A 288,358-nucleotide genomic window follows, 5' to 3' on the forward strand; every position below is an offset into this window, starting at 1 on the left:
TATAAAAAGATGAAGATCAACGATGTGACGGATACGATTTATCATTTATTTGTCATTACTATTCTATAAAAATTCGAAGATCAAGGATGTGTTGGGAATATTATGAAATTGTTGAACGTGAATCGTTTCATATAAAAAGATGAAGATCAAGGATGTGGCGGAAGAGATTTGTCTTTGATGTCCTATAAAAACTCAAATATCAAGGATGTAATGTGAATATTAGGAAATTGTTTAAGTAAATCGTTTCATATAAAAAGATGAAGTGAATTGTATCATACAAAAAATGAAGATCAAGAATGTGGCGGATGAGATTTGCCATTGATGTCCTATAAAAAGTCGCGAAGATCAAGGATGTAATGTGAATATTAGGAAATTGTTAAAGTGAATCGTTTCATATAAAAATATGAAGATCAAGGATGTGGGGGATGAGGGATTTGCCATTGATGTCCTATAAAAGGTCGAAGATCAAGAATGTAATGTGAATATTAGGAAATTGTTAAAGTGAATCGTTTCATATAAAAAGATGAAGATCAAGAATGTGGCGGATGAGATTTGCCATTGATGTCCTATAAAAAGTCGCGAAGATCAAGGATGTAATGTGAATATTAGGAAATTGTTAAAGTGAATCGTTTCATATAAAAATATGAAGATCAAGGATGTGGCGGAAGAGATTTGTCATTGATGTCCTATAAAAACTCGAAGATCATGGATGTAATGTGAATATTAGGATATTGTTGAAGTGAATCGTTTCATAATTATTAAAAGATGAAGATCAAGGATGTGGCGGAAGAGATTTGTAATTGATGTTCTAAAAAATAAGTCGAAGATCAAGGATGTAATGTGAATATTAGGAAATTGCTAAATTGAATCGCGTTAATCGTTTCATATAAAAAGATGAAGATCGAGGATGTGGCGGAAGAGATTTGTCATCGATATCCTATAAAAAGTCGCGACGATCAAGGATGTTAAATTGTTAAAGTGAATCGTTTCACATGAAAAGTATGTGGCGGATGAGATTTGTCATTGATGTTCTATAAAAACTCGAAGATGAAGGATGTGATGGGAATATTATGAAGTTGTTGAAAGTGAATTGTATCATAATTATAAAAAGATGAAGATCACGGATGTGATGAATGAGATTATCATTTATTTGTCAATATTATTCAATAAACACCCGAAGATCAAGTACGTATGTGTTGGGAATAATGAAATTGTTGAAAGTGAACAAAATGAAGAACAAGAATGTGACGAATGAGATTAACATTTTTCTCATTGATGTTCTATAAGAACTCGAAGATCAAGGTCTGATGGGAATATTAGGAAATTCTTTAAAGTGAATCATATCATATAAAAAGATGAAGATCAAGGATGTGGTGGATGAGATTTGTCATTGATGTTCTATAACATCTCGAAGATCAAGGATGTAATGTGAATATTAGGAAATTGTTAAAGTGAATTGTTTCATTTAAAAGATGATGATCAAGGATGTGGCGGATGAGATTTGTCATTGATGTTCTATAAAAACTCGAAGATCAAGGATGTAATGTGAATATTAGCAAATTGTTAAAATGAATCGTTTCATATAAAAAGATGAAGATCAAGGATGTGGCAGATGAGATTTGTCATTGATGTTCTATAAAAATTTGAAGATCAAGGATATGATGGGAATATTATCGAAGATCAAGGATGTAATGTGAATATTAGGAAATTAATAAAGTGAATTGTTTCATATAAAAAGATGAAGATCAAGGATGTGGTGGAAGAGATTTGTCTTTGATGTCCTATAAAAACTCAAAGATCAAGGATGTAATGTGAATATTAGGAAATTGTTTAAGTAAATCGTTTCATATAAAAAGATGAAGATCAAGAATGTGGCGGATGAGATTTGCCATTGATGTCCTATAAAAAGTCGCGAAGATCAAGGATGTAATGTGAATATTAGGAAATTGTTAAAGTGAATCGTTTCATATAAAAATATGAAGATCAAGGATGTGGGGGACGAGATTTGCCATTGATGTCCTATAAAAGGTCGAAGATCAAGAATGTAATGTGAGTATTAGGAAATTGTTAAAGTGAATCGTTTCATATAAAAAGATGAAGATCAAGAATGTGGCGGATGAGATTTGCCATTGATGTCCTATAAAAAGTCGCGAAGATCAAGGATGTAATGTGAATATTAGGAAATTGTTAAAGTGAATCGTTTCATATAAAAGATGAAGATCAAGGATGTGGCGGATGAGATTTGCCATTGATGTCCTATAAAAGGTCGAAGATCAAGGATGTAATGTGAATATTAGGAAATTGTTAAAGTGAATCGTTTCATATAAAAAGATGAAGATCAAGGATGTGGCGGATGAGATTTGTCATTGATGTTCTATAACATCTCGAAGATCAACGATGTAATGTGAATATTAGGAAATTGTTAAAGTGAATTGTTTCATTTAACAAGATGAAGATCAAGGATGTGGCGGTTCAGATCTGTCATTGATGTTCTATAAAAACTCGAAGATCAAGGATGTAATGTGAATATTAGCAAATTGTTAAAGTGAATCGTTTCATATACATGATATAAAAAGATGAAGATCAAGGATGTGGCAGATGAGATTTGTCATTGATGTTCTATAAAAATTTGAAGATCAAGGATATGATGGGAATATTATCGAAGATCAAGGATGTAATGTGAATATTAGGAAATTAATAAAGTGAATTGTTTCATATAAAAAGATGAAGATCAAGGATGTGGTGGAAGAGATTTGTCTTTGATGTCCTATAAAAACTCAAATATCAAGGATGTAATGTGAATATTAGGAAATTGTTTAAGTAAATCGTTTCATATAAAAAGATGAAGTGAATTGTATCATACAAAAAATGAAGATCAAGAATGTGGCGGATGAGATTTGCCATTGATGTCCTATAAAAAGTCGCGAAGATCAAGGATGTAATGTGAATATTAGGAAATTGTTAAAGTGAATCGTTTCATATAAAAATATGAAGATCAAGGATGTGGGGGACGGGATTTGCCATTGATGTCCTATAAAAGGTCGAAGATCAAGAATGTAATGTGAATATTAGGAAATTGTTAAAGTGAATCGTTTCATATAAAAAGATGAAGATCAAGAATGTGGCGGATGAGATTTGCCATTGATGTCCTATAAAAAGTCGCGAAGATCAAGGATGTAATGTGAATATTAGGAAATTGTTAAAGTGGATCGTTTCATATAAAAAGATGAAGATCAAGGATGTGGGGGATGAGATTTGCCATTGATGTCCTATAAAAGGTCGAAGATCAAGGATGTAATGTGAATATTAGGAAATTGTTAAAGTGAATCGTTTCATATAAAAGATGAAGATCAAGGATGTGGCGGATGAGATTTGTCATTGATGTTCTATAACATCTCGAAGATCAACGATGTAATGTGAATATTAGGAAATTGTTAAAGTGAATTGTTTCATTTAAAAGATGATGATCAAGGATGTGGCGGATGAGATTTGTCATTGATGTTCTATAAAAACTCGAAGAACAAGGATGTAATGTGAATATTAGCAAATTGTTAAAGTGAATCGTTTCATATACATGATATAAAAAGATGAAGATCAAGGATGTGGCAGATGAGATTTGTCATTGATGTTCTATAAAAATTTGAAGATCAAGGATATGATGGGAATATTATCGAAGATCAAGGATGTAATGTGAATATTAGGAAATTAATAAAGTGAATTGTTTCATATAAAAAGATGAAGATCAAGGATGTGGTGGAAGAGATTTGTCTTTGATGTCCTATAAAAACTCAAATATCAAGGATGTAATGTGAATATTAGGAAATTGTTTAAGTAAATCGTTTCATATAAAAAGATGAAGTGAATTGTATCATACAAAAAATGAAGAACAAGAATGTGACGAATGAGATTAACATTTCCCTCATTGATGTTCTATAAGAACTCGAAGATCAAGGATGTGATGGGAATATTAGGAAATTCTTTAAAGTGAATTGTATCATATATAAAAATTCCCTTTAAAAGGAAAGCCAGCCTCAATGTAGAAGAGGTCTTGTAATTAGTTTTGGTCAATGTGAAAGGCATTTTTAGGATCACGCTTACATCTACATGACAGTCCACCAAACCATCAACGATGAGAACATGCACACTGAAACAGCAGAAAACATTAATTCCTAATCTCATGTCAACTCTTTAGTCTTTTAATTCATTACTCCAAATTGTTCTGGTCTGTTTTTTTTTTTTTTTTGTTGTTGTTGTTGTTTTTTTTTTTTTTTTTTTTTTTTTTGTCTTTTCAGCTTTTTACCCACGATATCTCAATTTCCAATTTAGTAATACCAGAACTTACGAACTCAATATCTTCGCTTAGGAATGTCCGATTTCACTGCTTTCGATATACCACTTCACAAATACACTGCCGGTTTGAGTTAACTTACATGTACATTTTATTTTAAAATAACTTAATTAATTCGCAATGTATAGTTTAAGCCTACTATATTATAATAGATAGTGGCCAGCACATTTATAAAGGACTGGTTACTCACTACAATCTTCACTCTTAACCTGTGTTTTTCTGAATGGGCTGATCATGTTGATTGCTAGTCGGAAACTCCTGCGAAGCTATGGACATGGCATCTTACCATGCTTACATACTCCATTCTATAACAGTCTGCCTATAGTGCCTTGTGTGTTTTCTCTTCAATCATTTTGTTGAATGTATTTTATGAATCAAATAGTTATGTGTCATTTTATTTATAATAAAGAAGTTATTAAATTAATAAAGTAAGACAATTTATTTATCTATAAGTGCATGTCAAATGGGGTACATTGTTCAATACTATAGGCCTACATGCATAAATTATGCCCATATTATAGCTAGGCCCTAAAAACTTTATTTTGCATCGGATTTTTCCCGTTGAAAAGACAAAACTGATGTTTATGATAGCAACCATTTCATCAATAACATTTTGAGTCATTTTTATCCATAAAACGACACAGGATATGATAGATAACTACTTTCACATCAATATGGTCCATATGATCACATATTGTTGAGAATCTGTGATATGATCCGGGGATATGATGAAGATTTTGATTCTATAGATCTGTTATCAACATGATATCACGCTGTTCAGTGGTCAAGGAGTAAGGACCCCCGGTCAAGGACACTGATATGACATCATAGGTGATGTCAGATTTTCTTCTGCTGACCATATGATGCTATATATTCACTATTATTGTTACATTTAGGCCTATATACCTGACTTTTAAAGTCATAATTAATTAGTTCAAACATAACTTTGGTAATACTCACTCGTTTTCGTTCGTTGAAACGGCAAAACATACTTACTTTTCCTTACAAATCGAATTAAAATAAAAAAAAAAAAATTCAACCACAAGAAGTTTTAAACAAAAGTCATTCCAATACCAATAAAAAATAATCTCTTGAGCAAACTGACCCCATCCCAGAAATAGGTACCAGCCCGATGGGCTGGCGAAAAAGATGAAGACCAAGGATGTGGCGGATGAGATTTGTGATTGATATCCTATAAAAACACAAAGATCAAGGATGTAATGAGAATATTAGGAAATTGTTAAAGTGAATCCAGTGGCATAGCTAGGGGTTGTGGCGCCCAGGGCTAAGGATACATAATGATACCCCCCACTGGAGACATTTGAATCAAGACCATTTACGCGAGCAAATCGCAAACCTTCTGTCACAGACATTCCCAAAGGCTGCCATCACTGATCACGTGGCCTCTACAAATCACAACATCAATTGGGAGGACTCTAAAGTTATTGATCGAGAAGCCGACAAGACTACCAGGTGGCTGAATGAAGTCATTTGGATCCGCTGAAAAGGACATGACACTCTAAATAGGGGACCTATGCACTCAACAACATCTTTGACCAACTCATCACGCCTTTTCGGGGCATCCTGTTGCCTATAAAAGGAAGCAGTCAGATGTGATGAGTTGCTAGTCTGATGGAACCACTTGTGTAATGGTGAAACGTCACTAAAAAACGTAAGTAAATCACCATCGTTTTTATTTGGAATTGTTCATAATGAACAAAATTCACAGCATTACATGGTTTTATTTTAAACAAACTCATATTGACACATGCTCGGACCCCCACACACATACACACAAAACACGATTCTTTATCAAAGAGTGTAGTATCATTTTTAATGCTTTATTTTCTCAAAAATGCACACGCAATGCCAAAAAAGCAAACGCTTTAAACAAACATTGTTAAAATTTGACTTTAATATGTCTTAATTTTTTTTAAACATACAATTTTTAATAAAACCTTCCCTTCAATTGAACTCGTCAAATTATTAATACAATACTAAAATAAAATCAAGCTTAGGCCAAGAAAAAAGAAGGTTTGTCTCACGAATATTTGCCAAGTGCTATGCGATTTTTTTAAGTGAAAAGAGCTATGCTAATGCGATTTCTATTTTTTTTTCATTTGGCAAATGCTATTTTTTGTAGAAAAAGGAAATGTATACTGCGAGTATGAGGATGTACAAAGCGGTGCAAACGACTAGGCATGAGTGTCTTTAAAATGTTCGTAAAAGAAACTAAATTACATGGAATCCAAAACGAAAAAAAATCCTTTGGAAAGAGCAGCGGCGCATATAATGCGCTAAATCGTCGTCACATACTTATGCGCGCGGGTTCGTGAGACAAACCTTTTTTTCTTGGCCTTAACATACAGGGTGTCCCAGAAAAAAATTACCGGGCGAATGAATTTGGACGTAAGTCGAGAAATAGACATCCGAATCCAAAAATCAAAACATCAGCGTGTAACCCATCTTATTCTACATCTTATACGTTAATTTTACTGGAATCATTTGACTGATTGCGAAGAAATGAGCGATTACATAACGCATGCGTCAATTCACTTCATTCCAAATTTGAAAGAAAGATCATTCAGTACAAGAATTCCAGCTGGCTTAAAAACATTCTCACACACATTAATGTGTTTGGAATATTTCCAAGAAATTGTAATGTAAAGTTTGAATCTTTTAAAACTTCAACATTAATGTTGCATGGTATCAAAAACCACACGTAAAGCTGTAAGCACTTGATCATTGTCATTCTTGGCCCGGGTTCTTGGCTCAAATGTTTTTTGGAAAGTTAAAATATAACATTAATTGCACAACCTGAATTAAAGTTGGAAAGCTTCCAATTGCAGAAATCAAAGTTGTTTCGGACAAACTGTTCATTTTCAGTGAAAGCATGAATAACATAACACCGTCAGATTATAAAATAGATGATGTGGACTAAATTTAATGAGATACACACACTTTAGGAAGCGGTGAGCGAGTAAGAAAAAAAGCGCCTGTTGATCAAACTTGGAATGAACTGCATTGATGCGCGCATTATGTAATCATTAATTTTTTTCGCAACCAGTCAACCGAATCAAATAGAATTTTCGTATGTGAGGCACACTAAAATAGCCTATGGGCTACATTTTAAATTGTTTGATTCTGATGTCTATTTCTCGACTTACGTTTAATTTTATTCACTCGGAAATTTTTTCTGGGTCACCCTGTATTACTTAAAAGATAACCCATTAAATCATACGGCGTCTATGTCATAATATGTTTGAAAATGTACAGCTTCTACAAACCACACAACAGCAAATATACATAAACCAAATACAAAGGCATTTTAAGTAAGTCACCAAAGTAAAATTTTTAGGGGGGTGATATTTGACTTATAAATTTCTGTTATTTTGTTTGTCCGGGGGGAGGGGGGAGACTGAGGGCGGGACTGGGGGACAATTTTGGCGGAACATGCTCCTCCCCCACCCCCCTCTTTGAGCCACCGCCACAGTGACTGTCAAAGGATGGTGCAATGCAACAGGACAATAATGGTCAATACATTGTCATAACCCTGGTCTCCGGGGGAGGGGTCTCCCTGGTTGAAGATATACGGGGATGTGTCACGGTTTTGGGGTACCTTTTTTAGCGATTTCGATGGGTGGTTTTTCAGTGGATACCAATGCACCCAATTGGGCGCATTTGGTCAAAAGTGCCCACTAAAAGCGCCCAAGAGCAAATTTGGGTGAATTTTTGGTATTTTTGTGTGAAAAACTGATGGGTGGCAAAAACAGCAAAAAGTAGGTATAGGGAAAGTCAGCAGTCAAAAGTCTGCGTGGCACATCCCCGTAATTTTTTTTTCGAAGAACACCCCGGCCCTAGTGGTCAGAAGACGAAACTTCACGAGCTAATAGTTATACTGATGGATACTGATAATCTTAAAATCCCGGCAACACTCACAGACGGCAGAAGACAATCAAAATGTTTTATAAATGTTTTCCATTTATGCCTTGAAAATCAGTTTTTCATAACATTACAACTACTTTTTTTTTTTTTTTAAACTGTATGCAAAAGTGATGTACAAAATATATACACAATAATTAAATTACAAATTGATGAGTTGAAAATTGCATTCAGCGTCATCATGGGCCTGGGCTTTGGGCTAAGTTTGCATTGACTAATTTTGAATTTGGACCTCTGTGCAAAGTTCAATGACTTTTTGCCACGAAATGGAGATGTCGTTGAAATGGCCCCATAACCTAGAATGATAGAATGATATGTTAATTGTTATATACAATGTTATAAGTACTATACATAATTAGGTATTTATACTCTGCCAAACAATTTGAACATGATTTGCTCGATTATTGTACATGTGAACTGAAACTACACTAAACCAAGCAAACGCTTGGAAGTAGATACAGACACCGCCTCCCACAACTCTAATAGACAACTCATTCCAGAGCCGTGGAGCGGCAACAGCAAACGAATGATCGCCAGCTCTCTTATTTGATCGTGGAACCAAGAGCCCTTGTATCCGAACTTAGGAGCGGAGTCTGGGCCTATTTTCGTGCGTTACTGTGTCGCTGAGAAAGGTAAACAGGTCACATAAATATGGTGGAGTGACATTCATCAAACACTTATCATGCTTATACATACATGTACAGACAACAATATTTTAAACTGTATTCTATCCTTCACTGGAAGCCAATGCAAGGAGTTCAGGAGATCCGCAGAGCACCTGTCCCGGCCACAAGCAAAACTAGCCTGCCTGGCTGCCTTATTCTGGACACGTTGCAGCCGTTTGAGGTCGGCTTCACAAGCACCAAACAAAAGAGAATTAGCGGGGAATTAGCATAGTATGCGGGACAGGACAAGTGCTCTAACGGCATGATGACAGGCTTCCTGAGAAATAAAACGGCGTATCCGCCACAAATTACGAATGTGGAAATTGACAGTTTTACACAAGCTACTAAATATGGATGGACATGTTTGAACCATCGAATGTTACACCTAGGTTCTTAACAGAGATTGAAGGCTCAATTGTTTTACCATCAAGCTTCAATTGGATGTCAGACACCAAATTTAACACTCTTGATCCAGCAATAACAAAAACTCAGTTTTTTCATGGTTCAATTGCAGTTTGTTTTGCAACATGCACATATTAAGATCAGATATGCACTTGGTAATGCGATCCATGTCCGTTTACTCTCTCCGGGAATTTTGTGATCAAAAGCAGCATATAATTTGATGTCATCTGCATAGCAGTGAAAACTAATATTATGACGGCGAATTATATCCCCTATTGATGAAATATACAATATAAAACCGCGAGGACCTACAATAGAGCCTTGAGGCAGAGAATAAGTGAGGACGTGTTCATTGGATAAGACATTCTTCATGTTCTTATGGAAACCCTGATGGTACGGTTTTCCAAAGTCTCTGAAGGATAATGTCAAGTAACACCAAAAGTACAGTCTTGCTGTCGTCAACGTACTGGAGAAAGTCATGGAAAGCTCATGCCGAGAATGACGCATAGGTTCAATCTCATATAAAAACACACACAGACCAATATTTGCCCAATCATCGGTTAATCCCAGCATTGGGACATACGAATGACCAGATGGCAAGATGAGTTATTTATATACAGTTGAAATCCATACACCACCTATGGAAGACATGATAATCTCCCATACGGGCTCCCTCCTACACCAGGGTGTAGTTTTCCAGGGTGTAGATTACCATTCAGGTAACCCTATTTTGAAATTTACACTCACCGTGTGGAAGATTAATGTCATGTCTTCCATAGGGGTGTATGGATTTCAACTGGAATGGGAAATTATATCAGCAGCCAGCAAAGAACGCACATTTTACCATTTCGCAATGATGTCTTGGCCAAGCATTCTATTTAATACCTTTTAATAGCAACCATCACATGGACCATCGGCGTCTTACTAAAAAGACCGAGCCAGGTCTAACCATAATCATCAATATACTGTGACTGTGAGTCTGCCTAATTTAAGTGATCTCTTAGGATACCGACAGTCACGATGTGACATTTTGTGGATTATTGTTCAAAATAGCAATTTAAGATAGTATATTCAGAAAAAAAGAAAGATTTAGTCCGGTTTCGTATCCACATATTTTGTCTTCTATATCTATCTATTAATTATGTCATTTGTTTAACTTCACCATGATGGGCCTTCAAAGTCGAGCAAGGTCTAATCACATTTGGTTGCCAAAACTATTTGAGTCTGTCTGAGTCATTGTTTAGAATACCGACATTCTTGATGTGACACTTTGTGGATTGCAAATTATTTGTTATCAACCCAAAATAGCAATTTAAGATAAATTCAGGAACAATGATTCGGTCCGTTACTTATTCACATCTTACGTCGTTTAGATCCACATATTAGGGTCAGGAGGAGGTAATTTATTTTTCTGTGGTTCTGAGCCGTAGTTATCTCGTCCTCTGAATCGTTCTTTCGCTTGTGGTTTCTGCTTCTTTGGTATCGAGTGATGAGTTCCCCCGCGCATATTCCAATACAAGAGCTCTCCCAGAAACAGCAATACAGACCCACCGATACCGATACACAACATGTAATACACACCAGAAATATCATTTACAGTATATGAATATGCACCGGATCTTTCGTATACAGTAAGATTATGACAGTATGTGCTACGATCATCAGTATGCCACCAGTCCTTCTCTAGATCTGCTATGACGCCGCTGTCACGAAGAGTCTCAATAGCTGCGGTTATATGTTCAGCCAACGGAGAGCCTTTAGCGACAGCAAATGCGTATTGTGTGCGTGCAAGGTAGTCACCGACTACCTTCACGTCACATGGTTTTTGTTTAGCAACCCAATTAAGTTCTGGCGTTTCACCAATAATAGCGTAGAACCCGTTAGAATGTCGCACCCTTTCAACGCCTTCTCTTAAATCCTTGGCGTAGACGTTGGCGTGGTCGTTGTTCATTTTATGCCACAGAGCTTTCTGATTTCCCTTCAAGTAATGATAAGTGTTGCCACCCAGGACGGTGCCAAACTTTACCGTGTGTTGCGATTTGAGATCGTTAATGTCTTTGATGAATGCAAGTCTTTGATTACTGGTAATGAAGAATCCGAGATTAGTTAGGTATAGAAACACCATTGCCAGTAGGTAAAGCCACCAAAAACCGGCAATACATCGGCTGGCATTAGATCGCGGTGATGAATCGGAACTTTGCAAAAAGAGCGTTGAAGTGCAAAACCAGATAGAATTAAAGTAGCTGAAATTCTTTGCTTTCTCTTCTTCAGCTTCCATTTTCTCGGCAAGAGCTTTCCATTCGTACGGATCGTATCGATTAAACACGAAGAGGAAGAATGTAACCAGGAACATGACGAAAGCATGCAGGAACCAGACTTCGATGGTGAACGGGTATATGATACGGAATGGGTTATGTTTGGCATAATTTGGATTGAGAACCAGTGCCTGGATGCCACTACTCATAAATGGAGAAGTGAAATCAACTGCAGTTTGTCTTGATGTTGTCACTGTGAGAGGTCCTGCTGCCACGTCTGCTTTCTGAAGGGAAGAAAGACAAAATAGCCATGACAATGATTAGAAATGATGGTATATAAATGCCAATATTCGGATCAAATGCTTTTTATAATGTGTGTTATATTGTTAAAATAATTCCCATGCATATTGTTTGTGCGTTTGGACAGTATTGTTGTGGGACATGAGAACACATCAGACATATCGAATTGCATTCTGAATACGAAGAATGTCCTTCTGATATCAAATAATTATGATTTTTGAAATTCGCGATAATACACATTTTATGGCAAATGATTAAAAATTGATATTTTTGATATTTAATAGTCCTCGAAGTATACATACAAGCCGACGATCAATTGAAAATGTTGACCTTTCGTACTGAAGATAGGGATTTTCTCCCCAAACACCAAAAACGAATTGGTCTTTTTGAGAAAGAAATTTACATTTTCAATATGAAAGGTCAAATTTTTCAATTGATCGTTGGCTTTTCATCCCAGCTATACATACACATTAAGTACATATCATTAGATCTATATAGTTTACTTCGAGGACTGTATATCAAAATTTAAAAAAAAATTGATATCAGAAGGACATTCTTCGTATTCAGAATGTAATTCGATATGTCTGATGTGCTCTCATGTCCCACAAAAAATACTGTCTCATACCAGAGCCCTTAACATCGCTTAGATTTTGAATTTGTAACAATAAATTCGAGTGCTAGCCAATAAGGGCATTCCAACTTGCAAATATTATTGTAGCCGTTGAGTTTACAGTATTTTGCTCTCATCACAGGTTATACAAAAATTCGATCCACTCACCCCACGAACAACTTCTCCGATCATTCCATCCCAGATCTTACTATAATCTCCTGGAGCACCAAACTTGTTGTCAGGAACCAGTTCCACCTCAAACTCAAAGTCAATCCCTCTGATATGGTCACCAATACGCACCAGTAGTTCCATGATGTAGCCTTCAAATCTGCCGTTACCGGTATACTGTGCAGATCCAATTTGGCGTTTGTAGCGGTAATTCCTGTAGCGTTCTCTATCGTTGTTAGATTGTAGCAATTTATCTCGTAGGTACAAGAAAGGTGGCATCTGAAAAATGGCGGGAAAAAATGAAGTAAAGATTAAAATATAATGAAAAAATGAGAATACTGGAAATTTGATGGCAAAAAGTGATTTGTATTACGGCGTGAATAATTATAATGTGCAATATTTCAATTTCATTTTAACAAGAGCTTCTGAGAAAGAAGTTAATTGCCAAATTGCCAACAACGGAATTTAATTCAAAAATGATACATCATTATTTTTGCACGATTATACTAATTATTCTAAAAACTATAATTAAAAAAAAATTAAAACACATAAGGCAATGTAAAATTAAATGTTAGTCATGGTTTCTCTTGAACAATGACATTATTTACATGGGTTAATAACAATTGTTATTATGATGTAATGGGTTTAAACAGTTCACCAAGAATTCGAACTATTATTAATGATGAGAGCAGCAAATTAGCAGATATGTTTAGTAAAAATACAACGCAATGACAGTTAGGATATCATACAATGCTAATGAAAACGTCATAAAACACATAATAATGAACAAAATGTGAGACCCATAAATTGCATTTCAATTATGCTTTACCCATTATAAAAACAAAACTTTACTATTCATAAATCCGTGACATTTTCTTGTTATGGATAACATTGTATTATTAAATATGTAAAAACAAAGACATGCAGGATGTGGATTTCAGTTAGTAACCGCTAATTATTAACAAACACCGTTTAGTTAACCAGTTGACACCTTTAGATAATTACATACCATATATTATTGTCTTTCAATAAGACTGATCATTTACTACTTGTTAGACATTGGTCTATGTAATGTCTTGAAGAGCTGTTGTCACTTTCACTTACACTACCACATTCCTATTGGTGCCAACCCCAGAGATACACTACTGCCCAGCTACTCTGTGGCTATACTCTACAGTCTGTCCACATAGAAGTACAAACCAAATTATATGGCATCGGGGCCGATGCTTCGCGTCAAACGCACTGCGTGTTTAAAAACGCGACTCGTAAAGAGCGTGGTGAGCTCGGCAAGTACAAATCGCGCAGCAGTTGGCGCGCCAAAGGAGCATTAACGATTGCACCGAAATAATAATTATTATTATTTATATCAGGCTTTTGAGCGATACAATAAAACTGTATATTGTACAATATTTGCAAAATACCCGGATGCAATACAATATTTTTTAAATATTGTACGCGTATCTCATACGCGTCGCGCGTAACCATGGTGACAGCACCAACACGCGTCATGATACAACAGCACAACAATACATACATCGTAACGGCTCACTGTAGGAGATTTCGTACTGTACAAACAAGCAAAATCACCAACTTAATTCGCGGCGATTCTGGATGATGATAACCTTAGGAAATATAATCCACATCTACAAATAAACCTATAATAAGTATTTCGAAATTGTCTTTGGAGAGTAAAGAGCAGAAAACAAGAAGGTCAAAAGGTAAGCTTACATTACAATACACATTGGTTAAACCCGGGTGGCTAAGTAAGCTTAAATTTTCATTTTACCACATAGCAAAAGCCTGATATAAATAATAATAATAATATTGAATGGCTTCTTTTTGTGTGATACAAGAATATATTGCACTCGATAGAAAATATTGCACTCGTCTTCGACTCGTGCAATATTTTTCTATCTCGTGCAATATATTCTTGTATCACACTCAAAGCCATTCAATATTATATAACTATACCTCAAAAATATTTATTAGGTAATTCAGACATCTTATTGGTTAATAACGCCAGCGTCCGAGTACGGTATTTTGACTACTTCCACGCCCCTGTGCAATTACGCGCACGCGGGGAAGTAGTAAAAACTTCCGCACCCCTACTACCACACGGTGTCTCGACCCCACGCGTCACCGTTCCTTCAGACGTAGCATTTTGCTACACAACAGCGATTCTGCAGACGCGTTTATCGTGAAAATGGTGTCTGCTGCTGTTATTTTGCCGAGATTACCGATGAATAATAACTCGTTTGACATTTGACGTTATATATGAAACAAAATGTTATTTTTGGAATGTTAAAAAGAAACTTAGAATAATATATATATAGGTCAAAATGTAAATTGATTGAACAGAAATGCTCCAATAAAATCAGGTAAGCAAAATATGAAGCTTATTTACCATGCCGGCCGGCACATTGACTGGTGTGTGTTTTGACTTTTGTTTACGATATTACCGTGATAGTGAAAATATTTATGAGGTATAGTAAAACAAATACAACATGTTCCATTTCGGGGAAGTAGTCAAAACTACTGGTCCCTCGAATCGGTGTCAAATCATCCAACACCTCGGGACCAGTAGCTTTGACTACTTCCCAGGAAAACATGTTGTATTTGTATATTCTCATACCTCCAGTTTCCAAGGTCTATTTACTTTGTATTTCTATGTGGGCAGACTGTATCAGTAAGTACCAAATTCCTGTTGTTGCCGCCCCAGAGGTAGACAGATACCTTGTGACCAGAAAGTACCAATCCAGTAGAGGTGTACTGTACGTGTGATTCCGATACTGGTACTCTAACTAGTACCAATGAAGTAGCTGGGCAGCAGTGTATCTCTGGGGCGGCAATAACAATAGGAATCTGGATCGACCAGAATGCAGTATCTGCTTTCCAAGCTAGCCACTGATGAATACAGTCAGCGATTGCCTAGACTATGCCATAGTCGAATTTTATTAAAAATATGTTATTATTAGTCATGATGAACCCATTTCGTTGAACTCAAAATTATACTGATGTTTATTAAAATTAAAGTATTCAATAGTAAAATGGTCATAAAGAGTTAAAAATATCAGACGATTAGTGACAATAAAAGTAATTGAATGCAACATTATCTTGCATAATTATAACGGCTCACTTTAATACTGAACAATTCTGATTTTGGAATCTACCAGTTTATTGATAGCGAACCCCGAAATTTTAAGCTAACAAACAGAGGGAGTAGGGTGACTGATCAGATGTGAAAATCTATCAATTGTGCACACATTAATTAAATCAGAGTTTTAAGCTTAAATACAATATCCAGAGTATGCACAATGGGCAAGTGGATTACGGGGTAGTCTAGCGATTGCCAAATGTAACGTGCCAAGGGTAATAGACAAAGATTGGTGTTACTCGACTTACTCGAAGAAAATTAGTATATTATCTTGTCACAAAACCTTACTTTACGTGGTTAGTAGACTATATTGATGCATGAAAGTGAATCTTGAGGGTACATGGGCATTCGTTGTGTTATCTGTATTGAAAGTGCGAGTGAATGGGATAAAAATGAATTGTCCACGTAGAGAATATGTCAAACATTCTTGAGGCGATCAATGATCAAAGCAAATGAGAGGAAATTCAGATTCAAGTCGTTCTTATCCATTATAATGTTTTCAAAAAATACCTGTATGGCGCAACCTTAAAATATTTTGATAGAAATATCCTCATGACTTGACCAGGTTGACAATCCTAAAAATTGAGGTCTGAATGAAGGAATGTAGGTGTGATGTGGACAAAAAAGACAAAATAATTATGATCTTTTCGATTGATATTAGTATACATGTAGTGCTTGGGTCTTCTGACAAAATTGTCTATTATTACTGAAATGCAATAATAGTAAATAAATTATATATTATATTATTTTGATAGAAATATCCTCATGACTTGACCAGGTTGACAATTCTAAAAATTGAGGTCTGAATGAAGGAATGTAGGTGTGATGTGGACAAAAAAGACAAAATAATTATGATCTTTTCGATTGATATTAGTATACATGTAGTGCTTGGGTGTTCTGACAAAATTGTCTATTATTACTGAAATGCAATAATAGTAAATAAATTATATATATAAGGGAAAATAAGTACCAATTGTTAGTGTATTATTACAAAGGAAGGTAAATATAATTAGACAAAATAATTATGATATTTTCGGTTGATATTAGTATAGTGCTTGGGTCTTCTGACGAAAGTGTCTATTATTACTGAAATGCAATGGTAAATAAATTATATAAGGTAAAATAAGTACCAATTGTTAGTGTATTATGATTAGTATTATTACAAAGAAAGGTAAATTAGTCTGATTAGTTTCCTGCAAAAAATGAGGAAAATAGGAGAAAAGGAAAGTCTACTTACAGGTTACAGGTTCAGAACATTATCTGCTGTAGGGAAAAATCTCACTATAATTATATTTTAATAAGCCCAATCGCTATTGTAACTTTCGGTTTTTGAAAGCACTTTTGGGACACTTTGACCTCTGACATATCGGTGAAATTACTGTACATGATGCAGTCATGTCTACAGTAGAATTCATCTCGACCTTTGCAGGACTTAAACCCCATTAAAAGCTATTAAACCAAGATAACACTCATTGAAACAGCTCAACTGATTAAATCGGATCTTCTCTGGTTGTGCACAAGTGTCTGTTTTCATGTGCGATATCGCAATAAAGCTGGTATTATAGCTTCAGTTGGGTAACCGATTATAAAGGAAACGAAAGGAAACAATGGTATGTGTACCTTTGTTCACGAAATGAGACAATGGTCTGCTTTTGTAAACCAGCATTCTTGAAAATGAGCAACATAATGATTGTTGACTTAACACGGTTTGGAAATAATTTCTTCATATTTTTGGTGTTATCTGTCGTTTACATATCCTTCCTAAAACACAAAAGTGCGACCCTCTCCAAACACCTAAATTAGTTAAAAATTTAGGACATGTTACAAAACTATATTGTCTAGAATTTTAGAAGAGTACTTTTAATATTGGCCGGTTATTTTTCACACAGCGACGTTAACTAGGCAATGTACTATTACCTATAACATTAACTAAAACACCAAAGTACGAATATTTCCAAACATTTAAATTAGCTAAAATTTAGGACATGTTAAAAACTATATTTTCTAGAACTTTAGAAGAGTACTTTTAATATTGGCCGGTTATTTTTCACACAGCGACGTTAACTAGTCATATCCCCATACTTTTAACGTAGGGCTATTTGTAGAGGTCACGCGTCAATGGGAAAGAGCACTGTGTATTGTGTATAGGAAAACGGACAGTAACTGCAGTATGAATTATTATTAATTAATTTATTAAATTGTCATTATGTTATCATTAAAAATATTTAAACAATTAATTTATATAATAATAATGATTTTTGGGGTTTGCTTTCATTCTTGTAAAACATTTCAGATTATATTTTGTACGCACAAAAATTTTTTCTGAAGTTTCCCAATAGGTCAGAGGGCAAAGTGTGCCAAAACTGTTCCACAATGAATTGCAAACTTTTAATGCCGATTTGGCTTATTGACATCAAACACGATAATGAGCAGGTAATGTATGACGTAACTGTTTGCCATAATTAGTATACAAATATTAAATGTTTATGAGTACAATGGTAAGAATTTTTTATGAGGTGAAACATGAGGTGAAAACGGGGCTTTGCCGAGTTGAATGGAACAGTCCATATTTCACCAAATGAAAATATTCTTTCCATTGAACGCATAAGCACATTAAATATTTGTTTTATATAACTCATATAAAAAATTCTTCTTCCACTTTATTTTAAGAATCACTAGAAAAACAAAAAAAATTTAAAAAAATTACAAACTGTATTTATTTTAGAAGTGACACCCATACCTAATAACTGGCGAGTCGGGGTAATCTCCGTGCGAGTAATACGCTCGCGTCTGTCAGCGTTGCTATGGTAGCTGCGCGTGAGTACAATGGAAAAAAGACTATTGCATGGGCGCGGAGTGCAATAGCCGTTTTCTATAAATGGCAAGAATAATCAATAGCAATTGACCAATCAAATGATAAGAATCTTTGTATGAGTTATATAAGCATAGTTATAGATATAAAAGGTGGAGCAATATCATTTACATCCAAATGTGTTCCCGGCATTAAAAACAATTAAGTAATGGGTTCGGCTACCCACCCATTATTTACGTATTTGTATATACTGCCGTGGACACATTATGTGAAAGTAAAGGATACTGCTACCCCGGATAGAACTAGCTCTAGTTCCTCGGCTGGGATCGAGGCGCATAGCGCCGACAGAGAGGGGTTGTCATGGTCCCATACAGGCACTGAACAAGTGCTAACCCCGGACTGCTGCACCCTTTATTTCTTATTGCTTGTCATAAATAAGCTCAAATTGCTAACAGCAACACATACAAAGACAAGAATAATGAGAACTACCACGAAAGTACATTTTCTCCCAATAACTTGTTTATTTCCCATTTTTTTTGTGCAATTGATTATAAAGGTAACAAAAAAGACAATAAAAGTATATTTTACAAAAGAGTTGCTAGGCGAGTGGTCGAATTTGTACAAATACCACTAATTTTATTTTTTTAAATTGGTTCAAAGTATGTATTAAAATTATGATTGTCTCAGATATATCATCATAAAAATTACATTTATTCTTATTTATTACTATTATTATTACAAATATTTATTGGGCACATTTCCAAACTGCCAAAGTGCATTGTACATGCCTTCATAATAAAGACTCATACAAAAGTACCAATGACATTTTATTATTATTATACACGTAGAATATGATAAAAAAGTTAAAAATCGATTAATTTAAAAAACAAATATACTCACACCTCACACACACCCCTAGCTCACCCCAGCCTGATACCCTAAACATACCATTCACACAGACTTTACATACTAGTAATTACTTCCCGACTCAACCAACGCCTAATTACACCCACGCCTCCACCACACACACCCCTACGTATACAATAAACATGATGAATTTAGTATTGCGTGATGTAGGCGTAATCATTATGGTAATAGTGCGTCGCGTGGTGTATCTGGTATCAAAATGGTCTTGAACAGATTAATTAGCTTCATTACAAACATCTCCCATCCATCTAACCAACACCACTTACAACTACCTCGACCGGCGGTTGACCGCCGGTTCCGGGCGGTTCCGTCCACAGGTCAATGATATAATATGGAGAATGCATGAGAAACATGAGCAGAACTTCAGGGCAGGAAAATCAATTCTTCCTATTGTACTACCACTTGCTTGAAATCACCCCACTGTTATTATTGTATTATTACTTGCGCGGACGACTGGATGATATAATATCTACCAGCCATGAACCAGGGTGTGACGACTGACCTCATTACTGTCTATATTCCCGTAGATATTTAGAACCACCTGAAACCGCCGGAAACTGGCTGTCATCTGGCGGTCGAGTTATGATTTGATCCCTAAGTAATATCCAAAACCTTAGAGAGTTAATACAACCAATCAAGAAAATTAAGAATTAAAAATCTTTAAACAATATAATATAGAACTTCTATGAAGCCGCGAAAGGGATACGTAAATTGGTTTGTTGACAAGTATTTTTTTTTTCAAACTATCTGTGGATAAATTCTCCGGATAATCATTTCTCGAGATTATATATTATCCTGGGATAATATTATTATTCTACCCGGGATAAATAAATTATTACACAGTGTAATTAAAATTACAAAAAAAGAAGAAAAAAAGAAAGAAAAGAAACTGTACACAAATCTACATGACGAATTCAGCATGTTCTGTATATGGGACGTATTAAAATTTTAACCCTCCTATTTATCATGTTTATAAAAGTCGCTAAAGTGAAATAAAGGACAAACAAGATTCGACTGCAAAAAGAAGTTTGTTGGCAAGTTTTAAACCCACAGCCCGAACCTAAATGACTTGCCCCTAACAGATACAGTTGCATTGGTATGTCTTTCTTTGTCGGCTGGGCCATGGGGGTGTAGAATAAAAATTACATCCCCTTTTTTGTTGGGGCGGGGGCAAAGACGAAACAAATCCCGGTTGCATTATTTTGACCCGGTATTATCAGTGGAATATATAGTTGCTGCACATGCTGTAGCTGCAGCTGCTACTGTTGCTGTTGTGTTTGAGCTGTCTTGGTGCTCAGGTCTTGAAATTTTAGCTGAAAATATATGCACAATTTTGGGATTTATGTATGATATTAAACAGTTGAAGGAGCACATACTGGGTTTTTTTTAGAGAGACTATAGATGTAAAGTCTTCGAGCAACAATGGGTACTTTCAAACATACAGTATACAAATGAAAATGGCCGTATCAAATTTTTAAATCGTTATTCGTATTTGCTTTCTTATAGTAGCATTCAGCAAATTCTTTCAGCTATTGCGTAAAAAGAACTAGGTCAGGCTATCAGAGAAACCTACTACCCTGTTTACGCTATAAACATCGCCAAACAAATCGACAGACAGATCGCTGAAGACACTTGTTGGAAACTTTAACTTTGTTGTTTTGAAATCGTTCCAAATATAAATCATAAAGTAGGTCTCTGCACTACCCCATTAACCATTCATTCAGGCTACCCCATTCTAGATCCACATGTTCGCATCGCCACCACGTGCTCCTCCATCATTTTGAATTTTACCACGTGTATCATTGAAATTATTGCCGGATGGCCTAAATCCACCATCTTTGCTACGTTTGATTTCCTTCTTCTTCTTTGGCTGGCTTGGAGCATGGCCCTTCTCACTACCACCGAAGCAGTTGTAGTACACATACTCTGCAATGAACACCATGAATGAAACTACAATTCCTATTGTTAGCATGTAGTAGAGGCTATTTAGGTCATTGACGAACAGCGAGTATGCGCCATCTCGCTCGAATATTGTTTGATTTCTGCATCTGTTCCAACGATCATCCAAATCCCACCAATCTCGCTCCAGATCTTCGAGGACGCCATTATCTCGCAAAGCTTCCAAAGCACTTGAAATGTGATCTCGCAATGGGGAATCTTTAGCTACTGCAAATGCGTACTGGCCACGATGGAGGTATGCCCCAGCTATATCAACATCGCAAGGTTTCTGACTGGCGATATAGCGCAAAATTGGACTTGGGCCGAGAAGGGTAAAGCGCCCATTAGATTTTCTCACTTTGTCTACGCCTTCATGGAGGTCCTTGACATATGGGCTTTCGTGGTCGTTGTTCATCTTGTGCCACATGCTCTTTAAAGACTTGGTTTTCTTGAACACATGGTATGAATCGCTGCCTTTGTACGTAGTGCCATATTTGATTGTTTTTTCTGCTTTGAGATCAGCTACGGACTTGATGTAATTCAACCTCGTCTGCGATGTAATGAAAAACTGCACATTGACAATGTACAGAAAGACCATGAACAACACGTAGAGATACCAAAAGGCGGCAATGCATCGAGCAGCATTTGAGCGCGGGGACTTGTCACTACTTTGAAGGAAAAGGGTCGAAGCGCAGAACCACAAAGAATTGGAAAACGTGAAATCCTTTGTGTGGTCTTCCGTGGCTTTCCCATCCTTAGTCGCCCGTTTCCATTCGTATGGGTCAAAACGGTTGGCGGCCCATATCATAAGTGCAACTAAGAAGAAAACAAATATACTGAGAAACCAGACTTCGACAGTAAACGGGTACATAATGCGAAATGGGCCATGTTCAACGTATGACGTATGTAGAGTCAAGGCTTGAATTCCAGTGGCCATGAAGGGCAAGGTGAAGTCCACAACACTCTGGCGAGATGCTGTAACGGTAATAGGTCCTGCAGCAACATCAGCCGTCTATAAACGTAAAATGTTAAAAAATCACAGCATTAGAAACATATTCAGTATCATTCTTGTCTGATCACCTTCTGTTCCATTCCCTATTATTTAAGTTGGTTCACCTCAAGTTCGGTAGTGACGTACATGCGTATTTCGCTCGCCGCAGTATTGAATCGCGTGCGTAAAGTTAAATGCGTTGAGTGTACACCCACGCATACACGGGAGGTTTGTCGCTACGGTTGCGGTGCAACCGCGAAAAAACATTGACGTCACTACCGAACTTGGGTTTAACCAAATTATAATTTTCTATTATTTTGGGAAACGTTTTCTTAAGCCCTTCAACATGCTGGTGTATGAGTATCTATTATATATAGGCCTACATGTTATAAGGCTCCCTTGATCGACCACTTCAGTAGAGTTATGTCTAAGATTCGGGAACAGTAGTCATAGAGATAATGGAGGTTGGGGAAGTTGTAATAAACTTTTTTTTTTTAAACCAACACTGTCCCACATCCGCAAATTCAGTATGTAACTATACACTCACACCAACGTAGCCATAGTTTCCATGCCCTTTTTTGCGGCGGATGCGACAATTTATATAAACTTTTTTACCCCCAGTTTTCCCCAAAAATAATTAGATGCAAAGAGTGGATTCAACTCCCTAAAAGTTTGTCGGGCTATATTAAGCAGTTCAGCGGGGGACAACTACAAATAAATTCGCGGTGGTCATAAACTTTCTCATTGGACATCATTTTAGTCAATGCCCTAAAAAGCACATCGAAGAACAAGGCAACATGATTCTGTAATATTCGTTGATATTCATACGTTAGATCTTAGTACATGTGGAATGCCAACATCTCAACCTAGATTGAAACCCACGAATACATCACGTTATTTTTGGTTTCTATAAAAACCTATTGTAAGGGTTGCACTGATGTGTGTGGAAAGACTATTATGGTAAGCTTTCGGCGCATTGAAATTCCAGCCTGCGCATTGAAAACTGACAAACACTCGGATTTTCTAGACCTGTTAACGTGAAAGATGCTTAATTTTATACACAGAACATAAAAAAAATGAGTCCGTAAAGCTGAAAAAGTGGTATCTGGCGCATGCGTAATGGGCAAAAAACGTACCAATCTATTGTATTCCCCTCGGCCCTCTATCGAAACTATTAAACAAGGAGGACCAATTAAAATGGCCATGCGTAGCTGCTGAAGAACTAGTGGATTCGGGCTACTACCATGGAGATTCCTGCCATGAAGATATCGGGATGGGGGTGATGACACTGTGTCCCGGGGGGGGTCACTCCCATTGTGGCCTGTACACCATCCGCGATAATCAACTTTTGAAAAGCACCCTAAACACGGATTTAACCCTTGGCTAAAACAATACCCTAAACAAGGATTTCATTCCTTGCATCAAATTTCATACCCTAAATTTCATTTCCGCGTATTAGCAATTGCAATTTTGCTACCCTTTTTTTTTTTTTTCATGTTTTTGACACCCTAAACGCGTTACGCGCGTATCGTGCTTACCCACGAAAAACTACCCTTTTACGCGTTTTCATTATCGCGGATGGTGTACAGGCCACAATGGAGTGACCCCCGGGCCCCAGGGGGGGCACTGTGTAGGGCCTAATTAGTCTCACTTACCCCTCTCACAACTTCACCAATCATTCCATTCCAGATCTTGCTATACGACGATCCAGCTCCGTATTTACCATCAGGTACAAGTTCCACCTCGTACTCAAAGTCTATGCCTCTTATTACAGATCTGATACGTTCCATAAGCTCCATGATATAACCTTCGTATCGGCCATTGCCAGTGTATTGTCCAATGGGGCCAGACCCAGAGAAGCCTGACCCAGAGGAGCTGGACCCAGATTCTGCCCGTTTGTAGCGGTAGTTCTGTAATCGTATCTCGTCGTTGTTCGATTGGATAAGCTTTTCACGAAGGTACACAAATGGCGGTATCTAAAACGAAAAGAGTCGAAGATTTTTCAACATTACTATTCAAGATGGTATAAAAACGATTAAATTAAAATTCAAGTTTCGCATAATCACGGCTTGAGGATGTTTTTGCAAGGAAACCAATGTCAGAGGCTGTGCAATAACATGATGCCTGGGATGGTAAAGAAATAGGGAAATACTTTTTGGCTAGCCAAAGAGGTGGGGGATCGATGCAAGTTGTTTTTGGTAGGTCAAAAGAATGGCGGGTAAATTCTGGCACTTTTCAATTGAATACCTGAGTGGAAGAAGGGCCCAACTCCATTTTTTTTACCAAAATGAGTTAGACCCAGCATTTTATTGCCAGCAGACTGTTCTTCCTTATGTGTGAAAGATGAGCCAAAATCCACTCTCTAAATAGTCTTCCATGTACACTTAATCATGAGTTTTCATGGAAGAAAGGCCCAACTCCATGGAGTTGGGCCCTTCTTCCACAAATATAGGGTTAAAGAGGAATTTTGTTCATCCATGAAATCTGCTTTTCACTACTATAAACTTTCTTCCTAACATATTACATGAGTTCTACTTGTGCAATTAATGGTGATTACCTAATTTCTGTAGCTATTTATAACACAGAACTGGCACTTTCAGTATATCAGTGGAAGAAGGGCCCAACTCCAGCTCGTATTAAGACCTGTACCGTTACCATGGAAACATGATATATAATTTCGAATGTATGTAATATTGTATGTTCATGTATTAAAGGTCCCCTGAAGATGAAAACATTCTGTCTATAAAACTTTTCCAAATATTAAGTTTTTTCTTAATATCTCAAAAACAGTTCTGATGGAGTTGGGCCTTTCTTCCACTCAGGTATTCAATTATACTCCTATATGATTCACGCCTTTAACAGTAAAGGTTCAAGTTTGGGCATCAAAAACATTTGTGCTGAAAAGGCAATATTTTTGGCACATCAATTATTGGCCGCGGTCCTTTTATAATGAAAGACTAAATCGCGTTTGACGTCAGGGCAAAGGCGCGCCGTGATTGGTTGCCGACCTGCGCAGTACGACGGCTTTTCTGTCTAGTTGTCGGACTACAATAGCTTACAATGTAATGTTGCCCATTCTCTATCTTTGATACAATTTATACAATGATACTAATCCAACTCTGTGGCAGTGGCGTAACCATGGTACGGGACGCACGGGGCACCACCGAGCTGGGGGGAGGGGGCAACATTGCCAAATCGTCCCGCCGAATCGACGGGAATATTGTTTGCCTACTAAAATGGTTATAATTATTGACCCAACTGTGTTCGCCAGGGCGCTCGGAAATATTAAAAGTATGGAAAGGAGATTAAAAAAAAAAGCATTATGGAATAAATGTCACACATAGAGCTGAGAAAAATGAGAAATGGAAGTTGCACATAAAACTTGCAATGACAAAGGTTTAGTATTCACATTTTTAATACGATACGCATTCATGATCAGCATGTGCTCCCGGTCCCCGCACTCCGTGCATTCGCGGGTATTCATGCTTGTCGGTGAACTTTAAAAACACCCCCTTTTGCATCTCATTTCGCGAAGTTTTTAGGGGAAAAACACCCCTTTTTTAAACGATTTCGCGAATTATTTGCCCTTCGACAATACCCCTATTTTCGCTAAAACATGAATGATATTTCTAATATACTCTTTTCTGGCAGAAACGCGTGCACGTGGTTTGAAAAAACACCCCTTTTTTTGTGTGTTTCGCGAATCGCGTTTCTTCATCTGAATACACCCCTTATTTCGCGAAATTTTCGACGAGCATGAATACCCGCGGATGCACGGAGTGCGGGGACCGGACATGTGCTATGCGGAGTGAATGTGTAGCTGCATGGTGTTTACTATTATAGCTTCAAGCTTCAAAGTGCAACAAAAGAAAACAATGCACATGCAGAAAAACATATGGTAAGCTTATGCGGCCCATACACGATCAATGCTATTGATCAATATTGCGGACCCTAAATGCAGGAGTGGATACAAAATCTACCATTGTGCGTGTACAATGGTAGATTTTGAATCCACTCTTGTATCAAGGGTCTTTGATATTGATCAAAAAAATTGAACGTGTATGGGCCCGTGGGCTGATGGCTGAAGGACAACACTGTTGGAAAAAAATCGTGTATTTCATCTTCATGATTACTTATTATACACGCCATTATACAGTCGTGTACGAGTCATTTCCTTACCATTAATTTTTGTTACTCGTTTTCTCATAATCTCACGTGTGCTAAATGTAAAGTAAATATTTACAATATTTGCATGCAATTGCAAGTTGTTATATTAGCAAGTATTTAGGTCAGACACATGTTATCAATAGAAGCATACGTTAGTTCATGGTTTTTCGCAGTTATAAGAAACAGAACAGTGGTTGTGTACATCATGTAAAAATTACTGTACCCATCACTGAGTGATTATGAACAAGACTGCCATATTAAAATGTAACATACGTGTATTAAGCACCACAAAGTTTGTAGATACATCTTATAGAAAGGTCTTTTAAACGTCAACTACAAATGCTGGTCATTTAAAAAGGATTAAAATAATGTTACATTCGGCAGCAGCAGGCTTTTAAAAAATAAAATCACGCATTTAAGAACGATGAGTTTCTTGAGTCTGCTACAACACATGGTGATATACATGTGTACAAAGTAATTGTGCTTTGTAATAGCTTTGTAATTGTGTACGGTTAAAAAAAAGAAAAAGCGTTAGCAAAACGTGGCAAATTTCCTGCAAGCAAAGAAAAAAGGAGAGAATATATACTTACATCATGAAGTCATTAATTAAAAAGCAATTAAATATATAATCTTCAACTGGCAGACCCGTAGCCAATATTGTTTTGGTTGGGTTGCGGAATTGTCAAAAAGTGGATCTTTCCCCCTAAATAATTTCGCTTACTTCTAAAAATTGCTTTTTCGGGCGTTGTAAGGGAGGTGCGTCGCACCCTCGCAACGAGCCTACCAGTTTATAGCTTACCTTTGTTTGTCAAATCACAACATGATTTACCGCACAATGCGAAAATACTTTATACAAACAACATGTCAGACATAGACAACAAGCATGACATTTTCTATTAATTTTATTGATTTTTTTTACTTCCAATAGTATGATGAAGACACGCGGAAAGAACAGTAATATGTGACCGTACAGCACGAATGAGCCGTAAATTCCCTAAATTGTATTCTGAGTTACAGTGTAAAATGTGTATGAAGGTCGCATTCATCGGTAACTTAAGCTGGCGCGACATCTATCTCATTTTGATAGTCAAACACCAATCAATAATCCTATTGTTGAAGTGGATAAATATAGCTGATAATAAGCTTCTACCTTAGATGGCTATAGAATCTTTAATAGCGCTAGTCTTTGTTTTGGCTAAATCCTGTTCAAGTGGTGGGTTACCAGGCAAAGTTTTTTGTATAGGTATGTATATCCTACAATTAACAATGAGAGAACTTTCTTAAGCCTCTTTGGCTAATTATGACTGCTTGATATTTATTGCCAGCAATGTGGAAAAAGAGACACATGTAGAAACGAAAGAAGCTACCATTTTGTTGAAGGAGCAAAGTTTAACAAACCATTATCCCGTTTCTGGATATCGTTTGAAGTCAAATGATACACAATTTTAAAGCTTATGATGTATATTTTCTAAACACGAAATAAAACAAAATTGACCGGGGAGGAATTTACGGCTTATTCGCCGTGTACGGTCACATATGATATAACCTCAAAATTACAAAAGTATAGAACAAGACGTCATATCTTTGGTTAATGAACACATACCACAATACTAGTATATATTTTTCTTTATACAGTAAGCCAAAAAATTAAGGTACCAGTACTGTTATGTTCACCCATTATAATTCCTAAACAAAGACAGATATGTCATAATTAGAACCAGCAGCCAATAGCTGCATCTTTTAGCTCGAATTTAAGACCTCATTTGTTGAAATTGTTTAGGAAATTCATTTGTACACAATGCGTTAACGAACAAGAGAAGCAGCGCTGTGCTTTCATTGATTAACACGTTAAAACTAACGTTGTGCTTTCATTGATTAGAACACAAAAGTTTCTTTATTAGGTTTTAGACCACCGTTTCTTTAATTCTCAACCAATGAGGTCTTAAATCAGAGCTAAAGAGTACAGGTATTGGCTGCTTGTTTTAATTTTGACACATTTTTCTTTATAACACAACTGGTACCTTAATTTTTGGCGTATTGTAGGATCCACAACTTTTAAGTATATAGAAAACATACGAAATGTAGACGGAGAAATAAAGTTTCTAAGGTCCCAGGTTCAAATCCTGGATAGTCAGTGAAATTTTTTCACTGGCTGTCATTTATGTATGTGTTGACTTGACTTAAAAACCTTGCTCATACGAAATGTAGAAATATTTTTACGAAATGTAGAAATGTCAAATTAAAAAGGCACGTGTAGCCGCATTTGTTTTATACATCTGATCAGTTTATAGCGTCACATATGTGATGCGATCAAGCAAATTCAGTCGGAACTCGGAAATATTGATTTTGAGATATAACCAAACAAAGGTAATATTTTCTTTTGTTTCCTGTTGTTTTGGGAACTCTTTAATTGCCCATATCTTTGGAACTGGTTGTTCAGTTTTAATGGGGTTTTCTGCAAAATGCAGTTTTGTAAATGCTTTTTACTATCCTGTAAGAAACTGAAAATTTAATATTTCCGAGTTCCGACTGATTTTGCTTGATCGCATTACATATCATTGCGTTCGGTCACAATGGTCCATAAAAAGAGGCCGTTTTAAAAGTTGCACCGAGTCCATTGGAGTGAACATTTTAAAAATACACAATACTCAGATGTAACTTTTAAAACGGACTTTTTTACATAATAATGACCCATTATGATTGAACGCAATAATGTGTGATGCTATAAATTGGTCCAGATGTATTCAACAATTAAGGCTACCTTCTTACATTTTTACATGTATTGTAAAATATATTTTATCAAGTTTATTTCAAAAGGCGTTATAGGGGAACTTTCAAAGTTGTGGATCCTATACTACATGACCTCTAACAAAAGACATGTCATTATGAATCTGTTTTTATTCTCTTTCTGTTAAATAACTGACATTATGTACAAAATCCTAAAACCTGCAATCAAGATATTGGCAGATAAATATCGTCGCTTGCAAGACTTAGTGGCGTATCACGAAAATGGCCATTTTGAGATAACTGCATCTGAAGTTTTTGCAACTTTTAACCGTTTGTCATACATTGTATCGATTAAAATGTCCCCTTTTCTTGAATGGATATTAAAATATAAGTTAAGTTACATTTAATTTATAAAATACATTGTTGTCATATACCAAATATAGCCGCGATATACCAAAAAAGTGGTGTATGTCACATATTTACGACATAGTGGCGTACATGTATGTCACTGATACGCCACTATGTCGTCCAAAACAAGGGGAATGTTATGTAGTACACAATAATTCCATGGAGTGAGATACGCCAAACCAAATTAGTGATAATACTTAATTAATTAATGACATGCATGTCTTGAAAGTTTGTCAGAATATAGAGCTTTATACATAGATTATGAAACTGATCTTATCTCATTTTGTCAAAAATGGCTGATACGCCACTATCAATAAACATATTCTGAAGAAGCAAATGTACAACTTTAAGAATCAGTGAGAGCCAGTGACAAAATTATAATTTTATTGCTACAACTTGCACTTTTACTGAAACGCCAAATGACGTACAGCGCATGCATGGCCTACGTTGAAACTAAATTCGATGATTAAATATAAAATACTTTTATGAATATAAGATTATACGGCTGGAGTTACATCTAAGCTCAGAAAAAAACGAACTAAAACGAAAACAGGAATATATACAGAAATCTTTTTTTACAAGCACGTGGGTCGTGTGGGTGGCATTTGGGGGTGTACATTGCTATTGCTTCTGAGACTTGCGCATGATATGGGTCTCATGAAACACGTTGCTCATCTGAAAACATCGTAAACATGATGCATGGGATTATATACCTCTCTATTTAACGTCCTGTATGAGTTTACCTTGTGAGGACGTTCGTGAATCGTGGCATTACAATACCGACAAACAGACCGGGCAAACAGAGGACTTTTAGCGTCATGTTTTAGGTCCTCGGAAACATGCGTAATGCAAAGGTTATGGAAAGTGTGTGGAGGGGGTGGAGTGTCCACGTATCTTCCTTCAAGTTGTTGCAGGAACATGAAAATCTACACGCCACTCTCGTTTGGGTAGCATGACCTCTAAAGTATACTAGACAGGTTGCAACTCCTGGTATTAACTGAGTGCTAAACATTGTGGTTAAAAGCTGGACATAACTAATTTAGATACATAATATATATGGTCATGTTTTTAACCTGGGCACCAATAAAAGGTGGATTTGTTACATTTGCAACCCACGATGGGTCTTTGTATGCATGTATCATTACAATGCTTTGTAAGACAAACTTGAAATTGGTCTTATTTTAATGGCTAGTTATTAAGCTTTAAATCACAGTAGAAAAATAAAAATAATTTTACTTCTGCTAATTGCTACAGTTCGTTAAGCATAATTAGTCAGGGGTGGAAGATGTGGAGGAGGAGGATGTGGAGGAGGAGGAGGAGGGGGTGAAAATACAACGTTTCTCAAGAAAGGAGTGATGGATCATAATTCTGACAGTGGGAATGGATTCCTTGACCCCAAATCTATAGAGTAGGCCATAAAATTGGACTTGATAGCTATTGAAATGATCATATCTTAACACATTAGGAATTTCCGGACCCCCCCCTCAAAAATCGTTTTTTGGCCTGTACAAACGCATTTTTCATCCAATTTTGTTAAAACAGGTGTCAAAATGCTAAGGAAATGATGCTACATCAAATTTTGGGAAGTCCTCTTACATTTGGAGTATTTCCCAGAATTTGCCTAAAACACCTATGTAACACAAATGTGCCCCAGGTTAAAAAACAGGACCATATATAGGAATGCAAAATACCCGTATCCAAATTCCCATGCCCTATGTATGGTCATCAGCATAGGTCAAAGGTGATGTAATGATGTAAAATGTTAAAATTGCTTCAATTATGCCACAATATTATCATAATTGTTAAAAGAAAATGAGTTATTATGATAAGAAATATGACCAATTGCAACCACAACGAGAAACCAAGATTGCTCACAAACGTTAAAATATCACTTTTGCTAACGTATGAAATTAAATTTAGTTTTGACCGCATTTACATGCAAGTATATTATATCCAAAGCTGTTGGTACGAGTACATCAAAGAAAGTCTACAGTGCCCCGCTACAGTGGACATGGTGGATAACCAAATTGGAAGATTGCAAAGGTCATGAAGGATATGAAAATATCCGAGACTAGCCGTTTAACAAAAAACACAACTGTAAAAGAAAGATGTCAAAATGTGACATGATCTGGTCCATGGGGGCCAAAGGAGGCATTTTTGAAAATTCAGTTACTATAATTAATTCCTTATTCAATAATTTTAAAAGCTATCATATAGTGAAAACACCAAAGGTCTATCACACTTGATTCTAAAGTTATGAAGTTTTGTGATGTCTATTTTCTTATGTATTTAATTTTTTTTGACCCCATATTTTTGCCTTTATCTCAATTTCAAATTTGCCGCCTTTGGCCGCCATGGACCAGATCGTGTCACAAATATGAACCAAAAGTGTCTAAAAACCAAAAGTGAAAACTGAAAAGTGTCAAACTAACAAGAACAAAAAGTTCGTTAAAATCGTATTTGGATTTTCTACTGGTTAAATGTATACTTCCAAAAATGCAGACTGGCAGACATTTTTTTAGAAAATTTATCTAGATCCACATGTTTGGACCATCGCCACCGCCTGCTCCTCCAACGTTGGAGGTTTGGGTGCCGCTGCCGAATCCATCGTTGGCTCTTGGTTTGAAAAAACCATCGTTGTCTCGCCTCTTTTCTTTCTTATTTTTTGACACTTTTCGAGAATTATTCGCATTGCCGCCGCCGCGACATTTATAGTAAACTAATTCCACAACGAATAACATAATTGAGGAAACAACTCCTATTGCTAGTAAGTAGTAGACACCGTTGAGATCATTGACGAAGAGCGAGAACGCGCCATCTCGTTCGAATGCTGTAAGATTAGAACATCTGTTCCAACGGTCATCCAAATCCCACCAATCTCGCTCCAGATCTTCGAGAACGCCATTATCTCGCAAAGCTTCCAAAGCACTTGAAATGTGATCTCCCAATGGAGAACCTTTAGCTACTGCAAATGCGTACTGGCCACGCCAGAGGTATCCACCGGTGACTTCAACATCACATGGTTTCTGACTGGCGACATAGCGCAATATTGGACTTGGGCCGAGAAGGGTAAAGTACCCATTAGATTTTCTCACTTTCTCCACGCCTTCGTGGAGGTTCTTTACATACGGGCTTGTATGGTCGTTGTTCATCTTGTGCCACAAGCTTTTTAAAGATGAGGTTTTCTTGAGCACGTGGTACGTATCACTACCTTTGGCTGTGGCGCCATATTTGATTGTTTTTTCTGCTTTGAGATCAGCTACGTCCTTGATGTAATTTAACCTTGTCTGCGATGTCACAAAAAACTGAACATTGACAATGTACAGAAAGACCATGAACAATACGTAGAGATACCAGAAGGCGGCAATGCATCGGCCAGCATTTGAGCGCGGAGACTTTTCGCTACTTTGAAGGAAAAGGGTCGAAGCGCAGAACCACAAAGAATTGGAAAACGTGAAATCCTTTGTGTGTTCTCCCGTGGCTCTCCCATCCTCAGTCGCTTTTTTCCACTCATATGGGTCATATCGATTGGCGGCCCATATCATAAGTGCAACTAAAAAGAAAACAAATGCACTGAGAAACCAGACTTCGATAGTAAACGGGTAAATAACACGGAATGGATCTTGATGGACGTATTGAGTATTGAGCACCAACGACTGCATTCCAGTACTCATGAAGGGGAGCGTGAAATCTACCACACCCTTACGAGAGCCTGTAACGGTGAGAGGACCTGCAGCGATATCAGCTGTCTGTAAAAAATGAACACGAACAGAGAAAAAAATGTCAATCATATTTACTCAATGTACAAACTCGTTGTTTGAAATTGCGAACCTACTTATAATACTTGATGGACTTTTTAGTACAAAACAATGACTTTGGTCTCCCCATCGTTACGTCCAAAATTTGATTGATATGTTCAATTGGGTTGGAGGTGTGAAAACCCTTTTGAGCTGCTGAGAAACCAAAAGGCAGAAGTTTTTTGATTGCCGTAAAAGGGTGGCAAATACATTCGTGTGAGTGGTTAGTTATGGGCCGTTGTCATGGTTGTGGTGCAATCCACCATAATATGACATTATGGTCCTGCTCTGTTAACTAAAATTTTGGGAATATTTTCTGCCGATACATAGAGCCAGACACACACACACCCCACCCCCACACACCCCCCTACATAAATTTACATGTTGCTCATTTTATAATCACCTTTTCACATCATTTGGCGGAATAATAAGCGGCGTTACCAAACATGCCAAAATTACCGGGGTATGAGAGCTCGGGAGTGCGTAATAGTCCGGGGTAATCATGGTAATAGTTGGATAACGCATTTCCTTGATCTGTTGATGCAACATCATCCCAGTGACACAATAAGAATGTGAAATGCGAAATTAACATGCGTGTCCCAACTAGTACGCACTCCTCTATGGTTATAAAAAGTACCATAATATGTCATAATTATACGATTTGTCACTTACCCCTCTCACAACTTCCCCAACCATTCCATTCCAGATCTTGCTATACGACGATCCAGCTCCGTATTTACCATCAGGTACAAGTTCCACCTGGTACTCAAAGTCTATGCCTCTTATTACCGATCGGATACGTTCCATAAGCTCCATGATATAACCTTCGTATCGGCCATTGCCAGTGTATTGGCCGATAGCTCCGCCGGATTGACGTTTGTAGCGGTAATTGTGGAATCGTTCATCGTCGTTGCTCGATTGGGCAAGCTTTTCACGAAGGAATAAGAATGGTGGTACCTAAAACAAAGAAAACGTGTAACATACATGCTAATTTTGGTGGATTTAAGCGACAAACAATTTCCATTTGTACAGGGTGAGTCAAAAAGGTGCAAAGGGGAAAGAATCGATATTTAAGTGAGAACCAAGTTGAACTTTCCCATTTGGGAGCCCTATATTTTTTACTGCGATATCCAATTTTTTTGTCCACGAGGCACCGTGTATGTATTTTGAGAGCACATATTGCACAATAAAGACTTCCAGATTTGAAACTGACTTAAACTTATGTTGATATTTTGCGCTCTTTCAATTCCTTTTTTTCGGTTCAAACAAACTTCCTTATATTATTACTAACTCCTTCATACTTCTCTCGACTCCAACTCCAGTTTTTCTACTCTTATATGTCCAATTTACTGGATATTTTGTAATTCACTCCACCTCAATTTGCACGCATTTCCTTTCGACATTTGAAAAACCTGCTCACAAATTTGTTTGTTTCTTTTATAGAGAATGAACATGTACGTACGTACTTAAACAAGACCAGTGGCAATACACTTTGGGTGCTCCATTCTACTTCAGTGCAAATGAGGTTAAGAAATGGCAATTGTTCCAAATCTACCTTTCATAGAATGTGCTGACATTCAAAATTTAGATGGACAAGCATTCAAATTGGATATCGCTGTTACATGTCTCATAAAAACAAAATGGTAAATGCTAATTACTCAATTTTTCACAAAAAATCTACTAATGAGTACTTCGTTAATATAATGTTTTAAACCTAGCAAGTTTAATATAAAAATGGATTCTTTGCCCTATTGCCCCTTTTTTTACTCACTCTGTATTACGGTTTCAAATTGTTTTTACACCGAACAAAAGAGCACACGGTTCCAACAAGGATGGAAAATACCACAGATTTTGCGGATCTCTGAAAATACATATAGCATAGCCTGTCATTTTCTCAATTTTAAAAAGACTTTGGTTGGTGGGGCGGCACCGAACACAACCATTTTTGTACGGTTATATAACGTTTATAAAACGTTCTAAGAACATTTTAAAATGTTAATTGGAATCAAATCAAATACTGGAAATAAAATTGTATTTTACGTCACTACCATCAATCAGATATGTAAATTTAATTTCCAGTATTTTAAGATTAAGTTTTGAACTGCTGGAATATACTGGCCTAAAATATTTTCAGATGTTACCACAAACACTTGCAACTAATGTTATATATATTTAAACGTTTACAAAACGTTCCCTTTCAAATGTTGGCGAAATATTTCGCAGTAAATCTTTTGTCAATAGTGTTTTTTCATCCTAATTGACCCGAGAAATTAACTTAAAGCGTTGCTATGATCTGCTTATAATGTTTGAAAGTTTAAAAAACGTTCTGAAAACATGCGTATTATTTCCTCTAAAAATACTAACATATAAGTCTGATCCTTTATTCATTTAGTAGTCGAGCGTATATAAACATATCAAAAAAAGTAACTAAACCCCCTTAAATAATGACCATTATTCAAAAACGGGTGATTGTATTACAAATCTGTAAATGCGTTGGAAGCAGAATTTATTTCTGCACATTTTGACACCTCATTTGTAGCAATTGACTAAATATTGACGTTACAGCGTACATTTAAATCAATGTATCCCAAGATTTGAAAGTTGCAGTAAATTCTATTGATTTTGCATTCAGTGTAATGGAAGGAAATCTGTGTAATGATATCCGAGTGTTTTTGTATTGTAAAAATTTGTATGTAAGTGCAACTTTCAAATCTGGACCTCACTACATTAAATTGACCGGTGATTTATTGTTTTCTGGGCTATCGTATCAAATGAGCTGTCAAAATGCGCAGAAATAAATTCTGCTTCCAACACATTTTACAGATTTGTAATACAATAGCCCCTTTTTGAATAATGGCCATTATTTAAGGGGGTTTACTTACTATTTTTGATATGTTTACTTTGAATTATGCGTAATTTAGTCAGATTTCCCTCCAAATGCACTTGAATCATTTTTGGTCGGCAACCACTCGTTAGAATATAAAAATGACTTGAAACAATATGAATAAGGTAACTCGATGTATCGAATAATCGACTTCGAATATTGTGTATGAATCGGCCGTATAAAATGACTCCGGATATTTTAGCGAGAAAATTAGTGACATTCTACCTTTATACCCGGGAGATAGGATGGACGATACGGGAGTTGGGGTGCTGGTGAAGCCCACTGGTATTAGTTTTACTTTTACAAAATATTGTAAGAGATGCTTTGTTGAGTCCAATCTTGATATTTAAATTAAAATAATGAGTTCCTTTTGAGCCCAACATCACAATATTAAATCAAGAAATTAGGAAGTGAACAAATCTACAGTATAGACATGGCAGTACAAACAAACATGAATAAGAAAACAAACACGTTATAACACATACACAGCACGACAAACATGGGTTATGTATGCAAAATTGATGGTTATTATCATTAATATTATATGGGGGTATTAGTAACATGTTCATTCCAAGTACGTTTCCAGAATGGAGAATGTATGACTGTAAAGCAAAAATAGATAGCGTAATTGAAGTGTTACATTAAGGTTAAGAAGAATGTTGAGAAACAGAATTCGAGAAACAGGGTGCGTTAAGTAGAGGGGATACAGGGACCGGGTACAAGGATTGGTTTCAATATAATTACACCACATACCACAGACCCAACCACTCAGTGCAAACGTAGGGGACCAGAGAGAGATATTATAAGATGTAATCAAAATAACCTACATGGTTTCAGCTAGAGAAAACACTTTGTAGAATCCAGATGTATACATTTTACAGATTTGTAATACAATAGCCCCTTTTTGAATAATGGCCATTATTTAAGGGGGTTTACTTACTATTTTTGATATGTTTACTTTGAATTATGCGTAATTTAGTCAGATTTCCCTCCAAATGCACTTGAATCATTTTTGGTCGGCAACCACTCGTTAGAATATAAAAATGACTTGAAACAATATGAATAAGGTAACTCGATGTATCGAATAATCGACTTCGAATATTGTGTATGAATCGGCCGTATAAAATGACTCCGGATATTTTAGCGAGAAAATTAGTGACATTCTACCTTTATACCCGGGAGATAGGATGGACGATACGGGAGTTGGGGTGCTGGTGAAGCCCACTGGTATTAGTTTTACTTTTACAAAATATTGTAAGAGATGCTTTGTTGAGTCCAATCTTGATATTTAAATTAAAATAATGAGTTCCTTTTGAGCCCAACATCACAATATTAAATCAAGAAATTAGGAAGTGAACAAATCTACAGTATAGACATGGCAGTACAAACAAACATGAATAAGAAAACAAACACGTTATAACACATACACAGCACGACAAACATGGGTTATGTATGCAAAATTGATGGTTATTATCATTATTAATATTATGGGGGTATTAGTAACATGTTCATTCCAAGTACGTTTCCAGAATGGAGAATGTATGACTGTAAAGCAAAAATAGATAGCGTAATTGAAGTGTTACATTAAGGTTAAGAAGAATGTTGAGAAACAGAATTCGAGAAACAGGGTGCGTTAAGTAGAGGGGATACAGGGACCGGGTACAAGGATTGGTTTCAATATAATTACACCACATACCACAGACCCAACCACTCAGTGCAAACGTAGGGGACCAGAGAGAGATATTATAAGATGTAATCAAAATAACCTACATGGTTTCAGCTAGAGAAAACACTTTGTAGAATCCAGATGTATAGACGCACATAGCCAAGGTACGTGCCCTCGTATAACTAAGACCTCATTAAAAGCAGTCGCCGTATTTCTCCCAATGAAGTATATAAAATATCTCCATGACTGACGATTCCATGAGAACTATATACTGCGCACTCAAAGTTCTCGAAAGATCGAGAAATTTGTTCTTCGTATTTTGATACCGGGATTTTGTTTGATACCTTATTTGGCACGATGCGACTTTCCTTCCATTTGAATAAAAACAAAGCATGTATCCCGCGGAACGCTACTATGCTGACATACCATTACAAAAGGGCACACATTATTACCAAACATGATTATTTCAAAATGGACCACAATTGTTCTTAGCATGTAGGCTTATCTTTAGTATACAGAGTTATAGGATATCTTCTGAAATGGGAAGAGTGAGGAGCTGAACTGAGACCAAATGCCTCATCGATGCGTGTAAGCGAAAAGGACTCCAAATGGGAACTCTGATGTTCAGCGGCGTAGCTGGGATTTTTCCAGGGGGGGGCAAGCATGTATGGGGCGGGGCCCAAATCCACCAAATTTCCCTGCACTTGGGGGAGGGGCAGTGGCCCAAATAGACAATTTTGCCAGGCTTATTGATAATAATCGTATGGTATTGCATATCGTATGGATTCTCCATCTCTCTGCCCCTCTTCTCCCCTCTCTCTTCCTCTTTCTCCCTCATTTTTCCTCTTTTTTTCCTTGCACTAGGGGGCGGGGGCCCAAATAGGCAAATTTTGCCAGGGGGGCAATTGCCCCCTCTGCCCCCCCCGGCAGCTACGCCACTGCTGATATTTGTTTGTGCTCCTTCAACCTATAGACTTGAAGTAGTAAGTAAATAGCTGGTTACATAAAGTTATTGCATTGCAACAAAAGAAATAAAATATCACAACATTCTTTATGATGAATCCCTTCGAAAAGAGTTAAATTTCTTGGGATCTTTGAATAAAAGCATGGCCACTGAGCATGTTGAACTCCAAACAAAATACAAATATCTACTAAAAATAACATTATATTAAAGTCAACATTTCTTGGTGTATATTGAGATTTTCACATCAGATTCGTCGCTCTGGAGAGGATTGTAAGTGCAAGCTGAAATAATGAGTATAATTAATCATGATTTTGTAAATAGGCTACGTCAAAATTGCAATATACAGGGTGTCCCAAAAAACAAAATAACAACACAGAACCCTCGATACGCCCTCTTTTTCTCCTATTTCAGAAAAGGTGATATATTTTGATATGTAAAGAAACTTTGAATCGTTAGTTTTAATAAACCGCAAAACAACTTTTGAAGATATGCTCTTTTAAAGAAATGTACCCATCAATTTGTGGGTGCGGGATGGGAGTTCTTTTGCTATACTTGCAATTACTTTTCTTTGTTATGCCTTTTTGTTTTATTTTGTTGCTTACTTTCTTACTTTGATGTTTGCTTTTTTCTTAGTTACTTACAACATAGGTCATTATTCTTTTTGGGATAAAAGGTACTTTAAGGTAGCCATGAAAAGGACTGTTTGGTTTGTCTTTGGTTCTCCTGAAGTGAGATTACTGTGTTGCTCTGCCCTGTCCTGGTTGCTTCCTTGGCGAATACAGGTTTCAGCCCTGGTCCTCATTGCATAAATTACGTTGCGTACCATCGTTGTGTACCGAATACTTGCGAATGCAGCAATATATTGCATTTGGGAAGATCATGGAGGCTAGCTGGTGGTGCTCGCTCATAGACGTCGCTTTGGATTATGCCTCAAAGGAAGAAATCAGGTGGACAGTGTCTGGTGATCTTGCAGGTCACTCACTCCAAATCATGACCCAACACAACTACTCTGTTTGCTATCCGTGGACATGCAGAGTGAAAAACTGGTACAGTTTCTTTAAAAGTTGTAAACCGATTGAAATAATTATTTTGGTTTATTAAAGCTTACGATTAAAGGTTTCTTTACATACCAAAATATATTTGATCAAATTTTCAGGAATAGGAGAAAAAGGGGACGCAATGAGGATCCTGTTTTGATTGGCTGTACAACATTATGCGCATTTGCATAATGGAGCTGAAACATGTGAAATAAAAAGTAAAAGTTGCACATTGCGACCAAGTATTTAATATTCGTGTTTTTATTAATAGGTTTGATTGGGTCTCATGCATCGCGTATGTTTTTGAGGTTATGAATGGAAAGAACATGCATTTTTGCTTCATGATTACTTATTACATAGGCATATACACCAGGCATAAAAAGAAACTCGTCAGTTATATTCATCCTTGCTGTTCAATAACGTGATAATTTTGGATTATTTTGAAGTATACATTTTGTTAATTGGACTTTTGCTTTCTCATTTGACACCCTGTTCGTGAAAAACGAACAAGAATTGACCAAGATATGCGCCTCCAAAGCCTCAAACCCCAAAATCAAAAGTTGCATTTTCAACGATTTTCAATGGGAACGCGTCGTTGTATTGCACACAAGCACCACGGGCCAATCAATAAAGCACACAATGTAACAGGCACAATTGAATTGTTAAAATTGCAACTTTTCATTTTGGGGTTTGAGAGTTTGTAGGCGCATATCTTGGTCAATTCTTGCTCAATGTTCACGAACAGGGTGTCAAATGAGAAAGAAAAGTCCAATTAACAAAATGTATATTTCAGAATAATCCAAAATTATCAAGTTATTGAACAGCAAGGATGAATATAACTGACGAGTTTCTTTTTGTGCCTGGTGTACATACAGCCGTGCAGGAGTATGAGTAATAGACATAAACATGATAAATGCTGTGAAGGAAATGTTCGCCACCCGGGTTCGCCATCGGATGTGGCAACTCACGGGTGTATGCTTCAATGTTTTACAATACGTGCAAAGTGTTATTCGCCAGCGAAGTGTTACGTGTAATCCGATTATCACTATGTCAACTGGATGACGCTTTTGAGTTCTGCACAGCGATCGACATGATCGCAACACAAAGTCTATGGCATGTACTAATGTACCAATTCCAAAAGGTGCGTGATCCAGTTACCAAGGAGTTATGTAACCACTTCGCTGGCGAATATTAACAAGAGTTTAGTCGGTGAATATTAGCTAATGAGTAATGTAGAACATGTTATCGATACAAGTACATTTATAGTTCAAAAGGTGTTTCGTTGTTTACTGAAACGGCACAATGGTTATGTACAAAATATGATGTATTTAAATTGTTATAATACATGTACTATCATTTTGCAGTGATTATGGATAAGACTGCCACATCGATCCACAAAGTTTGCATGTTATAAAAAAGGTCTTGGAAATGGCAAGTATAAATTCTGGTAATTTGAAAAAGATCGACTGTGCCATTTAGCAGCAGGCTTTATAATAAAGATTATAAAACTGATTGATAGCGATTACACTTACTATAAAATCATGCATATTTTAAGAACTACAAGTTTCTTGAGTTTGGTACAATACATGGTAATATACATGCACTCATATGCATGTATACAAAGCAATTGTGTTATTTGGGTGTTTACGGGTAAGTGATAGCAAAATGTGGCAAATTTCCTGCAAGCAAAGACAAAAGGAGATACTATATACTTACATTATGAAGTCCTGAACTTCAGATTCACATTCAAGACAGTTCATATTAACAAAACAAAATTATATCCAATTAGCTTTCCTTTGTTTGACAGAAAATTAACAGAATGTTCTAATCATCAACATGGTTTACCGTACGGTTTACCAATACTGTAGTACATGTAGTACAAAAAAAAACAAGCATGATAGTTTCTAAATAATTTTATTGATTTTTTACTTGCAATATTGTTGCAATAGTATGATGAAAATACACATGGAAAGAACAGTGATATTGAACCTCGAAATTGCATTTAGAGATTATACATACACACATATAATAGGCTTTTATATAGCGCCATTACAAGTGATCACAGCGCTCAAAACAACATAGCAAAATAAATATACAACAAAAACATGATAGAATATAAGAAAAAAGTTCACAAAAAGCAATTATAGTTTACTGTTTTTCCTATATACGAAAGGATATTTTGTTTTACTATCCTCTACAGTTTGACTACGATATAAATATTATATCATTTTAATAACTAAACACTGTATTATTTACCAAAAATTTATTTAACGTCATGAAAACTCCATTTTTTCCGAAACGAAACTTGTTGACTGTTTTAGTTGCGCGTATTACTTTAGAACGCGCTACATACTCGCGCTTCTTCCGCGATTACGCGGTTGCTGCCGTCTACCATGTGATATACGGCATTCAGAAACCAATGAAATTCAGCGATAACAAGCTAAGCCACAGCCACTGACTAAGAATAAAAAATTACGAAGTATAGAACAAGACGGCAAAGTTAATGAACACATAGTACTAAGCATAATTGTTTTGCATCAAGCAATATTGTTTTGTACCAAACATATTGTTTTGTAAGTACTGAAAGATAATTACATAATTGGTCTCTAACAAAAGACAAGTCATTTTGGATCTGTTTACCGTCTCTTGCTTACACAGGCCTTGATAATTAATAATATGTACAGTTGTACACAATCTTAAAACCTTAAGGTGGTACTACACCCCTGATAAATTTTGTGACTAATTTTACATTTTTCTCAAAAAATAACTACACACTGGTAACATAAGTTATGTATATCATAGGGGCAATGAATCCAATTACTTCACTGAAATTTTAGAAATGTTAAGAAATGAGGTACATTCTAGCCGTACCTCTTTTCTTGTCATAAATAACGTACCGCTTGTCTTGAGTCACTGCAATTCCAGTGTAGGAACTGGATTCCTTGCCCCTATAATATACATAACTTTTGTTACCAGTGTGTTATTATGTTTTGAGAAAAATGCAAAATAGTCACAAATTTATCAAGGAGTGTAGTATACCACTTTAATCTGAAATCTGAAACATTCACATAGCTTAATCTGACATTATTGCCAGCTAGATATGCAGTTATCACATTTAGAAGAACCAAAATAGGGCAAACTTCGTACAATATCAAGAAATTTAGAAATATGTAACAACCTGCATGATCATTACATGGTAAGTTATCACAGCGTTCCATAGTCTTATGAATGAGTTGTTATGATATCACATAAGAATAAAAAATCAAGTTCTGTCTTAAGGGGTGGGGTATGAACATTAAGGCTGTATTTTTTTTTTGTGGGACATGAGAGCACATCAGACATATCGAATTGCATTCAAAATACGAAGAATGTCATTCTGATATCAAATAATTTTGATTTTTTGAAATTCGCAAAAATACATATTTTATGGCAAATGATTAAAAAATTGATGTTTTTGATATTTAACAGTCCTCGAAGTAAAATTTATAAATCTAATGATATTTACTTAAAGTGTATGTAGCTGGGATGAAAAGCCGGCGATCAATTGAAAATTTTGACCTTTCGTATTTTTTTCCTCAAAACACCAACAAAATTGAGGTCCTTTTGGGAAAAAACGTATATCTTTAAAATGAAAGGTCCAAATTTTCAATTGATCGTCGGCTTTTCATCCCAGCTACATACACTTTAAGTATATATCATTAGATGTATAAAGTTTACTTCGATGACTGTTAAATATCAAACAATAAAAAACTTTTAATAACTTCCCATAAAATTTGTATTACATCGCGAATTTCAAAAAAATCTAAATTGTTTGATATCAGAAGGACATTCCTCGTATTCAGAATGCAATTCGATATGTCTGGTGTACTCTCAGCTCCCACAAAAAAATACGTGAAAACGTCGATAAACGTTAATATCAGATCCCTTAAGGGGACCCAAACGTAATAGAATTTCTTAATATTTGAATATATTGTATTTTCATATAATGTGCTCATAACAAATAAGAAATAAAAAGGGGTTTCGAAATCAGATTTTAAAAAAAAATTCTAAAAAAAGGTGTTTCCCTTATTTTACTGCAGGCTTCTATGGAAAAAATATCAAAGCGTTACTTACAATCTTCATAGCTTAAATCTGTATGAAAATTAATGAAATTAGCGTTATTCTTGCGTTGTTGGGATACGACAATTCATGTAAAATGAGTTATAATTAAGTTTGTGCACGAAATGGAAATCAAGGGCGTCCGAATTAATGTTTTACAAAACTATTGTATTGATTGACATTGTATTGTATTGACGTGTTGCATCCTTGTGTTACCATTATGCCTTATGCATTATGTCCAGAGCTTCAATCACTATCATAAACACATCACAAGAAATAAGTACCCCTCTCATCATGTTCAAAAAACCCTGGTCACTGTGAAAGTCTATATTTCCAACAATCACGACTGGACAAAAAGTCCAGAAATCCTAACTCCTCTATAAGGGGTGTGCATATATTTTCTATTACTCTTACGACCCATTATTCAAAGTCGCGCACTGTGATTTGTTAAAACACGTCACGTGAGAGCCCATTATTCTGCATTATTATGTTTTGATGGATCCAAGTTGTGATAATATTGGATCCAAAACATAATAATGATAAAATTGGATGTTTTACGCCCAATATTTATTGGTCTCGCTATGAGTTGTAAAATATTGGACTCGACTACGTCTCGTCCAATATTTTAAAACTCATAGCTCGACCAATAAATATGGGCTCAACCGATCCAATTTTATATCAATAATCGGTCAAGCGCCGTAACACATTCTACGCACAGCATTACGCTTGGTTACGCGTGCAATATTTCCGCGTTACGCGCTGTCACTATGCGTACACGCTCCACCTTGAAGTAAACAACTTAAAATATTTGTGCCTAATAAATGATATTTTCTCTAAATCGCACTATTTCTTAAAAATGGGTCATAGTAGGAGTATGTCATAACGTATGGAAATGAATCTTGATTTATAGGGGCTTTTGAAACTTGTGCTTGATGTAACACTCCTCACGAGTGGACATTTGCGCCTAATCTCTATAGTACCTAGTACTAACAATAAAATTATTGCATTTGCAAACAATATATCATGTAGTAAATAATTATTACAATTCAAAACATTTCTACAAGTAATTGTATAAGCTAATTGGCATATTGGAAAAGTACGAAGGATATTTTAAAATATCTCAGACTAACTTCAAAATAATATCTCATTAGAAACAACGTTTTCAAAAGGTGAACCATCCGACAAAAAGCAAAAAATTGTCAAAATAAGCTGGACAAAAAGTGTGTAAAAACAAAAACTGATAAGTGCACAAATAAGGTGAACATAAAGTGTTTGGTTATGAGACCGAATTTGTTAGTTCCCGTGTTTCATTTATGCGTGCACGGAAAACAAAGTTGAAATCTATTGATCAAAATCTCTAAAAAAAACCACAAAAAAAAATATCAAAAAACAAAACAAAAAAACAACGAAGAAACAAAACAAAATAAAACACACACACAAACCCCCACGCAAAAAAAACCCAACCAAACCACGCCATACTGAGAGAAATGTTGGTGCTGGTTTTAGGAAATACATTTAGATCCACATGTTCGGACCACTGCCGCCGTCTGCTCCTCCAACATCGGAGGTTTTGGTACCGCTGTCGAACCCATCGCTAACTCTTGGTTTGAAGAAATCATCGTTACTTCGTTTCTTCTTCTTTTGCATTTTTGAAGAATAATTCTCATTGCCGCCGCAACATTTATAGTGAACTATTTCCCCAACGAATATCAGAATTGAGGAAACAATTCCTATTGCCAGTAAGTAGTAGATGCCGTTGAGGTCGTTGACGAACAGCGAGTACGCGCCATCTCGTTCGAATTTAGTAAGATTTCTGCATCTGTTCCAACGGTCATCCAAATCCCACCAATCTCGTTCCATATCTTCAAGGACACCACCTTGACGCAAAGCTTCCAAAGCACCTGAAATACTATCTGCCAATGGAGAACCTTTGGCTACTGCAAATGCGTACTGGCCACGATAGAGGTATGCCCCAGCGACTTGAACATCACATGGTTTCTGACTGGCGATATAGCGCAATATTGGACTTGGGCCGAGAAGGGTAAAGTGCCCATTTGATTTTCTCACTTTCTCCACGCCTTCTTGGAGGTTCTTGACATATGGGCTTTTATGGTCATTGTTCATCTTATGCCACAAGCTTTTTAAAGATGCGGTTTTCTTGAGCACGTGGTACGTGTCACTACCTTTGAATGTGGTGCCATATTTGATAGTTTTTTCTGCTTTGAGATCAGCTATGTCCTTGATGTAATTTAACCTCGTCTGCGATGTTACATAAAACTGAACATTGACGATGTACAGAAAGACCATGAATAATACGTAGAGATACCAGAAGGCGGCAATGCATCGGCCAGCATTTGAGCGCGGAGACTTGTCACTACTTTGAAGGAAAAGGGTCGAAGCGCAGAACCACAAAGAGTTGGAAAACGTGAAATCCTTTGCGTGTTCTTCCGTAGCTCTCCCATCCTTAGTCGCCTGTTTCCACTCATATGGGTCATATCGATTGGCGGCCCATATCATAAGTGCAACTAAAAAGTAAACAAATGCACTGAGACACCAGACTTCGATAGTAAACGGGTAAATAACACGGAATGGATCTTGATGTATGTATTGAGTGTTGAGCACCAACGCCTGAACTCCAGTAGTCATGAAGGGGAGCGTGAAATCTACCACACCCTTACGAGAGCCTGTAACGGTGAGAGGACCTGCAGCAACATCAGCTTTCTGTAAAAAGTACAGATACGAGCGAAAAAATTCTATTATTCAATCTCGTTGTTTGAAATTGCGAAACTATTTTCAATGGACCTTTCAAGTTTTGGGCTCTGCATAACCGTCATAGCAATGAGGGTTGGTTTTTGTCAACTTTCTTGTTGTGTTTTCTCTATTGTTAAGTCCCAATTTTGATTCAAATGCTCGACTGATGGGTTGAGTGTGAAAACCTTTTTGAGCTGATGAGAAAACCAAAACACAGAGGTGTTTTGATTTTCGTTAAAACGGCAAAATCGTGTGATTGGTTAGTTGTGACCAGTTGCGGTACAATCCACAAAAGTAAAATGAATACGAATGAAAGAGAATAAAAAAATATAAAGATTTAATAAAGATAGAAATCCGGAAACTTGAATAGGCCCAAAGAACTATTGAAGTTCTGGGAATTCGGATACCGTGATCGGGATAATCGCCACACAAGATAAGTTGAGTAGATTAATACCACTTATATTTTACTTCAACGATCTCAGGAAATACGTGGCATATTATACTAGTAAACATACCATGAACCCTACTAGTTAGGATGTTCCGCAGTTCCAGTGCCGTGCGGACTCGGGTCCGGGATAACCCCGACTCAAAACTACCAGTGCATTCTTCTTTTAGCATGTTAATTTTGGCAGAGGGTCAGTGGGACAACCTTGCAATTTTACTCCTTGTATGCATGGAACCGCCCTTTCTGGTTCCCGTCACTTCTTTTTTTACATCCACAAGCTACAAGAAGGGGAAATTTGAGAGGAAATCACATATAAGTACCTTTGTTTTACTTGGATTTTAATGTGTGGAGAAGTTAAGCACACTACAGTATTGAGATGAAACGTGTCAAGCTGTCATGATTATAGCATTTGTTCACCTACCCCTCTCACAACTTCCCCAACCATTCCATTCCAGATCTTGCTATACCCCGATCCAGCTCCGTATTTACCATCAGCTACAAGTTCCACCTGGTACTCAAAGTCAACGCCTCTAATTACGGACCGGATATTCTGCAAAAGCTCCATGATATAGCCGTCGAATCGTCCGTTGCCGGTGTATTGTCCTATAGCTCCGCCTGTAGTACTTTGACGTTTGTAGCGGTAGTTCTGGAATCGTTCATTCTCTTTACTTGATTGGACAAGCTTTTCACGAAGGTATAAGAATGGTGGTATCTAAAATAAAGAAACGTGTAACATAATGCTAGTTTTGGTGTATATGTTTTATGTTTGCTTTAAAACTTAAAGAACGATGTAACGTCAAAAAGGATAGAAAATGCATAGCATGTTATTTGTTTGATTTTGACAGTTGGGTCCGCACCAAACACAACCTTTTCGTAACGTTTTAATATGGGTGCACAAAGCTGCAAAGGTTGTCAAAAACATTTGTTGGGTTTATGTAACGGTTATAAAATGTTCTATAACATTGTCAAAATAATGTTAATTTGACATGAAATGAAATACTGGAAATATAACTTGTCTATTACATTAATCAGATACTTGAAATGCTGTTTTTGAAAAATGTTGGACCCTTATTTTTTTGAGTAGTGTATATACGTGTATCAGTTGGTTACTTTTGTGTTATTTTATTAAAATTCCCTACGAACGCAACCGTTCATGCAATGGGCTATTCCAGAAAATACAGGGTGTCCCAGAAAAAAAATACCAGGCGAATAAATTTGGACGTAAGTCGAGAAATAGACATCAGAATCCAAAAAACTAAAAATCATCGTGTAGCCCATCTCATTGTGCATCTTATACGCTATTTTATTGGAATCAGTTGACATGAGCGATTACATAACGCATGCGTAAACTCACTTCATTCCAAGTTTGAAAGAAAGATCATTCAACACAATGCGCACTAGTGGTTAACTGTCAATGGACTTCATATTTTGTTAGGTGAAATCCTTTTCGTTCTTTTTAAACAATATGTTTCTTGCAAAACATTTAATTAGGTTGTGATCAAATTTGAAAATCTGCACGATATTGAAAATGAAAGCTTGTATGTAAGATGGTGCTCGGTACTTGTAAATATCTTTTCCGTTAATGTTGATATAAATGTTGAATAAAAAATTATTGCATAAAGAATTCCAGCCGGCTTAAAAATTTCCCACGCACGTCTTTTAAATCTTTCAAATCTTTTAAAACTTCAACATTAATGTTGCATGGTATCGAAAATCACACGTAAAGCTGTAAGCACTTGATCATTGCCATTCTTGGCTCAAATGTTGCTTGGAAAGTTAAAATATAAGCTTCCAATTGCAGAAATCAAAGTTTTCTCGGACAAACTGTTATTCATCTTCAGTGAAAGCATGAATAATATAACACCGTCGGATTATAAAATAGATAATGTGGACTAAATTTAATGAGATACACAAACTTTAGGAAGCGGTAAGCGAATATGAAAAAAGCGCCTGTTAATCAAACTCGGAATGAACTGCATTGATGCGTGCATTATGTAATCGTTAATTTCTTCACAACGAGTCGACTGAATCAAGTACAATTTTCGTACGTGATGCACAATAAAATAGGCTATGCGCTAAGTTTTAAATTGTTTGATTCTATTGTCTGTTTCTCGACTTACGTTCAATTTATTCACTCGGTATTTTTTTCTGGGACACCCTGTAATTGCCCACCCCTTACAGATGGGTAACTTGTCAATAAAAGAAATGTCTGGATTTCCATGTTTGATTTCTGAAAATGACTGGAAATCTAGTTACTGGAAAAAGCCGTGGAAATGCAATTAAATAAATGAAAAATCACCGAAATGTCCTGAATGAACACTTTCAAATCCGAACTTCTCTATAGGGGGTTGGCATCAAATTTCTGAAAAAGCCCGGTACAAAAACTTTAAAATAAGCCACTACCATGATTACGGCCGGCCTGGTTCAGACATTGGTTTATTCGATGTCCAACAACTGTAAAAACACCGGTGTGTGACCATTAATAAGGAATCAGCTATTTTTGTGAGCCGTGTAAAATGCAGTTGTGCAAAGTCAATTAAAATAACATAAAAATCACAGTTTCACCACTTTCTTTAAAGTAATTGACAGAACGTCTTACAGAATTGTTTGACAATCATGTGACTGCTTTGAAGCACCAAGTGGAATGGCCCTTAAAATCTCCTGATCTCAAATTAAAGAGAAACATAATTGCACAAGTTGACATCCCCAGGCAGGACAGACCTCATAATTATAAGACGTGATGTGAATGCCATGTTGAGGAGAGCAGATATTTGCATACAAAGGAAGTGGCTGATTTTCGATGTTGCTTTGATTATTGACTTAGCTCAACTGTAATTTTACTCAGCTCACATCATGAGCCACCGAGTCACACGCCAGTGATTTTACAGTTGTGGGAGGCCAAGATGTTATCAGATTGTGACCAAATGCCCCATATTCTTTAATCTAGTGGCATTTTTCAAACTGTAGGCCTATACTTAATTTTGACACACCCTGTATAATGCACTGATTAATTTGAGTTCTCATTGTATAAGAGACGTCAGTCCAATTGTGACTTTTGAATTAAAGTCCCATTCAGTGATCCCAGCGAAAGTGTAAAAAAGTTGAAATTGCGTAAACATTGCTTAAATTCATTCGAATTGTCATTTGGTATTTTTGAAATGCAAAATTTGGCAAAAAAACGAAGAAATCAGCAGTATTGACGAAGTTGAAGCCCCCATTAAAATACATGTAGCTAATGCTGACAGTATAAATTACAGATTCATATGAGCCTTATTTTGTCTTAGATACACATCTTTCGGCTGAACCACTAACAGACTATGTTAGCACATCTATGATAATGACAAAGGTACCAAAATTTCACTGAATGGGGCTTTAATATAGCTATTTCCTTTCATATAAGCAGGGACGAGTGATTTGCGAAAAAAAAAAAAGCAAATTGCGCGGAGATTGCGCGGAACTTTTTTTCAGTGCAAATCATGTATCTCTGCCCATAGGAAAAAAAATAGCCAATTGCGCGGAGATTGCGCGGAAAAAAAGTTCCGCGCAAATACGTATATGAGCCAAAAACCCGATGGGAAACGCATGTTTGTATGATTTTTTCAAACTTTGGCCTATGTTTTGTGTATTTAGGAATTTGCGTCATCAAACAGTACAAACCTAGGTAAATTAATGATCCTAATGTATGCTAAGATCTTAACCGCCAAAGAAACGCTTGCAGATGCATATTCAGCTAAATTATGTTGTGATACGCTTATCGAAAACTGAACTTCTTAACATGCAAAAACGAAAACTAAACTTCTAAAAACGTACACAGAGTAATGTGAATGGTGAAAACATAGAAAGATTATTGAGATAATGGTGAACACTAGAGTTAATTAAAATGTTGTGATGACGTGATTGAGAATCACAAACATGCAGAATTGTCGGCTCCGACATATTGGTCAGAAAGTCTAGAAAAGCTGGAATAAAGTATTAGCATCACAATGATCAAGAAATAAGTATGTGAACAAATCGACAGTAAAACACAGCATAGAAAAAGTTATAGTGGTAATCCGCAACCAAACTAGTCTACCCAACATGCCCAATGAACATTATGAAAACAAACACATGTTATAATAAACTGATTCCATTTTGAAAAAATCAGCGTTCCTAGCGGCAAGTTTGCGTAAAAGTTGGCAACCAGATTCTTTTTTTGTTCACTTGGGTATACTGAACTCGAATATGCTGTCCGCCAAGCAAATCTAAAATTACTCCACAGGATCGTATAGGGGGCAAAGATTTTATTCCAATACCACTTTCAAATATGTCAGATTATGCGTCGGGGCCCCACGGATCCCAGAAATGTAATGTTTGTGCGTGTACGACCTATCGTTAAGACGTTATGGGGGCACAAAAGGTCACAGGTCGATTTGCTTATTGTGTATGGGTCAAAAGTCAAAGTTGCTCCAATTTTTGTAAAAGTTGAGGTAAATTGTTCGCCTGGCTTAGAGGTTTCAGGAAAAGAATAGTTTGTACTATCTGCGATGTCTAGTTAGCAAGTTACACAGTAGAGTCAAAAGATATATTCCATAATGATTCAATGTAATTTGTATTTATTTATCATCTATCTTCTGAACTTGAAATCGCAGATATTTTTTCCTGAATCTCTTGAACTTGAGGAACAATTTGCATCAACCTTTTACGAAAATGGGGGCAGCTTTAACTTTTCACCCCTGTATATTAACATGAAAATTTACCTCGGACCTGTTGAGCCACATAACTTGGTAACGCCGTGTCCTACTCACATATGTTACAATTTTGTTATCCTTAGACCCAGACGAATAATTTGACATGTTTTTAGTGAATTTGGAGCATGTTTAACTTTTGCACCGTGTATGATCATGTAGGGGGTTTGGGTGTGTTTTTATAGGGCCACAGAGTTTCGATATAGCTTGGCAGATAAAATTTCTGAATTCAGCGTATCCGAATTAACCAAAATAACTTGGTTGGCTTTTACGCAAACTTGCCCCTTGATGCTTAATTTCCAAAATAGAACCAGTCTATAACTTTTACACAGCACGACAAACATAATGGGTTATATATACAAATTGGGCTATTCCAAGAAATTAGGAACACACACTAATATTGATAGCTTCAGAATTCCAGAAATGTTGTCCAATTGTTCTTTACTGAAAAGCCGGGTTTTGACAGCCATTTAAAAGATGAAAATTCCCACAAAATGCCGCGATCTATTTTCAGTTAAATAAACCCTAAATTTGAGAATAATAAGATTACTAAATTCCAGGTTGTTAATATTATGTGGTTTGACACCAACTATTTATCCTGGAATATTATAGATACTGGATTCCAGATGTTTTCAGACACTAGCTTTGAATTCGAATCCTATACAATGGCGAAGTTACGTAATAATCGGATTAACTACCATAGCAATAGGTGAAAACAATTTTTTAATATACCGCGCTGCACTGATACTTTCACGCGGTACCTCTGCATTGAAACATATCATGCTGATCACTTGCACCTGTTAGATTAGTGTCTTTGAAAAGACCAGTATTGTGTTCAATCTATGATTGCAGACATACACAGGTGATTAGTTCAACCTGCTTGTAGTGCAGCGCGATATGTTCAACATTGTTATTACGTAACTTCGCCAGGGTATAATTTATAAAGCGCGAACACCTATTTCTGGAAAAGCCCAATATTGATTGTTATCATTATTAATATCGAGGGTTGAGAACCAGAAAGCCTTAAACTCCAGAATGCATTAACTCCAGAAACCAGAAAGCCTTACCTCAAAAAATGCAATTTGGAGAAAAAAAAGTTTGAATATCTTTGCGAACTAACCCTATTTACAACTCACAATATAAGTGTCCGATTTAACTCAAATTTGGTCCTATATATAACCACATGATAATTGGAAGTTGTATCCCGTTTATTATTAATATTATTATAACAAATGTCAATTATGATTAAGAAAAGTTGAATTTATATTTGATATTCTTTATTATTCCTTTAAGAACTGAGTTACGTCTTTCTGGTGCCAATTTGGAGAATATGTGGGTGCTGGTGATTATTCTGGTACCAAAATCTCAAAAAAGTGAGTTAAAGGTTTCTGGTTCTGGCCTCGGAATTAATCAACTGGCGTATCAATCATGTCAATCAAAAACATATTCATTCCAAATACGTATTCAGAAGGGAGAATGGGGGAGATAAGATGTGATAAAAAACAACAGGCTCCATGAAAGTGAGATATGGGGTGGGGGGGGAGGAGGCGGGATAAAAATTTGCACACACTTTCAGAGGCGTTTTTTTTTGGGTGGGGAGCGGCAGGTACGCTCCCAATTTGTCTTGGAACTGGCGTTTTGCTCCAATTTTACTTTTTACTAGATTTACTTTGCATTTGTCTTGTTACAAAATACGTGCTCGGAATAAATGAAGCAATTAAATTTGCTTACATTTTATTACTGTTTCTAATAATACTGGATGCAATTTAAGTTGATCGATATAAGTCAGTAACGTTCAAAATACGAAATTAGCATGCTAGAAACACGCAAGATTCAATTATAAGGAATGTTTCTAGAATTAATAAGTATTAATATACACAGCAAGTCAAGTGCATGCACTGCAAGTCATTAAAATCGATGGTTGCTGAGAGGTGCAATTTTACAGTTCCAAGTCAGAATCTGAATATTAAATCGTAGGAAAAACTGCCATCTTTGACATAATAATTAGTTCCCTACAAACATCATGCAACATTGAGGTTAGTTACCCTTTACCTGACCAGAAACACGGAACAAAATAAATTGCATGCGCCTGATTGCACCTATTTGTGCCATCTGTTATGCATGCCCATGCAAATTAGTATCTCATCACCACATCACGTAGTCACATGCCCCGTCGTTCCTTTTTAAAGGAGTTTTATTTGCGTCGCATTATTGATTCATATGTAAGAGTCAAGAGATAAAGCAACTATTCTAGGCATTGTTGACATGGTGCCTTTGGAAAGAGCATTTTTTTTATTTCCATGCAATAAGACCTAACTTTTTGAGACGGTTTGTACTTTTGAAGATGAAAAACTAACCATAGGGCACGCTGTATTTATTATCGTTTCTTTAGAAATTTCATATCATCATTATGACAAATCGTAAACTGTCTCCGAATTGAATCACAGTTGACATCCGACGCATGCACGGTTGTTTGATGTGGTCATATGTTCCAATTCTAGACCTGGACAATACCAACAGCTATCACACTAATATTCACACATATTTTTAGCTATTTTTAATATAGATTTTCATATCTATATCAAATTATTCATCTTTTTCTGGGTTTTTTTTGTGGTAATTTTTTATTCTATAAACTATATATTTGTGTGCAAATTGAGGGCGCTATTTACATATATTTTAAAATTTAAATTAGCCAAACATGAATTGTTTCTTACATATCATGATAAATAGTTTTTTGAAAATTTCCTTCAGATTTGTTACTCTTTTTTCATGATGTTCTAATACCATTTTGCAAGTGTCTACCCCTTGTAAAGATGCAAACTACATAGCAATAGGTTCAAAGAATTTCATCTCTTACGGAGTTCTACCGTGTGGATTGTTCTGGTTCAGAACAATATGCCTAAAACTTGCATAGAAAGTTAGCTAGGTGAAATTGGCAGAAAGTTGTTCGCACTTCGGCCATAAACACACTGATAAACATGCACATCAATATCAAGGATTCACTTATTTACCTCATTCTCACTGTACGATGACCATGAAGACAAGACGCCTAATGGATGGGATTTGCGAAGTAGCCATTGCCATACACCAAAGGTCTAACCACCAGTAGAAGTCCAAGATGTTCAATGATAGATTACTAAATGATGATGTCCAATTTACCTGAAACGGTCCCCAGTGGCGGCAGCAGGAATTTTTTGGGGGGTTGGGTTAATTTCATGGGGGGAGGCAAAATGGACAAATTTTGCGCAAAATTGCCGCAAAAAGTGGAATTTTACGTAATTTTGTGGTTTTGCCTCAAAGTGGGGAGGGGAAAACTGGTGTTATGGGGGCAAGAAAATATTGGGGATGCCCTTGCCCCCCCCGTACTGCCGCCACTGACGGTCCCTAGTACGCGTTTATTATTAAATACATTTATCAGTCAAAAAGTTCAGACGCATAATGGCACGCGCATAAAGCTAAGCGCAATTAACGAGATTGCCTAAAACCTCTTGGTTGATATAAGTTATATTATAACCACGTTATGAGTAAAATATTGTCGTTTCTTTAATAATACGCATGAAACGAATTTGTACTCTTTTCCTCTTTAGATACAAAATAGATGAATATAAAACTACCGAGTTCAAGAAAGTGACTTTTGTGAGAAATTTCTCTGAATTAACTTTAGATTTGAATATTATCAAGTTCAGGAGACTAATATGACGGATATTATCGAAGTTTGAGGGAAACGGCAGTATTCTCTTGAGTACAGAATGCGATGTTGGATTTTGAAGATAATAATATGTTTATACGCTTCCATAAAACTTGCATATTCTGTCGGCCGGACATCCGGGATATCTCTAGTCTCGGGCCCAAACTGCATGTGGCTCACGGTTTGTTGTGAACAACAGAAACCGGCTGTGAAGGAGGCTACATAGCGATGTTGCTGGAGTGACATTCAATTTCGGAAAAAACGACACTCGACCATGGAATTTAATTTTAAGTTTGTCAGTATATAAACGGTAAATCAAGTAAGTATCTTTCACTCTGAAGACTTAGAAACGGTTGTTTGATTCTACCGACTATTTGCGATCGAAATTTACATTACACCAATGACATTAATCATCAACAAAAATCGAATCAGGGACTTGTTTTCACTCGAACATCATCAACCGGAAGTGACGTAACACGGACCGACAGAATAAAGGAAGATCACACCAGAAATAAGTTTATTTTCGCTAACATTTATTTACAAAACCTTTGCAATTAACATTGAAACATTTACAAAACCTTTGCAATTAATAATGATTTAAAAATTGTCAAGGCATGATATTATACACAACAATCTGTAAGAATGCATGATCCGTGGATGTAAAATCGCGCGCACGGGTAAAACAGGCCAGCTGCTTATATATCTACGCATGACTCAGACTTTTGATGTGCCAAAACTTGTCTCCGGGGGGCACTTCAATATGAAATGGATATAGGTGTAGGGCTGGCACTTTCGCACTAAGGGGCATTCGGTGAGAGCAAAATGTAAAAAATATGGGGTCATTGGGTGAGAGCATGATTTTGGCATTCGGTGAGAGCAAAATGTAAAAAATATGGGGTCATTGGGTGAGGAAATGACAAAAAACAGCATCAAAAAACCTCGAAAATCGAATTTTTAGTTCAAAAAGGCTTCAAATTTCTTAGTTTTTTCAAAAATAGGTAACAAAATCAGTGATAAATGAAAGTTGCTGTTCAAATTGAAAAGTAAGGGTCTTTGGGTGACAGATCAAATGGAAAAATAAGGGGTCTTTGGGTGACAGAACATGTGTTCGTAAAAAAATATGGGGTCTTTGGGCTTCAAGTCACCATACTAATTTTGGTATCTACAATTATACATTGACCCGAAAGGCTTTTCTATATAGGCCTACTTTAAAATACATTTTTGACAAAATGTGAACACACGAAAGTACGAAACACTCTGTGCACAAAAAGGTTGTGTAAAACCTGATTTGGCAAATGACCACAAAATTCCTACAAAATACATTCAAAATAGAAAAAAGCGTACAGAGGAAAAATCTAAAAGCGGTATTTTTCAAGTTAGTGTTGTTACATATTATATCATTGTATATATATACACCGAAATGTTAACATCTGCTAAAGAATATGCACTATATACAGAAAATTCTACCTTCTTCGATTCATAAAATATTACAATTAATACTATCAACAGATACTTAAGGCGAGTCGACTAAAGCGGTGCCTGAGATAGCAAAACCCACTCACAGGGAATAATTATATGGGTTCAATACGTGAGATCCAGAGGATCATTGTATTTTTCCCCCATGTGCATAATTATCATATGGAAATATACATGTGACTGGTGGCTTCCTTGACTCATTTCCATTAAGATCACTCTATTACCCTGAAGAAATTAAACTATTATTTAAGCAAAATTACCAAAATTGGAAAAATATGGCCTGAAGGCTTCGACTCGCTTGTTGTTGTTTTTTAAGGCGATTATTACAAACTATTTATCGGCCACCAATTTTAATCTACATTTTTTTTACATATGTATAGCTTTCAGACACTAAACGGTAACATGCATATTATCAAGAACATCGTTTTCGAGACATTCAAATCCACAAATATACATATAAATTGATTCCCGTGACAAGTAAACACGCAAATGGCTAAATAATATCTTAATGAAATTTAAATGGCGTTGGGTTTGCACGGAATTTCCACAGAATACTGAAATCTATGACGAAATCGTGAAAGAGACATCTATTACAAACCTTATTATCTAATCTCATATCCACATGTTCGCATCCCCCTTATTTTCTTTCTTCCCAGTTCCCCTCCTCCATTACCTCCACTCATTCCATTACTTCCTTTAAACCCTACATTTGAGTTCCCACTTGCTCGCTTACTTTTTCCTTCATCACCTCCCACACACTTATAATAAACATATTCGACTATAAAGGCAATAAAAGCACAAAGGATTCCTATCGCAAGCATGTAGTAGATTCCAGCCAAGTCATTTACTTGCATGGCATATGCACCTGATCTCTCCCATCTCGTTAAATTATGGCATCGACTACGTCTATCCTCAAGATCCCACCAATCCCGCACCAGATCCTCTAGGACGCCATTATCTCTTAAAGCTTCTATAGCGCCAGAGATGTGTTCTGCCAATGGAGAATCTTTAGCTACTGCAAATGCGTATTGACCGCGATATAGGTATTCTCCTACCACCTTTACATCACATGGTTTTTCGCTAGCGATGTATCTCAACTCGGGACTGTCGCCAAGGAGAACATATTTTCCGTTTGAGTCTCTTACGCGTTGGACTCCTTCCCTCATATTTGCTACATATACATTAGCATGATCGTTATTCATTTTGTGCCAGAAACCGTTTAAAGATGGAGTTGTCTTCATCACATGGAATGTGTTATCACCTTTGACTGTGCCATACTTGATTCTCTTCTCTGCTTTCAAATCTCCGGTGTCTTCAAAAAAAGCGAAACGCTTGGTGTTGTTGACGAAAAAGGATAGATTGGTAAGGTACAAAAATATCATAATGATTACATAAAGCCACCAAAATCCTGCGATACACCTTCCAGCATTAGAACGCGGTGAGGAATCCGAACTCTGTAGGAATAGCGTTGAAGCACAAAACCACAGCGAGTTTTTCAAGTTCATATTCTTGCCATTTTCTTCCATAGTTTCCCTCTTCTCTGCCACAGCCTTCCACTCATATGGGTTAAAGTGATTGAATAGCACCAGCAGAAGTGTCGCCATACCGAAGACGAACCCATTCAAAGCCCAGACTTCGATGGTAAATGGATAAATTATACGGAACGGGTCTGGTTGGACATAATTAGGGTGTAATATTAATGCCTGTATGCCAGCACTCATGAATGGATATGAGAAATCCACCGCCTTTTTTCGAGACGTAGTAACTGTAAGCGGTCCAGCAGCAACGTCAGCTTTCTGTAAATATATCAAACAAACAGACACACAAATATTTATGTGACAATCACAACAAACAATGCACAACTTGACGCATTACTTGAAGGTAGAATATGAGGATAGCTCTGGAAATTGGGAAATGCTCTGGACATGTTTTAAGGGGGTACTACACCCATGTGGTAAATTTGTGACTATTTTTGCATTTTTCCCAAAAAATAATTACACACTGGTAGCAAAAGTTATGTATATTATTGGGGCAAGGAATCCAATTACTACACTGAAATTTCAGTGACTTAAGACAAGCGGTTCAGTATATATGATAGGAAACGAGGTACATCCTAGCGGTACCTTATTTCTTATCATAAATAACAAACCGCTCGTCTTGGGTCACTGAAATTCCAGTGTAATAATTGGATGCCTTGCCCTATAATATACATAACTTTTGTTACCACTGTGTTATTAGTTTGAGAAAAATGCAAAAATAGACACACATTTATCGAAAGGTGTAGTACCCCCTTAAACAAGATTAATGGAGTAGAGCCAAGTCGGGAGCAAAGTACACTGATCATGCTGATCAATACTGATGTATCTTGTTTGATATAAAATTGGATCGATTAAGCCCATATTTATTGGTCGAGCTACGAGTTTAAAAATATTGGTCGAGGCGTAGTCGAGTCCAATATTTTAAAACTCATAGCGAGACCAATAAATATTGGGCGCAAAACATCAAATTTTATCATTATTATGTGTTGGATCCAATATTTTTACACACTTGGATTCATCAAAACATAATAATGAAGAGAATATCAATAATCAATCAAGTTTAATGAGCTAAAATGATTAACAAGGATCATTAATATGCAATTGTTGCCAATATTTTGCTAAAAATCCATGCATAATTGTTCAGTCCAGGGTACTTTTATTATGGGTACTTTCGCTTAAAACTTGGTCAAAGTACATGTATTTCTAATAATATGTTCTGAAATATATAGGTCTAGCCACCCTCTAATTTGCATATTTAATTAGCATTTATGCAGAATAGCGGATACAGGAAAGTAAACGCAGGCTTCTCTGTAATTATACACGAAATTAGGGTTAGGATTAGTATTAGCTTACACGAAATAATTACATGAAGGATCGACCAAACTTTGGCAGAATGCTAATACATAAGTTCTGTGCTGTGGTTATTATGTTCTTAGTTGACAGCTCATAACAAAGAATATTAGGATATGGAATAATTATTAAATTAAGGAGAACCAAACATGCTAAAGGATAACCTACCCCACGCACAACTTCCCCAACCATCCCATTCCAAATTCTGCTGTACATCCCAGGAGCTCCAAATTTGCCATCAGGAACCAGCTCCACTTCATACTCAAAGTCGATGCCTCTTATGACCGACCTAATGCGCTCAAGGAGCTCCATAATGTAGCCTTCATACCTCCCATTACCAGTGTATTGCCCAGTTGAGGATTGCCTTCGATAGCGATATTCTTGATAGCGTATGCGATCCTTGTTGGATTGGACGAGTTTCTCGCGGAGATATACGAAGGGTGGAACCTATAAAATAATAAAAATTAATATATAGAAATTATTAACACGTTGAACAAGGTATTGAGTTATTTTTAATAACGATTAAATTCTTTTTAAATAATTTGGATCAGATAATATTTCAATGATATGTTTCAAACGCGATCGTTCCCAAAATTCAACAATAAAAATATGAAAAACCTATTTGTAGACATATAATGAGGTAAAACTAAATTATGCTTTTATATGACAAAATAAAACTACGGTTGAAAACATTAACAAACAAGTAATGAGCGCATTTGAAAGTTGATTGCTATTTGACAGGCATAACTGGCAATTCAAAGACATTAGGTGTGTAAATGTGGTTTGTAATTGGTTATATGATCAAGCAAAACGAGTCCATTTTAATTATTCTTCATTAATTTTCAGGCTTCAAGACACCATAACAATTGTGCTTAAAGTTTCAGAATAAATACATTTCATTTCGGTCATTTTATAAATACAACATTTTCTCATATTGTTTGTCAAGACCGACATTTCCCCCACATCCCAATCATTTTGCTGGATCACATCACAATTATTTTGCATTACAAAAAGCAAACACGTGTAGACATAATATATCGAAGCATTTAAACAAGACTGAATAAGTGTTATGGCATACAAGCAAGGAAAACAATGCAGTAAGCAACAATAAAAAGACGAAGCAAGCAAGCAAATAAAAATCACATCACAATTATTTTGCATTTCAAAAAGCAAACACGTATAGACATAATATATCGAAGCATTTAAACAATGCGTGAAAACAATGCAGCAAGCAACAATACAAATATGAAGAAAGCTAGCAAATAAAAACAAACGGTGCGATAAAAATGACGCAAACCACTTTTGAAGTATTTTGGACTTATTTCAGCAGCCTTATGAAAAGCATCTCATCGTATAAATGCATGCAATTGTAATAGTTGCAAGGAACTTGGCACGTACCACATAAATACAATATCATACAATTCTTGGCGGAATGTAAGCTGATATTGTCAGTCCTTCTGACTTGGCTGTGAAAGTTTCTTGAAAATTTGATTCAAAAGTGTTACTACCTTTTTTGCGTCATCTTAGTAGCAAAAATGTGCAACAATAATATTAATTATGTCCTCAACATTTTAAAGCTAAAAGCAAAAAACACCATTAGCAATGCATATTACAAAGTATCAGAACAATAACGTCAATGTGATGCATGCAGCGAGATGCAAAATGCCCCGTCGCATACCTTTCTTAAAAATGATATAAAAATATTGTGAATAGGTTTGTTAAGAAAAGGTATCATGTTCGATAATTCGCTACTTGCACGGTTCCGCCATTATGTACTATGTGCGGGGAGAGCCTCGAACTGGCAGCATACATGAAAGGAAGAATTATGTAACCTTACACAGAACGTTATGACTAGTTCAATTCCCATTCATGTATGCTGCCAGTTCGAGGCTCTCCCGCACATAGTGCATAATGGCGGAACCGTGCAAGTAGCGAATAGTGGTGACAAACAAGAACTGAAAAGATCTCTCTTTCCAGTCTATATGCGGACTTCATGGTATTTTCCGTAGATCATCTGGGAAAGAATGGAAACTTTTACCACTGGACACTGTTGGCCTCACCCAAAGAGTACACAAGTTAACCCAAGATTTAAAATGATTTTATTTACGAAATTAACAGAATATAAAAATTATTGGCAGCATATTTAGCTTTACACGCCTGGTCCAATTTACAATATCGCACATCGTCGGTCACAATGGCAAGATGCAGTTTTTGAAAGATGTGATTTGGTCCAGAATACAGAATATCATCAACAGGATAGATCAGGGCTATATATTGTTTTCTGACATAATGAGCCAATTGATTGTGTTAGCAATTACTTTTGTAAATAAAAACACCAAAAAACACCAAAAAAAAACAAAAAACGTCTGCACACATTTCCCGCCTTATTCTAAAAGGTATCCCAGCTTTCACATCTATGTAGTCCCATCTTGCATGCAATTACCTGTTCAATATCCACAGCCCTGAGCTTGCATTATGCGATAAAAATCAGTATTTGTGCCACAATAATAAGCTATTATAGGAGAAAGCGTGCAATAATTATAGGCATTAAAAAGCAAGTTAATACTGGAAGCAACATATACATACACGTGACATACAAAACAGCTCACGATAACAATTTTATTGAATTTTACATGCAAAAAGAAATACAGCAAGCAAGAAAAAGCATTCACCAGTCCGGAGTTTACAATGTACAATAATTCACGTCAAAGTGCCCGCTGACAAAACGAATAGCATAAGTACATGTGGAACGGGCTACACAGCCATTTGTTACTGCTCAAGCCAAAAACGCAAAGGATATGGTATTTACCTTGTAAGATGTCAGTAGCTTTGCGAGAATGTTATCCACCAACCGAAACTGGCGACTACATCACTTGAAGTCGTCACGAACATGTCATTTTGTCTATGGCAAGTCAACGGAGCCATTATGCATTTTTACTATGCTTTGCTTAAAATAAGCGTTGCCGGTGACTTGTCATACGTTTACCAGACAAGAATTAAGGTTGCCAATAACTTTCCATTTGTATTCCACGTCCACGTCTCATTAGTGCAAGTCAAATAGATGTAAGCAGTGGCGGCGCCACGGGAGGGGGTAAAAACACCTTTTTGCGGTAATTTTGCGCAAAATTGGTAGATTTTGCCCCCCGGAAAAAATTCCTGGCGCCGCCACTGGATGTATGGCAACCTACGGGTGTCATGTTTACGGGCGTTAAGATGAAAATACTAGAGAGATTGCGATTTCAAAACGTAGCATCGAACGTAAGTGGAATCTATTCAAAATCACTCTCCTGTGACGGGATTTTGAATAGATTCCACGTACGTTCGATGCTACGTTTGGAAATCGCAATCTCTCTACTTTATCTAGAAAACAAAAGTATCATACTGCTATGTGACCCCTTGGCCCGGGACATTGTTTTGAATCGGTGACAAGAAAACGTTTAAAGTAAGATGCCGAACGTGCCCTGCTACATTTTCACAGAAGACTAAACGAAAAATTACCGATATTTATTATTCTCGACTTTGTTGTATGTCTTTATTTTAAGTGTTATACAACCAGAAAGGTTTTTGAGCTTGAGATGGCCCTTAATAAAATTTTTCAAAGCGTGAACAAACATTTTTTCTGGCCTCATTTTGAAGGAAACCTTTTGTTTGAAGGTTTCCATGACAAAATCTGGACCTGTCTCTGCAATTTACCAAATTCGAGAGCTGCGACGTTTTGTGTCAAGACCTGTTTTCAATGGCGTTCTGGTCCTGTGTCACAACCTGGGGTACCTTTGTGTTACATAGTAAAAAATTAAAGGGTTCAAACATTTTACCTACACATCTCATTTGAAGTGGTTATTCCTCCTGAGCATTTTGACACCTCTTTTATGGAAATCGGTTAAAAAATGAGAGAGTGCGGGCAAAAACAATCACAAAGCAGGGAGGATGTAACCCCACCTCTTTTTTTCCACATTTACAATCATTCTGAGCAAGTATTGGTCTTTTAAATGAACTTCTGTATTTATTTACTTGGTTTAGATGTCTGGGAGTCCATTTAGACATTTTTTACTAGATTCAAATTTTTAATGGGGGTTTTAAATCAAATTTACGGTATGAATCCCTCCCCCTAATCCTCAGCCACCCTTGGCACATTTCATGCCAAACGTCATAAGAAAATAATTAAAAAAATATTTTAAAACAGGATAAAAACATGAGTAAACTAGAATGAATTAGCCTCAATTTAAGACCTAATTGAATCTTCTAAGTGAAGGAATACTCGGGAGACAGTGTTTTGAAATCCAAGCTGCACATCAATATGTAACAAAACCATCTTTTTGGGTACCCCAGTATATGACAAAGGATCTTCTATATCATACAACGATGCTTTGATTATTATGTTTAGAGATTACTTATCATGCTTGTCATAAATGTTCTGCTTTATTTTTGTACCATGGCAAATTTTATACGTGCAGCATAAAATGCGTTTTATCTTGTTTTTTTAAACAATGCATGACAATCACAACATATCGAAACGGACATCTGGGTCACAACCCAATATACGCTCTATTTTATGGTGAACCTTTACAGCTTCATCTCTGCAAGGTTTGCACTTCATGTATTACATATATTACAAGAAATCAGTAGCACTTATTAGGTTATTCCACACTGGGAATTAAATTGTCTAATATTTTACATTATAAAATCTACGTCAACAATCTTTTTATGTAATTTCTACATTCACTACTGACTGGACTATATACCAATATTACCTATCTATATAATTTATTGATCAGGAGCGTAAATAGCTAGGGGGAAAGGGGGTACGTGCCCGGGCGCCATGTTGGATGAGGCGCAAAATCTGCCGATACATGTATGGCCACACAAAGACCTAAATATATCTTTTCAGCGCCCCTCCAAATGGCAAGTGAAAACAAAAATCTTCCTATACGAGATAGCGATTAAGGCCAAAATTCACCTTAAAGCCATATTATAACATTTGCTGAGGAGGACGCCCTCACTGAATTTTTTAATTCATTTTTTACACGATTAAATTGTACTTTATTAAACCAATATAGCCTGCAAAAATCAAGACTCTAGGTGCTGTAGTTTTGTCAAAATCAGAGCTTTTGAATAAAAGGCTGATTCAGCCCTTTATTATTACGATGGAATTGTTAGTCGAACGCATACACGATGTTCATAACACACAGTACTACGCGGCGTGCGCGACGGTGATATACACAACAAAGGGTCGTACCACAACATGACCGAAGGAGTGGTACGTATTGGCGACATGTGCGCTGGTAGTAAATTCCAATTTTCTTTGCTTTGAAGTAGTTGTTCGGCTCAAAAATAAAAGGGGATATACCTGACAGTAAAAGCTAACATTTTATGGCAAAGAAATGCTAATCTATTTTGTTTGAAAATGTTATAATATTGCTTTAATTATGACCTAGTTGGTAATATTTGTGAACATTTTCGTAATTTGTTCACGAAGTGTCATATTAGGTGCAGGTCAGCATTTGCCGCGCCTCACGAGAAAGAGCGCCGTTCCCTATCCTTGTCACGGATGCCACAAACTATTTAAGATATTTGGTCTAAATTTAAATAGACATGACAACCTTTGCAATGACATATACCAATAGATACCGATGAAAGATGATAATTATTATCATGGGTTTTCACTATTCTTTTTTCTCTTACGTTTTTGATGTTTTTCAATAATCAAATATTGTACAATGTTTCATGGAAACGTAAGCTTTTGCAATCACTTCTGAATTATTAAAGTGAGCTGGAATTCACCGAATATGCATGAGTATGATAATTATGTTGAGTTTAAAGTTACTGATATAGGACACGAACTTGCTGTCGTATACATAATCAACTCGTATATTATATTGTCAAATGTTCCTAAATCCACATTTTACCGGTACCAGCTGCGTCCTTATTGCTACTACCAACTCCTCCACCAAAACCACCTCCACCACTATTCCCTCCAAATCCACTACTGCCTCCACCAAATCCACCACCGAAACCACTATTCGTCTTACCTCCTCCTTTAGAGCTGCCACCTCCACCGCCTGTGACTTGATAATATACATATTCAATAATGAAAGCAATGATTGAAATTAAAATTCCCAACATCAATAGGTAGTAGACTCCAGCCAAGTCGTTGACTTGCATGGAATATGCTCCTGATCTCTCCCATTTCGTTAAATTATTGCACCGATGACGTCTATCCTCAAGATTCCACCAATCCCGCACTAGATCTTCTAGGACGCCATTATCTCGCAAAGCTTCTATAGCGCCAGAGATGTGTTCTGCCAATGGCGAGTCTTTAGCTACTGCAAATGCGTATTGGCCGCGATGCAAGTATTCTCCCACCATCTTTACATCACACGGTTTTTCGCTAGCTATGTACCTCAGTTCAGGGCTGTCGCCGAGGAGAGCGTACAATCCGTTGGATTTTCTTACGCGTTCAACACCTTCCCTCATATTTGCTACATATACTTTAGCATGATCGTTATTCATTTTTTTTTTTTATTCTCTTAAAGATGGAGTTGACATCATCACGTGCCACGTGTTATCACCTCTGACTGTGCCATACTTGATTTTCTTCTCTGCACTCAAGTCTCCGTGTCTTCAAGAAATGCTAAACGCTTTCCGCTGTTCACGAAAAAGGATAGATTGGTAAGGTACAAAAATACCATAATGATTACAAAAAACCACCAAAATCCTGCGATACACCTTCCGGCATTAGAACGCGGTGAGGAATCATAACTCTGAAAAACAATGTTGAAGCACAAAACCACAATGAATTTTTGAGGTTGAAGTGATGGGCGTTCTCTTCGAACGTCATGTTCTTCTCTGCCGTTGCTTTCCACTCGTATGGGTTAAATAGATTGAAAAGAAGTAGAAGTAGGGCAACTCCACAGAAGACGATCAAATTGAGGAACCAGACATCGATGGTAAATGGATAGACTACGCGAAATGGGTTCTGTTTGACATAGTTAGGGTGCAGTATCAACGCCTGTATGCCCGAGGCCATAAACGGATAAGTGAAGTCCACTGCAGTCTTGCGAAGGTCAGTTACGGAGAGGGGCCCTGCAGCAACGTCAGCTTTCTGTATAAGAAAATAGATATAACAACGAATAGTACATTGCCAACAAAGTGGTTCTTAAAAAACTCTTCATATTTGTCGGTGAAGTTTTGAATATCATCAATACGAAAGGTTAAAATTTGTCCCAAAAAGACCTCAAATGTTTAGGTGTGTTTTTTTTTTTTTTTTTGGGGGGTGTATATCATCAATAGGAAAGGTCAAAATTTTCATATGATGGACGGCTTTTCATCCCAGCTACATGCACTTTAAGGGGGACCACACGTCGTTTTTAGGTGGAATTTTGAATGGCCTTGTTCATAGACTATTAATAAAAGAAGTATGGCTTGTTATATCAATGTAACACACAAAGATTGAAGTTTCAGAAAATGATATTTTTTGTGTGTGTCGATATGTATATGCAAATGAGGCGAGGTCAAAGATCAAATATGTTCAAATGAGGCATAGGAAAAATGTGAATTTTGCCCCCAAAAAATAATGATTAAGGAGAACATTAAACTTACTATTTACTATCCAGATATGTTATATAGGTATAGCTTTGCAACTTAATGGAGAGACATTTTGAAATTTTGCTTTCTGTTGCCATGGCAACCGTTTGGTGAAAAAAACCCAGATTTTTTCGTCTGGATTTGACTTTGAAGACTTATAAATCAAAAAGTAAAGCAGAAATCAACAAAAGCTCCCACTAAGTTGTAGAGCATTACAAATAGTATATGTGTGCCAAATTTCATGGTCATAGACCTATGGGAAGTGGAAAAGTTTTTTGGGGCAAACTTCTGACATCGCCGAATTACCATTTTGAGGTATTAGCATTTTAAGTTTAGAAACACAATTTTTTAAATTCAAATTTTAGAAACACTTACATTTAAATATTGATATTTGTATTGATTTATATTTTTCCCAAATTACTAAAACAGTTTACACCATAAATTGCTGTTTACTTTGCTGTAAATAATATTGTTTGAAATTCCTTAACTATCGCAGCTTGAAAAACAATAAAATACTAAAGAAATGGTTTATATGGTAATAACATAAGAACGAGCTGCTATTTCTAGTACTTTTCCGTGACTTATCATCTTATATTGGCAATAACTTTAGATAGGAATGTCCGATTGTAACCAAACAAAGACCAAATTAAAGCTCAGAAATAGTACAATTTACCTCTGACAAAATCTCCATTTTTACAAGGGTTTGGGAAGTTGAGGTGTGGTCCCCCCTTAAGGTCATATCATTAGATTCATAAAGTTTACTTCGAGGACTGTTAAAAGTCGAAAATATCAATTTTTAATAATGCATCATAAAGTTTGTATTATATTGCGAAAATCAAAAAATATCAAAAAGACATTCCTCGTATTCAGAATGCAATTTGGTGCGACTAATGTGCTCTCAGGGTCCCACAAAAATACTGTGCAAACGTCGCTATCCGATCCCATAAAGTTGCATGGTATCAAATATCACACCTTTTCATTTGATGGACGGTTTTTCATCTCAATCCCAACTACATACACTTGAAGTACATAATCATTCATAAATTTATAAAGTTTACTTCGAGGGCTGTTAAATATCAAAAATATATGTAATAATTATAATTTTTTAATAATAAAGATTAATTGTTTGTGACGACTAAAGCGTATAATATGAATTATATAATTCTGAATAAGAAGCGATCCCGGGAAAACGATATCTATAATAATAGGTCTTAATCATCATTGACAACGAGTAATGCAACAGTTATCAACCATAAAACATGTAAAAGCCTGCGGCGAACCTACCCGACGCACAACTTCTCCCACCATTCCATTCCAAATACGGCTACTTCTTCTCCGATGTCCATAATTGCCATCAGGAACCAGCTCCACCTCGTACTCAAAGTCGATGCCTCTTATGACCGACCTAATGCGCTCAAGGAGCTCCATAATGAAGCCTTCATATCTACCATTACCAGTGTATTGTCCTGTGGATGCTGTAATTTGCCTTCGATAGCGGTAGTCTTGATAGCGTATGCGGTCCTTGCTAGATTGCACGAGTTTCTCGCGGAGATATAAGAAAGGTGGAACCTAAATGAGAAATATATAAAATGATAGCAAACAGGTTAATTGACAATCTACTTACAGATAATGGCTCAGTTGATTATTGACGCTGAACGATCTGTTGATCCTAACGGACCCTACACACTTTTTAGTGGATGTAGAATATTCGATGTAACATAATTATAATCTATTCCCATTCTATTTCCTGTAATGTTTAAGTTCAAATGTTTGATGATCGACGTAAAACCGACAGTATATTTCTACCAGATATTCTACGTAACATATTAGCGCTTTTACGTCATCAAACATTCGTTAGAAATGGGAATAGATTGAATAACGTAGATTTGTTATATCAACTATTCTATGTTGAATACTCGGGAGTCTGTATGTAGTGCATGGCCTTAAGAATGGGCTGTACTTTCGGATTAATAGCAAATACATAAATTGGAATATTGCCTCAAATGGAAGTGATTGCAAGTTTCTTCGAATTGGATCATAATTGACGATACTACTACTTTTTGTCAAAGTCAAGAGAACCCGTATGCAACGGAAAATACATGCATTCTTTTATCTACCTCAAGTTTTATCAATAGGGATTCAAAAATGAGTAAATCGTTTTAAGAGTGTGGGTCTTTACTTCTTTGCTACAGAGTAAGGATACATGTAACCATTTTTTAACACTCTGTAAATACCTGTAAAACTATATAATGGCAAAATTTAAAATTATTATTATTATTATTATTTATTTATATTAAAATGAATGAATGAACCATGTACCAGTTAGTATACCCAATATCATCCATATTACGATGTATTCAAAAACCGAAATATGGACAATCGTGTAGACTCATTACGTGGCAAGTGCCTTACAATATCTAAGCAGAAAGACCCATGAAAAAACAAAATCACTGGTCATATATATGATATATTATATGAATTCGTTATCCTAATCTTTCACCTGTTTTAAGCAGTCAATAGTGCAATAGGGCTTGGTGCTATTGACTGGCTAAAACAAGTGACAGATTAGGATGACGAATATTATATTACTAGTGATCTTGTTTTTATTTCACGGGTGTTTCTGCATCGATTTTTCAGGCACTGTCCCCCGGGCACTGTCCACATTATGTAGAGCGCGTAAACCCGAGTCAGAATTGATTACACATGCATGACGTGAACAAAACAATAGAGCACTAGAAACCACAGTTGTGTTTGACCAAACACGAATATCTATGCCCGTGGCCCACACTCTCTCTAACACCCCACCAGACCATCACTCTCTTATACTCCACCAGACACTCACTCTCTCTAAAACACCACCAGACTGGACCACACTCTCTCTAATACCCCACCAGACCCTCACTCTCTCTTATACTCCACCAGACACTCACTCGCTCTAAAACACCATCAGGCTGACACATACTCTCTCTAATGCCCCGCCAGACCCCCACTCTCTCTTATACTCCACCAGACACTCACACGCTCTAAAACACCAACATGCTGACCCATACTCTCTCTAATACCCCACCAAGCCTTCACTCTCTCTTATACTCCACTATACACTCACCCTCTCTAAAACACCACCAGGCTGACCCATACTCTCTCTAATACCCTACCAAGCCTTCACTCTCTCTTATACCACATCAGACCATCAATCTCTCTAAAACACCACCAGACTGGACCACCTTCGCTCTAATACCCCACCAGACCCTCACTCTCTTATACTCCACCAGACACTCACTCGCTCTAAAACACCACCAGGCTGACCCAAACTCTCTCTAATACCCCACCAAGCCATCACTCTCTCTCTTATACTCCACCAGACACTCACTAGCTCTAAAACACCACCAGACTGGCACACACTTTCTAATACCCCACCAGACCCTCACTCTCTCTTATACGCCACCAGACACTCACTCGCTCTAAAACACCCCCAGGCTGACCCAAACTCTCTCTAATACCCCACCCAGCCATCACTCTCTCTTATACTCCACCAGACATTCACTCGCTCTAAAACACCAACAGGCTGACCCATACTCTCTCTAATACCCCACCAAGCCTTCACTCTCTCTTATACTCCACCAGACACTCACTCGCTCTAAAACACCACCAGGCTGACCCAAACTCTCTCTAATACCCCACCCAGCCATCACTCTCTCTTATACTCCACCAGACACTCGCTAGCTCTAAAACACCCCCATATTGGCGCACACTCTCTCTAATACCCCCACCAGACCCTCACTCTCTCTTATAATCCACCAGACACTCACTCGCTCTAAAACACCCCCAGGCTGACCCAAACTCTCTCTAATACCCCACCCAGCCATCACTCTCTCTTATACTCCACCAGACACTCACTCGCTCTAAAACACCAACAGGCTGACCCATACTCTCTCTAATACCCCACCAAGCCTTCACTCTCTCTTATACTCCCCCAGACACTCACTCGCTCTAAAACACCAACAGGCTGACCCATACTCTCTCTAATACCCCACCAAGCCTTCACTCTCTCTTATACTCCACCAGACACTCACTCGCTCTAAAACACCACCAGGCTGACCCAAACTCTCTCTAATACCCCACCCAGCCATCACTCTCTTGTACTCCACCAGACACTCACTAGCTCTAAAACACCCCCAGATTGGCGCACACTCTCTCTAATACCTCACCAGACCCTCACTCTCTCTTATAATCCACCAGACACTCACTCGCTCTAAAACACCACCAGGCTGGCCCAAACTCTCTCTAATACCCTACCAAGCCATCACTCTCTCTTATACTCCATCAGACCCTTACTCTATCTGAAACACCACCAGACTGGAGAATACCCCTTTAATCCCAAAACATTGTGTCCCTTTAAGCGGTTAACCTCTTAACCCCATTGTACGTCTTGACGTATATTTGAAGCCTTCATCATTGCAAATACAGGTAGCTACCAAAATGCTACCTATTGCGATACACTGTGTTAACTGGTCGTACCTATTTTGCTTTTTAAAGCATATGAACTTTGACCTCTGGGGTTGCGGCTAGCATAGCATACTTCTAGGGTCATAGGCCATCATTGTACCAAGTATGAACCCTGAGGGCGCTATAGTAGTTGAGCTAGAGCTGTTTGAAATTTTACACATATTGCCCCCTGTAGCCCATGACCTTTGACCTTTGGGGTCGGGGGGTACCCTAGGATGTATCTAGGGGTCATGGGCCATCATTGTACCAAGTATGGGCCCCGAGGCTACTTTAGTTCTTAAGCTAGAGGAGTGCAAAGGACTGATCTTGAGAAGGAGGAGAAGGAGAAGGAGGAGAAGGAGAACTAGAAACCACAGTTGTGTTTGACCAAACACGAATATCTATGCCCGTGATGACCACACCTAACCCCCTTCCCCTATTCACAAACGAAAACTTGGTGAGCACCATGTGAACCCCCTTGTTTTAAACTTTCATTTGATATACATGTAATGCTCATAACACTAGACTGGCCCACACTCTCTCTAATACCCTACCAATCCTTCACTCTCATTTATACCCCACCAGACCCTCACTCGCTCTAAAACACCACCAGACTGGACCATACTCTCTCTAATACCCTACCAAGCCTTCACTCTCTCTTATACCTCATCAGACCATCAATCTCTCTAAAACACCACCAGACTGGACCACACTCTCTCTAATACCCCACCACACCCTCACTCTCTCTTATACTCCACCAGACACTCACTCGCTCTAAAACACCACCATGCTGATCCAAACTCTCTCTCTAATACCCCACCCAGTCATCACTCTCTCTTATACTCCACCAGACACTCACTTGCTCTAAAACACCACCAGACTGGCCCACTCTCTCTCTAATACCCCACCAGCCCCTTACTCTCTTATACTCCACTAGACACTCACTCGCTCTAAAACACCAACAGGTGGACCCATACTCTCTCTAATACCCCACCAAGCCTTCACTCTCTCTTATACTCCACCAGACACTCACTCGCTCTAAAACACCAACAGGCTGACCCATACTCTCTCTAATACCCCACCAAGCCTTCACTCTCTCTCTTATACTCCACCAGACACTCACTCGCTCTAAAACACCAACAGGCTGACCCATACGCTCTCTAATACCCCACCAAGCCATCACTCTCTCTTATACTCCACCAGACACTCACTCGCTCTAAAACACCACCAGGCTGACCCAAACTCTCTCTAATACCCCACCCAGCCATCACTCTCTCTTATACTCCACCAGACACTCACTAGCTCTAAAACACCACCAGACTGGACCACACTCTCTAATACCCCACCAGACCCTCACTCTCTCTTATACTCCACCAGACACTCACTAGCTCTAAAACACCCCCAGATTGGCGCACACTCTCTCTAATACCTCACCAGACCCTCACTCTCTCTTATAATCCACCAGACACTCACTCGCTCTAAAACACCCCCAGGCTGGCCCAAACTCTCTCTAATACCCCACCAAGCCATCACTCTCTCTTATACTCCATCAGACCCTCGCTCTCTCTGAAACACCACCAGACTGGAGAATACCCCTTTAATCCCAAAACATTGTGTCCCTTTAACCTCTTAACCCCATTGTACGTCTTGACGTATATTTGAAACCTTCATCATTGCAAATACAGGTAGCTACCAAAATGCTACCTATTGCGATACACTGTGTTAACCGGTCATACCTATTTTGCTTTTTAAAGCATATGAATTTTGTCCTCTGGGGTTGCGGCTAGCATAGCATACTTCTAGGGTCATAGGCCATCATTGTACCAAGTATGAACCCTGAGGGCGCTATAGTAGTTGAGCTAGAGCTGTTTGAAATTTTACACATATTGCCCCCTGTAGCCCATGACCTTTGACCTTTGGGGTCGGGGGGTACCCTAGGATGTATCTAGGGGTCATGGGCCATCATTGTACCAAGTATGGGCCCAGGGGCTACTTTAGTTCCTGAGCTAGAGGGGTGCAAAGGACTGATCTTGAGAAGGAGGAGAAGGAGAAGGAGAAGGAGAACTAGAAACCACAGTTGTGTTTGACCAAACACGAATATCTATGCCCGTGATGACCACACCTAACCACCTTCCCCTATTCAAAAACGAAAACTTGGTGAGCACCATGTGAAACCCCTTGTTTTAAACTTTCATTTGATATACATGTAATGCTCATAACACTAGACTGGCCCACACTCTCTCTAATACCCTACCAAGCCTTCCCTCCCATTTATACCCCACCAGACCCTCACTCTCTCTAAAACACCACCAGACTGGACCACACTCTCTCTGATACCCCACCAGACCCTCACGCTCTCTTATACTCCACCAGACACTCACTCGCTCTAAAACACCACCAGGCTGACCCAAACTCTCTCTAATACCCCACCCAGCCATCACTCTCTCTTATACTCCATCAGACACTCACTAGCTCTAAAACACCACCAGACTGACCCATACTCTCTCTAATACCCTACCAAGCCTTCACTCTCTCTTATACCTCATCAGACCATCAATCTCTCTAAAACACCACCAGACTGGACCACACTCTCTCTAGATCCCCACCAGACCCTCACTCTCTCTTATACTCCACCATACACTCACTCGCTCTAAAACACCACCAAGCTGACCCAAACTCTCTCTAATACCCCACCCAGCCATCACTCTTTCTTATACTCCACCAGACACTCACTAGCTCTAAAACACCACCAGGCTGACCCCTACTCTCTCTAATACCCCTCCCAGCCCTCACTCTCTTATACTCCACCAGACACTCACTCGCTCTAAAACACCAACAGGCTGACCCATACTCTCCTAATACCCCACCAAGCCTACACTCTCTCTTATACTCCACCAGACACTCACTCGCTCTAAAACACCAACAGGCTGACCCATACTCTCTCTAATACCCCACCAAGCCTTCACTCTCTCTTATACTCCACCAGACACTCACTCGCTCTAAAACACCAACAGGCTGACCCATACTCTCTCTAATACCCCACCAAGCCTTCACTCTCTCTTATACTCCACCAGACACTCACTCGCTCTAAAACACCACCAGACTGACCCAAACTCTCTCTAATACCCCACCCAGCCATCATTCTCTCTTATACTCCACCAGACACTCACTAGCTCTAAAACACCACCAGACTGGACCACACTCTCTCTAATACCCCACCAGACCCTCACTCTCTCTTATACTCCACCAGACATTCCCTAGCTCTAAAACACCACCAGACTGGCGGACACTCTCTCTAATGCCTCACCAGACCCTAAACTGTAATTGATATAAGTATCATCCTCATAGCACATAAAAAAAAAAAGCGCCCAATTGGGCGCCAAATCTATAAAAACTGGTGACCACCCCCTTACAAACCGTGACAACCCTTAACCCTCCTAACACCCATTAACCAACCATACGCCATGTCCCACAATGACAACCTTTTGAGGTGGTCCAAGGCACTAATATCAAAAAGCCTACACATTCCCTTTTAAGGGAATTTTTGTGATCAATTTCCTTGACGTACGATTCAGGCCGTTATCATTGAAAAATACAGGTAGCTACCAAAATGCTACCTATTGCGATACACTGTGTTAACCGGTCGTACCTATTTTGCTTTTTAGAGCATATGAACTTTGACCTCTGGGGTTGCGGCTAGCATAGCATACTTCTAGGGTCATAGGCCATCATTGTACCAAGTATGAACCCTGAGGGCGCTATAGTAGTTGAGCTAGAGCTGTTTGAAATTTTACACATATTGCCCCCTGTAGCCCATGACCTTTGACCTTTGGGGTCGGGGGTACCCTAGGATGTATCTAGAGGTCATGGGCCATCATTGTACCAAGTATGGGCCCAGGGGCTACTTTAGTTCCTGAGCTAGAGGGGTGCAAAGGACTGATCTTGAGAAGAAGGAGAAGGAGAAGGAGAAGGCGAAGGAGAAGGAGAAGTCGAAGACTAAACGCAACAAATACAATATCTATGCCCCGTTACACGGGCATAGATAAGGAGAAGCCGAAGACTAAACACAACAAATACACTAGATGGCACAGTTGTGTTTGACCAAACACGAATATCTATGCCCGTGTTTCCCACCCTAACCCCCTTAACCCACCATGACACTCTTAATCCATCATGACACTCTTAATCCATCATGACACCCCATATTCTAAAAGGGCTATCAGTATACCAACGAAAAAAGTTAAAATAAATAAATTAAAAATCAAATAATACCCCTTTAATTGCATTTGCTGTGTAAACGCTTGAGGGCGCTCCTCCTTAAATAATGCAACAAACATGTTCCATACAAAAAAAAAATCTAAATACCCCTTTAATTCCAAAACGGATTGTCCCTTTAATGGCTGTTCCATCACCCTAACACCCCCTCGCCCTTAACTTACCATGACACCTTCAATCCACCCTGACACCCCGTAATATTTGTGATTCTAAAAGGGCTATCAGTATACTGACTAAAATATTAACTTGAAAATCAAGGAATGCACCTTTAATTGCATTTGCTGTGTAAACGCTTGAGGGCGCTCCTCCTTAAATAAATTAATAAACATGTTCCATGCAAAAAAATCAAAAAAAAAAATTAAAAAAATCTGAATACCCCTTTAATCCTAAAACGGAGTGTCCCTTTAATGGCTGTTCCATGCTGTGTAAACGCTTGAGGGCGCTCCTCCTTAAATAATGCAACAAACATGTTCCAAAAAAAAAAAATAAAAAAAATCTAAATACCCCTTTAATTCCAAAACGGATTGTCCCTTTAATGGCTGTTCCATCACCCTAACACCCCCTCGCCCTTAACTCACCATGACACCTTTAATCCACCCTGACACCCCGTAATATTTGTGATTCTAAAAGGGCTATCAGTATACTGACTAAAATATTAACTTGAAAATTAAGGAATGCACCTTTAATTGCATTTGCTGTGTAAACGCTTGAGGGCGCTCCTCCTTAAATAAATTAATAAACATGTTCCATGCAAAAAAAAAATCAAAAAAAAAAAAATTTAAAAAATCTGAATACCCCTTTAATCCTAAAACGGAGTGTCCCTTTAATGGCTGTTCCATTGAATTTACATACTCCATCTGGAATAGCTTTATAACAATACCTATATACATAAGAATCAATTGGACACATGCTAATAAGCTGTTGTCATATCCTGATTTAAGTATCCTTGGCAATAGCGCGATGAGCACAAGGCTAACATCCTATATACCTTCAAGGTTGACATCCTATGTACCTAAATCCCTAAATATACACATATTGCTCCCTGTAGCCTATGAACTTTGACCTCTGGGGTCATTGCTAGCATATAATACTTTTAGGGGTCATGGGTCATAATTATACTAAGTATGAACCCTGAGGGCGCTATAGTTCTTGAGCTAGAGATGTTTCAAATTTTACACATATTGCCCCCTGTAGCCCATGACCTTTGACCTCTGGGGTCAGGTGTACCAAAGGATGTTTCTAGGGGTCATGGGCCATCATTATACCAAGTATGGGCCCTGAGGCTACTTTAGTTCTTGAGCTAGAGGAGTGCAAAGGACTGATCTTGAGGAGGAGAAGAAGAAGAAGAAAGAGGAGGAGAAGAATAAAGAGCATAAGCAGAATATCTATGCCCCGTTAACACGGGCATAGATAACTAGAAACCACAGTTGTGTTTGACCAAACACGAATATCTATGCCCGTGACCACACCCAACCCCCCTCCCCTGTTCACAAAACGAAAACTTATACCCCTTGGTATAAGCTTTAAATGATAATAAAGTATCATTATCATAGCACCTAAAATTTTAAAAAAAACCGCCCAATTGGGCGCCAAATGCAAAATTTAGTGACCATCATGTGAAAGCCCTTGTTATAAACTTTAATTGATATAAGTATCATCCTCATAGCACCTAAAATAAAAAAGCGCCCAATTGGGCGCCAAATCAAAAGTTGGTGACCACCATGTGGAAGCCCTTGTTATAATCTTTAATTGATATAAGTATTATCCTCATAGCACCTTAAATAAAAAAAAAGCGCCCAATTGGGCGCCAAATCTAAAAAAACTGGTGACCACCCCCTTACAAACCGTGACAACCCTTAACCCTCCTAACATCCATTAACCAACCATACGCCATGTCCCACAATGACAGCCTTTTGAGGTGGTCCAAGGCACCAATATCAAAATGCCTACACATTCCCTTTTAAGGGAATTTTTGTCAAGTGATCAATTTCCTTGACGTACGATTCGGGCCGTTATCATTGCAAACACAGGTAGCTAACAAAACGCTACCTATTGCGCTACACTGTGTTTTAATAGGTTGTACCTAGTTTGCTTTTTAAAGCCTTTGAACTTTGACCTCTGGGGTTGCGGCTACCACAGAATACATCTAGGGTCATGGGCCATCATTGCACCAAATATGAACCCTGAGGGCGCTGTAGTTCTTGAGCTAGAGCTGTTTGAAATTTTACACATATTGCTCCCTGTAGCCCATGACCTTTGACCTCTGGGGTCGATGTTAATTCAGGAAATATCTAAGGGTCATGGGCCATCATTGTACCAAGCATGAACCCTGAGGGCGCTATAGTTCTTTAGCTAAAGCGGTTAAAAAAAAATTACACATATTGCTCCCTGTAGCCTGTGACCTTTGACCTCTGGGGTCGTGGCTACCATAAGTTACTTTTAGAGGTCATGGGCCATCATTATACTAAGTATGAACCCTGAGGGGGCTGTAGTTCTTGAGCTAGAGCTGTTTGAAATTTTACACATATTTCCCCCTGTAGCCCATGACCTTTGACCTCTGGGGTCGGGGTACTCTAGGATGATGCTAAGGGTCATGGGCCATCAGTATACCAAGTTTGGGCCCCGAGGCTACTTTGGTTCTTGAGCTAGAGGGGTGCAAAAAGTGATCTTGAGAAGAAGGAGGAGGAGAAGGAGAAGACTAGATGGCACAGTTGTGTTTGACCAAACACGAATATCTATGCCCGTGATGACTTTCACCCTAACACTCCCTCAGCCTTTAACCTACCATGACACCTTTAATCCACCTGACACCCCGAATATGTTTGATTCTAAAAGGGCTATCAGTATACTGATTAAAATATTAAATTGAAAATCAAGGAATGCCCCTTTAATTGCATTTGCTGTGTAAACGCTTGAGGGCGCTCCTCCTTAAATAAATTAATAAACATGTTCCATGCAAAAAAAAATCCAATTTTTTTTTTTTTTAAATCTGAATACACCTTTAATCCTAAAACGGAGTGTCCCTTTAATGGCTGTTCCATTGAATTTACATACTCCATCTGGAAAAGCTTTATAACAATACCTATACATAAGAATCAATTGGACACATGCTAATAAGCTATTGCCACATCCTGATTTAAGTATCCTTGGCAATAGCGCGATGAGCACAAGGCTAACATCCTATATTCCTTCAAGGTTGACATCCTATATACCTCTTATGTAGAGATAGTGACATTCCTAAATATACACATATTGCTCCCTGTAGCCTATGACCTTTGACCTCTGGGGTCACTGCTAACATATAATACTTTTAGGGGTCATGGGTCATAATTATACTAAGTATGAACCCTGAGGGCGCTATAGTTCTTGAGCTAGAGATGTTTCAAATTTTACACATATTGCCCCCTGTAGCCCATGACCTTTGACCTCTGGGGTCGGGGGGGTACCAAAGGATGTTTCTAGGGTCATGGGCCATCATTATACCAAGTATGGGCCCCGAGGCTACTTTAGTTCTTGAGCTAGAGGAGTGCAAAGGAGCCTTTAACCTACCATGACACCTTTAATCCACCTGACACCCCGAATATGTTTGATTCTAAAAGGGCTATCAGTATACTGATTAAAATATTAAATTGAAAATCAAGGAATGCCCCTTTAATTGCATTTGCTGTGTAAACGCTTGAGGGCGCTCCTCCTTAAATAAATTAATAAACATGTTCCATGCAAAAAAAAATCCAATTTTTTTTTTTTTTTTAAATCTGAATACACCTTTAATCCTAAAACGGAGTGTCCCTTTAATGGCTGTTCCATTGAATTTACATACTCCATCTGGAAAAGCTTTATAACAATACCTATACATAAGAATCAATTGGACACATGCTAATAAGCTATTGCCACATCCTGATTTAAGTATCCTTGGCAATAGCGCGATGAGCACAAGGCTAACATCCTATATTCCTTCAAGGTTGACATCCTATATACCTCTTATGTAGAGATAGTGACATTCCTAAATATACACATATTGCTCCCTGTAGCCTATGACCTTTGACCTCTGGGGTCACTGCTAACATATAATACTTTTAGGGGTCATGGGTCATAATTATACTAAGTATGAACCCTGAGGGCGCTATAGTTCTTGAGCTAGAGATGTTTCAAATTTTACACATATTGCCCCCCCTGTAGCCCATGACCTTTGACCTCTGGGGGCGAGTCTACCCTACGTCGTTTCTAGGATGGGGCATCATTGTGCCAAGTATGGGCCCCGAGGCTACTTTTAGTTCTTGAGCTAGAGGAGTGCAAAGGACTGATCTTGAGAAGGAGAAGAAGAAGAAAGAGGAGGAGAAGAATAAAGAGCATAAGCAGAATATCTATGCCCCGTTAACACGGGCATAGATAACTAGATGGCACAGCTGTGTTTGACCAAACACGAATATCTATGCCCGTGATGACTTTCACCCTAACACCCCCTCGGCCCTTAACCTACCATGACACCTTTAATCGACCCTGACACCCTGTAATATGTTTGATTCTAAAAGGGCTATCAGTATACTGACTAAAATATTAAATTGAAAATCAAGGAATGCCCCTTTAATTGCATTTGCTGTGTAAACGCTTGAGGGCGCTCCTCCTTAAATAAATTAACAAACATGTTCCATACAAAAAAAATTAAAAAATCAAAAAATCTGAATACCCCTTTAATCCCAAAACGGAGTGTCCCTTTAATGGCTGTTCCATCACCCTAACACCCCTCAGCCCTTAACTTACCATGACACCTTTAATCCAACCTGACACCCCATAATATATTTGATTCTAAAAGGGCTATCAGTATACTGACTAAAATATTAAATTGAAAATCAAGGAATGCGCCTTTAATTGCATTTGCTATGTAAACGTTCGAGGGCGCTCCTCCTTAAATAAATCAATAAACATGTTCCATGCAAAAAAAAAATCAAAATTTTTTTTTTTTAAATCTGAATACCCTTTAATCCCAAAACGGAGTGTCCCTTTAATGGCTGTTCCATTTAATTTACATACTCCATCTCGAATAGCTCTATAACAATACATATACATTGTATACATAAGAATCAATTGGACACATGCTAATAAGCTATTGAAAACCCTTTAATCCCAAAACTGAGTGTCCCTTTAATGGCTGTTCCATCACCCTAACACCCCCTCAGCCCTTAACTTACCATGACACCTTTAATCCAACCTGACACCCCGTAATATATTTGATTCTAAAAGGGCTATCCGTATACTGACTAAAATATTAAATTGAAAATCAAGGAATGCGCCTTTAATTGCATTTGCTATGTAAACGCTTGAGGGCGCTCCTCCTTAAATAATTCAATAAACATGTTCCATGCAAAAAAATTAAAAAAAAATCTGAATACCCTTTAATCCCAAAACGGAGTGTCCCTTTAATGGCTGTTCCATTTAATTTACATACTCCATCTGGAATAGCTGTATAACAATACATATACATTGTATACATAAGAATCAATTGAACACATGCTAATAAGCTATTGTCACATCCTGATTTAATTATCCTTGGCAATAGCGCGATGAGCACAAGGTTGACATCCTATGTACCTAAATTCCTAAATATACACATATTGCTCCCTGTAGCCTATGAACTTTGACCTCTGGGGTCATTGCTAGCATATAATACTTTTAGGGGTCATGGGTCATAATTATACTAAGTATGAACCCTGAGGGCGCTATAGTTCTTGAGCTAGAGATGTTTCAAATTTTACACATATTGCCCCCTGTAGCCCATGACCTTTGACCTCTGGGGTCAGGTGTACCAAAGGATGTTTCTAGGGGTCATGGGCCATCATTGTACCAAGTATGGGCCCCGAGGCTACTTTAGTTCTTGAGCTAGAGGAGTGCAAAGGACTGATCTTGAGGAGGAGAAGAAGAAGAAGAAAGAGGAGGAGAAGAATAAAGAGCATAAGCAGAATATCTATGCCCCGTTAACACGGGCATAGATAACTAGATGGCACAGTTGTGTTTGACCAAACACGAATATCTATGCCCGTGTTTCCCACCCTAACCCCCTTAACCCACCATGACACTCTTAATCCATCATGACATCATTGTTCCCATTGTTTGTACACATCATTTGCATTATGTGCCAATCACCTAATAGTACCTGCATGGCCAAGTTTGCCATATTTCATGGATTCCGACCACTTTAATTAAGTATTCTATTATATCTCTTATTTGAACCAAACAATTATTATTATTATATTATTGATAACATTAAAATGTAGGCCTATTCCACAAATTATTATTAGGCCTATACTTAAAATAAATGTTTATGCATTAAACCGGGCATCTGTGACTATAGTTTCTTTAATTTTGGCATATCTCCCTTATTGTCCTCATTCATTTCGTCTTTTAATAAGAATGTGGCCGAATTGATTTGGGACCGAATTGGCATGTGGCCGAATTGGAATGGGACCGAAGTGACCTGCTACCCTCGAGAAATACCGTTGGCCCACACTCTCTCTCTAATACCCCACCAGACCCTCACTCTCTCTTATACTCCACCAGACCATCACTCGCTCTAAAACACCACCAGGCTGACCCAAACTCTCTCTAATATCCCACCCAGCCATCACTCTCTCTTATACTCTACCAGACACTCACTAGCTCTAAAACACCACCAGACTGGACCACACTCTCTCTAATACCCCACCAGACCCTCCTCTCTCTTATACTCCACCAGACACTCACTAGCTCTAAAACACCACCAGACTGGCGCACACTCTCTCTAATACCTCACCAGAACCTCACTCTCTCTTATAATCCACCAGACACTCACTCGCTCTAAAACACCCCCAGGCTGGCCCAAACTCTCTCTAATACCCCACCAAGCCATCACTCTCTCTTATACTCCATCAGACCCTCACTCTCTCTGAAACACCACCAGACTGGAGAATACCCCTTTAATCCCAAAACATTGTGTCCCTTTAAGCGGTTAACCTCTTAACCCCATTGTACGTCTTGACGTATATTTGAAACCTTCATCATTGCAAATACAGGTAGCTACCAAAATGCTACCTATTGCGATACACTGTGTTAACCGGTCGTACCTATTTTGCTTTTTAAAGCATATGAACTTTGACCTCTGGAGTTGTGGCTAGCATAGCATACTTCTAGGGTCATAGGCCATCATTGTACCAAGTATGAACCCTGAGGGCGCTATAGTTTTTGAGCTAGAGCTGTTTGAAATTTTACACATATTGCCCCCTGTAGCCCATGACCTTTGACCTTTGGGGTCGGGGGGGTACCCTAGGATGTATCTAGGGGTCATGGGCCATCATTGTACCAAGTATGGGCCCCAAGGCTACTTTAGTTCTTGAGCTAGAGGAGTGCAAAGAACTGGTCTTGAGAAGAAGGAGAAGGAGGAGAAGGAGACGAAGTCGAAGACTAAACACAACAAATACAATATCTATGCCACCGTTCCACGGGCATAGATAAAGAGGAGGAGAAGAATAAAGAGCATAAGCAGAATATCTATGCCCCGTTAGCACGGGCATAGATAACTAGATGGCACAGTTGTGTTTGACCAAACACGAATATCTATGCCCGTGTTTCCCACCCTAACACTCTTAATCCATCATGACACCCCGTATTCTAAAAGGGCTATTAGTATACCAACAACAAAAAATTAAAATTAATTAATTAAAAATCAAATAATACCCCTTTAATTGCATTTGCTGTGTAAACGCTTGAGGGCGCTCCTCCTTAAATAATGCAACAAACAGGTTCCAAAAAAAAAAAAAAAAAAATCAAAAACAATCTAAATACCCCTTTAATTCCAAAACGGATTGTCCCTTTAATGGCTGTTCCATCACCCCATCGTCCCTTAACTTACCATGACACCTTTAATCCACCCTGACACTCTGTAATATTTTTGATTCTAAAAGGGCTATCAGTATACTGACTCAAATATTAAAATATTAACTTGAAAATCAAGGAATGCACCTTTAATTGCATTTGCTGTGTAAAATCTTGAGGGCGCTCCTCCTTAAATAAATCAATAAACATGTTCCATGCAAAAAAAAAAAAAAAAAAAAATCTGAATACCCCTTTAATCCTAAAACGGAGTGTCCCTTTAATGGCTGTTCCATTGAATTTACATACTCCATCTGGAATAGCTTTATAACAATACCTATATACATAAGAATCAATTGGACACATGCTAATAAGCTATTGTCACATCCTGATTTAAGTATCCTTGGCAATAGCGCGATGAGCACAAGGCTAACATCCTATATACCTTCAAGGTTGACATCCTATGTACCTCTTACGTAGAGATGGTGACATTCCTAAATATACACATATTGCTCCCTGTAGCCTATGACCTTTGACCTCTGGGGTCACTGCTAACATATTATACTTTTAGGGGTCATGGGTCATAATTATACTAAGTATGAACCCTGAGGGCGCTATAGTTCTTGAGCTAGAGATGTTTTAAATTTTACACATATTGCCCCCTGTAGCCCATGACCTTTGACCTTTGGGGTCGGGGGTACCCTAGGATGTATCTAGGGGTCATGGGCCATCATTATACCAAGTATGGGCCCCGAAGCTACTTTAGTTCTTGAGCTAGAGGAGTGCAAAGGAAGCGTCTTGAGAAGGAGAAGAAGAAGAAAGAGGAGGAGAAGAATAAAGAGCATAAGCAGAATATCTATGCCCCGTTACTACGGGCATAGATAACTAGAAACCACTTGTGTTTGACCAAACACGAATATCTATGCCCGTGACCCCACCCCTTAACCAAGCACCCCCCTTGTCCCATTATGAAATCCTTTTGAAGTGGTCCAAGGAATCAAAATCAAAATGCCTACACATTCCCTTTTAAGGGAGTTTTTGTCAAGTGATCAGTTTTCTTGACGTACGATTCAGACCGCTATCATTGCAAACACAGGTAGCTAACAAAATACTACCTATTGCGCTACACTGTGTTAATATGTCGTACCAATTTTGCTTTTTAAAGTCTTTAGACTTTGACCTCTGGGGGATGCGGCTAATATAGAATACATCAAGGGTCATGGGTCATCATTGTACCAAATGTGAACCCTGAGGGCGCTGTAGTTCTTGAGCTACAGCTGTTTGAAATTTTACACATATTGCTCACTGTAGCCCATGGCCTTTGACCTCTGGGGTCGATGTTACCGCAGGAAATATCTAAGGGTCATGGGTCATCATTGTACCAAGCATGAACCCTGAGGGCGCTATAGTTCTTGAGCTAGAGCAGTTTTAAAAATTTACACATATTGCCCCCTGTAGCCTGTGACCTTTGCCCTCTGGGGTCGAGGCTACATTAAGTTACATCTAGGGGTCATGGGCCATCATTATACTAAGTATGAACCCTGAGGGCGCTATAGTTCTTGAGCTAGAGCCGTTTGAAATTTTACAGGTATTGCCCCCTGTAGCCCACGTCCTTTGACCTCTGGGGTCGAGGTACCCTAGGATGATGCTAGGGGTCACGGGCCATCACTATACCAAGTTTGGGCCCTGAGGCTACTTTGGTTCTTGAGCTAGAGGAGTGCAAAAAGTGATCTTGAGAAGAAGAAGAAGAAGAAGAAGGAGAAGGAGAAGACTAAACAGAACAAATACAATATCTATGCCACCGTTCCACGGGCATAGATAAGGAGAAGCCGAAGACTAAACACAACAAATACAATATCTATGCCCCGTTGCACGGGCATAGATAAAAACTAATCTACAGTGTTCAAGTGGCGTATTAGACGAAAGAGGGCACAACTTATTGTGGTGTGCGGCTTCTTTTTGGCCCGTTTCAAATTGGGCAAAAATCGCCCCGGTCAGGCCCAAACTTTTGCATTTCCTCAAAATATTAATGATGCACACCGGAAATACTATGCCGTTGTGCCCCTTAGTGACCCCCTGATACGCCTCTTGTACACGTTACATGATAATTGGCGAGTACAAAAACAATAACTATGTGATGCATGGCAAAATGAAAACGAATGAAAGCAAACGGATGAGATAAGATGAGTGATTAAAAAGATGGGAGAAAAAACTATTGATATTGGATTAAAAATGCATTTTTCATGTTATTTTATATTACCATACAAAGCACCGAGCGAAGGCTACAGTTAATTCCCACCACCATGGCAAAAAGGTATAGGATTGACACACATACAGGAAAAAATAATATAATTATAATGATAGTGGTGTTGGAATGATAAAATTTGGAAGGCTCAATGACATAGCCTCATCTCCTTTCGACCATTTCGCCAAAAATGAAGCAGGGTTGAGCTGAGACCTTTTTGAATGCAGTGCGCGGAAAGAGGGACCAGAGAAAGCATGGACAACACTTTTCTCAATAAGCGCATTACGACTGAATTTTTGAACACAATAATGATAGTTTTGTCCTATTGTGTTCTGTCTTCTTGACGTTTTGTCGACGAGGCTGTTTTTATTTTCACGGATCCAAACAAACGAATTCTGGGTTTAATTTTGATATGACTCGTCACGAAGTTCACGGGAAAGTACAATGGGCTGACAATCAAGTAATAGCATAATACAAGGCAAGCATGGAAACACATAAGCAGCGAGAAGGAAAGGGTGCATTTGCAGGGGCGTAGCCAGCTTTCTTCGTTGGGGGCACAGACGAAAACTAGAGCTAATTGCGCATACACATATACGCGACCTTAGCAATAGCTAATTAGCTAGGCCTATAGGTAATTAGCCCAGCTATATAGCATGCATGCATGTAAAGCAGTAGTATACTATGCTGATTTACTGAGAGGTCTTTTTTGAAATGCACTATACTTGGAATTTGACTATAGAGACCAAGGTTAATTCGTTAGCTCACCTGTAGCATGTGCGAGTTCAAAAGGTCCAGCATATTGGTATAATTCATTGGAATATACATGTATGAACAGATATGTGTAGTATTATAATTATAATCATTAATAATTTACATATTACATAATTATTTTCCATAGTATTACAGTATGTGAAATCATTTTGATATAAAGCAAAAATTATTCAATATTCATGTAAATATTTCTGTGCAACTTTGGTCATGCGCTATTATAGTGCGACTTCCTAAGGTATTTTGCTACATACTGGAAGTAATACCTACATGACCTTTGACCCCAATGACCTTTGACCCAATGACCTTTGACCCCAATGGATGTATGCAAGTAATGTCATGCTATATTATAATTTGTGGAATGACTTAGCATTTTTAGTAACAGAACAGAAAATCACATCAGCCATAATGACCTTCGTTTGACCTTTGACCTCAAGGCTAATGCATGTGTCAAGTGACGTCATCTTGCTATGTAATTCGTGTAAGGAGTAGCAGTTTTATTAAAAATAACAGGAAATATCATTTTCGGCCATAATGACCTTTCCATGACCTTTGACCTTGAGTTGGTCATGTGACATTTGTGCCACCAGCTATTGGTCCTGATGACCAAGTAACATTGTTGTACTATATATATTTGCGACAGCAGCAGCATTTAGGGTATTTGGTCATATACCTGAAGTATCTCTTTAATGACCTTTGACCCCAATTCTGGACATTAACTTTTCGACACTGGGTATAGCTGATGCATGTACCCAAGTGCCATCATCGTGCTGTGTAATTTGTGGAAGAAGTAGCATTTTTAGTGAAATCACGTTTTTGGCCATTGACCGGAAGTGGATGACCTTTGACCTGAAGTTGATCATGTTTCATTTGTCCCCCCACCCAATGGTCCTAATGACCAACTATGGTCAACATGGCTCAAAGCATATGGCTACGGTGGCTCATTATAAGATTGACAGAAAGAAAGAAAGAAAGAAAGAAAGAAAGAAAGAACTTGACAGAAATAGACCTTAGCAATTTTGCAAATTGCTAAGGAAAAATTGCAGTTGCATCATACAATACATAGACTATGTCTTCGAGCTTCCCGAAAAGGGCCCGTATTGGGATGATGTGCGCGCGAAAAAAATGCTATTTTACACTATTTTCGGCCATTATCCGGCTAAAAAGGGCTTTATTGTTACAATGTGCGCGTGTAGCGCGGAAAAAAATTGTATTTTACACTGTTTTGGCCCTGAATTTTGCTAGAAAAGGGGCTCTTTACCCTTTTTCTTTTCCTTTGCCCTCCTGATTTTCTCTCATTTTTTGTCAGAGGGTCACTTTTTCTTTCAGTTTTTTTTTGTCAGGGGACACTCTGCTCCCCCCTGCCCCCGCTGGCTACGCTACTGTGCATTTGCAATATAGAGGGATGCGGGGTGTAAAATCCCGGTTCCATTACCACTAGTACATATCAAGCATAAATAAATGCCCGTAAAGAATTAATGTTTTCCTTGAATTAGTAAACATTGTTATGTAAATTAGCTAATACATTTGGTTAAGATGCGAAATTAAAGTTAGTCCTCGGATGGTACAAAGTGATTGATATTGGATTAAAAATGCAATTTTCATGTTATACACTTTTATATTACCATACAAAGTACCGTGCGCCGTGCGAAGGCTACAGTTAATTCCCACCACCATGGCAAAAAGGTATACGATTGATACACATGGAGAAAAAAATAATGGATAATGATACAGTTTGATCAGGTCGTAATCGGCGGGCCTTATAATATCGTGGATTGATATAAATAATTTTCTTTCGAGAATTGTCTTGTGACAACACGTCAGAAATATCGTGAATTCTATAATGTGGCTACTTTATTTAACATACATAACAGACAGGTGAACTATATCCCAAAATGAAACAGGGTTGCGCTGAGACCTTATTGAATGCAGTGCGCGTTAAGAGGGACCAGAGAAAGCATGGACAACACTTTTCTCAATTCTTATTACGACTGAATTTTTGGACATAATAATGATAGTTTTTTCCTATTGTGTTCCGTCTTGTTGACGTTTTGTCGACGAGGCTGTTTTTATTTCCTCGGATCCTAAGAAACGAATTCTGGGTTTAATTTTGATATGACTCGACAATGGGCTGACAATCAAGTAATAACATAATACAAGGCAAGCATGAAAACACATAAGCAGCGAGAAGGAAAGGGTGCATTTGCAATATCGAGGGATGCGGGGTGTAAAATCCCGGTTCCATTACCACTAGTACATATTAAGCATGAATAAAAGCCAATAAAGAATTCATATTTTCCTTGAATTAGTAAACATTGTTATGTAAATTATCTAATACATTTGGTGATAAATAAAAGATGCGAAATTAAAGTTAGTCCTCTGATGGTACAAAGTGATAGTTCCCATGAAACCTGGGTTATACAAGCGTTAATCATGCAGAGCGATAGCATGGTGGACAGCTTTGTAAAATGCATGCGGAATTTACCTGCAATTTTCTTAGGTTTCCTTGGTAGAGAGCACGAGTAGAAGATTGTCCTACAATTGCCATCCAGGTGCAAAGTTGTTCATCCAGGTGCAAAGTTGTTCATTCAATTGTAATCCGAGACCATGGCGACGGGAAGAAAGGTTGTCCAGCCATGTCCGTGTTATTCCAGGAAAATCTGAAAGATCTTCGCGATCATCATGATCATGGCGGTGGTTGATATTGCAGCCAAACACTTCTAGACATGTTAATATATCCTTACTGTTAAAACTGAATTCGTTAATTTTACCAGAATGGTTATGTAATTTGGCAAAACTAAATTAATTGGGAGAGGCTGAGCGTATTTGAACAAATATTTCTTTGGTACATTAAAAATCAACATAATAAAAGTAATAAGGTTTAAGGTGAATAATTATAATTACATCATTCCCTCTCCTTTTACCCATAATATCTCGGCTGAACATCGTAAATATATAGTGTTTCCAAAAGATTAATGCTAGTGTGGGTTCCTTTGCCTACTTGCAAGGATTGAAACTCAGACACACAAAGTAGGAGGGGTTTATCCTTTTTAAATCATCTTTAGGAAATACAGCGTTTTCTTCAAATTTATGACACGGATTTTTGTCGCCAAAATTGTTACGCGCATATACACGACTAACTAACGTCGTGGGGTGGGTGAGGGTATAAATAGTTAAGTCAATTCGATTACTTAAGTATACTATTGGTAAAACCCCATATCCTTTGTGTTGAGTTTCTGTTTGGATATTTCTCCTTGCAAGTAGTAAGTAAAGGAACACAAACATGCCAAACGGACTTCAATACCAATCCTTCAGAACCACTCTGTAAAAGAGGGAGGGTTAAGTACCACGTTTCCCTCATCGCTTTTTGAAAAAAATCGGGCGGGAAGTAAACACATGGACACGATGTGTGAAAAAACAGCTGGTTTATTTTAATAAAACATTCAAACACTAATTTTTGGCTACATCAATGGTGTTAAACAATCAGTACACATGAGTGATATTAATACACAATACAATCGCAAGTGTAAATGTATTACAAAGCTAAGCCATATAAAAAAACCCAAAAATGTTTTACAAAGCTAAGCTATATACAAACTCTAAACTTTAAGATATATCAGCGTCCATATATGTGACAGTTTCATATAGTTGTGTCACGACAAGAGGCATCATTATAACAGCAGTTCAAAGGTCATAACCCACTTCAATGGTAATATTCTTTACATAACTAAATCATGATCTCTATGATAACACAAAAAACCCATACTTTGGTATGAGATTTGAAAGCCCATATAATACAGCAAACAAAAATAGTTTATACACATGCTTTAGGTTGCACATTATACTGACGATTTTTTTTGTTGCGAGAGTCGCTTCAATATCACGTAATGTATAACCCAGGATATTGAAAATAAACAACAACCTTACATTTATTAGGAAGCAATTTAAGACTTCATTATATATACATCATTATATTAAACCTTACATTTACTTATAGGTATCAGTGAAATTCAAACCAAGTGAGATTATGATACTAGATATTACAAGAAACTGGTATTTTTTGAAACTTCACTTGTAATGTATATGTACGAGTATCCAAAAGTTTTTGACATCACCCACAAGCGAAAGAGCTATGCCGATGAAATTTTGTCAGTGTAATCACTGGTCCTTATGTACATTATGGTCCAAAAATGGTCTCATAAATATGTTTACTTTCTTCACAGGTGGCGCTAGATGGGAAGTAGGTGCATAACCTGTTCATGATAAGATCCTCCACTTTCTTGAGTTTTTTCACTGTGACCGCATCATCCGTAAGTGATGGACGTCCACTTCTTGGCTCATCTGTGAGGGACATGTGACTAGTTTGGAAATTTCTTTTTCAAAAAGCAATAGTGCCATATGATGGGCAATCATCACCGTAGATTGCTTTCATTTCATTGTAGGCCTAACCCTTCAAATGCAGGAACTTAATCACGCTGCGTGCCTCAATTTTCACCATATTGCAGGTTATGCGCTACTGTCCATCTTGCGCCACATGTAAAAGAAAGTAAACATACTTATGAGACCATTTTTGGACCATAATGTACATAAGGACCAGTGATTACACTGACAAAATTTCATCGGTATAGCTCTTTCACTTCTGGGTGATGTCAAAAACTTTTGGATACCCCCTCGTATTTGTTCTTGTGCATGCAACTATACCGCCATGCAGCCATAACAATGTATATTAGTGTTATATCCATTGGTTACTGCTGGCCCCCAAAGGCGCACCCATTCCCTTCCCTTTCTCGACATCTTTAGATCGTTCTTCCTGAAAGCCGTCTCCACTAATTGTTTTCAGATTGCCACCTTTCGGTGCTCGTCTTTTCTTCCCCCCACATGTCTTATAATAGATCAACTCTATGAGGAACACGATAAAGGAGGTAACGACCCCTACCACGAGCATATAGTACACACCCTGTATATCATTGGTGTTGATGGTATAAGCACCACTTCGTTCCCATCTGGTAAGATTTCTGCAGCGATGACGTCTGTCTTCCAGGTCCCACCAGTCTCTCTCAAGATCTTCCAGGACCCCACTGGAACGAAGGGCTTCTATGGCACTTGACAGGTGATCTTTCAGAGGCGATCCAGGCGCCACTGCTAAGGCGTACTGAGTGCGTGCAATGTATTCTCCGACTACTTTCAGCTTGCAAGGTTTGGTGCTGGCTATGTAGTTCAACTCGGGGGTTTCACCAATCAGGGCATAATTGCCGTTAGAAGACTTGACACGGCGCACTCCTTCTGCCATGTCTTTCACATATACGTTCGCGTGGTCATTGTTCATTTTGTGCCAAAATTTTCGAAGAGATGGGGATGATTTCAAACGATGGTATGTATTTCCACCCTTGATTGTGCCATACTTGACTGTCTTTTGGGCCATCACGTCTCCAGGTGTTGCCACAAGAGCCAGTCGTTTGTTGCTTGTAACAAAGTAAGTCACATTTGTCAAGTAAAGGAACACCATTACCAGAAGGAACAACCACCAGAAACCAGTGATGCAACGACCTGCATTGGATCTAGGTGAAACACCATTGTGTTGCAAGAACAGTGAAGAAGCTGCGAACCACATTGAATTCAGCATATTGAAGTTGTCAGCATTCTCCTCTCCTGCTTCTTTTTTCTCTGCTTTTGCTCTCCATTCGTACGGATCATACCGATTAAATACCACAAGCATCAATACAACAGTGCACATACATATAAAATTTAGAAACCATGCATCGATAGTAAATGGGTGGATTATTCTGAATGGATCATGTTTGACGTACGCCGGATGAAGGATCATAGATTGGATACCACTGCTCATAAACGGGTAAGTGAAATCCACCGCTTTCTGGCGGGATCCTGTCACAGTTAGCGGACCAACAGCAACATCAGCTTTCTGTGGGGATAGAACAATGAAAGAAACAGTTACGCAAAAGTACTGAATTTGAATACGTTTAACCAAGCTCAAAGTTTCCATTTTGCTATCTACGTTGTGGTTTTAGTTGTGTAAAGGTTTAAAACATAACCAAAAATTTCAACATAACTATCCGACAGCCCATGATAGGAGACTTCAGATTTCCCAACGATGCGTCGTTGGGAACGTGGGGAAACGCGACGCTATGAAATATACCTATGGAAGATGGGAGTAAAGGAAAGAAGTTTTTCTCTTTATGACTTTCTTTTTGTTTTGTCTCGCACACGAAGCTTCCGAAATATCCTTAAAGTACAACTTAAAAGTCCTGACAAACAGCGTTTAATTGAGATAAAATACTCTCAAAACGGGCTGAAAAATCAATACAATTGTGTTAAATTTGGCACCAAAAAATCATGAAATCAGTTAAAATCCTTAGGAATCACACCCCGACTATATGATTGTAATTATGATGGGCTACTGTATTTCCAACTTGTTTTTTATGGGCACTAATGTTACTTTCAAGCTTGCAAGAACTGCAAAAGTGAAGCAAAAGAAAATCGACTTTTTGAAGATATGTCATGTATGTTGCAAACGTCAAAATATAGTAAGAATATTAAAATAAACGCATGACAAAAAATAACTTGCCCTGGAAGACTGCAAAGTGAGGAGTCATGTGTGTTTTAATCATGTGCATCAAACATGTCAAATGTCCAAATAGAAAAAAGCAAAAGGAATGAAAACTATCGTTCTGCATATTTTAGTAACTCCTTTGGTTTCAATAGCATACATAATTCCAGCATGGTGACCCTCTGACCATGTTGACTGTTCAAAAGGAAAGAGTAGGGCAGTGGCAAAGCTCGATTGCCCTGTCATCCTGTCATCCATTCAACTCGCGTAATTTAGTTGCTACTATGGGTCACATTGGCATTACTCGGTGGTGTTTTATGGCGCGGACGACTTGCTCACTAGTAGAAATACAGAAATTTTGTGATAAGCATGAAGAGAAAATGGAAGATGAAGAGGGGTAAAGGAGAACACATAGGCGTAAAAAGGAAAAGCAAAGAGGAAGAAAAATACACGAGACAAAAAAGGATAAAAGGGGATTTAGACTATGGTAGTCTGCTGTTGTATATTTGTCCCAGCTGCTGGGTACACTGCTATCAGGTAGGAGTCAATAGAGGACCGCACCCAGGTTTTTTGTTTTTTAACACCTTTGGTGGCATTGTTATAACTACTAGGTGTCAAAATGACACCAAGAGTGTAAAAATAACACCCACAAGTGTTAAAAAAATAACACTCCTGGGTGCGGTCCTGTATTGACTCCAACCGGTGTTACTTGAAACACTCGTGTTTTTGCAGTTTACCCAGCAAATATACAACAGGAGGCTACCTTCTAGTCTTTATCCCCTTTTATCCTTTTTTTGTCTCTTGTAATTCTTCCTCTTTACTACCTTTTTACGCCTTTCCTTCCTGTGTAATTTTAACACCCGAGTTTTTGCAGTGTTATTTGAAACTATTGAGGTACCAAAATGCATTGCCTGTTCAATTTGTTATATTGCCATCGTCTTAAGGTGTGGGCAGTTACATTTTGCAACGTGTTTCGTAAAATATGTTAGAAATAAACGAAAGCACGTGTTCAAGTCATGCGCTTAGTACTTTAATGAAAGCATTTTCACATCAGCACATGCAATCAATGAAACTGTGATCAGAGTAGGCCTATCTAGTAGTACATGCCATAATGATGGTGCAGATCGGTCAAAGCTGATCAAATAGGCCATATTTTAAACTCCTCAACAAAAGTTTGGAAAGTTTTTTCAAGCATCTATATCTTAGATTATACTTGTGGATGTTCATATCATGTTGCATATCAATAGACAGCGACATTATTCTCCATTACAATGTCACAACATTTGAAACAATTACTTTTTTCACGGCTGAATACACGTCTTGTGAATGTAGTGGAGTCTCAAACAGAATGTGCCAAATTGACCATACCATTACATTCACAAGACGATGCTTGAAAAAAACTTTCCAAACTTTTGTTGAGGAGTTAAATTTTTATTCGTGAAACATGCCATTAACTTGCCATTAATTTGCAAATTCATCTGTTGTTTAAGACAGTTAACTATTGTTTTGAGTTTTAATTAGAACATATTTTCTGTGATTAATTTTAAATTAACTAGCTTATTATGTTCAAGCATATCAAATGTATATTAATGTTATTAACGTCCAGATCTTGTCATACAATTACGAAGGCTAAAACATGCATTACAGAGATGCCACTCAGTTGCAGAAACAAAACCTTGAAAAACTCCCCCAAACGGGTCAAAATTAAACACTAGGCTATGCTAAAATTTGGACTCGCAAAGAGCCAAAATTTTATTCAGAACCTGAAAAGTGGCATGTCTGTTATTAAAAGCTAAGTAGTTCCAACTGTCGGTGGAACCAAGCATACATTAAAGTTAGCCTGATGACACTGTTGATTCATTTAGACCTAACAATTTAATGTTTCCTACCACTCGTGATATATTAATATTCGCACACGTCAAACGAGATGAGTTATATAAATGAATATTTTTGATTCAAAACGTTCAGTATATTAGAAATGTACAATCGACATGAAATACCGTAAAATCCCGTCTACAAGCATATATAGTGTTTCTTATGAAAGCAAAAATAATTCGAAACAAGCGTAAATATGCCAATACAATCGATTGGTCTTAAAACAATACTTGTTTGTATATGCTTGCTTGGATCCGTAATTTATTTGCTCAAACTCCAAAATGGCGCCTGGATTAATATAGCTTTCATCATAAGCATATGCGTGTAGACGAGGATTTACGGTATTGTCTTTACTTAAGCATGTTCAGTGGCGTAGCTAGAATTTCAGAAGGTAATCCTGTGTGGGACGAGGGCCCAAATCAACACCATCATGGATAAAGACGTCCATTTTCAGAGCAAAACTATTAAAGGAGGTCCAAATTAAATGCTGAACTGTTCAAATATCCCACACAAGTTCACTTTTTGATGGATGTAGTCCACTTTTTGCATGCAAGTAATTTTTTGTAAGGAAAAGGTTAACATTTCTTTGTCTATATTTTAACTATGATACTCCTGCATTTTTTTGAGACAGCCCGAAGGGGGTAAGAGCGTCAGAACATTTTGGATAAGTAGAGTAAATATTGCAGTATTTATATCGAGTCCTTTTTCCAACATTTTAGAGATTCAATTTATTATGAAAAACAAAGGTTGCAAGTTTCGAATTTGTTGCCAATTTGTGAAACACATGATAGCAATACAGTGACACCAGTGGGGGATGGCAAAATGGTCACCCAACCGACCCCCGCCTTTAAATACTAATAGGCTACTCTAAAGATATTGCGAGCTCATTATCCCCGGCCCAACCAAGTTTGACACACCGCACGTTTGAAAAGCTCGGTTAATAACAAATTTGGCAAATGGTAATACCGACGACAATCTTCTGTTGCAGTGTTGTATTTCGGAAGGGGTGGGGGGGGCAAACTTGTGAATCTAAATTGGAACGGAAATACGAAATACTGATAATATAAATTATAATTTATTTCGTACGGAACTGCACCTATTGGTATGTACTGTTTCCCCTTCTCTATCTCCCTACCTTCTCTGTCCTCTCCCTCCCTCTTTCCTGCATTAGTACCAGGGATGTGGTCAAATACGCTATGTTTGTCAGGGGAAAATCCCCCGCCCACGCAGCTACGCCACTGCATTTCTTGTTATGCCTTAGTTGATTAGTTGTTTTATATTAGACTTAGAAATGTAAGTCTATTCTACTATTCTATAGGCCTAAGCGCTCTACTGAGAACATAACGCTTCACGATGCAAAACATGTCATGTTAAAATCGATTAACGTGCAAGCTATTATATGCATGCCACTAAAAATAATTACTCACCCCTCTGACTACTTCCCCGACCATACCATTCCAAATTCTACTGTAAACGCCAGGTGCCCCGTATTTGTTATCGGGCACCAGCTCCACCTGGAACTCAAAGTCGATACCTCGTATTACCGATCTAATTCTATCTAAAAAGTTAATAACGTAGCCCTCGTAACGGCCATTACCGCTGTACTCTCCTACTGAACCGGGGTATCTAATCGGATCGTCACTGCTCTGACGCCTGTAGCGGTAGTTCTTGTATCTCTCTCGATCGTTGCTAGCTTGTACGAGTTTCTCGCGAAGAAAGAGAAAAGGGGGTACCTGCATCACATCATGCAATGTACAAAAAAATGTAAAGTCTTTCAAAACATCTGCTAAAGACAGGAAAATACATACTAATAATCAATTCCATTTGGAATGACATGAACCCATTTTAATAAAGACACAAACGAAACAAGTAAACACTGATCATGTACCAACATTTTTTTACAAGGATTAAAACAAGCACTGACATAATTTCCTGAAACTTCTTTAACATTTCCTGAAAATGTGCATTTCCCTCCATATTTCCCTACACCAAAATGTCCTGAAATCGGGAAATTTCCTGAAGATTTACATCCCTGACTTTTAGTAGCAGGTACGGTTTATTTGCGTGGCAATTGTTTCAACCTGTGACGACAGGATGAGAGTTCGTAAGGGCAACGTTGGGACAATCCGACAATAGGTCACATTCACAAACAATAGGTCGCAAACAATGGGTCGACTTACGAAACCACGATAGACATTGTCGTTAATCCCTCTTTTTGAACACCAATTTTTAACACGTGTACTTGTTCGTCAACTAGCTTTAGACATTTTATCATATTTGACCGATAATAGTTCTTGAATACACTGTATTTGTATTTAGTAGCTGGGAATGGGGAATAGATTAATTTAATATCTAGGTATTATAGGAATTGCCCTACTGTCTAGTGACTCAACCTTTTAACATTATCCCTATGAACTCTCACGCTCTTGCAATATTGCATTAAATCGTCACCTGGTGCCACATTGCCCATATTCCCTTCCTATATTGTTATTTAGTTCCTGGTTGCGATCGACGATTGGTACCGTTGAAGTTCGTTGATGTAGTGAAGTAACTTGACCAACCTGTTTTAAAAGTAAACTTACATTTTTTGGAAAACGATTGTTCTACGCTCATCACTAACAATATAGACAAAACAATATCAACAAGCAAAATTGTATGTATACATTTTTTTTATGATACAATGATATTTGAACCTGCAAAAGAACATAACATACATAATGCGATATTTATGACATTTCTTGTATTTTTGAACCTGTAATTAAAAGAATATCGATCCAATGCAAAGTAAGCATTTATATAGAACAATGGTAATTTGAAAAAGACATTTCAATAAGATTATCAGTTGCAGCTAAAGGATAAAAGCTATATTTTGTAGACATCCGCTACGGCTGGATATCCAATCCGACCTCGGCACACTGACCTATCCTGTTGACAAGATTCCTATATTAGAACATGACAAAACATGCAGAACAAATCATGTCACTATAAATTTCAATATTCTGAAAATTGGCTCTTACCTCAATGCTGACGATCCTGATCTTTCTATCCTTGGCAATTCTGAAGGCCGTTGTGTTTAGATTACCCGGACTCTGCCAATCTTCACCTCGGCGGTCTTCAAGGTATGCGGGATTCTGGGTCCATTCACCTCTCTGCAAATCATTGAAAATAATATTAGTAATATTAGTACTGCGCCAAGCAAACAAAACGACAACAACATAGATGGATTAAGGAATGGTATTTAGGGGACAATGTTACCCAACTTGTAGTTCCGAGTATCTGCATTTATATTGAAAGTTTTGCATTACAGGGGCGAATCTAGATGCGTATTACGCCGGGTGACTCGGAGTGCACCCGTGGCTGTAATGTGCTGAAAATCTCAATTACTGTTGATTATTTATTGATGAACTACCTCTGATAGGAGTTACTGTTGAACAACCTGTGATCTCAGTCACTGTTGAACTACCTCTGATCAGTTACTGAACTACCTCTGATCGCAGTTACTGTTGAACTAAGGAAAAAGGGATGTTAGGGATATGTCCATGAGTAAACAGTGGCGTCAATTAACCATTATCTTGACTTGGACAATAGCTTCACATGATGGGTCGCCCCTTGGTCTCCCTCCAAGTCATTCTTCTCAAGTCTGGTCGTCCTTTCTGCTTCCTGCAGGGGTATTCTTGTGCCCTGCCTAACTTGGTCTTTCCATCTTGTTGATGTCTAGGTGACTTTAGGAATATCAGAACCATAAAGTGCATATTCAAGGATACATGTATTAGAACTTACTTCGTCCAGGTAGCTTCAAATATCTTTTTGAATGTTCAAAACAACAACAACAAAACCCCCAGATTCAGTACATGACTCACCAGTTGTCTCAGTGTGTCCCCTCGGCCACTGAATATGGTAATTGTATAATTGACTCGGTTACCATTTTCATCAAATGCCACATTGCCTGTCATACCCTCAAATCCATGCCCCTGATAATGTAAACATAAATGTAAGTTAATATTTAGCCTAAAATCATATAACATGTGGTATTGATAAAAGTTGTATTAAAGCCTTCACTTCCATAATTTGTGACATAAAAAGTGTAAGCTATTTCCTTAAGGGATCTAAAATGAGCGTTTATTGCGTTTCGACAGTATTTTTGTGGGACATGAGAGCACCTCAGACCTATCGAATTGCATTCTGAATACGAATCTGAATATTAAGGGCTGGGGTATGAACGTTTGGACAGTATTTATTTTGGGACATCAGAGCACATCAGACATATCGAATTGCATTCTGAATACGAAGAATGTCATTCTGATATCAAATAATTTTCATTTTTGAAAATCACAATATAATACAAATTTTATGACAAATTATAAAATTTGATATTTTTCAAATTTTGATATATAACAGTCCTCGAAGTAAATTATATAAATCTAATGTTATATTCTTAAAGTGTATGTAGCAGGGAGGAAAAGCCGACGGTCAATTGAAAATTTTGACCTTTCATATTTAAGATATGGATTTTATTCCCAAAAGACCTTTTTTTTTTGGTGTTTTGGGAAAAAAATCCATATCTTCAATACGAAAGGTCAAAATTTTCAATTGATCGTCGGCTTTTCATCCCACCTACATACACTTTAAGTATAAATCATCAGATTTCTAAAGTTTACTTCAAGTACTGTTAAATATCAAAAATATCAATTTTAATGATTTGCCATAAAATGTGTATTAAATTGCGAATTTCAAAAATCAAAATTATTTGATATCAGAATGACATTCTTCGTATTCAGAATGCAATTCGATATGTCTGATGTGCTCTGATGTCCCAAAATAAATACTGTCCAAACGTTCATACCCCAGCCCTTAATAAATAGTGAACTTTACATCAATAGGATGTGGTTATTGTTAACATGGTCACTCAAAATGCACTATCATCATTGATTCAAATTCCCACATGTACAGACAGGACAGAGAATCAGTTGAATTATGACGTATCTTACACAATTTCAACTACAGAAAATATAGACTTCAACGGTTCTGGTTCTAATACTAGTCTATAATAAACTATTACATTACATTACAGACATTATTTGGATGCACCGTTCCTTAAACAAGCTCGCATCGCTTACAATGCGATATACCGTGGTGTAAAAACAAGATATGGCTGAGCTGTTTTAATAGCCCTTTTTAAAAATACATGTCTTATGGTGATAGAAGATTGTTCCTCACTTTTGAGGCACAAACGTGCTATTGCCCCCTGACTTGTGTGTTCTTATACATTTCACAAGTAACCATCGGAAGACGGTTATATTGAATAATTGAAAGTCATTTAAAGTAGCCTGGTGATAAATTTGAATACAGACCTGCCAACCTACGGATGTCAGAAAGAGGGACATTGAGGCCAAAACCTTGTACATGTACACAAACCAGATACCAACAAATTCAAAGACTTGAAGTGTGCAATACTTCAGGGAAGGTTTTGCAGGTCTAAATTTATCGCAATAGACTAAAGAGAATGCTCCAAAATTTGAAATTTGCATCATTTTCTGCTGTTCTTACATTTAAATTTGCCATCACTGTCCCTCTTTTTCACTTTGGAAAACCCCAAATGAGGGACAGTCCCTCAAAATGAGGGAGTTGGCAGGTCTGTATATGAATGCTGTAAAGTATTACAGGTAGTATCAAATATGCATTTCCCCTTCTTTTATGAAGAAAAGAAATTTATTATATAACTACTTTTTTTAATTCCACGTTCAACTTAATACGCATCTCTTTATTAATAAACTCGACTTTAATACTGACTTTGCCAAAAACTGGTATTGGGTCATATGCCCAATACAGTTCAGCTGTAAGTACTGCGAAAGATTGCATATCCAATCATTGAATATGCAGGTGAAATCAGTCTCTTTACTTTCCCTCCTGCGTATAACACACAAGCCATAAGTATATCAGCAAGTATGCAATTTCAAGAGTTTCCCTATAAATAGTATTAATAGTGTGTCTTTGAATTCTCAGCCAATTATGACACATGTAGCAGAATCACCTTGCAAGGTCATGGCTTGAATGATTTGGTATCAGAATATCAACATAAGCAGCAGTAGCCATGGTAGCTGCAACTACACTAAGCCAAAAAAGAAACTTATAATTTTTCACAAGGTCATATCTTAAAATTACACACAGGATTGCCTCAATACTCTACTCTAAACACATGTCACTAACTATGCAGTTGTCCAACTGACACAACAACAAAATGCACTGACATGCAACACCTTCCTGGACCACATTCACAGCGCAACAGATTTCTTTGGCTGGGTTCCAATTATTCGCCTGTGAATGTGATCCCGGAAGCTGTTCCGTGTCAGTGCATTTTACTGTTGTGTCAGTTGGACAACTGCTTGGTTACTGACATGTTTTTAGAGTAGAGTATTGAAGTAATCCGGTGTGTAAATTTTGGTCATGTACAGGCGAATAATTGGAACGCAGCCAAAGAAATCTGTTGCGCTGTGAATGTGGTCCAGGAAGGTGTTGCATGTCAGTGCATTTTGCTGTTGTGTCAGTTGGACAACTGTTTGGTTACTGACCAGTGTTTAGAGTAGAGTATTGAAGTAATCCTGTGTGCAATTTTTGTTCATTTTTATGGAGAGGATTTAAAGATATGACCTTGTGAAAAATTATAAGTTTCTTTTTTGGCTTAGTGTATCTTCACCATTGATATCCAGTTCATATTGCCATTTCTAAAGTAAACAATGATTCTGGAATTTCTTTTTCAACGTTTATGTACGCTGGCCGCGCTGGGGAAAGATTAAAAATGTTTTCAACTATTCTAGAATTGTCTTAGTCTTCCGTTAGTACTTACATTCATTAATTCTTCAGTGAGATCGTTTGGTGAAGCTTTACCAACAGCAGTTGGACACGTCAACATCTGAGTATCACCAGGGAGCACAGCAGCACCAGTTTGGCCCTGTTCTGCCTTTCTTTTGACGAATCTTCCCAGAGCATGACCAATAGCTAAAACGGCATCAAAGGCAAGTTTCTCACGCATCGGAAAACTGTAGATGGAGTCGTAACTGGATTTGGCTGATGGGATAGTGTACTGGTACTCACGAGTGAAGTTCATGGTGAAGTAGGTCATGTAAGCATTTGTGCTTTCTAGCTGGTCTTTAAACTGTTCCGGTAAACTTAAGTCCTACAAGGGCAACATTAATAAGGTACTAGTGTAATGTGAAAGCCATCCTACAGTGTGTCCCCGAAAGAACGGTATCGTCGGAAACTTAATTGTTTAGGTATTTTAATTAGACAACTAAACATAACTAACTTGACAATTGACCACACCGTTCGTGAAATATAAGAATTTTACGAAACTCCCTCATTTTCAAACCTTTGCACGGATTCAAATATCAATCAATGATCTGTATTCGGAGTGCTAATCACTGCGCATTATCAGCGCATGAGGCGTCTGTTGTCATTGATAGATATTTGACTCCGTGGAACGGGCTAAAAATGAGGTAGTTTTGTAAAATTCTTTTATTTCAAAAACGGGAGTGATCAATTGTCAAAATTAAAAAGGTATGTGATAGCTGATATATTCCTCAAGCACATCAGTTATTTAGTTACGTTTGGTTTATGCGTTAAAATGCCCAAACAATTCAGTTTCCGACGATACACGTTATTTCAGAGACACCCTATATTGCGCGTAGTTTTCATGAACATGCGCGCTGGGTCTTTATTATAATACAGGCTTTTTTAAGTTATCGACTGCTCAGTGCCAAAAGCGGGTAAGTGCAATAGCTGCCCTGTGAACAATTGGCAATTTACACACAGTATATTGTACTCGTATACACATAGCAGCTATTGCACTTACCCACTTCTGGCACTGAGCAGTCGTTATATCTATTTGACCAACCTAATTCTTTTTTTTTTGTCTTACTTTTCTTTGGATATGAAAGAATGAATACGAATCATTCATGAGTGGTCGATGACTAGAACATACGCAGTGGAAAATGGGGAATTAACTTGGGCTAAATTTCATTTTGGTTGACAAACGGATCTATTAAATGTACAGCTACTTACCAAGTTGCCCAAAATCCACGTGTATTTACTGTTCAGTGATCCCATTGGTGGGTTTTCGTTGTTCATGTCATATCCCTGGAAGTAGTAACACCAAACAAAATAAAGAGAAACAAGAGTGATGAGAGACAGTACTGTTAAAAATAAATAGTAGTAAAGTATTATAAGCATGTCCAAAGCACCCATTGCCGGGGCAGATTTTTGATTCTATACGTATAGTAACGTTGCATGAGGGGCACTTTTTTCTTTCAATATTTTTGGGGAGGCACTCTGCCCCCCTGCCAGCCCGCTGGCTACGCTACTGCGCACTGTGGGTGACCGAGTGGGGTTTGAGGATTCCTCCTAGGAATCGAGAAAATAATTTGCTTTAATGCATGTCAAAACTAACAAGCGAGGTGATTATCCGTTCGGAATCGAGAAATATTTCAAAACCGTATATTGCACATCTGATAACGTTTTGGGATTTTCTCCCAGTTTCCTCCCCCTGTCAAATAGGGGTGGCACTTTATTTATGTATACTTTGACGCCAGTTGTCCCTGTCAAATGGGCGGCATGAAAAGGGCATTGCCCCCCTGCAGAGCTTTCCCCCCAATTACCCCCTAAATATGGAAAGTTTGAGATATACATAGTCACAATATTCCAAAACTTTGTTACCCACAACCAACATGAGTACCCTCACTCCCCGGAAGATTAAATGCGAAATGTGTCAGTTCGATTCAAATAAATTCCGATAGTGTTCCGACACTACCAAGGAGCCTTACCTTCTCCAAAACCTCTTTACACAATGACTCATCGATGCAATACAAGAGAATGTTTTTGCTTTTAGCCGTGGTTGTCTTGACGAGAGTACCCTCTACATCATCTGGATCAATAGCAAGTACTGTGACGTTCCAATCATTAGCTTTCACTTCCGACATTACACCCTGGAAGTTAACAAAAGCTGAAAAGAGCAAAATCACAATTTATCTTCATTATTACTATACTCCATGATGATACAATACATGGGCTTGTTGGTGCCCATTTATGTTTGTGGACATGACAAAGTCATTTATATAGTTTACAAAATCCAAAATAGATGCCAAATGGTCAAAAATTCAAAATGGCGGCTGATATAGCGAATTTCAGTCAATCTTAATGAAAGAAAGATATTCTCAGGCCGATAGTAGCGATTTTGGTGTCTAGAATATAGATAAGTTGACTTCTGACGTCAATGCCTGGCAGTATGCGCACGCATCATCGCAAAATGATTGTTTTTTGCCTGGCAGTATGCGCGCGCATCATATTTAGTTCAGGGCTCGTGTTTTTAAAACTCCCGCCTCATTACAATAAGGCTATTGAACAATGTAATGGTTGCATGGGGTTCACTCAAGCATATGTGACGTGTCATGTCAAAAGGAGACACTTTTGGGCAGGTTATCAATTTTGAGGTTTTTACATAATCTTAAATATAGAAAATCTTTGCTCTACAACACCGTTTTCTCCAATGAAATCGGACATTCCTAAGCGAAGATATTGAGTTTGTAAGTTATGATACTATAAAATTGGAAATTGAGATATCGACCTTGAAAAATATTATTGACAATGTTGAGAGTAGGAATTACCTTGAAAATGTCTCAAAAAATACAAGATGCCAGTTATATTCCGGTCTGAAACTATCAGACAATATTTTTTACAGAAAATCACTACTCGTCAAACATATTCCTATAACACAAATGCAAATAAAAATAGTACTAACCGTCCCCCGAGTCAACAAGAAGAGTAAATGCACGCCACTTGAAATAATGCAGAATATCAATGAAAAAATTCGACATGTCTTCCGGGGCGGGGTACATTTTGAACGCTTTCGAACCACTTTCGAAGCTGCCTACGTCGACACCGAAAACAGGGTTCGAACCATGACTAATGACTCCAGAAAGATCCTCGCAATCTGGGCACTTGTCACCAAGCACGATGAGCGCCGAAGGCCTTTGAGCGTTGATCATATCACATACTGAAAAAAAAATCAAGACAAATAATAGGTTAACTTGTTGATACATTAGTTGTCGGATGATGTCGACAATCGATAAAGATGGAGATGCGTGGGATGAATTAAGACAACGACGAAGATGATCATAACTTAGTAAAAATGGCCAACTTACTGTCTTCGATTGCTGTGTAGACTGCATTGACTGGTTTTGTATCACCTTGGAAATAATTCATACCATGTGGTTCAGGTATAAGAGTCCTGTTGTTTTTGACTCTGTTAATGGCATCACGAATTATGGTCCCAAATTCGTCACCAATGGTACCGCCACTATCCCCATAGAAGCCACCTACGAACGAAAGAGAAACAGATCTTTATGAGAAAGAATTCCTTATCTATTTATGTGATCTTTCTTTAACCAGAGTAGCCCTTTCAGTATCGGGTACCGTCACCAAGGAGGACTGAGTAACAAGTTATATCAAAACAGTATTTTAACACATTGCACAGCAGGTCAAATAATAATTACATTAAACAGTAATAACATTAGACGAATACACAATATTAAAGCAATAATGTGATTTGCATAAAAAATAATGTTACTTTTCACATTGTCCCTTTTTAATTTCGAGTCAAACAAATGAGGTAAATCGAAGAAAATTGCTATTTTTTTCACGCGCCTACATTGTTTACTGATCGTATTACATGTATTATTGGGCGGAGCTTCACGCAGCTGGGATGTATATAAATAAGACGCAAGACGAATGGATTCAATTATACATATTGTGGAGCAAATCACATAATTTGCTTTAACTCGTATCTCAGGAATTGCATGGTATATAATGTGGTAAATGCCCAATTTGGGTTTCTTGCTGAGATAAGTCCAAAATACTTCAAAGTGCATTTAAAAAAATAAAATGCTAGTGTGAACAATACCCCACGAGGAATGACAAAGGTCAAGAACTAAATTTATATAGCAGTAAAGGCACTATAAAAGACATGGGCCAATCAGTGGTTCACAGCATCTTGGGAACAACAAGAGTGAATAGGCACAGTAAAGCATCACTTATATGGTCATGTGTCTTATGGTGGGACCACAAAATACCTGGTGGCGTTACATTTTTCTCTCCCCTTTCTGATTTAACTTGTTGTCACAAAGCTATTCTTGGTCCAATTGTATCAAGTTTGGGCTTATTATACAGCTTGATTATTCTAATTTTCAAATATGTTTCTCAATTTGGAATTCAAATTTGTTTAATTAGTGCAAAATATTAAAATGTTAACGAAGGTAAACCTGGTGGTGGATATGTGGTAGAGGATATGTGGTAGAGGAATATGTACAATCTCTATGGCAAATGCTTTGAAGACATGATATCTTTTTGAATTTTAATTATATCATTGTCAAATTGTGTGCTATACATGAAAATCATACCTCAAATGAAAGCTTGTTTATTCATTATTCATATTCCGCTATTAATTTGATCTAATCGTGTTTACAAGTATTCACTGAGAACTGCAAGTCGCAAGAACCACAATTTTTTCCTATTCACTTACACACAAATGCCAACATTTTCAGTCACAACATGCGTTTTGGCTTTCAATTGTTGTATCTTGAGAATTATACACCCTAAAATAGGAAAAGTATACATTTTTGGAAAGCTTTTTACCCCAGGAATCTAAATATGCAGTTAAAATAAATGTAGGATACACTCTCAAGAAAAAATTGTCAAAAATGTAATCAACATTTTGTGCATGAAGTTGCGTATATTTCCGCACCCTGTATCACCACTTTGGTCAATCATAACATAGCAAAAGTATACATTTTATTAAAGCTCATAGTGTGGCCTGTCACAAAATTAGATTTCATTTCAGGTATTCCATATCAGTAGCAAATGCAATAAATAATCAATTTACTAGTAAAATTAAATTTTTTCATGATATCACCCTATATATTTTCTTACGCACCCTGTATACCAACTTCAATTTTGCATAGTTGGATTCCTTGGAACATAAGCTTTCCAAAAATGTATAGTTTTGCTGGTGTGAGATGTAGGCCTATAGTTTTAGATATGTATCAATTTTAGTGAAAAGGAAGACAAATGATCAAAATCAGTGCTTGTAACGCAAATGTGCCCCACCATATGACACATGACCATATGCACTCTGCTCTTGAAGGATGGTGCGCCGTTGTCAGATATGTCTCCGACTACTCAATCTGGTAGACTATTCCAAACATGAACTGAAGTGTGGATAAGGTCCTGCAAGTAAATCTGGTTCTAGAAACTGGTACTGTGAGAACATGGCAAGGCATGGACAAGCTGGAGCGGGTAGCTCTTCTGACTACAAATGGCTTTGGTATAGCAGTGCCTTCAGATCTGGTGGGCACAAGCTGGTGTGCATTTTGTAGAGGATCTAGGACTGTTGCTGCAGCCACTTAGCGTCTTTGATGTAGCGATGTGATATTCGGCTCTGTACTTGCTTCCTCTTCGCTCACACCTATGATTCGAAGGGCCTTCCTCTGGGTAGAGTTTAGTAATCCTAGAGTGGTGGCGATGGCACTCATTCAAGACAGTGAGGCGTATTCCATCACACTGTGAACTTGGGCCTTGTAAACGGTTGCTCTGCCTGACACCGGCTCTGACATCAGGTCTATTTGCAACTCTCCTCGGAGCGCACAGCTTCTGTCCTGCTCTGGATGCGACATTCGAAATGCGCTTTGTCCAGGTCAACTTGCTGTCGACTGTTACTACCAGGATCTCCTGCTCCTCCTCAGCCAGTTTGGTGGTACCAAACAGAAGATCTAGCTTGGTTGGATTCCTCTTTCTTGATATTGTCATTGCCTTACATTTCGATGGCTTGAAGGTCACCTTCCATCCATCTGTCTGCCCAGATTTCCTCATTTTCTCCAGTTCTCTGTTCAGGCTAGCAGTAATGGCTTCAGGGTTGTATGTGTACAAATGTAATCTCACAAAATAAGGTGGAATCATCTGCGTAGAGGTAGAGTTGGTTTTCACACTCATCATCCAGGTCATCAATGAAGACAGATAACAAAAGTGGGCCCAATATTGACCCCTGAGAAATTGATGCATTGATGCAGGAAGTACTTGATGACTGGCCAGAAAAGATAACTTTGATGGAACGATCTGTCTCCAGGCAGCTCCTAATCCAGGTGAGCAGCTTGCCGGATACTCATTTTGCCGTGAGTTTCTAGCAATGGCCAATATGCCAGACCTTGTCAAATGCTCCTTTGAGGGCAATCAGGCGCACTTCATTGCCTCTGTTCAGGGAGTTTTTGGGTCACTCAGACAGTCTGCCGCCTGGACAACCAATTCTTTAGAAATGCTTAGTCGCGCTAAAAGTCGATCGATACATGTAAAAATCAGCACAATTCAGAGATACACCTTTTTGCTATGAAATTAATTTTCTCGGTCAAATATAAAGCAATATTTTTTTTTTTCTTCAGTAATGTCAGTTAAAAACTTGGTGCTTGGATATACATTTTTTAAAATCCTGGTGTTAAAATTAAGCATCAAATTGTGTCTTTTAGTGTGATATTTTGATTTTTATAGGCCTTGAATTCGCCTGCGAGCTTTTTACGGAATTCATGTTTTAGCGTCTCAAACTAACATAGTTTGCTAAAGAAAGATATTTCCCACCTCTGTAAAGCACATCGTGTGGGTCTATATGTTATAGTTTTGTCAGAATTTCCGTTTTTGTTTTACCCTTTTTCCATTCATGATCCGAAAATGTCAAACTAAGTAAAAGTAGGCAATGGTGAGTACTTTTATCTCGAGAGCAACCAGCAGAAATAGTCGATATTTCCTTTGTTGTTATCCAGGTCAATTTTTCATTGAAAGCAAATTGCCCGACCAGCGATTAAATCCCCAATTGGGTGTTCTGGTTAAACATGATCAGTAGGAGCGCTATAGGTCTGGGAATTTCTTTGCTATATTGAAGTTCTGGCAACACTATAGCCATGCCGGTATTCCTATTAAACCCAGGGATATCGATCCACAATGCTAGTACTAGCCTTTAGATTTCACGTGTTGATTTAGAAATTTTTTCAGCCGACAGTGAAAGATGGTGAAATCAAAACGGAAATTCTGACAAAACTATGATATATAGCTCACGGTGATGTGCTTTAGAAAGTTGGGGAAAATCCTTCATTAGCGAACTATATTACTTTGAAAAGCTAAAAGGTTGATCCAAGAAAAAGCTCGCGGGCCGAGCTGAAGCCTATAAAAATCGAATATCTTACACTAAATAACTGAATGTCAGGCCTAAGTTTAACACCAGGATAAAAAAAAAAAATCAGTATCAAGCATTATAGTTTTTCCAGCCATTTACTGAAAAAATGAAAATTATTGCTTTTCATTTGGCTGAGAAAAAAATTTTACACTGAAAAGGTGTAACTCAAAATTTTGCTCATTTCAACACCAATTTCGATCGTTTGTATTGCCTCATTAAATGACTGAGTGAGCCTTGCAGAACAAAAGAATCGGTTGTGCAGGTAGCTGACTGCAGAATGGTGAGGATATCAGCTGTGCTGTGGTCTAAATCAATACTGTCTATCTGATATTAGCAAAAAAGCAAACTAAAACAGTACCAACTGACCAGCAGGGAAACTTTGAATGGATCTTAAAAAGATTCAAGTAGTGTACATAACCAAGGAAAATAAATGTTAAAAACTGTTTAATATGTACAACAACATCCAAAATTTAGGGTTAAAAAGACAAAATAACCGACGTTTCGGGAGCATAAAAACATCCCTTTTGCAAGGTTAAAACAAGTAGCACTAGTAGCTAGCACTGCAAGAGATTAAATGAGAAAGACAGCAAAAGAAAGTGACAAGCATAGAATGAAAAGAAATTAGAATGATAATAAGAACATACACTTTGAGGGAAAATCAATTAGGTGAGAAAAACAGGCATGTGCAAGTACATGAAGTATAGTAGGCCAACCAGGTCAAAAAGGGAAAAAGCAAATCTATAGTCAGCCATTCTAGTCAAAAGATAAACAAACAGTAATAATCTGATATCAGTTGGTTTCTGAAGTTGGTTCTGTATAACAGCCTTCATGACTTTACAGATGATACAGAGCAGAGAGATGGGGCGGTACATTGATGGATTCCCGGGTGGATTATACTTCTGCGCTGGCAAGCTGACATTTAGCGGCAAAGGTCTGGCATAAATGTTCAGCTGTATGGATTTTGATGTAGACTTAACACCCATCCTTCAGCACTGATATATCAACTCTGGTGGACTTACTGAGCTAGTTACCAGCCAGTGTGTTAACAGTGTTCCACCATTTCTGAGGCTGCCATCTGAAAGTTCTTTCCTCAACTTGTTCAGCTCTCCTTCTTGCTACTTCTCTCTATTTTGTAAACTAAAACTTATCATTGCTTGGTGACCCCTTTGTGTCATTTTAATCACGCCGTTTTTAACTTGTTCTCTGCATTGCTCGCAACATGTATCTAGACCATTAAAGTTTGTAAATTGGGATCCCAAACATTTGGAATGTGAAAAAGGGGGGGGGGGGCAAGGAATTTTCGTCAGGCAGAGAGGGCGAGGGGCGGTTCTTGGCTGGCTGAGACGGGGGGGGGTGACTTTTGGCGAGCCGTGTGGAAATTTCAACCCCTCATAATTATTGCACAGCCCCTATTAAGCTGGGGTCAATGATAAAAAAGGGCCATTAGTTTGCCTAAAAATAGGGGTCTATGATACACGACGCGAACCACTGAGAGTGTCCACCCCGGCGCGCTACTTAGCAATGTAAAGTGTAATTTGCAACTAATTATTGAGTGATGGTGATTTCTTACGCCTCGGTGGTGCTCCGGGTAATCCATTTGTCTCTATGATCCCTGATATTCATGATCACATCACAAGATAGAGAATGATTTTTGAATAATTACCACCAAGGCGGCGTAATGAATCGCAAACTCAATTATCATGTTAATATGTAAAAGAATATCCCCCAGGGAGAATATCTCTATTCTAATCGACATAATCTGAAAGAATAACGACATTACATGTAGCTGACATTAGGCCTAGTTCATCGGCAGTTCCGAAGTTGTGACTGCATGTACTAAAATATTATGTTTGATTGCGAGAATTTCAATCCACCACTCGCCATTGCCCTAAGCTTAAAAAATCATGGAAAAAATTAGATTAAGTTTTGCCAACATACACGTACACAATTTGAAAATATTCTAATTTTTTCCCAATCAATAAAATCAAAAAAGTTTCTTCATGAATTTAGCATGTACATGTATAATGTACATTGTATAAATAAGTAAAAAACACAAATATAGGTCGGTCGGGCCCGCAAAACATGTTTTTTTTTTCATCGCCCTTAGAAACGAATATTTTATCTTTTCCCGTTTGCTGATGTCTAGTGAAATAAAATCCAGAAATTTTCTATAGCGAAGGGAAATACTTAACATAGTCCTATGACCTCTTTGTTGTTTTGTCTGGATGTCTGGGTTTCACGGCTTAAACTTGCTTTCAACTGAAGCTGATCATGCCGATATTGTCGTGTGGCACACATTTCATGCATTTTACATGAATAAATTTAGTGAGACAATGTTTACATTTTCCCTACCTGCATATGTTAAGTTTTCTTTTCATTCATTCATATATAATGGGCTATTCCAGAAAATAGATGCACACCCCTATAGAGGAGTTTCCGATATCTGAACTTTTTCTCCAGTCGTGATTTTTGGAAATCCAGACTTTTTTTAAAGTGTCCAGCAGAAAAATAATTCAAAAGTTGAAAAGTTACTCCTCTGTAAGGGGTGTGCGCTTATTTTCTGGAATAGCCCAATCCACTGCTTGCGGGAAACTTAATAAGGAAATTGAGTCAGCTGTGAAGGGGGGGGGGGGATGTGGGTAAATTTTCAAACGGCGTGCCAAAAATGGTTCCCTCCTTATGGTCTGCCAAAAAAATTTCTTTGCTCCCTCCCATGAGTCTCAGACAGCATGCATGCCAAAAAATCTTAGCCCCCACCTTTGTACAGGCCAAATTTTTGTGAACCCAGGCCGTATAAAATTAAGGTTTTGGTTCTCGTCCAGAGGATTTATCATGAATTGATGAGGGAGGTTTTTTTTTTTTCAATGTAAAATTAGCATTGTTAGTAGTTTTTGGTCTTTTCCAACAGTGCTGGAGGAAAGGAGGCACTTTTTAAAATGAGCTTCTGAGGGATAAACCCCCTCTAGAGAGTATGCTTACCACAAAAAGTCTTGTGATCCATGTTCTCTAATAAACTTATTGTAGGTCTATAAGGTTTCTTAAATTATCACAAATTTTAAAAAATTTTGAAAAAAAAAATCTGACAAATTCCAGAAAATGAGGAGGGAGGGGACGAGAACCAAAACATTTATTTTAAACGGCCTTAAGGGATGGGGTATGAACGTTTGGACAGTATTTATTGTGGGACATTAGAGCACATCAGACATATCGATTATCGAATTGCATTCTGAATACCTAGAATGTCCTTCTGATATCAAATAATTTTGATTTTTTGAAATTACCATGTAATTAACCTTTCATGGCAAATCATTAAAAATTGATATTTTTGATATTTAACAGTACTCGAAGTAAACTTTATAAATTTGATGATTTATACTTGAAGTGTATGTAGGTGGGATGAAAAGCCGACGATCAATTGAAAATTTTGACCTTTCGTATTGAAGATATGGATTTTTTCCCCAAAACACCAAAAAAAAAAAAAACTTCAATATGAAAGGTCAAAATTTTCAATTGATCGTCGGCTTTTCCTCCCAGCTACATACACTTTAAGAATATATCATTAGATTTATAAAATTTACTTCGATGACTGTTATAGGCCTATATCAAAAATGTGAAAAATATAAAATTTTAATAATTTGTCATAAAATTTGTATTATATCGTGAATTCAAAAAATGAAAATTATTTGATATCAGAAAGACATTCTGCGTATTCAGAATGCAATTCGATATGTCTGATGTGCTCGCATGTCCCACAAAAAATACTGTCGAAACGCTTAAAACGCTCATTCCAGATCCCTTAATAAAAATGGTCTAGAATCTATAGGCCAATGTATATGTGATGTGAGCCATTGCATATTTGAATGTTTCATATTATTATTGTCTTCATGACCTAAGCTTTTTTATAGAGCATCTTGAAAAGGTGCTCAGGAAATGTGCCAAAATAAATTACTCAGTACCCTCCGCAGCTCAAAGCTCATATTCATTGAACACATTACATACATGTACATGTAATATTTTATGAAAGTTATCAATACATGAATACGTATGCTCCTATAAAATACCCAACCAAGTCATATTTTGGTGGTTTTAAAATTTTTAGGTCTTTTGGGGAAAAATGTATATCTTCAATACGAAAGGTCAAAATGTTCAGATGGACAGCTTTTCCTCCCTGCTATACACACACTTTTTGAAAGTACATAATCATAAATTATATCGTATTGGAAGATATGGATGTCCCCCCAAACACCAACAAAAATTGGGTATTTTTGGGAAAAAAATATTAGTTCTTATAGCTCCAATATGAAAGGTCAAAATTTTCAATAGATCGTCGGCTTTTCATCCCAGCTAGATACACTTTAAGTACATATCATTAGGTATTTTTTGAGGACCTTTATATACGAGTCGTATCAAAAAAAATATCACAATTTAATAATTTGTCATAAAATTTGTATTATATCGCGAATATTAAAAAAAAAATTCTTCGTAGTGCAATTCGATATGTCTGATGTTTTTTCTATTTACAATTTAAGCAATATTATGAAGATAATAGATCACTAGCTTATGAGGTGAAACGATACGAATGGTTGGGTTTTCGTGTCATGGACGTGACATGACATTCTATTATTCAACGGCGAACAGGCGTGACTTCGGGGTAAAGGTATGACGGATTTTGCGCACCTTCTATCTACGTATGTATTTGATACTAATTACTATCTAGCGATGTCATTCACCATGAGGTTTATTCATTTGTATCCGATTTGACCTCTATTTTGTAATTAATTAACTAATTTACATAAAAAATACGTCATTGGTATAAATAGTATATGTTGTAATGCAATCGTTACTTTATACCATCATGATGATATCAATATCAATATCATGATTGGATGTCAGGGCCTATACACTCTTAAGAAATAAAGGTTCTAAAAAGGTTCTAATGTTGTCCTAAAAACCAAAAATGGTTCCAAAACCATCGAAAATTGCCCCAAAAATGTGATACAGAACCGTTTTCGGTTCTTTAGAGAACCTTCAAGGGTTCTCCAAAATTAAAGAACCATTTTTAAAGGTTCAAGAGAGTCTCCTGAGAGGACAAAAAAGGTTCTATCTACAACCTTTATTAAATCTAAAGACAAGGCCTCAATACCAGAAAACTTTCAAATACTATAAAATCGTATTCTGGAGAAAGGCAATAATTACGGTAATTTCGACACCTCGTTTGTTACAATTGACCGATGTGGTTACTGTAAGTTCGAAGGTGACTGGCGGCGATGATTTAGTAGGCCCTATTAATAACTTTGGGTCCCATTTAAAAAAAATGTATAGCAAATCCATGACCATTCAGTGAAAAAAGTGGGACGTCGTCCATTTTTTCGCCATTTAAGAAATTACTACACCCTGTGGCAAATTGTGACTATTTTGGCATTTTTCTCAAAAACTAATAACATACTGGTAACAAAAGTTATGTATATTATTGGGGCAAGGATTCCAATTACTACACTGAAATTTCAGTGACTTACGACAAGCGGTTCAGTATATATGATAGGAAATGAGGTACATCCTAGCGGTACCTTATTTCTTATCATAAATAACGAACCGCTTGTCTTGGGTCACTGAAATTCCAGTGTAGTAATTAGAATCCTTGCCTCTATAATATACATAACATTTGTTACAGTGTGTTATTAATTTTGAGAAAAATTAAAAAATAGTCACAAATTTACCATAGGGGTGTAGTACCCCCTTAAGTTATACACTAAATGTAGGCCTACAAAACGTAGGTCCGTGAAAGAGAGGTGAGGGAAACTAGTCAAAATTCTTACATCTGCAATTCTGCATTCTTTTACTTTATCCATTGAAATTAAACATGTAGCATTTCAATTTTTAAAAGTATTTTAAGAACATCCCAAAAAAATGTAAAAAGGGGGCCAGAATCACCCGACTCTTCAAGTTGTATCAGCCTATCTGATGGTAAATATAAGTTTCACGGATCCCGCGAGAAAAAAAAAAAAAAAATGTGAGATTTAACTAGATGCCGCAATTACAAACCGCCGGCTTTGGTATTCACATGGTACTTTTGACTTTTCTATTTACAATGAAATCAGAAATTTGAGAAAAGCAAAGGACCTTCTCTTGAGCCGGGCTCTTGAGCAAATCTTACAAGTAGCAACGTAAAATAAGTTTACTTGCGGCCCAGGGAAATATATGGCCCTTTGTCTTCATAAGCTTTAGGCAAGGTGACTTACATGATATGAAAGAGTGGTCTTTATGCTACTGTTTGGTGAAAATTTTTTCAAATGGCATTAACATTTTATGAGGGGTCTATAGCCTATTAGTATAAAGCAATTTCGCAAATGGCTTCAAAAAGTGCCAAGGTCGCTATTTTATTCATAGGATGGCATTTAATGTTATCAGTAATTTTATAATGCCTTTTAACTTAACAAAACCGTCTGAATTCAGGCAAAAGCCTCAAAATTCTCATGCCTGTTAAATGGCCTGAAATTCCAATGACGATATTTTTAATATAAAAACATGTTATAATTTGATATAAAATTTAAATTTAACAATAAGTCAATACCCTTTAATTCTTTATTATGTTTGGAGCCATAATAACCGCAATGCACGGAGTAAGTGTGGCCCCTAAAACTGTGATAATCATGCAATTTGAAATACATTTTCAAATTATATTTCAGTTTTAGCCCATATCTTTTAATATAGATATACCAATCATTGTCTGATTTGTCTCCATCCATTCATGCAGAAAGTTTACTTTTAATAACGGGAAACAGTTTCCGATCCCGGAAGTGTTTTTGAAGGCAAATTTGGTTTCAGCTTCATTTTACTAGTCCTACATATATTTACGCCAGGTTGTGACGTTAACAGCTACACATTTGTACCACATTCGTGTAATTTTATCCATTTTCGACAAAGCCCTGAGTATTTTATAATGGCGTGACATAGAAAGTTTGAATGAAGTCATTCCTCGACCCACTATATACGAGGGTCATTCAAAAGTTCTACCTCCATCGTCACATCTGTTATCTTACGTGCCACGAAATTGAAATTACCCATTATATTCTTAAATCTTGGCTACAAAATAAAAGTTATTTGATGAAAATGTGATTTTTTTTTGTTTAGATATGTTGGTTAAAACGAATACAGATTTGGTATGTCGGAAAAGGTCTGAAAAGATTATCCACATCTATGTGGATACCATTAATACTTATAATAGATTTATTTCTGAGTGAAAATTATTAAATTACTCTATTTTTGTTCAAACAAATAAATAAATGCTTGCAGATAGATAGTATACAGTCGTTATTGAACTACCCTTACATGTTTTAAAAGTTATAATAATGGTCTAGTCAAAATCTGGCAAATTTCATTAATATTTGCGTGTCTGCTGAACCCTTAGATTTTTTCTTCTCATATAAAACATGTTTTTATTGTTTTGAAGTCCCAAGGCATGTCATAGTAGGGACAAAACATTAATATCCTGCGTAAGCAGTTGGACCACTTGGACATGTTGGACAACCTTATATTTTATAACCTTATATTTTATTTCATTTTTATAGAGATAATGCAAAGGCTTCAGTTTTTATGTTCATACCCAAATCTGTATTCGCTTTAACCAACCAAAAATCACATTTTCATCAAATAACTTTTATTTTGTAGCCCAGATGTAAGATTATATTGGACAATTTCAATATAGATCCTGGCATAACAGAGGTGTGGCGATGGAGGTAGAACTTTTTGAATGATCCTGGTTTTACATTCCTGTATGTATTACTCAACCCGTTAGGGAAATCAGCTGTTTGTTGCTAGCTTTAATCACGTTGTTTTGCAAAGGAGCAAATGTCTACAGAGCCAAGATTAATGGGGTTCAAGTTCACAATTGTTCACCTTTAGTTGGTAATGGTTATGATTTATTAGTTTATGTAGAAATTGTACCTCGTTATTCTCTTATGGAATTCAGCATTTGCACGTACTGTACAGGTTTATTAAGTTTGAATTCCGGCAACATTCACTTTCTAAAAAAAAAACTTCAGTAAAAGTAATTTTATGAAGTAGGCCTATCAAGTAAAGCATGGGTAAAATCTTCTTTTTCATTCTGTAAAAGAGTAAAAAACTCACTCCCCAAAAGAGTGATTCACTTAATCACTTATAAGACCACTCAAGAGTGAAATGTTTTTTTAATTTAAAACCACTCTAAAAAGAGTGAAAACCTCTCAATGAAGGTATTGATGGACAACTCTAAAATCGCGTTGTGCTTCATTTAACTCCTTGAACGCGCGAGTTGAAATTCACTCTTACATTTACATTTAGAGAGATATGGGAAGCAACTCATGAGGTATCCGGGGTATCCCAAAATTCCATAAAAATAAAGCATAGCTTTCCTATATGCAGGCATGAGAATGATCATCTATGAAAAAACCCTGAAAAGTTTGAAAAAGCATGAACAAGTGCGTGAAATGAGGCTAAAAGGCCAAAAACGGGCTGAAAGTGCGGAAATTTGGACCACAAAAAAGCAGGAAATCCTGCAAAAGCAGGAAATTTCTCATGCCTGTACGTCATGTACGTGTACATGTATAGGCCCTTATTCGATATCATGTTATTGGGAAAATCGTTTTTTTTAAACGGTTTTCTACCTGCAATTACTCAGGCGAAGTATCAATAAAAATGAAAACCTCATTCAGTTATTGCGTAAGAAGCTTTTCACATGTTTGTTAGAAGTCGATATAATCATCTTCTCTGGTTATAATACATGCCTGTTCTCTGTTCTTGAAACTGCTATATATTTGCCTATAGGACTATACTATAAAATAAAAAATGCTATAATTTTTTTTAATGCCTGTACTGTGCGCGAAAATATTTCTCATAGGCCTATAGCTATAAGCCTACATGCAGTGACATGGTTTTAAGACAAAATGATAATACATAATTTATGATATATACCACAATTTGAGAAGTTTAGATAGTCCGTATTTTGAGTTTTAATAAATATTTATAAAGACTATCACAAATGACAATTTTGCAACGAGTAAATGTATATAGGGACATGAAAACGTGTAGGGCCCCTAATCTAAAAGATTTATACCATTCAATTTTGTAATTGTTGTATAGCCTATAAATATAATTATAGATGGGAATGAATGATGTAATTTTCAGTCGTATATAAATGATCATAGTGGCAAGTGGCATGGTGGTCAAAGGCTAAAGTGATCTCGATTCGATCATTTCGGTGGCGATCAAGGCGTGCTATCTTATGAAGATGACACATGTACCATGTGCATACACAATACAATATAGTGTTACACATAATGACATACTCCTCACAACAATGGCTATTGCTTAAAATTACAATGGGATTATGCAAAATCCGTTAACCGCCAATTCTTCAGGCCGGCTGTACCGTTATATTTCTCGCCAAAGACTCTTTTTTTGATTTACAAAAAACATGTGTATTGGACTATATGACATTAAATATGCTTACCAATTTTAACTGAGCCAGCATCTCCACCGTGGATGTGCAATTCCACCAGAAGTAACGCCCAAAGAATTTTTATACTTGTTGATAGCATTTTGCTACGAGTCGTTCTCCACTGCTCTTGAAATCTCCCACACCTAGCCGTGTGGTGTGTTTTTGCGCTCTACTCCTAAATATGTATCCAAATGCGCGATTGCGCCCCGATCACTAAACGTCCAAACAGTTGTAAAAAGTCGAAGATCACACCATAAACAAACAAAATCTTCTAACTGGTATATCATCAAACATAAAATGGCGGATGATTCGCGCAAATGGTTGTTTTCAGAAAATGGTTAGCTGCGTAACGGGATTGGAATGAGAAAATCATCAGTCCGAATCGAGTGTATTGAAAACCGTCATACACAGTAGGCCTATTATCTGCCTCAAAAGGTTGAAATGCTTAACAATTGGATGGGTGCTACCATTAAGTCAACAGGGAAGGCAGTCAGCTGGAAGGTAATTGAACAGATGGAATCGAGCTACAGGTCGCGCGCTGCTCATCAAGAGAATTACGAACCACTGCACTGCAAGAATAATCCAAGTTTTAATACTCTACAGTGAGTCCAAATGTTAACTTTAACAGAAAAAATGTAAATTAATAAAAATTAATAATATAAAATGATTTACGAAATTGGAATGCCTAAATTTATGAAATTTTTTTTCCAGGCTGCACTGCGTCACAATTTAGTAGTATTGTAATGTTAATGCGCGGGTTCGTTTTTCTACTTACTATTTTCGATATGAATTTTAGCAAATTTCGTACAAACGTCACGTGTAGAATTGAAAGGCAAATATCAATCACTTAACACATTTTCTAACATGAAAATAAAGTTCGCATTCACGTACAGCTATGTAGGCCTATGTACCCCCAAGCGGTCTCTGAGCGCAAACAACCAGGCTAACAAAAGCCCTTGCCCTGCATGACCTTAAAAACAAAACCAGCAACCCCACACGATTGTTGAACGTTCCATTATTGTTACATTCCTTTTCTGTTACTTTAACGGTTACTTTTACATATTCAGTAGTTGTCATCATCAATAACAATGCAATAAATTGTTGGGAGCTGATTATCATTAGCATATGAACAATAGACGAAGGTTATGTACGGAATGATACGATCTGAGCCGGCCAAATAGTTTGGTTTAAGGGCATGCGGAGGGATGTATACAATACATGCATGCGCATGAGGTCCGCAGACAGGTTTATCAGCTACTGTGCGGGGCATTATAAATAATGAATATTTTATACAAAATAATTATAATTAATACCTGAGCATGATCATAACATCATACAACTTAATACTAATGATAATAATAAATATCAACTTCATATTGCCCTTAGATGTTAAAGCTCCTAAGTCAGGGTAGGTCGGTCGGTTACCATAAAGCCAAGTAAAAATAAAAACACATTTAACGTCTTGGTGTTTTGAGAAAAAAAAAGGAAGGAGGGGCTTTTTTTAAAAATGAAACGAATACTGAATAGCCTAGGTATATTCGTCTCAGCTAAATACCAATACCGTACCTTAGTATACTGCGCCAATAAAGTATCCTTACACTTGGAAAAATAATCACAATTTCAAAACTGAACAATATTGGAGTAAATTTGTTTTTGTAATAGATGCACTATCTAATCCTGCACATTATGACACCACATTGAATCCAATGTAACTTCAAGAAGTAAAGTTACAAGCATTTATTTAGACGAAGGTCCAGTTTCAAAAGTGACAAACTGGCCTATTCAAAACTCCACAGACCACAAATCTGGTTTGAGAGTGGTGAATGGCTAATATGCGTCTGGCTTTATTTTAAAACAAAAGGAACAAAAGAAAACTGAAACAAAGAACTGACAAATAAAAGGAAAGTTATGAAAAGTACAGAGAAGTAAAACTGAAATAAAACTGCTTTAAATAACGCTTCATTGAAGAAACTCTGTTGTGTCTTTGTTGCGCTTGTTGGAATCTTTTTGCGCCTTGTATAGGCCAGTTTGTCACTTTTAAAACTGAACCTTCGTCTATTCAATTGTTTGTAACTTTACACATTGGATTCAATGTGGTGTCATAATGTGCAGGATTAGATAGTGCATCTATTAAAAAAACCAAATTTACCCCAATATTGTTCAGTTTTGAAATTGTGATTATTTTCCCAAGTGTAAGGATATTTTATTGGCGCAGTATATTTTGTGTAATTTGTGTGATTGATATCCGAAAATGAGGCACGTTTTATTTTGTTTTGGAAGCCTAGGCCCCTCTTGTGATCACAAAACTCTTCTGAAAAGTGTCTTATAGTTGCAAGGCTGTGTACAAAATTTTAACTTCTCTAACATCTTTGAGAAGTTATAAAAATTTACAAAATTAAATAAAAAGAAATTTGAAAAATCTCCAAAAAAGGATGGCGGGCACGCTAAACTTGTTTATTTTTTTTTACTCGGCATAAAAGTATAATTTTCCTAATCAGAAACAAAACCACCGACAAAACCATGATATTCACCCCATGATAAAAGGCATACAATCATGGGCAATCCTGACTCCTGAGCCTACCTACTTTTTGACAAAATTTGTTCTTTTCAGTCACTACTCGGCAAAATCCCCCCACACACTTTTAAGACGGATTTACACATAGAGCATGTTTATAGTGGCTGTATACGGAAAAATTATACTGCAATAACATACTTCGAAGTACTTATACGCTGATATGTGCTAAATACCGGATAATCTGGCTCACTACAAACACGCTTACCTAAGGCCTAAAAAATAAAATTGTTTGATTGGCAGCTATTGGCGTAACTTAATAATAAAATTAGGGTATGTCGGTCGGGATTTTTTTTGATAAAGGCTTTGGAACTTTTTTCTTCTTTTTTTTAAATTTATTTATTTTAACTTGTTTAACCAAAAAAGTCAGGATCGGGCCTACTTTTTGGCATTCACCACCGAATTAGAGACCAATTCTGTGGCATTCACCCAACGCACCGCATTACCTTAAAATTGCTAAAAACGTCATGCATATTTTCCCAGTGACTGCAGTTTATATGCAGAGACGTCGCAAAAACGTACAGGAAGCCGTATTAATAATTTGGCTGGTCCAATTTATGTGCAATATCTTGTTATGTTATTTATTAATTACTGCTTTATAAAATTAAATTCTTTAGAGCATCTGTGGTGTGTGGGGATGCGTCTATAATTTTATGGAGGGCTGATAGTTGGGGGGGGTGTACGTAAGGCGTGTGTGGAGATGTAGGGGCGTGTGAGCCCGGCGTGTGAGCTGTATAAGTGTGCAGTGTGAGATTTTGCCTCAACAAGTGCAATTAATTTTATGTATATTTTATATGGTTTTTTTTAATGTCTTTTAATGTAAACAATGCAAATGTAATATTTCATGTAATTTGGCCTACGGGCCACGAATTTGAAATAAATTTAATCTGAATCTAAAATAGGCCCGGTAAAATAGGCACAGACTCCGGGCAAGAACAAGTGTCGCTGTGGAGCCAATCACACATTGGTAGATAGCGTATAAAGGGTTAAGATGTTTTCGGTTAGGTTTATGTTTAGGGTTAGAATTCGGGCTTATAGGTTAGGGTGAAGTTTAGGGTTTGGGTTTTTTTAAAACTAAGTTCATATTTCACTTGACCAATGCTATCAGAATCTGACAAAATCTTCTCCTTTATTTTTAAGTGTTTTATGGTGTTAACTAGTACTTAGTGCAAGTGTTCTTTTGCATAATTATGTTCAACTCATCAGATTTACAAGGTTAATGCAAAATGGTAACATTTCCTTTAATTTCTTTGAATAGCATTGTTGTATGCATGTATCGATACTACCACTAATAAACAATGGTAAATGATCATGCTAGGTCAATCGGGGGGCACTTCCACTTTGAGGTGACGCGTAGGGCCGTTAAGACCCCATTTCAGTGTTGCTGTCACCCAAAAACCCACGCTCTGTCACCCGAAGCCCCATATTTTTCCATTTGACCTGTCAATTTGAACGGCAACTTTTAAATCGGATTATGTTACTTATTTTGAAAAATGATCAACTGACAGAATGATGAGTTTACAACTTTCAGTGAATATTTTCCATTACATTAAGTGTTAAATTTCTAAATTTTTGCGTTGACAAGATTCAAAAGTGAGCAATTTTAACCACTCCCGGTTTCCAGAAAATTACATTCTTTTAAATTAAGGGGTACTACACCCCTGTGGTAAATTTGTGACTATTTTGCATTTTTCTCAAAAATAATAACACACTGGTAACAAGTTATGTATATTATTGGGGCAAGGAATCCAATTACTATACTGAAATTTCAGTGACTCAAGGCAAGCGGTTCAGTATATATGATTGGAAATGAGGTACATCCTAGCGGTACCTCATTTCTTATCATAAATAATGAACCGCTTGTCATGGGTCACTGAAATTCCAGTGTAGTAATTGTATTCCTTGCCCCTTTTGTTTAACTTTTGTTACTGTGTTATTAGTTTTTGAGAAAAATGCAAAAATAGACAAATTTATCGAGGGGTGTAGTACCCCCTTAAAAAGATATCTTGTTTTGCAAAATGAAACATAGCTAAATCCTAATCCTTTAGTTAAGTTTAATTGGCAAATTTAAATTTTAATGTTTTTGCAATTTGAGGGAAAAGGGTCAAGAACATGACATTTTGCATGTTTTCTTACAAAGTGTTGTCACAAAATTCTAAGACTTGGCATATAGACTTGGCACAAGTCTAGGCATTCAAAATCTTATGTACATAACAATCTTATAAAGCTAAGAGTAAGCTCATTCATAATTTTAATGTTTCATGTTATTTTTGATAATTGGCTATGAAAAAGATTAAAAATGTGTTTTTCAAAATTAGAAAACATAACTCGAAATTAGTCTTTGTACAAGTCTTTGGGCTTGATTGGCACAGCATACGAAAAATGCCATGCATATTTTTGGCCCTTTATTTCCAAAAATTGACCAAATATTAAAATGGGGCTTTCATTGACAGTTAGAACTAGATGTAGCTATGTTTCATTTGGCAAAATGGAATAATATTTTTAATCCAAAAAAATTAGTGCTGTACTTTTCTGGAATATGGAGTAGATAATCACACTACATTCTAAGTACACATAATTTGTTCACAACATTCATCTGACTAAATTGTCCTTTGAAAGGTTTGCCTCAGAGTGAAAAAGAACCACTAAAAAGTTGGTAATTGTAAAGGGCACTGAATTCCATGGAATACCTTATTGATTATGAATTATAAAGACAAGTGTATCATTTAAATTTTTCAGTGGAGTACAAAATTATGAATCATCTTTATTTAAGTCATCATCATTTACCTACACTACATGTACATGATAATATAAGTATACATGTTATTGTTTCAGAATGCCAGTTTTATATACAAAAGCTTTAATATACAATGTAAACAGTGGCGTGCGCAAAAGGGGGACACAGCCCCCGCCCCAGTTTGACCAATCAGTCAGGGGAAAGTGGTTATTCAGGGCAACTAGAGTAGTCACTGTTCATTCCAGTTCGAGCCAGAAAATTTGGTACCGTTCTGTACTTCACATCAGCAGTAAGCCTACTTGCTACTTGAACAACCAAAGTTGCCCATCGGTTGGTGTGCAAAATAATATTTAGCTTTACCACTTTACCCCTTTAAAAAAACCTAAAATCTAGGAGCCCCTTACATGTACACTCCGCCAGGGGCCCTAAGGCATGCCCCTGTACACTCCGCCAGGGGCCCTAAGGCATGCCCCTGGACCCCACGCCTTAAGGGCTTCGCGCCAAGGCGCTCGCAGTGTGCGTTTCACCCGGCACATTTCCACACACCTTGGGCGCAGTCATTCGGGGCAACAGAATTGTGTGCCCCCAGTCAAAAAATCCTGCGCACGCCACCGAATGTAAATACTAGCACTAATGGTCAGACTATAATATAATATAATAATAGTAACATGATCAATATTATATGATATAAAAAAAAACTCTTTAAAATGGAAGTTACAAATAGGCTACATAATTAAAATTAGCAAAGCTATAAATAATTTCAGATCTTTAAAAATATTTCTTACATTTCTTTTGGCAATAAACCATACACATAAATTTGTTCATAAAACACGTAGACATCATGAATAAGTTCATCAGGACTGTTAGGGAACAAACCAAAAGATCGATGACATCCTATAAACGTAACTAGTTCGTTTCTCAGCCGACCCCCTCCCTCCCTGCCAGAAAGGTAATAATGAAATGTTGAAAATTTTAACATATTAATAATAATGACACATTCTTCAGACCGATGTTTTTGTACCAAACGTAATAGAGTATTTTTACCCCCTAAACAAAACTAGTTTTGTTTATAGGACGTCATCGATCTTTTGGTTTGTTCCCTTAGGAATCATACAATTGGTAAATTATGAAACACAAGTAATTTATTGGACTTGTAAAACATAATTTACCAATAGTAAGTAGACATCATACATTAAGCTGTCTACTTGGCATTTTAAAACAAATTACACTTTCAAATCAAACAGACAAATTAGAAAAATGCCTCTAAATTAATTTCATTCATTTTGCTTTGTTTGAATATCTTCATTTTATACAAGCTTGGTAGTGATGTAAGTCAGCATTTCGCCGATCGCAGTATTGCATAGTGTGGCCTACCCATAAAGCCCATACACACACGTACAAGGGCAGTTTGTTGGCAGTGTACAAATTAAGTGGTCATCCGGTAGTCCTGAAACCCAGATTTTCTGGTGGATAACCAGAAATTCACTGCAGGTTATTCGTCGGATGCCCATACTTTATAAAAAATGTTTTTAAATATTTTCCCTTTTGGAGTGTTACTTGACCTAGAGCTGATTGCTAGGACCATTCATGGTTGATTTGACACAAAATGTGTTTTTAATATGCAAAGTTCTAATTTAACTTTAAAAAAAAAATGAAACTTCTAAATTTTAAATAATATACGGATGACCAATAATGTTGGCGGATGACCAAATTTCATGACCGGGTCATCCACTGGATGACTTGATTTTTCTTCTTAATTTATACACTGTTTGTTGGCATGCTTGCGGCATAACCATGTAACCACTACTGAACTTGAGGTGAAATGAAGTGTACATGTAGTAGGCTGGGGTTGTATCTTAAATTGTTTTCCCCGACACTAGCCAGTTGGGATCCCAACTTTTGAAAAGTTTCATTTGTTACCTGCCTGGTGGGGTACTTATACTAAAGCCATAATGTACGATTTCCATACAATTTTAATTTTGTTATTCTTAACTGAAAATGCTGAAATAATTTTAGAAATAACTGTCAGGAATGGTTCCTGTTCATTTTAAGCCCGAAATGGCAAGGGTATGTGAAAGAAACCCACTAGCCTTTTTGGCCATTTAATGTATAGTTCTATTTGGGACTTAATGGGAGAATAAAATATTATGTCAAAATTGCTCTATTGACCTGACAAATAAACAACAAATTTGGCAGATTCCATTTACATGTAGGTGTAAGTTGGGACATGTGTAAACATTACAAATATGCAAAAAAAATTTGAAAAAATTATCTAAATATCATATTATAAGATCATATATATATTGACTTAAAGAAAAATGTTACCTTCCTGACAGCAAAGTTACCTATCAATGGTAACAGCTGTTAAAGCCCAAGGAAGAAACTCACACATCACAAATAAGTTGCTTATATGCCCAGTTTTAGCTCTAAAACCCTACTGAAGCAATCTACCTACCAAAATCAGTTCCTTGAATGCCTACTTACTTTTGAAACCTGAGTGGCACATTTTGTTCATGCCAAATAAAAAAATTGAGAAAAGGTACTCTGACTTACAGCCAGTCAGATATAAACATGTTCTATACTCAAACCCTAATGACAATTCAAAGGCACTATTATTATATTCTATTAACATTAAACTGAAAAAATATCCATCTTCTGGCAAATTACACCACATCCAGAACCAGAGGTTTTAACTTCTAAAACATTATGGGTAATGTGATTGTCAATAACAAGCAGCATGTTGCAATTAATTTTTTATAACAATTTATAACAAATAAAACATTAAAATGTCAGTATCAAGGCAACAACCCAGGGGTAGAAATAAGGGATCATTCCCTGATAGCCATGCAGGCTATTCAGCCATATTTTCTGATAGCCCAGAAGGAAAGTCAGTAGTAGCCCAAGAGAAAAGATGCTGTGTCTGCAAAATTAATTGAACCAAGCATTCACTGATTATTCAGTTAGGGCCTAAGTGAGTAACACATAATTTGCGAACACATTCTTTTTGTCTTACTCCATTACTGGTACACACATTGTCATGCATGTGAAATTTAAACATGGCAGTGAGTATCAATAGCCCAATAGGCTACATGCATGGGCTTAAAATCTAATAGCACAACTGAAAATTTAATAGCATTGGCTAATGGGCTATCGCTTATTTCGACCCCTGACAACCTTCAAGACGGTGAAAGCTGTGAATGCACAGCTTGTACAATGTATATAGTACAGTAAGTACATGTACATGAAACTGTGAACAAGTTCAATAACAATACTTATGCAGTATGCACCCGCATACTTTTCTAACAGCTGCTCTGGTTGGCTATGTGGTTCTAAGAGTGTATCAAATTAAGTTAAATAACAAAACCTTTAGAATTCATTGGTGTCAATTATTTTGGTTTGGCAAACAAAAATTAAATGAAGATGTAACTAGCTGTTCACACCATCAGCAAATTTTAAAATTTAGGTTCCAAATCATCACTGAGAAGCTCTGCCATTCCTTTCTTTGAGTTTGATGATTTTTCTTGCATTAAAAAATACACTAACATACACAAGTTTTTCGAGTACTTTGATCAAATATTAAACTTTTAAAATTGCCATCTCAATTCACTCCTGTTAATTGAAGGCTATGAAAAAGATGATGGTATTTGTTGAAAGTTTCACGCTTTTCATCATTTGCTCTGTGGGAACAAACCAATACATAGTTTAAACCCATTTTGTTAGGGAAGAAGGGAGGGTTATTTAAAAATATACATTACATTCTTGCATATTCTTAACTTTTTTTAACCACTTCCATTTTTCCTAACATAGGAAAAGGATATTTGGCAGCTTTATTACGCAACTAGTTACATGTTTATACAGTGTTCATATGGCTTCATCAACCTTCTGTTTGATCTCTGACATATTTCCCAATTTATTAACTATTAACTTATTTACAAGATCTGTCCCAATATGACACTTAAGTTTAGAGAATAAAGGTATTGTTTTTAGCTGCTGCTGTGCATCTATCGTCTCATATATAACACAGGCAAACATCATTAAGAAGAACATCAAGGCTCATGGGGCGGTACTTGATTTCCTGCGTATTGCTCACAGGCTTAGTGTCGCCTATGTTGTATGAGACGGTGCATGCATCATGCAAGGCAGCGGCTAAAACAATACATTTATTCTCATTCTTAAACGCTTCAATTCAAATAAAAATTAAATCATACATTTTACAAGGAATTACCTAGAGCTTAGAATCGACCAGTCCAGTTGTTAAAAAAAATCTCTGATTGGTTCAAATTGTGTCATATAACACGCCTAAGAACCAATAAGATTGCAGAAACTTTCTCAAGTGTTAAAGAATAATAGATTATTTAGTGTTGCAGCTGCAGTCAAAGCAGTAGGACTGAGTTGTATTGTTCTAGTATCATCATCCTGGTCTTGTTGTCCTGGTGTTATATAGGAATTTCAACACTATCATATGACTGAGCATTACTACTCTGGTGGTCACCTTGATCACCAGGAATCACCCTAGGTATACGAATATCTCCCACTTGTTGACGGTGATGACTGCAAAGATGATGACCTGTCATCGTTGGCAATGTGATTACACCTACCTCCTCTTCCCTGCTAACCATCGGCACATGTGTCTCAATAATGCCAAATGCTGCTTCTCGACTTGTTCCAGAAGTAGTACCTTGGACAGGTGGCAATGATGTAGTGTGCATTAGTAAATTTGAGTTCCTCATGTCCCTCATTGAGTCTGTCATACTCCTGGAAGCACTGTGTGAGATACCCTGCCAAGAAGCAGTGTCTGTGGGCAACCGGTGGTGCACTTTTTCTTCCCTGCCCTTTTCTACCATTCTATCCTGATGATGGAATGGGCTGACAGTCTCTTGATATGAAGTTGGTGGGTTGCTAGGGCTTTTATCCCTTGCATCAGTTGTTGCATTTTCATCCTGCAATGTCATTGGGATGCCACTTGCTGCTGCAGCGATGGATAGTATAGCATTCTGTTCTTCCTGTCTGTAGTTGTCAGTCCCAACCACTTCATGTTGTTGCTGCTCACTGGTATCTTGTTCTGCCTGAGAAGACCTCTCAAGCTCTTTAGTATGAGAAACAGCTGTTTCCATTCTTTCTGCACGTGGTATAAAAGCTTCCTGTACATCATGTTTCGGGATATTTTCAGGAACTTGTCCAGGAACTGATGTTTTAGTTGGTGATAATTTGCCTCTGCCGATTGGTTTCTGAGGGATAGAGAAATCATCAAATTCTTGAACGGATTGACATACTAATCCAATTTCGATGTTATGTTCGGATTTCATGTGTGTTCTCAGGCTGCCATTGTGAGCGAATGACTTGCCACACTTTGAACACACAAAGGGCCTCTCTCCTGTGTGACTGCGTAGATGACTCTTCATATTGAAGTTATTAGTGAAACCCTTGCCACAGAACTTGCATGTAATCGGTTTCTTGTCACTATGAATGAATAAATGCCGTGTCAAATGTGCCTTTTGCTTGAAGCCCTTCCCGCAGACATCGCAGGTATGAGGGCGCTCCTTAGAATGCAGTCTCCTGTGTTCTGTCAGAGCAGATATCAAGATGAAACCCTTTCCACATTTGTCGCACACATGGCTCTTTTCTCCCGTCTCCATGGCTTGGTGAAATTTGAGATGACGACGCCAGCCACTGAAGCTCTTGAAAACTTTTCCGCAGAGATCGCACATTTGTTTGAAGTGCTTCATTTGATGGACACCGTAATTGGAGGTGAGTTCATTGCAGTCTGGGCAAGTGATATAGATGGTTGCAATCTCTGGAATGGCCTCAACACTTAGGTGGGATAGCTGCTGTACAGTATTACCGACAGCAACACTTTGTGAATGCACCTTGAAATGCTCTTTGAAAGCTTCAAGACTTGTTTGTCTATCTTTACATCTCTTACATTCAAATATTTTGGGCAGATTAGGTGTGTTCAGAAACTCCAACACTTTCTTTGGTCTGCCAGACCTCCTGCAAAGATAACAAAGTAGGAGATGATTAGGAAGTGGTTCAATAGGATTACAGCTACTTGCAAAGATCTTTCGTATTGTCCGATTTGGCGCAGTTTATGGCGTGGATATGAAATGTTCTGATTGGCTAACTGCATCATGTCATCATCACACCAGCACCTTATTCGCTGATCAATCTGCGTATCATCACGTGACACAGGCGTAATTCAAGGCGAACATACAAGGTCGGAGAAAAACTGAAGGATCTTTGCAAAAGGCTGTAATTACGTAAGTTGTTAGTGGGACACAAGAGTGTGTCCCGAAAGTCTCTTTCCCATTTTAAAACTGCATCTCTTTGGTAAGAAAATAGTACAACTTACACTATTGGTTAAAGTTATATTCATGGAAACTGCATTGCAACTATTTAGATGTTTATATGTGCTGGGTCAGAATACACGTATGAATAAAAATACATATTCATTTGACTTGACATTTTTAAGCAAAAGATGCTAATCAATGGTGACTAGGGGTGTATATTAACAATTATTTGTCTACCCGTTTAAACGGACCACAATCCGGTTGGTTAACCATGTAAACGTATGTTAAAAAATTATTTTTTTATTTTTTTATTTAAGTTATCGGTTTTGGAGTGTCCCTGGACCTAGAGCTAAATGCTAGGATCATTCATGGTTAACATTAAAAAAAAGAAGAAAAATAGGCTTAAGTGTTATTGCAATAAGTTATTATTATTATAACAAATTGTTACTGCTCTTTATTGGGGGGGTGAAAACTATTGCCCCTTGGTGATCTCAAGAGTGTAAGCTTTATTTTCCCCTGAGATTGGATTGGGATTGGGATTCCACACATCATCAGCAGTCAATGTTTGCATACTAGCACAATGTGACTTACCTGTACCCTTTTGATAATGTGCGTTTCTTTTTCTTCTTCTTCTTTGGACCTGCTGCTGCTGATTTCCGTTTTATAGCCATCCTTGTACTTTTCTTTGTCCTTGTTTTCATGGCAGTTCTTTGAGACTGTGGATTCTGTAAATGAATAATTTATACAGATAATCAATATGGTTCAATTAAGAACATTTTGCAAATGACATGAGTGTAAACTAGTAATCAATATTCCTTTTCAACAATTGGCATACTGCATGTATCCAGCGGTTATGTTTTAAAGGCATATCTAGACATCAACAGCATGAAACTAGTATCTTGCAGAGACTGCAGACAGTTTTCCACTATTAACCTCCTTGCTGAAGCTGGAGAGGTCTAAAGATAGTGTCAGTGATTGCTTGCTCCTTCACATTTGGAAATGCTGATAATTCAGGCCAAAGGAAGCAATTGAATATTTCTTTATCATCATTTGTACCTTTCTGAAAAATTATGCGTACAATTAACAAAATCTTAACATCTGTAGCACACTGTTTTCATATGTATTTTGCTCCTTTTTTAAATATCAATATCACAGCAAGTAAAAATAAATAAGTTACATAGTGTATAATATATCTAACACAGGCTGGGAAATAAGTGGGGGCCAGGGGCAGTTTAGCCCCTGGTTAAAAAAACAGCCCCTGGTTCCCTGTAAAACCCTGTGAACCAGGGGCTACTTTTTTATAAAGTAGCCCCTGGTTCGGCGCTTCTTATTTCCCAGTCTGATCTAACATGAAGAGCATTTAAGGGTGAGTGGTCAGCCACTTTGGTGGGGTCTTAAATACCCATGAAGTCCCTCTCCCATAAAAAGCAGGTTTCATTTGATAAAGCATAGGATTGAGCCATGTTTCATCTGGCAAAACGCATTGATATTTTATAAATTCAAAATAATTTTTATGAAAGTCAGGAAAAAAAATCTAGTTTGCATCCGACAAGCATGTCAATCAAACAAAGGAAAATACTGCCCTGGTTACGCGATGCTAACCAATCACAGGCCGTGTGGACAAGGTCTTAGCCAGCCATGCGTCCACCCGTCTTTAACACGGGCTAATCTAATTTAAAACGGGTGGATTTAATGGATTTTACAGATGTGATAGCTCTAAAACAGATGATTTTAAGGTTATATGAACTTGAGACTAATTCAGAGTGACATGTACAGGCCAAATCAGGACAAATTTGACCCCAGTGACCCTTCCATGGGTATAGACAAGTTGTTTTATATTTGAGGGTCAAATTTTGGTATCTGCTTGGACGGGTGGTTTCTGATTTCTGGCTAAGACTCTGCGTGTGGAGTTTAGTTGACATGATCTTCAGATGTGAATTAGTTGTTTTATTTATTTCTGATTTTCGTTATTGCTGTATATTTGTCTCCTGTTAAAATGGAACTGAGCACAACTGATGCTCAAATTCTTTGATTGCATCCATAATTTAATCAACAAACCTGTGTCAATGGTTGTAGTTTCGCAATGTCTTCAACGCATTCACCATTGTTTTCTCCTTTTAAAGCTTCTGCACTGTCATCACCAGTTGTAATTCCTTCTGGTACATAATCTTCATCATCGTCATCATCATCCATGCCCAGGTAGTCATCATCATCATCATCATCATCACTGTCCTGTAGTTCCTCTTTGATTTGGATAGCACCTCCATCTCCATCTGGCCACTCTGTTAACAATCTCTTTTTCATCGGTTGTCTTGCTTTCCAATTCATGGCAGATATAATTTCTTCTAGTAGATTCCATCCGTCATCAGAGACTACAGAAGGGATACGAGTCTTCTGTATGTCTATGCTCCATTTGAGGCAGCCACTCACGATGATATCATAGCTGTGTAGAAACAAAAGAACATACACCTTGACATGGAATAAATTACGTAAGATCCAAACTTACAGAAAGAGCAGTATGCAGAACACCCAAAGCCACATAATCATGATACTCAGGGGTCCCATTCTTGCATGTCTGTGCGTCCTGTTTATGTTTTGGACAGTTTGGACCCCTTAAAGGCCCGGTCAACTGGCAGGTTTGTGCAGGAACTAAATACCAACAATTACTAAATGTTTATACTAGGATTTGGGCAGGTAACCTTGTCCTTACATGTACATATCACAATGTTCTTTTAGATGTTCAGGAGTCAGGACCTTGGTGAGTTGGACACTTTTATTATCATGGATTATGTTATGCCATAAAATGCTGAACTTGTGTAACATTTTATGAATAAATCCAGATGTGCTGTTAACCCTTTAAATTACAAGAAGTGACCAACGGGTCTGATCAAAACTGCATGGACCTATTACATTTTACGATGCACAGAAGCTTAAATTATGTAAATCCTATGCCAAGTTGCTAATAACAATTTTTAGTCATTTTGATACAAAAAAAAACCCACAATTATGACACAGAAATCCCAGAAATGTTTTAAATAGAGCGTTCCAAAATTATCAGTCCCTGTAAAATTCTCAATGGACCCCTTAATATAAATATAGGTTTTGCTGGGCTTAAAGGGTCTGGAAAAAAATCAAATGGACCCTTTAAATATTTGAGTTCACGCTATCCATGCACATAGTGTGCATTCCTACGTAGCTATCCCAATCTTGTGTACCTTAGGATAGCCAAACGGCATACTTATGAAAAGCTTTTATCTAAGGATTCTATAGACGAATCCAAGGAGCCAAGTCATGGTCAGGATTTGGTCGGACATCTTTGGGTAGCCGCTAGCACCAACCTGGTGTTTTGAGCGTCCAATTGTGCAAAGAAAAGCCGCCTAACACCTAGAGAAGATGCAAGGACGAGGAGGGTTAATAGAATAATAGCTAATAATATATATAATGGAGATAATTCGCAAGAGGTAATCTCGTCGCATCTATTCATATACATAGTCCTTTTGTTCGCAAGTACATCAATGCATAGATACGGGCGTGTAGTTAATCCGATTATTATGTCACTTCAACAGCGAATAGACCATGCTGTGTGTTTTTTCGAAGGGAACTGTATTGTGTTATTCTTTTGTCTACCTGTGTTTTCGCGGAAGGTGTAAAACAGGTGATGGAATGCAGTTTAAACTTTCCGCCAAGGCGAATCATTTCACATTTTGAGTGCATTGTAGCCGACGGCTACCCAACTAAAGGCTGCTAGTCAGGTGTAGGAATGCGTGTATTTGGATTAGTCTATAAATGCAGTTAAAATCATTGTAGAAAGAATGTATGAGTAAACATAAAAATTATTAACCTTCAAAAGATAAACAAGTATGATTTTTATATCATGGTCATAGGTCAGTTGGGTATCAGGTTCCAAAGATATACAAATGTATAATTTTGGTATCATGCTGGAATAACACAGCAGGATTAGCTTTTTCTATCCAAATATGGACTTCTAATTACTAATTACCGTATTTCGTCAAATAAACGCCCCCGGGGGCATTACATTTTCCCAAGGGGGGGCGTTTATTAGAGGTCATTTTGTAGCACGACAATTCCCGTTAAAATCATTAGGTAAGCTTAAAAGTCACGCTAAAATGACGAACTATGAACTTTTGACACTGACTTTTGGTTCACTTCCGGGTTTCAGATGCAGATTTTCGCCATTTATTGCTGCTATTATCAACCATGTGAGCAACTTGGTAAGTTTACTACACAAGATAGCATGGAAATATCGGAATTTTTGAAACATCTTGGTTGAAAAAAGTGGTGGGGGCTATTTGACGAAATACGGTATGTAACATAGATCTGCAATCTCAACAGTTCCCAGTGAATATATAGTCACTACATTTTTTATACTCAGTATCTACAAATATTAATGCATTTTTTAAAGTTTTTGTTTTGTGGCAACACCAAATACACTCCCTGAATCCACTGCCTCTGCTGTATAGGTTTCCAAACTTTATACTTTTCCTAAGCTGTAATGAACGTTTCGACAGTATTTTTTGTGGGACATGAGAGCACATCACACATATCGAATTGCATTCTGAATACGAAGAATGTCTTTCTGATATCAAATAATTTTCATTTTTTTAAATTCACAAAATAATACAAATTTTATGACAAATTATTAAAATATGATATTTTTCAGTCCTCGAAGTAAATTTTATAAATCTAATGATATATAGTGTATGTAGTTGGGAGGAAAAGCCGACGATCAATTGAAAATTTTTACCTTTCATATTGAAGATATGGATTTTTTTCCCAAAAAGACCTAATTTTTTTGTGTGTTTTGGGGAAAAAAATCCATATCTTCAATCTGAAAAGGTTAAAATTTTCATGTATAAAGTTTACCTTGAGTACTGTTAAATATCAAAAATATCAATTTTTAATCATTTGCCATAAAATGTGTATTACATTTTGAATTTCAAGAAATCAAAATTATTTGATATCAGAAGGACATTCTTCGTATTCAGAATGCAATTCGATAGGTCTGATGTGCTTTAATGTCCCACAATAAATACTATCAAATGTTCATACCCTACCCCTTAACCACTGAACTATTCCAGTTAAAATCAATACACACCCTATGGAAGATATGACAATAACCTTCCACACAGGTAGTGTGATTTTCAAATGGGATTATTTGAATGGGTGACTCCATTTGAAATCTACACCCCCTGTGTGGGCGATAAAGGTCATTTCTTCCATAGGGGGTGTATGGATATTAACTGCAATTGTAAGTATTACTTACCAATCTAACAGTAACTTGGCCACGTCTGTATCACTGGTGAATTTCCAAGCCATCTTCACAACTTTCCATCGGACTTCCTGGCTACTGATATTCATGCCGGATGTAGCATCTTTAACCACCTTAGTAGGAGGAATGGTATTGGTTGATTTAGGCGGCCTACCCGGTGTCTTCCTTGTTGGGGTAGGCTTTTTCCCCCCTCTGGGATGTTTAAGCCTTGGCATGGTCAACTGAATTCCCAATTTCAGGCTCTCAACTGAAGATATTACTTACACTGTTTAAACAGAAAAAAAAGAAGGAATATGATGTTATCATTATAATGTGCATTATAAACTGTTTTAAATAAAGAAAGTCCTGTGTTTTTCTCAGAAACATAATTTGCATTTGTCCTGCACGTACGCCACAATGTGTTGCAACTGACGAAAATATGTCCGAGTTTTGAACACCCTGTATCTCAGTAGGCAACATGGCTCATGGAAGCGGGGGGCAGAGGGGGCTTTTGAGCCCCCACTTTTTAGCAAAGAGAAGAAGAAAAAGGGAGGAAAAAGAAGAGGAAAGGAGAGGAGAGAAGAGAAGAGAAAAGGGGAAAAAGGAGAAAAAGAGGAAAAAAGGAAAAGAGAAAAGGGAGAAGAGGAGAGAAAAAGTTAAATTGCATGTAATTGAGTAGGCCTATGCCTAAAAACCCCCACACAGTGTTCGAAATAAGCACTTATCCTCTTGTCCTCTTGTCCAAAAATCACCGGGGATAACCATATTGAGCTATGTACTTATCCCCTGGATAATCACTAAATATTACCTCTAAAATCATGACACATTTTGGGGACAACCAAAATGTTTTGAGGACAAGCAGAATTTATGCTTTAGTTGTCCTCGGGACAACCTCCATATTTTCCTTATTTCGGACACTGCCCCCACAGTTGGGTCGATCGGAAGTAGGTCCTATAATAATATAGGGGCCTATAGTCCTGCGATTATAGGCATTACCTGAAGGCGGGTCCTCTTCCTAAAGCATATGAATATTACTGTGGGCCCGCCGATATGCAGGGCCCGTCGTTATATTTTGTCACCTACGTCAGTATTAAGCCAACTTCAGCATCGATCCATTTTACATTTTAGTATAACTATTTTCGCCCCCCCCTTTCAAAAACCTTCTGCGGGCCCTGGGCAACAAGTTTGCGTTTTGAAATCTTACATTGTTATTAGTTACATCTACGTGTAAAAAGGTTTTAGCAGAACACAGTTTTTACATTAGTAACTTTAAGAGAGGAACACAATTTTATACTTTTTGAACCAAAATATAACTTTTCCACTGTAAATGATATTTGTAGCACCCTGTTTATCAACTTATCAACAAGGTTGCAAATTTGTCTTTCTTCTCACTGTCAGCATTATGATGATATAAAATGTGTAGGTTTTGACTAACCTGAGATGACTTACAATCATTTTCGTGTGAAAGCATGTTTATTTTTCTAATTTTGAGCATGTAACATGTTTTGCCCCCAATTCATGGCGCATGACCCAATCAAAGTGAAAAGTCTGGAAAAATCCAGTTGTTGTCACAGGGCTATTCTTTGTCCAATTGCATCAAGTTTGGGCTCATTATACAGCCTGATTATTCTAATTTTCAAATATGTTTCTCAATTTGGAATGCCAATTTGTTAAAGTGAAAAATACCAAAATGTTAACGAAGATAAACCTGGTGGATAAACGGTGGAGGAGTATGTGCATTCTATATGGAGACATGGCATCTTTTTGAATTTTAAATTATATCATTGTCAAATTGTATGCTATACTTGCAAATCATACCTCAAGGCTCAAATGAAAGCTTGATCATTCATTATTCAGCTATTAAGGGGGTACTACACCCCTGGCCAATTTTGTGCCTATTTTTGAACTTTTCTCAAAAATTATAGCGCATAGGTGACAAATAAGATATGCATATTATAGGGGCAAGGACTACAACTACTGCATTGAAAATTCAGCAACTCAAGGCAAGTAGTTATTGATTTATTGATCAAATATTGGTTTTCCCTCATTTTTGACTGTAACTCCACAACTGTTGTCTGTGCTGAAATAATATTTCCAGTACAGAAATTGTAGTCCTTGCCCCTATAATATACATGTGTACATATCTTACTTGTTACCAATGCGCTATAATTTTTGAGAAAAATGCAAAAATAGGCACAAAATTGGGCAGGGGTGTAGTACCCCCTTAATTTGATCTACCCGGTAATCGTGTTTACAAGTACCGGTATTCACTGAGAACCGCAAGTCACAAGAACCTCAATTTTTCCTATTCACTTACACACAAATGTCAAGATTTTCAGTCACAACATGCGTTTTGGCTTTCAATTGTTGTATCCAGGCATTGAGTTTTAAGGCGTGCGAGTGCGATTCGCACGCGCCGCACGCCTGAAAATGCGCCGAGGGTGCGATTTTCGCACGCCTAAAAAAAAAAAAAAAAAATTTTTTTTTTTTTTTTTTTTTTTTTTTAAGTTTTCTTTTTGGATTTAGAATGTCCCTGGAACTTAAGAATGTCCCTGAAAAATTTTTAGAAATAAAAAAAAAAAAATTACAAAAGATTTTAAAATTATTAATTCATGTTCAAAATAGGCAAATTTATAATTGATGTTCACATTGCAACCTATTTATGATGTAAAGAAGCATACAAAACAAATGCATTTGAAAATCATTCATAGATTATTATGTGAACATAAGTTACTTAATTTGCCTATTTTAAACAAGAATTTATAATTTTTAAAATCTTTTGTTTTTTGTATTTTTATTAAATTAATTACAAATGACACTAGCAATTAGTCCAAGGTCCAGGGACATTCTAAATCCAGGGGGAATATAAAAATGTAAATAAACAAAATTAAAAAAATTACGGTAGATTGTGATATGAACACAATACAACTTTGCCCTTTGTGCATACCAACTTGTAAAATAATTTTTTCTTGTTATTGTATTTTTTCAATTAACCACGAATGATACAAGCAAAGTTATCACCAAAGCAAATTTACAGCTAAAAGACATCTTTGCAGAATGCACCGTTCATTACCCCAGAGCTTAACCGTGGCCAATTAAAAAAGTACATGTAGTCACAATATTGCTAAGTTTTAACTGAAAATGAAATCATAGTCATACACCAGTTTTGAAAAAAGCACACCTTGATTTATTTAGGTGTGCGATTTGCAGCACACCTAAGAGCACACCTCGGGTTATCCAGGCGTGCGATTTACAGCACACCTGTCACTTTGCAAAACTCAATGCCTGTGTATCTTGAGAATTATACACCCTAAGATAGGAAATGTATACATTTTTGGAAAGCTTTTTACCCCAGGAATCCAAATATGCAGTTAAAATAAATGTAGGATACACTCTAAAGAAAATATTTTCAAAAATGTAATCAACATTTTGTGTGTGAAGTTACGTATATTTTCACACCCTGTAACCACTAGAGGGATTGTGATAGCAGTTCCACATAGAAAAATCATGAGACTATGATACTGTTTTGTTTTTTAAAAATTTTAATTGATCAATGTATTACATGTAAATGTTGGCTGAATATTTTTGATGAAAGTCAATCTTTGACAAAACATGCAAAGCCAAAACGGTTTTCAGTTTTGACTTTCTTTGCTCAAAGCAGGCTGTAATTACTTGATGTGATATATAAAATGATGCAGTTTGATGGCAAATTTGAATTCACCTTTCATACCTAGATAATACTCATACAAGATGATGATACATACATGACGAGGCCAATAAAATTTAAAAGAACTTCAAGAAGAACGATCTCCACAATCACATGATCTGGATCATCTTCCAACAAGACTGCATCAACCAGCCTTCCAAGACCACATTTAAACAGAGCTTTACCCCCTTTTTGTGACCACCCACCTCCTGTTATTATAGTAGGAATTCCAATTGAATGAACGCAGCTTTCAATAGCTGTACATGTACTCGTCTATCGATCTAACCGCGATCGTATATCACATATTTCAAACTACAGCGCGAACGCACGAGCTTGGATACAATGCTAACCAATCACGAGTGTGTTGGCATGGCTGGAATCACTTTCGCGTTACTCATGCACAGTCGCACACGCTAGCGTACATAGCGCAGTGTACGCAAAAAATCATCACGGTATTCTGCGTTCATACATACCGGTACACGCTATGTACAACGGCGCGCGCGATTGGTCGATAGCCGGGCATAAACAGCGTTTATGCCTGGTGTCCCGGATGTGCGATCGCCGGGTAGGAAAAATGAAGGAAAATCATGACTTTTAATAATGTTACTTGTAATTTTTTGTTATTATTTTGATGAAATAAGAATTACAAAATGTTCTTGTAATGTACAGAATGGGGTTCATTCATATATTTTCATGACTGAACCGTTTAGTCATGAAAATATATGAATGAACCTCTAATTCATTCAATTGGAATTCCCACCTTAAAAATACCTCTGCGCTATGGAGGACAATTCGACAACCCACCAAGTACCAAGATTTATGAATACGTACGTGCATGCGCCAGTGCAGTGCATGAGTGCGTGGCACTGGCAACAAGTTGAATTAGACGCCGCGATGGATGCTTGTTATTTACCTCAAAAGCAGGTCTCAGGATTAAAACAATGCTACAAATAAATTCTCCAGAAATATTAGAAAGCAAAGACAGTATGCAATTGTGAAAACAATGCGATAATCGACTCAAAAATGTGCGAAAAATATGACCAAAAAGTCTCTCCTAGTTTTGGAAGCCATCTTTCCAAAGGTCATGACCTCAGCCTGAAAAGCCCGTCGTAAAAACCCAGGGCGCACACCACCAAATCACTATTAGTCCGGCTGCTGACATTTGCATTGTTTTGGGGTCCATAGTTTTGTTTTTGATGGATGTTGCTTCTCTAGACATCCAACCTCAAAAATAAGTTTACTGGACCTTTATCAGCATTGAGCATTTTGAGATATGGCGGGTCAAAGTCCATACAGAGGTCAAAATTCAAACTGCTCAAAAGCAGCTCAATGCTGTTGAAAAGTTCTCCAAATTTAAAGGAGGGTTTCGTGATCCTAGCATCCTCTTTAAATCATGACATTAATCAGTAGATATCCACGAAAAAAGCTTATTCCCAAAATTTCAGTCGATCTGGTAGGCCCCCTATACCAGAACGAAATTCAAATTTCACGACATTTTTGCTAAACGAATTAGGCCTAATCTGCAAATTTTTGTTTTCCAGTGGTATAGGCTAAAAACTGTTTCTTGGCTACAGAACTTTTTTTTGTTCTACAAAGAACCCAATTGAAACCCAATGGGCTTCTTTGTAGAACCAAAAAAAGTTCTGTAGCCAAGAAAAAGGTTCTTTGTAGAACCTTAAGCTTGAAGAACCTTTAAGGAATCTTAAAGAAAGAACCCTCAAAAGGTTCTAAGTAGAACAGAGAAAATGTTCTTTATCCAAGAAAATGATGTTTTAGTACCAAAAAGGGTTAACACTACGTTTTACTTTTCTTAACTTTGTGATGAGTCCCTGAATGAATGAATTAGAATGTCCCCAGGCCTATTTAAATCTTTAAGGTTTTTATAGAACTTTTTAAGGTTCTTTTTAGAACCTTATTACTGCTTAGGGTTCTGCATACAGGACAAAAAAAAGGTTCTAAGTTGAACCTTTTTTTCTGAGAGTGTGCTTGTTGTTGATTATAAAGTTTTGTTGCACTCAATGTTCTGGACGACTGATGTATATCCTGAAGCTTCCTGATTCAATCTTGTACAGGGAAGATGGCTGTTGACATGCGTATTATATATCCTTTGCGTACAATCCTTGCACAGGTGATAACTTAACGGTGCTCCTTTCACCAATCACTCGCTTTTTTCATGAAACAGGCACTTATCCACTCTGTTTCCACTTACACCATGTTTTGGACCAAAAAATATACAATTTTGCACGCTTCGCGCGAACTGGCTCCTTACATAGCAAAATTCACCTTCATTTTGGGCTAAAAATTGTCTGAAATTAAAAAAATTTCGCTCGCGTTTCACGCGAAAATGTCTAGTAAAATAATTGGAACAAAATATGCTCGTCTCCGTCACTGTCATGACTGTCGATCTTATAGAATGCCCCCTATTTGTAAATCAAAACTTGACTACGGCATATGCCTTCGGTGAGATTGGGGCCTCCAAATATTGGCATTGCCCAAGGCCCCTAAAAAATTGAAGGTAAATCCGACACTGCATGGGGCAGGGTGGCAAGTCAGCCCGGGGGGGGGGGGCACTTTCGCAGTAAGGGGCATTCGGTGAGAACAAAATGTTAAAAATATGGGGTAATTGGGTGAGAGCATGACTTTTGGCATTCGGTGAGAGCAAAATGTGAAAAATATGGGGTCAATGGGTGAGAACATGACCTTTTTTTAAATGGAACCTTTGAGTGAGAGCCGAAACAGCGCCACAGAAACCTCGAACATTGAATTTCTAGTTCTAAATGGCTTCAAATTTCTTTATTTTTTTTTTTCAAAATAAGTAACAAAATCTGTGATAAATGTAAGTTGCTGTTCAAAATAAGTGTCTTTGGGTGACAGATCAAATGGAAAAAATAGGGGGTCTTCGGGTGACAGAGCATGCGTTCGTAAAAAAAACCATGGGGTCTTTGGGTGAAAAGGTGCTTGGATAGGTAATTTTCAACAGATATTCCACATTCGCCTTGCTATAACATTGAATTGCGTTATCTGTCCATCACGCCGCGCCCTCGGCCTCAACGGTTCCTGTTGCCTATAAAAGGAAGCAGTCAGATGCGATGAGTTATCAGTCTTATCAATTTGTAAGCGCTCTTTTTTAAAAGTCATAATTCATTAAATTTACAGGCGAAAATAGTAACTTTTTGCACAAGATTCGCAATTTAAAGAGAATTGACCTTTGCTCATTCTAGTGGCTCTAGTATATGGACAATATAAGTGTGCTTTTTCATTTAATGACATAAAATTTGAAAAATATTGTAAGGAACACTTGAGGTTTTGACTTTTAAGACCTACATTTTGGTCCAAAAATGTGCTTAGATAGGTAGTTTTCAACAGATTTTCCACATGGGCCTTGCTATAACATTGAATTGTGTTATCTGTTGACCTAGTGACTAAAAGTGTTTTTAGGGGGAAGTGTTAGCTTTCGTTTAATATAAAAAAAATCTGATTGCATGAAGGGAACACTTGAGGTTTCTACAAAATACCAATCAAAGAGGCCCATTTCTTAGCTAGAAGCTTCACAGCTCCTACATGGCTATGCACTCAACCGTGTAGTGTAATCAAAGACTGTGGTGGAGATATTCGCTGCTTGTTGTTCTCTGCTTGGAAGCTCCTGGGACGAAAATGTGGGCTCAGGTGTATTGAGGTGGAAACTGTGCGCATGATGGTTTATAAGAGATTCGTTTTTGTATAGAAACCTTTCCAAAATTATGCTGATGAAACCACTAGTGTAGTGGTGAAACGTCACTAAAAATGTGAGTAGTCAGCATAATATTTCATTGGAATTGTTCACAACTAACCATGTTAACAGCATGTTGTATTGAAGAAGACATGATAGGACTCGGTGACCATTAAATTTGCAATCGTGTCGCCCTCTATAGTGACCAGATCAGATATTAGTCTTTGTTAAATCCGCCTGGTTCTCCTTCGAGACGAATGAGCACAATCCAATTTGGAACTGAGACTACCAATATTTAACGCCGTTTTGAACGTCGTTTAAATGCACGGTCCACGCACCACGTTTGTAACATCCCAATCTCTAGCTCCAATGTTGTTAAAAAGGGTTAGATAGGTAGTTTTCAACAGATTTTCCACATTTTCCGCCTTGCTATAACATTGAATTGTGTTATCTGTTGACCTAGTGACTAAAAGTGTTTTTAGGGGGAAGTGTTAGCTTTCGTTTGATATAAAAAAAATTCTGATTGGATGAAGGGAACACTTGAGGTTTCGACAAAAACCAATCAAAGAGGCCCATTTCTTAGCTAGAAGCTTCACAGCTCCTACATTGCTATGCACTCAACCGTGTAGTGTAATCAAAGACTGTGGTGGAGACATCGCTGCTTGTTGTTCTCTGCTTGGAAGTTCCTGGGACGAAAATGTGTGCTCAGGTGTATTGAGGTGGAAACTGTGCGCATGATGGTTTATAAGAGATTCGTTTTTATATAGAAACCATGTTAACAGCATGCTGTATTGAAGAAGACATAGGACACGGCGACCATTAAATTTGCAATCGCGTCGCCCTCTATAGTGACCAGACTAGATATTAGTCTTTGTTAAATCCGCCTGGTTCTCCTTCGAGACGAATGAGCACAATCCAATTTGGAACTGAGACTTCCAATATTTAACGCCGTTTTGAACGTCGTATAAATGCACGGTCCACGCACCACGTTTGTAACATCCCAATCTCTCCAATGTTGAAAAATGTGCTTAGATAGGTAGTTTTCAACATATTTTCCACATGTGCCTTGCTATAACATTGAATTGTGTTATCTGTTGACCTAGTGACTAAAAAGTGTTTTTAGGGGGAAGTGTTAGCTTTCGTTTGATATAAAAAAAATTCTGATTGGATGAAGGGAACACTTGAGGTTTCGACAAATACCAATCAAAGTGGCCCATTTCTTAGCTAGAAGCTTCACAGCTCCTACATTCCTATGCACTCAACCGTGTAGTGTAATCAAAGCCTGTGGTGGAGACATTCGCTGTTTGTTGTTCTCTGCTTGGAAGCTCCTGGGACGAAAATGTGTGCTCAGGTGTATTGAGGTGGAAACTGTGCGCATGATGGTTTATAAGAGATTCGTTTTTGTATAGAAACCTTTCCATATGCTGATGAAACCACTAGTGTAGTGGTGAAATGTCACTAAAAATGTGAGTAGTCAGCATCATTTTTCATTGGAATTGTTCACAACTAACCATGTTAACAGCATGCTGTATTGAAGAAGACATAGGTTCTCGGCGACCATTAAATTTGCAATCGCGTCGCCCTCTATAGTGACCAGATTAGATACAGGGTGTCCCAGAATGATTTGTACCGTGTTTGCAAAAATAACTAAAAATAGAAGACGGACAGTGTGTCTATTTTTGATACCCGCATTATAATGTTGGACATGTCACCTACTTATTCTGTTAATTTCAGCACGCTATACCTTTATTTGTTTTGGCGTGGCATGCAATAATGTAAAATCGAAGAAAAACGACTCGCATACCTTTGAAAAATGGCACAATACGATTAAATGAAGAACGTGGGTTGTTTGGCACAGCATTTCGATGACAACTACTGTTGGGGTTGCGCCTTAAAGCTTGCCGGACAGCTGCAAGGTTCGCTCTAGTTCTTACAGTCTTACGAGCACCTGAAGCTTCACTCTGCCGATTCCTGACAGTTCCATGCTCGTCAAACTTCTTTATGTTATACACCATCGTCTAATGAATCTTCTTTGCGTCTCAACATAGCTGCCGGTTTGCAGCAAGTTTTTGAAAGAAATCCACGCTGCTGTAGGCCTACAGTAAATTGAGGAGCCGTCTTTTCTGTACCACAACCAGTTCGATCTCTGCAAGCATTTTAAATGACATGGACCGCACACCACAATAACTATATTTAAAACAACCGCCAAAGAGAGAATGGGATTAGGCCACAAATCCTTAATTCCATACAATGATTGCTTCGTAACGTCATAAATAATAGATAGATATCGGCTATTAGTGGAAATATGAACAGGGCACAACTAAAATACCTGCATAACTTTTTCCAAATAACTTTGTGCTGAACGGTTAGTAATGTTGCAGATTTTCAAAATAGGTTGCGTTGTCAAAACTTAGAATTCACCATTTTACGCAATCTTCTATAACTTCTACTAGAAACGTCCAATTTTAAAATCTAAAAAATCTGAGAAAGCTAAATATATGTAAAACTTAAAATGCAAAACAATATGACCATTCAACATGCCCTTCATACCTAAAAAATTCCATCTTTCCCGGTACAGATCATTCTGGGACACCCTGTATTAGTACCTATTAGTCATGGTTAAATCCGCCTGGTTCTCCTTAGTCTGTGCATGGAAGTAAGATAGACATGGAAGCTGGTCGATCCAACACCTATTGAATTATTTACGTAACATTCTATAGAGGGTACGTATCAAGCTATTGTGATAACAATGTAGTCAGCGTGTCTTTGATGTGGATCAGACTTGCCGCCTTTATTGCCAGTTCGTTTATTTACAGGTTTATTATTTTGAGCAAAATCATGTTTTTCTTGATTATGTTTCAAGTATGTTGTTTTTATTCGGAAAAAAGTGACAGGGATGTTAGATTTGTAATCCATAATTACAGAAATCCAATCAAAATATCGATTTCTACCATATACTTAAAGATTTTTTTAAACTTCAAAATATTGGAAATCATGCATTTACGTCTACTATGAACCGCTAATTAGCGGTAATTGATATGCGCACTTGGCACATGCGTTACATTATAAAATGAATCCCGCATCTATTTGTGTGCCCGTGGCTGCCCGAAATTGCTGTTGACCAGAATGTTCCAGAGTCGGGTATTATCTTTACATTTTGCGTAAAATAAATTGTATTTCATTTCATTTTCTGTTTTAAAACTGCTATCTGAGAGTCTAGCATATATGTGATGTGTCATGTCAAAAGGAGACACTTTTGGGCAGGATCGTAAATGGAGAAATAGCCAAAAATCTGCCCTGGGGTGATTGTTTCACAATTTGGGTTTGTTGCAAATTTGTGATACTATTTATGTTAAAAATATTGTCTGATAGTTTCAGACCAGAATATAACTGGCATCTTGAATTTTTGAGACATTTTCAAGGTAATTCCTACTCTCAACATTGTCAATAATATTTTTAAAGGCCGATATCTCAATTTCCAATTTTATAATACCATAACTTACGAACTCAATATCTTCGCTTAGAAATGTCCGATTTCATTGATGAAAACGGCGGTGTGGAGCAAAATATCTCTTTATTTAAGATATGTAAAAACCTCAAAATTTATAACCTGCCCAAAAGTGTCTCCTTTTGATATGACACGTCACATATATATATTTAATCGGTAGGTTTTCACATAATTACATACTTTTAATTAAATTGTTTAAATGAAACTGATAGCATTCTGACCATTACGTAGGGATTTTATAAAATCTGTTTGTGTTCATAAAACTAGTCATGCACTGCGGTAATATAACACAGCCCATACGCTGGCGAAGTTACGTAATAAATCCGATTAACTACCATAGCAATAGGTGAAAACAATTTTGAACATATCGCGCTGCACTACAAGCAGATTGAACTAATCACCTGTGTATGTCTGCAATCATAGATTGAACACAATACTGGTCTTTTCAAAGATACTAATCTTACAGGTGCAAGTGATCAGCATGATATGGTTCAATGCAGAGGTACCGCGTGAAAGTATCAGTGCAGCGCGGTATATTCAAAAATTGTTTTCACCTATTGCTATGGTAGTTAATCCGATTATTACGTAACTTCGCCAGCGTATTGCCAGGACTTAGTACACGACCTCGTACTGCTATTGATTTTTAAGCGGGAACTTTGATTTTAGACGTGGTACACATTGACCATGCGTTGACTCAATAATTGTTCCACTTTCACCTGTACTGCTTTTGTTTAGTATCGCGGCAAGTATGATACTCACTTTGATGTAGTATTTGACCAGCTTCCATGTGTATTACTTCCATGGTCTGTGTTACAGACCGTGTACCTATATTATCCATAGGGAGAGAAACTACTGGGAACCACACACTCTCGGAAACCATAGTGGGCAAGTGGGCACGTGGGAACCATAGTGGGCTCGTACTCGCCGCTTCGCGGCTCGAATTCGCGGCTTCGCCGCTCACCCCCCCTTGATCGCGAGTCCGACACTATCTCGAGTCAGTCGTTGACAAAGACTAGGTTCTCCTTCGAGACGAATGAGCACAATCCAATTTGGAACTGAGACTACCAATATTTAACGCCGTTTTGAACGTCGTATAAATGCACGGTCCACGCACCCCGTTTGTAACATCGCAATCTCTCTAATGTTGATAACAGCTCCACGAAGGATTCCGTCTGATCAATAGATAGGTAATGGATCTAATATAATTGTAAATTTTTGTTTTAGTGTGCATTAGGGTGTGGCAAAAAACACTCTTTTTCTCGGATCGACTTGGAACTTTCGGAGAATTTTACTGAGATACATACTATTACTGTGCTAAAATATCAGTAAGATCGAAGCATGTTTCGCCCAGGCAGTAGATTTTCACAAATTCTAATAATTATAACTAGCAGAACTAATCGATATGTCTATTGTGGCTTGCAAAATCATCCATCCACGAGTACATTCGCGTAAAAATGTTGCAATCACTTGAAACCGAAATTCTGACAAAACTATGATATATAGCCGGCTCACGGTAATGTGCGTTAGAAAGTTGGGAAAAATCCTTCATGAGCGAACTGTATTACTTTGAAAAGCTAAAAGGTTGATTAAAAAAAAGCTCGCGGGCCGAGTTGAACCCTATAAAATCGAAAATCTTACACTTAATGATTGAATTTCACGCCTAAGTTTAACAGTAGGATTTGAAAAAAAATACAGTATCAAGCTTTATAGTTTTTCATGACATTTACTGAAAACAAAATGAAAATTATTGCTTTTTATTTGGCCGAGAAAATTGATTTTACGTTGAAAAGGTGCAACTCAAAATTTTGCTCATTTCAACACCAAATTCGATCGTTTGTATTGCCTGCGAGCTTTGTACAACATAGCCATCGGTTGACGAAATACAGTTCTGCCTGTATAACAGTTAAAAAATAAAGATATTGTTTTTAGCCGCTGTCGTGCATCTATCGTCTCATATAACACGGGCGACATCATTATTTTAAGTAAAGCAACGAGACCAAGCCGAGTTGCCCTGTTTGAATGATATTTTAAAGCCAGCGTTCAGGTACAGATAAGGTACAGATGATCATCTGCGCCCTCCCTATTAGTTTCCGTACACCATTTTTACGAGCATGCTGACTGTGTATGATGGCGCCATTATGCAGGCCTGTATTTACTTCGTCTTTTGATTCATTGCTTTGTAGCAGCGATGTCCCTAGTAGTAGCCGAAACATCATTTGTGCCATTGAAGTGCACGTTGGGTGCATAGAGCGGCGCGGCCCCGCGGCGGCGGCCCTTATAATTCTCGCTATTCGCAATAAGGGCGCCGCCAGCGGTTTTCGATGTAATCGTGATGTATCATGGGAAAAGGTCGACATCAAGTCCGCGCAATACGAATATTACCATGCTATTACATAGGAACACGTGACAATATTTTTTAGTTTGTCAAAATAAAGGTGTTACACGCGAATCGATACTCAATAATACTTAATAATGTGATTTGAAATGTGCACAATTAATTTTTTCTCTATCGATTTGCGTGTAATACCGTTATATTGACAAACTAAAAAATATTGTCACGTGTTCGGGCGTGTTCCTATGTAATAGCATGGTAATATTCGTATTGCGCGGACTTGATGTCGACCTTTTCCCATGATACATCACGATTTTCCCATGATACATCACGATTACATCGCAAACCGCTGGCGGCGCCCTTATTGCGAATAGCGAGAATTGTCTTACAATATGATGCTACTCAATTCTTTACTTAAAAATACATTTCGTGAAAATTAAATTCGACACACAAGCTCACTTGAAATTGTAAATGTTGAGTGTCCAATTTATGAACTAATTTGTTACCTTTTCTTACCTACCTTTATTTCCTAGCTACTGTATGCAATATATAAATACCGGGAACATAATACCGTATGGTGTATCCCTGATTGCAATAATTTTTTACACAAGGATTAAAATAGTGACAAATGAAAATAATATTTGTCAGGACTTGCGCATCTTTTCTACGTGTATATAAATTATAATTTATATCATTAGAACAGGTAACATCATGTACACACATTAAAACTAAAGTAGTGCCAGCGACACGCATTTGCAGACATGGTAAAAACCAGAACCAAAGCCTAGAATTCAAATCCCATTAAACAATTTGGAATTTCTTATAGCGATTAATTTCATTGACAACAAAAACGAAATATAAGTCGATTAAAGGAAGTCTCCGGCAATCCGAACATTATGCCTTATATGTAAGAAAAATAATTAGTAGAGTAAAGTTACCACATGACCCAAAAAAATTGCAACAGAAGGATTTTTGGTATTTTCTTGCAGTATAGTGTCTAATAAATAACATATCAAAAGTTTACAAAAATTCAACTTGGGCGAGGGGTCCAACTGTGACGTAATCAAAATGGCCGCCAAAAGCTGGAAAAATACCCATTTATCAACTAATTTTATCCATTGTTCACTCGTTATTGTGGGTTCCACTGGTAACAACCTTGTTCAGAAGTACATTACTAGATGTTGTAATGAATCTTTAAATTGTGGTATTCAGATGGAGCAATTTGACAGCCATAATTAATTTCAAAATGGCTGCCATTTTGGTATTTTGGCTTATGAAGTGAAATCATACACGTAATTGTAAGGCAAAACTTAAGGCATTAGATTTTCTAAAATAGCCAATATCCTTTGCACACATATTCCCATTCAAATTTATATAGAGGTAGGCATACAAATCAAATTGGCAGCAAGAGTGAATTTCAAAATGGCCGCCATTTTGGTATGTTGGCGAATTGAGTTAAATTATGCACGTATTGTAACTTGAAACTTAAAGCGACAGAAATTCTAAAATAACCAACATTAATATTATACTTTCAAGTAGGCATATGTACCAATTTGACAGCCATATTTACCACGATGCGATTCCTTTGTTTGCAGTAGTATTCATCGACCACATTGTATATATGTTGGAATTAGTTGTCATCATCATCATCATCATCATCATCATCATCATCATCATCATCATCATCATCATCATCATCATCATCTCAGAATAATTCTTAATCCATATTCTTACACATAGCCTATGTGTCCACAAACTTCAGTGTAATTGAGTCCATTCTTTCTGCAGCTACATTTCTTTGTGATGCATCCTGTAGAACAATTGCATGGAATCATCTTCAGCAATGGTTCACGTGCTGGACTTCTTTTTATCATGAATGGAAAAAATTTGTCACCTTAAACAATCCATCCCCAGTCAGATGTACGTTCTCCTAGAGTTAAGCATTGCAGCAGAGGTTGTGGGTGGAAGTCTTTCAGGTTTAACAAAGTTCTCTGCTGGGCAAACTTTTTTGGAAAGAAACTTGTAGCATAAGGATTCCAAAGACTCTGATTGCTGACCATTAAACAAGGACACCATTGCTTTGCAACCTTCACTTTCTATATATTCTTGATCCATACTGGGAGTGCAAAATGCCTTGGAACAAGCTTGTAATACAGGATCACCATTGATAATGTTGTGCAATACAGACTTCATGCCTACCCCAAATATTCTTGAAGTAGTGTAGTGTTGTAACCTGAAAACGCATGGGCAAACAACACATCCGAACAAATGTCATCACTGAGTAAGCGCTTCGGAACATATGCATCTCCTTCAGCGTGGATCTCATCATGGCATCCTTTCTGTTGCATACGCTCCCCAGTTAGTTTAATGAGTGTCTGTGTGTTCAGATCATTTTTTTTTGCCAGCAAATTGCCAGTATCTGATATGTCTACCTTATTTGCAACCCGACTCTTGCGGCGCTGATTCGTGTTATCCTTTGTGTTTTGTCCACCAGTGTATCTCTCAAAGACAATCGTGGCCTTGTCATAGTGATCAAATGTGAAAGATGTATAATAATATCAGCAAGGGAACTATAGGTGCTTCCTTCTGTCCACTTCAAGCGATGTAGAATAGAATCTCCATCAAGAACATAGTGATCAGTCCTTGGAACTGCCTCAGGGCCATCAGCCTCTGATGAGGACACATGACCCTGTATGGCTTGTAGTAGTGGTGCTTTATCTGGAATCAAGAAACTTTTGAAACAACAGAGCTGGATCAATGGTTTGGTCATCAGTGACCTTGACAGTCCGTGCAGATGCAAGGGTCTTGACTCTAGTCTTCCGTTTGTAGCTATATGAAAAGTCAGCATGTCCTTCCATTTTGTTTACCTACTTTGAACCGGTTTTGCATGTGACTCACTTATCAGAGGGTGATGCCCCTGAGACAGTTCCAAGGACTGAGTGATCACTATGTTCTTGATGGAGGTATCTTCTGATAATTATACATCTTTCACATTTGATCACTATGGCAAGGCCACGGTTGTCATTGACATCATTTAAGTTAAAGACAACCGTCAATGGCATCATTTAAGTTAACAACCCTAATTGGAGAAGACACATCTGTTGGTATTACTTCTTCATTATGCAGAAAAGGACTGTACGGACTTGTACTTTCGGTGTGACAATGATAAACCATATGTATATGATATCAAGGTTCCGAAGCGCTTACTCAGTTATGACATTTGTTCGGATTTGTTGTTTGCCCATGCGATTTCAGGTTGTGACACTACTTCAAGAATATTTGGGGTAGGCAAGTCTGTATTTAACAAAATCATCAATGGTCATCCTGTATTACAAGTTTGTTCCAAGGCATTTCGCACTCCCAATATGGATCAAGAATATGTATAAAGTGAAGGCTGCAAAGCAATGGTGGACGTCCCTGTTTAATGGTCAGCAATCAGAGTCTTTGGAATCCTTACGCTACCGGTTTCTTTCCACAAAAAATGCACAGCAAAGAGCTTTGTTTAACCTGAAAGACTTCCACTCACAACCTCTGCGGCAAAGCTTCACTCCAGGAGAATGTATCTATAGGTCATGCAGCGGATGTGTAAAAGTGATGGTATGCATCCAATTGACTGGAGATGGATTCCTTAAGGTGACAAATTTGTTCCATTCATGATGAAAAGAAGTCCAGCGGCAGAATCATTGCTGAAGATGATTCGATGCAATTGTTCTACAGAATGCATCACAATGAAATGTAGCTGCAGAAAGAATGGACTCAATTGCACTGGAGCATGTGCACACATAGCTTAGGCTAAATGTGAGAACATGGATCAAGAACTATTCTCAGATGATGATGATGATAACTAAATACAACATACATACAATGTGGTTGATGTAAACTACTGTAAACAAAGGCATCGCATCATGGAATAGCAAGATGAATTTTGTTTACTTCAAGAATATACTGTAAGCAACATATTGATTTTTATAATGGTGATTATAGCTGACAGCCATTTTGAAATGCTATATGACTCCAAATTGGTACATATGGCTACTTAAAAGTATAATTTTAATGGTTCTATTGGTGCATAGGATGTTGGTTATTTTCGAATTTATGTCGCTTTAAGTTTCAAGTTGCAATACGTGCATAATTTTAAGTCAATAAGCCAACATACCAAAACGGCGGCCATTTTGAAATTCGCTGTTGCTGCTAATTTGGTTCGTATGTCTACCTCTATATAAAATTTAATGGGAATATGGGTGCAAAGAATATTGGCTATTTTAGAAAATGCAACGCTTTAAGTTTCGCCTTACATAAAGTTACAATTACGTGCATGATTTGATTTCATATGCCAAAATACCAAACTGGCGGCCATTTTGAAATTCATTATGGCTGTAAAATCGATCAATCTTAATACCACAATATAAAGATTCATTACTACATCCAGTAATGTACTTCTGAACAAGGTTGTCAGCAGTGGAACCCACAAAAACGAGTGAAAAATGGATGAGATCAGTAGATTATTTGGTATTTTTCCAGCTTTTGGCGGCCATTTTGATTACGTCACTGTTGGACCCCTCGCCCAAGTTGAATTTTTGTAAACTTTTGATATGTTATTCATTAGACCTTATACTGCAAGAAAATACCAAAAATCCTTCTGTTGCAATTTTTTTGGGGTTAGGGGTAGCTGTGTCATATTTTGATCCTACTAAATTATCAAGCACGAATCACGTGGTTTTATTTAAAACAAACTTATAGTGACCATAAAAACGAATAAAAACATCCGTCTCTCAACACGCGATATTCAAATCTCCCGGGCGCTGAAATTGTCAAGTGCAATGACGTCCCAGTAATACAATGAAGGCTGACAACTATTGAGCACAAATAACCATTACGTCATTGCAATTAGATAATTTTGGCGCGGGAATTTTGAATATTGTGTACGTCTACGTCTACGTTGATACTTGGCAGGATCCATTTGGACGTGTGGATAAGGAACTGTGACTTATGCTCAGGTGCGGTGCTTATATATACATGGTGATGACAGCCATCGTGCAAGTAAAAAACCGGACCCACTTAGATGAAGGATGTGACAGCTCCCCGGAATGCCTCCACCGAAGGAGAGGTCAACAGTGATGCAGGGAGCGCACTCCACCAGGTTATGGTGTGTAGAAAGAAAGCATTCTGATAGAGTTGGATGCGGGCTTGTATTATCTGATATCTGCTAGGGTGGAACTCTCTGGTATTGGTTGCTAGCATAGGTGTTACATACTGAGCAGGATTGATGGCTATGACATTGGTGTGGATTTTGTACATCATGATGAGGCTGCTGCTTGGCGGCGTTTCTCGAGGGAGTCCCATTCAAGCTCTTGCAACATTTTTTTTATCTTTCACAGAGCCGAGAGGCACTGTCATTTATTACATCAAGTCATCTTTTTTTTCATTTCTTTATAAGAGCATACAAGCATGTACATGCATACAAAGTAATACATCACAATACAAAATAAGAATGCAAAAAGTTGAAATTAGCACATATCACTAAACATCCCATTATAAATTGACATTATTCCATCTGTCACTCCATTTTTTAAGACTATTGTTTTTAACAGCAATATATTTCTCAGTTTCCTACAAGATTTAAGAAATTTTACAAAAACATTATAATTTGGTTTACTTTCATCCCATTTACAAGTGTAAATATAATACTTAGCATGAAGTATTACAAAATTATATTTAAAATTCTCAATATCCAATATACCCAAAATAACATTTCTCATATTAAGCTCAAAGGAGTCTCTTAAAAGATTAACCTTAACTTGATTCCAAAAAGGAGTTATTTCATTACAATCCCAAAAGAAATGTTGAATATCTTCTTTCTCTCTTCCACAAAAGGTACATAAATCAGATTTAACAATACCAATTTGAGAGAGCAGTTTATTTACAGCTATATACCTGTGTAAAATTTTAAATTGGAAATATCTTAATTTGGTGGACAGAGTTGATTTAAAAGGAATGGAATAAATATCCCTCCACTGCATGTCCCACTCTTCAAACTGAGTAGCCCATTTTATCTCACAAACAGGGGTTTTAAAGACCTTTTGAATACACGTTTCATGGACTAATTTACAAACTTTCTTAGTCTTAATAAGTTCCGAGATAATTTCCTTCTGACTATTATCATTTATTTCTTCCCTGTCCACCATCTTAACATCCCTTTTCCATTTTTGTGGGATAGCATAAATCAAGGAAAAGTATTTCAAAAAGTTAATATTTAAATTGAATTTTTCTTTAAATTTGGAAAAATTTAAAATAACACCATTCTCGGACAACATATCACCAAAGTATTTGACACCTTTATCATACCAATCTCTCCAAAACACCACACAATTAGCAACCCTAATACTAGAGTTGTTCCAAAGGATTTGCTGACTATAATTCAAACAGATGTTTGTGTGGACAACATTAAACCAAGATGTAATCACCTCATAAATGAAGTCATTTTAATACTCTTGAGACTATTGTCCCTGGATTGACATTACAGTACCAGATTAAATTGCCACCAAAAGGATTAAGTTCCTGCTCATAGAAACATTTCCATTTACCTTTGTTGTTGTTGTCTAATAATCTTTTGACCCATGCAACCTTTAGGCCCTTGATCATAGATGGAATGTGCATCATTTTTAAACCACCATCTTGATAATCACCAACAAGTGTTTTACGACTAACCTTATCAGGTTTATTTGACCAAATAAATTTATACAAAGTGGTATCCAGATCCTTCAGAAAAGTCTCATCTGGTTTTGGTAGGACTGAGAAAAGATAAATCAATTGAGAAAGACCCAAACTTTTCACAATAGTAATTTTACCCATAGGAGTCATATCTCTCATTGACCATATTCTAAGAATACTTTTGAGCTTCTCAAATTTAGGAATAAAATTTAATTCCACCATATTTTTTAAATCAGTATTAAAAGTAACACCAAGCAGTTTTACTGGGCCAACACAAAAGGATAAACCAGTACCAGTAATACTTGGAAGATTATTACGAAAGGAACCAAGAGCGAGCAACTCCGATTTCTCTAAATTAATTCCAAGACCAGAATAAAGTTTAAAGCTGTTAAGAATTTGGATTGATTTCCTCAGAGAATTGACATTTCTTAAGTACAAGACGGTATCATCAGCTGGATCATCAGCATAGGCGCTAATGATGATTCTGTTCTGATTTAAAATAATTCCATCAATACTATTGTCATTTTTAATAAGTAAACTTAGAATCTCACTACAAAAGGACTCAGAGGGCATCCTTGACGGACACCACACCCCAAATTAAAAAAACCTGAAGCATGACCATTATTTATAACACAAGAAGAAATATCAGTATACATAATATTAATCCATTTGACTAAATCAGGACCAAAATTGAAGTATGTAAGCGCTTTTTTAATGAAAGACCACTCAATTTTGTCAAAAGCTTTACGGAAATCAATTAAAAACATAAGGCCAGGAAGATTATTCTTATTTAAAAAATCAATCATGTCTAAAGCAAGGCGAATATTTTCACCAATATATCTTCCTGGCAAGAAACCAGTTTGGTCACTGTGAATAATATTTGGTAACACCACTTTCATGCGACTTGCAATGCATTTTGTGAGAATCTTATAATCGGTATTTAAAAGTGAAATTGGCCTCCAATTTTTTAGAAATGAAGGATCCTTATCAGATTTTGGAATAAGGCTAATAACTCCTCTTCTCTGATCAGCAGACAACTTGCCATTGCGGAAAGAATAATTAAAACTATCAAGCAAGTTTTTACTAATGTCTTTAAAGAAAAATTTATAGAATTCGGTTGGGAGACCATCTGTTCCAGGAGTCTTATTATTTGGCATATTTTTTAACGCATTAATACATTCACTGGCTGTGATCATACCTTCACAAACACTTTGGGCTGTATCATCCAGCTTTGGAGCATTAATATTAAACAACAAGTCATTCAAGTTACATTCAGCAGGTTTGCAAGAACTATAAAGTTTTTGATAAAAACGTTTTTCTTCATTAAGAATTTCACTACTACCGGTGAGAACATCTCCGTTCTCCAAAATAAGTTTTGTAATAACCTTTCGCTTTTGATTCCTCTTCTCGAGATTAATAAAGTATTTAGAATTCCTCTCACCATACTCAATACAATTAGCTCTTGATCTTACAATGCAACCATTCGTTTTAATCTTATACAAAGTATCCAAATCAGCCTTGCACATTTTCATTTCATCAAACACTTTTTTAGTTGGATTAAGAGAATATGTTGACTCAAGCTCATTAATTTTCTTGACAAGTAAAATCTCTTGTTTTTTCCTGTTCGTGGAGATTTTGACAGCATGTTCAATAGTAACAGTTCTTATTTCACATTTTAAGAAGTCCCATAACAGATCAGGACTCATATAATTACAGTTAGCATTAACCTCCAGAATACACTGCTTAATCTTGTTGACATAGTCAATATCATTCAAAAGTGACACATTAAATTTCCAAAAACCTCTGCCTCTATTTTCTTTTGTAGAGACAATTCTTACATCAATCGAAGAATGATCAGTTTTAAAACCAGGCGTAATGTTACATTGATCAATCTGGCCATATAAACTGAAGGATATCAAAAAGTAATCAAGACGGCATTGAATTGGAGGAATAGTGTTGGAACGCCATGTATACCGCCTAATATTAGGATTCTTTTTTCTCCAAATATCAATAAGATCATATTCCTCCATAATACTATAAATACTCTTTTGAGAGTTTAAGTGTGTTTGAGGACGACCACCTTTCTTATCAATTAAAACATCTTGAACACAATTAAAATCGCCACCCCAGATAATTGTTTCACAAATGAAGTCTCTCAATAATACACCAACGCTGTCAAAAAAATCTGGGTTATCATTATTTGGCCCATATAAATTATTCAGGGTCATGTTTTCATTACAAATAATAACATCAAGAATAACAATACGTCCATCATTATCATGGTACTCTTTGATGATTTCTACATCACTAGAATTAGTAAAAAGAATGGCAACACCCCTGGCATTAGAGGTACCATGAGAAAAATACACATCATTATTTCCCCAATCCACTTTCCAATTATTTTCACTAGTGGCAGTTGAATGAGTTTCTTGCAAAAAGAAAACATTAGCCGGTTTATTATGCAGCCATGAAACTCATGAAAACACTTGAACGCGCTTGTTATGATCACCTAGACCATTAGTGTTCATCGAGTATATACACGCAGCTTCAGCCATTTATATGCAAATTATCTCTCTGAAATGAGCAGTAACAGGTGTTCTCACCATACTCAAAACATACCATTGCAGTAAAGCAAAAGCGCTCAATGAATGCACGTACGTACACATGTACACCCCTGCACGCGCTGTGCATAACACATTAGTTTGTAAAATTTGGAGAAATTATGTTGAAAAGGGAGCCAAAAATAAGAACATTCTAAACAAAATGGAATTTTGGGAAATTGTTTAACTCTATGATAAATCAAGAACTGGTCATAAATAAACAGAAATGATGAGTCACATTTAAAGTGGGCACAAAATTAGGAAAGCTTCGAAATGACAATTTCGCAAACCGTAAAAATAGGATACAAGTATTGAAACGCCAATTTTTCGACGGCAACATATTAAAACAAATCATAAACATGGGAAAGATTCTCATGAGAAGAATCGGAGTACAAATTGGATGCATTCAATAAAACATAGCTCTTGCAACATGGAAGTCACGCTGTCTTGGTGATGGTATCTTTACAGCACAAACCAAGCCGCCCGGCGTTGGATCATCTCAACATGATTGACATCCTTTTTGCTGTATGGATTCCAAATCACACTACTGTACTCCACATGAGGCCGAACAAGGGAGAAGTATGATTGTTGGCGTAGTTTCTGTGGACATCCCCTAAGATTACGGCGAAGCAGCCCAAGAATTTGGTTGGCCTTCCTGGTAGCATTCGTGATGTGGGTTTGCCAAGAGAGGTTTGATGAAAGTGTCAATCCCAGATATGTTGACTCTGCACCAGTGGTCAGCTGGCTACCTCCGAGGTTTTACTCCTTGTGGATGTTATTGCGGCGGAGGGTAAAGCGCAAAACATGGCATTTCTCAGTATTGAATTGCATCTACCAAGTTGACGACCATTGGTAAAGGCGATTGATATCTTGTTGCAGCAGGTCACATTCTTTGGTATTGTAGATGGGCCTATACATGAGACAATTATCGGCGAATAAGCGGAGTTTGGATGTAATGCCAGACGGAATGTCATTGACGAAAGATAGAAAAAGAAGTGGCCCAAGTACCGTGCCCTGCGGTACCCCCGATGTAACCTGGACAAAATCAGATGATTCCCCATCAATGATTTCGCGTTGGGAGCGCCTGATCAGGAAAAAATTGATCCATAATGGTGTAACTTTAAAGCAGACGTTGGTGTGGAACTCGGTCAAATGCTTTGCTAAAGTCTAACACAACTGCATCAACTTGCTGACGATCATCAAGAGCCTTAGCGAGATCCTGTGATGTGATGATGAGCTGGGTTTCACAAGACCGTTGAGGGCGAAAACCGTGCTGAGTGTCAACAAGGATCTGGTGCTTATCGTAGTGGTCCATAACCTGACTGTATATTATGTGTTCAACCAGTTTGCAGCATATCGAAGTGATGGAGACAGGATGATAGTTGCTTGGGATGCTCTTATTTTCTTTCTTTTTTGTAAATGGGAACAATGTTTGCGGTTATCCAGTCAGCGGGTAACATGCCAGAATCTAGTGACTGCTGGAATATGAATGTCAAGATTGGGGACACCTCTGCTGCATAATCCTTCAAAATCCTGGCAGGGATCATATCTGATTTCCTGATTTTGAGATCTTGGAGAAGCTTAAGAACCCCGGCATTTGTCACAGAGATGTGATACATTGGTGGAACTAAGAGTTCATCCATATCCGGAATGTTGGTGGTATTTTCAGTGGTGAAGACTGACTGAAACTGTCTGTTGAAAGTAGATGCTTTACCCTTTGCACTGAAAATGACACTGGTTCCATCTTTAAGAGAAGTGATGTTAGATGAGTCTTTTTTCTTTGAACGGATAAAACTCCAGAAGAACTTGCTGTTTTTGTCCTCCAGGTCATAGCAGATTTTGTTCTGAAATTCCCAGTAATTTTGTTTGATTTCCTTTTTCAGATCCTTTTGATAGAGTTTGTATTCACTCCAATCTTGAGATTGTTCTGAGCGTTTTGCTTTGTTGTAAAGTTTCTGTTTCTTTTTTTGCCTTTCTTCTAACATCATTCGTAATCCATGGGTTGGATTGACTCTTCTTGGATAACTTAGTTGGAATGTGTTTTTCCATGAGATTGATGAGAGTGCCTTTCAGTATTGAGAGACGGATATTTTTCATTCGTTTTAATAGTCACTATGAGTTTGTTTTAAATTATTTTTGTAACATATAACTTAGGCATAATGTTATGATTGCCGGAGACTCCCTTTAAGTTAGTGATACTGTGTCCATATCTACATATTTTTTTTATCACGCCGAGTGTCATTTCGGTGTAGTCTCGTATGTCCCTTTAACACAAAATGGTGTATAGTATTCAAAGCCTGAAACGAGCGAAAGCTGTAACACCTAAATGATGCACTCAGACTGTCCTAAGAAATTGAAGGCCATTTTAACATGGCTCATTTCAGTCACACTGTGATTTTCTGTGAGATGAATACTTATGAGATACTCGTGCTGCCAATTTCAATACTTGACATGTTGACGTTGGTCAGTTAATATGTCTGTAGGTATGAGCATATCAGACAGTCATTCACATTGTTCGATAATTCATCAGTTTAGAAGAGCTTAGTTTCATCATCGGATACGCAATCATTTTGTCAATATTGGTCCAGTTCCCGCCGAATTGCTGTCATTCCCGGGGTCATTCCAAAACAGGGAAAACTGACTGAAACATCAGAAACCTTTTATATCAGAATCAGTGGGTACGAACATGGTGTCTTACATACGTTAATGATTCAGTCGTAAGTAATTATTGAAAAGCTTCAACAATTCGTACCATTTTTATTTTGTAATGCATGGGTGTAGCAAGCGGGATGGACAGGGTGGACGAAGTCCATGGACCCCGAGGTTTAGGGCCCCGAGAAAAAGCAAAAATGAAATAAGGACTGATAAAAGAGATGTTAAAAGGGCCCCGTACTGCTCGTTGTCCATAGGCTCCCCTGAGTGGCGACGCCAGGAATTTTTCCGGGGGGGGCAAAGTGAATTTTAGGGGGGTTGATTTTGCACAAAATTACCGCAAAAAGGTGAAATTCTCGTAATTTGTGGGTTTTACTGGGGGGGCAAGAGTTCTGACAGGGGGGGCAACTGGTAACCTTTTCCAGCCAATCATCCAGGGGAACACCAACTGGTCACTGTAGTCATTTGGGAAATGTAGGGACCAACTTTTATAGTGTATGCACATGCCATGGTAGACTTGAATGTGGTTGTTGATGTTAATAGCTGTTGTTTAGTCAGTCAAATTACTTCAACAACTTATTGAAAGAATCCACATCTATTATATTCTTGGGAAGTTTTTAAATGCCTTTGAATCCTCTCTGGCCAGCTCTTTTGGTAGGGCATGGTAGCATCCAATTTCTTCCCTTCTCAAGTTTGTATCCACTTCCATACCCAACATGCCCTTTTGATCTTAATTTTTAGTTTTCCTTCTTCGGCTCTTCTTGTGTGGATGCACAGGAGAGGACATGCTGGATAACACAGGAGCCATTTTAATATGATTATGAAAATCATTAGCCAATTACTATGTTTTGAGTATATCCCCAAACCTATTTCCCTGTCCAAGGATTTGCAAGCCCCTACATTGCTTCGTGTATTTTGACCAAATACTGAGTGTGTCTGTCAGTATTAATATAACCCACTAATTAATGGGCCTAGTAATTGAAATTGTATCGTGTAAGTTTGCCATTAGAGACATTCGTCTCTAGCGACTAGCCAAGGTTCATTTAACTAAACTCCTTAAAAAAGTTTGGAAAGTTTTTTCAAGCATTAATATCTCAGATTATTTGTGGCATGTTCATATCGTGTTGCATATCAATGGACAGCTAATTAATTGCTCTTTACAATAACACCACATTTTAAAACAATCATATTTTTCAAGGCTGAGTACACGTCTTGTGAATGTAGTGCTTTCTCAAACAGAATGTGTGAAATTGACCATTATTCTGTGCTCAAACAACACTAGTCACTATACCACACATTTATAGCGGGTGGAAAACCCATATGCAGGCCGGGATGCAGGCACAACAACCAGGCTCCTCATCCTCCTCATGCTGCTCACACTTTCCGTGGGATGGCATTCCATTTTTCAACCAGGATTCGTCGCAGATAGCGAACCTTATTTAAAATTAGTGATATCGAACCTTATAACTACCGAACCTTATTCTGAATTAGTGATATCGAACCTTAGAAGTAGCGGACCTATTTAGGCAGGCCTATAGTGAACCCTTTTCTCTATTAGAGATAGCGGCATTCTCATCTCCATAGACTTTACACGTTAGTGATAGCGAACCTTAGCGATAGGGTTACGGTTCGCTATCTCTAAGGTTCGCTATCTCTAAGGTTCGCTATCTCTAAGGTTCGCTATCTCTAAGGTTCGTTATCACTAATTACGAAAAAGGTTCGCTATACCTAAGGTTCGATATCACTAATTTTGAAAAAGGTTCGGTATTTCTAAGGTTCGATATCACTAATTTTAAATAAGGTTCGCTATCTCTAATTTTAAATAAGGTCCGCTATCACTAATTTATTGAAGGTTCGCTGTCTCTAAGGTTCGCTATCACTAATTTAAAATAAGGTCCGCTATCTCTAATTTTAACAATCCCGGTATCCCTAAGGTTCGCTATCTCTAATTTTAAATAAGGTCCGCTATCTATAAGGTTCGCTATCTCTAAGGTTCGCTATCTCTAAGGTTCGCTATCACTAATTTCAAATAAGGTTCGCTATCTCTAATTTTAAATAAGGTTCGCTATCTCTAATTTTAAATAAGATTCGCTATCTCTAATTTCAAATAAGGTTCGCTATAGCGGTCCTTATTTAAAATTAGAGATAGCGGACCTTATTTGAAATTAGAGATAGCTGACCTTATTTAAAATTAGAGATAGTGGACCTTATTTAAGATTAGTGATAACGAACCTTAGGTATAGCGAACTTTAATCGAAATTAGTGATAACGAACCTTAGAGATAGCGAACCTTAATTAATTAGGGATAGCGAACCTGAAACAAAATTAGTGATAGCGAACCTTAGGTATAGCGGACCTTTATTGGAATTAGTGATAACGAACCTTAGAGATAGCGAACCTTCAATAAATTAGTGATAGCGGACCTTATTCAAAATTAGTGATAGCGAACCTTATTTTACATTAGTGATAGCGAACCTTATTTATAATTAGTGATATCGAACCTTAGAACTAGCGAACCTTATTCTAAATTAGTGATATCGAACCTTAGAAGTAGCGGACCTTTTTTAGGTATAGCGAACCCTTTTCTCTATTAGAGATAGCGGGATTCTGATCTCCATAGACTTTACACGTTAGTGGTAGCGAACCTTAGCGATAGCGAACCTTAGAGATAGCGATCCTTAGAGATAGAGGGATGTCACATTGGCTACTCTGGCACGCACAGCACAACAAAGCTGGTCAGTTAACATTAATGGGTAAATTTTCTCGTGAAAATTTTCTGGACACGTGACCAATGCGTATCAATATGAGTGTAACCTTGAGCCTGATCCCTGACACCCGGCGGTGACCTCGCTATTCAAGTCTTAGTCATTTTGAATTATGTTGGTGACAGTGCCCGCTCTCTAAGAAATAGATTCAGAAGAAATAGATTCAGGGAACACGAAAGACCTATCTCTCACCGCATTGATTGGGACAATGTCCGCGTGCTGGACCGCGAAAGTGACTGGTACCGTAGGGAAACTCTTCCGTAGGGGAGTGCGCGAAGTCATTCACATCAAGAGACGAGACTGCAACCTGAACAGGGACCAGGGCCGGCACATCCTCCCTCTCAGCTATGAACATCATCAAGTCATGTGACCCTAGAAACAGCAGCGGTCACGTGATGACCACGGAATAAACCAGTGGCTCCGAAGGCTTGTGGATGCAAGCCGCAGGCTACCACAGCTCTGAATAATATAGTCGTGAGACGTAAGTTAAAACTTTCTTATACTACCAATATGAATTGGAATAGTATTCTTGGTCGCAATTTCGATCATTGTCGATAGGCCCCACAAGCAGTAACAAGTGTTCAATTGGGTCGAGGTCTATGCTGATGGCAGGTCATTCCATGCTCTCTACACCAATTTTGGGTAGGTAGTTGTTGATTATACTGGCTCTATGGGGGTGAGCGTTGTCATCTTGGAGGATAGCATTTACAGATTATGAGGAATGCAGCTTGCTGCACAGAATAATGGTTAATTTGGCACCTTCTGTTGGAGACGCCACAAGACGTGTACTCAACCGTGAAAAGGGTGATTGTTTCATATGCGGTGTGAAGCTGAGACGAATACTTAAGGTATATTCGTCTCAGGTGTAAAGGAGAATAAATTATATATATATATTTCTTACTTGGTTTAGCCACAAACAAGCTCTTGCATATTAGTCGTATACTTAAATATTTACCACTAAATTGTTTGCTGCTCGATTAGTCAACAACGATGAACAAGGAATGTATGAAAAATAGTTATTAAGCAATAGATAACTTGAAGTGAACCGAGAACAAACGATGAACCTGAATCAATTGGAACTGGTACCAACTGGTAAGGTGTGCGTATAAACAAGAAGCAGTTTGGATTTTAAAACCCGATAAATAGCAATTTCTTATACAAATAACGATTTATTTGCATACTTTTTGTTGTTTCATATTAAAATTCATAGCAAACTCGTGAAACAAAACAAACATACCTTTGTCCATAGAATAGTAAAGCAATAAAAACTTTATTTCTTTTTTTATACTTATTTATCGTTATTGTCCATTCAACCTTCATGCTCTTTATCATGCTCATAGAGATTATAATTAGAAAAAGGATATTTCTAATCGGAATATAGCGGATAGAAATGATGAAACTGATGTTACTCTTCTTCATGATTTTCAAAGTAATTAACCTTATTCTCGATTGCCATACCTCATTCAGGAAATTGCATGTCTCTCTTCTGAATGCAATTTCAATTATAATATAATTTAATTTAAAGTATTTATCAAATTACCTAAATTTATGCGATTCAATTGTTACAAAACGCAGCTTTATATGGTTAGCACAAATAGTTTAGCAGCCAGACGGCGACGTGTAATATGGTATGGTTATATCTGGGGAAGTCGGTTACGAAGCGGTGCTGCCTTTGGGCATTTATAATCACATCATATACCTAATGAAATCAATTGTGTTGTTAGCTTAACCCAAACAATGAATCCAATAAATTGACTGATAAAGGGCAAATGAATTGGATTCCCTTTCGGCTGTTTTTAATCGTATGCCATAGATAAAGTGTTGTCTATTTTTATTTCAACAACTGGCCTGAACTGTCACGTAGCATGCATCGTCGTACCATGTGTTACCCCGGTTCGACCCTTAGAACTAAATGAAAGGGGCCGAAAAAAATGCCTCAACCCATACAAGAAAATTTGATTAAAATATTGTTGTACATTGTATTTGTGCTATAATTGAAATGCACAATTTAATTATAAGCTATCTGTACAAGGAAAAGGATCTTGTCACGTTAGGGTAATGGAGAGATGTTAAATCCGTTAAGCTTTTTGAAAATTAAAATTAAACATTAACAACATTTACCTGTCCTGTGTTACGACATAACGATAACGCAAAGTTCGACCATTTTCCTTTGCGTTTCAAATGAGTAACCTCATCAAATGTATTTATGTACTTTTTACATAATATATAAACTATTCAAAGCATCAATATTTTAAAGTTGACGTTTTATATCTTACTTGCTTCGGTTACCTTACCTTTATTTATGTCAATTATGGCTCGCATTGTTCCAACCTCACTGACTCTATAGTACGTCATTTAGTCCATAATTATATTAGAAGGATAATTTGTTTTAGTGTAATGTTTTGTTATTGGGTACATTAATTGTTTTAAAGTTTTATTCTGCAATAGTTTGAACGGTTTAATATTCATTATGGTTTAAATACGTGCAGGGTTCTTCGTGGTACATCATTTCACTGTTTCGTAGTGAAGCAAGCAGTGCTGACATGTACAGAAGGCTGTGGATGGCGGCGTGCTACCATTCATACTACAGTTCATTCATAAAATATCACTGGATAGTATCGACCATAAGGTATATTCGAGCCAAATTTGGGCCAATGGTGCTCCAATAGTATTGGCTGTGGAGGGCGAGATGTAAATTGGTGATGATGTCACAGCTCATTATATATTAGAGTTTGTCACTCGGTCTATGGCAAGTTGTTGTAATGATCGAGACGAAATACAATGCAAAAGCGCTCTATAAATCTCTGATATAAACCATGAGTATATTCCGGTTGCGCATTCCAGAGTCTGCTACCCGCACACCGTACCCGGGCCACACAACCAACGAGATGAAAAATGGCAATAGGGGACACAAGTCATCGTCGGTGTTTCTTTACAACTATGGGTTAAAACTCTAAACCAGCAATACTACGTGTTTTAAACAATCTACAGATTGTTATTTTTAAACTCACGAAAAGTTTTAGTAATTTTAAGCCACGCCATTTATATGTCATGTCAGAGCAATAAAAATCTACTTTAAAGGACAAAAAACCGGGAATTAAACATTTATCAATTTGTTTTCAAACTCCTCTTCTTTAAACCTTCGAGCTAACAGTGTCATTTTAACTTCGGTAATAAGTGTAAGACAACAGGTGAACACATAAAAATATCATATTGGACCCCAAGAAACCTAACCAGAAGAAAAGGGAGACAGAGCAGGAGAAGCCGTCTAACATTAATTCCAGCTTCTGGAACAATATCTGATAGATTTACATTTGACTATCGATTCAGACGTGTCGGTCAAACTCATAATGTACTATAGTGGTTTGGCGCCTCCTTCCGTAGCCATTGGCCATTGGTCGAGTATTATAAAAAAAGACAGGGAAATCCGTGACAAAAAGGTCAGTGTATGAACACGAATGAAGATCAATCCCGTCCTCTTTTCAGTATTGCTGATATCGGTCCAACAAGTGCTCTTAAGGGGGGTCAATCTTTTGTGCGTAATTATAGAGGGCCAGGGGATTCACTCTATCATTAAAAAAATTATTTGAAGAAGTCAAAGAGCCCTAGGAATAAAAACTGTAGTGTAATTCACGCCAGATACAATTTCTTTATACGACAAAATTAATTTTTGTAATCGATCAATAAACAAACGTTTTATATCAATTTTAAATTTAGCCTGAATCCGTGTATATGGTACCTCTCGCCCTTTTTAAGGTCAAGGCTATTTTTACCATTATGCAGCCAACCATTGTTGAAGCTATTTCACATACATGTACAAAACATTCTAACTTTCTAGAGAAAGAATGAGGACATATAGTGTTGAAATATCTTTTGTTGATTTCGAATGATAATGTCATGAAGTCGTAAATTTTAAGGTCAAATTCCTAAAACCAAAACAAAACATTGCGACGCAGATAATTCCCGACTTACGCAATTTCATCATCACATCAGTGTCTTTATTATTTGTTTGAAACCTTTCCCAAACGTTCGTGCTATTTATGCATAAAACGGCTAATCTATCTTTACAAAACGCGTCTTTTTTAGTAAACAAAAGGCTAAAGATGGCATTATGAGATTTATCTTTTATCATTACACTCATCCGCTCAACTGCCACGGTGGCCGAGTGGTAAAGCGCTAGACGCCTAATCGAATGAAGTTTAGAATCGCTGGTTCGAGTCCCAACGAATTCTGTGGAAACTTTTTTTCTTCAAAATTCATGATCGCATTCCGAAATGAGTCACTTGTCGGTAAATCATGTATCGTATCCTTAAATGTCCTGTCCCACTTATTTTGTTTTGAAATATGGTTAAAACTTAAAGTTGGTTCCTTTGATTAGTGCTACTAGCTGAGAACCTTATAACATCGTACTCTTTTTGCAGATTGTAATTTAATAACCCTCAATAGATCGGAGTTATTTATAGAAGTAAATGTTGTTAAATCTTAAGATTTCGTCAGTTCCTTATTTAAAGTACCTTTGCATAAAAAATGAAATATCAATTACAGAAACATGATCACACATGTTCAACACCGCCCACCTCTGGCTTATTGATCAAGTATGTTGTTATAATCAATCCTTCGAGTCATAAAATGTAAACTTTACATGGCAATAATATTTTGTTTGTTTTATTTTTATTTTTATAAATCACGTGACAAAAAATGCGCATTCGATGAAAAAGGTCCAATATTGTCAATTTGAAGCGTCATCACACAAACACATTGCCGTCAGCCAAAAGAGGTATAATAATACAGACACCTGCCGAAGATAAATATCAGGTTATATTTTCACTTAAATTCCAATTCTTTCGGAAGGACAAAAGTTTTTCTTAATAATGGAATGAGAATGTTTTTATAAAACACCTGTCGCTTCCGTATTTTTCGTAAGTTTTGCTTACAACATAATATGTTAGAATACGGGATAATTAAATTGTTATTGCATAAATTAAAATACAATATTTTCGGTGAAAACAAGTCATAATTTTCATTATCATCACTATTATTATCATATATAAAGTGCATAATTGTTTTTAAAATAATGTTTTCACTTTACTTTCAGTTGGGTGACGTGCATTGTATTGAGGAGTTGAATTGTATTTTGTTGATATATAAAATAGTGTCGAAGAAAATAGTTCAAACTATTTCCTTCTCAGTGGTTTAAGAATCTTATAACCTTATATCATTTTTTTTCTTTTTTGCAAACTTTGCAGTGACGTTACGACTTATGAATCACTATGTTTATATACCATGAAAGAAAAATTAATAAAACAAAGTAACGTACATTATTAATGTAAACACTTTGGATAGGAAATAACTAAACTGGCCTCAAAAAGAAACTTATAATTTTCACAAGGTCATATCTTAAAACCCTCTCCATAAAAATGAACAAAAATTGCACACAGGATTACTTCAATACTCTACTCTAAACACTGGTCAGTAACCAAACAGTTGTCCAACTGATACAACAGCAACTAGATGCCACAGTAATGTGTTTTACCAAACACGAATATCTATGCCCGTGACCACACCTAACCCCCTTCCCCTATTCACAAACGAAAACTTGGTGAGCACCATGTGAAAGCACTTGTTTTAAGCTTTTATTTGATATACATGTAATGCTCATAACACTGGACTGGCCCACACTCTCTCTCTAATACCCTACCAAGCCTTCACTCTCTTTTATACCCCCATCAGACCATCACTCTCTCTAAAACACCACCAGACTGGACTACACACTCTCTCTCTCTTATACCCCATCAGACCCTCACTCTCTCTTATACTCCACCAGACCATCACTCTGAAACACCACAAGACTGGACCACACTCTCTCTAATACCCCATCAGACCCTCACTCTCTCTAATACCCCACCAGACCCTCACTCTCTCTCTCTCTCTTATACTCCATCAGACACTCACTCACTCTAAAACATCACCAGACTGACCCATACTCTCTCTAATACCCCACCAAGCCTTCACTCTCTCTTATACTCACTATACACTCACTCTCTCTAGAACACCACCAGACTGGCCCACACTCTCTCTAATACCCTACCAAGCCTTCACTCTCTCTTATACCCCATCAGACCATCAATCTCTCTAAAACACCACCTGACTAGCACACTCTCTCTAATTAATACCCTACCAAGCCTTCACTCTCTCTTATACCCCATCAGACCCTCGCTCTCTCTAAAACACCACCAGCCTGCACCACACTCTCTCTAATACCCCACCCCTTAACCAACCACACCCCTTGTCCCATCATGACAACCTTTTGAGGTGGTCCAAGGAACCAAAATAAAATGCCTACACATTCCCTTTTCAGGGAGTTTTTGTCAAGTGATGAGTTTCCTTGACGTACGATTCAGACCTTTATCATTGCAAACACAGGTAGCTTACAAAATACTACCTATTGCGCTACACTGTGTTAATATGTCGTACCTAGTTTGCTTTTTAAAGCCTTTAGACTTTGACCTCTGGGGATGCGGCTAACATAGAATACATACTAGGGTCATGGGTCATCATTGTACCAAGTATGAACCCTGAGGGCGCTGTAGTTCCTTAGCTAGAGCTGTTTGAAATTTGACACATATTGCCCCATGTAGCCCATGACCTTTGACCTCTGGGGTCGATGATACTGCAAAAAATATCTGAGGGTCATGGGCCATCGTTGTACCAAGTATGAACCCTGAGGGCGCTATAGTTCTTGAGCTAAAGCTGTTTTAAAAGTTTACACATATTGCTCCCTGTAGCCTATGACCTTTGACCTCTGGGGTCGTGGCTACCATACGTTACATTTAGGGGTCATGGGTCATCATTATACTAAGTATGAACCCTGAGGGCGCTATAGTTTTTGAGCTAGAGCTGTTTGAAATTTTACACATATTGCCCCCTGTAGCCCATGACCTTTGACCTCTGGGGTCGGGGATACCCTAGGAAATTTTTAGGGGTCATGGGCCATCATTATACCAAGTATGGGCCCCGAGGCTACTTTAGTTCTTGAGCTAGAGGAGTGCAAACAAGTGGTCTTAAGGAGAAGGAGAAGACGACGGAGGAGAAGACTAAACGCAACAAATACAATATCTATGCCCCGTTGCACGGGCATAGATAAAATGCACTGACATGGCCTGGAACAACCTTCCTGGACCACATTAACAGCCCAACAGACTTCTTTGGCTGGGTTCCAATTATTCGCCTGTACATATACAAAAATTTCACACAGGATTACTTCAATACTCTACTCTAAACCGGGGGGGTCACTCCCATTGTGGCCTGTACACCATCCGCGATAATCAACTTTTGAAAAGCACCTAAACAAGGATTTAACCCTTGGTTAAAACGATACCCTAAGCGCCTGATTTAACACCTTAAACAGGGATTTCATTCCTTGCATCAAAGTTCATACCTTAAATTTCATTTCCGCGTATTAGCAATTGCAATTTTGCTACCCTTTTTTTTCTCCAATTTTTTATGTTTTTGACACCCTAAACACGATACGCACGTATCGTGCCTACCCACAAAAAACTACCCTTTTTACGCGTTTTCATTATCACGGATGGTGTACAGGCCACAATGGGAGTGACTACCCGGGCTCTAAACACATGTCAGTAACCTAGCAGTTGTCCAACTGACACAACAGTAAATTGCACTGACACGGAACAGCTTCCGGGACCACATTCACAGGCGAATAATTGGAACCCAGCCAAAGAAGTCTGTTGGGCTGTTAATGTGGTCCAGGAAGGTTGTTCCATGTCAGTGCATTTTGCTGATGTGTCAGTTGGACAACTGTTTGGTTACTGACCAGTGTTTAGAGTAGAGTATTGAAGTAATCCTGTGTGCAATTTTTGTTCATTTTTATGGAGAGGATTTTAAGATATGACCTTGTGAAAAATTATAAGTTTCTTTTTGAGGCCAGTTTAGTTATTTCCTATCCAAAGTGTGCTTTTGTGTGCTGGCGAAGACTCAGTCACACCCTTGGGTTGTATGGGAACAAAAGATACTTTTCGTTCTAGTAGGCGCTTTCACGCGACTTTCGTTTGATCACTGATCACTTATTGACAGTAGCATACCTCTGTCAGGTCACTTACCGATTTAATGGCGGAAGCCCTTTGTCCCGAACAAAAGGTACTTTTCGATGAATAGCCTGTCGGAAAATCAAATCGGCATTAAAGTAACAAAGCCTTACGTAATCTATTTCCTCTCCTTTCTATATCTAACCTCCTTGCATGCAGGTACTTCTTTTGAAAGTCCTAAACAAGGTATATCCGTGTTCTATAGGCTATATACAACACGGATAACTTCTATTGGGTGATGATGTCACAGCTCATTAGAAGTTTGTCACTTGGTCTATGGCAACTTGTTGCAATGCCATGCTATACTCCTACACATGTTGGTAGCTTACGGGTAGTAATCAGTTTCCCAGTCTGTAACACAGACTAAGTAGACCATTCCATTAAACAAAGATGACAATTAACCTTTAGTATTTACCACGGAAGTACCTTTAATGGCTACTCAATATGTCAACAACGATGGACAAGTAGATCACTTCAAGGATTGGAAGTATAAAGCAAGTAAATAACTGAATAAGATAATCAACTTGTAAATTTTACGTAAACAAGAATATGTTTGATTTTAAAAATCGGTAAATAGCATTTTATCTGTTTATTGTACAAATAGTGATTTATTTGCTTGATTAATGTTGTTTCATATTAAGATTCATAACACTTAGGACTACAATAAGAAACCTGTAAAACAAAGCAATATACGCCATGCCAGTAGAAATTTAGCAGTTATGAGGGGGACGTCAAATTATAGGGAACCGTGTACCCTCCGTCTCCACCGCCCGACCCCAAGGCCGCCATTTTACTAACTGAAGCGGCCTACGAGATGTTGTTTAACCCTTTAAGGTATAGTATTTCCAAATCGATAGCGGTATATGAATTTAATAAGTCTATGTAATGGTATCATGGTACTGCAAACCTTCTCCATGATGTTCAAAGTAAATCGATTGTCACATCGTATTCAGTTTGGTATATTAATGATGTCTCTCGATCTTCTTAATACATTCACTTATTATTCATTATAGTTAAGTCTTTATTAAATTTACATTATCTAAATCTATGCAATTCAATGCGATACAAGCTCTTTGTATGAAGTTAGCACATTTTTTAAGAGCCAGGTGCTGACGTGTAGCATGGTATGGTAATATCTGAAGAAGTCTGTTACTTTTGGGTATTCATAGTTAAGTCATGCCTAAGTGAAATAAATTGTATTTTAATTTTAGTCCAAGGAATGAACCAATTGTTGAGATGAGTTTTGTTTACTCGCTGTCTTAATCAAATCACGTAACTTTCATGTATAGGCCTACATGCATCGGGGAATTTGACTTGGAATTTGAAATTCTAATGGGATCTTATTTCACATGTCAAATCGACAGGGTCGTTTAAGAGTGTATGAACCCCGTTCGTACACTCCCAAATTTCGATGATTTATACATTTCATCAAATAATTATAATATAATAATTTGATTTTCCTTTTTATACCAAAATCGTCACGCTAAAGCAGACCGGCATTAACATTGTTTATGCCCATTCACGAGTGCCGTTTGATAACACGTATGTATGTACTAGAAATTTACAATTTGTAATAACCTATGTATATTTACATCCAATCTTATTAACATCTTCCACAGTTTTCAAAAAGTTTATCTCCAGGACGAAGAATTAGGATTAATGTTTTAGGATATGGTTGAAAGTTGGCGTTAGGGTTTAATATTAGGGTTGGGTTTAGAGTTGGGATTTTTGGTTTGGTTTTTTGTTAGTGTTCAGTATTATGGTTAGTGTTGTGTTCAGGGTAAGGGTTAAATTAGAATTGAAGGTTAGGGTTAGGTTTTGGGTTAGGTTCAGCAGACGGGGTAATTGTTATAGTTTAGGGACCGTTCACAAACACTTGTTGGGGGTTGATGCAAATTTTTTTTTTTCGGGGCCCCCCTTTACAGATCTCAAAAATGTCAGGGCTCCTTTTTGACATGAAAATTATGGGTCAACCCCATAGAAAAGCATATAAACTCAATTTTCCCAGGAAAATTTGTTGTCAACTTTTTCAGGCCCCCCTTAGGAGGGTAAAAAAAAAATTCAGGGCCCCCTTTTTTGCATCAGGCCCCCTAACAAGTGTTTGTGAACGGTCCCTTATGATAGGTTAGGGTGGAATTTGGGTTATTTAAAAACCACAAAATCAATCTGAAAGTAAAATGATAATGTACAAAAACGTAGTGAAAATTGCAGACAAGTAGGTCATCTCTTACAGACAACCCCGTTCCTTATGACGTTTCCATCTTTCTTTCCGTCCTCAGCGGATGTCACATTGTCTATTATAATTCATGTTTGTCTGGCTTATCGTGAAATGTTATTCTTGCCATGTCTTAAAATAACACAAGGTTACTATACGGCAATAGTGGTTGGTGAGGGTAAGTTGACGTTAAATATTTAACTTCGTGAAACGATCAGAATCAAATAGTATTAAACGTACGTGAAACACAAATCTATACATCCTTCCTTGTATGTTTGCTTGCTACTGACTTGATTACTTACTTACTTGCTTGCTTGCTTGCTTGCTTGCTTGCTTGCTTGCTTACTTACTTACTTACTTACTTACTTACTTACTTACTTACTTACTTACTTACTTACTTACTTACTTACTTACTTACTTACTTACTTATCGGTACAAAATAGGCCAAAACCTTCAGTCTTCAGCTGGGTTGTGATGCAAATGACCTTGAGTAACGGTAACTTTCGGTATTCGCTGTATAAGTGATGATGTAGCAGGTTAAAACAATTTTTAAATATATCGCCCTGCACTACAAGCAGGTTGCACTCATGACATGTGTATGTCTGCAATCATAGATTGAATACAATACCGTTATATTCAAAGATACTAATCATTTTTTATCATACCGGTGCGAGTGATCAGCATGATATGGTTCATTATATCAAAAGGTCAAAAATATGTATATCTGGTTGACCAGCCCATTGATCAGATTTGAATAACATCTTAATTTCAACATACTCGTACCCTATACCCATGCAGATGAACCAGAGTCTACACAGTTTTATTTTGAAACGATACACATACAAATATGTAGATCTTGTCGATAGGAAGATCTTGCTCAAAAACATTTCCGGTCCGATAGACAGTTTCGTTTAGTATTAAAATAATTTTGAATAATAAAGGGCTTGTCAGTTGTGCTTATCTTCATACCGTGTTTCATTATTAGTTTTGACAGTCATGTCAAAGATAACAGAGAGAAAAGACTCTTTATCGAATAGTAATACTCAACATATTGAAGTTGCTGACATACGATAACGTTAAGGTTGATTTAAACGGAAATATGGTCTAGTAATCTTATAAAGACGTCGCGCTTGCTTTTTTTGTTGGCCGAGAAATAAGCTATTAAAGTCTTGACGCATCGAGAATCCATCAAGCTCAGATTTCCAACGCACACCTTGCCTCTGTTTGAAATTTTCTAATATTGATATCAAATGTACCAGCATGCCCTTACAAGCAGTTATAAAAGATTCGAACACTATGTTTTGTCCCCATCTGACGCACTTAATGGATTTGTTCATTCTGCCTTTAAAGTTGGCAGTGTACTAACATCCTGTCCTTGACGACCAACTGATCTGAAAACATTCGTAATGAAATATTTTACTAAGGCTTTTAAAGCACCGAGTTGTACCATTAACAAGCCACTATTTACCATAACAATGCTGCATAACAATATGCAGACTATTGTTCTCATTTGGGAAAAAAAGGACTCACACAAAGTATTGTTACTGTGCATCCATCCACTGCTTGCTTTCTATTGGTGCATCCAACTGAAATCATAATACCTATACCATCACAACCCAATGCAATATCGCACACGTAAATCAGAAACATGTGTTTGTGGACTTACGGTTTGGAAATAAGCTCTCAATATTTCATCATGCAGTACAAAATTACAAATTATGCATTACCTTGTTAAAAGACCCATTATTATTTCGTTTTGGAAAATATTGTTGAAAATTCGTGATTGAATTAGGTTAAAATATGTTTTGGGTGATCGTGACGTTTGCGAAATGACGTTTTGTAAAAACTTCAACGGCAAGGGGATTGAGTTCACGTAAACATATGCATATCAATTTGTAAGCGCTCTTTAGCAAAGTCATAGTTCATTGAATTTACAACCGTATGACAAAACAGGCGAAAATAGTAACTTTTTGCACAAGATTTGCAATTTAAAGAGAATTGGCCATTGCTCATTCTAGTGACGCTAGTATATGGACAATATAAGTGTGCTTTCCATTTAATGACATAACATTTTAAAAATATCGTAAGGAACATTTGAGGTTTTGACCTTTAAAACCTACATTTTGGTCAAAAAATGTGCTTGGATAAGTAGTTTTCAACAGATTTTCCACATTCGCCTTGCTATTGAATTGCGTTATCTATTGACCTAATGACGAAAAGTGTTTTTAGGGGGAAGTGTTAGCGTTCGTTTGCTATAAAAAAAAGTATGATTGGATGAAGGGAACACTTGAGGTTTCGACAAAAACCAATCAAAGAGGCCCATTTTTCAGCTAGAAGCTCCACAGTTCTTACATTGCTATGTAGTAGCGTAATCAGGTGTATCGAGGTGGAAACTGTACGCATGATGGTTTATAAGAGAATCGTTTTTGTATAGAAACCTTTCCCGTTTTTACTGGACCTAGCAGTGTAGGATACATCTGGGAAGATTATAGGGCTATCCTAGACTAATTCCAATCAGCCGTCTACACTTCGCATGTACTGTCATGCTTCGTAGTGACGACTGATTATCTTACAGCCCAAATCATGACGGACTTCTGAAAACTATTCAATGCGACTTTGGTTATGCGCCGTAGCGCGACTGACTAGCGGCGCCCGTGTACCGCGTCGCTGTATCGCGCCGCTGTGACAAGATCGCGCTCTGAACTTCTAAAAACAACAAACTCGGTCAAAAGGTCAATTTGGACACAACTGCGCACGCTCTATGCCACAGGAATCCTGTTGCAAAATCCGTCACTTTTTTTCCACGTAGTTTTCTCAGTCGTCAATCCAGATAGTTGACGACTGAGGGCAGCAGTCTAGGGCTATCCATGGTTGAAGGTATACTGGTATCTGCCAGCGTTTTGGGATATCTTTTCAGCGATTTTTGGTATATCGATGGGTTGATTTTCAGTCGAGACCCAAATTTCGGTGGTATTTGTATCGTAATACGGGCGCGTACTTTGAAACATAAATTTTATTATAATTTACTGAAATATCCCCCATATTTTTTCACCCAAGGCACCTAGTTGCTCTTTAAAGGTTTACAAGAGTCAAGATAATGATGCATTTAGATTAATTTATTTTAAACCTCCCAGCGTATTTGCCACGTCCCAATAAACAGACATTGTTTTATATTGGCATTTACAGGCAATTCATTCTCTTTGAATTGTTGGTGCCATTTGAGTCGAGCTCATTATATCAAAAACGATCAGTACTCTTCCCTTGTTTCCGACATTACCCACGCCGGGTATGATTGCTCGTTAATTGCCGTTGAAGTCGGGTCTAGAGGTTCGATCAGCTTCGATCGTCACAGAAAACAAAAAAGGCTGACTCGTGTTTCAAAACAACTAACTATGTTCAAGGAATTGAACGATCAAGTATCAAAGTCTATATTCATGTCATCCTATTCAATCTTTAATTCCAGACATGAGCCAAAATGGGATGTCCAAGAAGTTACTGTTTTCTTCGCATCATGACGCATTGCCTCATTTTTTTGATGTTTGTAATCGTATTTCACTTGATCGATATTGATCAGTTTTTCATGGATTTTGTATGTTTTCCTTCGTTTGGTTAATAAAGACGATTTAATAAAAATAAATAATAGTAGTATCAAAATTGTGTTACGTTTTAGGTATGCCTAAATAATGCTTGAGTAAGTTGTATCTTTAATGTGGTACTACACCCCTTGATAAATTTGTGACTATCTTTGCATTTTTCTCAAAAAAGAATAACACATCGGTAATAAAAGTTATGTATATTATAGGGGCAAGGAATCCAGTTACTACACTGGAATTTCAGTGACTCACGACAAGCGGTACGTTATTTATAATAAGAAAAGAGGTACCAATAGAATGTACCTAATTTCTTAAAATATATAATGAAACACTTGTATTGAATCACTGAAATTTCAGTGAAGTAATTGGATTCCTTGCCCCTATAATATACATAACTTTTGTTAACAGTGTGTAGTTATTTTTGAGAAAATGCAAAATTAATCACAAAATTTATCAGGGGTGTAGTACCACCATAAATCTTGTAATATTAGTAGTTCTGGTGGTCAAGCTAATGGAAGTCGCCATCCTTTATACTTTACACTATTGCGCAAAAGTATTTAAAATTTTGTTTTTGCATTATCACAGACAACTAAATGTGGAAAATGCTATCTGATTCTGTTAAATTTATATTTATAATTGAAGACCGAATTAAAAAGACTACTTTGAGTCTGACGTTGCAAGGGCGAATCCGCGGCGTGATTGAATTGGCTAACATTTATTTACAATTTTCAAGTGGCTAACAGTTTTCTTAATAAGTGACTCACAATGAGTGCGCCAATTTTGTTATTTTTATCATCTTGGGCTCGAATGGATGGGTCTCTCTTTAATCTATTTATTCATAACGCGTCCAAATTATATTAATGTTCTAATAGTCTCCTTTCATAGCCACTGGCTTCTAGCCGAGTGTCACAAATAGAAAAAAGAAATCCGTGACAAAAATCTAAATGAACGTTAAGCCTCATCTTTATTGTTATTGGTAGCAAAATGTGTTCATATAACTATCATGTGTCAATTATTGCTGAACCATGAAATGGTGTCAGCCTATATTAGTATATCTAACTTACTACTTACTTATTTACTTACTTAGTACTTACTTACTTGGTGTCAAATGAAAGAGAAAGAGGTAAAGAATATAATAAAATATTTTACCACCGGGGTGACGCTCATCATTAGACCGGGTCAGTAATCTAATGGGTCTTTTTCATATCTTGAAATGCCAAGAAGATATGACCCCCTAGGGCCCCTAGTGGTGCTAAATGAAAGATAAAAGAATATAATAAAAACAATTTCTTCAATATTCATATTTGGAGTCCTATCTCGAAATACCAAAAGGTATAACCCCAGTGGTGTAAAATGAAAGAGAAATAGTAAAGAATATAATAAAAATATTTCCCCCACCGCGGTGCACCGGGGTGACACTCCTCATAAAACCCGGATCAATATTTCTGTAAAAGATCCGTCTCATATTGTGTCTTTTGTATATTAAAGCCTTAATGGACGATCTTTTTTCAGAACCGATTTTTGGCACATTAAAGATTTGTAATACTTACACATGTTCCAATTTAAATCTATGAGCAAACCGTCAAATTCGCCCTATTTGTAGTAAAACGGGATGATTTTCTATTAGTCCGACATAATTATTATCATAATTGTTCAGATTATGATAATATGTCAGAACGATTTTTGGTTACGCTCCCTCCACCATTTTGCGTAGGAGACTAACTCTGAGGCCGCACTCGCCGTCCTAATCCAAAAAGTGCGAGATATTTCTAGTGACAGAGGTGAAGTTTATGATGCTGTTTCTTAGCAAATTCCCAATGTGTTTTGCGTCCAAATGTATTGAGAACTTTCATAATGATTGCATATTATCATTTTGGAAGAAAAAAAAGAAAAATCTAAAGATTTAAAAAGATCGTACATTAAGGGATCTAGAATGAGCGTTTATGGCGTTTCGACAGTATTTTTTTGTGGGACATGAGAGCACCTCAGACGTATCGAATTGCATTCTGAATACGAAGCATGTCTTTCTGACATCAAATAATTATCATTTTTTGAAATTCACGATATAATACAAATTTTATAACAAATTATTAAAATTTGATATTTGTCAAATTTTTGATATATAACAGTCCTCGAAATAAATTTTTATAAATCTAATGATATATTCATAAAGTGTATGTAGCTGGGAGGAAAAGCCGACGATCAATTGAAAATGTTGACCTTTTATATTGAAGATATGGATTTTTTCCCAAAAAGACCTAATTTTTTTGTGGTGTTTTGGGAAAAAATCCATATCTTCAATACGAAAGGTCAAAATTTTCAATTGATCGTCGGCTTTTCATCCCACCTACATACACTTTAAGTATAAATCATCAGATTTATAAAGTTTATGAAGTACTGTTAAATATCAAAAATATCAATTTTTATGATTTGCCATAAAATGTGTATTACATTGCGAATTTAAAAAATCAAAATTATTTGATATCAGAAGGACATTCTTCGTATTCAGAATGCAATTCGATATGTCTGATGTGCTCTAATGTCCCACAATAAATACTGTCCAAACGTTCATACCCCTTCCCTTAAGGCTTTAAATATATCGAAAACTCTAAAGCGCGCTTCAGACTCCGCATTGTACGTACAATATTGTATGTACAATACTTTTCGTGACGTCAAAAAGTATTACACGTGCAATAAATAGTGTGTACCGGGAAAATATATATTTTGCTACAATCATTGGTTGCTTAATTGATACGGAGTTGCCAAATTTCTAAGAGTTCTAAATTTAGTGAGTGCACGGAATGATGAACATCTTTTAATGTCTTCTTGTATTCAACCATGGTAGGTATCATAATACCTACCATGATTCAACTGTACTTGAATTATTATATAATCAATGGGCACCTTTTAAAGTTAACAATACGTCGTATTAATACTAATATTAATAATATTAAAATTGTAATAATAATATAAATGGCACATTCAGATCTTATTTATTTATTTATTTATTTATCTATTTAGGCCTATTTATTAATCAATGAATTTATTAATTAATTAATCTATTGATTGATTGATTGATTGATTGATTGATTGATTGATTGATTGATTGATAACTGATTGATTAATTGATTTAGAGATTCATTTATACTGATATTTAGTCATATATTGATTTAGAAAGTTTAAAAGTATTATTTGTAGGCCTTTGTATTTATTCTGGTTCTGATTTTATTGATACTGATATTTTGCTAATTTTTAAAGTTTTGGCATAGCATTCGTTACATTATAACACGCTGTGTTATGAATTTGCAACACCTTTTTACATATTGATATCGTTGAGGCATGTTATGATAGGCCTACTTATGATCATCACAATACATCCATAAACGTGTTAATGCAGTAACCGTAGCGTTAGGGCACGGAAGCCCTCCCTCCCCCATTGATCTGAAATAGTAGAAAATCCCCTAGGAAAACTGCCGAAAACGGCTTGTGCCCCCCCTCATCAGAACCGGATGCAACGCCTTCTATACTTTTTCATTCATTAATTATAGGCGTATTAATAGTAATGCGTTGAGTTTTTAAAAAGTAATATCCGCCTTTTTTCTTTCTTTTTGAAATGACATACGGTACTTGTTACAAAAACAAATCAGCATGGAAAACATTTTTTTTCGTCAGAGGCAGATATTTGGCCTATTCAGTGTCATAAAGCTACAAAATAGACGATCTTTTAAAATAATTTTTAAATGGCTATTTATTTTTCAACCTTATTGTTTGTATTTGTAATGTTCACAAAATCTGAACATGTGCTTGTAGGACAACGATTTTTAATTAAACATGCTAATTGTGATATTTTAATTCCCCTAGAACACCACAGTTAAGCGTCCAAAATTGTAAGTGGGTTTTCTTTTATTTAACCTCATTATTTCGCTAAAATTACTCGAAAACCCTCCTAAGAGTTGTTGTTACTAAATAAACATTTCATAATTTTGGGCAAAGGATAGCCAAATAGTTGACCGAAATCGTATATTTGCACCAATATTTGACTGAAATCGTATATTAACATTACCGCCCCTTCGTGGCTTTATTGCAAGCCAAAGTGTGAAACGAGATTACTTGAAATATATATTCAGAGTTAAAAGAGTTTCATCCCTATGAATATATTTCTGAAATATGTCTCTCTGATTGGTTGATGGTCAAGAGGATCACGGCATCCTCAAAGCCTCTTGCTGTAATTCTCTAATCGATATCTATTATAGGACCGATCTTCTGTAATCCATACAACCGTGTCAAATGAAATAGTCTCGAATCATAATTTGTGCACGATACAACGTTGATACGTCAGATTTCGGAATTTTATTTAAAATAGGCATAAATCACATTGAACAGGTTGAATGCTGGCAAAAGTAGATAAAATAACTACTAGTATGGGTCGAATTTACATTAATCAGTGTCCTGGGGCCAGGATAACATTTAGGACTCCTTCGAATTCTAAAACAATACTTCGCCAAATGTCCTTGCTTTCATTTTCTCATTTAATTTGTTTTAATTTTAATTAATTTCTTTATCCACTGGCTCTCTGGTAAATCCGGTATTGCCAAATATTTCTTGTCCATTACCCGTGTTAATCTATTTATTTATTAAAATGAACCATCTATTAAATTCCTATAATACAATGTATAGGCCTAGTGTATTTGATAACAAATTTGTTTTTATTTTTGATTGGAATTTGGGTTCCATTACACGATTTCATAATAAGATATGTTTGGGCATGGCGGAATTAGTATATGATTAAAAATAGACATACTCTTAGGCCCCCTTTTTTTAAATGTTTGTAGGCCTACATTATTGATATCAATATTTATGTACAAAATGCAAAAGAATGTATATATATTTGATTGTTTTGTAAACATTAAATTTGATGTTTTCTCATAATTATGTCTGGAAAGTCAGGGAAAAACTAAGGAGTATCGGTATTTAGTTTCCTGGGAAAGTGGATCAGATGAGCAGTGAGTAAAAACATTTGCCCTAAATCTTTATTTGATTTTTATTGTTTTAGGAATTTATTAGGGCTACTGGTAAAGTGCAGAAAAAACCTCCAAACGCACTCTAGGATTTTTCATCAGCAGCAGTAGAAATTTCTCTTGCATAGATTTTCTGGTGACCTCGCTTGGATTTAGCAAACAATGAACCGTAAGGGTTAAAGCGCGTTATTTAATCTGATTCAACTCGTCGTGGCACGTATATTTATTGCACGTGTAATACTTTTTGACGTCACGAAAAGTATTGTACATACAATATTGTACGTACAATACGGAGTCTGAAGCTAGCCTAAGTATGTTGTTTTTCAACTTGTAACTGCTAACCGTCTATTTTGAACCAATGATAAGGGGCTGTGCAATAATTATGAGCCCGGGGGGTAACATTTCCAAACGGTTTCCCCAAAATCGCATGCCCCCCCTCTCGGCCTGCCAAAAATTCTTTGCCCCCTTGCGCATGCCAAATTTTTAGGATCCCAATTTACAAACCTTAAATGGTCTAGATACATGTTGTGAGCGCAGCGAGCAGGAAAATTTGCATATTTAAGCGTTTCCGTACTGTTTCCTAAGCCTTATTAGAGCGTTTTATTTAAAAGGCACCTCATGAATGTGTGACAAAAATCGCTTGCCCCCCCCCTCTCGGCTTGCCAAAAATTTCTTGCCCCCCCCCCCATTTTACCCTCCCCAGGGCTCATAACTATTGAACAGCCCCTAACAACGATATCTTCAGAGTATACTTTCGATCCTGTGTTATGTTAAAATGTGTTGTGTAGTCGCTTTATCAATATGCCCAGAGATATATAAGTGGGGCTGGTTAACTCAGCTTTTGAAAGGTTATTGAAATGCTATTAATTCCTTGACACAATCGCTTTAGAATGTAAGTTAATGCATTTCCCCACATCTATCAAATTTCATTAAGTGTCTTGGATTATGTCAAGAAGGGAATGTTTAGTTAACTGCCGCCTTAATGTCACTTCTGGCTACTCCAATCTAAAAGCTTCAGAGAGCACCGGAAAACTTATTTTATTGTGCGCGGGCAGTTAGTTTGCTGAAGGATAGTGTAATGAAGTCCAAGATTGCTACGATGCTGATCTCTTCCAAACAAACAACATCGAAAAAGCATCGGTGATCGTGAATATTAGTCGACGTTTTGACACAGTTTGAAAACCCAGTATGCTCAGGAGGTGAACGTCCAAAGAGCGTAAATGTTAACTCCTCTATTCATCATTGAAAGTGTGTTGTATACTCCCAAGGGTTAGGACACTATGAACGACAAGACTTTCATTACGTTTGGGTAGGATGAAATAAACATCTTTTATTAAGTCTTAGTAAACGTTTTAATACAGTTTGAACATCCAGCATACTCAGGAGGTGAATGTCCAAAGCAAAATAACACGGCTTAAGAGCGTAAATGTTAACTCCGCTATTCATCATTGACAGTGTGTTCTATACTCCCAAGGGTTAGGACACTATGAACGACAAGACTTTCATTTTGTTTCGGTAGGACGAAATAAATATCTATTATTAAGTCTTAGTAGACATTTTGATACAGTTTGAACATCCAGCATGCTCAGGAGGGGAACGTCCAAAAGAAAATAACACAGCATAAGAGCGTAAATGTTAACTCCGCTATTCATCATTGAAAGTGTGTTCTATACAGTGTGGGCCAAAAACAACTTTACCAATTTCAGAGGGTGGTTGCTCGAATTGAAGAAAAGCTACTCATGATATAGTTACATATTCTAAATGAATATCTTTATAAAAGTATGTGATGAAGAAATGAAAGCAAAATAAATCAAATTAACAAAATGGTGCTAGTTTTACGTCCGAGGATCAAAAATCACTTTGTCCACACGTAATTCAATGGGATGTGTCCGATTGCTAAGAGTAAGGCATACATATGCGCTAGGCATACATGTAATTGGTAAACACGTGTAGCTTGTCTTTGAAAAGTGATGATTGTTTTACATGCATGAAAGAAATACAATTTTAATTCCCATTTACTTGTCATGTACTCGAACTTCACTCCTGTCATTGACCAACAATTGACATAAAAATTACACAATTACAAAGGTTTCGTCTGGCGCAAATTTTGAATTTATTTTAAATGGGCCTTCGTGCATTTTGTGACTGTGAAAGCTTTTTGGAAGTGCAGCGTCAATTTCGAATTTGTTTCCCGAACGTAGGAGTTACGCCGAAACTCTAACTCTAACCATAACTCTACATACGAACAACTTTCACAACCTCGGAAGTGTGATGAATAGATGCAAAGCGCAGGGGACCTCCAAGAACTGGCCGTTCAGCTGCAAATATTGCAGCGGTTCAAAGGGAACTTGCAGCTAACCCAAGAGTCAGTTGTCGACACAACAATTTGCCGAACATACCACGAACGCAATAAGTGCAATAACTTCAAACTTTTGTAGATAACATTTCGTAATGACAAAAATGTGACCGTCCACGGCGAATGAGCCGTAAATTCCTCCCCAGTCAATTTTGTTTTATTTCGTGTTTAAAAATAAACATCATAAACTTAAAAATGGTATATCATTTGACTTCAAACGATATCCAGAAGCGGGGTTATGGTTTGATAAACTTTGCTCCTTCAACAAAATTATAGCTTTTACGTTTTTACATGTGTCTCTTTTTCCACATTGCTGGCAATAAATATCAAACAGTCATAATTGGCGGTCATTTCAAATCATCCCCAAGTCAACGAGGTTTAAGAAAGTTCTCTCATTGTTAATTGTTGGTTATGCATACCTGTACAAAATACAATGCCTGGTAACCCAGCAAACACAAAAACGTTTTAAAAACGTTTTAAATAAGTTATATTTGGGCTTTTGGTTTAGGTAAAAACGTTTTAATAACATTAAAATGTCGGGTTATATAAAGGTCATGATAACGTTTTAAAACGTTTTGTATGAAAATACACTACAGCAATATTTTTAAATGTTTTCAAAAAATGTTATTGTAAAATATTTTTGGAAACATTTTTGCAAAATATTGTGTCAATAATTATATAACATTATGTTAAAATATTTGAACCCAGCAAACACAGAAATGTTCTTAAAATGTTTTTTCAAAACCTTTTAATAACATTTAAATGTCGGGTTATATAAAGGTCATGAAAACGTTTTTAAAACGTTATTGAAAATATTTTGGGCAAACATTTTTCGCAAAATATTTTTCAACCCCAAAATAACATAAAATGTTTTGTATCAAGTTTTCAAGAATGTTTTTGGAATGTTATTAAAACGTTTTTATACCCTTTATATAACCCGACATTTAAACGTTTTCTGTAAACATTTTTGTTTGCTGAGCAATAGAAAAAAAAATGTTTTTTAAGGTTATGAAAACGTTTTATACTCTTAATATACCCTTTATATAACCCGACATTTAAACGTTGTCTGACAACCTTTTATAACCTTTTGCGAATGATGTCGAAAACGTTTTGTGTTTGCTGGGAACCCACCACTTGAACAGGATTTAGCAAAAGCAAACAAAGACCCGAGCTATTAAAAGTTCTATAGCCATCTAAGGTAGAAGCTTATTATCAACTTCAACAATAGGATTATTGATTAGTTTGTGACTATGAAAATGAGACGGATGTCGGGCCAGCTTAAGTTACCGATGAATATGACCTTCGTACACATTTTACACCGTAACTCAGAATACAATTTAGGGAAATTACGGCTCATTTGTGCTGCCGGGTCGTTATTGCAAGTGATGCGACGCGACAGCTAGTAGGCCTTTGTGCGGACAAAGTTAATTTGGACCCTTTGATTTCAAACTAACGTCACGTTTTTAATTTAATACATTTTTGGATAGTTTTTTCACCAAATACTTTTAACGTTTCTTTATGAATATGTGAAAGTAATTTGAAGGAGACTTTTCAATTTTGAGATATGAACCTTTTAAATTGGGTAAAGTTGTTTTTGGCCCACACTGTACTCCCAAGGGTTAGGACACTATGAACGACAAGACTTTTATTACGTTTGGGTAGGACGAAATAAACATCTTTTATTAAGTCTTAGTAGGCGATTTGATACAGTTTATACACCCATGCTCAGGAGGTGAACGTCCAAAGCAAAATAACACGGCTTAAGAGCGTAAATGTTAACTCCGCTATTCATCATTGACAGTGTGTTCTGTACTCCCAAGGGTTAAGACACTATAGACGACAAGACTTGCATTACGTTTGGGTAGGATTTCTCGAAATTACAATAGCTTATTTTGACGAAGTTATGCAATGTAACAAATACCTTACGTTATAGAGTTTGTAGGTAGGTAAAGCTCTTTCTCAATTTACTGTAACCCAATAATCAGTGTATTAGATTGAAGAATCAAGGTGATATTCAAAGATTTACACAATACATTGCTCAGAATTAGGTTAAATAGCACTTTTATATTTAGAATTTATAACCACTAGCATGTATTCGAACCCTCCCCTTGGATTATTAAATCAATTAATTAAAAAAAAATCGTTTACGTCTACAATAGTTATAATATTTGAATAATGTGATGTGTCCTGAGTAATTTGATTTGATCATTTAACTTTGTTTATATTTCAAAGCTATTTCGTGAAAGATGCAATCACAACAAAATCATGTCAGATCTATTTATTTGGACATCTTTTCCGGAATGTTCATGTTTACTTTGGAAGTCCCCAGATTCTTCTACAGAATCGTAGTGAATACTAATATGGAAAATCCCCGTGGCTATAAAAAGTTAAAGGTAACAGAATAGGCTATTAATAGGATAGAACTTTCCAGTTTTACCTGTTTTGTATATTGCTTGTATACATGAGATGTTAGGGGCAAATTTCAATAAATATGAAGCAAGCTGCGTGTGATCTATATGAATGTAGTGCAGTAATGTGTTCACAAAGTTGAACACTTGCAATCAGTTTATTTAGAGTTATAATGGTGCTATTTATATTTGGCCATGAACGAAGGAGATATGGTGGTGCCATCCCGAAAGGAGGGATTTATTTTGGTGTTCGTCGTCATTCTGATAACGGATTCAATAAGCTTCTAAAGCCTGTTAAACGTCAAACGGAAAGGATAGCTATTCTTGAAGAGCAACGAGTGAATATTGAAAGTAATATGATTGTGAGTGTCATCCTTGTCAAAGGATTTACATTGCCATAGAATTACAAAGTTGAATCTGGACATTATTTCAGAGAGTCCTTCGTTGAGTGCAACAGAATTTTGTAATCAACAATAAGAAGATTGCCGGATGGCAACCATTCGAAGAAAACTCTACTTCTGGAATCCTACCCACGGAAAGAGAAGATCTGGATGCCCTAGGATAACTTGGAAGAATGTTATTCAAAGTGACTTGGATAGACTTGGCACCAGGTGGTCTGTGGAAGAAGCTGAAGTTGCTACCAAGGACCGGGCTATATGGAAGTTTCTCCTACGTCAGGCAGCAGGAGCAGAAATGCATGATGCTGTCCGGTAAATAGGTAGGTATAGTATCGTGGGGGATATACACAGTGTTGCAATGGCAGTGATGTTGGCATTTTGCAATCATTGGATTAATTCAAGCTCCCTTGATAGGAAGAAATGTAAAGAAAGGCGCTACTTTTTGGGTCACGCCGCACCCACCACGCACCCTGTATTCTCTGACTATTGACCTACTTTTTCACATGCCGCAGTGTTGAGAAAATATTCGTGCCGGTTATATCCCAAACACCCACAGAGGTGATAGTTTACGGCGAGTTTTGTAATTATTACTTGATTTTGATATGTAAGTAATAAAAGTCGTCATAGGCAGTAATGTGTTTGTATTAAAAGAAATAACAAAAATAATTATTTAAGTAATAGAAATACTATTTGGAAATTGCAGCAAGATTTCCAAATGTTTTTATTTGAACAGTACCAGTTCACCAGTTTTGGTAGTTTTCCTAATCTTTGGGCTAAATTAATAGCATCGTGAAGGTCATATATATCATTTTATACTGACAGCTTCGGCATGTAATTAAATACAGCTTGTATGTGCATTGTGTTCAGTGTGTACATAGGCTATTTACTTTTCAAATCTTGTGACAAATAGTGGTTGCTGATGCTTGTATAAGGTATTATAGACAAATTATTAGAATGCATGTGCACCAGTAGAAATGGCCCAGGTTGAATAAAATAAATAAACATATGAATGAATATTTTATTCCCTGGATTATTTTTGTTGGGACAAAATAATGATATAGTTTGACGCTTTGAAATACAGTTATGTTAATCATAATAAAGTTACAAAGTTAAAAAATAATATCGAAATATTGTAAAATCAAACATTTCCCCTCATAAGTTGCAATACAACATATTGAGGAAATTGATATGACAGATTTTTAAACTCTGATATGGAAAGATACCCCAGCACTGTTGTCTCACCAGAGAAGATGAGCAGAAGTCTTTCTAGCTGATGATTAAAAAAACTCTAGGTATGATTACGAAAATGTTTTAAATAACGATTATCTACAAAAGTTTTATCATGTTTTATATAAAATGTTAACATAAAACGTCTTGTGTTATGATGTGAAGGGTTAATATAAAAACAGGGAAAATCTGTTCCAACTGACCAGCAGAGAACAACGGATAAGCAATTATAGATCAGATTAAAATCAGGGAAAATATGACACAACCTCCAATGGGGGCATAACAAACGTATAAACGTATGAAGTTAAAAACTCTTTTAACTTTGTTTATACGTTTTGTGTTATTCCCCTATTGGAAATCGATGTTGTGTCATATTTTCCTGTTTTTAATTGTGAACTTGACTTACTCATTCTTTCATTTCTCTTGACAATTTTTCATTTGCCCACCCTATTCCTTTTAAAGGAATTTTTATTGAAATTATGTGCACGTGTTGAATTCAGTCTAGCGCGTGACTTATTTCGCACTTTATCGCAATATCAAAAAGTTGATTGTTCTATGTTTATAAAAGTCATTTTATATTGGATAAAGAAATCTAAGAGTGACAAATTGACAGGGAGGAATAAAGGTGTAGAAAAGCTTTTGCCTAGCGGTATCGTTATCCAGCGTAAATCAAATATGGAAATGTCAAAACTGAATATTGTGCTCGCGTCATCATGTTCGATACAAAACAATGAGTATGTAGTGACAGTAAATAGAAGATATCTGTGCCGCAAGATATAATTGTCGATGACATTTAACTATGACATACATAATTATGACATTATGTAGTCGTTAATTTGAAACTCTAGCAGGAAAGAGAGCGAGTGATATATAATTCACGGTAGATACTGGGAGGTACAAGGGCTCATGACACAAATCTGATTATTATTTTCAAAATTTGGATACCAAGACAGACGTTTAGAAAATACATGAAAGAGTACATGCAGCCACACCACAGCAAACTATGATCTGTATATCTACCGCGAGTCACCGGCACTATAGCTTTGAAGTTCAGCGTGTGCTTCATTGGCTTAGCGTAGTTTTTTGCATGTACATATCATGCGGCACGTTGATCGCGCGCGTAAAAATATGTACACGCACCAAGTAACGCTAAGCTAACGCAGAACACGCTGAACTATCATTGATTAGGAACGAATTGGAAAGGCGACTCTATTTTGTTAATGACGATTAGTGGTATGATAGCAGATACATGTGATTCGATACAGGGCGTAGATACATGTGATTCGATGCAGGGCGTATTATATATTCGTTAGTTTTCCGCCTGATCTCGCCTGTACTAAAATCATTATTTACCTGGTATTGACGCTGTGCTCCGTGGAACGGATTGAAGATAAATTCTTATGTTTCAAAAACGGATTGGCCAATTGCCTAAATTTAGAAAGTATACACCTATCCGACTTCGCCATTACTGCGGTGTCCCCGATGTAAAACTGCGGTGTCCCGAGGTCGGGGGTTCTATCCATTATTTATTGTGTGCTATACAGAATTGTACCCGGGAATTGTACACAACAGTGATATTCAATACACAATCATGAGTATTGAATTACGAATTAAATCTCCCGCTCTGGTACATCTGTGTTGCCGTCAATAGAGGGCCAAATACAGTAAACGCTTCTCGGATTGGTGTATAGCCGTTTTTATTGATTCGCCACATCAGCGATACCCAAAAATTATTGTTTCTGACGATACACTTCTTTCAGGGACACCCTGTAGTTTGATCTAGAGGCGAACAAAGGATAGCGTAATACAGTTCCACACTGCTACAATACAGATCTCTTCAAAACAAATAACAGTGAAAAAGCATCGATTGCTTGGGAATATTAAGTCTTGGAAGAAGTTTTGATTAAAGTTTGAACACTCAGGAAGTGAACGTCCAAAGCAAAAAAATACACGGCTTAAGAACGTAAATGTTAACTCCGCTATTCATCATTGGAAGTGTGTTCTATACTCCCAAGGGTTAGGACTCTATGAATGACAAGACTTTCATTACGTTTGGGTAGGATGAATAAACATCTTTTCCGAGATTGAGATAGCGTGTCTGGACGAAGTTGTAGCTAATACCTTACATTTTAGAGCCAGTATAGGTATATGTAGGTAAAACTGTTCCTCAATTTCCTTTTTACTTATGTTGCATAACCATCGATATTTACGTTTTAACTTTTCAATAGTTAAGAACCACTGTATTAGAATAAGTCTCCTTTGGATTTCAGTGTTTTTTTATTTTACTTTCCAACATTAAATATTACTGACTATATATCAAAATTTTGATTTAGACGAATCGTACTTAGTGCGATTAATGAATTTGACAAAGAGACTAATCCTATAATTTGCTTTACAAAGTATGTTGCTCTATTGTATAGTACAGCTGGAAATCCCGGATTAAAAAAAAGTCCTATACTGTTATCTATCAAATGATACCAAAATAAGTACAAACATTCTCCAAATGATAGCGTTTAGACGCACAAACGTGCGAAAAGTGTCAATACACAAAATATTATCCAAAATTGTTATTTCTGCCTTAAAATCCTGAATTCTAAGGAATCCCGTTTTATATTTGCTAAATATAACCATATGCTAAATATACCTGAGATGTATTTGCATCTTCTGTTCGCTCTACCATTTGGGGGATTTGTCATAAACTCGTATAGCTGTATACCCATTTCCATGGCTATATCAATTGTTTCAGAACAAGAAAGTATTGTAAATAAATACTGCACATTCACATTTGTGATGCGATCAAGCAAAATCAGTCGGAACTCGGCAACAATAAATTTTCAGTTTCTTACATGATAGCAAAACGCATTTACACAGCTGTATTTTGCAGAAAACCCAATTGCAATCGAACAACCAGTTCCAAAGATATGAGCAATTAAAGAGTTTCGAAAACAAGAGGAAACAAAAGGAAATGTTGCCTTTGTTTGGCTATATCTCAAAATCAATATTTGCGAGTTCCGACTGATTTTGCTTGATCGCATCACATTTGTGATGCGATCAACCAAATCAATGGGAACTCGGATATATTGATTTTGAGATATAGCCAAACAGAGGAACTATTTACCTAGCTGGGGGGTTTACACCCCCCAGCTAGGTATTATAATCGTTTGGTTCTTCCGCTGGAAACAAACCACTGTAATCTTCTGGTTTTCTTCCGCTGGCAACAAAGTTAGTACGAGGAACCCATACCGTAGTAGCTCTGCACAATAGGTAGATAGATAGGGCAGCACCAATACGAAAATGTCATACCGATAAATGATGTGTCTGTTTTGCCCGTTATTTAAGTTTGTGTTGAGAACTACAACAAAGTAAAATTGCACATGTTCTTTTGCTCATCTATCAGGGCACAGTTCTTGAACCCCAATATATTTGTATATTCATTGAATAACCTTTGACAATAATGGGTACAAAAACTCATACCCTGTTCTCAAAATGCAATTATCATCTGTTCGTCATCCAAGCCCAGGGAATGTGTGTATGAGAGGATTGATGGCTAATATGATTTTGGAAGGGCTCAGAGGGAATTGAAATGTTATTGCAAAAAACTTGAATAATAGTGACAGTGATTGGTGTACACTCTAAATTAGACAGACTTAAAATATTAGTTGAGACTTGTAAATTTTTAAGTCTTTAAGATTTATTTTACGCGGGGTTGGATTTAAATTTTACTTTTGGGATCGGGAAATGAAAATCTATTTTTAAATCTTTCGAAAGACTTAAACATTAAACCAATGGTTGGTGATAGCTGGTGACGGTTGGTGATGGCTAGTGATAGCTGGTGACGGTTGGTGATGGTTAGTGATAGCTGGTTATGGTTGGTGATGGCTGGTGATAATTGGTGATAGTTGGTGACGGTTGGTGATGGCTAGTGATAGCTGGTGATGGTTAGCCTTGATTCAAGCCGTAGTGCATTTTAGGATTTATCTTCATTTGACTTCTACTATAATACCACATGTTTAGAGATATCAAGCAAGTGTCAAATCCTGCTTCTTTCTAGTATGAACTACGGACAACAGCAAGAACTCCCTGAAGGCATGTCACTATTAAACAGTCAACAGGGGAGGGGGGACTTTTAAAATATCACACCAATTGGGATTAGATTAATTAGTAAAGATTATTTTTACATACAAGGGACTAGGCTCTAGGGTATTATAGGCCTACAGCATGAGACAGGGAAGTGAGAGTTCTGTGGTATACCAGTGGCTAGAATAGTACTTTGGTATAGGCCTATATATTAGTATACTAGTTCTTTTAGCATGTTTTAGGGGAGGGAGGACATGTTAGAACCGGGGCTTGGTCATAGAGTGACAAGGGCCATAGCTGAAAAAAGAATAAGATATCATATCACAGAGACATCAGGTCCGAAAGGGCTTGAGCAAATCTAGTGATGGTTGGTGATGGCTGGTGATAGCTGGTGACGGTTGGTGATGGCTAGTGATAGCTGGTGATGGTTGGTGATGCCTGGTGATAATTGGTGATTGCTTGAACTTTATGAAAGAAGTAGTCCTGACTTGGTATTACTGCCGTGAATAGACGTATTACTTGATAAGAAGTCACACAGACTTGTATTTAATATCGATATTTAAATCCCCATAAAGATTTATATTATTTTGAAATAAATCCCAGATATGCTTAAAAGTAAATCTTAAAGGACTTGAATATTAAATCCAATGGACTTGCTGTCACTTGCATTTTTAATCTTTCAAGGATTTGACATTTTAAGTCTAAGGATAGTCTTATTTTTTTAATCCAAAGGTTTTGTCACTGATTACAGTCCGCATCGGATTTAAAAATTAAATCTTTTAAACTTGAAAATAAGTCTTTGAAGTCCCTGTGGGACTGAAATTTATAACACTTTGTAAAGACTTATTTTAATCCTATATTGATTGGTCCCTAACTAAGTTTTGAAAGTAAGTTTTTTGGATTTGAATTCAAATCCCTGTAATTTAGAGTGTAGTAAGCACTAGTTAAAATAATGGCATTCAAGGTTAAATGTCAATGTAGTGGAGTTTCAATTATAGCATGGGAATAAGAGAATTTCCATGATTTATAGGGGTGTTATACAGGGTATGAATAATATGTCCTGAAACTGTGGCAGGAGAAACATATATATGGTTTATGAAAGCAAGGCTGAATTTTAGGGAAAGGGGTTACAAATAATTGACCTTGGCTATATAAATAACATGTTTGTTGGTTGTGAGCCCTGTTGTGGGACTCAGCTGTACTTTAGTATAAGTATTGGAGTATACTGTGTGGCATAGTTTGGAAAGTTTAAAAAGTTAATTTAATGAAATCTAATTTGGCTGCTGACTGCTGATATAAATTTGGCCTAAATGTATCAGACCACCAATTCATTGAACTGGAATTATATCTTGGTATCACTGCTGATGAAAGCTGTACTTTTATAATTTTGCTCTAAATCGTCTGATATGAGGGATGACTTTGAGGTGCTGAAGAAATATGCTCAATACTGGAATTTTCCTGTGATGATTTTGAAAGCTAGAGGAACTAGGTACAGGTATGTAGTATACCTCGACAATTCCAAGGTGCATAGGTCTGTAGGGTGTTCACCAGTGGCGTAGCCAGTGGGGGTAAAGCTCATCACCCGAGGGGCACTCAAATATGACAGTGTACGCATGCGTGACCAATTTTTCAAACACCCCCTAAACGAGTTTTACCCTACCAGCAAATTTAGCCCCTTAATAAGGTTATTTAATATAGAATTTACCCCTAACAAGTTTTTGAGCTTTTTTGGCTAGTGAAAATGCAACAAATGTACCGTACCCTTTTGGACTCGTAATTTACCAACAATTTGAAAAGGTACCCTATTTAACAAGTTGTTCCTTATTCTTGAAAATCAGTGTTTTTAGACCCTAATAAATGCGTCACGCACCTTGCCGGAAAAAAACACCCCTTTTGACTTGCTTTTTTAGACACGCATGCGTACAGACCATGTGTGTGAGTGGCCCCCCTGGGGCTCATCATGGTGGTACTTAGGTCATGGGTACATCTTGAGAACTTGCTGTGGTGTGTGAAGAAACAAACTATAATTATGTTGGCCCAACTATAAATCTGCTTGTTTACATTAATGCTACATAAGTTGCTTTATACATTTAAGGGGCTGTGCAATAATTATGACTCCCGGGGTAAACTTTCTGAACGGCCCACCAAAATTGCTTACCCCACCCCCTCTCGGCCTGCCAAAAATCACTTGCCCCCCCGCCCCGGCCTGCCAAAAATCTTTGCCCCCCCCCCCCCCTCTTTGAACATATTGCCAAATGTTTTGGATCCCAATTTGCAAACTCTTGATATATGGTGCGAGCGGCAAGAAAATTTGCATATTAAAGCATTTCCGTACTGTTTTCCCTTTTTGGAACGTTTAATTAAAAAGACGCCCCATGAATGTGTGTGCCAAAATCGCTTGCCCACCCCCCTTGGCTTACCTGAAAATTGCTTCCCCAGGGCTCATAATTATTGCACAGCCCCTAATCATTTAAACAAAATTGGTAAACCCCTCTCCAACACACCCACCCCCCCCACACACACACACACCCACACTTTCTAGATTATTGTCTGCACTCTATGTAGCTGGGATAAAAAAAGCTGACCATCAACATGATCAATTGAAAATTTTGACATTTCATATATTAAACTTTTTATTTTCAAAAAGATCTATATACATCTTTTTAGTGTTTTGAGGTCGAAATCTATATCTTCAATACGAAAGGTCAAAATTTTCATATAATGAACGGCTGTTCATCCCAACTTCATAGTGCATATCGTTAGATTTATAGTTTATACAATTTACTTTGAGGACTGTTAAATTTCAAAAAATCACTTTTTAATAGTTTGCCATAAAGTGTGTATCAAAAAAAAAATCAAAATTATTTGATAGCAGAAGGATATTCCTCGTATTCAAAATGCAATTCGATATGTCTGATGTGCTCTCATGTCCCACAAAAAATATGTGAAAACATCGCTATTCGAGCCCTTAAACATAAATTTACAATGCAATCTGTGAAAAGCAAGGCAAGATCAAAACGGGCAGTTAAATTGTTCGTTAAGTTGACAAGTTGTACTTATTATACAAGATGTGTTTTACCCTCACTTTGGAAAATGCTTAATCATGTTAATAATAGGCTTCATTTAGTAGACCTGTACTTTTAATGCACTTTTGGTGCGCCCCTCGCCTTTGTTCCGGCAATGAATAGTTTGTCTTGAGTCTTTGTAGGTGGAAGGGGAGGGTCATAAAATTTTCGACCCAATATAGGGGGTCGTAAAAAATTTGCCCGCGATAGGGGTCATAAAATTTTTTACTGCGGTCACCGACATATTCATGCCCCCCCCCCCCCCGCCGAAGAAAATGACATTCCCCAAACCCTAACCTGCAAAACACAGGGTGGACAGGGTAAGCCAGTATTATACCTGGGTAATAATAATTCTTATTCATGTTTTAGTCGAAGACACCATGTTTATCATCACCGTTCACCATCTTTATTAACCACTGCCCGTTTACTAAACTGCTCCTGTTTACTCTAGTACTAGCTCCTGCTAGTTTTGAATATAACACACTATCTGTGGTCATCTTGTGACTCCCTACATTTTGGTCATCAAAAGTATTATATCCCCCCGTATTTTTCTTTCCGAAAATTTATGACCCCCCTGTATATTTGGGACCCCCCTTCCGAAGAAAATGATAGCCCCGTAAGGGGTATATGGGGCTCAAACTCAGTGACAACCAACCTCACAACCAGGGGAACAATTTGCAGGGGTCAGGTCAAAGATCATGCAGAGGTCAAATCTTATAAATGCTGCATACGGGGCTCAAACTCAGTGACAATAAACTTGGTGACAAGAGTAACATTTTAGAATATTTTGCAGGGATCAGGTCAAAGGTCAGCTGGGGTCAAATCTTCGGATTTCAATATCTGGACATCTGTAAGAGGTACGGGACTCAATCTCGGCGACAACCTCATGACCATGTTGGAACATTTTGCAGGGGTCAGGTCAAAGGACATCATTCTGGGGCCAAATCTTAGAATTGTGTTATCTGGACATCTGCAAGAGGTACAGGGCTCAAACTCCGTGACAACTCATGACCAGGGGGGAATTATGGAACATCTTGCAGGGGTCAGGTCAAAGGTCATCTGGGGTCAAATCTTAGAATTGCATTTTCTGCAAAAGGACGGTACAGGACTCAAAACTCGGTGACAACAAACCTCATGACCAGGTCGGATACCTCCAACAACACAAACATGCCCCAGCTAGGTTTGTGGTCTATGACCATCATTTGCCTCTAGTTCTTATTGTGTCCTCTTGTTTTGAAATCTCTTTAATTGCTCATATCTTTGGAACTGGTTGTTCAATTTCAATTGGGTTTTCTGCAAAATCCAGCTCTATTAATGATTTTTACTATCCTATAAGAAACTGAAAATTTAATATTTCCGAGTCCCGACTGATTGTGCTTGATCGCATCACATTTTATTAAATATTCTCAAAGGATTGATAGAATGGTACAGCGATTTTGCGAAAGCGGCATTAGCACTCTGTCAAACTCATAACGATATGTGTCGACAACTTTATATATTTTCACTTTTATTAAAGATTACTTGTCCGAATTCAGAGAGTCATGTACAGACATTTTTTTTGATTGGTCATAAAGCCGAATCCACTAAGGCAATTCAGAGTGTCGTGTAAGATAAAGTGCTTCATTGCATGTATAGAATATCTGCTAAATAAGACAATTCAGAGAGTCATGTAAGACAAAATGCTTCATTGCATGTATAGAATATCTGCTAAATAAGACAATTCAGAGAGTCATGTAAGACAAAATGCTTCATTGCATGTATAGAATATCTGCTAAATAAGACAATTCAAAGAGTCATGTAAGACAAAATGCTTCATTGCATGTATAGAATATCTGCTAAATAAGACAATTCAGAGAGTCATGTAAGACAAAATGCTTCATTGTATGTATTGAATATCTGCTAAATAAGACAATTCAGAGAGTCATGTAAGACAAAATGCTTCATTGCATGTTTTGAATATCTGCTAAATAAGACAATTAAGAGAGTCATTAAAGACAAAGCGCTTCGTTGCATGCATAGAATATCTGCTGAATAAGGCAATTCAGAAAGTTATGTAGTTATATCCGTTGATACGATAATTCAGAGAGTCATAGACAAAATGCTTCATTGTATGTATTGAATATCTGCTAAATAAGACAATTCAGAGAGTCATGTAAGACAAAATGCTTCATTGCATGTTTTGAATATCTGCTGAATAAGACAATTAAGAGAGTCATTAAAGACATAGCGCTTCGTTGCATAGAATATCTACTAAATAAGACAATTCAGAGTCATGTACGATAAAGTGCTTCATTTCATGCATAGAATATCTGCTGAATAAGACAATTCAGAAAGTTATGTAGTTATATCCGTTGAATAAGATAATTATAGAGAGTCATTAAGACAAAATGCTTCATTGCATGTTTTGAATATCTGCTGAATAAGACAATTAAAAGAGTCATTTAAGACAAAGCGCTTCGTTGCATAGAATATCTGCTGAATAAGGCAATTCAGAAAGTTATGTAGTTATATCCGTTGAATAAGATAATTCAGAGAGTCATTTAAGACAAAATGCTTCATTGCATATATAGAATATCTGCTAAATAAGACAATTAACATGATTAAGAAGGTCATGTAAAAGTGCTTCATTGCATGTATAGAATATCTGCTCAATAAGACAATTCGATACACGACACAAAGTGCTTCATTGCATGTATAGAACATCCAGTAAATAAGCCATTCCGATGCAGATCAGAAAACACCTGTCGCTCCGGATCAAAACAATCCGTATTATTCTTAGAGTTTAGCTTACAGTATACAGGGTGTATCAAAATAAAGTTTACGGTTTGAAAAATGCCACTAGATTAAAAAGTATGTTGTATTTAGTCAAAATGCTATAGTTGACAGATGAATCAATATCTTGTCCACCCATAAAGGGGTATTCAGACTTTTTATTGTACGTACAATATTGTATGCAACATATCTACGTTGTTTAATCTATTGCCATTCTATTTCCAGTAATGTTTAAGTTCTAATTAGATCAATCAATCAATCAATCAGATTTCTGAATTAGATCAATCAATCAATCAGATTTATTTTATTTCCATCAAAAATTACAACAAAATACAATAATTATAAAAAGTACAACACGATGGAGGAGTTACAACGATAAGCGAAGCCTGTAAATGCTGCACCCCCTGTATAATTAAATTACACAAATTAAAACAGAACAAAAACAAAACGAGGATCTGTAGCCAAACAATTTAAAGACAAATATAATGAATCAATCAATTTAAATATAATATTGTACTATAATCATGAGTATTTAACATTTACATATAGCAAATTACAAACGCTGATATAAAGCATAAAAGCAATGATAAACAACTTTGAGATGACATATTAAGTGGAGGCAATGATTTAACAGAATGATTAACAGAAATATTACACTATAATAATGAAGCAAAACATACTTGGATCTACTTGTCATTCAGGAAGGCATGTACTCCTCTCTTAAAGAGAGAAATGTTGGTAGCCTGTCTAATCTCATAAGGTATTTGATTCCAAATTTTTGGACCATTTGAGACAACAGTACTTGTTTTGTGCAGTTGGTAATTATGCTTATTTCTAGTATTATAACTGTGAATATCCTTAAGACTCTTAAACATAGCATCAAATGATTTTGGTAACATACCTTGGGTATACTTATACATAAAAATAGACAACTCTTTCTTGTACATATCAAATATATCAAGAACATTGTATTTATCAAAAAGTGGTCTTGAATGGCTTAAATACGGACTATGAGATATTATTCTTAAAGCTCTTTTTTGTAGCTTAAATAATTTGTTCAGATATGCCTTGTTTGCATTTCCCCAAAGTAAAATACCGTAATTAAAATAGGGTACAACTAGTGAACAGTAAAGGTTGTACAAAGTTTGTTCTAACGAATGTTTGATGACATAAAATCGATAATATATTTCTACTAGATATTACATGTAACATATTATCGATTTTTCGTCATCAAACATTCGTTAGAACTTAAACATTACTGGAAATAGAATGGCAATAGATTAAATAACGTAGATATGTTGCATACAATATTGTACGTACAATACTCGGAGTCTGTGGAGCGCTTTACTGTCAAATCACTGGCCTGCGACCAGTTTTTAACCTAGTGGCATTTTTTAAACGTTATTTTGATACACCCTGTAGTATAAGTTTTGTTTTTCTAGGGTATGTAGGCAAGTTAGGTTAAATTGTTTCGTCTGCATAACAGTACACACAATATCAGGCAATGGGGGTAGATTTATATTGATATTGCATATACAGGAAAAAGACTCATTATTGCCTTTCAAAAGCCATTACCCTTCATGGAACTGTTGAAGCGGTTAAGATAACATTCTTTTAAAACTTTGTCGATACACAGATCTACATACTTTCTTATGAATATATATGAAGTTCATCAATAATAAAAGCAACGGAATTACCTTTACTTTTAATGCCTTATGCTGTTACCCTATCGAGACCTATCGAAAGTACTATGTAGGGTAATTGCACTTCCCCATGGTAAAAAAGGGGGAATACAAACGTAGAGGCATATTGATCTAAACCAAGGTAACGTAGCACTTGTGCGCATGGGGTACATGCATTTTGATTATAGTAGAAAAACAGCTTAGACATTTCCCAGCATATTTGAAATTAAACAGAAGAATATAATATTCACGAAAGTTCATCTGTGTTGGTATAAGTTTATAACTTTTGATTCAAATACAAGAAAGTTATACCTTCTTCTTGGAATTTTCAGATGGTTACTCCATCTTTCGTGCAGCGAAACTGAGACTGGATGATGATCATCAGGTTTTGACCTTTTTGACCTTAGACTGATGATCATCTTCACAGTCTCAGTCTTGCTGATTAAAAATGGAGTAGCATCTGAAAATTCCGAAAGATAGGAATAGTAATAACTATTAATGTTTGCATCAAAAGTTAAACTTTAAGGACAAAATATAATCCTAATCAGCCTATTTTAGCATTAAGCAGCAGTATGGGCAAGCAATTGAATATATGAATACAAAACCCACCCAAGTCCATACTTAAGCCAAATTGAGTTAAGCATGGGAAAGTGTTGCTATACATAGGCCTATCATATGTATGAAAGAACAACTCAAATTCATCCTCTGTGTCTATTGAGCATGTGAAATATATCATGTATGAAAGAATCAACCCAAGTCCATGATTTGAGTCTTGTAACACATTGATTGAAATCCAGTATGTATAAAAGTCCACTTGTAACACATTCATTGCTGGAGAGTGACTTTTGAAAAAAAAATGGGTTTATTCAAAGAAAGTGTGTGGTTTATATTACATGGCAGAATGCTTATGAACATTATACATAACTGTGTGCTTTATTTTGTATTATCTTACTAGTGGTAATCTCATTCAAACATGATTGTCTTTGTATATGATTCAAAAAACCACCCAAGTCCAGAATTTAAAATGAACCCCACGAAGTCCCTGAAATGCTAATCGTCATACCTAATACAGTTTAACCCACCTATTTGCACGTAAAACTTACCATATTGATCAGGTAAATCTAACTGAAGGAATTAAAATGATACACCGGTTTTTTTCTCAAACTCGCTTCCCATGGACTTGGGTGGGTTTTGGATTCATGTATTCAATTCATTTAAGACGAGTGTTGTATTTTTAGAGCAGGCTTTAATAATCTCAGTGCAGACAGATTCAATCAAGCATTAACTTCCAGCACATAACCTATATATTATGAATGATTACCTTGATTGCCTCCGTTTGAAACAATTCTATAATTGGTATCAAATGTACCAGACATGCCTTTGTAAGTTGTAATCAGTCATAGAAGATTCGTTCTATCCCCATGTGACTCACATAATGGACTTTTCAATTCTGCTTTTGAAGCAGACTGTGTATTAGCTTCCTGTCCTTGACGACCAAATAACTCGTAATGACATATTTAACCGAGATCTGAAAAGAATGATTTTATTTCAAAAGTAGATATTGTAACATTTGCTGAAGAGGACGCCCCCAATATCTTTCAAAATTTTGTTTTTTACACGACTGTAATGAATGTACTTTATTAAACTTACCCTGCAAAAATCAGACTTTTATAGGTGTTGTCGTTTTGTAAAAATCCGAGATTTTGAATAAAGCGCAATAACAGTCGTTTAATTATTACGATTTTAATATCAGTTGAACACGTACGCGATGTTCATAACATTTTACGTACATGGCGTGCTGGACGAACATACACACATTAAATGACCGTGCCGTAGCACGACCATTGGAGTGACACACATTGGCGACATTCGCGCTGGTAGTAAAAGCTAGTAAATGTAAATTTTCTTTGCTTTACCTCATTTTTTTGGCTCAAAATTAAAAGGGGACATATCTGACAGTAAAAAGCTATCATTTTATGGAAAAGAAATTCTAGTCTATTTGTTATGGAAATGTTACAATATGGCTTTAAAGTTGTGTATTTAATTTGACGAGGAGCCATGAAGTTACGAGATATTACAAAACCAAATAAGATTACCAAAGAAATGAAAGGCAAAATGTATTACTATAGAGGCCGTCACCCTTTTCCATGGGATCCGCCATCTTGTGGGTAATGTCGTTCTGCATGTAATGCGTTAGACATTACGCCTACGATTACGCGGAAGTCGCAGCGCGTGACGCACCTCTTCAGCCATGCGTCAACGCGGTGATCTTAGCAACAAGGCACGTACCCACAAGATGGCGGGGTTGACGTCAAAATTACTACCTCTATTAGAAGACGATAAGCAACGATACATGGCAACACAATGAAAATAAGAGCAGCTACAGTAGGAATTTCAATTGAATGAACAATCCAACCGCGAACGCACGACCTTGGATACGATACTAACCAATTACGAGTGCGTTGGCATGGTTGGATCCACTTCCGCTTTACGCACGCACAGTCGCACACGCTGGCGTACATCACGCAGTGTACGCAAAAAATCGTCACGCTATATCAGGCTGTGTTTGCATAATTTAAATTTCCACTGTAGTGTAAGACGAAAAGGATGAGTACGATAGGGAGAATAGAGGAAAGAAAGGAGACAAACATGCAAAAGTGAGAAGTAACACAGCAACAATTGAGAATAGGAATTATGAATGAAAAGAAGCAAATACGACTAGAACTAGTAGAGTTGATAAGCAAAACATAATACGAGCAACAACAAGCAACAAAAAAGAGACGAGTCAAGAAGATCAAGAGAGCAGATAAACCTGAGAGGTTTTTTCAATGCGTTAAACTGACGGTGTGCACTGTATGGTAAATGGGATTGAGTTCCAATTGAAAAGACCAAAGTAGCAGATGCAACGTCTTGAAAAGAGTCTTTTGTGATCAGCGGGGGTTTGGTAGTGACGCATGTTGCATGCAAAATAATGAATATCAACAAGTTTTCAAAAGACCAACTTTGTTGCGAATGCATAAGGATTCATACTAATATTAAAAAACAAGACAGCCACAAAAATGTAAGAGCAATGGTATAATGTGAACTCTTCTCAACAAACAATGATACCTTGAACTTGTGGCTGAGTACCGTTCATGGAGTACCATTTTTATTTTAATACCTTTTCCATTTGCGATTGAATTTACAGATACTTTCTCGTACACTGGTATGTAATGTGTTGTTTGTACTATTTACCCTGACTGTTCATATCCATAAGTACCAGACTTGAGTCCTTTTTCTGTTACAGTCTGTGTAGTTCAGTGGTAGAGCGCTCGCCCAACAAGCGAGAGGTCTGGGGTTCAAGTCCCCGCACAGGCAGATATGTCCGAAGTTTTTACTCTGGTATATCAGCCTATGCATGTCATTTTTCTACTTGTAAATTCATGTTTAATTGTGCTAGTATGCGATGCGTAATTCTGTTATGATATACTTCATGTGTACTTAAACTTATTTTTTATCATCGACCCAAAACAGGCAACACGAAAGACAAGTCGATATCTCTATGATTGTCTCTATGTAGCTGCAAGATATTATCGATGAAGGCATGTGGAATTACAACATGCGCTAGAAGATGCCGGCACCTTTCGCAAATCAACTTAAAACTTCGGGGGTTTATCTTAAGTGACTGAAAACTAACACCAAATAAGGTATAATTGTATCACAGTAAAAGTACACCGGGGCTTATTATCTGACGATCAAGTAGGAAATTACATAGAAAACACGAGCTGATAACACATTAAACAAAAGCAACGACTAAAAGGGTCCACAACTTATAAGTTGCCCCTAATACTTTTTAAAATAAGTCAGAAAATATTTTACGAAATGTAAAAATGTAAGAGTGTATGTATAGCCCTATTTGTTTTACACATGTGGGCCAATTTGTAGCGTCACACATCATTGCGTTCAATCACAATAGTTAATTGTGTAAGAAAATTGGCGGTTTTAAAAGTTGCACCTGAGTGCATAACAGTCAGGTTTTCTTTAACAAACATATGAATAGACCTGGCTGACTGTATTGTTTGAGAGTTGAATCCTATGGACTCAGACTTTTACTTAGCACTGTTTAAAACGGTTTCTTCTTTTACACAATGAACCATTGTGACTGAACGTAATGATGTGTGACGCTATAATGTGGTCCGTATGTGTAAAACAAATAAGGCTACCCATACCTTTTTACATATTTGCATTTCTTCAAATATTTGTCAATTTATTAAGGGGGGAACTTATAACTTGTGGACCCTCAAACGATTGATTTATTCTTTTATTCTAATGACTGTTGAGGAATCCTTTTAGGGCCAAAAGGGTATATTTCAATACTGTTTAGATTCAAGATTGAGCTGTGTATATCACAAAAACCCTGCAGCATGAAAAGGTGTGGGTCTTGATGTTCAATACAACTGACTGCAGTAAGACACAAACACTCAGAATGTGAATGGGAAAAGACAATTTGACATTTGTGGAGTTTGTTTGATATATATAAGGAGACTGTCCATCGTTTTGCTAATCCTGTAACTTTGATGCTATTTAAACTTCTTGCAAGTCTTATGAGGTGCAATGAAGTGACAAATGTTTGTCCAAAATATAGGCTACATTAAATATATTTATATTGATGTATACCGTATTTGAGTAATATAGGAAAAGAGATAACACGAAGCAAGAAAAGAAGCTGTAAAATTATTATATATTTTCCACTCAATCTTTTTTACTATTGACCAAATGTCTTATTGCTCCCTGCATTACTCATTACTCATACATTGAGCTATTTACCTGATTTTTCCCAGTTAGATTTTAGTCAATATTCACTTTGCTTTTTATTCACGAGAAGGAGCAATTAGAGTCTGTTGTTGACAGGAACAACTCTCGGGTCTTCTGTCCATTGAATATTAGGTTAAATTTTCAATTCCTTTGTGTGCTGTCTGTCTGACCCAAATACATTGAATTATTTGCAAATCAATTTCACGTATTCTTTTATAAACAAAATAAACAAAATATTATTCACAAAGATGATGCGGCAAGTACATCTCCGTCTTTCCGTCTTTTAGACCTGTTAAGCTAGGTGTTTACATGTCATGTCACCTTATATTATGTTTTGTTATGTTATGTGATGGTTATGATAATATTGTTAAATAGTGTTACTTATTGTTTTATAAAGTATTTTAGTCATTGCATTGATCATTTCATAGCGAGTGTGTAGAAGAATTCAAATATCACAACTATACTTGTGTAGGTCTTGTGGTTCTTGAGTTATGTTGTAAAGAGGGCTGGAACAACAGCAGTGTTGTAAATCGTACATAACTCATTAACAACAATAAATCAAGTATATGGTCGAATCCAACGAAAAGTGTACACGGCATGTTCAGGGCCATAACTTAAAAGTATTAATCAATTGTCATTCGTTTTTGTATTGTGTTTATTCGCCTTGATCATACGCTTCGCGCCATATATAATAAGACCCCTTCTGTGAAAAACTTAGACACAGAGACCCCAAAACATGCTATTTTTACCCATTTTTTCAAAATATTTCTTAAAGTATTTTTAAAAACATCTAAATCAGTTATGAAAAGAAGTCATTGGATTGAATCTAAATTGATTTCCTGAAAGGTGTGTATTCAAAGATTGCCTGTTCAATTTTTCACATATTTGTACATAATTATGAATTTTTGTGATAATTTTTTGAGTGGTATTTTTTACATTACCTACGAATACAATTTTTCATAGCACTAGATATATCTTTAAAAATGGAAATCACTAATAAATGCGCAATTGATACAAGCTTTGATATGTCCAATACTGAAATGCATTGCATTCGGACATCTTTATTATTGTGTTTAGCTGCCAGAAATTCTAAATGGCACAAAGGTAGGTTTGGTAAAAAATATGCATTACCTCCGAATACATGTTAAAAGCTGTGCCATTTCCACAAAGTGAGAGAATAGTAAACAATAGTTAAGCAATAGGTGCAGGGTCACACACTCTTTATTTCTACCAAGTTTCAATAACCTGCGTTTAAATATTTCTGAGATGTCAACAATAAAAGCAAGTATTCGTAGGTAAATTTCGGTAACCGAATGTTACCTACGAATACACTTTGACATCATGACAGTATTGTGAAACACCGCCATTCATGCCAATGCCCATATTGGTACATAACGAAGGCCTGTATGTTTGCTATCAAATCATATGTCAATGAAAGTTGCGAATTCACATACATGCCCACCATGCAAAACTGAATACGGCTTACTTGGTGAAAAATATGTACTGAAATAGACGCCGGACTGCTCGTTTGGAAGAAAAATCAGATTCAAAGAAGATTAGAAGGGATAAATACTTGGATTTGTCAACTGTCATGTGTGCTTCATTTTAAATGTTTACCGACCTTCTGGTTTCTGAGTAATTTGTGTCCAAATTGATTTATTCGAAGGTAACTTTTGACGTTTTCGCTAAGGTTACCTACGAATACCATGGAAAAAACGACTGTTCTCATTGTCTCATGATCTAGACAACGCATTGATGGACCCTGGTATAAAGCTAATTGTAGTTGCCCTCAAACGAAAGGCCACAAGACATAACTGACTCCAAGATGGACTTCACAAGTCTGCAATAACGGTTTTAAGCGATTTGTGTGCAATTAAGCAAATTAAAGTCACTTTAGTGCCTTTGTTTCTTACTTCAATCCTCTTTCAACTGATGTGAACCAACATTATTAATACATGATAGGGTCTAAAGTATCAATAAACGCACATAAAGAAAATAATACATTCAAAGTGCTTTACAAAATGAAGTTTTGATTGCGATATGCACCAAAAGTCTAATTCTTACCTACAAATACTGAAATGTTACTTACGAATACAGCATAATACATGACATGTGTAATGAAGTGTCCCTACCAATGGAAATTAATTGTCAAAACTTTAAGCGGTACCCCAGGACACTATTATTACCCATATACGGATTCATTCAACAATTATTTATTATATAAAATTGCTGATTAACTACTTGTATATCAAAATGAAGTGGTCAAAATCTTGCTAAAAGCATCAAAAATTTTTGATCTAAGGTAATAGCATTTATTCATTTGGACGTACCATCTGAAAGAGATCTAAAAACTACCATTTTATGAATTCATTACCATAATAGCAAAATTTAAACCTATAAACTCAATATAGATATTGTTAAATCGCTCATGTTACCTACGAATACCCGGGTTTCTTCACCTTTTCATTGTATAAAGCGTTAGGTGTATGCGTATAATTCCTAATATTCTTGAAAACATATATCATACTCGTTCTTATACAATGTGTAAATTGATTCATACTCATTTGATAAATAAAATACAGAAACTGACCTAAACTTCATTTTCAAAAATAAACTAGCATAAATTGACTAAGATCATATTGATCGCATTATAAAAATAAAATAAAATATTTTCTGGCTGAGCTAGCATTTTCCTGACACCCTGTGGTCTACATTACACGAAAAAAGCGTTAATGGGAATATTCCATTTGTTTTAGGTTGATTAATATTGCGATAGTGAAAGCATCCTAGTGGTATTCGTAGGTAACATTGGGTTTTGATATCACATTTACTATCACACGTCCTGGATTTATTTTTCAAGATTAGTAATGGCACTTTTGGTTACTATAAGGCCAATATGTCATCAATCAATGGGCAAAAGGAAAAAATTGTGGAGACAGTTTTATTTCGGACTTTTATTTTGGGCCCGTGGACACTTTTGGTTGGATTCGACCATATGATTTGTAGAATGAACTTTTCCAAAACATCGAAGTGTTATTTTTCAATTATATAATGATTAAGATAATGAATTTTAATTGCTGCAGGCCTGAGACTACTCCTTCCTATGACCATTGAGCAAGTCATTAATCGTGAAAGTTCAGTGATCAGTGGTGATAGGGAGAAAAGCGAGAGAAGGAGAAGGAGAGCGTGGGAGTGGTAGGTGTAAGAAAAAATAAGTGCAGAGAAAGGAAAAGCAAGGATTGAACAAAGAAAATAATAATTATCATTGTTATAGAAACTAAATACATAACAACACTATTCGATGATGGCAAAACCTTTATGCGTTACGTAATTAAAACACCTAGTCAGATGTATTTCACACCAGTCATACACAAGTCGTCGTTCATCACGGTTTCTTTACAACTATCATAGATTAATAACTTTAAAACAATCCGACAATACTCGTCGGAGTTCTTAAGGTTAGCAACTATTTTAAACTGTTGCGATTTGGTAGTTCACAGCATCTTGCGAATGGTAGTGAGCTTTGGACAAAATTGCATTGTTCATGTCATAGCGAATGTGTAGAGGAATTCAAATATCACAGATATACTTTTATAGGTCCTGTGGTTCTTGACTTATTAACTTATTAACAACAATACATCAAACAAGTTTTCAAAGTAAATGATTTGTAGAATGAACTTTTGCAAAACATCAAAGTGTTATTTGTCAATAATATGTTGATTAAGATTAAGAAGAAAAATACAAGGGTCCTTGGTCCTCTGGACCCTTGCCTTTGAAATTTCAAGGGTTCTCGTCAATTTTCAAGGGCCCGACCCCGGACCCATCCTTTGAAATTTCAAAAGATAGAGTTAACTACGGGGGATCACGGTATGTAGCTTGTAGAAAATTGAAAATCCGGGTTGAAAACTTGATGGGAAACTAAAATGAAAGTGTACTCAGGGAGCTGGACCTATTATGTGAACCAGATTTTCCAGTGGAACACCGAACATTACATTAATACTAGTATTTCCTGCACTTTGCATGGTTTAATTTTTACGGGTCACGCAGACCCGTACCGTAGGAAATTTTCGGGTCCTCGCCTACTTTCACGGGTATTTGACGCACGGACGCGCCTTATTTCGAGCGCTAATGAGTATTAAAAACAACCAAGTTTAAAAAAAGCAAAAAACGTGATTTTAAACATTGATTCCTTTTTAAACTGAGAAGATTAGTGTTGTTTTTACAGCGGGCGAAGTAGTAGCGTCGACATGGATTCCATCATGTAGAATATGTAATAATGTATGTCAACTCATCTATTAATTGATGATAGGACCATTAGTTAATGTCTTTAAACGACCTTCCCTTGCCATTATTTCTCCAGTTTCAAGGTATTCCGTTTGATACTACAACCGCTGTAAAATAGATTCTCTATATGGCTCAGATTCCTCCTTTTAAGACAGAAAAGCCCAACGTGGAATAACAAAACCCAGCACTTCATATTGACATTTCGTAACAAAAAGACACACTCAGGTATACACTGGAGACATTTTTATTTCTTGAGCCTTACAAAATCAGAACAAAATTGTCAATAAAAATACGTCTTGAAAAGTACTGGTTCCCACTATACGGTCTCATGTATTTTGTCACATGAACTGATTTACGACAATGAATTTTTAACTAGATTTTTACCAATTTGTTTTTATTCTTGAATGACATTTACGGCCAGGCACGGAATAAGTTACCTCCATTTTCAGTTTTTATATTGATAAAGGGTTGGTATCAGGGAGGTGAACTGGCGGTAGCGAAGGGTGAGGGACGGCTTCCCCATTGGAGATCTTGCCCTCCTGCTTGACCTCTCCCGTGTGGGATGCGGGCTACAGGGATATTTTACGTTTTAGGCATTTTTTGTCCATTTTTGTCAATAATAATTATTTTCCATTGAAAGTCGCCTCCCCCCCCCCATGTCCTCCTAAAAGAAACACCCTGACAACGCCACTGGGGCTTGGGAAATGGGAGTGCCCTGGAGTGGGAGTGGGGTATTATAGGAGGGTGTCAAGTTTGAGAGAGCAAGGGTAGATAGAGGGAGGAGGGAAAGGAGAATATGGAGACGGAGAATAGGGGAAACAGGAGGGGGGGGGGGGGAAGAAAGAATTGATTCTCATTACGCTTTGTGTTTTAGAACTTCAGCCAGAACGAGATTACAGAGATCCTTGATAGTATTATTATTATTTAATCATATAACTAAATCCATTAAATCATTTTATCCAGTCCCTTATCAACAGCATTCCTGTTTTACCTTGTCTGTTACTTTGTTTGATCATTATAGTGTCTGTAAGTATTCAAAATTTCAAAAATCTATGCAAGCGAAAGCTTCATTTACTAACAGAGTGTTAGCAGAAAGAAATAATGTAAATTGAGCGTGACTGTAATTCAACACTTGAACACATTACATCCATGGTTTGACACAAAATCATACATTAATATTTAAAATCTGCGAAACTGTCATTTGATATTTTATGCAGCGTGTTATTTGCGGAAGCACATAATTAAAGGCACATTCAGTTATCCCTGCGTAATTGAAATGGTTTATAAATTACCTTAAAATTGAAGGATAATTCATTCAAATTGTCATTAGGTATTTTTGAAATGCACAAATTTGGCAAAAAAGAAAAAAAAAGAAAAAAAGAAAGAAAACAGCATCATTGACAAATTTGACGACCCATTCAAATACATGTTGTTATTTCTCTAAAGTAGAGAAATTCAGATTCATGTAAAATGTCTTCTATTGTTTTTAATACACGGGTTTCAGCTTAACCACAAGTTTAGTAACAAAGGTGCCAAAACCTGAACTTGATGATGGTTTTTACGATTCTCCCAATGTACAAATCACTGCATGGGCCTTTAACTACGATAAATTATCTTATTGATAGACGCACACCGACCACTTTTACCTTTTTGGTAGATCCCATAAGCCTTTGCGAGTACACCTGAGAACTCGTCATTTGACGTCACGCCGAACCTGAGTTCTCAGGTGTACTCGCGAAATGGTCAATTGTAGATGTAAAGTAAAGTAGAACATGCATTATGCATGTTAGCTGTCTGTTTTGGCCAAACCTTGTTAAATATTAAGTTAAGACGTAAACGTATACTGATACTGAATACCAAGATTGCACGGACAGTATTATGTCATGTTACAAAATCTACCAGCGTTGAACATTACGTATTCGTACCCCAATACGCTCAAATTTCTGTTTAAATCATAATGTATGATAAAAATTAATTTGGTTAATTTTTTTTCAAACCTGATTTATTGGCATAAATTGCATTCGTAATGTTTAAACAAGTTCCAATTTACACCTAATTGGAATCAGTTAAATCAGACAACAGAAGTTTGTATACAAATAATTTATCTTCAAGCATTATAATAGAAAACTGTAAATACATCCACATTCCAACATTTCAAAGAGTCAACATTTACAAACATACTTCAAAAGTTACAAAGCGCCCGTAAGCAAAACACAAAAGATAACAAAATATAAGCAAGCAATAATAATAATATATTATACAATGGACAATGGTGACATATTTTTTATCATGAATTCCTCTTATTAAAAACAGTAAATTTCCCAGTTAAGAATTTATGTTTCTTTCACTTTCACTTTATTATTTCGTTTTTTTAATGACCAGAAACCTTCCTAACGGTTGTTACTAATACTACTTTATAATTTTTGGCAAAGAATAATTAAATTGACCAAAATCGTATATTATAGCTTCAAACAGTGCCACACTGGCACCTGCTCCAACCCAAAATGATAGCAAATTCAATTCTTTGCAGTATTAATTACTAAAATTTGATTGTAAACTACTATATTACAGGGAGTTTTATGCTCATAGTTTTAATATCGGGTAAGAGTGATGGCGCTCCCACGCAAAGCCTTGTTTAAGGCTAGGACAATTTAATACATGGAGCCATATGATGGTTTGTTTTAAGCGTTTTACAGTCCCAACAGCCAATTACGCTTTTGGTGTGCCATGTTAATAATATTATATTATAAAGAATATATATCATTCTCACAAGAAACTTTAATATTGGTAAAGAGTGTTAGGAGCCCGGGTTAAGAGGTGTCTTTAATACACTTTTCAGCCATCAAATTCGTTTGACGAGTGCATTTAAACTATATATTTCAATCATCGTTCATCATATGATGATATGCTTGAGATGTATTTTGTTATTGTCGACAGCCAACATGAAAGGCAAGTCGATATCTTTGATTGTTTCATGCAGCTCCAAGATATTGGCGATAGTGGCAAATATCTGTATGGATCAGCAACATGAGCCTCAGGAACTAAGATGCATGCAATTTCTACAAAGCAGACTAAACTTTAAGGCCCGTTTTCTCGAAGCATGGCTAGTGGTCAGGATTTCTAAGTCATCAGCCTAATGCCCAATTTATAGTCATATACCGTAAAAACTCGATAGTTAGCATAATGCTTCCTATCGAGCACTTTTAAAACATGCAACCATGAAGAGCCCCATCCACAAAAGTGTAGGGGCCTACAGGGTTTTGAGCAAATCATCGATACACATATGGACAAGTAAACCTGCAAATGTGTGTCTCAACCCCATTAGCTTAGTACTAAAGCGCCGGAATTTGCACATGTTTTCAAAAGCGCTCGATAGTAAGCATATATGCTAACTATCAAGTTTTTACGGTATGTCTGTGCTTACAATTTCACATCATACACCAGTCACCACCTAGAAAGCTAAATCAATCAAATGGCTCCACATTGGTAGGGCTAGCCTACTGGCTTAGGAAGCATAACCACTAGCCAAGCTTCAAGAAATCAGACCTATTTGACTGAAAAGTGCCGACACCACGTACGGTATCATTGTACCGTAATAAAAGTACGTTAGGGCTCATTATCTGACAAGCAAAAAGAAAAATCCATAGAAAACATGAGATGATGAGACTTTGCATACAAAGTAACGACTGAATAGAACGATCGATTTATTCCAACGATAAGGGTCAAAAGGGTATTTTCAGTAGCATTTAGACTCAGCACGAATGCTGCTTATCACAAAAGCTTACAAAAAAAAAAAAAAAGTGCAGGTCTTTATGCTCAATACAATGGACGTCAGTGGGACAAAATAAATCAAAACGTGAATGGGGAGAGATCAAAGAGCTTTTAAATAGAAATAGAGTCGCAATAGATTATATAATCTTTTGTTCGTTTGATGCCGATTAGAAGTTGCGACAGGCTATTCATAAAATTGGTACCATTGTTTCGAATAAAGGGGTTCCGCCATTAAATTGGTCACTGATCCGGCATCATATTAACGCTCTACACAACATGCGAGTATCAATAAGTGACCACACTACAGTCATGTGTAAGGGCAGTCATGTGTAAAGTGGTACCATTGTACTCATGTATCCCAAATGTGTGCTTGTGTGGGTCTGAAGACTATAAGGAGGCTTTAGCTGTCGATGCAATCATCTTTACCACCCACCTGACGATAGGCGTTTCATTTAAATAAATTGAATGCTCTCGGTGATCGATTACACATTAGAATGTATGAAGGGTGCCATGTCCAGTCCATATATCTATATTACACTACAATGGTAATCGCTATACGTATACATGAAAGTACAAGTATAGGCCTATAAAGGTTGTTTTTAAGAAATCTCCATTTAATTTTATTATAAGAAGGAGATTGGTATAGAAATAGTGGGGAGGGGAGGGGTTGGGGAGGGACAGATTCACCTCTGTGAGAAGTCTTGGGAGGGGAGGAGGAAGGAAGAGGAGAGGAGAGGATATGGAGAATGAGAGAGGGCTGGAGGAAGGGAGAAATAAAAAGATATAATAAAGATAAATAGAAATATAGGGAAAATGATGGGAATGAGAGAGGGAGGGTGAGAGGGGACAATAAGAGCGAGGGAGTGATAAGAAAGAATAAGTACAGAGAAGGGAAAAGAAAGGAATGATAAATACATTTAATAATAATTATTAGGCCTATATAATAACTAAAGACATAACAGCACTGGGCAGCCATTCGACGATGTCAATGCCTTTATTCGTTACGTAATTAAAACGCCCAGTCAGATGTATTTCACACCTACCAAACACAACTCACCCAATTTCGCAAACTGGACGTTGAATGTACACTCTCATGAATATTGATTGGCAACATTTTCCAATATGTCAGCGCTCTAATCGGAAACAATAGAACAATAGACCCTGCAGAGCGTTGGGAGAGATAATCCTGAGGAGACAAGCCGGGGAGACAAGTTGACATTTGTGGGGTAACACAGTCTAAAAGATTGTTTGAGCAAAGAGTTGTGCCTTGACACTCTTATTTTACTAATTCTTTATCACTCACTATATATGAAACTGTAATTCCATATAAAAAATAAACAAGTGTAAACCTACATTAATGACGTGTGCGCTATTTTGCGTTGTACATGTATAAAGCACGAGAGACTTTATTTGAACAACATAAAAAGGATGTTAACAAATGCAAAAATCAAGTTTGAATTAAGCTTATTCAGAGTACACGTGCTTCGTGGAAACAAAAATGAAAACAGGATTTGCAGAGAAGCGACACATGTAACTAAAACGGTAGACATGGTAGAGGCGATTTACTTCATGTTTTCACACAAGAACTGCTGAGCATAGTTTTTGTATGACGACTGGGTCTGGAATAAAGAAGATTTCTTTGCCGTATTGCACTTTTGTGACTCATCTTGTATTTGTGTAATATTGGACAAGAAGAAAAGAAAAAAACATCCAAATTACTATTTTCTACTACAATCTGGTTACTACTGGCAAAATGTCATTAAGTCTCTATGCATTATTCACGCATCCAGCCACTTCCCGATTTTCCATTTATTTTTGTCAATATCCACCTTGCTTTTTATTCAATATTTACGTCAGTACTTGGATTTTTCTGTCCATTGAATATTAGGTCAAACGTATAAAATCGTGCTTGTTGTCTGACCCAAATACATTGAATATAAATTGTTATTTGCAAATCAATTGCGCATATTCTTCATTTCCGACAAAATATTATTGCCAAAGATTTTGTTGATATACATTGGTTAAGATATCTCCGTTATTTTACCTGTATGAAGCTAGTGTCTGATGCAGCTTCAAAATACTATTTGCGCAATGTAATAATTTTACATAATGTTATTTCATGTCATGTTAGGGTAGCATTATTATTTTATGCAATGGTTATGCGTTTGATACTTATATGACAGCTTTATTACTTAACTACTTATTGCTCTAAGTAGTTTTCCGTCTACTGCTTCTACTTTCTTCAAGCACACGTTTATTTTATTATTTTCATACATAGAGCACAAACTCGCTTGGATTAATTTGAATACTAAGTCTTTATCTCCATACTTCCTTTAACGGTTTTGAAATACTCGCATTTATTGTTAAGTACCGTCCAATACACTTGAACGTAGTTGTGGATCCGATCACGTACTGATCGAGTGTCACAGCTTCATTGGAGTGTCAAATCTAAATATCAATTACCATCTTTGTTTCTTAATTGAAAAAAAGTTCTTACTTCCACTCAAAGCTACATCGTACTTTCAATGCGCTTCGGTGAAAGTATTTCCTAAGTTCATTAACGTACATTAACGTACATTAACATCTTTGAATCGTTATTGGTATGTTATCCATCATTACTTGCTATACGTGGGATGTATACTTCTAAAAATGTTTATTAATGTTTGAAATTGTTATTGTGGAGCAACGCAAAAACGATTTGCACCCACGTAAAAATCTTCAGTATTCACCAGTATCAATCATTGGTGTAAGCTACCATCTTATCTTTATAATAGGTAATAGTAACTGATACATTGTATTTAAAAAATGTTGGACGTCAGTAGGACAAAAAAAGAGTTGTACATTATGATGCTGTATTTTGATGAAGAATGGGGTAAGCCGATCGACTAAACGGATGAAGAAAAAGCGAAGTTCTTGTTGTTGGTTGTAGAATTCCTGCCAAAATCGACCGCAAATTGTACTCAGATCTGCAGTACCGAGTAGCATTTAATTACTGTCTGTTCAATTAGCTTAGATTCTTGTATTTTTAAGATATTTGAAAAAATAAAACATTGTGGTCAAAGTCATCAAAGAAAAGTGTTAGCACAGCCTTAGACCCAACATGATTTATACTTTTCGAATTTCAAAGTTCAATTTGAAACACCATTTCTTTTCAATATTGGTCTTTTCCCGCGATATTTTTATAAAAAGCCGTAGAACATCGGGTACCATAAACTTTTTTGAATCATTCCATTTAGTGCTATGGGGACGAATGTCATAATAATTAGATGCACTGAGATAGTATTTATTCGACCATCCGTATCAGGAAGTATTGTCCAGCTAAATAGCTATATTTGCCAGTAGGCCTAATTTGAGTTGAAACCTCACTGTTGAAACATTATGTTATTATAAAAATGTGAAGATGAACTAAGGTTTTCCAGAATAGGCCCAGCCTATATAAATACATTCCTTGCATATTTAAATATATGTTTGTTTGTTTATTTATTTATTGTGTGAATGGGTCTGTGAAAGTGTAGGCCTATTTAATATAAAAGTACACATTTATTTTAAATTTGTTATTTTGTTTTGTTTGTTGAATACAGTGACTATGTGAAGGACATTTGGAAACAAAAGAACTTAAGTACAACAAAATATTATTTAAAACAATGAGGTTACAGAAAACAATTCTTGTTAAGTCACTGTATCTGAAAATGTCAAGCGAATGCTGATATTCTTGAAAAGGAATGATGGTATTAAACATGTTAAACAAAACTCAATTTACATTGTAAACCAGTTGAAATAAGACAGAAATCCATAATTTTAATGTCATTGTTTAGGAAAAAGATAATGCTCAGCATAATGTTATGCATAAAACGTAATCACACATATAATTGTGTGCAACAAAAACCGGTGGACCATCATCACTTATAGATCCTATCCAATAACCAGAACGATATTACAATTGAAATGGCAGGACAGATTGTTTTGCTAAATTGGATAGGGTCTATGCCCTAAGTTGAGAATGGACCGTCCCACTTGATTTGTGAAAAGGTCTCGAACCCTTTTGGTGGACCCAAGTAACTGCCTAAAATGAGGCAAAATTGAAAAGAAATGGGCTTTTAAATTGAACTTTGGAATTTGAAAAGTTAAAATCACATTGGGTCTAAGGCTGTGCTAACACTTTTCTTTGATGACTTTGACCAAAATTGTTTATTTTTTCAAATATATTAAAAATACAAGAATCTAAGCTAATTGAACAGTAGTAGTGTTGGGGTTAACTTAATTTATTTGGTACCATCTGTTTACATTTACAAGCTTCTTGTTCAAGATCTCATCAATGATATCAAGATGATTTTGTGAGTAAAACGAAAATGGTGTCATCAGCAATAGAAATCACACTGCATGAGTCAAGGTAAATATCATTTTACATTCAGAAAACCGGGAATCGGATTCCATAGGTTTCAACGGTAAGTTATTAAAAATCATTCTGCTGTTGATGAACAAAACTATTGTTACGAGTCGTACTGACTCAAGGCCAAAATCACCGTTTTACCCAAATTCACACGAATGCACAACACAAATACACTGTTTGATTAAGCTAACAAAATCTAAGTCTTTAATTGAAAGTAGTATATGATTGGTACAATATATGACAACAAATGCACATATAAAATAATCACACAATCAGACTTATTAATGTAACTTATTAGAACTTAGCCAGCATTCTTCTTCTTGAAGATAACAGAGTTCTTGCAATGTTCTGGACGGCTGCTGTAAATATCCTTAATCACTTGTCCTGCGAACATCAGCGAAGTCCTTTGTACACTTGCATTGATAAATATCCTTGCGAATAAAATCCTCACACAAAAACGGTGCTGCTTTCTCCAAACTTAAATCCTTGCGCTGCTTTCACCAAAACTGGTGCTATTTCCACCTTTCACACAATATCTCCAGGAAGCAGGACTGTGATGCAGTTGTCCCCACTTATATTGACAGTTGCGTTGGATCAAAAACCATAGATCATCATATTTAGATAATCTATGCATAAACCAGACTTCAACAAGTCGACAGAAGAATATATATTCCTTTCTTGGAAGAAGTACGCTCTTTGACGTATTCTAGATCTTCTCTAGTATTCTAGATCTTCTCTGACAACACTGGCAGATAGTAGTACATTGACTACTTAAACTAATTCTGGTTTGCAATTTCCTTTCTTTGAAGGAATTGGAATGTAAGCATATTAGCTAGCTAGCCCACATCAACACTATAAACTGTGAAGAATTATGTTAACATTTTCTTATATACCAAATATTAATAGCCAAATGTGATCTTGGAAATTCCCAAGCATTAATTATAACATTAACCCCTCACATGACATCACTTCCTGAGGGGAATCCCCTACGATGTCATCTTCACTTTACAATATCAGGAGAATTCCCATATGATCCAAAATTAGAAATGATTCAAGTTGTTTTTGATTGATGCAAGAAAGGGGAATCCCTAAAATGTCTCATGCAATAGATTTTAATTGTAAACAAAGATAAATCATCAAATTAAATTACTCAGGGTTCATCACACTATTCATTGTAATTCATCTAACAAAGCGTGTCCCAGAAAAAAATACCGGGTGAATAAATAAGCATCGGAGAAAAAGGCATCGGAATAAAAAAATTGATCCGCAAAAAATATATACGCAAATTTTATTTTATTCGGTTGAATGGCTGCGAAGAACTTTCAATGCAAAAATTAAGGAGGCTGAAGTCAGGTTGAAGTCCATTTGCAAATTCACCGTGATGTCAACCTGATTTCGACGTCGAAATTGATTTCAACGTCAGGTGTGCCCACTGGGAAGGTTTTGATGAAATTGGCATATAAACTGAGCTCAAAAAGAAACTTATAATTTTTCACAAGGTCATATCTTGAAATCCTGTCCATCAAATAGAACCAAAATTACACACAGGTTTACTTCAATACTCTACTCTTAACACATGTCAGTAACAAAGCAGTTATCCAACTGACACAACAGCAAAATGCACTGACAGCTTTCTGGACCACATTCACAGCCCAGCCCTGTGTCATGAAAAAAGTGTATGAAAAGCAGAAAGCAGCACCGTTTTATCATCTGTGCAAGGATTTTGTGTGCATTCTCACAAATTTTTTGTGCTGGGTGCCAAATGTTGGGCTGTGAAAGTGGAGGAGTCCAGGAAGCTGTCCCATGACAGTGCATTTTGCTGTTGTGTCAGTTGGATAACTGCTTGGTTACTGACATGTGGTTTGAGTAGAGTATTAAGGTAATCCTGTGTGTAATTTTGGTTCATTTTGATTGACAGTATTTTAAGATATGACCTTGTGATTCACAAGTTGTAAAAAATTATAAGTTTCTTTTTGAGCTCAGTGTATAATAATCTAGTGAATGTTCCTATAGATTCTCTTGACACATATTCCTCAAGGTACTTGTAACCTATCACAATTGTTTATAAATTTCATGTATATGATAAGTTTCCCTGTGATAAAATTGTTTAGAGTGTCTCTTTATCAGCTGCAATTAACCCGTAAAACCCCGTCTACAAGCATATAGAGTGCTTCTGATGAAAGCTAAATTATTCCAGGCGCCATTATGGAGTTTGAACAAATAAATTACAGATTCAAGCATATAAAAACAAGTATTATTGTAAGACCAATCTATTGTATTGGTATATATATGCCTAATTAGTATTAGTTAAGCTTTCATAAAAAAAAAAACCCCATATATGCTTGTAGACGGGGTTTTACGGTATTGGTAATGTTGGAAACTTTCCGTTTTGATCTGCAACATGTCACAATCACCTGCTCCCACAAAATGAGCATAAAGTCGTCAGAGCACTATAGAAGATCCCATTAATCATGACAAAAAAAGACATTGTGGAGGAATTCTGAATGCTGACAATTTTCACAAATCAAATTAAAACTTTTGGCCTTTGAATGAAAGTTAACACCGTATAGGGTATCAAGTTAACACCGTATATGGTATCATTGCACGTATAATAAAAGTTCATCGAGCTGGGCTCATATTGTTTGATACTCTTGTACAAGTACCTTCATCCACACATTTAAAACAAGGATTACAAATCGAAATCGATCCAAGTAGAATTGAAACGCAGTGGGAATTATTTAAATAATGTATAGTTCTCCTTCATTATTGCTATCCCCTATAAGAGTTCTTCTCAAGCCGCAGTAGTGTAAAGTACTTTTTATAGATGCTTCGACGCATCTGTGGATCCGGTCACGTACGTATCGAGTGTCTCAGCTTCATTGGAATTTCAAATCGGAATATCAATTACCAGTTATAGTGTAGATAAAAGTTTTTAATTCCACTTAAAACGAGTACGATGTACTTTAAACGCGTTTACTTAAGGGCTCTGATAGGGGCAAACTTAGTACAGGTAAGGCGACGAAAAAAAGAAATCCTGTTCTACCGGCGGACGGACCTTTCAAGTAGGGCCGGTCGGTCGGCTTTTTTGTTTGTTTTTGAAATGACCACCACCCGCCCCCAAAAAAAAATCATCAAAATCTGTAAATAATTTGCAATTTGAGAAAATACAAAACAAATTATTCCTGAAATTTCCGAAATTTGGGTCGGCATTCAATTATACAGGAAAAATTTGTTTCCCAATTTGTTCAAAATCTGGGTCGACGGGCCCGTAGAACAGGGTTTTCTTTATTCGTCGCCTAACTGGAGAGGTGAAGCGACGAGTTATACCCCAAATCGCAGCACCAGGTAATGACTGCATGGGCCGCAAAGTGTGAATGTGTATTTATTTTGAAAGGTTCATGTTTGTTTTTAATTTTGGGACGAATGTTATAAATTAGATAAAAAAATAGATAAATTAAAGCTGATATCTGGACATGCTCCTTTTAGAATATATTGCAAACAACAGAATTCAGATTGGCTCGGCATAAATGTTGCATAACTCTACGTGTGTCTCTTAAAGATATGATTACTTTGAATTCATTGTAAAAACATCAAATTTACCTCTGAATACAGGGCTCGCAGCTGCGTTCAGAAAAGCTATAGTCTTCGGTGCTGTATGAATATCTCATAAAGTTTTATATTTTCCTTTCCGCTTGTAAGCGTGCTTCTGCACCTACAGTAAGCCAAAGAATTAAGGTACCAGTTGTGTTCACCCCTGTATATACTAAATAAAGACACGTATGTCAAAACTAAAACAAGCAGCCAATACCTGTACTCTTTAGCTGTGCTTTAAGACCTTATTTGTTGAAATTGGAAGTACGTCCTTAATAGTTCTCTTGTTGGCGAATGCTTTGTGTACAAATCAATAGGGCATGGAATGGAGCAATCTGCAACTTTTAAATTGCCATCTTCCTTGGCTTTTTGGATCACCGTGTCTTTATTTCTGAAACAATTTCAACGAATAAGGTCTTAAATTCGAGCTAAAAGATCTGTTTTTGCTTAGGATATACAGTGGCTGAACATAGCTGGTACCTTAATTTTTTGGCTTACTATAAAGTGTTAATTACATGAACACTTTAAAGCCTTAATGCACGATTTCCGTCAAATTTTAATATTGTTATTCTTTATTCAAAATGTTGAAATAATATTAGTAATAACTGCCGAGAAGCGTTGCTGTCCATTTTAACAAGGTAAAGTGAAAGAAACCCCACTGGTTATTTGACCCATTTAACATGCAGTTCTATGGGAGGACATAAAGTCATAATTCTTTAAAATTAAAATAACTTCATAAGTCATAATTTTAAGTCATTATTTTTTTAAAATTATGACTTAACATCAAACTTTACTCTGTTGACCTACAAAGATAACAAATTTGGCCGATTCCATTTAGGTGCAAGGTGGGACAAGTGTAAACATTACAAATATGCCCCCAAAAAAATCAGATTTGAAAAAATTGATTTATAGCCATTATATAGGCATAGTTTCTATGGAACTTCTATTTGAATAGCATCGAATACTAGATACATCGGCAGTATTGATTTTTGTTCCATAAAGCAATATTAATAACTATATCGCACTTCTCACAGCTAATAGTTGGTTTAGTGGTAATACACTGGCTCGTTTCAAATATTGAGTTTTAGTTTTGGTTTTGGTCACGTGGTTTTCTATTATCCTGCCTAAGCTCTTGAATGACATCATCGATTATCCTTGTTTGTACCCTTTAAAAAAATTAATTTCAGCCAAGATTATAAACGAATAGACACTTGAAGCCTACTCGAGTGTCTATTCATCTGCATATCGCATACAGAGGGATCAATTGAAGATTGAAGCTATATTACAGCTAGACTAGTTGACCTTTATTTATTTTATTCTTCACGCATTTTCTCTGTCCTTACTTTAAAGGTTCAACAAAGAACCTTTTTGATAGGATTATTCAAAGAACCCTAATCATGAAGGTTCTTTGAAGAACCGTAGGGTTCCATGTACGGGACAAAATTGTAAAACCTTTAGAGATTCAATAAAGAACCGAAGGATCCTATCACAACGGTTCTTTGGAGACCCTTTAGAGGTTCCTTGAAGCACCTTTTTGATAGGGTTCTTCAAAGAACCTCAATGTGAAGGTCCTTGGAAGAACCCTTGTGGGTTCCCTATACGGGACTAGGTCAAGAACCCTTAGGGGTTCCAACTTGCACCCTTTTTCTAAGAGTGTAGCGGTCAAAACTGCCGGAGATGAGGATCCCTATTTCTGAATGAGCGATGAGCCAGATGACGGATTCTACAAATTCTGTCAATCGGAAAATCTATTAATTTTAATCTACAATCCTATATTATGCATTTAAGTCTATTTCAATATGAATATTACTCTTAAGTTCCACGAATTCTTGTGCGCCTGCTTTTACATTTATTTTGACGTATGTTTTTTTGCCTTGCAGTCGCGCTTTTCACGTTCGCTAACCTCTAATTTCTTGCAGAAGAGTGTCAGTTTTGACCCATTTATATTGAAACCTCTCTATAGAAACTAGGAATAAAAGAGTATTAAAACACGCGTGTGTTCCAGACGCTGCAAATAAATTTTGAAGGTGAGCAAAGATAGAGGCAACTATAATGCCTCAAAACATGTTAAGATAACACCAAAGCTGTTACACTTCAAGCTGCCTTCCAGACGTTGCATATCTATTGCTTAATGTCAACGGAATGACACAACTGAATAACAAGGGATCTGTCGAGCAGGTTTTATCTTAAGAAAATTCTAGTTCTCGTATCCAGTATGTTTTATAGAAATATAAAGAGAGAGTGGGCGGCCTATATGATGTGTCTGGACGTGTACTAGCATGAAATCAATCATGTGAGACATTGAATAATAAATAACTATAATTATAATAAATGAAAAAATAATACAATAAATTAAATGCCATATATATTGCTCGGACAACATCATATCATTGGCAAGCTGATATTATGAGGACAATGAAAATGACTCTTTTTTGAGAAAATAAGACGTTTAAAATTGACATTCCACAAAAACCAACTTAAGCGATGAGTTCCTTTGAACGAGACAGATTTGACCTAGAAAGGACTATAAACATTCTCAATGCACAGAACGTATACTGTTGTTGTTCACAGAAAAACACTCTGAATTAATTATTACAAATTTAATGGTTTTTAAACATATGGATAAAATCAGCCGCTTTTTTTTTATATATACTAGTAAAGTGTGATATTACAATTCATATGTATATCAATATCATGAGAAATATTTAGGCAAAAAAAAAAAAAAAATCATTTGAGCTTAGAATTTCAGCGTGATCAATCTGAGACTAGCATATAAACCTTGTTAAGTCCAAAAACACATGTATCTGATTTCACTGTGCGATATTGCAATGCTATAGTTATTATAGTTTCAGTTGGATGAAATATTACAAAGCAAACGAATAGTAACAATACTGTGTAACGCTTTGTTTCCCAAATGAGAACTATAGTCTGCATATTGTTATGCAGCATTGTTATTGGTAAATAATAGTACAACTCATTGTTGCTAATGTCAAACTTGTCAAAGTGATCACACAAGTAAATGAGAGCATGATACAGTGTCCGCTTCATTTACTTAGGTCATCAGCCGCTGCCTTGAAAATTAATTTCGCTTCAAACGGGGGAAGAACACGAACGAGCTCGAACTTTACCCACACAATTTCTCTTTTTTTCAGGAGAAATACGCATAAAAAATTGCAACGAGTGTCAACTTGTAATGTAATAATTATTTTCTTCGAATAGAGATAAACTTGTTTTTGCAATAGACCTGCCCTTTAAAGAAACCTTTTGAATATCCTTAATGGTGTGAAGGTGCGACGCGTGATCACTCTCTAAGTTGAATTTCACCATCGGCTTTACAAAACAACTGTAAACTTGGTAAATGAAGTCATCTACCTACCATATCCATGGTTGTTCTTCTCTTGAATCATTTAAATTATCTCTTAAAACTCACCTTATGAATATTGTTTATGGTTGAGTTGAGTGTTTACTTATTTATTACGTTGCGTGACCAGTCCAACGGGTCAGTTGCCTGATGGAGTCTGGTGGTTCCAGACGCAACGTAGCAATTGTTGCAAAAAGTAAGTTCCAGTATTAGATTTAATTCCAAAACTCTGAAGTAATTGGCTATTAGTATAATGGGACAGTTTGGTGTTTAGTACTTGTATATAAGGAAATGTACATGATTTTCGGCAGAGATTATTACAGTGTTGATGTGGGCCTTCAAAGAATAGAACTTGTGAACCAGACATAATCTTATGTAGTCAATGTACTACTATCCAGTAATAACGGAGAAGATCTGTCAAAGTGCGTACCTCTTCCAAGAAAGGAATATATTCTTCTGTCGACTTGCTGAAGTCTGGTACACATCTGTTAATGTATGGAACAGGCCCGGGGAACAGGTTGATGCAGGGTAGGCACGTTTTCCATTTTTACCTGTTTTCCATCAGAAATAATTGTTAGAAAGGTGAAAAGAACACCATTTTGGAGATTGTGCAAGGATTTTATGCAAAGGATATAAAGTTCTTCAGTGGACTTAGCTGAACAGGATCTAAATTGAGCGTTTATTGCGTTTCGACAGTATTTTTTGTGGGACATGAGAGCACCTCAGACCTATCACATTGCATTCTGAATACGAAGCATGTCTTTCTGATATCAAATGATTTTCATTTTTGAAAATCACAATATAATACAAATTTTATGACAAATTATAAAAATTTGATATTTTTCAAATTTTTGATATATAACAGTCCTCGAAGTAAAATATATAAATCTAACGACATATTCTTAAAGTGTATGTAGCAGGGAGGAAAAGCCGACGGTCAATTGAAAATTTTGATCTTTCATATTGAAGATATGGATTTTTTTCCCAAAAAGACCTAATTGTTTTTGGTGTTTTGGGAAAAAAATTCCATATCTTCAATACGAAAGGTCAAAATTTTCAATTGATCGTCGGCTTTTCATCCCACCTACATACACTTTAAGTATATATCATCAGATTTATAAAGTTTACTTCAAGTACTGTTAAATATCAAAAATATCAATTTCTAATGATTTGCCATAAAATGTGTATTAAATTGCAAATTTCAAAAATCAAAATTATTTGATATCAGAATGACATTCTTCGTATTCAGAATGCAATTCGATATGTCTGATGTGCTCTAATGTCCCACAATAAATACTGTCCAAACGTTCATACCCCAGCCCTTAATCAAACAGTGTATTTTGTTGTGGATTCTGAAGTAAATTTGGATAAAAGGTGTTTTTGGCCTTGAGTCACTAACGACTCGTAACAATGTCCATGGACTATTATAATGATTAAACATTGAAGCAATATTTGGACTATATAGACTGTTAACGAAGGTATTGGCACGTTTAAGTTGTATAGTCAGAAACATAGATGTGGCTGTACAGTATCGTAGCCAGCGGTTGGGGTCAGGTTTGGCTGAGTGTCCCTCCTGACAAAAAAAAATAGATGTGTCCCTCTGAAAAAGGAGAAAATGGCACTTATGGCAAAAAATGAAAGAGACAAATGAAAGAGACAATCGGGAAGGCAACGGAAAAAATAGGCAACAAAATTCACCCCGGTCGAGGGCTAGAATAGTGTAAAAATGTCAGATTTTTATTTCATCTTTGCCACCGAAATTGTTACTTCGCCCCCTACCTCTATTAAGGAAAGCTTGCGATAGAAGTGTTCATTACAGCTATCATGCCTATTATTGTCATGTATCGATTTGGAACAATTTTTGAGTTAAAATCTTTACTGCTTAACCAAGGAATTGTAAACAGGCCAGCTCCAAAAAAGAGGTTAACAGCTATAGGTAGCACCAACCCATCAGGTTTACCATAAGGATAAAAATTGTTATGCCTTCATATAAAAGAAGAAAGTTAGATTGTCAATTTAACCCTAATGCCACGAAGCCAAGTTCCGAAATACTACGAGTGCTTACTACCCAAACACTTCACCACATTAAATGTCTCACGTTTCATGTCTCTGCCCACAACTATTTATATAGCATTTATTTGGATTGGTCTTTGGGCAAATAACATAGCATAAACGTGTTAAACGTGTCAAGGACCAAACTACCCTCTCTTTTCAGAAAAGGGTATAGCGAACATATTGCTTAGATCTAGATAATGGACAGAAACTGTGCTAAGCCTTAGAGGGGTTTACATATAAAGTCAGCACAATAAATAAGGTAGGAGTCTGTCAGTCATCAGGCTGAGTCATACCTTACAGCAAACGAGTACATATTTTAAGAAATCATAGACTGGTTCTATTTTGGACAATTTTGCACATATATATTATATGTACTTACTTAAGCGTCAAGCGGTAAGTTTACGTAACAGCTGGCAACCAAATTATTTTTGTTAACTCTGATATACTGAATACAAATATTTTGTCTGCCAAAAAAATCTAAAATCGACACCCAAAAATCCCTATAGGATAATACAGGGGACAAAACTTCAAATTCACTAAATAAGATCACAAAAGTGTAACACATGTGCGCATAGGACATATAAGTTATGACGCTCAACATCCCCAAGGTCAATTTGAATGTTGTACAAGGGTGAGTTAAAGTTACTCCGATTTTCGTAAAAATGGAGACAAACTGTTCCTCAAGATCAAGGGATTCTGATGTTCAGGGAAAGAATGGTTTTATTCTCTGCGATCTGAAGTTCAGAAGTTAGATGATAAATAAAAACAAATGTCATCAAATCATACATATATCTTTTAACTCTTTGCCGTGTAACATATTAACTAGACATCGCAGATAGTGCAAACAATTCTTTTTCTGAAACCTCTAAACCAGGCGAACAATTTGCATCAATTATTACGAAAATTGGAACAACTTTGACCTTTGATCCATGCACTAGCAGGCAAATCGACATTAACATGTTTGAAAGTTTTATTTTTTTTCGTTTGAAAAAAAAACCAAAAAAAAAAACCTGGTTGCCAACTTGTATGTATTCGAAGCCGCACCGTGCCGTGATATCTCATTGACAAATGTTATGTGATTAAGCAAAATCAGTTCGGATATATTGACTTTCAGATATAGCCAAACAAAGACAATAATTTCTTTTATTGCATACTGTTTTGGAAACACTTCAACTGTTTGGAACTAAATATTCAATTTCAATGGGGTTTTATGCAAAGTACAAATGTTTTATACTATTGTTGTGGCGATATATTTTATATACCGTGCCCTTCTATTTTCATTTATTTATTTAATCAACTTTATGGTGTCACTCACCCCGAGTGAGAAATCACTCTCTCGTATCATTTCGATTAGACTATCGTAAAACGTCGCAATGGTCTTTTGTAAACAGAGGTCTTGTGGACGACGCAAACTGAGATATAGTTGTAGCTTGTAGCACTCACTCAGAGAGATAACACCTCTCTATCAAATCTCCGTGTGCGTCAAGATTTGGACACAACCTTTTAGTTAGAGTGAGAATAATTCTCGCTAATTCTTACTTTCATAATGGAGTTTGGTTTACTCCCAGTTCCCTTGTTAGTTTTAATATAAAGTTACGAACGGAATGAAGAAGATGTAGTAAGGTAATAAATAACTTAAATATCAGTAAATTGTGGTTTTGATTGTCTTGTTGTTGGTGTGATAATATTCGTGCTTGGCTGAGTCTGAAAGCCTAAATAAGACCCTGGTCGAACCTCTTGTTCTCTGGAGAGCCTTTTATTAGTGCCCATACCAATGCCAAATCTATGATGAAGAGGCGATAAACAGAACTACCAATCTGAGGGACTAGCCGAGATGAGCGGACCAAGACGCATCTACCAAGCCGTGTGATTTATCCTGGTACCTACCTCGCCGCCTAAAATATTTAGCGAGTCCTAATCCCAAAGCTCTTTATTAGAAATGGTGGAGAATCCGGGTAAAAATTGTCTCTTGTAAGTGTGATCTTTAAAATAACCTTGATGTAAATATATCAAAACGCCTTGGCTTTCTCCACCAGAAAAACAAATGGACATCCACCAATTAGATTTCGACCATATAGATATACTCCACACATTCAAGCGGAAATCAATGTAAAAAACTGATTGATTTTGCTTGATCACACCACAAATTTTGATATTTCAGTAATCGTACATCGCTATATGTTTTTGAAATGTTACTCTACGTTTTAAATGATTATTGAAGCAAGATACATAGTAAGGAAAAATGATTACATATAAAACGAATAAATTGCCATATCTGATCACATACTTTTCCTAAGGAGAAATACGTAGTGCGTGGTTTATTATAAGCCTGTAAGAAAGACCTTGAACTTTACCTGTTTACAGGTTTAAATTTTAGGTAAATTGTATTTATTTTGAAATGAACTTTACAAGTATTTCTAAATTGATTAAAACCAGGAAAATTGCACGAAAGGATCATAAATGTTCATTTGATCAGAGGATAAGTAATAAAAAGTACTAAAAGCAGTATATGAGCTCTGTTATAAATTTCGTTACATTGTGCTTATTTTATTAACGTAATTTTTGAAAATATATCATAACACATATCACATTAGGGTTCTTATTGTTAAGTGTATCTCATAAAAAGTAATACGTTAAGTGTGTTTCGTAAATGGTACTTCTAGTTAAAAGTTTACAAATATAATTTGATTTATTTCCTGAAGATTTCAATTCCTTAGGTATTTGTAGGTATTCGTAAAAAATATAACTTCCCCCATATACAAAATTCCTAGGTTAAGCGCATCGTTAAACGGTTTTGGCTAGATATCTATCTATTTTTATCATTCATATAATCACCTTTACAAATTATACATAGCGATAGCAGAAACTTGCTGCCGTGAAAGGGGTTAGAGTTTGATTCGCTCAGAGAAGCAGAATTCCTGGAGAAACCTTGAATCATATCTTGAGAGAATTTGTTTACAACTTTATTCTTATGATTAGTTCTTGTTTGTTTATTGTTTGTTTTCATTGCTGTTGTTTGGTTTCATTACTTTCATTACTTGAGCCATTAGTGTTTTTTAGCGAATTTTAATGCGGTACATTAACATTATCTATATTATAATCAAGTGGCAATTACCAATAAGAATATAGCCCATGTCTCATGTTAGCTAATGGTATTTGAATCTTTATTATTATTTCAGAATTTGCGACAAAAGACAAAATAGACTAGATCGGATTACAATGAACACATGATGCATGCTATCTACTTAAAACATAGCCTGGCTTCTTCTAAATGGAAACTATTTTAAAGTACAGCAAAATCGACTTAAGTTGTCAAGAGGGTTTTACAAGAAAATCACATTCTCTTATAAACGTAACTGCAGCCCTTGGTGTTTAAATTTTCAAGTATGCTTTACAGCTTTACTTTAGGCTGTAGTGCCACTCTGAAAAAAGTCAAAATTAAGTACTACATTTTGTTGGAAGTCGGAACCCCAAAGGATATATTTCATAGGACCGAAAGCATTTACATTGTCAATATCTTTCCGTCCCATCAAAACAATTTGTCAACATAATTATATAAAGCGGCATTCCTCTAGGAAAGTTTGCTTCCCGAATGCCGTAAATTGAGAAGGGTATAGTTAAACGCTTCACTCAAACACACAGCGTATTCTCTATTTATTCTATAGCAAATCATTCCAAATAATATATCCAAAGTTAACTTCTCTTAGAAGTAATGATCGCACGTGAATGACAGTTGACACTTGAATAACCCAAATGAATGACAGTCTTTAGGAAAGAGTAAAAGAAGGAGGAAATATAATACGAAGATCGAACGAACAAACAACGTCCCAGCAAACACAAAAACGTTTTTAAAACGTTTTACATAAGTTATATTTTGGGTCTTGGTTTAGGTAAAAACGTTTTAATAACATTTAAATGTCGGGTTATACAAAGGTCGTGAAAACATTTTAAAAACGTTATTGTAAATATTTTGGGCAAACATTTTTTGCAAATTATTTTTGCAACCCCAAAACAACATTCTGTTTAGAATGATTTGTATCAAGTTTTCAAAAATGTTTTTGAAATGTTATTAAAACGTTTTTATACCCTTTATATAACCCGACAATTAAATGTTTTCTGTAAAACATTTGTGTTTGCTGTGGAGTAAATTACCAACAAATATTATTTAATGTTATAAAAACGTTTTAAACCATTAATGTACCCTTTATATAACCCGACATTTAAACGTTTTCTGACAACCTTTTATAACCTTTTGCGAATGATGTCGAAAACGTTTTGTGTTTGCTGGGGTACCAACATTCTCATGTGATATATTTACGAAGTAGAATATTTTACTCCATATCATCCATGTTAACGGTTTTGTCATCGGACATGTATAAAAAGATTAACTCTGACTTCTTGATGAAAAGGCTTTGTTAGGAGTAATGCAGAACTCTGAGAGTAACGTTGCACCAGTGGTCTGGTTATGGCGCTGTTCATGGCCATTAGACGAATTACTAGTAATCAATTCGTATTGATAAATTCTGTGTGATTAAAGGAGGATTTCGTGATCCTAGCATCCTCTTTTTATGACATTTTTCAGTAGATATCCACGAAAAAAGCTTATTCCTAAAATTTCAGTTGATTCCGATTTTGTGTTTGCAAGTTATGCATGATTATATGTATTACACTATTCCATAGACAATGCGTTGTAATTTCGTTCTGGTGCACCAGAACGAAATTCAAATTTCACGATATCTTTGCTAAACGAGTAAATCTGCAAGAAATGTTTTGTACATAAACATTATGTAGCCAGAGGTTTCCACTGATTAAAAAAATCTCAACTTTTTTTGAGAAAAGTGGGGGGATGATGCTGTGGATCACGAAATGCCCTTTTAAGGAATGAAGACCTACTTCGAAGACTCTTTTCAGTAGACACAGGATAACATAATAGGCAATGTAGACCAGACAGATCTCCTAACGGTTTATCTCCTGATTAATTCAGAGCTGATTCTACAACGAATCCGTTGAACTCTCAATGTCCAGTTTGAATACCCGTCGTAAAGAGCTATCAAGCAATCTCAGCAAATCTAAGACATTTTTGGCGGACCGGAGGAACCTGCCCAACCTCTTCACAACCACATATTACAACATCGGAGAGCCAACTCAAGTTGAAAATAAGTTTTCTTCCGTTTGAAAGCCAATAGACACAATTTTCACGGGTACCAAGGATGTCCGAATTTTAGATTTTTGATTTTAGGCTTGAGCGAGGTGTAAAAGAGGAATTAATCTGGGTGGTATTATATGAGGGCTGTTTAACCATCCCACAACCGCGGTGAAGGCGTCTGGACAAAACTTTCACACGGCTGGGTCAGGATCATAAAGGACATTCCTCGTCGATTTTCATCTATACCGGAAGTTACAGGTGCGCAAGGTCAATTGCTTTACAACCCAGCTGAAGACTGAAGGTTTCGGTCGCAACATCTGTTTCGTCCGTCAAAAATAGGAATGTCTGGTTGAGCAGATTTATGTCAAATCTTAATTTCAAATAAGATGTACGCAAAATTAAAAAAACTGAAACAAATGTGTAAGCTGTTTAAGATAATCAAACTTTGCTAGATATAGAAAACTGTTTATTAATCATGTAATCTATATCAATGGGAATTTGAAAAATCAAAATCAAAAGCAATAAATTTCCTCATCCTTAGATTGGTTTGGATTTGGTTTGCTTTTTGTGGTGGTTTTTCGACGAGTTAGATCAGAACAATTAATAAGGGGAGGGTTGAAGACAAGATTGGCTAAGTTCTAAACATTTTTTCTCTACCATTGCACATATTAAATGCTATTCAATGTCGTGAATTCATTTAACCAATATTATTTTGTAAATTAAATCTAATACTGGAACTAAAACTTGCAACTCACTTAACCAATGCTGGGCTAGAATTCTCCATAATTAAAATCAGTGCAATGTTGGACCAATTTGCCTCCGTTAATTACTGTCAAAGCTGTCACAACGTTGTGTGATCATCTAATAAAAAATCCCACTATTTAATGCAAAATTAAATCGATTTGCTATTCATTCATCAAGGTTAATACCAAAAAATCAAAATCATTTCAAATTTAATAAATAAGTAATCAATGAAGCCTTCGGCATTTTGCACATTGTATCGTTTAGGAAAGCTATTAAGGCGATATAATACCCCGATTTTCATCAGTACCCCTCTTCTTTTTTTTCTTGCAAATTTATTAAGTACATATATATGTTTATCACCTCATGTCCTGAACTTATAAAATATATCTACATATAAAGTGACTTTCAACCATTTTAGTAATTCATTTTAGACCTATATATTTTTTGTTTACTGTAACCTAGTAACTCAGATCTGTGTTTCATAACAAACCATAATTTATTCTTTTCAAAATGTTCAAGTAGGGTACATGAATAGAATACATTAAATCCTTTGTTATACTCTCTATAGAAAATCTATAGTGGTGCATGCAAAATACCTACCATGATATAACACTGAATAAATTAAATAAACACTTATACAATGGATGCATAGTAATTAGTTGTTAGGAGAAGAAAAGGCTATTAGGTCACCGTATGTCAGGTTATAGGTCAATTGGTTCAGGTCAAATTTAAGCATCAATTTTGAATACACATGTGAGAGTCTGTGATATCATATGAGGCATAATTTTGATATTCTGTCTTTAACTGGATATATATCGAGAAGTGCATGGTGGATATACTAATATACCTTGGGATGTAAATGGTGAGTACAATTTAGAATGCCTAGTTGAGACGGATTTCACAAATAAATATAAAATAGTTACCAAAATCACAAACGTTAAGCTTACGGAAAACTACCCAATATGGTTGTATAGGTGACAAGAAATACAATTTTTTCATCATTGCTGTAGTATGGTTGTTGTAACCTGTTACCTATGGCTTAATTAAGTTTCAGTGCAATAATGTCGCAAGTTAAAAATACAAAATATAGCTCAACATTGAAAATAGAAGCATTTTAACCAGTTCCTTTTTTGATAGTTGTGGAGCACCAAGTTCATGAAGTCATAAAAGAAATCAGGAACCACTTATTCCCATTTTACATATCAACTTTATTTCCCTAATGTGTTAGCAACACATATCCAAAATTTTAACGAAATCCGTTGATAGTAAGCTTTCCAAAATGAAGTGAATTTAAATCATCAGTGATGTACCTCCTTTTGGCTTCTATCTGTAAAAGCATGTAAGCTACATTGATACCGATACCACCAATAAAACGAGAAGATTTGCCCTTCATTTTGCATACCACTTTGTCCAATTCTTTTTTTTTTTTGTAATTTCTTCACAAAATGCAAAAAATGCAAAAAAATCAATGGGTGTAGTACCCCTTAAGAAAGCTGATCTGAATTGTATCCAACCTTCAACCTCTTCGTACGAAATGAAATGATTAAGTTTATAATATAATATGTGATGTGATCAAGCAAAATCAGCGGGAACTCGGAAATATTGATTTTGATATACGGTATAGCCAAACAAAGGAAATATTTCCTTTTGTTTTCTCATGTTTTGGAAACTCTTTAATTGCTCATATCTTTGAAACTGGTTGTTCAATTTCAATGGGATTTTCTGCAAAACGCAGCTTTGTAAATGCTTGTTACTATCCTATAAGAAACTGAAAATTTAATATTTCCGAGTTCCGAATGATTTTGCTTGATCGCATCATCATATTAAATTATATGCTTATTGATCAACCTTACAGCTACGAACAGTCACGCCCGCAACGAATATACGGTTGAGTCTGAAACTGACGGGTAAGCGTTATCGATGACGTTTTCAGAATACCAAGGTGTAACGTATTTTATGGATATTTTTCTCATATGGAGAACGTTTTGATACTCGACCTACTTAGAATGCGTTGCGATATAGCCAAGGAATCAAAACAGGGTAAGATTTATGACGGGTTACATAAGTACATAAGTGAGAACTTACTTTTTGTGTTGTGCTTACTTTTTCTGGAATACAAGTCAATTGTTTACCTCGGCTCCCAGGGCAATGTCCATTCATTTTATTTTTGTGCAATATAAGGAGGTAACAAGTGTTTTTAGCCTTTTACCTTTCTTTACCTCTGTCATTGCTTTCCCCTAGTGTTTTGTTATTTCTATCAATGATTTCCCCCCGAATTCATGCTTTTTAAAATGTCACTCCTAACAATTCGGTTTATGTAAAGGTCATTACTATAATATATACTTCATATTTTTACAATGCTCCATTTGACTCAGATAATATTGTTCTTAAGGGGGGATACTGGGGTGGTAGGAGCCATATTTTAACAGATTTAGCCACGTCATTTAGCGTACGTCATTTCAATACGGCAACAGCCAATTATATAATTGTCAGGAAAACAGACACTTTTTTACATAATACATACGATTCCGTTTTATTTGTGTCAATATTTGAGTGCAAACACAGTTATGTCATGATTTGATGACGTCATATGAGCCCCTTGAGAGCGCTTGATGTTTGAGGAAGAAACACTTTCATCAAAGCGTTTATACCATATTTGCAGTTCTTTTACATAACTGTTTCTACATAATCGTGTCAATCATTTGATGAGACCCTTTTTTCAAAGTACGTAACCTTTTTAAATATGCATCTTCGGACAAATTGGCCCTTAAGGACAGTTTGTCCTCACTTTGTCGTCAGTTATCATGGCGTTGGCATCACTGATCATCGATATTTATTACATGGCTGACGCATGGAGGGGGGAGGGGAGCACTTCCATAACGGATATGCAGCAAAATGACAAGAAATTCTGAATCCAATTCAAAGAGTCAAATGGTCAAATGAAAAAATATGTGCACCATCTCAAAGCCACGAGTACTGTGTGGACATAAATAGCATATATCCTCGGTTTGATCATTGAAATTTACATGTATTTAATTTTACAGCAGAATGTGAAATATTTATATATCAAATACAAGTCACAATTAAGTCGGTACGAAATCATATGGATGATTTGGAAGATTTGGTCTTTCCCACAATGAGCTGCTTCATCGTCAGCTATATGATTTTGACTAGATAACTAAGTTAAGATGTTACTACACTCTTTGATAAATTTGTGACTAAGTTTTGCATTTTTCTCAAAAAATAATAACACACTGGTAACAAAAGTTGTGTATTTTATAAGGGCAAGGAATCCAGTTACTACAATGGAATTTCAGCCACTCAAGACAAGCTGTACGTTTGAATATACGATAGAATATACCTAATTTCTTAACAAATATAATGAACCACTTGTCTTGAATCATTGAAATTTCAGTGAAGTAATTGGATTCCTTTCCCCTATATAACTTTTGTTACCAGTGTGTAGTTATTTTTCACAAAATTTATCACGGGGTGTTAAAATTTGGATGGTTTATGTACAATTTTAGTGCAAACGATTAGCTATACAGGAAAAATAAAAGAGATTCTTATGAGACTAAAGAATACGCATAATCAATAGTGCTTAATACAGTATAAGCTATACCGCTACACAGAAACCAGCATGTAACTGCGCTCAAATTGTTATTATCTGGGTTACATAATTGAAGCAAAGAATACTTTGATTGAAGTAATGCAAAATTTCATGAAGTATCACTCGTAAGAAGTGTATGCAGATTTAGACTGAACGATGTAACTTTTTGTCTGTATAATCATTCCCCGGCATTCAAACATGAAAGAACACTTTGTGACATTGACATTTCAAACATATCTTTCCCAAGGTTGTGTTTTTTACATGCAGTATGTAACAAACACAGTAAGCTATATCAAAGCGCAGATTTACCAAAATGTAACAACACAAGCGACGTCAATAACGGGAAACCTTCTCAGGATATAACACCAATTGCTTGCGATTTAGTGCCCGATTTTATGTTGAGTTTTAAACTTTCCACTCCAGTCAAATTCATTTCAATTTCCGTTGAATTTGACGTAGACATCTTGAGACAGTGTGCTTGAATCATGACGTTTGTTTTAATGCTTCAGGCCCACAATACATTAAAGGTGGATGTCCGATATGTTCATATTGTGACTCATAGTTTTAAACTGCACCAGCGGTTTGGATTTTACAACAACAACAACAACAACAAAAAACCAACAAAAAAAAAACACACAAAAAAACAACACACCGTTGAAAAGTACAAGAGACCACCATAGTGGACGAGGCTATCTCTTGTTTTTGTTCATAACATCTAAGGCGACAAAAAATATCCTGTTTGTTTCCTGGAGACTGAAATTACCCTGAAATTTCACCAAAATCTGACAAATCTGAAAAACAATCTCAAGGTTTTTTGTGAACTAGTGCACCTGCAGTTGTAATGGCCCTGTAGCTATTAGGGCACCAGCTGCATGATAGAGATACTGCCTGACCCTTGATGACCCTTTTTGACTTTATGACATGTTTCTGACATATCATACGACATTTGACCTCGAGTGACCTCGGTTCGATTTTGTTCATGCTCCCCTCATACGAAGGATTCCACCCACCAAGTTTGAACCAGATAGGACAAAGTTTGAAATTTGACCCCTCCGTAATGACCTTTGACCTCGGTTGACCTTGATTTTATTTCGCGCATATATATTCCCCTCGTAGCAAGGATTCCACCCACCAAGTTTGCGCTCGATCGGACAAAGTTTGAAATTTTGACCTTTGACCTTGACCTCCGATGACCTTTAAAACAACGCGGTCAACATGCTTTTCCCAATACCCATCTATGTCCGCAATTTCAGCGCGATGCGTCGAAGCGCGGCGAAACGCATAGCCACACAACGGCTATTATTTTAGTAGGATAGATAATATATTTTCTAAACATTTGGAGGCAAAATTAATACATTTTGGCCCCATGATTTACATGATTTTAGCCAAATTAAAACAAAACAAAACGATTCTCCAAGACTCCAAATTATGGGTCGGTCGGGCCTGTAAAACAGGGGTTTTTTCGTCGCCTAAATGTAATATAATGTAACCCTAGTACTGCTAACATATTTCGTTCGGTCTAAAAAAAGTGTGTCTTTTGACTTCTCCATGCTCCCTTTGTAACAAGAATGATTTGCACCAAGTTAAAGCCCATTCGGGTCCATTTCAACATTTGACCTCTGACCTCGGGTAACCTCCGGTTGACCTTTTCAAGTTCACCTCATATTAAGGATTCTTTGCACCAAGTTTAAGCGCATTTTTAACATTTGATCTTTGACCTCGGGTGACCTGACGTTGACCTTTTCATGTTCCCCTCATATCAATAATACGTTGCACCAAGTTTAAGCCTAATAAAGCAAATTGTAGCATGTGACCTCATTTGATCTTTGACCTCAGGTAACCTCATGTTGACCTTTTCATGCTGTACGATGCTTTTCATGCTTCTTGATGATTTGCACGAAGTTTAAGCCAAATCGGACTAATTTTAGCATGTGACCTCATTTGACCTTTGACCTCGGGTTGACCCTCAAGCTATAGTACAAGTTATATTAAGCTTGGACCAGTGGTTCTTCTGACCAAGTTTGGTGGTCATAGCATGTAATTTAAAGGAGTAGCAACATTTTTAAGATTTTCGCTAAATTACCTATAATATCCGCTATATGACCTTTAACCCCTATCTGTGAACAACTTATATCAAGCTTGGGTCAGCGGTTCTTATGGCCACGTTTGGTTGAAATTGGGTCAAGCGCCTGGCAATAGTAGCATTTTAAAGATTTTAACATAATGACCTCTAATTACCCCTACATGACCTTTCACCCTAACTGTGAACAACTTAGAAGGAGCTTGGTCAGTGCTTCTTGTGGCCGAGATCGGCCCAAGTGTCTGGCACTAGTAGCATTTTAAAAATGATAAAATGATTACACTGCTGAATATTTGAGCGCGTAAGATAATTTAGTAGCAATGTCGGAGACTAATTCCATAAAACAAGGCAGGAACAGCAAAAGTTTACACTGTTTGAGCGGTCATCATTTTGCCTGGAAAGAGACACAACAAGATTGTCTACGTTTGTTCATAATAATAGAATTGAAACCTAGGAGGAATCAATATTGTTGAGATTAGCGGGTAGTTGGGGTGAAATGATGACCGCGTTTTTGTAGCGTCGAAATAAGATTGCATATGTTTCTTAGTAAAAAAATCCAATATTCTTTCCATTTAATTACATTATATTGAATTAGTATGGATCTGGTATTTCTCTTGAGATATATACTTAAAATGAAACATCTTTGTTCTGTATGACGCTTTAACGTAGTTTACTCTGTTTTCTCTTAACTCTTAGTTAACTCTGTTTTCTAACTCAATAAGTCCAAGCTATTGATACACATCGTTGCAATAATACAGTTTCAGTGCATTTTGTTACCTATTATTTTATCTTAGGTACGCACGGCAATAGTGTCGAGTTTTTTAAATTTTCATTGACTTCTTTTCTAATTTTACTCAAAAGGCTATCTAAGTAGTTAAGTTATACACACATTCTATCGATAGCTTATTGACATCTGTTTGAGCCTGAGAAGTGGAAAAACCAAAAAACTTTCCGAAATACTCGATTTCTGGCTACGAGTTATACAGTAATCTGGTAATTGTCTCATGTTCAGCCAATGGGTATATTTATCAATTACTAAGAATGACGACATTAAAGGAATGTGGGTCACAATGCATTTAAGCTATTGTTTTGCAAGTAACTAATGATCTGTTGTTAATCATACGCCTTTTTACATAATCATCCGTATGTTGACAATAGTCTATGATGCATTCATGATGATTGCAAGACATAATGCCTCGGTTATAAAATTGAAGTGGAGCAACATTTGCACGTAGGCGTGTGTAAAGTAGAACTGAATTGATTGTTAATATCATACTGCAGTCGTAGACACAATAACCACACTTATCATTATTTAAGGTCTATTAGATTACATTAAAATAGAACGAGTTTAATTATATTTATAATGTGATGTGTATGGCAGAACGCCGAAAACGTCATATGAATTTAATATAATGCCTCTATAATACAATGCTGAGAAACTGTTGTGCAATATTATATGATTTTACTAAAATGATTTTTAAGAAAGCACAAATTGGAACCTATTTACACACTTACACGAGCTTTAAGACAATGCCTATAGCAATGCAATATCTATTTATGAAAAATATTGCCGGAATTTGTAAACAACAATTATTTTGTAAGATGTTTTGACGCCAGAAGCCAGCCTCGCGTCATAGAGGACAATAAATTGCTATGCAGAATCCACCCCTTTGCAACTTTGCACCGAAAGTGGGACTTAGTGTCCGATCAATCTTGTTGCATGCCCACCTCTCACATACTTACAAGCACTTAGTCTCATCTTTCAACAACCACTCATCGCCTGAAGTCGTCACTATTCTACCGGTTCTGACTATAAAGTTGTAGCAGACATAACTACTTCTAAAACAGCCCTACTTTCAACAAATGTTAATTACGCAGTTCACCTACTTGTATTTGTTCTTCTGACTGATCATGCTGATAATTTGCTTAATTTGACCGCACCACGTGACTCGACAGAGATATAACATGTACTGGTTGTAACGATTTTCCTGAAACCATAAAGTACGTTATAAGCATAAAGGTAAAAACGTGGGGGTGGTCAGTTTTTTGTGGCTACACAGGGGCCTAATATGAAAATATAAAAATGCTCCGATTTGTCCTCAAATAAGGAATGGTTGTAACCACGTAGGATGTTCCGTTACCTGGAAACATCACAACATAGATTGTGGTAAATATAATAGGCTGTATTATGGGGATTGACCTTTATTGGCCATTTTTGTCAATAACGAAGTAATTTTAGACCGTGCAAACGATGCTTTTTCTGAATCCTTGCAATGAGAGGAATAATTTGTTGTGCTTGTTAACCAGATTTGATCAATTTTGAAATATGAAGCTTAAAAAGTTAGTTTGGTAGAGTCCTTAGGGATGTACATTAAACCCTGGTATGTATTGCACTATAAGCCATACACACGTACCAGTCGAAAATCATCTATCACAGACATTCACAAGTCAGCTCTACCAATCATTCCATCAATTGGGCATGTTGGGAGGAATCAAAAGTTATTGACAGAGAAGCTGACAAGACAAGACAAGACATTAGGTGGCTGAAAGAAACCACTTGGATACGCCGAAATGTAAAAGACACTCTGAATAAGGACAGGGGTCTATTCACTCAATAATATATTTGAACTCATCACGCCCTCTACGGTGGTCCTGTACCCTATAAAAGGAATCAGTCAGATGTGATAGGTTACCAGTCTGATGAAAACACATGTATAGAGGTGAAACGTCACTAAAATATGAGTCTAACAGTTAAACACAATTTGTTCTTTTGAATTGTACAAAAAGATGTTAACAACATTCCAAATGCCAGACCTTCGGCGTGTTCATCCACTGCGGATATTGCAGTCGTAAGATTGAGGAAAGTAAACCCTTTATTATAACCTTGTCATATATTAATTCTTTTCAGATTTTTCAGACGAATGAACCTTGTTGACAACAACCAATAGAAGAGAGAGAATGGAGCATTTTCAGTACCAATAAACATGATAAATTTAGGACAGAAACAGCCGCTACCATATATGATTAGAAGTGATGTTCAAGTCCAGGTAAAACTGTTTAAAAACAATTACGACGGTTTGGTCAAATAATGCGACTGAACTATTTACTAAACCTGCAGAAACTTACTATGGCGCCAAGGAGAGACGATCTCTCCATGTGTGTTAAAATTCAAACTACTCTACAAATTCGACTTTATCTTGATACTTAAGCGTGTTTATACTCCACTGCGGATATTGCATTCATGAGAGTTTGATAGGTGGAAACATATTGTTTTACAAGAATGTAAAAAAGGCTTCTGGCAGCTGCAACACGAAATTAATACATAATATAGGATTATACCCAACGCGCATTAAATAGATAGGCCTGTATAAATTGATCGACAATTAGGGAACAACCCAAAAGTTCGATGAAGCCCTATAAACGAAAGTCCTTTCGTTAGAAGGCTAACCCCTCCCCCTCCCTCTAACGTAAGTGTCAAATATCGAAAATTCCAACCCGTATTCATTGGGCACAGGGCCGTTGCTATGGTCGATGGGTTTGTGGAGGGGTGCGACATTGCTAGGATATTGATCACGTTTAAGAAACAATAATTCTATTTTATTTTGAAATATTTTTCTTCATCAAAAATTAGGACTTGCTGGATTTTCAAATAAAAAAGAATCAAAGTGCAGTACAGCTGCTTTAAGAAATGAACTTACAAGTTGCAGGTTGCGAGTACTGCACTCTATATTTATTTGAAATCATTTTGAAACAACCACTGTAAAATGTCAATATGTGACTGGACACTACGAATCAGCCGTAAACTCGGCCGTCGGTCAATTTTGTTTTATTTCGTGTTATATCATAAGCTTTAAAATAGTATATCATTTGACTTCAAACGATATCCAGAAGCGGGGTTATGGTTTGATGAACTCTTCTCCTTCAACAAAATGGTACCCTTTTCGGTTCTATATGTTTTTCTTTTTCCACTTTGCTGGTAATAAAGTCTTAATTGGCGGTCATTTCAAATCATCCCCGAGTCAACAAGGTACAGGAATGTCCTCTCATTGTTAATTGTTGGTTATACATACCCAGCCAAAATACAATGCAATTGTAACGCACCACTTGAACAGGATTTAGCCAAAGCAAACAAAGACTAGAGCTATTTAATGATTTGATGTAGAAGATTATAGGATTATTGATTGGTTTAAACGCTATCAAATGAGAAACATTGAGACACCTATGAATACGACTTGCGGCACATTTTGCACTGTATCTCAGAATACAATTTGCCGAGTTTACGTAGTGTCCACTCACATATCGTACTTCAGAAAATACTAAAATTTTACAATTATATATTAAATCCTTTGACCGATGTTTTAACTACTTCTTTACAAACTTTTTGACCCCCCCCTCCCTCTCTAACGAAAGGACTCTCGTTTATAGGGCTTCATCGAACTTTTGGGTTGTTCCCTTACTATTCGACATGGCCGATATTAGCACAAATTTAGAGGGAATTGTACATTTGTGAAAGTAATTTTGAACAAATTATATGAAATACATTAGCCTGTTTTTAGTGAATAATTACATGAATTACATGGATTCTTTAAACTAGAGTTATGGTTTTTGTTCCGCAGGAACTACAGGGTGTCCCAGAATAATTTATACCGGGAAAGATGGAATTTTTTTAGGTATGTACGGCATTTTTATTGGTCATATTGTTTTGCATTTTAAGTTTTACATATTGCGTACAAATGGTGAATTCCAAGTTTTGACAAAGCAACTAATTTTGAAAATCTGTAAAAGTTATTTGGAAAATGTTATGCAGTATATTTGTTGTGTCCTGTTATTATTTCTACTAAATAGTCGATTTCTATCGTTTATTTATGATGTTACGAAGCAATCCTTGTATGGAATAAAGGATTTGCTATGTTTGAGTGACCTTAAACTATTCTTTCTTTGGCGGCAGTTTTGAAGCCAATTATTGCGGTGTGTGAGTTTCATCATTTGAAATGCCGGCAGAGATGGAGTTTTCATAAAAGTATAGAGAAGGTTCGTCCTTAGTGTCACAGCATGCATTTATGTCCACAGTATATTGGCAAACTCACAGCTACGTGACGAAGAAGATACAATTTTACTGCGGAGGATGTTTGAGGAAGTTATATCCTCTGTAATAATGACATTTTTGGGTAACAATTGTGGTAAAAATCACATAAAAAGTATGTTTTCAACCTAAATATCTGATGTCATATTGCAATGTTTCACTTAATTCCATATCAAGAATTATTTAGCATTGTAAGCTCTACTGTGCCAAATTTGGTGTATTTCTATAAAAGAATGTAGGATTTCTCCAATATATTGCACAGTGCGGCTGTACGATGGTGATAAAGGATCCATGTGTTATGATGCCTTTGCACTGTAAATTACACACATGCCGTTTTTGTCCATTTTCAGTAATAGCAATATCAAGCTATTTCCATGAAAGTCACAGAATAAGTAGGAGACATGTGTGGCATTGTATTGCACTTATTAAGATTAGATACACTGTTGACTATATATTTTTGATATTTTGTTCAAACACGGTATAAATTATTCTGGGACACCTTGTATATTTCCAGATTGATCAAAACACCCAGTACCAGTTCTCATCATATTCTGTTTGTAAAACTTGCTTGAAGCGTGAATTATATGTGTGAGAAAGAGACTGTTTTAGTGTACAAGAGACAGCATTTTACCTCTTAAAAGAGGTAAAATGCTGTCTCTTGTACACTAGGTTGTCAAATAGTTGATTGGTTTTATAGTCATGAAAGTGCATGGAGGCCAGGAGATGGAGCCGAGACAATTACCCTCTGTTTAGTATATATGTAACAAGGCATCTCATTGGTCCTGCTGTTTTACATCACAATGGCCGAGTTCTCAGTTCACTGACTCGTATCTGTATTGATGTTATTGGATCTTGGGATGTGACAGCAAAGTAACGACAGAAATACAATACTCTCATACCCAAAGCCAACAAATGTTTTTTAGCATTTAGATTGTGTAACTTTGCCTTGCAGAGATTCGGCTCAATTTATAAACTGGCAATGATTTATGTGTAGTTACTTTCACGTACTTGCCCTAAAAGAACAGTGAGTGCACTGCCCTTTGGTTGGATTTCACCAAGGAAATCAGGTCCACATAGATTTAGTATTCATGATATATGCATGATGGTTTAAAGTATAACATCATTTCCCTGGGCATTTAGACCATGATATATCAAACATTGTTTCACTATAAGAAAATTCATGAAAGTTCAACATGATTTAAAGTCTTCCATAGAATTATATCAAATTGTCCCAGCCAGTGTGAGACATATTGGATTACACCAATTTTGGTCAATAAGTTCAAAATGTCAGTGCAACTAATGGATTTTACCACTTGTTTTGTTCAGGGGTTAGACCTTTTAGCATACTAGTATAATACAATTATTACGCGAGTACACCGGTCCCATGCAAGCCATTTAACAACTGCTTTATTATGTGTTTCTACATCCTATGCAAGTAGTTCGACTATTCAGCTAAATTATATCAATGTTAATCGTTTCAAGCAAACACAAATGATTCATTTCATGCTTATTTAGTGTTTTTTTGATACATTTATACATTTTTTCAATAACATTACAAATAAACCAGCAACTGAGCCAATCACTGGTTCCAATAGTTTCATTTCTCGCACACACAATCCGTAACTCTTCACAACTAATGCTGCACACACACAGCAGCAAATGAAACAAAGTTTTTCGTGTGAGTTAAAAAAATACTGTCTGGTTTAATCACTACTGCCTGTATATAATTATATAGTTAGTTAGCATCCTCCACTATGCTTTGCATCAAAGTGTTCTTGTATAGTACTGGATGGACTGGAGTAATGCATATCATATTACAAAATGATTGAAATTCACTGCCATGAGTCAAGAAAGAGTAGAGTTATTTTTTCAATACCAGCAGGGCCGGATTTACCTTTTTGGGGCCCTGGGCCAGGCCAAAATTTGGAGGCCCCAAACGCACCGTGAGGAAAGCTTTTTTTAGAAAGTTTTTAGATTTTACTTGGACAGTTGCGCGCGAAAAAAATTCAACTTTAGCCTGAATTGAAGGTGATTTTGCTATATAACAGGCATGTGCGCGCAAAGCGCGCAAAATTTAGCAATTTTATAGGCTATTTTGGCCCAAAACATGGTGTTTTTCGGCTAAAATGGAAGATGCACACTGCACAGGGCAATTTGGGGGGCCCCAAAAATTTGGGGGCCCTCGGCCCAGGCCCATCTGGCCCTATGGTAAATCCGGCCCTGAATACCATTAGGCCATTAGCGGAACTTTGTCCTTTTTAAGGACTCTTTTTGTTAGGTATGTGTTTGACCCATCTTCAGATCATTGTGTGATCAGATCTGGAAACGAAGCTTCGTAAGTATCAAAATCATTATGAGTCGTAAGTTCCATTTCACTAAACTTACTTACGAATGGTACCCGTCGTAAGTAATAAGGATTTACTACAGTAACCCTTCGTAAAGTTACGTCTAGCATTGGGTATTCGTAACTTTACGAACGGTTACTTGAGTTACAAAGGGTTAACAATTTTGTGAAATGGACCCCTGATCGTATTAATGACACCAACACCACATGACCAATATTAATTTATTCTTTAAGTGTTGACGTTTGCCTAGGGGTTTCCCGCACTAGCCCTGCTAATTGTATGTATGCTTCCGTTGAGATTTTTTTATCAGTATACTAAACCTTATATTTCTCAGAGTCAAGGCAACTGTTCGTATTAGTAGCGCATTAATATTCTTAAGTCGTGTTCACACGATCGGACGTTAGCGACTTACCGGTAATTGTGACTTATTTCCGGTAATAAGTGACTTATGTCCGACCGTGTGAACACGACTTTAATGATTATTCATCGTCATCATTATTACCTCTAAAGAGTTAAGAAGTACATGTTTGGAGTCTAAAACTTCTCTACCACGGTACTCACAGCCGTCAACATTTATACCGTCATAATATACTTTTTGCATAGGTTTCTTGTGATGTGTACACTGGCCTTTTCATATTATTCACGTATGCACTCTCTTTGGTGTTTTTAATGTTTCGATCTATCATCAATCAGTTTCTGTAGATCATTCTCTGCTCTTTCATCGTTATAGATTCCTTTCAGACGTTTCTTTGTACGCATTGGCATCACCTTTTCAGACACTTTGTTGACTTGTATCAAATGCTCATACTCATTGCGTGTTATTCTCATCATTGTCATCAAGGAGGGAGCGCCATGGCTGTTTTCAACTTCAATATCTTCGTTGCAGATCTGGGTCGGTGTCATCGTAATGTTAACTCCAACCGTATTTAGCTTCATCAAACGTTACTTTTTATTTGCTTTGTTATTTGCCCGTGGGCTGAGTATTATTCACGCTGTAACTATTCGGAGATCCTAGCCACCAAAGAATTAGCATGCCCTGCCCATTTTCTTACTAAGAGCTTTTTCACGACACAATCCAGCTTAGAGTTGAATCCGTTTGGTATGTCCATTACTTGCTTTCTCCTTATAAAGTAGATATTATAAAATTAGGTCTTTTTCCATCCCTAATCCAGTAAGATGTCTATTTTCTTGTTTTTGACTCCATGATTGGAGAATGTTGTAGTGCCAACGCCTAATCTGGCATCAATACATATAGGCACCAATTTGTTTTACTCCGTTGACATGATGAAAGTAGTCAGTTGTAATCTTGTTTTTGAATATGTTGTTTAAAATTCGCGCTGCAACAAATGAAACTGAAAATCGACGTTACAGTAAAAAAATGTCAAATGTTTGCACAAAACGTATTATTTAAAAGGCGCCTCGCTTGCCAAAAGTTGCTTCCCACCTTTTACCTGGCCAAAAATTCCCCCCAATTTTACCCTACCACCAGGGCTCATAATTATGCACAGCCCCTTAAAAATGAATCTATTTATATGTAGCTACATGGAGCTTCTAAGTTCTAACCGGTTTATGATGTAAAGACATCCATGAAAGATATTGCCGGAATTTGGTAAAATATCAATTCTTTCAAGCCAGATTAATTTGCGTCATTCACAACAACTACTGCATCCTTTTAGACTCAGACCAAAGTGGGAGTTAATTTCTTGCAATTCCAGATGAAAACCAACCACTTACGATACTCTACGATTACAAATCACTTAGGTTCATCTTTCAACCAAGACTCATTGCCTAAAGTTCTCATTTCACCCGACACCGATACGTTAATAACTATTCTACCGGTTGCGACTATTAACTTGTAAATGATGTAACTACGACGGTCGAATTTTCAACATGATGTTAATTGGTCGGGTCAACGCACCACAATCGGACAGTATTTCATCTTTTCATTTGACCAGATCCTATTATGGAAGTAGCCCTCCAGTACAACGTACGGGGTACACATGTAGAGTACGATATGACGTTATTAAGCTTATTTACCACTCCTGAAAGTTTGGTAACCATAGTATCCAGAAACTTTTTTTTTGTAGTTTGAATAATATTAAGTTAGAAAGTAAACTTGGTTTGTATTATTCTGTAATATATTGGCAGGAAAATAAAACCGGAAACCTTCGTATACGCTGGCGAAGTTACGTAATAAATCGGATTAACTACCATATCAATAGGTGAAAACAATTTTGAATATATCGCGCTGCACTACAAGCAGGTTGAACTCATCACCTGTGGATGTCTGCAATCGTAGATTGAATACAGTACCTGTCTTTTCAAAGATACTAATCTAACAGGTGCGAGTTTCAGCATGACATGGTTCAATACAGAGGTACCGCGTGAACGTACCAGTGCAGCGCGGTATTTCAAAAATTATTTTCACCTATTGCTATGGTAGTTAATCCGATTATTACATAACTTCGCCAGCGTATATAACTACTACATAAAGGAGAGAAAAGTTGGGACTATTCTGAGAAATTGGCAACGTGCCAAATTTTTGATGAATAAAAATATGTTTTTAATCATGATGAACTCATTCCGTTGAACTCAAAATGATACTGATCAGAATTAAAGTGTCTTTTTCAAACACGTGCATTTATCAAATAGTCTAAATATAATTATTCTAGTATCATATTTAGAAGATATATATTCTCAAAAATAATACCAGCCAGCCGCAAACAATGGCATTGAAACTTGAAGGCGACTGTTGAGATTACTATGCAATAGGTGAAATGATGACCGCGTTTTTGTAGCGTGAAAATAAGATTGCATATTAGTCTGATAGGAATGAAACTGCACTATTCCGTCTATTAAATTAAAAACCTCGCGTCGAGGTTTTGCCAAGTTTAAAAAAATAACGGTTACTTAATGAAATAACGGTTAGTTCATGAAAAAAAAGAAGTGAAATTTAGCAAAACGCGACGAGGTTTATTTACCCGTAAGAGAGCTCTATTGTTACGCTATTGTATCCGCTATTGTATCCACTATTGTATTCTATTCATAAAAGCTACTGCAAGAATCGCGGCAATCCCTGATCTTGCAGGTGTCTACCGCCGCACAGTGGGCCCGGTCAAAGTCAAAGTGTGCCAAAATCCTAGATTGCTGACTATCAATGTTCTAACTTTTTTCATGCGATTTGGAAAGAGGATGAACATAAATATATTTTCTGAAAATATTTCACCCTTGGTTTATTCTCAAAGGTGATATTTTTTATAATAAACATGCAAAATCGCCACAATCTGCTTCTCATTAGAAAAATCATGATTTTGGGGGTAAATCTTCACAACTTTTTTTAGACAATTTTGACGCATCTGTGCTTTCACAGATATCTGAGGAACTATTAGTAGAACATAACACTGGGATATGAAGAATATGAAAACCGTCAGTCAATAAATATTTTTGCTTAAACGTCCCCAAAACTAAGGAAAAATTACGTTTTATCAAATTTGATCCCGAAAGTTTAGATTCCGTTGATTTCCGCCTTAAAACTTACACAGTCACCTGCAGAAAAGAATTATCTTGGTGATGGTACCAAATTTAGCTGCGATATTCTGCGATCTTCTGCAGTGGAGTCAGTTTTATGAGGCCCTTTGACAGTAAAATAGGCGACAAAATCGTTTAAAAGAGATGTATCCTATACCGCGTACCGTGCTGCAGTGTACGAAACAGCCACACCTTGTTCTATAAATAGACTGATGGGATACCTAACCGCATACGACCGTCGCACTCGTATAGTTGAATCAAGTTTAACGAAGTTTTAAATACACTGGCAGAAATTGCATCGTTTACCTGTGTGAAGGATCATTTTAAGCTTTTGTCATGGCTTATTATGTTTTATCCAGGAAACAATTATTTCATAATTCATTCAATTCATTTATTCACACATGATTTCACATTTATATAATTACAATATTTTCAAAATCATATAAACAAAATTTAAGAATTAACAACAAAACAAATAATTTATTTATTGTACGCTTGTCTTGACTTACATTAATAATTATGGTATACTTACATGGGGGAATGCATGTAAAACATATCTTGATAAAATACATTTGCTCCAAAAATGGGCCATGATAACCATTTCGAATAGCCATTATCGAAGCCATTCTGGATCACTATTTCATATAAATTCAATATGCTCAATGTTTTTGATATATTCAAACTAGAACTAGGTGTATACATGTATAAATATTATATTAAACAACTGCCATGTTCATTTGACAGTTTCTTTCTAAAACGATCCGATATTCATAGCCTTCATAGCTATCACACAAGAAACAGTAATAAGTATAATCAAACAAGAAACAAGAAAGTATTCACTGATCATTCAATCAGGACAACTACCGGCCAACTGTTATGGGATTCCCTGAACGATAACCTTAAAGTAGCAAACTCAATAAAACATTTTCGAAACAAATATAAAACACAGCTAATCTCATTTTATAACTAGTTCTTGCTTCTTGGAGCCCCATTTTTGTTCTTGCATGATAGGCTTAATATACTCTGTTTGTTTGTAGTTGTATTAATTTAGTTCTGTAAGGGGATGGTCAATGCTGGCCTTATTGGCCTTTCGATCATCTCCTCCATAATTGTCTTGTTTTATTTTATTTTTTCGATGTTGAATTTCTTTGTATTTTGTTGTTTTTTTATTATGGAAAATAAAGATTCATATTCATAAAGATTCATATATTCATATTCATAAAAGATTCATATTCATATTCATATACAATTAGAACCAAAATTAAGTTACGAGAGTTTTGGAGTCCGAACAATCCCCCAACATCTAGTCTGGCTGGTTGTTTGTTTGCTTATATTGAACAATTAAAATGTCATCATTTTATTGATGTCATACATATTTTATTAGAAAATGCTGTCAGTGAATTTTACAGTCCGTATAATCTTAAATATGCTATTTGATAATACTTTTCCAATCGGACATTTGAATTACTGTTGTACGAGTAATTAGCCAATCACGGCTCGGTATTTTAATGACGTCATATGCCTTGAAAAATGGCTCTATTGTATTCCGCATTCCTTAAAACCCCGATTTGCTAGTTTTGATAATAATTCTTACACAGACATTTGAATAACTGTAGGAGGAATAATTGACCAATCACAGATCAGCACATTAATGACGTCATACGCTTTCCAAAATGTCATCATTGAATTTCGCACCCCTTGGAACCCATATTTTGCTTTTTCAATTGCAATTTTAATATATGTCATTTGAAATACTGTTGTAAAAGTAATCGACCAATCACCGTTCAGCATTTTGATGACGTCATACATTTTTGAAAATGCCTGCATTGAATTCTGCAGCCTCAAAAACCCCTACTATAGTCATTTTATCGTGTTTGTATGCGTTTGATTGTCCGTTTATAATTTTGGCACACTTTGAGGCGATTCTGGCCCACTGTGCGCCGGCGTTTCGCATTTATTAACATTCAAAATGATCCCATACTCTTACATTTATAGACTTATTCCCGCTTTTTATATAATATTCAGAAATTGCAATTATGAAAACTACAAACTTTGAAAGTGAAAATATATTACCATCGAAAATATATCATACTTAAATTCTATAGAATCTATAGAGGCATTGCATGTGACGTATCATCCCGTAAATATGCCAGACTACTCAAATGCATTCAACAAAAGCATGATTGCAATCTACCGTGACAGTTCGTCTCACACAAATAACCCTGCACTACGATCAAATAGGTTGATGACAACATTTGATTGAGTGGACTGTACTCCGCCATAACTACGGTGAAGGACACCGGTTCAAATTCTTTGTTTGGAGCCAATCAATAATTTCATGCAGGGCCTCTATTCAGCATCGAAGTGGTTACGTAATTCTCTTGGTTACCGGATCACGCTACTTTGGTATGCCTTCGAGTGCCATATACTTTATGTGGTGATCATTTCGATCGTGGTCGATTCGGTCGGACTTAGAAAAATGAAAGAGAACATCATTAAAAACATATGTGCCAATTTTCAAAAAATGACAAAAAATCACTATACGCCACTATGGAATACAGCCGACGAATTGATTAATACTTTTAAGTTATGGCCCTGAACATGCCGTGTACACTTTTCGTTGGATTCGACCATATAAGCATGCTGGCCTATATGGAAAGAGAAGTGAGAAACAGATTTGAAGACAAAGAACAAGGAAAAGAAGGCCACTCCCAACAATCAATGTGATCTGATAGGTTGCCAGTCTGATGAAAACACTAGTACAGAGGTGAAACGTCACTAAAATGTGAGTCTAACAGTTAAAGACAATTTGTTCTTTGAATTGTACAAAAAGATGTTAACATTTGATCTAACATTCCAAATGAACTTGTTCAAATCTTCAATGACTCTTTATTATAGGCTAACCTTGTCAGACCTTTGGCGTGTTCATTTCCACTGCGGATATTGCAGTCGTAAGATTGAGGAAAGTAAACACCTGACTGATGTATATTAATTCCTTTCAGATTTTTCAGACGAATGAACCTTGTTGACAACAACCAACAGAAGATGTTCAAGTCTAGGTAAAACTGTTTAAAAACAATTACGACGGTTTGGTCAAATAATGCGACTGAACTATTTACTAAACCTGCAGAAACTTACTATGGCGCCAAGGAGAGACGATCTCTCCATGTGTGTTAAAATTCAAACTACTCTACAAATTCGACTTTATCTTGATACTTAAGCGTGTTTATACTCCACTGCGGATATTGCATTCATGAGAGTTTGATAGGTGGACACATATTGTTTTACAAGAATGTAAAAAGGCTTCTGGCAGCTGCAACACGAAATTAATACATAATATAGGATTATACCCAACGCGCATTAAATAGGTAAGCCTGTATAAATTGATCGACAATTACTATTCGACATGACCGATATTAGCACAATTAATGTAGAGGGAATTGTACATTTGTGAAAGTCATTTTGAACAAATTATATGAAATACATTAGCCTGTTTTTAGTGAATAATTACATGGATTCTTTAAACTAGAGTTATGGTTTTTAGGTATGTGTTTGAGCCATGTTCAGTTTCATAATTGTGTAATCAGATTCAAACCTGGAAGCTCTGGAAACGAAGCTTCATAAGTATCAAAATCATTATGAGTCGTAAGTTCCATTTCACTAAACTTACTTACGAATGGTACCCGTCGTAAGTAATAAGGATTTACTACAGTAACCCTTCGTAAAGTTACGTCTAGTATTGGGTATTCGTAACTTTACGAACGGTTACTTGAGTTACAAAGGGTTAACAATTAATTCTTTAAGTGTTGACGTTTGCATAGGGTTTTCCTGCACTAGCCCTGCTAATTGTATGTATGCTTACGTTGAGATTTTTTTTTATCAGTATATACTAAACCTTATATTTCTCAGAGTCAAGGTATTAGTAGCGCATTAATATTCTTAAGTCGTGTTCACACGATCGGACGTTAGCGACTTATTACCGGTAATAAATGATTTATTACCGGTAATTGTGACTTATTACCGGTAATAAGTGACTTATGTCCGACCGTGTGAACACGACTTTAATGAGTATTCATCCATCATTATTACCTCTAAAGAGTTAAGAAGTACATGTTTGGAGTCTAAAACTTCTCTTCCACGGTACTCACAGCCGTCAACATTTATACCGTCATAATATACTTTTTGCATAGGTTTCTTGTGATGTGTACACTGGCCTTTTCATATTATTCACGTATGCACTCTCTTTGGTGTTTTTAATGTTTCGATCTATCATCAATCAGTTTCTGTAGATCATTCTCTGCTCTTTCATCGTTATAGATTCCTTTCAGACGTTTCTTTGTACGCATTGGCATCACCTTTTCAGACACTTTGTTGACTTGTATCAAATGCTCATACTCATTGCGTTTTATTCTCATCATTGTCATCAAGGAGGGAGCGCCATGGCTGTTTTCAACTTCAATATCTTCGTTGCAGATCTGGGTCGGTGTCATCGTAATGTTAACTCCAACCGTATTTAGCTTCATCTGACGGTACTTTTTATTTGCTTTGTCTTTTGCCCGTGGGCTGAGTATTATTCTCGCTGTAACTATTCGGAGATCCTAGCCACCAAAGATTTAGCATGCCCTGCCCATTTTCTTCCGAAGAACTTTTTCACGACACAATCCAGCTTAGAGTTGAATCCATTTGGTATGTCCATTACTTGCTTTCTCCTTGTAAAGTAGATATTATAAAATTAGGTCTTTTTCTATCCCATAATCCAGTAAGATGTCTATTTTCTTGTTTTTGACTCCATGATTGGAGAATGTTGCAGTGCCAATGCCTAATCTGGCATCAAAATCTCCTAAAGCATCAATACATATAGGCAACAATTCTTTTTTTTACTCCGTTGACATGATGAAAGTAGTCAGTTGTAATCTTGTTTTTGAATAATTATGTTGTTTGAAATTCACGCTGCAACAAATAAAACAGAGAATCGACGTTACAGTAAAAAATGTCAAATGTTTGCACAAAACGTATTATTTAAAAGGCACTTCCCTTGCCAAAAGTTGCTTCCTACCTTTTGCCTGGCCAAAAATTCCCTCCTCCCCAATTTTACCCTACCACCAGGGCTCATAATTATGAACACCCCTTAAAAATGAATCGATTTATATGCAACTAAGTGGAGCTTCTAAACCGGCTCATGATGTAAAGACATTCAAGAAAGATATTGCAGGAATTTGGTAAAATATCAATTCTTTCGAGCCAGATTAATGTGCGTCATTCGCAACAACTGCTGCATCCTTTTAGACTCAGACCAAAGTGGGAATTAATTTCTTGCAATTTCAGATGAAAACCAACCACTTACGATACTCTACGATTACAAATCACTTAGATTCATCTTTCAACCAAGACTCATTGCCTAAAGTTCTCACTTCACCCAACACCGATACGTTAATAACTATTCTACCGGTTGCGACTATAAACTTGTAAATGATGTATATAACTACGACAGGTTAATTTTCAACACAGAGTTAATTAGTCGGGTCAACGCACCACAATCTGACAGTATTCTCCCTTTTCATTTGACCAGATCATATTATGGAGTAGCCCTCCAGTACAACGTACGGGGAACACATGTATAGTACGATATGACGATATTAAGCTTATTTACCACTCCTGAAAGTTTAGTAACCATAGTACCTTCCCTGTTAGCTAAAAAGTACTCGAAGTCGGGAAATTTAAGTTTCCAGAAACTTTTTTTTTGTAGTTTGAATAGTATTAAGTTAGAAAGTAAACTTGGTTTGTATTATTCTGTGATATATATATTGGCAAGAAAATTAAACCGGAAACCTTTGTATATAACTACTACATAAAGGAGAGAAAAGTTGGGACTATTCTGAGAAATTGGCAACGTGCCAAATTTTTGATAAATAAAAATATGTTTTTAATCATGATGAAAGCATTCCGTTGAATTCAAAATGATACTGATCAGAATTAAAGTGTCTTTTTCAAACAGGCCTACATGCTTTTATCAAATGGTCTAAATGTAATTATTCTAGTATCATATTTAGAAGATTCTCAAAAATAATACCAGCCGCAAACAATGGCAATGAAACTTAAAGGCGAGTGTTGAGGTTACTGTGCAATGGGGTGAAATGATGACCGCGTTTCGCGTTTATGTAGCGTCAAAATAAGATTGCAGATTAGTCTGATAGGAATGAAACTGCACTATTCCGTCTATTAAATCACATTATTTGAATACAACCCAGACAGAAAATTGAATTGATATTGATCTGGTAATTCTCTTGAGAGACCCTAAAAAGTTTAATTATTTACTAAAAGATCAACCGAGTAACCATTTTCCATCGGTCCAAGATAAAATACTTATCCTAGTCTTTGGCCAGTTTCGGTACACACCTTTGCACTAATAAAGCTTTTTAAACATTAGAACTACTGAGCCATATTTTGTAACACGGACTACGAAGGGGGTTCCCTAATTTGTATTATAAACGTCATATACCGTTATAGCCTATTTATTATCAAATAGAGCAATGTTTTCTCACAGACGTGCTCGAAATGTATGGTTTGGTAATAAAAGTATTATTAATATGATGTCTCAGACAGTCTCAGACACAGCAACCACACTTATCATCTTTATTGTCTATTGGCTCATATTAAAATAAAACGAGTTATGGTGATACTTCTATTGTGCTAGTATGGCATAACGTCGAGAACGACGATTGACTTTAATATTCGTGTCTTGTATATAGGGGCATATGCCTTTATAATGCTGAGACAATTGCACTTGCTCATTATCTCTGTCCTTCTGCCTTGAAAATTGCCAAAGTTATTCCTGTCTTCAAGAAGGATGACCCTCATACGTCTAATTACCGTCGTATCTCACTCCTTCTTTGCTTTTGAAAAATTCTAGAACGCCTTATCTATAAATAATTCTTTTCTTGTCATAGTATTCTCCACTCTAACCAATATGGCTTCAGGAAATAACACTCCACAGATCTGGCTCTTCTTGACATTTATGATACAATTTCTTCTGCCCTCTCCAATAGCCACCATGCTATTGGTATGTTCCTTGACCTATCTACAATGATCCAATGCGTCCATAAACTATAATCATCCGCGGAGCCCCTTTAGCGCTTCTCTCCAACCATCTCAGTGACAGACAACAATTTACTTATTTTGGTTCTCACTCTTCTGATCTTCTTCATGTGTCACGCGGCGTTCCTCACGGCTCTAAATGTGACCCTATGCTCTTTCTGTTATACGTTATCCTCCAAACTTCAGATCATTCATTTTTCAAAACGAAGAAAGAAATCTTTTAAAATTGACGGCACAACCATTAACCCTACATATAATATTAAATTCCTTGGAGTCATAATCGACAAGAATCTGAACTGGAAAAATCACATCATAAGATCACCAATCAGATTCCAAGAAGTATTGGTATTCCGAAAAGACATCATTATGCACTTCCATCAAACATCCTTTTTCTTTTTACTTTTTACAATACCCTACATATCTGATATAACAATATTGCCTGCGCTACCTCAAAGCACACATTTGATTATAATCACTGCCCCTGGACAAATTATTCAAACTACAAAAAAGAGCCCCTCGTATTCCTCTCATACTAAAAATATATTTTACAATTTAAAGACCTCCACCATAAATATAACACTTGAAATGCTGATCATTTTGTTACAATCAGAGCAAACACAGACTTAATTAAAAACAAATATTCTGGCCCAAAAATCTGGAATTCAATTAACACTGATCTAAAGAATTCAAAAACAAACAAGGAAAGAGGCTTACGCATCATACACTGGGACAAAAAATTCTTGAAACATTCAAACATAACAAATTAGCACACGAGATGATGATGTTTAATCGTTATTCTTAATAATCACTATACGAAGGGAAAGATTATGCATCGCATATTTGCACAATTAAACATGAAATTTATACAATGGGAACATTACATGCATAGGTAGATAAACCAGAGAAAATCTCCGGAAAAACTACCTGCATGTGCGGTGAATTAAACCCCAGATTTATCGCTTACTATCCGGGGTGAGCTAAGGGACCGTTCACAAACACTTGTAAGGGGGTGGCTGATGCAAAAGGGAGGGGGCCCTGAAAATATTTGAAGGGGCTGAAAAAATGACCATGATTTTTCCTGGGAAAATTGAGTTTATATGCTTTTCTATGGGGTTGACCGATAATTTTCATGTCGAAAATGGGGGGGGCCCTGAAATTTTCGAGGTCTGTAAAGGGGGGGGGGGGCCGAAAAATGTTCGCGATAATTTTTTTTGTGCATCAGGCTCCCCTTACAAGTGTTTGTGAACGGTCCCTAACTTCTGAGCTGCACATACTGTCCCTGATAAACAGGACTTAGGTCTGGTACTTATGGATATGAGCCCCGGGGATATGAGCAGTCAGGGTAAACAGTACAAACAACACATAGCACACTATCTTTGAACAAGTTCGTTAGGAATGTTGGTTTTAACTGTAAATTTTGTTCATTTTGAACAATTCCTACCAAAAACGAAGTTTTAACTCACGTTTTACAGACGTTTGACCACTACATTAGTGGCTTCACCAGACTGGAAACTCATCACAGCTGACTGTTCCCTTTTATGGTAACAGGAGGCACCGAGGGCGTGATGAGTTGGTCAAAGATGTTATTGAGTGAGTAGGCCCCCTCGTCCTTGTTTACAGAACCTTTTGAAGGATACCAACAAAATTTACAACCAGAAGCTATAATTGCTTCACTTGCTATGGATCTCATTGGAATTCAATTGCTTGCAAATTCATTTTATCATGTTTTGCTGCCTGGATGAGAGTATTCGCAAATGCATATTACCTATTTTATTTTCATTCCAAGTGTAATATTCACCCATTGCACGGTGCCGCCATATGCGAGGAAAGCCTCGATCTGACAGAATGCATGAATGGGAATTGAACCAGTCATATAACATGCAATAGGCGAATACAACGAGCCACAATACACCTTTATAATAATAATTATAAAGGGACACCATCACTACTAATAGCTCTTTCCAATTCTAATAGCTTCTGTAGCTTTTTCATATATTCATCGGAGTCAAAGATAATTTTTGATACATCTTCGTCCGTATTAAGAAGCAATTTGAAGCGGATAAGCTAGTTTCATAACCATTGCTAACATCTTCCAATCTTATACATTCACACTGCTTTCATCCTCTGCTATAATTATTTTTCACAGGTAGATTCATTTTTGTGATGTACATTTGCTCTGCAATATTGTTTATGTTTGCACTCAGTTATCAGCTTATAATTAAGTTTGGTGTAACGTTCCATTACTCAACTTCTATACTAGTATATATCAGCTGTTGTATTGCATTGTACACATATTCCGTCGTAATCAACCATATCATGAAAGGCAATACTAGTATGTTAAAGTAAAACTAATGTACCTGCCAACAGGTCCCTATTTTCAGGAAAACTCTCACATCCAATGACTCTTTATTACAACCTAGTCAGATACTACCGGTACTTCCTATTCAGATTTTCTCCGCATGCTGTACCGTGTTAACAATCAAGAGGAAATAGAGCCGGAATGACGTAGGTAAGGGGAGTGAAAGTATTTTCAATTATATTTTGGACAGAAAAGGATCCCCCCTTTTGCAAAATACTCTTTAGCCGGGGCGACCAGAAGCGAAAGGTCAAATATGGCGGTTTGATCAAATAATGTGAATGAACAATATATTCAACTTGTATAATGAGCGAGGCCAAAATGCAAGCTTAGGACTCTCTATTCATGAAATAAATTCAAATGATTGAAAACTACTCTATATATTCGACTTTAATACCCTGCTAATTACCACCAAGGTGGGTGCATATTCGAATGCGGATATTGCACTTGTAAAATTGAGGAAAATAAATACATGACTGATAGGATTCAGTTTCTTTATTCTGTACTTAAAAGTAGATTAAGTTTGATAGACATTGTGCGAAAAGTAGGTCTATGTTACAAGTGTGTAACAAAAGTATCTCCCAGTTCACAGAAGAAAGTAATAGACACACAGAAAAAACAGAAACCGAGACAGTGCAAGAGAAAGCTACAATAACGGAATCTAAGCTTAAAAGTAATCAAATGCGTATATTGAAGTGCAAGTGGGTTGAAATGATGACCGTGTTTTATGAGTGTGTATCACATTAAGGTTGCGTATCTGTTGTAGGACTAAAATTTCCGATGTTGTGTCCATTAAATAAGATGATATGAATATAGCTCTTGCGGAGAATTGAACTGGTAATTTTCTTGAAACTTTTCTTTAAACTTAACTCGAACTCCTTTCAAAGTTTGTAAGCTTTAAACATTTGTACGTGGGCGTGTTGGAGATATGAATAGTTTAGCTTAGGTTGGTAATATCAGAATGTAGTCACAGACACAATAATCAAATACTTATCATGTTTATTGTCTCAGTGTGTACAATAGAATATAGTACGAGTTGGTGGCATTTGCATTACGATTATAACAGTAACCTGCTTTTAGGGAATGATTTAAACTAGCGTCAGCATGGTTAGAGCTTTTATGCACGTGCTAGCCATAGCCTTCAACATAAAAAATCCAAGTTTTGAGATATTTTCTCAAAATATTTTAAGAGCTATCTAAAGAACCACTGAATCAATACTAGGCTTGTTTGTACTCATTTCCTTGCATTTTTCATGCTGATTCAAAATATGATAATGAAAAAATAAAATTCTGAAATTTTTGAAATTTCATTATTTTTTTAAATTTTAATTGTCGTCTGCAGTCGACACCCGCGTGGAGAGAGTTAAGCCATATTTCAATTCACTTTGATAATTTGGAAGGTCTTTCACTCCATGAGTAACCAAAAAGCTACGCACATTGCAAAGGTAAATGTTCTTCGTGTTTTCCTGTAATCAGATCATGAGCACTAAACCTGTATTGTCCGTTAATGTTTCCCAAATGTGTAGAACAGAATTCTAATTTCTAATATCTTATTGGTAATCATTTTGTTTTGAAACATTCTGACAATGTTTTACTATGATAAAAGAACCACATTTCCACCAATTGGGCTTCAAAATAGCGGATTATGATCACATTAAATTCATGGAAAATACTTAATGGCCATAACTTCGGCACCAAACTTGCTACAGATGTGGAACAAAGGTTCAAATATAACTCAATTTCGACCAAAATGGATTTAATCCCATGTGGAAACCAGTTGTTCATAATGATGTGATAAATTTGTGATTTTCATTAGTATACTAGAAACTGTAGAAAAAATTCGAAATAGATATCCAGAATAATCTCGTGTGGGGAATTGAATTGGTATTGATCTGTATTTTCTCTTCAGAAATATCATTCTCTTCTAAACATGATAAAGCTTTTGTTTGAAATTTAGGTCCATCTCGTTTTACAGCTTTGCATTTATCATGTTTATACGTAGGCGTATTTGAGATATGGATTGTTTGGTAATATCAGAGTACAGTCACAGACACAATACTCTTAATATGCTACTTACCATGTTTATTGTCTATATGCGTAGATTAATGCGTAAAGTACGAGTTGGTGCCATTTACATTACGATGAGAACTGTCATACATTATCCTACTTTTAGGAAATTATTTAAAGGGAAAGCTTCTAGATGCCAGGTGGGTAAGGGTAAAAAAGATTATTATAATTTTGACCAAAACACACGTCTATGTATGATGTGCCATACAGAAATTAATAGTTTCTAAAAGTAAATTAATCAAAAGTCAACGTGGTTATTCCATGGTTGTGCACTACAGAACTGTTTCGTGGGGGACTGGAGACCCACTCTCCTCAGTGTGAAGCTGGACAATACAACGGTGCTCTTGTAAGGAACACTTGAGGTTTTGACTATTAAAACCTACACATTTGGTTAAAATTGTGCTTGGATAGGTAGTTTTTAACAGATTTACCACATTAGCCTTGAAAAATGTGTTGACAAAAATGAAAAAAGTGTTTTAGGGGGAAGTGTTAGCTTTCGTTCGATAAAAAAATTCTGATTGCATGAAGGGAACACTTGAGGTTTTCACAAAAACCAATCACAGATGCCTTTTTTCCACTAGATCTCCCACAGCTCTTATGATGCTATTCACTCAACCGTTCAGTATAATCACAGACTGCGTAGAGGCTAAACTTGCTGTGCTTGGAAATATCTGGGTGTATCGAGGTAGAAAGTACTGTGCGTTTTTGTAGTCAAACCCTTTCATGTGATATAACTGTTACACCCGCATCTTTAACGTTCCCATTTGTGTCTACAACTCTCCCACCTGCGTCCTCAACGATCCCAACTGTATGTTCAAAACATTTGTGTACACTCAAATTGATGTAAGCTTTAATATAAATGATGAAACTTCTGAAACATATTTGGGTTGAAAAATTGAAGTAGAGCAACATCTTCCGCAGACGTGTTCGCAATATAAATAAATATATTTGTTATGATAATATCTGAGTGCGGTCCCAGATACAATTATCACACTGATCATGTTCATTATCTCTTGGAATAGAACGAATTACAGTGACATTTCTTGTCTTTATACCCACCTTTATAATGCTGAGAAAATTTGTAATATATTTTTACATAGTTACTGTAAAAGCAAGCACGAATAAACAGGAACCTACGCGAAGCTTCATGAGCATGCTTCAAGAGTATAAATTGAATACATGAATACAAAACCCACCCAAGTCCATGGGAAGTGATTTTGAGAGAAAAACCTGTGTATCATTTTAATTCCTTCAGTTAGATTTACCTTGTCAATATGGTAAGTTTTACGTGCAAATGAGTGGATTAAACTGTATTAAGTATGACGATTAGCATTTCAGGGACTTCGTGGGGTTCATTTTAAATGCTGGACTTGGGTGGTTTTTTGAATCATATACAAAGACAACAATGTTGGAATGAGATTACCACTAGTAAGATAATACAAAATAAAGCACACAGGTATGTATAATGTTGATAAGCATTCTGCCATGTAATATAAACCACACACTTTCCTTTATTAAACCCATTTGTTTCTTCAAAAGTCACTCTCCAGCAATGAATGTGTCACAAGTGGACTTTTATACATACTGGATTTCAATCAATGTGTTACAAGACTCAAATCATGGAATTAGGTGGTTCTTTCATACATGCTATTTTTCACATGCTCAATAGACACAGAGGATGAATTTGAGTTGTTCTTTCATATATATGACAGGCATATGTATAGCAACACTTTCCCATGCTGAACTCAATTTGGCCAAAGTATGGACGTGGGTGGGTTTTGTATTTATATATTCAATTGTGTACACCGCTTTGAACTCAAATATGCTTCATTCGACAACAATAATATTAAAGAGTTTAATTCCAAAAGGCGCTAAATCCACTTCGAGAGTTATTGGTATGTTGTATGACCCAATACACACATATTGTACATGGAATACACCGTGACAATACGTAGTGTATTGTCACGGTGAAGACCGTGCTTGGAAGAGTATGCTGTATGCTAGCATACGTATGGTCACGGTGTATAACGTTGTTAAAATACCACGTACTTTAGTACAGTAATAGTACAGTAATAGCGCCCTCTGTTATAATTCACTTTAAAACGTATTTTCAACGTAGTGAAGAAATATTTTAGGTAATATAACACTATAGAATATAAAAACTAGTATTTTTAGAAGTTACATTTCAAGGTCGTTACATTAAGGTTACTCAGTGTTTCAACATTAAGGTTGGTCTGAACCCTGGAAATATGGAAACTTTCGGGCCTCATAACTTCTAAATTGTTGGTCCAAAGTATATAAAAGTATACATATTTAGAATGGCAAAGACTTGATAAGTTCATCTGTGAGGTCAAATTTGGGCCAAAATGGCACTTTTGGCCCAAAATCCCAAAAATAACGGTTTTTGGCCCACTTCTTTTTTGTGCATCATAACAAAAAAATTCTTTGGCCAAAATTTTTTTTTATTAATTTTTAAAAAGTAGATCAAAATATCTAGGACCCGTTTTTTCATTTTTTTTGAATTTCGACCAACTTTGAGAAATGTGCACCAAAAATGGTCAAAAAATGCTGATTTTTCAAAAAAATCATAAAAAAGCCCGATAATTCCAGGGTTCAGACCAACCTTAAGGTTACTCAATGTTTTAACATTAAGGTTATTTTTTTAAAAACAAATTAGAGACAGCCCGTCACCCTTAAGGTTACTCATTGTTGTTTGTTGATGCTGGGGCCCAGTATCAACAAAAAACATCAAGGCCGCAGGGCCGGCAGGCCCGAGGCGGGTGACTCCCATACGACGACTAAACACTCCAAATGGGACCCCAATATAACCCTGCAGGGCAAGAAAGCAAGAGTAACCTTAAGGATGACGAACTGATAACGAAGATTCTGTTATATTTACGGACAGCTCGTCACCCATTTCATAGGCCTACTTTTACATTTTTTTTTTACTCTTTACCCCATAATTTCCCTCATTCTTCAGGCCCTGCCCTCTATCGGGGGCTAATTTATAGTTTAAGCTTGTTTGCTATTGTTTTTGGAGCAACATTGTTTCTTTATAAGCCTGCGGCGCAACCTTGAACAATATTGTCTTAGCAATATTGTCTTTTGAGATAACGCCCCGTAGCCACCCCCAGCCAGCCCCATACCTCATTTTGATTTTTAACATACCAATATTCTGCTTTTTATATTCTATGGCGTCCCATATTATCTCAAATATTTCTTCACTACGTTGACAATACGTAATTATGACCAACAGAGGGCGTTATTACTGTACTAAAGTACGTTGTATTTTGACAACGGTATACACTGTGACAATACGTATGCTAGCATACAGCATACTCTTCCAAGCACGGTCTTCACCGTGACAATACACTACGTATTGTCACAGTGTTTTCCGTGTACAAACGTGAGGATCAGGTGGTTGTATAGTGTTACATCTTTAGTTTCATAGAATCAAAATATTTTTCCAAAAGGCGTTCAATCCAATTACAGCCCAGCAAACACAAAACGTTTTCGACATCATTCGCAAAAGGTTATAAAAGGTTGTCAGAAAACGTTTAAATGTCGGGTTATATAAAGGGTATATTAATGGTATAAAACGTTTTCATAACATTAAAAATCATTTTTTGATAATATACTGCTCAGCAAACAAAAATGATTTAGAGAAAACGTTTAAATGTCGGGTTATATAAAGGGTATAAAACGTTTTAATAACATTCCAAAAACATTTTTGAAAACTTGATACAAAACATTCTAAACAGAATGTTATTTTGGGGTTGAAAAATATTTTGCGAAAATGTTTGCCCAAAATATTTGCAATAACGTTTTTAAAACGTTTTCATGACCTTTATATAACCCGACATTTAAATGTTATTAAAACGTTTTGAAAAAAACATTTTTAGAAGATTTCTGTGTTTGCTGAGTGCAAATATTTTAACATAATGTTATTTAAGTGTTGACAAAATATTTGGCAAAAAATGCTTGCAAAAATAGTTTACAATAACATTTTTGAAAACATTTTAAAAATATTGTTGTAGTGTGTTTTCATACAAAACGTTTTCATGACCTATATATAACCCGACATTTTAATGTTATTAAAACGTTTTTATGTAAACCAAAAGCCAAAATATAACTTTTTAAAAACGTTTTTAAAACGTTTTTGTGTTTGTTGGGAGGCTATGCCAGGAGTTTTACTTTTTTTTCAAATGGCGCAAACTCCATTTCCGTTTTTTACCAAAATGTGCTAAATCCAATTGACCCAATCACTATGCTCAGTAGGCCGTTACAGACAGCCCTGTTTTCTACTCAGTTTTCTCTGCATATGTTAGGGCCTTGTCGCCACTCTTTGAGATTATATGATAACCAGTCGATTGCAAATTGATGAAAGTTTATTTTCAAACATGTTTCAATGTATGGGTAGTCTTCAACCTCGTTTTCCCGGTAGGATCCAGTAACTTCAGCGCCCTCGCTGTTTTGACACTGTTACGAGTCGTACTGAACTCAAGGCAAAAATCTACTTTTACCCGTACTCACATGAATGGACAACACAATTACACTGTTTGATTAAGCTAACAAAATCTAAGTCTTTAATTAAAAACAAAGTATGATTGGTATTTTGCATACCCTTATATAATTATACAATTACAGTTTTAAATTAATCAGTACTGCAGTCTTCTTGTTGGTGATCATAAAGTTCTTGCAATGTTCTGGACGGCTGAAGTATATCCTTATTCACTTGTCCTTGTCCTTCAGCGAAGTCCTTTGTACACTTGCATTGATAAATATCCCTGCGAATAAAATCCTCACACAAAAATGGCATTGCTTTCTCCAAACTCTTATCTCCTTGCACTGTTCTCCAAACGCTTAATTCCTTGCATGCGCTGCTTTCTCGAAACTTAACTCCTTGCGCTGCTTTCTCCAAAACTGGGGCTATTTCCACCTTTCACACAATATCTCCAGGAAGCAGGACTGCGATATTATAAAAAGTGAGGGGCACAGACGGTACCTGCTTCCAGTAATAACCTTGTATATAAAACTTAAACCTTGCTCTATTAAATTAGGAATTCTTCCGCTGAGAAACTCTTAATTATATACTAATATCCTATATAGTGAAACCTTATCTTGGTTTCTAAAGAGAAGTATTTATACATAATCAAAGTCACGCTTTTTGGTTAATAATATTCAAAACTGTGAATATCAAAGCAAAAGATTATACCAATCATATCGGTGTTTTTTGTAAAGTTCGGTGGCTCCCCACTTATATTGACAGTTGTGTTGGATCAAAAATCATAGATCATCACATTTAGATAATCTATGCATAAACCAGACTTCAGCAAGTCGACAGAAGAATATACATCCCTTTCTTGGAAGAAGTACGCTCTTTGACGTATTGTAGATCTGCTCCGACAACACTGGCAGGCAGTAGTACATTAACTACATGAAATAATTCTGCTTTGCAATTTCATTTCTTTGAAGAAATTGGACTGTAAGCATATTAGCTAGCTTGCTAGCCCAGATCAACACTATAAACTGTGTAGAATTATGTTTACATTCTCCTATATATCAAGCACTGGGGAATCCCATTATTTTAATAGCCAAATGTTGCTGTACCCAAAGACTATTCTACTGGTTATGACTAAAAATTTGGAACAGAAAACTACTTTCAAGACAATCCTACTTTCAACGAGAGTTTTAAATCACTCAGTTCACCCTCTTGTACCCTCTTTTCATATGTCATTTGAACAGACCACGTTACCCGCATCCTTTAAAATATGTGATGCGATCAAGCAAAATCAGTCCGAACTCGGAAATATTAAATTTCCAGTTTCTTATAGGATAGTAAAAGTATTTACAAAGCTGCATTTTGCAGAAAACCCTATTGAAATATTGTGCAACCAGTTCCAAACATATGAGCAATTAAAGAGTTTCCAAAACAACCGGAAACAAAATGGAATAATTTCCTTTGTTTGGCTATATCTCAAAATCAATATTTCCGAGTTCGCATCACATATTTGTTATTGGCTAACAATAGCAATCTCCATCGCAACCAAATTATCAGGCTTTTCAACAGCACCTGTGTAACAGTGCTTTTATACGAGCCTGTGAATCATGAGTAATATCTGGTGACATAGAAAATAAGGTAAATGAATTCACATCACCACATTATGCTACAGGATTATGCTCAACATCAAGCGCCTTGACTGCGTGAGCAGCATCCGGATCAATGCTACGACTGGCACTCAGCCTCTCATCATGCTACAGGCAGCATCCACTTCGCTTCCTGACACACCCTGAGGATGCCAGTAGAGGAGCCCTGTAGAAGGTATGCTCTATGTGTTCCATTAAAGAAGACAAGGGCAAAAACAGCTATCTGACATCCAGAAGGTGTTATGGATAGCAACAACGATTTACAAGCAAATGCTAATGCTTCAGTATCTATGGCTCGTGGTACTTAGAGAAACTTTGTAGTCGCAGGTCAAGAATGAAATGAAACAAATGAAACAATATAAGTAGAAAGATCAAAACGTTACACAACTGCATGAAATAAAATAGTTTCAAATTTTTACTAGACAAACCCCCTTTAACAGATCATGCACATTTGATATTCTTGGTGCATCTTCGTTCTTATCAAATACCTCTGCATGGTTGCCAAGTAGCAATTTGAAGTGACTAAACCAGGTTCCTAACCTCAATTCCACGGTACTTCCAGTCCTTACCATGCTTACGCATAGTCTCATACACTTAAATGTGATAAAATGGCCAGTTGACAATTTTAAGTTCGTGTACATGATTTGGCAACTTTCGTGTTTACAGCTTGTTCCTTAGTTGAATTCTTACCACGCGGGCTTTGGACATCAACATTTTTCCATGATGCAATGGGTATTTGGACCTTTCCCCAACAATAGCTGGAGGCGTATCGTATTGTGAATCGACCAAATTGTTTAAGGTGAAACAAATCAACAATTAAACAATAATTTCTTGTTGCATGATAAAACTATTTATTATCAGCTATATTCATATTTATCATCATATATTTTGACTTTCACTAGATTTCATAGCAAGTTAGCTCTCTTTCTGCTGAGACGCTACTTTTTTTGGCTCTTTGATATTTTGCTTGCTACCTAGTTGTTTGATGCTTGCTATGGTTGCTCCCAGTTGGTTTTCTACAATTTCCAGTGCAGTGACAGTGCGCACCTCCATGGTTTACATACTGCATAATAGTTTTTATCTTTGTGATGGTCTTGCTCCCCACATCAAGTTGGTATACCTGGCTTTCTAAATTTCTTAGGTGCAATAGGCTTTGCTAAAGCATTATTTCGTATGAAGAGTGCACAATTCTGCCTTTAATCTGTGCATTTAATTAAGCACTGGTTTTTGAAGTAGGTATTTTGAGAGCATCGTCTTTTAAAACAAATGTAAAGGAATGTAAAGTATACAGAGGTAAAAATATATAATGGGCTATTCCAGAAAATAGATGCACACCCCCATATAGAGGAGTTCGGATTTCCGGACTTTTTGTCCAGTCGTAACAGTTGGAAATCCAGACTTTTAAAGTGTCCAAAGGCGAAAAAATCCAGCAGAAAAATAGTTCAAAATCAGACATTTGCAACTGGAATTCCAGTCATTCCAGAAAGTAGACCTGGAAATTCAGACATTGAAAAGTTACTCCTCTATAGGGGGTGTGCACTTATTTTCTGGAATAGCCCAATGCTGGGAAGAAAAAAGAACAGGAAGAAGGCAGCCACAGTGAATAACACATACAAGTACTGAGTATTATCTTTTTCATTCAGCGTATTAAGGGCCCCATTGACCAGACGCAAGAAAAACACTCTTCCGGCCAGGTATGCATTATTCAGGACAATGTTTCCTTAGGATACATTACAAATTGTAACTTGGGGGAAAATATAAACAAATAAGAGTACAAGGTGATAAGATGTACGGTTAAAGGCAGAAATAACTAGCTATTGATTTATGGTGCAATTATATTGTTGCTTGTACAGTTTCTAGGTAGAACAATCATACAGTTAGATGAACAGCTCTATTTACACTTTAGTTAAGAAAAAGTACTCCAACAATTAAATGAGCATTTTCGTAAATATTCTATATAACATTCTGATTGCTTAAACCCACTCGATTAAAATGACCAATGCATTTGATAAGAGAGAAGATTATGAAAAAATAAATCCATAAACCTCATTCCCTTAAAAATTCGTCGATAGAAACGGACTAGTTCCGGAGGGGTGTTAAGTAAATTATTACATAAGGACTAACAGAAGTGCTTTGAACTTCGGACAAGGGCCACTATAAACTTTCACGAGCGTATCACAACTCTTTACATACGTAAGAGTCACGTGAGTTACCGTGACATGATGAACACTGTAATAAGCACCATTTACTTTTCAATCCACCGAGTAAGCAAGGAATAGTGTTACATTCCGAAAGCTCTTACGTGGCTGAAAATGTAACATGTCCGATTGGGGTGTCACTATAATTATTATCCCCAGCGTTTTACGCGTGACATATTTGGGTGATCTTTTATCTAAGCCCTTTGATAATTGTGTAGCGAGCTAATAAATATTGCACATTTGAACATTTTTTTACCATTTTATCATACTATTGGGCCAATAAATTCCCGCTACGTAAGGTATCACCACCAAACCCTTTTTGTTCAGATGTTGTGCTCTTTTTTTTCTTTGTCTTTCCTTGGTGTTTGTCTTCCATTTGATTCTTGACTTTATCAATTGTCCATTTGGGATAATCATACTTAGCTAGAGCCTGTCGTATGTGTTCTTCCTCAGACCTTATCAGTCCTCCGTAACTATTCTGTCTTTCCTATCAAGTAACGTGCGCACAACTTTCTGATGAAGAGGGTGATGGGACGTGAAAGACAGATGTTGGTCTGTATGGGTCCTTTTTTCTGTAGACCATGAGTTTGATTGAATTGTCAGGTTTGCGGATTATGAGGGTGTCCAAAAAGGGAATTTGGTGGTCTTGTTCTTTCTCATACGTGAACTTAATGGTGGAGGTAGTGTAGACTTGGTCTTTTTGAACTATTTCTAGAATGTTGTTGACATAGCGTTTACAGAGGCGGGGTTTACACTTTAGGGGGGCAGTAAGGATGGCGTGCTGTTCTAACCATTCCATGGAGATGTTCGCTGTGAGGGGACCGACCGGTGAACCCATCGCTGTACCAAGGTTTTGTTTACAAATGGTACCACGGAAGTGGTTGTCAGAACAAAACTTCATTAAAACCATAATGTCTTCGACCTCTAACAGCGTGCATTTTTTCAGATCCGAATCTTTTTCGAGTCTGTCACGGATTATGGCAAGGCATTCGTCTATAGGCACATTCGTAAAAAATTCGACATCATGTGAGATGAATTGCTCATTGTTTTCGATCATAACCCCACATAATTCTTCCGCTAAATCATAAGGAATTTTTGACATGATGTTCGGTAGTGCCTACAATTGGTTTTGACAAAAGAAAAACTCTCTTGATTTTATAAATAAAGCTATAGTAACCATAGGATATCGACGTTGCAGTCACTTGATAGCTACCTACTCTGATTTTTTTCTGGTTTGAAAAACACAAAGTGTGTTACGATTAATTAATTATCCGAAGCGTTGTACCTTCTCAACATGTTAGGGTATTTACTTTCTTAAATCGAGCGATAAACCCGCCTTTTTTTTTAAATTGTAACGCTACTCTAGCGCTTTTTTTCTTTCTTGTTTCATCCTCTTCTTGCTTTCTGCTAAGGTAATATTTGACTCTGCCAGAGGCTATATTACCTAGTGTAAACATAGTATAGGACAATTGAAGATTTTAATGCAGAGGATCCTTTCAATAGTGACTGCGCTCCTATTTACTTTCCTCTTCTTTTGACAACTAAATTCAATTTTAAGGATTTTTCTTTGCAAGAAAAGTGCTACGTTCAGAATTAATAACGCACCTGAATCCAGTTTCAATCTACATAATACATTCATTGAGGTAAGAAAATTGAATTAAAACTCTTGCTTTAAATGGCAGGATGACAGGGCTTAGAAAAGTACGTTTAATCACGCAATATAAAATTTAGTAGCTTTTTTTTTAATGTTTGACTTGTTTTTTTTCTGTTGAATTTGCCACTAGAAAATCAACGAATTTATGCTATCTGTAGCCTGTGTAGCCTGGTAAATTAATGTGTCAATTACATGTGCGTATTATCTCCTCGTCGCATTTGTAATAAAAAGACATAAGCCACTTCTCCATGTTTGTCCCACCTGATAAAATATTTTCTTATGTACGGTATCTGTTAGACCTGGCAAAGTAGCGTACACATAAGTTTTACTCTCCCTGTACAAATGTGACATAGGGTACAGAAAACAGTAAATATGGTAAAACGGAAGTCCCTTAAGACATTGGTATACCGCATAATTGATCTACAATTTTATGACAAATGTGACATGGGTACAGAAAAACAATATGGTAAAACGGATGTTCCTTAAGACATTGGTATACCGCATAAATTGATCTACAATTTCATGACTTGACTCTGACTCAAAATAAATCAAATTTCAACAAGAATGATCAATTTTCAAGCTGGGTATCCAGTTTTGCAATACAGGACACAGTTATTTGGTACCAAGAGATTTTATCCCGACAGACAGTACTTATCATCACTTTCATCTATCTATCTTAAATCTATCTTATTGTTGCACCATATTTCATACAAAGCCAGGCAAAATGTTGATAAACATGGGAATTTATTTAGTAATACGTCGTTTGTTTTTAGGATGCCCTGCGGGACAGGTTCTTGTAGCCATAGACGAAGACATATTACCTAGCTGGGGGGTTTTCAACCCCCCGAGCTAGGTACTGTTTTACTACCCGATCTTTCTTCTTTCTTGCTTCTTCTTTCTGGCAATAAATTTCAAAATGCTTCTCCTCCTACATGTTACACCCTACAATTACGTAACTTGCACATATGTATTGGCTATATCCAGTGCCCTTAGTGTCTAAACAGAATTGGGGTCAAAGGTCATTAAGGGGGCATTGCCGGTATTTAAGCAAATATCGTCAAAATGCTGCTTCTGCCACATATTATATAGTACAATGATGTCATTTGCATATATGCATCGGCTATACCACACGCCTACAACTTGCATACAGAATTGGGGTCAAAAGGTCATTAAGGGGTAAAATCTTACAATTGCATTATCTGGACATCTGTAAAGGGTATGGAGCTCAAACTCGGTGACAATAAATCTCATGACCAGGGGAACATTTTGCAGGGGTCAGGTCAAAGGTCATGTAGAGGTCAAATTTTAGAAATGCATTTCCTGGACATCTGTAAGGGGTACAGGGCTCAAACTCGGTGACAACAAACTTGATGACCAGAAGAAAATATTTTGAACATTTTGCAGGGGTCAGGTCAAAGGTCATCTGGTGTCAAATCTTAAAATTGCATTTCCTGGACATCTGTAAGAAGTATGGGACTCAAACTCAGTGACAACAAACCTCATAACCAGGGGAACATTTTTGGAACATTTTGCAGGGGTCAGATACCTCCAAAACACCAACATACCCCAGCTAGGTTTGTGGTCTATGACCACCATTTGCCACTAGTTGTAATTGTGTTTCTTGTGCAAATACAGTGTCATCTACAGGTAACAAGTGTAACTAGAGGCAAATGATGGTCATAGACCACAAACCTAGGTGGGGCGTGTTGGTGTTGTGGAGGTATCTGACCCCTGCAAAATTTTCCAAAAATTTTCCCCTGGTCATGTTGTTTGTTGTCGCCGAGTTTGAGTCCCTTTCCTTACGGATGTCCAGAAAATGCAATTTTAAAATTTGACCCCAGATGACCTTTTGACCTGACCCCTGCAAATGTTCAAAAATGTTTCCGTGGTCATCAAGTTTGTTGTCACCGAGTTTGAGTCCTGTACCCTTACAGATGTCCAGAAAAGACATTTTAAGATTTGACCTCTATACGACCTTTGACCTGACCCCTGCAAAATGTTCCCCTGATCATGAGATTTGTTGTCACTGAATTTGAGCCCCATACCCCTTTGCAGGTATCCAGAAAGTGAATTCTAAGATTTAACCCCAGATAACCTTTGACCCAAAATGTTCCCCTGATCATTAAGTTTGTTGTCACCAAGTTTGAGCGCCGTACTCCTTACAGATGTACAGGAAATGCATTTCTAAAATTTCACATCTGCATGACCTTTGCCCTGACCCCTGCAAAACGTTCCCTGGTCATGAGATTTGTCGTCACCGACTTTGAGCCCCATACCCCTTACAGATATCCAGATAATACAATTGTAAGATTTTACCCCTTAATGACCTTTGACCCCAATTCTGTATGCAAGTTATAGGCGTGTGGTATAGCCGATGCATGCAAATGACATCATTGTACTATATATAATATGTGACAGAAGAAGCAGTTTGAAGGTATTTGGTTAAATACCGGAAATGCCCTCTTAATGACCTTTGACCTCAATTACATGTAGGAGAAGAAGCAATTTGAAGTTATTGTCAGAAAGAAGAAGAAAAAAGAAAGATTGGATAGCAAAACAGTACCTAGCTCGGGGGGTTGTAAACCCCCCAGATAGGTAAGAAAGATCGAATAGCAAAACAGTACCTAGCTCGGTGGGGGGGTTGTAAATCCCCAGCTAGGTAATCAACATGATCAATGCTCATCATCTGCACATTATTATAATATCCACAACAACCATGACAACCGCCAGTGAACTTCTGAATGGTGAAATCGGAGTAAGTGGCTGACATCACCTGCTTGGAGGTCAGTGAAATTAGAGTTGTGACTGGGTTGCAGCAAGGGGTGGTTTTATTATCCAATTGGGAATCAACTTCCAGCTGCAAGTCTGATTCTACTTTTGATCTCTGTTCTGACCATGCTCACTATATAGTATACTTCCATGATTATATGTGCAAGTGACATAGCATTTTGAATTTGTTACAGAGTATGAGTTTTTTGTACCCAAATTTGTCAAAGGTTATTCAATGAATATACAAATATATTGGGGTTCAAGAACTGGGCCATGATAGGTGAGTCTCTGTTGCCAGCGGAAGTACAACACGACTGATTCTAATACCTAGGTTTGTGTAAACCCACCTAGGTAATTAGTGTGCCATGTCTCTGATATCAGTATTAGGCCTATCTGTACACGATTTTTCAATTGGGACATTTTGTATAGGCCTACATGAATTTGTATTATTATTTTTTTTCATGATTCAGTGATATAGAGGGTATAAACACATTTTCCAAGTGAAAACTACTCCACTGGATATGCCATTATTTTCACATCAAAGACCCTGGGTCTAGATCGTTCATGTCATTGTACCCTGGCTGGGCTAGCAAGTATTTAGTAAACCTCAAAATTATGCTATTTGTCCCTGTCCCACAAAATGAGTACAAATTCAAAAAGACATACTACAAGTATGCCTGCAATTGCTGCAAAGCCGCGATTTGTTAGCAAATATGTGCAATTTTGGAAAAGACATCTTTAAATTTTAGAAACCAAATCAAAAACCAATCTACAAATGTTTGGGGCACTGACTGAAAAGCTATTGAAGTAGCTACAGCAAAGAACAAATACTTGCAACAAGTTATTTTGTCCTTATTTTCAGAAAGCTGGACCACAGCACATAATTCCAAACTGTCACCCACAAGCATTAAATCACTTGAATCGGCTCAACAATTTGAGCATCATCATGATAATAGCTGCTGCAAACAAACATCAGATGTTAGACATGTTCAAGAATTACAAAACAAATTCCACTTTCCTCATAGCAGCTATCCCAGAGGTGCCATCAGTTATTTATGGTTTTACTAAACTTTCTTTGCAAGTCCCACGGAGACTGCCCACAATATTAACCCTCACAGGTTCTAACACACACTATTACCACAGAGGAACAGCCTCTAGTAAACAAAGGCAAAACAATTTTCCATGACATCAACTTGGGTTTCATACTTTAACCCTCTCTGAGTCTCTGTTGCCAGCGGAAGGAATGGACTAAAAAAGAATACCTAGGTGGGTGTAAACCCACCTAGGTAATAAAGCACTAAAAATACATTTGTATGTCCTCAGCGGTTACTTGATTTATTAGGTCTATTACCTTTTATTTACATTGATAATAAACATAGGAAAAAAAACCTTATGTAAACAAGAAACATCAATAAACCATATGGTACGGTTCTTCTTTGTTGTTGATGTTGAAAACTCTATTCAACTCTAAAATGTTTTCACGTCAAATTAAGATTTTTTCCCTGGATAATAGTTTTAAACCCTACTGAGAAGAGCCAGTTTTACTTACCCTTTAACTATTAGTAAGAAGGTTGACGTATTAGATCTTGATAGGAAACTATAACGACTTATCGTTTTTATGAAACCTATTCTCGATGTAAACTGATTGATATAATTTTAACGATTAAGCGTCACTAACAAATCGTCAAATTAAATTAAGAAATTACCCATCGTCAGATTTTGCAAATGATTTCCTTTAAAGGCATGAATTTATTATTTTTTCCAATAAATCGGGACTTTGACATACATTATTGATCCACAATTGAAAGTTTTTACTTGAATCAAAATGTCAACGAAGTGTTGATTCTACTAGTTAAAACCTTAATGATTTCCGTCAAATTATAATTTTGTTATTCTTTATTCAAAATGTTGAAATAATATTAGTAATAACTGACGGGAAGGGTTGCTGTCCATTTCAAGCTAAGCTGAAATAACAAGGTAAATAAAGTTAAAGAAAACCAACGGGCAATTTTAGCCATTTAACACGCAGTTCTATGGGAGAATATAAAGTCATGAATTTGTTTAATGACTTTATGTACACGTTCGTATTGGCCGTATCATAGTAGAATATGGTAGTAAAACATGCTTATTTTACGTTCATCATTATTAAGTAAAAGATGACAACTACAGAATGAGAAGGAGGAGCTCGAGATTCTGGGAGTCACAGTCGACCCGGACAATAATCGTCTCATCCAGAGCAGGACAGAAGCTGCAATGCTGGCCATAAGTGTTGGGACGGTTTGATAGGGTAATGTAAATAAGCCCCCCACTCCCCCGATCAATGTTGAATTCGACTTTTTTGGTCACACGAGCCTTGTGGCACCCAACATTGATTGGTGGGGGAGGGGGGAGGGGTGGGGTGTTAGGAAAGTGTTTAGGCTTGACACCAAAGAAACCTCCACTTTATCACGTTAATAATAACGGAAATAAGGTCATACTATAGTGTACGTTTTCCATAAGTGGCCATGGTTGTATTTGAAAAAAAAAAAAAAATCATCTAATTTCAGTTTTTTGCTTATAACTCAAAAAGTAAATATGATATTGACACCAAATTAGGAGCAGTTAGAGATCTTATCATGTGGCTTTACCAAAAAATTTTTGGATGGCTACATTAACAGGCTTAAACTGTAATATAATGCTATTCAAGATGCATGTATATAAATATACGCTTTACGGACGAAAAAAAAAAAAAAAAATCACACTTTTACGGCATTTGTTTCATTAACTGAATATTTATCATATAGCAGGTGTTGGCTGACATTTGTGCTCCACATATATTTCAGTTTTGGGCCGGGGTAAAATGATTTTGAAAAAAAACGAACGATATACACGTTTGTAAAAAGAAAAAGAAAGTAATATTATATTAAAATTCTTTACTCTTTAAAGACGTGTATACCGTCCGATTTTGTCCCGTAGTCATTTATCCCGGACAAAAACTGAACTAAATGTGGAGCACAATGTCCGCCAACACCTGCTATATGATAAATATTCAGTTAATGAAACAAATGCCGTAAAATGTATTTTTGGACTGTATATCGTGTGTAGAGCGTATATTTATATACATGCATGTTGAATAGCATTATATTATAGTTTAAGCCTGTTGAAGTTACACAGCTCTGTGGAGCCATGGATACGGCATCTGCCACAGGCGCAGTGGACACGGGTTCGAGCCCCTGAATTTATTTAGATTTCTTTTTCTTTTCTTTTTTGTTATTATTTTACAATATCCTTCATCATATTATATTCGTCGTTCTATTAATTTTTGCCAATGTCCGTCCTTCTTTTTTTTCTGTATGCCTACCTATATTTTACTTTCTATACTTACTATAAGTTTCTTTGAAAGCGCTTTAATAAATTTCAGTCATAAAATGTAATTTAAGCCTACTCCTGCCGACTATGATTATATTTACACGATATATTCGTTGCAAATACCACATACGTTTTTGATGCAAACGATGAAAATGATTAAAGTTTGTTTGTTTTTTTGTCTAAAATTTTTTTTTCCCAAAATCACTCTTTTAAAAGACTTCAATCAATTCCTGTCAACAAATATCATGTATTTCTGGCGATTAAATCACTACTCTTTCAAAATAAAACGTCATTTTACGCAAAATACGTAGTTGGCATAGGCTAATAATGTTCAGAACACACTGTAAAATACATGATATTGCGTATAAAACGTGACCGTATCCCTAAATCACATGAGGAAAATGCAATAATTTTTATATAAGTGAAAAGATAAATAGTTTCTCCGTTTTCATGTAAAATTTGATGAAAATCCAAGCTATGGTTGAGGAGATATGGGCCAAAACACACATTTTCTTGGAAAGGGGCATAAGCCATCAAGGTGCATTTTTTGTTTAAAGTGGTATCTATGAAAAGTCAGTTTGGGTATGCTGAGTTCATGAATCACGGATACCAAAAATAATTTATATGCTTTGACCTGCTAATTTGCATCAAACAAAATGACTACCAAAGTTATCAGAGTTTTAAATATTAATTTGATGATTTTGGCGGTTATTTTGTTTTTATGCAAATTATAATGTCACAACATTACAATTGTTGATGGTATCCACGTTTGTTGGATTCAGCCTACCCCAATCATGCCAATTGACTTTAAAAAACATAGAGACTGTTTTTAACTTTAAAACAACGCACCTAAGACTTCTATTACTCAGCAGAAACTCGACTAGTCTAATAGGATATGAAGGTGAATAGTCAATGATGTTTGCTATCTTCTGAAGATGATGAAATTCTAATTTAGAAATTATGTGTAATATTATGATAATTACTTTTTTATGTGCTATGTTATTTTTTATATTAATAGAACGACGAATATAATATGATGAAGGATATTGTAAAATAATAACAAAAAAAAAAAGAAAAAGATATATAAATAAATTCAGGGGCTCGAACCCGTGTCCACTGTGCCTGTGGCAGATGCCGTATCCATTGCACCACAGAGCTGTATTACTTTAACAGGCTTAAACTGTAATATAATGCTATTCAAGATGCATGTATATAAATATACGCTCTACGGACGATAAACAGTCAAACAAATCACACTTTTACGGCATTTGTTTCATTAACTGAATATTTATCATATAGCAGGTGTTGGCTGACATTTGTGCTCCACATATATTTCAGTTTTGGGCCGGGGTAAAATGAAATATAAAAAAAAAAACGAACGATATACACGTTTGTAAAAAGAAAAAGAAAGTAATATTATATTAAAATTCTTTACTCTTTAAAGACGTGTATACCGTCCGATTTTGTCCTGTAGTCATTTATCCCGGACAAAAACTGAACTAAATGTGGACCACAATGTCCGCCAACACCTGCTATATGATAAATATTCAGTTAATGAAACAAATGCCGTAAAAATGTATTTTTTGGACTGTATATCGTGTGTAGAGCGTATATTTATATACATGCATGTTGAATAGCATTATATTATAGTTTAAGCCTGTTGAAGTTACACAGCTCTGTGGAGCCATGGATACGGCATCTGCCACAGGCGCAGTGGACACGGGTTCGAGCCCCTGAATTTATTTAGATTTCTTTTTCTTTTCTTTTTTGTTATTATTTTACAATATCCTTCATCATATTATATTCGTCGTTCTATTAATTTTTGCCAATGTCCGTCCTTCTTTTTTCTGTATGCCTACCTATATTTTACTTTCTATACTTACTATAAGTTTCTTTGAAAGCGCTTTAATAAATTTCAGTCATAAAATGTAATTTAAGCCTACTCCTGCCGACTATGATTATATTTACACGATATACTCGTTGCAAATACCACATACGTTTTTGATGCAAACGATGAAAATGATTAAAGTTTGTTTGTTTTTTTGTCTAAAAAATTTTTTTTCCCAAAATCACTCTTTTAAAAGACTTCAATCAATTCCTGTCAACAAATATCATGTATTTCTGGCGATTAAATCACTACTCTTTCAAAATAAAACGTCATTTTACGCAAAATACGTAGTTGGCATAGGCTAATAATGTTCAGAACGCACTGTAAAATACATGATATTGCGTATAAAACGTGACCGTATCCCTAAATCACATGAGGAAAATGCAATAATTTTTATATAAGTGAAAAGATAAATAGTTTCTCCGTTTTCATGTAAAATTTGATGAAAATCCAAGCTATGGTTGAGGAGATATGGGCCAAAACACACATTTTAAAATTTGATTTTTTGTACCTTAGAGACAATGCTGGCCATAAGTGTTGGGACGGTTTGATAGGGTAATGTAAATAAGCCCCCCACTCCCCCGATCAATGTTGAATTCGACTTTTTTGGTCACACGAGCCTTGTGGCACCCAACATTGATTGGTGGGGGAGGGGGAGGGTTGGGGTGTTAGGAAAGTGTTTAGGCTTGACACCAAAGAAACCTCCACTTTATCACGTTAATAATAACGGAAATAAGGTCATACTATAGTGTACGTTTTCCATAAGTGGCCATGGTTGTATTTGAAAAGTTGAAAAAAAATCATCTAATTTCAGTTTTTTGCTTATAACTCAAAAAGTAAATATGATATTGACACCAAATTAGGAGCAGTTAGAGATCTTATCATGTGGCTTTACCAAAAAATTTTTGGATGGCTACATTAACAGGCTTAAACTGTAATATAATGCTATTCAAGATGCATGTATATAAATATACGCTCTACGGACGATAAACAGTCAAACAAATCACACTTTTACGGCATTTGTTTCATTAACTGAATATTTATCATATAGCAGGTGTTGGCTGACATTTGTGCTCCACATATATTTCAGTTTTGGGCCGGGGTAAAATGATTTTGGGACAAAAACGAACGATATACACGTTTGTAAAAAGAAAAAAGAAAGTAATATTATATTAAAATTCTTTACTCTTTAAAGACGTGTATACCGTCCGATTTTGTCCCGTAGTCATTTATCCCGGACAAAAACTGAACTAAATGTGGAGCACAATGTCCGCCAACACCTGCTATATGATAAATATTCAGTTAATGAAACAAATGCCGTAAAAATGTATTTTTTGGACTGTATATCGTGTGTAGAGCGTATATTTATATACATGCATGTTGAATAGCATTATATTATAGTTTAAGCCTGTTGAAGTTACACAGCTCTGTGGAGCCATGGATACGGCATCTGCCACAGGCGCAGTGGACACGGGTTCGAGCCCCTGAATTTATTTAGATTTCTTTTTCTTTTCTTTTTTGTTATTATTTTACAATATCCTTCATCATATTATATTCGTCGTTCTATTAATTTTGCCAATGTCCGTCCTTCTTTTTCTGTATGCCTACCTATATTTTACTTTCTATACTTACTATAAGTTTCTTTGAAAGCGCTTTAATAAATTTCAGTCATAAAATGTAATTTAAGCCTACTCCTGCCGACTATGATTATATTTACACGATATATTCGTTGCAAATACCACATACGTTTTTGATGCAAACGATGAAAATGATTAAAGTTTGTTTGTTTTTTTGTCTAAAAATTTTTTTTCCCAAAATCACTCTTTTAAAAGACTTCAATCAATTCCTGTCAACAAATATCATGTATTTCTGGCGATTAAATCACTACTCTTTCAAAATAAAACGTCATTTTACGCAAAATACGTAGTTGGCATAGGCTAATAATGTTCAGAACGCACTGTAAAATACATGATATTGCGTATAAAACGTGACCGTATCCCTAAATCACATGAGGAAAATGCAATAATTTTTATATAAGTGAAAAGATAAATAGTTTCTCCGTTTTCATGTAAAATTTGATGAAAATCCAAGCTATGGTTGAGGAGATATGGGCCAAAACACACATTTTCTTGGAAAGGGCATAAGCCATCAAGGTGCATTTTTGTTTAAAGTGGTATCTATGAAAAGTCAGTTTGGGTATGCTGAGTTCATGAATCACGGATACCAAAAATAATTTATATGCTTTGACCTGCTAATTTGCATCAAACAAAATGACTACCAAAGTTATCAGAGTTTTAAATATTAATTTGATGATTTTGGCGGTTATTTTGTTTTTATGCAAATTATAATGTCAAACATTACAATTGTTGATGGTATCCACGTTTGTTGGATTCAGCCTACCCCAATTGACTTTAAAAAAACATAGAGACTGTTTTTAACTTTAAAACAACGCACCTAAGACTTCTATTACTCAGCAGAAACTCGACTAGTCTAATAGGATATGAAGGTGAATAGTCAATGATGTTTGCTATCTTCTGAAGATGATGAAATTCTAATTTAGAAATTATGTGTAATATTATGATAATTACTTTTTTATGTGCTATGTTATTTTTTATATTAATAGAACGACGAATATAATATGATGAAGGATATTGTAAAATAATAACAAAAAGAAAAGAAAAAAGATATATAAATAAATTCAGGGCTCGAACCCGTGTCCACTGTGCCTGTGGCAGATGCCGTATCCATTGCACCACAGAGCTGTATTACTTTAACAGGCTTAAACTGTAATATAATGCTATTCAAGATGCATGTATATAAATATACGCTTACGGACGATAAACAGTCAAACAAATCACACTTTTACGGCATTTGTTTCATTAACTGAATATTTATCATATAGCAGGTGTTGGCTGACATTTGTGCTCCACATATATTTCAGTTTTGGGCCGGGGTAAAATGATTTTCGGACAAAAACGAACGATATACACGTTTGTAAAAAGAAAAAGAAAGTAATATTATATTAAAATTCTTTACTCTTTAAAGACGTGTATACCGTCCGATTTTGTCCCGTAGTCATTTATCCCGGACAAAAACTGAACTAAATGTGGACCACAATGTCCGCCAACACCTGCTATATGATAAATATTCAGTTAATGAAACAAATGCCGTAAAAATGTATTTTTTGGACTGTATATCGTGTGTAGAGCGTATATTTATATACATGCATGTTGAATAGCATTATATTATAGTTTAAGCCTGTTGAAGTTACACAGCTCTGTGGAGCCATGGATACGGCATCTGCCACAGGCGCAGTGGACACGGGTTCGAGCCCCTGAATTTATTTAGATTTCTTTTTCTTTTCTTTTTTTGTTATTATTTTACAATATCCTTCATCATATTATATTCGTCGTTCTATTAATTTTTGCCAATGTCCGTCCTTCTTTTTTCTGTATGCCTACCTATATTTTACTTTCTATACTTACTATAAGTTTCTTTGAAAGCGCTTTAATAAATTTCAGTCATAAAATGTAATTTAAGCCTACTCCTGCCGACTATGATTATATTTACACGATATACTCGTTGCAAATACCACATACGTTTTTGATGCAAACGATGAAAATGATTAAAGTTTGTTTGTTTTTTGTCTAAAAATTTTTTTCCCAAAATCACTCTTTTAAAAGACTTCAATCAATTCCTGTCAACAAATATCATGTATTTCTGGCGATTAAATCACTACTCTTTCAAAATAAAACGTCATTTTACGCAAAATACGTAGTTGGCATAGGCTAATAATGTTCAGAACGCACTGTAAAATACATGATATTGCGTATAAAACGTGACCGTATCCCTAAATCACATGAGGAAAATGCAATAATTTTTATATAAGTGAAAAGATAAATAGTTTCTCCGTTTTCATGTAAAATTTGATGAAAATCCAAGCTATGGTTGAGGAGATATGGGCCAAAACACACATTTTAAAATTTGATTTTTGTACCTTAGAGACAATGCTGGCCATAAGTGTTGGGACGGTTTGATAGGGTAATGTAATAAGCCCCCCCCCACTCCCCGATCAATGTTGAATTCGACTTTTTGGTCACACGAGCCTTGTGGCACCCAACATTGATTGGTGGGGAAGGGGAGGTTGGGGTGTTAGGAAAGTGTTTAGGCTTGACACCAAAGAAACCTCCACTTTATCACGTTAATAATAACGGAAATAAGGTCATACTATAGTGTACGTTTTCCATAAGTGTCCCAACACATTTTGGCCATGGTTGTGGGCGCTCTGAGGAGAGTTGCAAATAAACTTGATGTCAGAGGCTGAACAACCGTTTACAAGGCTTAAGTTCGCAGTGTGATGGAATACGCCTCACAGTCTTGGTTGAGGGCCAGCGCCACCACTCTAGGATTACTAGATCATGCGCGTATTGGGGGGGGGGGGGTTTTTGGGGCGCCAGCCCCCGGGGTCAAAGTAGGGGGCGGCAAAAACGAAGGGGCGGCGGAAGAAGAAGGGGCGGCAAAAAGAAGGGCGGCAAAAAGAAGAAGGGACGGGAAAAAGAATTAGTAATGAAAAAAGGGCGAACAAATTTGAAGAACTGAAAAAATGGTACTATACTCGTACATTGCTTTTAGGGCGCTAGTAAAGAAACATACAGATTTGTGGGCTGGTTTTTCAAATGTCGAAAGGAACTACGTGCAAATTGAAGTGGATGAATTATACAAAATATCTAGCAAGTTGGACATATTTGGATTTATACAGAAATTGGAGTAGGAGACGGTTGAGGCATGAAGGGCTTTTGTAATGTTAGAAAGATTGTTTGAAAAAAAATACATTGTGCCTCGTGGACAAAAAGTTATTCTTTGTCCTATTGCACCTTTTTGAATCACCCTGTACTTTATTTAAGTTCATTTGAGGAAATTAAGCTCGAGGAGTGGAAAATGGCATACATAGGATAAGCGTATAGTTGCCGGGTGGGTGTTTACTCGCAAGGTGCAAAGGAGGGCATCCGTCTAGAATTCATACCATACCATAGTGTAACGATGTGGTGTAACCTGTTGCAAATACCTGTAGCCCCAACCACCAAGTGGAGCATCCTGGGCAACTGTTCACCACAGACCAGGTCGAGTGGGAGGGGTGACCGGGTTCCATGCTCCCAAAATAAAATTTAGCCTGGAACAGACCAACTTGTGGAAGCGGCTGGTAGCCCACCTTCATTCTACTAATTTCAAAATATGTAGCAGAGTCATGGCCCCTCACAAGATCTACTTAGTACAAAGTCTTTGAGAGATTGACTAGAAGGGTCTCCGCTGTTGTTGTGTTGTTGTTGCTGTAAACAATGTTCAAATCTTAAATTGCATTTTCTCAAGTTACAGAAAGGTATTGATAATAGGTCCAGTCAGTTTTACCTTATAATTAGTAAGAAGGATAACGTAATGTGATATAAATTATATCGATTTATTGTTTCTCTAAAAGACCAAGCCTCTATCCTCATGTAAACTACTAAACATTCTTTGCAGCATAACTCATTTATTCCTAAATAATTTGAATTTAAACATGGATTTTCTATTGTCACATATCAGTTTCTTTCTTGTCATCTCTTTTATGTCAAGCTTTTATCTCAACCGTAAAAAACACTTTGTGATACTTTAGTATAATTATATAGAGATATAACCTAGGCATATGATTATCGAAAATTTTGAGAAGGACGACAGTTGTTCTATTTGTATTTTTGTGCGTCTCTTACTATATATAAATAGAGATTGGGTGTTTGGAATGTTTCGCAATAAAAGATAAAGAAATTGACTTTGCATTGTTAAAGCGAAATGCTATACGTGAGAAGAATGTTCCGGTTGACCTTTCACGATATCAACGAAAAAGGTGTTCTATATATCTTCGCAGTCTATTGTCGTTACAGTATTCTATTTATACGCCGGAAGAGTACTTCACAAACTTAACACTTTCTGGTTTCTTCGTCTCTACTGTGTTTTAGGCTCGACTAATTTAATGTTCTAAATCTTTCTAAATTCTTATAACTTTCTGTAACCTCATGTGTGTCTTGCCAGTGGTGATTATAACCTTAAGTAACTTCCTGTGTGTTCATATTTATAAGTGATACATTTAGTAGAGTGTTTCCCCTGAAAAGTACGAAAAAGATGAACGGAGTCGTATTTATGCAAAGAATTCAAGAAGCATCTGTGTTGCTTTTGAAAATTGCAATGCACAATAATGGACGCATCATATTTGACTTCCAGAGAGTGAGCTGGAAGTTTCACTATAGTTTAAGAATTTTTCCCAACCCTATCCCCCAATGAAAAAAAAATCTACGCCACTGCTAATTAGACACATGCTTCATCCATAACTCATATCTCTCCCTACATCTACCAGTAGCTGAGACTGGACTACAACTGAGGTATTCCATAATTTGACTCGCTTCTAGAAATAAAAAGGTGAAACATTTCAAGCAAAAATGGAAAGTTTCCAACAAATGAGACAACAACACGCCTTAACAATGTTTATGGTTTGAACTCGGTGCGACCATGCGATTGGATCCCGATGTGGTATATTCTGTCATACCTAAAAAATAATTGTTACCTGACCTAAATCCATTAACGCGGGACCGTCGGGACGTAGTATACCGAGGTGCTTCCCTCGTCTTTTTTGCAGCAAAGACATTGCTGTCAAGTTTTGTCGCTGGGGAAAATTGGCAACTGCGTCTGTTTATATGCGTATGCCAAATGTGTTCATAACTGATGCTAAACCTGAACCGAGAAAAAGAATAATGAAAACAATGCAGGTTGTCAAATGCAATTTGCACAGCGTTCATTACTTTCATTTAGAGAGGCAACTGTTTTTTACCATTAATGTCAATTCAAATATTACAAGCAGCAGTCTGTACATGGGACATCCGTGAATCACTACTCCTGATTTCTGCACTAAATGTTTAGGATTAAAAAAGTCAAATCTTTGGAAATATTAAGGGCCAAAAACATTCCTTTTTAGGGTGTTGTTCGAATGCTGTGACAATCAAGTGTACTAAGACTAATTTCAAGTTATACATTTTAATATTTTGAAAACACATTATTTTTCAATATCTTTTATAACCAATTATCAAAATTAACATAAAATATTAAATATATGACCAAGGTCATAGCCTATATTCCACATTATTAATGTTTTAACTTCTGCCAAGTTAGTGAACTTTGTGACTGCAATTGTAAAAAATCATGCAAAATTGCATATTATGTTTTTGGCCCATTTTCTCTCAAATTGCAAAACTAATAATATATGACTTTTATTTGACTAACTAAAGGATTAAGATTTAGCTATGTTTCATTTAGTTAACCAAGATAATATTTTTAATCCCAATAATACTAAAGAAATATGTTTGCGCCAATGGATTTCGTCCTGATAGACATTTAGCCTTACTTTCATCAATAAATAAAACTTTTCATCATATTTGCTTTACCATAATGTCATACAATTTAAACACAAGGCAAAAAAAAGTCTTGCAAAAAAAGTCGTGGAAAAAGTCAAATCATTCCATAAAGTGCCATATTATATGTATCAATATTTTATTGTAATAATGCAATTTATTTGGGGGGTTTATTTTCTTCAACAGTGGTTGATAAGGAGGCCATTGCCTTTTATTTACATTGGTAATAAAACTTGGAAAGTGAGTCTCAAATGATTTTACACCTACGCTAAAGAAGGGGATTTTATTTTTACGATGAACAAAAGTAACCTTGGCGTCGAGATCCTTCGTCGGTTATTCCTCTCTGTAAATTCAGATACTATTATATAGATACATATAGACATACAGGCTGAGTCCAAAATAAGTAAACTCGTGTTTGAGGGGCTGTAACTAGACATCTGTAAAAATTCTGCTTAAAATAAAAACATCATTGAAAAGAGCAAATTCTACACTTCTATATAAAAAGAATTGTTGCAATTGCTCACAGCAAACTCAAAATGTACTCATTTGAATACAACCACCCAGTTTTGTAGCTGCACACGGTTTCACTTCCCAAGTACCAGACTTGTACCCGAGTCCAGCTTGTCCGAGTCCGAGCCGAGCCGAGTCCATTTGCATCCGAGTCCGAGCCAAGTCCGAGTCCTTTTGTGTCCGAGTCCGGACTCGAGTCCAAGTCCGGGGGTGCCGAGTCCGAGCCAAGTCCGAGTCCAACAAAAATAAGACCTGAGTCCGGACTCGAGTCCGGCTCGAGTCCGGACTCGATCTGAGTCCATGCCCGGAGGTGGGGTGGGGGTCATTCATGTTATTAAACATGTCATTTTATGTGACGGGTATCTGCCCATATTGCTTAGTAGGAGCCTATTAGTATAAAAATGGGTCATTTGGAATAACAAAATGAAAAAGGGGTAATTGGGTATAAAATTTTGAAAGAAGGGGGTCATTTGGCATAATGTTTTTAAAAAATGGGTCATTATTTCCAAAAAATGGAGTCAAATTTGCTGAAAACAAAGAAAATTTCAAAGTTTCCGCATAATTTTATGGCATTTTTATGATAAAATTATATAAAAGGTCGGTCAAAGGTCACTCACTACACCACACCACACACCACTCTCCAATATACACATCCACCCAACCAAACCCCACCCAACCAACTCCTGAAGCTAAAAACTACATGTATCAGACCACCTGTATCAGACAGCAATCATG

General features: G+C 36.6%; 4 protein-coding genes, 1 long non-coding RNA gene and 1 other non-coding gene across 12 annotated transcripts; 1 reads left to right on the top strand and 5 right to left on the bottom strand.

Annotated features, from left to right (window-relative positions):
* Nucleotides 1-9,767: 9,767 nt before the first annotated feature.
* Nucleotides 9,768-17,492, bottom strand: LOC140154845 (glutamate receptor 2-like). Its single transcript, XM_072177488.1, has 3 exons — nt 17,082-17,492; nt 12,691-12,969; nt 9,768-11,896 (listed from the first exon to the last, which is right to left on the bottom strand). Exons 2-3 carry the CDS (start codon nt 12,967-12,969, stop codon nt 10,727-10,729), a joined length of 1,449 nt encoding a protein of 482 aa, XP_072033589.1. The 5' UTR covers nt 17,082-17,492; the 3' UTR covers nt 9,768-10,726.
* A 1,661-nt stretch (nt 17,493-19,153) lies between these two features.
* Nucleotides 19,154-120,087, bottom strand: LOC140154848 (glutamate receptor 1-like). Of its 6 annotated transcripts, none has more exons than XM_072177491.1 (10): nt 119,625-120,086; nt 106,068-106,241; nt 105,665-105,919; nt 104,691-104,869; nt 103,933-104,007; nt 102,719-103,048; nt 99,735-99,845; nt 98,892-99,023; nt 24,168-24,488; nt 19,154-22,533 (listed from the first exon to the last, which is right to left on the bottom strand). In XM_072177491.1, exons 1-10 carry the CDS (start codon nt 119,710-119,712, stop codon nt 21,319-21,321), a joined length of 2,880 nt encoding a protein of 959 aa, XP_072033592.1. In that variant the 5' UTR covers nt 119,713-120,086; the 3' UTR covers nt 19,154-21,318. The 6 variants fall into 6 exon arrangements, with proteins under 6 accessions (XP_072033592.1, XP_072033594.1, XP_072033593.1 ...); XM_072177493.1 differs by lacking the exon at nt 24,168-24,488 and adding an exon at nt 34,284-34,568 and having other exon boundaries at nt 119,625-120,083; XM_072177492.1 differs by lacking the exons at nt 19,154-22,533; nt 24,168-24,488 and adding exons at nt 31,830-33,563; nt 34,284-34,568 and having other exon boundaries at nt 119,625-120,079.
* Nucleotides 56,388-56,607, bottom strand: LOC140154851 (uncharacterized). Its single transcript, XR_011859321.1, has 2 exons — nt 56,450-56,607; nt 56,388-56,417 (listed from the first exon to the last, which is right to left on the bottom strand). It is a non-coding gene; the product is annotated as an uncharacterized lncRNA (long non-coding RNA).
* Nucleotides 64,101-91,870, bottom strand: LOC140154850 (glutamate receptor 1-like). Of its 2 annotated transcripts, XM_072177499.1 has the most exons (4): nt 91,415-91,870; nt 89,920-91,356; nt 69,104-69,388; nt 64,101-67,337 (listed from the first exon to the last, which is right to left on the bottom strand). In XM_072177499.1, exons 2-4 carry the CDS (start codon nt 89,980-89,982, stop codon nt 66,930-66,932), a joined length of 756 nt encoding a protein of 251 aa, XP_072033600.1. In that variant the 5' UTR covers nt 89,983-91,356; nt 91,415-91,870; the 3' UTR covers nt 64,101-66,929. The 2 variants fall into 2 exon arrangements, with proteins under 2 accessions (XP_072033600.1, XP_072033598.1); XM_072177497.1 differs by having other exon boundaries at nt 89,920-91,870.
* Nucleotides 120,088-127,041: 6,954 nt separating the features above from the next.
* Nucleotides 127,042-141,253, bottom strand: LOC140154846 (uncharacterized). Its single transcript, XM_072177489.1, has 5 exons — nt 141,097-141,253; nt 136,493-136,763; nt 133,267-133,651; nt 131,800-131,933; nt 127,042-130,912 (listed from the first exon to the last, which is right to left on the bottom strand). Exons 2-5 carry the CDS (start codon nt 136,711-136,713, stop codon nt 129,358-129,360), a joined length of 2,295 nt encoding a protein of 764 aa, XP_072033590.1. The 5' UTR covers nt 136,714-136,763; nt 141,097-141,253; the 3' UTR covers nt 127,042-129,357.
* Nucleotides 141,254-204,661: 63,408 nt separating this feature from the next.
* Nucleotides 204,662-204,733, top strand: Trnav-aac (transfer RNA valine (anticodon AAC)). Its single transcript has one exon. It is a non-coding gene; the product is annotated as a tRNA-Val (tRNA).
* The last annotated feature ends 83,625 nt before the right edge of the window (nt 204,734-288,358 follow it).

This window comes from Amphiura filiformis, chromosome 6 (genome assembly GCF_039555335.1).
Source record: "Amphiura filiformis chromosome 6, Afil_fr2py, whole genome shotgun sequence".
Taxonomy (NCBI): domain Eukaryota; kingdom Metazoa; phylum Echinodermata; class Ophiuroidea; order Amphilepidida; family Amphiuridae; genus Amphiura; species Amphiura filiformis.

Excerpts from the sequence above, each read along its gene's own strand:
- LOC140154845 (XM_072177488.1), bottom strand. The coding sequence starts at position 12,969 with ATGCCACCTTTCTTGTACCTACGAGATAAATTGCTACAATCTAACAAC. Across the intron at positions 11,897-12,690 it reads TCGGAGAAGTTGTTCGTGGG|AAAGCAGACGTGGCAGCAGG; the intron begins GTGAGTGGATCG and ends TCTTCCCTTCAG.
- LOC140154850 (XM_072177499.1), bottom strand. The coding sequence starts at position 89,982 with ATGGCAATTGTAGGACAATCTTCTACTCGTGCTCTCTACCAAGGAAAC. Across the intron at positions 69,389-89,919 it reads GAAACCTAAGAAAATTGCAG|GTTCCACCTTTCTTATATCT; the intron begins GTAAATTCCGCA and ends TTTCTCATTTAG. Across the intron at positions 67,338-69,103 it reads TGGGAGAAGTTGTGCGTCGG|AAAGCTGACGTTGCTGCAGG; the intron begins GTAGGTTCGCCG and ends TTTCTTATACAG.
- LOC140154848 (XM_072177491.1), bottom strand. The coding sequence starts at position 119,712 with ATGCTATCAACAAGTATAAAAATTCTTTGGGCGTTACTTCTGGTGGAA. Across the intron at positions 99,846-102,718 it reads TCACTGAAGAATTAATGAAT|GGGCATGGATTTGAGGGTAT; the intron begins GTAAGTACTAAC and ends TTACATTATCAG. Across the intron at positions 22,534-24,167 it reads TTGGTGAAGTTGTGAGAGGG|ACGGCTGATGTTGCTGCAGG; the intron begins GTAAGTGAGACT and ends TTACGTTTATAG.
- LOC140154846 (XM_072177489.1), bottom strand. The coding sequence starts at position 136,713 with ATGCCAAGGCTTAAACATCCCAGAGGGGGGAAAAAGCCTACCCCAACA. Across the intron at positions 133,652-136,492 it reads GCCAAGTTACTGTTAGATTG|CTATGATATCATCGTGAGTG; the intron begins GTAAGTAATACT and ends GTTTCTACACAG. Across the intron at positions 130,913-131,799 it reads ACATTATCAAAAGGGTACAG|GAGGTCTGGCAGACCAAAGA; the intron begins GTAAGTCACATT and ends TTATCTTTGCAG.